The 266210-nt window shown below is 37.3% G+C and overlaps 12 protein-coding genes across 20 annotated transcripts; 8 read left to right on the top strand and 4 right to left on the bottom strand.

The window, feature by feature from the left end:
* The first annotated feature begins 12789 nt into the window (after window positions 1–12789).
* Window positions 12790–18836, top strand: mpx (myeloid-specific peroxidase). Of its 3 annotated transcripts, XM_067433580.1 has the most exons (16): window positions 12790–12876; window positions 13264–13323; window positions 13743–13836; window positions 13923–14098; window positions 14192–14324; window positions 14427–14556; window positions 14647–14853; window positions 14945–15302; window positions 15446–15606; window positions 15702–15960; window positions 16061–16231; window positions 16359–16596; window positions 16860–17056; window positions 17272–17309; window positions 17711–17764; window positions 17911–18062. In XM_067433580.1, exons 2-16 carry the CDS (start codon window positions 13266–13268, stop codon window positions 17923–17925), a joined length of 2289 nt encoding a protein of 762 aa, XP_067289681.1. In that variant the 5' UTR covers window positions 12790–12876; window positions 13264–13265; the 3' UTR covers window positions 17926–18062. The 3 variants fall into 3 exon arrangements, with proteins under 3 accessions (XP_067289681.1, XP_067289679.1, XP_067289680.1); XM_067433578.1 differs by lacking the exon at window positions 17272–17309 and having other exon boundaries at window positions 17911–18836; XM_067433579.1 differs by lacking the exon at window positions 17272–17309 and having other exon boundaries at window positions 12818–12876; window positions 13746–13836; window positions 17911–18836.
* Window positions 18837–30465: 11629 nt separating this feature from the next.
* LOC137062718 (eosinophil peroxidase-like) lies at window positions 30466–42701 on the top strand. The gene is made up of 15 exons (XM_067433614.1): window positions 30466–30734; window positions 31118–31177; window positions 31565–31658; window positions 31744–31919; window positions 31991–32123; window positions 32226–32355; window positions 32446–32652; window positions 32734–33091; window positions 33227–33387; window positions 33486–33744; window positions 33836–34006; window positions 34134–34371; window positions 34635–34831; window positions 35352–35405; window positions 41016–42701. The coding sequence occupies exons 2-15, from the start codon at window positions 31120–31122 to the stop codon at window positions 41432–41434; spliced, it is 2655 nt and encodes an 884-aa protein (XP_067289715.1). The 5' UTR covers window positions 30466–30734; window positions 31118–31119; the 3' UTR covers window positions 41435–42701.
* Window positions 42702–44618: 1917 nt separating this feature from the next.
* On the bottom strand, window positions 44619–49742 carry LOC137062811 (uncharacterized). Its single transcript, XM_067433728.1, has 5 exons — window positions 49544–49742; window positions 48433–49412; window positions 48207–48279; window positions 46307–46472; window positions 44619–45104 (listed from the first exon to the last, which is right to left on the bottom strand). Exons 1-5 carry the CDS (start codon window positions 49740–49742, stop codon window positions 44984–44986), a joined length of 1539 nt encoding a protein of 512 aa, XP_067289829.1. The 3' UTR covers window positions 44619–44983.
* A 28067-nt stretch (window positions 49743–77809) lies between these two features.
* loxa (lysyl oxidase a) lies at window positions 77810–86995 on the top strand. 2 transcript variants are annotated; one of them, XM_067433750.1, is made up of 8 exons: window positions 77810–77865; window positions 77972–78645; window positions 79515–79623; window positions 80112–80249; window positions 83428–83584; window positions 86033–86128; window positions 86211–86326; window positions 86411–86995. In XM_067433750.1, the coding sequence occupies exons 2-8, from the start codon at window positions 78027–78029 to the stop codon at window positions 86415–86417; spliced, it is 1242 nt and encodes a 413-aa protein (XP_067289851.1). In that variant the 5' UTR covers window positions 77810–77865; window positions 77972–78026; the 3' UTR covers window positions 86418–86995. The 2 variants fall into 2 exon arrangements, with proteins under 2 accessions (XP_067289851.1, XP_067289852.1); XM_067433751.1 differs by lacking the exons at window positions 77810–77865; window positions 77972–78645; window positions 79515–79623 and having other exon boundaries at window positions 80121–80188.
* Window positions 86996–88182: 1187 nt separating this feature from the next.
* Window positions 88183–94760, top strand: snx24 (sorting nexin 24). Its single transcript, XM_067432760.1, has 7 exons — window positions 88183–88444; window positions 88790–88873; window positions 90678–90782; window positions 90882–90976; window positions 91126–91155; window positions 91421–91485; window positions 93461–94760. The coding sequence occupies exons 1-7, from the start codon at window positions 88376–88378 to the stop codon at window positions 93529–93531; spliced, it is 519 nt and encodes a 172-aa protein (XP_067288861.1). The 5' UTR covers window positions 88183–88375; the 3' UTR covers window positions 93532–94760.
* An 845-nt stretch (window positions 94761–95605) lies between these two features.
* ggcx (gamma-glutamyl carboxylase) lies at window positions 95606–106349 on the bottom strand. Its single transcript, XM_067432759.1, has 15 exons — window positions 106119–106349; window positions 105251–105460; window positions 105007–105165; window positions 103836–104001; window positions 103598–103676; window positions 103391–103497; window positions 101783–101946; window positions 101401–101702; window positions 100614–100745; window positions 100163–100314; window positions 99859–100028; window positions 99639–99769; window positions 98687–98834; window positions 96397–96601; window positions 95606–95799 (listed from the first exon to the last, which is right to left on the bottom strand). The coding sequence occupies exons 1-15, from the start codon at window positions 106147–106149 to the stop codon at window positions 95640–95642; spliced, it is 2316 nt and encodes a 771-aa protein (XP_067288860.1). The 5' UTR covers window positions 106150–106349; the 3' UTR covers window positions 95606–95639.
* Window positions 106350–107225: 876 nt separating this feature from the next.
* Window positions 107226–120916, top strand: gmcl1 (germ cell-less, spermatogenesis associated). Its single transcript, XM_067432670.1, has 15 exons — window positions 107226–107456; window positions 107894–108080; window positions 111634–111757; window positions 111855–111951; window positions 112067–112164; window positions 113266–113378; window positions 113467–113532; window positions 113624–113708; window positions 114866–114956; window positions 115022–115162; window positions 115516–115585; window positions 115667–115742; window positions 115833–115978; window positions 120016–120103; window positions 120189–120916. Exons 2-15 carry the CDS (start codon window positions 107905–107907, stop codon window positions 120330–120332), a joined length of 1515 nt encoding a protein of 504 aa, XP_067288771.1. The 5' UTR covers window positions 107226–107456; window positions 107894–107904; the 3' UTR covers window positions 120333–120916.
* A 634-nt stretch (window positions 120917–121550) lies between these two features.
* On the bottom strand, window positions 121551–123809 carry fam136a (family with sequence similarity 136 member A). Its single transcript, XM_067434195.1, has 3 exons — window positions 123669–123809; window positions 121994–122134; window positions 121551–121909 (listed from the first exon to the last, which is right to left on the bottom strand). Exons 1-3 carry the CDS (start codon window positions 123753–123755, stop codon window positions 121721–121723), a joined length of 417 nt encoding a protein of 138 aa, XP_067290296.1. The 5' UTR covers window positions 123756–123809; the 3' UTR covers window positions 121551–121720.
* Window positions 123810–123998: 189 nt separating this feature from the next.
* pcyox1 (prenylcysteine oxidase 1) lies at window positions 123999–145315 on the top strand. Of its 4 annotated transcripts, none has more exons than XM_067434193.1 (8): window positions 123999–124104; window positions 126532–126676; window positions 131203–131409; window positions 132033–132207; window positions 132307–132518; window positions 133619–133771; window positions 134257–134916; window positions 145061–145315. In XM_067434193.1, the coding sequence occupies exons 2-8, from the start codon at window positions 126565–126567 to the stop codon at window positions 145063–145065; spliced, it is 1524 nt and encodes a 507-aa protein (XP_067290294.1). In that variant the 5' UTR covers window positions 123999–124104; window positions 126532–126564; the 3' UTR covers window positions 145066–145315. The 4 variants fall into 4 exon arrangements, with proteins under 4 accessions (XP_067290294.1, XP_067290291.1, XP_067290293.1 ...); XM_067434190.1 differs by lacking the exon at window positions 145061–145315 and adding an exon at window positions 140701–141510; XM_067434191.1 differs by lacking the exons at window positions 123999–124104; window positions 145061–145315 and adding exons at window positions 126272–126389; window positions 140701–141510.
* Window positions 142669–149764, bottom strand: stoml2 (stomatin (EPB72)-like 2). Its single transcript, XM_067434194.1, has 10 exons — window positions 149568–149764; window positions 147591–147743; window positions 147407–147506; window positions 147268–147326; window positions 147091–147192; window positions 146866–147000; window positions 146624–146768; window positions 145377–145456; window positions 145074–145202; window positions 142669–143037 (listed from the first exon to the last, which is right to left on the bottom strand). Exons 1-10 carry the CDS (start codon window positions 149610–149612, stop codon window positions 142921–142923), a joined length of 1065 nt encoding a protein of 354 aa, XP_067290295.1. The 5' UTR covers window positions 149613–149764; the 3' UTR covers window positions 142669–142920.
* A 2171-nt stretch (window positions 149765–151935) lies between these two features.
* On the top strand, window positions 151936–215647 carry LOC137062129 (protein unc-13 homolog B-like). The gene is made up of 9 exons (XM_067432946.1): window positions 151936–152192; window positions 164993–165022; window positions 179937–180036; window positions 195617–195734; window positions 196302–196425; window positions 200906–200976; window positions 202186–202243; window positions 203400–203613; window positions 215359–215647. The coding sequence occupies exons 1-9, from the start codon at window positions 152171–152173 to the stop codon at window positions 215408–215410; spliced, it is 789 nt and encodes a 262-aa protein (XP_067289047.1). The 5' UTR covers window positions 151936–152170; the 3' UTR covers window positions 215411–215647.
* Window positions 215648–218335: 2688 nt separating this feature from the next.
* On the top strand, window positions 218336–258130 carry unc13bb (unc-13 homolog Bb (C. elegans)). Of its 3 annotated transcripts, XM_067432943.1 has the most exons (36): window positions 218336–218522; window positions 223491–225937; window positions 226111–226133; window positions 226919–226965; window positions 227152–227230; window positions 228333–228407; window positions 228510–228729; window positions 229398–229625; window positions 229777–229918; window positions 231077–231246; window positions 233783–233898; window positions 234028–234191; window positions 235850–236000; window positions 240334–240402; window positions 240488–240577; window positions 240680–240820; window positions 241575–241705; window positions 241796–241881; window positions 242024–242150; window positions 242244–242340; window positions 242719–242862; window positions 243380–243457; window positions 244163–244240; window positions 248465–248485; window positions 248625–248651; window positions 249550–249570; window positions 249890–249978; window positions 251114–251260; window positions 251344–251467; window positions 251742–251792; window positions 253079–253156; window positions 253241–253388; window positions 253863–253919; window positions 255056–255148; window positions 255233–255392; window positions 256429–258130. In XM_067432943.1, exons 2-36 carry the CDS (start codon window positions 223573–223575, stop codon window positions 256712–256714), a joined length of 6123 nt encoding a protein of 2040 aa, XP_067289044.1. In that variant the 5' UTR covers window positions 218336–218522; window positions 223491–223572; the 3' UTR covers window positions 256715–258130. The 3 variants fall into 3 exon arrangements, with proteins under 3 accessions (XP_067289044.1, XP_067289045.1, XP_067289046.1); XM_067432944.1 differs by lacking the exons at window positions 248465–248485; window positions 248625–248651; window positions 249550–249570; XM_067432945.1 differs by lacking the exons at window positions 248465–248485; window positions 248625–248651; window positions 249550–249570; window positions 253863–253919.
* The last annotated feature ends 8080 nt before the right edge of the window (window positions 258131–266210 follow it).

The raw sequence follows: 266210 nt of genomic DNA, 5'->3' as shown, positions 1-266210 counted from the left end.
CTTCAAGTCAACTATGTCAAGTTGCATTTCTCAAGAAACACATTGTTGCACAACTGGGACAATACATATATAAAAGCATTGCTGGTTACCTTTCAAAGCACCTACGTCATTGAGCATAATATATATTTTATCAAAACTTCTTTGGACGTTTCCTTATTGAACCTTCATTCTCCAAATATGTTATCCACGTTTTTAAAATAAACTCCTGAGATTTCGTAACTCTGATTGTTCTCGTCAACGTTTATTGACAGAGGCACAGTATCAGTAAGTTGTTCATTTACAACAGGCTATCAAAGTGTTTATTTTACCCTTTGATGTGTGATATATTGTATTTATGCACATTAAAAATATAGGGCCAGATAAATGACACCTTGACCAAGGCAACAACCTATGAGAAGCTTTCTCTAAAAGGGATAGTTCATCCAAAAGTGTAAAATAGCCCATGATTTTCTCACCCTTAAACCATCCTAGGTGCAGTGTTGCCACAGTTACTTTGAAAAAGTAATCTGATTACTGATTACTGATTACTCCTTTAAAAAGTAACTTAGTTACTTTACAGATTACTTGATTTTAAAAGTAACTAAGTTAGATTACAAGTTACTTTATTAGTTACATTCAGCAGTTGCCGACAACACCCCTGCCGTCTCAAAATAGAAATGACAACCGTTTTTGGCAACACACTTTATTGCATTTATGCCCGAGACTGACGGCCCCGACTTTTTTACGCCCCCTTTTTTAGGCTTCTCCTTCGTTTTATATTTATTTTAATAATTAAAATGAACAATGAGATGTGCTGGTGGAAACAACATGAGACCATGATAGCTTGCGCCACTGTCAAGATATGGCTCGCACAGGGTTAAAGAGTCCGTTTCTTCAGTGCAGCTGCTGGAGTTATGGCCTTTTTACAACTGGTTCCTTCATTCATTTTCTCTGACCAGGTATCTATCTGATTGCGAAATGACCAGGAGTAGGCCTAAATGCCTTCCGAGAGTCTTTCGAGACGTATTTAATTCCGATCACTCAAACAAACCAATTCAGAAGGTGTATGAAAGCATTTCAAACTAAACCGGACAAATGTAAATATATCTGGTTGTTTAAACCACATGTGTAAATTTTACTCCTGGCAAATAATTAAAAAATAAATGTGTGAGAGCGTGTTATGTTGTAGTCAGATAGATATGACGGTGCTACTGCAACATCGCTGCAAATGAATAAAGCAAGCCAACGCATATGGCCGTAAATGAAACTTTAAAATAAGTCACACAAAACACAATCATCTTCAATATAAATTAATGAGACTAATGATCTTACCAGTACTTAGGTCGCTCTCTCTCTCATATTGCGATCTTTGAATTTGAAATGAGCTGCTGAATAAAATGCTGGAATCTTTTGCTTTGATGTGAACTCCGTTAAATGAGCATATACTGCGGGAATTGAAGATCGGATTTATATTAATTTTGCTGAAGTGTAAGGTAGGCTATAAGACAACCTGCATGTACTTTTTTTTTTTTTGTTTAGATTGTGTAGCCCGTTTCGGTTTTTTTGAGCGCCGTTGCGAGCAGTAGGCTAATCTATCAGCCTGCCTCGGCTCGTCAAAAATGCCTTTGTGGTGGTATAATAACTAGCCTACTTTGTTTTTAATGTCAAAGTAGTTATATTTCGTTTCGTTTATTTTTTAAGTTCATGTAGAAAAATGTTTAGAGCATTTTTTTGTTTGTTAAATTAAAGTTTTAATTTTTTTATGTGACGACCCAGTGAGTTAACCGCATGTTTAATAGCCTATAGTCTCTCAAACCAACTCTTGAATTGTCTTGCCTATATAAACTTTAATTTAACAAACAAAAAATTGCTCTGAACATTTTCTAAATTAGGATAATAAAAAAACGAAACGAAAAATAACTACTTTGACATTAAAAACAAAACTGAACTATTTTAATGGCTGCAACAATGTAAAAAGTAAAATAAATAAATAAAAAACACGGCTCCAGCCCCCAGGCTGAGAATTTTGATAAGCTGTCGTTTTTAACTATGGAAAATTACTAAAATAGTAACTCACAGTGACTTGGATAAGTAACTTTAATCTGATTACTGGTTTGGAAATAGTAACGCGTTAGATTACTCGTTACTGGAAAAAAGTAGTCAGATTAGAGTAACGCGTTACTATGTAACGCGTTACTGGCATCACTGCCTAGGTGTATATGGCATTCTTCATTCAGACTAATATAATCTGAGTTCAGATATGTCCTGGGTATTCCAAGCATTATAAATGGCAGTGAATGGCTGTCCAAAATTTGAAAACCAGAAAAGTGCATCAATCTATTATAAAGGTAATCCACACGACCCAGGGTTTTCATAAGAAAAATATCCATATTCAACATTATTAGATAATTTAACATAATTACAAACATTTTAAAGTAAAATATCCACTTCCGGCGAACTGCTGTCTGTATTTAACTTACGGAAAAAGCGTAACTGGCACGACGATGACTAGGTAGTGTAAGCGTTTTGAACTGCGAGAGGCTCTACAATTTCTTCTTTGTAAATATAATATGGAAGGAGGTCGAATGGTACAAATCAACAAATCAAACATTGACAAACAAACGAAATCCTCTATTTTCATTTAGTGACCTGGGACCTAATTGCACAAAACTAAGATACGGGATTAAGCCAGGATATCTTGATGATCTTGTCATCTGTATACAACATTTAGTACACCGCTGTCGTGTAAACGTATACCCTGAAGACACACTCACACCAAGAACGATAACGATAATGAAAGAAAACTGTATATTAATGGATACATTGACCCAGGATCATTAAGATATCCTGGCTTAATCCCGGTTTTGTACCCCTGGAGTATGTTTGTAGGATTTTGTGGTTTATTATCATAACAAGTCAAATGTTCAAAGTTTTATTATGAGTCGTTATCACCTAGATCAGGAGTGCCCATTCCTGTTCCTGGAAATCTTCCTGCAATGTTCAGCTCCAACTCCTATCTAACACACCTGACCCAGTTACTGAAGATCTTCAGGAACACTGGATAATTAGGTGTGTGTGAGGGGGGAGGTATACTTCACTGTATACACTTCCTCTTTCTCAGCAATGCTAGCAAGGCAGCGGGAAACACAACCACACCAGGCTTGTCTGAGATGCATTGGCACTGCACAGACCGATCAGCGTAGCGTATTAAAATACCGCATAAGCCATTCAAAATGATGTCATACGGCGATCGGCCTGCACAGCGCCGATGCAGCTCGAACAAGCCTTCCATCAACAATGGCGAAGGTTTGAGCACATGGCTTTACGATCCAACATCGCATCAAAACACAGTGAATCCAAAGCATTCAAGCAGCTCGACGTAATTTGTATAGACAGAGATTACAATTCATCAAAATAAAAACATCAAGTTATATCAAAGAGTGCAACCGGTTTTAAGTCAGTTTAGCATGAATCAATTACATTTGAACCAGAAACCTGATATAATGGTGTTAAATTGCTTAAATAAAGTGAACAGCATCATAAGTTCATTTTTTTTGAGTGAAGCTTAAGTGATGTCTAAATATTTAATTCATTCATGCTTCAAAATGTCATGCTGTTTTTGTCTTATTTCAAGAACAAATGTAAAAAAAAAAATCTAAATTGTAAATTGTAAAAAAAATAATTCTAAATCTAAATTCTAAATGAAGTGCATTTTACTTAAAACAAGCTAAATTATCTGCCAGTGGGAAAAATAATCTTAATGGAAACCAGAAAATTAAAAAGCTTGTGTAATTTTTCTTCTGAGATGAGGAGGATGCATTAAATCATACGGACATTTAGGTCAGGGGAGGATTTTTTTTTGCCGTATCCACATGCATATTTATTTGAGTGGTACAAAAATTGTCGTTTTCTATAACATTGGGGATGCAGAGCACATTAGTAAGGCCACTGTATGCAGAGCGACAAGGAAATTGTCCCTTGCTCTCACGTTCTTTCTGATCATTTTTGTGTTATTTCCTGGGCACAAACCCAGGAGCAATCAGAGAGCAGTTTCATATCATTGCAGGTCAGTGGTGTAGAAACCGGTTTAAATGAGGCTAATCTGATAAATGACGTTTTCTTGATAACATCTTGCTGCGACCTCTGCAACTAATTATTAAATTTCCTTTAGGATTTCCAACGTGGTTAGATGCATTAATGACACGCATATTCCCATCACAGCACCTTCCAAAATTGAAACAGATTACTGTATGAAAGGGAAGATGTCAGATGAAAGGTTAGCCAGAGATATAATCAAGAGCTGTAAACACCACCACAGCTGTTAAACTAATTATTCACAATTTATTTGGTCATCTTTATTTCCAACAAATAGATAAGCATCAGCTTTATTAACACACTTCAGAAATGTAACAGGTTGGATTAGAGAACATTTTAATGATGTGAAAAGAGAATAAGACTATGTGGGAAAAGCTGCCGCACATTGAAATAGGCAGTGAATTATATTTACTCAATGTCAAATATTTGTAAAGTCATGTAGCCTAAACCCATGAACCTTTTATGCTTAAGGTTTTACCTTATTCAATTATGTTTTTATACTTTTTTTTAGCTCCTGCCACATTCTCTTTTTTTGCCATTAAAATAAAACTCCACTTTTACATTTACATTTACATTTATGCATTTAGCAGATGCTTTAATCCAAAGCGACTGAAAACTCAGGAGTCCACTTTTCCACCAGGTTCTCAAACATGTCTGGGAGGAAATATGGTTACACATGGTTTGGCACTATAAGGATAATTAACTGTCCTTGCTGTCTCAATTACAGACATTGCAATTTATTGCTTTGTTCACATCTGCAGTCCTCAAGCCTCCTGAAGCAAATGTGCAGAGCATAAACCGTATATTTGAAAGATTTGTATAAAAAATGTTTATTAGTGACCACTAAATGCGGTTACATATGCAGATGTCTTTTTTTAGGTAACTTGTCAACATTCAATATTTCAACATAAAGGTTGTAATTTGAAGTGTTCCTCCTTCCTTGTGTTTCACCAGTGCTGAGGCTGAGGTCTCTTTACTTATAAAACTTGAGAAGTTCATGGTGAAAATCCCCAATTATCTTTAAGGTGTGCAAAGGTTTCTTCCTTGATTTTTTTGGCCTGTACTTTGTTCTTGTAAAGTTTCAAAATCCTGTAATTTCCTGTAATTTGCAGTATTTCCTGCATTAGGTTTAGTTATTAACAGTTCATTTTCATTTCCATTTTCGTGCCTTTTTTTTTTTTTTTTTTTTTGCTAAACATTAAATAATGTATAGTTAAATGTTGGAGTGTAAGTAGAAGTTAGTTGTCAGGGAAAATCTGCTTGGACAACCACTGGCTCATTTTACCCTACTCTCCCCTCCTGCGAAATAATATTAATTAATACAAATTTGTTAAATTCATATAGTGAGTTTCTGGGTCCTCAAAGTGCTTTACATATTAAGGCACAAACGGAGAAAGTACAGAAAGTAAAGTAAACCATATAACAACATTCTGGGCTGATGCAATGCAATGACCAGCACTTTTTGTTTGTTGATGTTAAAACTTTGGTGTTCCGCAGGGTTCAGTTCTCGGCCCGATTTTATTGATTTTCTACATGCTTCCCCTTGGTCCTGTCATCAGCAGACATGGTCTATCCTTTCATTGTTATGCTGCATGCAACTTTATATCAAAACTGCCCTAAGCCCCTCCACAGCTCTGTCACGACTCACCACTTGTCTTGAGGAGATAAAGGCATGGATGGGAAGTAACTTCCTCCAGCTGAACTCCAGTAAAACTGAGGCACTACTGGTTGGAACCCCTCATCAGATCCACTCCTCTCCCTTATCCCAGCTTATCTTTGACAGCCAGGTCATCACTTTCTCCTCCTCAGTCACAAACCTAGGGGTTCAGTTTGACCCCCAGCTGACCTTCAATGACCATATTAAACACATCTGCAAAACCTCCTTCCACCACCTTCGAAACATCTCCAAACTCTGTCCCCTACTAACCTTTCCAGATGCAGAGAAACTTGTCCATGCATTTGTCTCCATTTACATTTAAATTTAATCATTTAGCAGATGCTTTTATCCAAAGCGACTTACAAAAAAGGGGAGAGCAATAGAAGCAATGAAACAAACAAGGCCAACAACCTGTAAGAGCTGTAAGAAGTCTCAGTTAATTAGCACAGTACACTTTTTATTTTATTTTTATTTTTGGACAAACAAACAAAATTTAATGGATAGGTAAGTGCTATTCTTTATTGGTCAGGTGCAATTGGAAAAGATGTGTCTTAAGATGTTTTTTTTTTAAATGGCTACAGACTCGGCAGCACGAATTGATATCGGCAGGTCATTCCACCAGGTGGGAACGGTCCAGGAAAATGTCCGTGAGAGCGATTTCATGCCTCTTTGGGATGGAACCACAAGACGTCGCTCACTCGCAGAACGCAAGCTTCTGGAGGGTGTGTATGTCTGAAAAAGCGAGTTTAGGTATATTGGTGCCAATAACCTAGGAGGCAGTGGTTGTTTTGTAGGTGAGAACTAGGGCCTTGAATTTGATGCAAGCAGCCATTGGCAACCAGTGCAGTCTGATGAAGAGAGGCGTAACATGCGCTCTCTTCGGCTCATTAAAGACCACTCTCGCCGCTGCATTCTGGATCAGCTGCAAGGGTTTGATAGTGTATGCTGGAATCCCAGCCAGAAGAGCATTACAATAGTCCAGTCTGGAGAGAACAAGAGTTTATACCAGGAGTTGTGCAGCCTGTTCTGATAGGAAGGGTCTAATCTTTCTAATGTTGTATAAAGCAAATCTGCAGGACCGGGCTGTTGCAGTAATGTGGTCAGTGAAGTTTAACTGGTCATCAATCACAACACCAAGGTTCCTGGCTGTCCTGAATGGAGTTATGGTTGATGAACCAAGCTGAATGGAGAAATTTTGATGAAGTGCTGGGTTGGTTGAGGAAACAAGTAATTCTGTCTTTGCAAGATTGAGTTGAAGGTGATGCTCCTTCATCCAGTCAGAAATGTCTGTCAGACAGGCAGCAATACGAACACTGACTGTAGGATCATCTGGTTGAAATGAGAAGTAGAGTTGAGTGTCATCAGCATAGCAGTGATAGGAGAAGCCATGTTTCTGAATGACAGAACCTAATGATGACATGTAGATGGAGAAGAGAAGTGGTCCAAGCACTGAGCCCTGGGGAACCCCAGTAGCTAGATGATGTGACTTAGACACTTCATCTCTCCATGACACCCTGTAGGACCTACCAGAGAGGTAAGACCTGAACCATTGGAGAGCAGTTCCTGAGATCTCCGTCTTCTTAAGTGTTGACAGGAGGATCAGGTGGTTAACTGTGTCAAAAGCAGCAGACAGATCCAGCAGGATGAGCACTGAGGATTTGGAAGCTGCTTTTGCCAGTCTCAGTGCCTCAGTTACCGAGAGCAAGGCAGTCTCAGTCGAATGGTCGCTTTTGAAGCCGGATTGGTTGTTGTCCAGGAGGTTGTTCTGTTCTAGAAACATAGAGAGTTGATTGAACACAACTCGCTCAAGGGTCTTTGCAATGAAAGGCAGAAGGGATACCGGTCGGTAGTTTTCTAAAAGTGCTGGATTCAGAGAGGGTTTCTTAAGCAGTGGGGTTACCCGAGCCGGCTTAAATGCTGTGGGAAAGGTTCCCGTGTGAAGAGAAGTGTTGACAATGTGAGTGAGTGCAGGAGTGATTGAAGAAGAAATGGCCTGAAGGAGGTGAGTGGGTAAAGGATCAAGTGGACAGGTAGTAGAGTGATTGGAAAGGATGAGTTTAGAAATATCTGCCTCGGAGAGCAGAGAGAAGGATGGAAGTGTGTTCGTGTTAGTTGTTGAGATGTGCATGTCAGTTTGTGGTGAGGAGAACTGGTTGCTGATGAGCGATGTTTTGTTTGTGAAAAATGATGCAAAGTCATCAGCTGTAAGAGTTGATGAAGGAGGGGGAGGAGGAGGACAAAGGAGAGAGGAGAATGTTTTAAAGAGTGTGCGAGAGTCAGAGCAATTGTTGATTTTGTTGTGGTAGTATGTTGTTTTAGCAGGGGAGACATTTGTAGAGAAAGAGAGAAGAGACTGATACAAAGTAAGGTCAGTATAGTTTTTAGATTTCCGCCATTTCCTCTCTGCCGCCCTGAGTCCAGAGCGATGTTCACGGAGAACATCAGACAGCCAGGGGGCAGATGGGGTGGGGCGAGCTGATCTGGATGAAAGGGGGCAAAAACTGTCTAAGGAGGATGTTAGAGTGGAGCAAAGAGTATTAGTAGCAATGTTAGCATACAGTGCTGAGAACTGAGCAGGTGGAGGGAGGGAAGATGAAACCATAGTAGATAGGCGAGAAGGAGAGAGTGAGCGTAGATTACGCCGAAAGGTAATCTGTGTAGGAGTGTGTGTTGTATCAGGAGTCAGTATGGTATCAGAGGTTGAGAGTGATGAGAAAGTGGTCTGAGGTGTGTAATGGAGTAACTAAAGTGTTGTCCGTGGAGCAGTTGCGTGTGTAGACAAGGTCTAATTGGTTACATGATTTGTGAGTAGCCGTAGTAGATACTAACTTAAGGTCAAATGAAGTCAGTAGAGTGCTGAAGTCTGTGGCTAGGTGTTTATCAAGATGGATGTTGAAGTCACCAAGCAGAATCAGAGGAGTGCCATCCTCAGGGAAGCTAGAAAGTAACACATCCAACTCCTCCACAAAGTAAACCAAAGGTTATTATTATTATTATTATTATTATTATTATTATTTTTAAAGTACATGGAAAAAAATAGCTTGTTAGAGAACATTTTAATTATGTGAAAAGAGAATTATACTATGTGGGAAAAGCTGCCGCACATTGAAATAGACTGAATGATATTTACTTAATATGTAAAATGTTTGTAAAGTCATGTAGCCTAAACCCATGAACATTTTAAGCTTAAAGCTTTAACTTCATTGAAATATGTTTTTATACTTTTTTTTTAGCTCCTGCCACATTCACTTTTTTGCCATTGGGAAACATTAAAATAAAACTTAATTAAACTAGTTAAGAATTAAACTTATGCTGTACTGATTCACAAGTTTGCAGATATCTTTTTGTTGGATGCTGCTGCCTTGGTGAATCATAATAACGGAGTTCCATTGATCATGGCTGCTCCAACAAGATCACATGAGAATGCATATCAATAGTACGACTGTGCAATGTTGTGAAATGTATACGCCAAAATGAGTTTTGGCTTGCATATGGTAAGCAGTTTTTCATGTGCATATGATATGCACTTTATGGTGTATTATATGCACGAACACCCCCACCCCCATCAATTCCAAGAGTCTGTCATATACACGCCATAAAGTGCGTATCATATACACGCGAAAACCTACGTACCATGTTATAGCCATGGTGCACACGCACAGTCAGTCTACTCAGAGTTGATTGAACTAGCTAAACTCTTAATCTGTTCTGAAATCGAAAACTCAAGAGTTTCCCATCTCAGTTTTAATTTAGAGTTGGTTGAACCTCCTTACTGAAGCAATCTCCGCAGCAATCCACTCCAGGATCACAGACATTAAAAAAACAGCTTAAAATAACAATATCTGGTGAAAATTTCATGTCAGTAGCACCTTTAGAAATGTTTTTTACTGACAAAAATTGTCGTGTTCAATACTCTACCCTAACCCTCACTTCAGTCTGTATACAAATTTCCAACAGTAAAATATGCTCCTCAAGCTTTAATAATATTACATATACTTTCTTTTGGCAATAAAAAGCACATGTTGAGAATTTTTACTGTACAATGTAAACCCTAACGTTCAAAATAATTTATTGGTTTGAGTAGAGCCATTTCAAATTAAACAAATTAGTTCACACAGAGGAACTTTTATGAGTATTTAGAACTTTCTCTTTTTTTTGACTTCACAAAACTGACACATTCTAAGTAATCTGTTCCCTTACAAAAGCTCAATGCTGCACAAAGTGCATATGGAAAATGTCTTTATCATGACTGGACCAGACTGTGAAAAGTGAGGTTTGAGGTTTGCCTTCACTAAGCCAACAAAGTGAAGTAAGTTCCTTTAAGTACTTTCATCATAACTGTATAAGAAAATTTCTGCAAGACCTCAAAACAGATTCAGCTGTTTTTTCAAGTCTGCATGATATGACTCCAATAATGAAGGTCTTCTGGAAGAGTTTCTGAAAAACAGAAATGAATAGATGAAAAACATAGGCAGACTTTGCGCCCAATAAAAAAAGTAGGGCATTGGACAAAAAAAAGACGTGACCTGAAAACACAATTGCTAATAATCATTTGATAAATAAAGTTTATGGCTAACATAAAATATCTTGTTACTAATAGAGTGTGTGCATGTTTTCCATTAAAGCATTTCCGACACATTTGCTTTAAAACAACTTTTAAAAAAAACACACAATCAGACTCTGATTCATCACATTATGTGGTTTGATGCCATAAACTATGACGGATGCAGTGCTGGTAAAAAAACAACACATTAGTCCTGACACTGATTAATTTAGAGAAGGAAAAGCTTCCCAGCATTAGAGTTTCCCGTTATCCGTTTAGTGAGAGAATAAAGGTCACTATGGTTGTTAAACAATTTCAACTATTGTTTGGCTGTCACACAGTATTGACAGTATTTACTCACAACCAGGCAAAAGTTTCAACACACCTGATTGAATTTATGTTACCTGTGATCGTAAAAACATTTTCTCTATAATTTTTGTATTTAAATGCTTATTATTATTATTATTATTATTATTATCGAAGAAGTGGGTTGTGAAAGAAAAGCAGACACAAGTGTCCATCATACATTTAAATGATTTCAATATTGTTTAAAAAGCAGGAAGTTGTTTAAAATAATGTCAAAAGCTGAAATAAACTTTGAAGCAGATAGAATATAATATTTTGTTTAGCATTTTGGTCAGTATATATAATTCCCATAGCCTAGAAATCTAGACACACCCTAGCGGCAGCAAATCTAATATGCCATGTGTATCAACTCTCAATACACTTCTGAGCTGTAAAAGCCAAACTCTGGTCAGGCCAATCACATTGTGTATAGAGTTGGTGGGCGGGGCTTAACATAATGATGGCCAAGTTGCGCTTGCGTTCTACTAGTAAACACAGAAGCTGGCGAACGGCGATGTGGTGTGGCAAGCAGCGTGGCGAGGGACCGCGAGAGCGGCCGGTGACGAGTGGTAATGAGTACCAGCTGCGTGACACACCGGTCTCGTCTCGCGGCCAAGGGACGGGAGCATAAAATGCTTGGTCCTCTCTCGTCTTCCGCTGCCTTCGTTCCTCCTTTTATGCTCCCGTCCCTTGGTCGCGAGACGAGACCGGTGTGTCACGCAGCTGGTACTCATTACCACTCGTCACCGGCTGCTCTCACGGTCCCTCGCCACGCTGCTTGCCACACCACAGGCGGTCTTTCGGATCAGCTTTGATGGAGACTCTGGAAGATTTTCTCTGAGAAAAGAACAAAGAACGGCACTGAAGTCATTCTTAAGAAGGGAAGATGTGTTCTGAGTTTTGCAAAAGTTTAATCTGTCAACTAGCTCCGCTTCACGTGCTCTGGTTGGTTGTAGCGCTATCCTATCGCGTGCAGAGGAAGTTTGCAAGACAACCGTTTATCCCGCCCCTCGGATTGAGCCCTGTCAATGGTGAGTTCCCAGACAAGACATCTTGATGTGGGTCTGGCTTGTCAGGCTATAATTCCCATACTTTCAAGTCATATTTTGGTAACCCTTTATTTTGACAGATAATTTTTGCATGCCCATCCCAGTTCCCTGACCTGAACCCTATATGTGTGGGATAAACTGAAGAGAAGAAGTGCCACCATGGATCTGGGAATCTGAGGGATCTGGAGAGATTCAGTATAATTGAATGATCTCTGATCTCTTGTCAGGTGTAACAAACTCATCTGGCATTATGTGAGAGGTCTCAGAGCTGTTACCTTGGTAAAAGCTCTGTGAAAAAAATTAAAGGATGCCAATAGTTATGTCTAATGTGTTTTAGAGAAACATTTATTTCCTTAAGAGATTTTTCCTCCAAATTTCAAATATTTTACTTCAATGAAAGGTTAGATTTTGTGATTTTTATTAATAAAAGATCAGAAGGACTAAAAACGCAGATTTATTTTTTACAGACTTCTTTAATCATATTTACCAGGGGTGCCAATAATTCTGATCACAACTGTATAAGTAACTTGTCAACTAACTCTCATAATTGTATTGGTAGACTGTAGTTGACTATTAGGGTTAGGTGTTAGGATTCAGGTTCGTAGAGTGAGAACTTATAGTCAGTAGAATTTCTGAAGTGGACTGTCGAAATCAAGTGTTATATTGAATCTTGTGAACTTGAAGATATATTGAACATCTTGAACATCTATATATTCGAACGATCTCAAAAATCTTATAACAATCACATCATTCATAAAGCTTTTACTATGACGGTATATATGCAGTTCTAGAAAGTATTATCTGTATGACTTATGTTCGACAGAAGAAATGCATACAGTTATTGAAAGACATGAGAGTGAGTAATAATTACTTTTTGAACAATGCTTCTAAATATTTTGTCAGTATTAAGACGCTAAGTACATGAATCGGTAACTATCGTTTTAGCATTCCAGTAATGTAGAGTAATGAGGAGTAAATACGTGTCAGACTGTCACCTCAAATAAATCAATAAATCAAACTTGGTAAATACACTTGTTATGAAAAGGAAGAAGGAAGTAAACGTGTTAACCCCTCCCAAGACTCCCTTAGTGATGCTTAACAGGGCAAGGTTGAGAGATGGTATAAAGCACGGCTGCTCCATCCAGTCAGTACAACACACTCTGAGCCTTGAGTCCAGAACCAGAGAGCCTGAGACCTGCTGAGACCTGGTGAGAAATGGAAAAATTCTCTTTAAATGGCTTTATAATAGACAGTTCTCATTCTTTAGAATAAATTGTTATTATTTTTTCCTGTGTCCCTTAAAATGTAAAGTACGTATAGTTTTAAAACTATTTTATTTAGTTTAAAACAATTGATTTAGTTTAAGTCTAAGTTAGACTAAAATTAAATTTTATACCATATCTACCCAACAGTATAAAAAATATAATTTTAAACTTAAATTTTGTTATTTGTTGTTTATTTAAGATAATTAATATATTTTTAATTTAAATGTAGATGAAGGCATCTTCAAAAACTTTTGAAATACATAAAACAGTGCAATTTTCATAAACAATGTCTTTTTAATTTTATTTTCTAAGTGTCTCATTGTTTTTCAGAGATGAATTTTCCCACTTTTGTTTTTGTGGTGGGGTGCTGTTATGCTCTTTCAATGGGTGGTAAGTTTTCCAATCATGCCATCAAAAATCAAACAGCTAATGTTTAACAATATAGAATTAAATCATCAAAACAACTTCATTGTTATATTTTTTTTCTGGTGCAAGAAATGTCATTGTGCTCTTCAGTCGTTTAAGCTTTATAGCTGGTGTGACAACCGTCTTCTGGAGAAGCAATTTCCTGACTACAATATCACTTACTGTGCATTGCTGCATTTTGTAAATACAATTTAAAAAAAAAACACTAAAATAAATAAATCAGAATCTGATTAATTTAGTAAATATCTATAGTTAATTTCATTCATCTACCATTCAAAATAAATAAATTAATTAATTAATTGCAGGTTTCACTAAAATGACTAATTATTAGCCTTTCTTGGGCCATATCATGATGTAATACCCTTTTCTTTTCTTTTTTTTAGCAGAAGAAGAGAGTCCCGGGAGACGTTTCATTCTAGATTCAATTGAAGAAGCAAAGAAAATAGTAGATGCTGCTTACAAGTATTCTCGTGATGAGTAAGTAAAGCATGCAAGGATGTTGTTCAATATTACTTCATCAGTCATTCATCTATTTATATTTTTATAAATCTCACCACTTACAGGAGTTTAGCAAGGGTGCGCAGAGATGTCATCAAGCCTTCCGACAAGCTACGTCTGCTGAAACAGCCAGCTCGAAAGACAAGAGAGGCCGTGAGAGCCGCAGACTACATGGGGCAAACGCTCAGACTGATCAGTGAGAAAGCCCATCACGCACACAAGAGGGCTATCAATACTACAGGTATGAGGACAAACAACTTTGCACAAGCTCAGAAAAGATCCATTACTGAGTGATGTTCCATGCTAAAAACTGAGATTATGTGTTTTCCCCTAGATCTGCTCACTGTAGATGAGCTTAACACGATCACACGTCTGACAGGCTGTGCGGCTCAAACCCGGTCCCCATCTTGTAGGACAACACCCCACTTAAACAAGTATCGAACTGCCACCAATGTCTGCAACAACAGGTTCGTCTTGCCATCCTCATTCAGGGTTATCTTAATCAAAGACTTTTTGTTTTGTTTGACAGTGTTTGCCTATAGCTAAAAAACTAAATGTATCATTCCCAGGAGGAACCCACTTCTTGGTGCATCCAACACCCCTTTTGCTCGCTGGTTGCCTGCTCAGTATGAGGATAGCATCTCCCAGCCCAAAGGGTGGGAACCCAACAGATTGCACAATGGTGCAGTGCTGCCCCTGGTATGATAGAGATGATTATGAATAGTTTACTGAACTCTATTTGACAAATAATTAACAATGTCTGAATTCTGTCTTCCTCATTGATTCCAGGTCAGACTGGTTTCCAATCGTATTCTAAGCACTGCAGATGCTGACGTAGAGAGTGATCGTGACTTTACCTTCATGCTAACCATCTTTGGCCAATGGGTTGACCACGATCTGACTTTTACGCCCTTCTCGCCAAGCATTAGATCCTTCAGTAGTGGCCTCAACTGTGATGAAAGCTGTGAGCGCTCTGAACCCTGCTTCCCAATTCTGGTCAGTCAAAGATTGTCCTTGTCAAAAATTGTCCCAATCTTGTTGTTTTATAAAAACTATCTTTCATGTCATATTTTTTGTCAAAACACAGGCCCCTCCAGGAGATCAACGTCTGCGTCCTGAAACCTGTCTCCCTGTCTTCCGTTCATCACCGGCTTGTGGTTCTGGGAACACTGCCTATCTATTTGGTGGGGCCCCCAAAGTTAGGGAACAGATCAATGCTTTAACAGCTTTCCTAGATGCTGGACAGGTTTACGGGGCAGAGGATGGCCTAGCAAAAGAACTGAGAGACCTGAACAATGATGGTGGTCTTCTTCTTGTCAACGATCAGTTCCAGGACAATGGACGAGAGCACCTGCCCTTCACCAAAGTTGAAAGCTTGATGTGTGCCACGCGTAAGAGAACCCTCAATGACACCACGCTAACAGAGGTGCCTTGCTTCATTGCAGGTCAGTAACTTTTTCATTCTTAGAAAATCTTGTGCCTTCATATGCAATTATCAGGCATAGTTGTCATTAGTAAATCCAGCTTATGAAATGTATGGTATTTGCACAATTCCATGTGCCGAATGCTAATGAACTCTTGTTTGTAGGGGATGTCCGTGTTGACGAGAACATTGCTCTCACCTCATTACACGCACTTTTCATGAGAGAGCACAATAGACTGGCTCGTGCTCTCCGTGTGCTCAATCCTACCTGGAGTAGTGAAACCCTCTATCAAGAGGCAAGAAAAATTGTTGGTGCCTACAACCAGGTAAAGTCACTCAAAGAAAAGTGCATTAACACAAACACAAGCAGTTACATGTGGAGTATAACATATATTCATTATCAATCTTCTTTCTCTTTTAGATCTTGGTATTTAAGGAATACTTGCCAATAATTGTAGGCCCTGACGCTTACAATAGACACCTTGGACTATATCCAGGTTACAATGAAAATGTGGACCCTACCATTGCAAACGTCTTTGCTACTGCAGCTTTCCGGTTTGCCCACCTGGCCATCCAACCCATCCTATTTCGTCTTGATGAAAATTACCAGAATCATCCTCAATTTCCAAATGTGCCCCTCTATGAGGCCTTCTTCTCACCATGGAGGGTGGTTTTCGAAGGTGAGTTTGTGAGACTTGGAAAAGCATACTTACCACGTCCTAAATCTTCTAAATAAGTCTTCTTCAATCCTAATTTATTTCTCCTTTGTTTTATGCTTAGGGGGCATCGATCCTCTGCTTCGTGGACTGATTGGTCGGCCAGCAAAACTGAATACACAAGACCACATGATGGTGGATGCTCTTAGAGAGAGACTTTTTGCCTTTACATTACACATTGCTTTGGACTTGGCTGCCCTCAATATGCAAAGAAGTCGTGACCATGCAATACCAGGTAAATATTCTGGATTAAAACCCTTTAAACCCAATCACATGAAGCCAACTCAGCTTCATGCTGCATTACTACTCCATGTGTTTTTGAGAGAAGACTTACCAGATATCCATCTGTTATTCCTCATAAGGATATAATGCATGGCGTCGGTTCTGTGGACTGTCCGCCCCTCAGAATGAGCAAGAATTGGCTGTGGTGATGAACAACACTGAACTGGCTCGCAGGCTGATTGAGCTTTATGGCACCCCTGAGAACATCGACATTTGGTTGGGAGGTGTTGCTGAGCCTTTTGCTCCTGGTGGTCGTGTTGGTCCTCTTTTTGCCTGCCTTATCGCTACACAGTTCCAGCACATTCGCGAGGGTGACAGGTAAAGATTTCTGTGTATATAAATTCAGGGTTGTCCAACCCCTCTCCTGGCGGGCCACTATCCTCCTCCAACCCTCAGTAAACACACCTGAAACCACTAATCAAGGTCTTCAGGAAATTTCCAGGTAAATGCACTGGGGCTGGTTGGAACCTAACTCTGCAGGACACCGGCCCTCCAGGAGCAGGGATGGACACCCCTGATTTAGTCGATTAGACTAGTATGTGTTTGAGAGGTGTTAACGCCAGGTGTCATGGTGTGTTCAGGTTATGGTGGGAGAACAAAGGAGTGTTTACCACCAAACAAAAAACATCACTGGCCTCTATGTCGCTGGCCCGCATCATCTGCGACAACACTGGAATAAACAGAGTTCCCAATGATCCTTTCCGCTTCACCAGTTCAGCCAGTTACGTTTCCTGTGGGGATATCCCTGCCTTAGACCTAAACCCTTGGATTGAAACTGGTAAGGCACCATAGTATAAGAGCTCTTAAATTCAGCTGTGTGATTATACATAAATCTTCTTCCTCAGACTGCAAATTTCTGCCTAAGCTTCTTACTACCTTTTTATGTGCTTGTAGAGTACCTAATTTATGGTAGGCACATATTAGACATTAAATAATCTGTTTGGATGATCACCATGGTTTAGTTCACCTGTGATTTGGTATTTGGCCTTCCAGGTAACGGTGGCATCAACCTATCAGACATTGGAAATGAGGTTAGAAAAGTGTTTGTTTTTATCTAATTGCAAGCACAAAGAGTGAGTGATGATGTTGTGCATATGGTCTATTATATATCTTAAAATGACAATTAATTCACTGCAAAATCTCTAAACTATACACAGCTTGAGTAGCTTCTTCTTTGCTGTACACTGGACTGGTGCAGTGACATGAATCAATGCATTTGGATGCCACAACTGTCAAACAATGTTTTATGATTGCACCTGAACTGCACCAACTCTTTGTACACTTTAGTCCTTCTTTCTACCTTTTGCATGCTTCAAGGAATTTTGCTTGGGTTAGGGGTCTCTTTCATATTTAAAATTGTGATTTATTTTTAATTGATGCAAACAGTTAGGCTTATAGTACAAACATATAACGTCTATGCCTTAACCCTCAGATACAGAGTCCTTCCAAGGACCTCCAGGACCCAGAGGACCTCCAGGGGAACCTGGTAAGATAGTCATACATCAAATATGCCCTCTAAATATCCTCTAAATATAGCAACAAAGCCGCCAACCTTACTATTAAGCAAGATTACAGAACTAACCAACCAATATTGCAAATTACAATTTTTCTTTAATATTCAATTTTCTCCAGGTCAACGAGGTGTAGCAGGCCCGCCTGGACCTCCAGGACCCCCAGGACCCCCTATTAATACCACAGGACAACATTCTGCCTTCTTTGCTTCTGTTGGCACCATCTCTTCTGCCTCTGCTAAAGTGATTGTGTTCAGTCGGGTCCTTTACAATGGACAGAACCATTATAACCATAAATTAGGGAAGTTCTTCTGCCAGATTCCTGGTGTATATGAATTCCAGTTCTCATGCATAAGTACTCGGACTTTGGGAATTGTGACCTTAAAGAAAAATAATGCTGTTGAGCTAACTGCTGAAAATATCATCATTAATTCACGATCATTTTCTGAAGGAAAGGCAATTCTGAACCTATTTACAGGAGACTCGGTGTGGATAGAGGCTTCTCGGGGTGCTAATGGTATAGCCAGTTCCAGCTATTTCTCTGGTCATATTATTTTCCCTGTTTAGGACTATTACTAATAATGGATTATTTTCCTTTTATGTAGCTTTTCTTTTTATTTATTATAATTGCAGTTGCGTACAAATGCACATATCCTGCAGATAAGAATAATCAGAAAAATGTCTATAAAATTGAAATGGTAAATCTGCTACTTTTCATGGTCTTTTAAAACATTGATTTCTTTCTTACTGTGATCTCTAAACTAGTTGTTTCTGTTGTTGTTTATTGATAAGATGACTATATGACTATGTTAGCTACGCAAAATTAAGTGTTCAGTTATACTTAGTTTGAATTTTGAATAGTTTAAAGCTAAATGATTTAAAATTTAGGAACACAGACATAACTGCTTATGCTCTGTATGTTGATAAATGTTGGTTTTTGTTTTGTTGTCAGATTGCAACAAAAATATTCTGTAGTCCATTCTGTGACATTATGTGTATGCTTTTAGCAAAGCAAAATAAACAAATAAAACATTTTATATCAATTCATTATCAGGCTTGTTCTACTTTCTAAATGATGAGCGTGAATACACAACCAAAAGTGAAAATATTAGGCCTTTTGGTTTTTGATTAGATTTCGCTTGTCTTCAAATCTAATCTGTATATGTCTGAAATTCATTTCGTAATATTTTGGCGAGCTGATTCTCCTACTGCCCACTCCACTTTCATCATGGATACAGACTCACCTAAAGGATTATTACGGACACCTGTTCAATTTCTCATTAATGCAATTATCTAATCAACCAATCACATGGCAGTTGCTTAAATTCATTTAGGGGTGTGGTCCTGGTCAAGACAATCTCCTGAACTCCACTGTCAGAAAAAAAGGTACATTTCCTTCACTGGGGCGGTACCCTAATGTACAAAACCGAAAAGGTACTAATATTTACCTTTAGGTACTACTATGTACCTTTACGGTACTAATACGCACTCCTAAAGTACTGATATGTACTTTTTATGGTACTAATATGTACCATTTAGGGGTTAGTAAGGTACTATGATGTACCTTTTCACTTTTGTACCTTAGCAGGGTATCCGCGGGGTCTTGAAAAGTCTTAAAAGGTGATAAATCAATTTTGGGAAAATTAAGACCCTTATAAAGTATTAAAAAGTCTTATCACGGCTTTATAAAGTCTTAAATTTTGAAAGTATTTTTTTCAAGCTTTGTCAAAGAGTTTGACTCCAAAAAGTATTTATGAATATATTTCTTTTCATCCCCATAAGTATTAAAAAACAACGGGGCGCTCAGTCTGAGATCGGCTCAGTGCGCGCGCCAGGGATGGACATTCGCACTGCCACCAGCCAAATGCGGCGGGTTTAGAGTTGTGGCGGGTAAACTCGCTTCACCTACCAAGCTGTTTCACCTCTTTGTAAACTTGGTTCAATGCATGCGAGTGCTGCCGTATGTGTGCATATAACCAGTCGTTTTCTCCGTCATCACTCGCGTGAAGAAGCGCTGTGTGAGACTCGCGCGCGCTGAGAGAGAGATCTGACACTGACTACGTTTACATGGACAACAATACTCCGATATTAATCTGATTAAGACAATACTCTGATTAAGAGGCTACCATGTAGACAGCGATTTCTAATTACCTTAATCTGATTAAAGTCATAATCTAACTACACATAAATCAGATTAAGACATGTGGAGTATGCCTATTTTAGTCGCATTATCGGAGACATGTACACACCTTAATCTAACTATTAATGTCATGTCGGAGATTTCACCGCATTTTGTGACAGGGCACATAACGTTACGAACAGCAGAGAAGTGCAGAGGGGAGGCTTTGTGGGTTCGAGCCTCTGCCCTTTTTGAAAATTAATCAAAAGTGCCCCTTTCAACAATCATCGATAATATTGTGGCCAATAAAACACAATTGGAATTATACTTAATATAACAACGTCTACAAAACAGTAACAAATGGTGGAAAAGACTCGTTTATCTTTTACGTATCTGTCAGTCAGAAATGTTGTTGCCATAAAGCGTTGCTATGGGCGGTGTGTGTTTTACTTGACTGTTCATTCTGAACACTGCGTCCTCTCTATATTTTTATTTTTGTTGTAATTATTATGCTCATTGTAAAAGTAAAATACAATAAGTTTGTATCTGTAATCGCAAACCAGATGGGTCATTCAGTGAACGCCTGTGGCTCGACGGCAGGAAAAACAATCCAAACAGTCATGATTTTTAAACCTTTTTCATAATTAATCAAAGCTATTATTCTAAATGTAGGCTGTTAATAAGGAGGAAAGAGGGGCAGTGTCTCTTCAAAAAAAAAAAAAACAGAAAGAGGCAATACATAATATTACAAAAATAAATCAACGTAAATGTAGATATAAAACATTATAAAAACGCATGTTTTGTTATACTTCTTAATGTAAAGTAACACTGTCCAACAGTGACACCCGCAGGTGAAGTTACAGCGGGTTTCCTGAGCCCATTAATTTTAACACACCTGCCAAAGTCACGCTCTGATTGGATGTTGGAGAACATAGCGTGGCATTGGGGACGTAATGACGTGCCATTAATCGATCTATGTTCTATCACATGTAAAACGGGAACATGAACGGAGTACTCTAAAAGCAACTCATGTAAACAGCTTAATCAGAATATTGTCTTATTTAGAATAAGGTCAATAATTAGATTACTGCTGTCCATGTAAACGTAGTCACTGTACATCATCCGAGAGCGCGTGCTCGTCTCACAGCGCGCAAATATTGAGTTCTCTTTCAAGTCTTGTGCTTAAACGGACAAACTCACACAAGAAGTATGTCAACATGTCCATCTTGATGAGTATCCAAGCAGACATAGTCTGAATATGCCTTAAGTGAACTGTATAGTATGTAGGGTTGCCACCTTCAATACAGAAAAATAAGGGACGCCTGCCGCAGCGGTGGCCACACCCCTCGGGGCCACGATGACCACAGTCCCAACTTAAAACCTAATTTGTATATATATATATATATATATATATATATATATATATATATATATATATATATATATATATATATATATATATATATGTATATATATATATAATATAGGATATCTGCTATTGAAATCAGTGTGAACAGATGTACTCAGTATAATACACAGCTATGTCAATAAAAAACAAACTCAGCTGCTGTAACCTAGAGGAGTAGGATAAGAAATTGCAAATTAACTTGAGTAATTTTATAGTGTTGTGAACAAAGATTTTGACTAAAATATTTGTCATTGTTTGCAATAACACCATCCAAACAGTGAAACCACACCTAAATAACTGTAAATGATATAATATTCATTTCTTATTTTAATAAAACACTTAACAACATTTTTATTTTTGGTAAGTTAAGTAAATATATTTATGTATTATTCCGTTTTTATAGTCTATTGTTAATTCTATAGTATTGGATGATGCAATTATTTAAATTTGTTAAGCATAACAAATAGTTGTTTATTTATTCCTAAAAGGTCCTATTTTGATTATATATATATATATATATATATATATATATATATATATATATATATATATATATATATATATATACATATCTATCTTATCTCTTATTAAAGTAATGCTTGTGTCTGACTATACAACTTAACCTTAATAAACAAATCATACCATAACATCATTAATGTAGCCTACATTATTAACATTATTTCTTAATAGGCAGCATTTATGAAATCTAACGTTATCAATCAAAAAATTGAGGTGATAAAAAAAAAAAAAAAAAACTGTCTGCCTCAGGAGATGCTTGAGGTATGAAGAACTGTGCGACAGTGCTTTGATTTCGGTGAACTCTTGCATTTAGTGAATGTTGCTCTGCCGTTGAATGCTGTCTCACATCTGACAGGCCAGCGTGCGCCACTGAAAACACTCGCCGACAAATAATTATTGTGCAATTGACTTGGTATTCATTGCCGCGGATACTTTCCAGCCAAATATTTAATTCTTCCCACTCTCGTCTGTACCTCTGCATCCGCTTGCGTTTCTGCTCTGAAACTTTTACAGCTGGACGCGGGGGGGTATTTGGACCTGCCTCCGCCATCGTTTCAAATGGATTCTGCCCATATAGAAAAGAACCTATACCTCTTCTTACTCTGATTGGCCGTGATTCACGGCCCGTGAACCTGAAACAAACCAATCAAACAAACCAACGACGGCAGCGACCCAATTAGGGGCAGAATAGGACGTGTCTTCACACAATGCGGGTGGACCTATGTAAAATACGGGACAAATCGCGTCCCGTATTGCTTTGATACGGGACGAGCCATTTTTCCTGAAAATACGGGACGATTCCGTATTTCAAGGGACGGGTGGCAACCCTAATAGTATGCTCAGTCGAGAAAGACAAGCATATCCCTGCATCAGGTCTTAAAGGCGCAGTAGCCTTTACTGCTGCCTGAGGGAAGTCATTATATTTAGTTTGACATTAAAAAATGCTCTTGATTGAATAGCTTTTGTAAGTTTAATAAGGATTAATCTTTCATTTAAACAATTAAATATGCAGTTATTTTACATTTGATTACTGATTAATTTCTGTACCTTTCTGCAGGCCAGTAGGCATGTACATTATTATTTAATGTACACATGAGTGAGGTCGAGTTAAACATTCTAGTTTGAATTTTATTTTTTGGTTTTCGGCTTTGGTTTCTTCTTTTTTGGTTTCGGCCAAGAATTTTGATTTCGGTGCATCCCTACTGACAATGTTCTGCTCGGTGTGTTGTCAACACGCTTCAAAGATGCCAGAACGAATAGTTTCATTCTTGGGACTAAAAACCATAAAACTGGAAGGCATAAAAGACCACGAATCATCATGAAAATGTCAGTATTTCATTGAGACTTGTGATTAAATAAACTGCTTAAGTATTGTAGAGCTTGTAGTATTAATTTTCACATGCAGTTACACATTGTCAGTTAAAAACAAAAAAGTGGCTGGTAAAAACATTGAGTGGTAGATTTTGAAAAAAGTTCATCTCCATCCCTGGCGAGTGCTGTCTACGGGTGACGTCATGTATTTTGCGAAATGCGCAGTTAGGTGATGTGTCGCCCTTCATATGTTGCGAAACAGATATGCGATATAAACGATACAAAATTGGCCTACGATAGAGATTTTAAGTCTACATTCAACTACAACTGTTTATTAAAGGTTTTTTTGCCGATTAGAACTTGAAGTTCATGAGGTCTTAAAATATTTGGAGAAGGTCTTTAAAAAGTCTTAAAAAGGTATTGAAATTAACTTCAGGATTCCTGCATATACCCTGCTTAGGGTACCGCCCCAATGACAGCACTATACCTTTTTTTCTGAGAGTGCAAACTAAATGTCAGAATGGGAAAGAAGAATAATTTAAGCAATTTTGAGTGTGGCATGGTTGTTGGTGCCAGACGGGCCGGTCTGAGTATTTCACAATCTGCTCAGTTACTGGGATTTTCACGCACAACCCTTTCTAGGGTTTACAAAGCATGGTGTGAAAAGGGAAAAACATCCAGTATGCGGCAGTGCTGTGGGTGAAAATGCCTTGTTGATTCTAGAGGTCAGAGGAGAATGGGCCGACTGATTCAAGCTGATAGAAGAGCAACTTTGACTGAAATAATAACTCATTACAACTGAGGTATGCAGCAAAGAATTTGTGAAGCCACAACACGCACAACCTTGAGGCAGATGGGCTACAACAGCAGAAGAACCCCACCGGGTGCCACTCATCTCCACTACAAATAGGAAAAAGAGACTACAATTTGCACGAGCTCACCAAAATTGCACAGTTTTCTCGATTTCTGTTGATACTGTTCTGTATCTATCTAAATTTTAATTTAAGCTAAGAAAATAGTAGATGCTGCTTACATGTATTCTCGTGATGAGTAAGTAAAGTACGGTGTGTAGGGATGTTGCATTCTTTTAACAGTCCACCTGGAAAAAAAGTTTCTAATTACAGGAATTACGAGGTGACGTGAACCTGCAGGAGTACCCCCAGTCCTGTACATTGTGCATGTCTACCAAATATGACACACCTACTTCTACTTCTTCTTCTTCGTCTTCTTTTGGTGTTTTATGGTGGTTGGCAAACCAGCTTAAGGTGCATTAACCATCAGTCCCCAACTGGATAGAAGTGTGAATCATTGACAATGGGTAAATAATAATTATAAAAAAGAAAGAAAATAATTATAAATAGGCTAAATAAATAAATACTATTCTGTTAAACGATCCTATTTTCCTTTGGTATAGCCTCCCTCAATAGCACTATAAACCCTTGTTTCTTTCTTGTGCATTACAAAATATGTTGTTTGATGATAATGTATTAATCCCCAAGTAGCTTAATAATTCTGAAAAATGTATTATATTCAGTGCAATGAATCAACACATGTTCAACAATGACACGTCACATTGCGCATAATTTTCAGATTCTCTTGTCCCATAAGTAACAGTGAGTAATTTAGGGATAATAGATATGGAATCATCCTTTCTGCTTCCATATTTATTTCTCTCAACCCCAACTTTATTTTGAATATTATACGTATTATAAATGTTGTCTCTACCTTTTATCTGCTTGTCCCATTTGTCTTGCCACATCCTATATAGAGCAGAGTTTATTTTTACTTTAACTGCAGTTTTACTCAGTGAGATATATAGGCTATTTATGTGTGTTTCAGAGATCTCTTTGCTAACTGCCGTACCTCATTCTGGAACCAAACCTGCAGCATTCCCTTCAGAAACTGAAGCCTCGATCGCCTCCCGGTGGTTGGTCCCAGTATAGTCATAACCTCAGTCATAACCTCAGAGTTTTCTAATGGACGCCAGACAAACTAAACAATCAAATTACACTACATTGTAGGCAGTTATCACGACGATATAATTTCAAGTGTTCGTTCTTTAAATAAGTTTAGTTTTAGTGAGTTATTTGATGCTATAAAGGGGGCATCAAAAATTTCAGCAGAAGAGAATGGAGTCACGTCGTCCCTATTTTTTTAAGGTCAGTGGCTGGAACCCATAAAAAGGACATGTTAAAAGTTCCTATTTTGTATATTCTGTACAGATATTGTAGTATTTCATACAAGATATCCTACCTGGATGTTGATTTTCCACTGTTTAAACTCACTAAAACTGAATACGAATCTGAGCAAATCACATCCGAACTTCCTCCTACCATTGAAGTGCCATTTAAATTCCAATAATTTCTACTGTATATACGGAAACATGATCTGTAATTCTCTGTCCAATGCTGTTTTTAAAATGGGGAATGTAAACTCCTGCTGCTGTATGTTCAGAATCTGGATTTATACATATGTGAATATTTGAATATATTGTAATAGGCTATTCCCAGCTTAGGTGTTGCTTACTATATCCTTTGATATGATTATATCCTTTGTTTGTATCTTGTATCGTTAGATCTAGATCTGGTTTAGGGAAAAGTTAAGGAGGTATTGATGGTATTACCACTGTGGGGCTGCTTGTGATTCTCCTTGTGACCCTTTAGTGCTCCAGTATGTAATTTTTAATTGTAACCTCCAAACTTCCAGGGCATTTCTGCCATTTCTACTTGTGTTGCTGGAATAGGGGATGTTCTGAAAGCCCCACAACATATACTTAAAGCTTGCGACTGAATAATATTTATTTTCTTTAACATAGATGCTGATGCTGAGCTGTATACCATGCGCCCGTAACTGCAATCTATCACTGGTCTTATCATAGTGCAGTATATTCTTTCAACCTCAAATCAACGATAATATCGTTGATTCAACATCACAACAGAATATTTTTTCCAATATCACTTTTGCACCCTCAGTTACTGTTGAAACAATGTTGAGCAACAAAAAATCTATTGTAATATCATTGAATCAACATTATGAACTGATGTTAGTTCAAACCTGCTTTTGCACCTGCATTAAATGTTGGATCAATGGTATAAAAAAAAAAATGGTTATATGACAAAAATATAAATGACATCACCTCAGCAGTTGAGTCAATTTGTTTTATTTAACAGTTTATCACAATCATTATAAAAGATTATTCTTTTTTTTAAAAAAGGGGGAGAGGGGAACAATAGGACAAAAGCATTACAACCTTTAAAAATAAAATTAATTTCAGAAGTCATTATAACTACAGGTGCTCCAACAGTTCAGGTTTTAAAAATCTGGCTCGCATCAGACAAATGTCTGAGTGTTGAGCTGAACATGCAGAGGAACACCTCTGAGCTATGACCATAAACCGTTACATACATCTCAGGTCATTTTCTGTGAATCTATAGCAATCATAAATTAATCTTGAAGAATAAAAGAGCTTAGTTTTTCAACAAAACATTATTTAAAGGGATAGTTCACCCTGAAATGAAAATGTACGGAAGAAAAAAAAACATCTCGAGATTAAAGTCATTATAATGCAAGATTAAACTTGTTATATTTCGAGAAAAAAGTCGAAATAAAATCTTGAGAATAAACTCATTAAATATCGAGAATAAAATCGTTGTGCATACTGATAGAGGACATGGCAGAGTTGGATCACTTAGTCAAGCTATATTTCAGACTTTCTTTCAGTAACAAAGAAATACTATCAACTTTAGCTAATTATGACAAAATTATATTAATGTCCTCTATCAGTATGCTATGCAATGAACACTGATCGAATGCGTTATTCTCAAGATTTTATTTCGACTTTTTTTCTCGAAATATAACGAGTTTTTTCTCGAAACACAACGACTTTATTCTCGATATGTAATGAGTTTATTCTCGAGATTGTATCTCGACTTTTTTTCTCGAAATTTAACGAGTTTAATCTCGCATTATAATGACTTTAATCTTGAGATGCTTTTTTTTTTTTTTTGCTTGGCCCTAATCCTCTTCCGTAATAATGTCATATTTACTCACCCTCAAGTTTTTCCAAACCTGTCCAAGTTTCTTTCTTCTGCTGAACACAAAAGAAGATATTTTAATTAATGTTGGTAACCATTGATTTCTATAGTAGGAAAAAAAATGGATTTCAATGGCTGCCAACTGTCTGGTTATCAAATATCTTCTTTTGTATTCAGCAGAAGGAAGACACTCATACAGTTTGAGGGTGATTAACTGACAACCATTTTTATGAGTAAACTATCCCCTTAAAGCTGCCGATTCACCTTATGTCGACGTATTCTCTTTAAGTATCACAAAATAGCCATGCCAGTCACTTTCTCAATAAACATAAGATGTTTTTATCATTCATGTTTCAGTGAATACTGAATGGAGATCAGTTACATTCCATACATTTAATTCAGTGATTCAGAAATATGAATAATTACCTGATAAGTAATTGGGAGCAGGAGATAAGACACAGGTCAGGCCCATCCCTAAACCAAGCCCTCAGTGGATTAGAGCAAATCGGGTAAAGCGATTAAAATGCTTATTGTGGTTTGAAAACACCCCACTAATTGGGAAACACCCACTAGTGCTCTACAGAGATATACACCTGCATGATCTTGTGCTCATCAACTACAAATCAATGTTAGTTCAATGTCACTCTCCGCCCGATGTGTGCTGTTGACTGTCAAAGTTTCAATGCTGATCCAACTTTAAAAACTGAAATGTCAATCTCAACCAAAATGATGGTTTGGATCAAAACTCAACATTGTATCAATGTTACCATGCTGTCTGGGTATGTATCCTGTAAATATTAATAGGCCTACAGCTCTGATTTGATTTTTGATTCATAACCTAAAATTAAAAGATAATGGCACCAGGTCAAGATACTCTATGAAAAACATCATCCGATTCTAAATGTTTCAGATCTTGCATCCCTAAAGAGGACGAGCAGGCTGCTTTCATGGTATAAATCACGTTTTAGTGCAAGATAAAGAGCAACAAAACGTTTCTATTTCCTAACATTAGAAAGAAACACAATAATATCAAAGCACAGAGACGAGACTTGCAATAGTTGAAAAGCACAAGAAAAGAAAAGTTCATATAGCCTACCAAATAATTGTATATGAACTTGGTATGCAAAACAATAGCATACTGTCATTTACAGTACAGTCAAAAAACGTTCAGCATCCTCTGCACATTTTGCCGATTTCAGTAGGCGTATAATATCTAAATGACGGTGGGAAAGTGATGTAGGCTATTGCAGCAAGCCTAGATAACAGCAGCATGCGTAAGGAACATTCTTCTGTTTGTGATAGCCTATATCATACAGCTGTATTGATAATGACAAACATTTCCAAGTCTTGACATCATATAAGGGAGATAAGTCAGTGAATTAGAATAAAATCACAGGCTTTGCTTAGGGCTATTGTCAGTTAATCAGATGCATTTCCATAGATCACTTACGGAAGTTTTCACCCCGGAATTAGGCACGTACACTGTAAAACATTTGTTTTGGTTTTTGTTGGTTTAACTTAAAAAGTAAGTAACCTGGTTGCCTTAAAATTTTGAGTTTATTGAAATTAAAAATTTGAGTTGATACAATGAAGGAAATTTGTTTAATAAATAGAAACTCAAAATATTTTGTATCTGAAATACATAAAAAATTTGATAAATCATGAAAATAGCACTATTTGGCATGTTTCACTGCGTCATCAGAAATAAAACACACACAATTACCCAATATGCTTACCAAATCTTTTAATGATATTTTAATAAAGGTTGTCGAATCTTAAAAATGTTCATTGTATTAACTCAAAATTTTAATTTCAATGAACTCAATTTAAAGGCAACCAGGTAACTTATTTTCTAAATAATTTTTTACAGTGAAGTGACCTTCCAGGTCTGGAGCAGGCGCCAGCTTGTCCAGAACAACATGTCCACCCATCTTTTAGGATGCCGTAATCCATTTCCAATACTGATCTGTAACACAGAATTCTACGCACATACACAGTTTCTCCAAGGTTGGAGCTGGAGCGTCAACTGAAAACAACATAGTTCTCCAAAACATATAGATAACAAGTTCCTCTCCAACGAGAAGTACAGCCAATATTCATCTTGATTCTTTAGCTTCAGTAAAAGGAAATAATATAAAATAAATAAAACATAATATAAAATGAAAGACATCCATATTTCATCTCTGGAAGCTGGGCTAAGTGAGTAAGCACTGTTTGTGCACTCTTGGCATGCGCCAGACCCTCAGTCACTCAGAGACAAACACAAATACAAACAGAAAACATATATATATAAAAAAAACAATAAACACTCAGTGGTTCTGTTAATTAAGTAATATAACTAGAAATAATATTTAAAAATCATTATAAAAATATAGGAGGATAAATATTGATTAATGCTTTCATTATACATTGAATTAGGATATATTATATATTATAATGTTCTAGTTTCTAGTTCACTCATATATATATCCCCTGACATAAACCCTAAAGAAAATGAGTAGGGTGAACTGAAGAAGCGCCAGCATGGATCTGGGAATCTGAAGGATCTGGAGAGATTCACTATAATTGAATGATCTCTGATCTCTTGTCAGGTGTTCCAAACTCATCTCACATTATAGGAGAGGTCTCAGAGCTGTTATCTTGGTAAAAAATGAAATGAAAAATGGTATTTAATGAAAGGGTGCCAATAGTTATGTCCAACATGTTTTGGAAAAACATTTATTTCGTAAAGAGAATTTTTCCCTAAGATTTTCAATTATTTTACTTAAATGAAAGGTTAGATTTTGTGATTTTTTTTGGGATAAAACCTCAAAAGGATTAACAACGCAGATTTATTTTTTACAGGCTTCTTTATTCATATTTACCAGGGCTGCCAATAATTCTGATCACAACTGTATAAGTAACTTGTCCAGACTATTAGGTTAGGGTTAGGGTTAGGATTCAGGTTAGTAGAGTGAGAACTTATAGTCAGCAGAATTTCTAAAGTGTACTGTCGAAATCAAGTGTTATATTGAATCTTGAAAACTTGAGCATAATCTGTATATTCAAACAAACAAAAAAATCTTATAATAATCACATCAGTCATAAAGTTTTTACTTTGAAATAGTATATATGCAGTTCTAGAAAGTATTATCTCATTGACTTATGTTTGACAGAAGAAATGCATACAGTTTCTGAATGACATGAGAGTGAGCAAATAATTACTTTTTGAACAATGCTTCTAAATATTTTGTCAATATTAAGATGCTAAGTACATGAATCGTTAAATATTTTTTTATTTTATTTTTTCCTGTAATGTAGAGTAATGAGGAGTAAATACGTGTCAGACTGTCACTTCAAATATATAAATAAATCAAACTCCACACATGGTAAATACGCTTGCTATGAAAAGGAAGAAGGAAGTAAACGTGTTAACCCCTCCCAAGACTCCCTTAGTGGTGCTTAACAGAGCAAGGTTGAGGGATGGTATAAAGCACGGCTGCTCCATCCAGTCAGTACAACACACTCTGAGCCTTGAGTCCAGAACCAGAGAGCCTGAGACCTGCTGAGACCTGGTGAGAAATGGAAAAATTCTCTTTAAATGGCTTTATAATTAAATTACACTTTAAATGCTGATTGTAAATGCAAATTATTTCATTTAGAATAATTCTTACATTTAATAGACAGTTCTCAAACTGTTGATCTGTTTTTGTTTTTAAAACAAATTGTTAGTATTCTTCTTTTCATGTCCCTTAAAATGTAAAATACATATTAAAACAATTTATTTAAGTTAGATTAAAATGTCATTTTATACCATGTGTACACAGTATAAAAAGCAGTTTAAAAAAGGTTATTTAAGTTAAATAATCTTTTTTTTTTAATGTAGAGTAATGCATCTTTAAAAATTCATAAAAATATATTTTTACGTTTATTTTCTAAATGTCTCATTGTTTTTCAGAGATGAATTTTCCCACTTTTGTTTTTGTGGTGGGGTGCTGTTATGCTCTTTCAATGGGTGGTAAGTTTTCCAATCATGCCATCAAAAATCAAACAGCTAATGTTTAACAATATAGAATTAAATCATCAAAACAACTTCATTGTTATATTTTTTTTCTGGTGCAAGAAATGTCATTGTGCTCTTCAGTCGTTTAAGCTTTACAGCTGGTGTGACTTCTTCTGGAGAATCAATTTACTGACTACAATATCACTTACAGTGCATTGCTGCATTTTGTAAAATAAAATAAAATAAAATAAATAAATCTGAATTTGATTCATTTAGTAAATAAGTTAAGTTCATTCATCTACTATCCAAAATAAATAAATTACAGGCTTCACTAAAATGACTAATTATTAGCCTTTCTAGGGCCATATCATGATGTAATACCCTTTTCTTTTCTTTTTTTAGCAGAAGAAGAGAGTCCCGGGAGACGTTTCATTCGAGATTCATTTGAAGAAGCAAAGAAAATAGTAGATGCTGCTTACAAGTATTCTCGTGATGAGTAAGTAAAAGATGCAAGGGTGTTGTTCAGTATTCCTATGCCTTCATCAGTCATTTATCTATTTATTTTATCTCACCAATTCCAGGACTTTAGCAAGGGTGCGCAGAGATGTCATCAAGCCTTCCGACAAGCTACGTCTGATGAAACAGCCAGCTCGAAAGACAAGAGAGGCCGTGAGAGCCGCAGACTACATGGAGCAAACGCTCAGACTGATCAATGAGAAAGCCCATCACGCACACAAGAGGGCTATCAATACTACAGGTATGAGGACAAAGAACTGTGCACAAGCTCAGAAAAGATCCATTACTGAGTGATTATGTGTTTTCCCCTAGATCTGCTCACTGTAGATGAGCTTAACATGATCACACGTTTGACAGGCTGTGTGGCTCAAACCCAGCCCCCATCTTGTAGGACCACAGCCAACGTAAACAAGTATCGAACTGCCACCAATGTCTGCAACAACAGGTCTGTCTTGCCATCCTCATTCAGGGTTGTCTTAATCAAAGACTTTTTGTTTTGTTTGACAGTGTTTGCCTATAGCTAAAAAACTAAATGTATCATTCCCAGGAGGAACCCACTTCTTGGTGCATCCAACACCCCTTATGCTCGCTGGTTGCCTGCTCAGTATGATGATGGCATCTCCCAGCCCAAAGGGTGGGAACCCAACATATTGCACAATGGTGCAGTGCTGCCCCTGGTATGATAGAGATGATTATGAATAGTTTACTGAACTCTATTTGACAAATAATTAACAATGTCTGAATTCTGTCTTCCTCATTGATTCCAGGTCAGACTGGTTTCCAATCGTATTCTAAGCACTGCAGATGCTGACGTAGAGAGTGATCGTGAATTTACCTTCATGCTAACCATCTTTGGCCAATGGGCTAACCATGATCTGACTTTTACGCCCTCCTCGCCAAGCATTAGATCCTTCAGTAGTGGCCTCAACTGTGATAAAAGCTGTGAGCGCTCTGAACCCTGCTTCCCAATTCTGGTCAGTCAAAGACACTCTAGTTGATGGCCTTGTTGTTTTATAAAAACTATCTTTCATGTTATATTTTTTGTCAAAACACAGGTCCCTCCAGGAGATCAACGTTTGCATCCTGACAACTGTCTCCCTGTCTTCCGTTCATCACCGGCCTGTAATTCTGGGAACACTGCCTATCTATTTGATGGGAGCCCCAAAGTTAGGGAACAGATCAATGCTTTAACAGCTTTTCTAGATGCTGGACAGGTTTACGGGGCAGAGGATGGCCTAGCAAAAGAACTGAGAGACCTGAACAATGATGGTGGTCTTCTTCTTGTCAACGATCAGTTCCAGGACAATGGACGAGAGCACCTGCCCTTCACCAAAGTTAAAAGCTTCATGTGTGCCACACGTAGGAAAACCCTCAATAATACCACGCTAACAGAGGTGCCTTGCTTCACTGCAGGTCGGTAACAATTAGAAAATCTTGTACCTTCATATGCAATTATCAGGCATAGTTGTCATTAGTAAATCCAGCTTATGAAATGTATGGTATTTGCACAATTCCATGTGCCGAATGCTAATGAACTCTTGTTTGTAGGGGATGTCCGTGTTAACGAGAACATTGCTCTCACCTCAATACACACACTTTTCATGAGAGAGCACAATAGACTGGCTCGTGCCCTCAGTGTGCTCAATCCTACCTGGAGTAGTGAAACCCTCTATCAAGAGGCAAGAAAAATTGTTGGCGCCTATAACCAGGTAAAGTCACTCAATGAAAAGGGTCATTAACTCAAACACAAGCAGTTACATGTGGAGTATAACATATATTCATTATCAATCTCTCCTTTCTCTTTTAGATCTTGGTGATTGAGGAATACTTGCCAATAATTTTGGGCCCTGACGCTTACAATAGACACCTTGGACTATATCCAGGTTACAATGAAAATGTGGACCCTACCATTGCAAACATCTTTGCTACTGCAGCTTTCCGTTTTGGCCATTTGACCATCCAACCCATCCTATTTCGTCTTGATGAAAATTACCAGAATCATCCTCAATTTCCAAATGTGCCCCTCCATGAGGCCTTCTTCTCACCATGGAGGGTGCTTTTCGAAGGTGAGTTTGTGAGACTTGGAACAGCATACTTACCACGTCCTAAATCTGTCTTCTTCAATCCTAATTTATTTCTCCTTTGCTTTATGCTTAGGGGGCATCGATCCTCTGCTTCGTGGACTGATTGGTCGGCCAGCAAAACTGAATACACAAGACCACATGATGGTTGATGCTCTTAGAGAGAGACTTTTTGCCTTTACATCACACATTGCTTTGGACTTGGCTGCCCTCAATATGCAAAGAGGTCGTGACCATGCAATACCAGGTAAATATTCTGGATTAAAACCCTTTAAATCCAATCACATGAAGCCAACTCAGCTTCATGCTGCATTACCACTCCATGTGTTTTTGAGAGAAGACTTACCAGATATCCATCTGTTATTCCTCATAAGGATATAATGAATGGCGTCGGTTCTGTGGACTGTCCGCCCCTCAGAATGTGCAAGAATTGGCTGTGGTGATGAACAACACTGAACTGGCTCGCAGGCTGATTGAGCTTTATGGCACCCCTGAGAACATCGACATTTGGTTGGGAGGTGTTGCTGAGCCTTTTGCTCCTGGTGGTCGTGTTGGTCCTCTTTTTGCCTGCCTTATCGCTACACAGTTCCAGCACATTCGCGACGGTGACAGGTAAAGATTTCTGTGTATATAAATTCAGGGTTGTCCAACCCCTCTCCTGGCGGGCCACTATCCTCCTCCAACCCTCAGTAAACACACCTGAAACCGCTAATCAAGGTCTTCAGGAAATTTCCAGGTAAATGCACTGGGGCTGGTTGGAACCTAACTCTGCAGGACACCAGCCCTCCAGGAGCAGGAATGGACACCCCTGATTTAGTCGATTAGACTAGTATGTGTTTGAAAGGTGGTAACGTCAGGTGTCACGGTGTGTTCAGGTTATGGTGGGAGAACAAAGGAGTGTTTACCTCCAAACAAAAAGCATCACTGGCCTCTATGTCGCTGGCCCGCATCATCTGCGACAACACTGGAATCGACAGAGTTCCCAATGATCCTTTCCACTTCACCAGTTCAGCCAGTTACGTTTCCTGTGGGGATATCCCTGCCTTAGACCTCAACCCTTGGATTGAAACTGGTAAGGCACCATAGTATAAGAGCTCTTAAAGACTGCTGTGATTTGGTATTTGGCCTTCCAGGTAACGGTGGCATCTAAATATCAGACATTGGAAATGAGGTTAGAAAAGTGTTTGTTTTTATCTAATTGCAAGCACAAAGAGCGAGTGATGATGTTGTGCATATGGTCTATTATATATCTTAAAATGACAATTAATTCACTGCAAAATCTCTAAACTATACACAGCTTGAGTAGCTTCTTCTTTGCTGTACACTGGACTGGTGCAGTGACATGAATCAATGCATTTGGATGCCACAACTGTCAAACAATGTTTTATGATTGCACCTGAACTGCACCATCTCTTTGTACGCTGTTTAGTCCTTCTTTCTACCTTTTGCATGCTTCAAGGAATTTTGCTTGGGTTAGGGGTCTCTTTCACATTTAAAATTGTGAATTTTGTGATTTTTCAAATTTATTTTGATTTAATGCAAACAGTTAGGCTTATAGTACAAACATATAACGTCTATGCCTTAACCCTCAGATATAGAGTCCTTCCAAGGACCTCCAGGACCTAGAGGACCTCCAGGGGAACCTGGTAAGTCATACAAAAAACAAAAAAAACTTTAAATATTCTTCAATAGGGCTGCACAATTTGGGGAAAATATATAATTGCGATTATTCTGGGTAAAATTGCGATTGCGATTTAAAATGCGATTATTATATATTTTTTTACAAATGAAAAGTGTGTGTGTATATAACTTTTTTTGTTTATATATTAATATGCCTATATAATTATATATTACCATTACAATAACATTTTCATAATTACAAATTAAAAAAGTATGTCAGAATAAATATAAAAATATAATAATACTAATATTAATTATTATTATTAATTATTATTTATTTTTTTTGTAATATTTTACAGAACTTATTTTACAACAAAAAAAAAATGCTGGGTTACCTATTATTATGCAGACAGCCTATGAATAAAAAACATTAGAAAGGTCTAAGCCTAAGGAGTTATTGTAATAAAAATATTATTATAAAAATCTTATTATTATAAAAATTATTATAAAAATCTAAGAATTTCTCAAAGTCTGTCTTTAATATGAAATATGAACCTCTTGTGCATCCACTGTGGGGGGGGGGGGGGAAACTCCTGTACATTGAAGAAAAACGTCTCGTTTACGTATATAACCCTTGTTCCCTGAAGAAGGGAATGGAGACTTACGTCGGACTTTGACTGACGAACTGGGATCTGACCTCAGAGACCTATCCACTTCGAGTGTATAAAAACGAGCCAATCGGAGATTGGCATGTGATCCGCACATTCCACGCTCAACCCCGCAGTACGGGTATAAATAGGAAGTGGAATGGCAGATCAATGTTTTTTTCTGCTGAGGAGCCGACTTGGTGACGGGGCTCCTAGCGGAAGCACAGCACCTGGCGACGGGACGTACGTCTCCGTTCCCTTCTTCAGGGAACAAGGGTTACATATGTAACCGAGACGTAACAGAGACGTTCCCTTTCCGTCGGTCACGTTCGACATAGTGAACTGCCATCCTTGCGCCCGGCAACCTGCTTGGCCGGTGGAGGCTGCTGCTTTGGCTTGGCAGGAGCGGAGGCGGACGCTGGGGGACGTCCTCGGCGAAGAGCAGGCGGCGGAACTGCGGCCGGGGACGGGGTGGAGGCAGCAGCGGGTCTGCGGGGCAGGATGTTTTTAATGCCCTCCGTCTGCTTCTGGGCCACCGAGAACTACTGGGCAAAGTCCTCGATGGCGTCGCCGAAGAGGCCGGCCTGGCAGATCGGGGCGTTCAGGAATCGCACCTTGTCCGCATCGCGCATATCTGCCAGGTTCAGCCACAGGTGGCGTTCCTGGACCACCAGCGTGGCCATCGCCCGCTCCTGGGAGCGTGCAGGGACTTTCGTCACTCGTAGAGCGAGGTCCGTCACCGCACGCAGTTCCTGCATAACGCCCTTGTCGGAACTGCCCTCATGCAATTCCATGAGCGCCTTGGCCTGGTAGACCTGCAGGAGCGCCATGGCATGCAATGCTGACGCGGCTTCTCGACAGGCTGTGTAAGCCTTGCCGGTTAGCCCGGACGAGAACTTACACGCCCGGGAGGGGAGATGCGGGGCACCCCGCCAGTCCGCAGCGGTCTTGGGACACAGGTGCAGCGCCACCGACCACTCGACTGGAGGAGATTTCCACGTAGCCCTTCACCGCACCGCCATCGAGGGCAGTGAGGACGGAGGAGTCCGTCGATCGCACACGAGCACTATACGGCGCTGCCCACAACTTCGAGATCTCCTGATGCACTTCCGGGAAGAAAGGCACCGGGGCGGGGGGCTGAGAACCAGCACGGGCCGTCCCGAGAAACCAATCATCCAACCGCGAAGGTTCGGGACACGGTGGAGAGTTCAACTCGAGCCCTACGCTTACGGCGGCCCGGGAAAGCATAGCCGTAAGCTCTGGGTCCGACTTGGGCAACGCAGTCACACCCGAAGGGGGCAGCGTAGCCTCATCCTCATCCTCAGAGCCCATTAGCTCGTCCCCCGATGCTGCGACCGACATCCTGTCTTCCGCCGGAGCCCCGAAAGAGACGGCTGGCACTCCGCGCGAGAGGTCAGCACGTCCTTCCAGGAACTCCACCGGCACAGTGGAGGGGGGAGGGGCCCGAGGAGCCATCTGACCCGTCGGGTTAGCCCTGTCCGTCACCCTCAGGTCCCAACCCATGTCATCAGCCAGAGTAGCAGCCGTCTGCTTAGGTGCAGAAGGACCGCTAGACCGGGGGATGCGCAAGGAAGCTCCACCTGCCCTGAGGTATTGGAGTCTGGACCTCAACACTGTGATGGTCATGTTCCCGCAGTGGGAACATGACTCATTCACGAACGCAGCCTCAGTGTGCTGAACGCCCAAACAACAAGGGGACAAGAAGCGACCGCATCCAGAAACACACGGTTTGAATTACATCTTGAAAAAGACGCAGGGTCAAACCGTGTTTCTCTTTTAGGATGGAAAACTGCTCTTTTAGATGTGCTGAAGCACTCAAGGAGATGACCGCGGCCAGCACACAGTCCACAGTGCAAGCCTGTGTGTGGCACTCAAGTTTGGGAAAACGCCCAGTGAATCAACAAAAAGCTCTTTTTTGAATGCAAACGATTGCAACTGTCAATCACTCGCTGAAGCGCCGTTTCACCCGCACTGGCAGTTCTCCTTCTCTCACGAGACTCAATTTACGCACTCTTCGTAAACACAGTAGTAGTACTGCTCGGCTACGAAGTAGAAAGCATTGATCTGCCATTCTACTTCCTATTTATACCCGCGCTGCGGGGCGGAGCGTGGAATGTGCGGATCACATCTCCGATTGGCTCATTTTTATACACTCGAAGTGGATAGGTTTCTGAGGTCAGATCCCAATTCGTCAGTCTAAGTCCGACGTACATCGAACGTGACCGACTGAAAGGGAACATGGATTGTCCTATAAATTTATATATTTTCTAAGTTTATTAATTTTAAAATGTATTAAGTATTATTTTCTTATTATTTATTACCTAAAGTTTATAATTCATACTGAAGGCCAGAGGGCGCCCTTGAGCGGAAAAGCAACATTTGCCTCAGAGAAGTAATGTCGTTAATTTTCAGGAAAACCCTTATGTAAACAGAAGACAGAAACGCTTTAACGACACAGGCTGAACGATTAAACACGACGACGATTAAACACGACGATTAAACACGACGACAATAAACATGACTGCAGCAAAATATGGTGTATTTAAGTTCTTTAAGCCGTCAAGGGTATTTTCTATGGAGCCAGAATGGTGACTTTAAAATTTGGCATCACAAATTAAAATTGTCATTGAAAACAAAAGCAGAACTGAAAAAGGAAACATTGGCATTGAAACATTTGCATTGAAAACAGTTGTATTGGCATTGAAACAAGTATTGGCACTGAAAAAATAAAATTATTAAAATATTACAATCGTATTCTTTTATTGAATTGGGATTTATTTGTATTTTTCAATGACAATCTTCAGATTTTTTCTTCATGTTACTCTTTTTCAGTGACAGTTTTTTTTTACAATGTCAGTTTTTTTTCAATGTCACTGATTTTCAGTTTCAACTTTCTGTCACTGTTTTGGCGTGGAGAGGGGCGGGGTCTGAGGGGAGGGGTAAGTAGAGCGTAGTTTGCATATCATTGCATATAGTTATACTGAACCCGTCACCAGCTCTGAAGCCGCATGACAGATGTCCAGTTTACCGGGAACTTCCAAGCCGCAAGTCTGTTTTTTTTTATCTGCCATTTACATGTTTATTCACGTGCAACCTGGCCGGTTTGCTTAACTTTTAACGGCCGTTATGCTGTTTTTTTCCCCCCCGACGTCAACTGAAACATGTAAATTACTAACGACGTGTTGGCTAACTTAACTGTGGTTAATGCAGGGTCAAATATAAACACCGGTCTCCATATGCACAGAATAAGGCTAAAAGTCCGGTTTGGCAAAAAATAATTAACGTTAGGTGTCTGTCGAGTACATCACAACAGTGGCTAACAGTAACATAGCCTGTGACGTTAACACTGACATGATAATCAGCAGGGCGCCTGGCTGTGTAACACTACTGACATCCCCAACCACACACACACACACACACACACACACACACACACACACACACACACACACACACACACACACACACACACACAGGAGAGCCGCTAGTTCGGCTTAAACGCAGCATTACACAGTAACTCCTAGGGCCGCGAATGTGCTTCTATCTGTATTTAATGGTGCTTATGTGACGGCACTGGATTCTGCTGTGCTGGTGTGATACTGCTGAACATTTTGCGTTAACACGTTTATGAGGTCTTGTGCAGCAGCACAACTAAATTAAATACAGATAAAAGCACACTCGCGGCCCTAGGAGTAACGTCTGTCTCCGGTGTGTGTGTGTGGTTGGGGATGTCAGTAGTGTAACTTAGACAGCCGCATTAACCACAGTTAAGTTAGCCAACACGGCTAATGTTAGTAGGCTAATTTACATGTTCCAGTCGACGTCGGAAAAAACAAAACAGCATAACGGCCGTTAAAAGTTAACCAAGCCGGCCAGGTTGCACGAGAAAACATATAAATGGCAGATAAAAAATATAAAAAAAGACTTAAACTTGCGGCTTGGAAGTTCCCGGTAAACTGGACATCTGTCATGCGGCTTCAGAGCTGGTGACGGCTTCAGTATACCTATATGCAAATGATATGCAAACTACGCTCTACTTACCCCTCCCCTCAGACCCCGCCCCTCTCCACGCCAAAACAGTGACAGAAAGTTGAAACTGAAAATCAGTGACATTGAAAAAAAACTGACATTGTAAAAAAAACTGTCACTGAAAAAGAGTGACATGAAGAAAAAATCTGAAGATTGTCATTGAAAAATACAAATAAATCCCAATTCAATAAAAGAATACGATTGTAATATTTTAATACTTTTATTTTTTCAGTGCCAATACTTGTTTCAATGCCAATACAACTATTTTCAATGCAAATGTTTCAATGCCAATGTTTCCTTTTTCAGTTCTGCTTTTGTTTTCAATGACAATTTTAATTTGTGATGCCAAATTTTAAAGTCACCATTCTGGCTCCATAATTTTCATAATAATAAAGTATATTATGCAGTGCTGATTGACATGGACTTCATCACTGTATAGAATACTATAAAATAATGCATCGTCTGCCTCACTCTGTGATGAGAAGCCACATCTGCTCACAAACACTTGACTGACAATATGAAGTGGTAAAGCATGTTATTAAACTTTGTCTTTTGTTGAACAGGTTTATGAACGCTTCACTAGTTTGTGAAGATGTTTGACTCCTGTTGCTTTTTCAAACGCACGTTATAAGCGATTCAAACTCGCAGCCTTTCAGACGGAGCAGCGTTTACTTCTGATCACAGAGCCGCTCTTCGCTAACACACTGGGCATTTATTTATTTAATTTAAAATCGCAGCCTTTGAGCTTTCATAATCGCACACAAGCCAAATTGTGATTGCCGTTCAATTTCGATTAATCGTGCAGCCCTATTCTTCAACGAAGCTACCAACCTCACTTATGGTTTTCATTATTAAGAGAGATTACAGAACTAACCAACCAATATTGCAAATTATTATTTTTTATTTAATAATACATTTCTCCATGTCAACAACGTGTAGCAGGCCCACCTGGACCTCCAGGACCCCCTATTAATATGGAAATACATTCTGCCTTCTTTGCTTCTGTTGGCACCACCTCTTCTGCCTCTTCTAATGTGATTGTGTTCAGTGAGGTCCTTTACAATGGACAAAACCATTATGAGCAAAAATCAGGGAAGTTCTTCTGCCAGATTCCTGGTGTATATGATTTTCAGTTTTCATGCATAAGTACTCTGAGTTTGGGCACTGTGACCTTAAAGAAAAATGATGCTGTACAGATAACTGCTGAAACTATTGACTTTGATAAACATTCATTATCTCAAGGAAAGGCAATTCTGAACCTATTTACAGGAGACTGTGTGTGGATAGAGGATTCTCATGGTGCTAATGGTATTGCCAGTTCCAGCTATTTCTCTGGTCATATTATTTTCCCTGTTTAGGACTATTACTAATAATGGATTATTTTAATTTTATGTAGCTTTTGTTTTTATTTATTATAAATGCAGTTGTGTACAAATGCACATATCCTGCAGATAAGAATAACCAGAAAAATCCATGTAAAATGTGAATTGCAAATCTGCTTCTTTCCATTGTCTTTTAAAACACAAATTTCTTTCTTACTGTGATCTCTAAACTAGTTGTTTCTGTTGTTGTCTATTAATAAGATGACTATGTTAAGTTATACTTATTGTTTAAATTTTGAATAGTTTAAAGCTAAATGATTCATAATTTAGGAACATAGATGTAACTGCTTATGCTCTGTATGTTGATAAATGTTTTGTTTGTTTTTTTGTTTTTTGTCAGATTGCAACAAAAATATTTTGTAGTCCATTCTGTAACTTTTGTGTATGTTTTTAGAAAAGCCAAATAGACAAATAAAAAACATCAATATATCAATTCATTATCAGGCTAGTTCTACAACCAAAAATATTAGGCCTTTTGGCCTCTGATTAGATAATTGCTTGTCTTCCTCTGAGAAATGTAATCTGTATATGTCTGAGATTCTTTTTGTAATTGTTTGGCGAGCTGATTCTCCGACTGCCCGCTCCGCTTTCATCATGGATATATGCCTTATTGCCATCCAACGAAAAAAATAACATAAAATCAATAAGATGATCTGCCACTAATTTGATTTCACCCTGCAGCTCAGGCTGAACAAACCTGTACTTTTTTCTATTCTGCTTCCGTTGTAAATTTGTGTGGACCAATCACAAACTGGCTATTCCACCTGGCACGGTATTGGCGGGTTTAACACAATGACGTATAGAGAAGTGATGGATCGTTGGTCTGACTGGTTGAAGGACTATTCATTTATTCATCTTTTCATCTTTTCATCATACTTTGGGGTGTTTTTCTGCACATGGGACCGTGCGACTGCACTGTATTAAAGGGATACTTCACCGCTTTTTCATATTAAACTACGTTATCCCCTTAACTATGATGAGTTGATACGTACCTCTCTCGTCTCAGTGCGTGCACTTAATCTCTCTGATGCGCGGTGACGATCTGATAGCATTTAGCTTAGCCCACTAAGCCCAGTTCATTCACTATGGAACCAAACAGAGATCAAGTTATTAGCGACCAAACACCTCCATGTTTTCTCTATTTAAATACAGTTATATGAATAGTTGCACCATCAAGTATGATGACACAAAATAAAACGTGGTGCTTTTCTAAGTGGATTAAAACGGAGAACTATAATGTATGGCGGAATAGCACTTCTGAGAGTACTTCGACTGGGCGCAGTAAAAAGTCCCGCCTGAAAAATCCTCCCTCACATGTGAGGGAGGATTTTTCAGGCATGACTTTTTACTGCAATGTTACATTGTACGTAAACGATGTTACATTGTATGTTGTTCACATTACCTGAGGAAACAGGGTCGAAAATCAGTTAGTTGTTTTAGTTGATCGGTAAAGTTTTCAAGGGCTGTGCGTCTATATGTTTTTACTGACGCAGATGAGGACTGCTGGCTTTACAACCTAAGATCATCCACTTCTCCTGATATATGTGACATTTTTGTGATTGTGTAATGTAATTTGAAGTGTATGAAACATAAAATAAACATTAAAACATACTGAGCTCAGTCAGTCTTTCACTCACTAAGTCTCTGGCTCAGAGCAGTCAATGCGCTAAAGCAGATTTACATTTTTTAATTTGGCAGTTGATCACTGAACGTTCTAACCAAATATGTGATCAAACGCTCCCGGGACTGCAGCCTAGAATGTGATCGTAGTTGTCAAAGGGTTAACACACTGGTTTGCAGAGCCAAACAGCATTGTAATTTGTGTACTTCTTTCCTACAATGTACAATTAACAATAAAAACTATTACATGAAAACACATAGATGAAAACTAAATCAGACTTGCAGGTTATGGCTCGTAAACAGCTTCTGTTTGAAAGTTGGAACTGCTTCATCTTTCAGGACAAGCCGCTGTACGGATCCTGCATTGAACTTGTAACGATTGTGAGCTTTCCTCCTTAAAATGTGCATCACAGAGAGCGAGATTTAAATTTAACCATGCACTGTAAAAAATTCTGCTGTGATTTTACAGTAAATTACTGGCTACTAATTGCATTACTTTCACAGTAATTTACAGTAATTTTTTTAATGTAAATTACAATAAAATGACAGTTGTATACAGTGATTCCACAGTTAAGGGTATCACATTATTACTGTTATTTCACAGTAGATAACTGTATAAATACAGTTATCAGCTGTAAATTGTACAGTCATTTATTTTTCAGCTGTAAAAATTTATGCAGCTAGTAGCCAGTAATTAACTGTAAACTTACAATTAAATACAGTAATGCAATATGACAGACTAGTAGTAAAAAAAAGAAAGATCAAACAATACTTTCCACAGTTTATTTATTTTTACAATTGGTACAACAATATCAAACAAACATGTTGCATTAAAATGTTAGGCCTTCATGCCAAAGTCTAACTTAACTGGCACTATATAAATGTGCACAGGTGTCAGGTAATGGGTAAGGACCCAAGAAACAACAATGTTTATTAATTAACATAACCACAAGCCATGAAAGCTTGGAAAAATTATTTATAAATTCTGGCAAACCCAGAAGGATGAGGCAGATTAAAGGGTTAGTTCACCCAAAAATGAAAAATCTCATTGTCATTAATTACTTACCCTAATCTTCTTTGACACCCGTAAGACCTCCGTTCATCTTCAGACACAGGTGAAGATATTAGTGTTGAAATCCGATGGCTCAGAAAGGCCTTCTTTGACACCAATGTCATTTCCTCTCTCAAGACCCATAAAGGCACTAAAGACGTCATTACAAAGCCCATCTCACTACAGCGGCTCTACAATCATTGATGAAGAGACCAGAAGAGTTTTTATGCGCAAAAAACTAAATAACGACTTATATAGTGATGGGCCGATTTCAAAACAAAGTTTCGAACTGTTATTTCGTTTTTTTTTGCGCAAAAAACTATTCTGGTCTCTTCATAAATGACTGTAGAGCCGCTGTAGTGAGATGGGCTTTGTAACGACGTCTTTAGTGACTTTATGGGTCTTGAGAGAGGAAATGACATTGGTGTCAAAGAAGGCCTTTCTGAGCCATCGGATTTCAACACTAATATCTTCACCTGTGTCTGAAGATGAACGGAGGTCTAACGGGTGTCCAACCACATGAGGCTAATTACTGACAGAATTTTTATTTTTCGGTGAACTAACCCTTTAAGTGTGACAGCGGGCTGGAGCCGGCAATGAGAAATCAGTCCAATAAACACAGCCAGAGGGAAAATCCAAAACCATAGCCAGGTAGAAGTCAAGGTCTCAACCAGAAGGGCAGTCCAACATATTCAGTGGCGATATGGCAGGTGAAAATGGAGAGAGCCAACAATGGAAAAAAAAGAAGAAAATAAAACCAATCGAAAACAGCAGGGCAGAACAGAAACAATTAGTAGCAACACGAGCCTCAACACACAGGTTTCATGCGAGTACATACACAACACAAAATCTGCTTATGTTGCCATCCATTCAAAATCAACAAGTTTTCGCAGCAGAGAACAAACTTGCTGATTGATGCCGCCCTGCTTCTTTTTGGATTTAGATCCTGTATCAGGGTTGATGCCCAGGAAGCACCTAAAACAAGAAAAAAAGTTTTCAAAGTCTGAGAAAACGTAGGGACCATTTTGAACAAAATTAATACAAATAGACACCCAGGGTTCTTGCAGGTTTCAGTAAGTTAAATTTAAGACCAACACAACGCATTACTAAAGGCATTATAAATGATATCAGAAAACTCTCAAACATTCTATTTTTATTGATTCAGTTATAGAAACATTAAATAAACTCAAAAACTGATATCAAAATACTTATGACAGATGACAGAACTTGGCATCCATATTCCCAACACAAAACTAGTACAGACAACCTAACGTGTAAGGAAAAGTGTAAGGAGTAAAAATGCATGAAGCAGTCGGGTAAAGAAAACTAAAAGGTTTTGTTTCTGAACGGAAGTAAACGTTTTAAGACTTTGGTAAATTAAATTTAAGACCTAGGATGAAAATCTGGGCGTTTTTAAGACTTTTTAAGGCCTTAAATTTAACTTTCTGAATTTTAGACTTTTTAAGACCCCGCGGGAACCCTGGACACCAAAGACAATTCCGCTTTTGTACAGCGCTCCTCTTGTAAACAGGAACTTGATTACATGACACGTGACTAAGCGCACATCACAGAGCGAGGGCAGATGTGAGCATTTGCAGTTAAAAACTACACAAGTATTGCTTTGTTATTGTAAATGTTTCAATTCAGAAGACTTTTATTTGTTGCGTGGATTATTTTGATGCAGCCTAAATATATATTTTGGACCGTCAAAATATGGACTACAATCTCTTTTATTCACTTTACCTGGAGGCCTGAAATAAAATCCTAAAAATCTTAAATTCTGTTCTGATGAAGAAAAGAAACTCAGCAAACTGAGCCAGTACAGTGGAAAAGCGCAACAACAGACTGTATGATCCACACAGAGATCTCATCTCACCTAGAGTCAGTCTCACAGCTCTTACAGGTTGTTGGCCTTGTTTGTTTCATTGCTTCTATTGCTCTACCCTTTTTTGTAAGTCGCTTTGGATAAAAGCGTCTGCTAAATGATTAAATGTAAATGTAAAATGTAAATGTCTCGGATTACATGGAGATAGAAACAACTAAGACAGACTACATCCATAAAAGATCTTGCCACAGTTAGTGTCTCTCAATTTTTTGATAAGGTGAGATCAGACCTCAGTGAAGACCATATCAAACAGGTCTTAATCCCAAATGAAACAATGAAATGAGATAAATACCTTTGAATAAATTCAAGGGTGCATGCAGACTCTTCTGGATATTGAAGATTAAAACAGTAGTAACTGGAAAACATCGAAGCAATACCAGTGATAACGTCTGTGTGTGGCCCCATGACAACTTGTCCTTCGATGGACAGCATCCATGCAGTAGGCTTAATCATATCACCTGAAATAAACAAAAGCACCAAACATTATGTAGAACCTGTAATACCTGTACTCACAAAACAAGAGGAACAAATGGTGAAGCCTTTTAATGTTGTACAAACATGCATTGTTATAAAAAATAAAGTTTTCACCTGAAAATGAATCTTTGCTGATAATTAACTTACCCTCAGCCCATCCAAGACTCCAGTCATCAAGAAGTCTTTTGAACCGAAACCATTGATCATTTTTAAAAACAAAACAACACTTAAATTCGTATTAACTGCAAATCTACACTTCTGTCCAGCGTGCGAGGTACTCGTTAGAGGTATTGCACAACATATTGTACAAGGAGACTTGGTAAAAATTATGCGTGACGTCATCACATAGGCATAGTCATCCAGGATAAACACATGAAGGTGTAATTTTGAAAAATAATAATATAAATCTACAGCAAAGAACATTCAACTTCTGTACAGTGCTCCTGTTTTAATTGTGACTTTAGCTACTTGATGTCAGGCGTGACTTTTGCCACCGCAAGTTGTGCAAAACCTTCTCATGAACGAGCACTGCACAGCTGGATGAAAATTAAGATTTGTAGTTAAAATTATACACGAATAGTTTTGTTTTTAAAAAATTATCAATCGTTTGAGTTCAGACTTTTATTTGTCGACTGGAGTCGTAAGGAATATTTTAATGCATTTTGGACCGTCAAAAATCTCTTTAAATGTTAAAGGTGGAGGCCTGAAATTAAAAAAAATTTGATGAAAAAAGAAACTCAGAAATTTTGGATGACCTGTGGAGGAGTAAATTAGAGCAAATTTAGATTTTTGGGTGAACTATTCCTTTAACAAGACGTACCTCACTGCCAATAGAATTCCTAGACAATATAATGCAGAGGTCTTCAACCCTGCTCCTGGGGACCCGCTGTGCTAAAGCAGGTTGGAAATAAACTTTGCACTACCTCAGGAGCAGGGTTGAAGACCTCTGTATTAAAGGAACAGTCCACCGTTTTTAGAAATAGAGCTTATTCAACCTCTTTCCTACATTTAGATATGTGGGCAAATGCATTTTTGTCTCAGTGCATGCATTGTTTTAGTTTGGCAGGGTCGCCGCTAGCTTAGCTTAGCATAATGAATGGAATCCTATGTTGTCAGCTAGCATGTCTCGAGTAAAAGTGATATAAAAAAAAAACACCTAATTACTTGAGGCCTTCGTATTCACGAGTACAAATATTGATGCAGATTATAGGCGATTTCCAGGGCAGATATTGACTTGGGACTATATTATGGGGATGCACAGATAAAGTACTGCTACTTGGGCGCAGAGATATCACACAACACATTGCGATCGCTCAACAGCCGGAGGATGAGAGGTGTGATATCTCTGCGTCCAAGTAGCAGTGCTTCGTCTGTGGATCCCCATAATATAGTCCCAAATCAATATCTTCCTAGGAAATCGCCTAGTCTTAATCTGTATCGCTATTTGTACTCGTTGTGAATATGCAAGGCCACAAGATGTAATTAGGTGTTCTTTTTAGTTTTTTTATCACTTTTACTCGGGACATGCAAGCTGACAACATAGGATTCCATTCATTATGCTAAGCTAAGCTAGCGGCGACCCTGCCAAACTAAAACCGCACACGATTTGGCAAAGGCTGCAGTTATGATTAAAATTATATCCATGAAAATTAAAACAGAAAAAATGAAATTTGTGCAAAAATCTAACAGATTTTATAGGGCTTTAAGTTAGGCTTTACCTTGGACAATCAGGCGAGGTGTGTTCGGCAATCCTTTGGTCATCCTTTGGATGTCGGCAGCTGTGGCAGATGGCTGTAAAGTAAGTTTTTACAGAAAATGTTGTATAGATGCAATGGGGTGCAAAGTAAACTGCCTTTGACTTATATTCAACAAGAACTTTACTGAATGTACTTTAAAAGAAAACTTTGCCAATAGCTGAATAAGTGTTTGCAAAACGGAACTTACATCAGCTTCAAGCATGATGGCATCTTGTGGTTCTTTAAAGTATGTCCTTAGGAGCTGGAGAACACACATGGCCTTGTCTGAAGCTTCAACGTCATAACTAGCCAGGACTTCAGCAATCCCTGGATAACGGCTGAGTCCCTGGCAGAACTTAACAATTGTGCTGCCTTTACTGTGGATGGCCTCTCTAAGCTTGCTGATGATTGAGACATCTGTGAGCAGCTTAAAGTGTGCGTAAAGGCATCTTCGTGAACACAGGAAGGGCCATTCTTCTATGACTTTCTCAATGGGTGGCGCAGGTACCTGATTGAGGTACCTACGTTGCAGTATATAAGTCTTCTCCATTAATGGCTCAGCTCTTTCTGCCCCTTCAAAGCCATCCTGTGAAAACATGCTGTGCAGGCGCATTTTCATCTCACCCAATGTAGCCTCGGTCTCGCCACTGGGTAGATCGGTAGGAGCCCATCTCACGCATCCATACTGATCCACTGGGCCTCTTGCCGTTGCCCCTCCTCCACTGCAAGCCTTCCTCACCCTCCGTCGTCGTGCAAGAGTGTTGTTTCTATTTTTGTACTCAACCCTTGTTTTAATTTGTTGAAGAAGGGACTGGCAGCCATCTCCAATAATATCTCCTGTTTTGCCTATATCTGCAAAACATTTAGGAAACTCTCTAATGATGCCCCGAACTATACTGTGGCATGTTGCTCTAGTAGGGTTAGGATCTTGTTCTAAGATCTGTTCTACCACTGCTTGCACTATGTTTTTTCTGTCTACTGGGAGCGGCCTTGACTGATTTGACAAATATTTTTGAACAGATGAAGGCATCTGTTCCCAGTTTACTCTGAAGTCCACATGCCATGGCCTTCCAATATGTGGTACAAAGCTTTCAGTGCATGAGGAGTGTGAGGGTGGACTGCATGCGCTTCCCAAAGGGTTATGAGATGAAGAGGGAGAGGGGACAGCCTCTAAGTTTAACTGAATTACTGGAAGAAAAAGACAAGAATTACATCTTTCATAAAGTTGTCATAGATTAAATTCTAAAGTAATCATATAACTACATTTTAAACCCTCATTGTAGTCAGCTTGTTTGTCAATTGTGATCATGTAGATTTACCTTCATTTTTAAAGGCAGCCAACAATTTTCTGGTCTGTATTGGACGCAAGTATTTTTCAATGTCTTTTTCTTCGACCAGCTTAAGGTCTTCCTTGTTTTCGACTCCCAGCTCCTCCAGAACTTCCAACAGACATGCCACGGTTTCATCTGAGAGGCTTGGTAAAATTAAGATCACTAAATCCTTAATGCCTTGATCCATTTTCTGAAACAAAAAAGGTAAAGTTGTCTGTTTAGCTCAAATGAATCTGTGACATATTGCTCAATACACCTCTGGAAAAGCATGATGAAGAGCAATTAGTAGCAAGTCAAACTTCTCATAAGTTGGAAGAGGATAGTAGTCAAGCAAATGTTCTTGGTTAACACAAAGATAATCATCTTGAGCTACTCCTAATTCACAATAGACGCCAATGTCTCTCAACTTAGCAAAGGTATGTTTCTCTATAACAAAGTACACAGACTCATGTACAACAACCACCAGAATAATCCTTCCAGCATAAAGTTCACCATCATGATTTTCAAGCAAAACAAACATCCCCTTTCTGTACAATGTGCCTTTCACTGTGATTTCATTACATGCCACCGTAGACTGTGAATCAAAATTGTAACTGGCTACTGCCTCTCTAATCCTGTCACTGTAATCATCAACATAGAATTCTACACCCTTTTGTATCTGTACAACTGGAGGGAACATGCTGCCTGCACCTAGGTAAGCTTGCAGAAGTTGGTGTCTCTCTGCAAGAGTTTTGCAAAGATTTTTAAAATTGTGCAGTTTTCTGGCACACTTTTTAAAATAGCTGTGCTTGCTTTCGAATCTCAAAGTCCAGAGGCGAATTAGTGGCCCAAAGTGGCGTATAAGGTCAGGGTAATGACACATGTAATGATGCTTAGGTCGTAAGGGATTATCAAGGAAAAGCTTTTGCCTGGTGCAAATGTATTCTTCGATTAAAACTTTGAGATATGCAACCTGCCCTGTTGTTACCGCTGGTGCACAGACAAGCTCCACTATCTCTCTCAGTTGCAAAATCAGTTGCCATACCTCATTTCTACATGGATCTTTAATCCTGTCACCAATCAAGAGAGGTAGCAACCTAAGAAAACACCAATTCTCAACAGCATTTCCACTTAGCCGCTCACTTCCAGGGGAGAGGTCTCCTGGTTTGTCATATGCATCACTTCCTTTGTATTTGAACTGATTTTTGCACCGATTCAATTGCAAGTATGTAAAATGCTTCTCCTCAACTAAACGACCAACAAACAAAGCAAGGTCATAAGAAACAACACCCTCAAATAGATCGTGCCCTAGACATGGTGGAAGCCCAGGCTGGCAAACATGGAAATGTGCAAGCTCGTTAAAAGGAGAGTCCCCTTTGATACCAAATACAGATCCAACAGCAGCACAGTCTAGATCTTGCACATGACTTTTATATGACTGCACAGTTCTTGCAGTACCACACAGGTTTGGCTCATTCACAAATGTGGTTCTGTTTATCTCACAATATCGGCAGAAATAATCTGCACGACTGAAGTTTTCCAAAAAAAACCCTATGCAATGGGATCCCAAATTATCTCCTGAAATGGCAACAAGAGTCCCTTTCACAATTTTACCATTGGGCATTGAAATACCCGTTTCCTCTAGAAATTTAAGATCCTTAATCAATGGCTCAAAAACTTTGTCTATACCAAAGTATTTGAAGTCAAGTTCCCTACAAAGAAGCACAAGTTGCATGTGATCTGTAGTGGATCTATTGTGTGGCAAAATATCAGTCAGAGTACAGTAGACTGCTAAAACCTTGTGTTTTTTCTTCCCTGAACCAAGAGGGTTTACAACCTCAAAGGCATCCTGATATAAAATGAGGCCAAGAGAATCAGAAGCTGTGTTCATTAAAACATTACTCTTAAATCCCTCACCATCCTTAACATCACGTAAAACGTTTTTAGGAGTTGGTGGTTGAGAACGTGTGTAAGCATGTTGTTCTTGCATAGATGTGCTTTTGAACAGTGCAGCCAATGTTTCCTTTATAGGTATATACTGGGCAAAACGCTCTTTGCCATTTTCATCATTGCCTAAAAACAATGGCACAGGTTCAACATAGTCAAAATGACTTTTAAAAACAGACTTTCTTTTATGGTCTGTATTCAACAGCTCCCTGTTATAAAGCCTCAGCAGATCACCCCTATTCATTTCCTCAATGATGTTGCTAACAATAGCTTCTGAAATGTCGAGTGCCTTCAGTTTCTCACTCAAGATCTTAAGTGCATGTGACAGACCAATTTCATGGGCATTCTGAAAGTCCTCAATTATTTGTGTTATTGTACTTGCTGGTAACAACAATTTTGCCTGCAATTTCAAGTACAGAAGTGTAATATTTTGCAGGAACAATGTTTCATTGACAGCAAATGGCTCTTCACATTCAAATATTTCTTCATCAGGTGTCTCTAAACAAGATTGATTAGAAATGCATAACTCCTCAGTTGGAGCCGATACAGTTGCCAAAGAATCAAGATCTTCAACATGTTTGTGTTTCCTTGAAATATGAGCTGCTAAACTAGACTCGACTGTAAAGCTAGAACTACACTCTCTGAATGGGCATTTAATTTCGAGTCCTTCTCTTATGTGTGATTTTAAATGCTTAATGAGGGAAGTTAAGCTGTTACACACAATTTCGCAAGCTTGAGCCACACACTTGAAAGGAGTGTCAAATTGCTTGCTAAGAGATGGGCCCGATCCTCTATGATCTCTATACATATGTGCTTTCAGAACGCTATCTTTATGGTACATGCGAGTACATTGAGAAATGCCACACTGATATCTGTAATTTGGAGTATTACTGTGGAGCTTTGTGTGCTGGATAAACTGGACAACAGTTTCAGACACATGCTCACACTGACTGAATTTACAGTGAAACATAGCAAACTGAGAGGGTGAGGAAAAAAAGAATAAATAGAAAGATACCAAAGAAAAAGGGTATAGTAAAACTTTACATTAAGTAGCCCATATTTGAAGTGGCGTTACAGAAAATGGTAAAAAATATCTCAGAAATTATGTTCACAGAATTAATCAAAATGGATATTGAACAACTGAGTTTTATCACATATTATATGGGGATAAGGTTGTTGTTTTTAAAACACAATAAAAGTAAAAAAATGGAATAATAGTTAATTTGATCTATGAGGTGCAAGTTACAGTCAAGCAAATTATAGTAGTCTTTGAATTGAAGTTCACAGGAATTACTCAAAATGGATGCAGAACTGAGGTTTTGTTCTTCCAGATAAGAAAGTCGGCGGGGAGAGTATTTTTTATATAGATTTTTTACACGCAAATAACAAATGTACGACAGAAATAACAAATTTTACCTCTGAAGCAACTTAAGTAAAGTTAGTCAACAAGGTAAACAATATCTCGGCAAATTTTCTCGTGTGCTGCGTAGTCAGTTCACAGGAATCATGCAAAATGGATGACGGTGCATGCTGACGAGCTACACTCAAGACATCCCGCTCATTCCGCGATATAGTGATGAGAATTACGATAAATCAAAGATTTTGTAACTTATTTCGTTCACCAATTTTTTTTCAAATATTTATTCACCTCTCTCTTAGTACTTTATAAATGTATATTTCATGAAAAAAGCAAACTGAAAGGGTGAGGAAAACAGAATAAAAAAAGAAAGATACCAAAGAAAAAGGAGGCTATAGTAAATGTAATAAGTTAGCCTATATTTGAAGTGACATTACAGAAAATGGTGAATATCTCAGAAATGATCTTATCGTGCGTCGTCTTTGAATCGAAATTCACAGGAATTAATGGATGACCCTGCTTTTTTCCAGATAACGTTAGCTATACGATCGACGGGGAGAATAAACACATTTTTAAAACTCAAATAATAAAAGTACACAGACGGAATAGTCCATTTTATCTATGAAGTGCAAGTTACAGTCAATATCTCATAAATTATCTTTTCCTGGCGTGCGCCATAGTCTTTGAATTGAAGTTCACCGGAATCAAAATGATGAACAACTGAGTTTTTTTCTTCTTCCAAATACGAAAGTCGGCGGGGAGAATATTTTTTTAATATATTTTTAAACACAAATAACAGAAATACTAAATTTTACCTCTGAAGCAAAGTTAGTCAACAAGGTTAACAATATCTCAGCAATTGTTCTCGTGTGCTGCGTAGACGAGGCTGACTCCAGCTCCTTTTTCGCCAGCTCCTTATTCACCGAACTATCCGTTCCACCTTAAAATGTCTTAACCCCTCCCTCTCAGAGCTTTTGATCGTATTTTTAAAGGAATGGTTGTGCGGTTGTAATTCAGAAGGCAGTTTACATTAAACTAAAGACATATAGCCCTGTAAAAAAAAAAAAAAAAAAAAAAAAAAAATTGTTTGTTTCAGTTTTTGTGTGTGGCATTGTTGGCATTTGTGTTTACATCTGAGATTTAATGTTATGTCATTTTTGTTCTTTATTAGAAGATATCAATTACTTCATTCTGACAATGCATTGTATATAAATAACGTTAATTCTCTAACGAAATCCTGCATTATAAAACATTTGTATGTTATTGTTGAAATGTCATAATTGGAGGTGGCATTATTTTATTATTTCAAACGTTCTCAAAAAAACGAGCATGTAGAGGGATAGATAAGTTCATTCTCTAACGAAATCCAGCTTTACAACATTTTCTGATGTGTAGTTGTTGAAATATCATTCCCAGAACATGCCTTCCCATGCAACTCTATGTGCTGACAAAGCATTCTGGAGGTGGCATTATTTTATTATTTCAAAAGTTCTCAAAAAAACGAGCATGTAGAGGGATAGATAAGTTCATTCTCTAACGAAATTCTTCATTACAACATTTTCTGATGTGTAGTTGTTGAAATATCATACCCAGAACATGCCTTCCCATGCAACTGTATGTGCTGACAAAGCATTCTGGAGGTGGCATTATTTTATTATTTCAAAAGTTCTCAAAAAAATGAGCACCTAGAGGGATAGATAAGTTCATTCTCTAATTAAATTCCTCATTACAACATTTTCTGAAGTGTCATTGTTGAAATATCATACCCAGAACATGCCTTCCCATGCAACTGTTTGTGCCGACAAAGCATCCTGGAGGTGGCATTATTTTATTTTTTCAAAAGTTCTCAAAAAACGAGCACGTAGAGGGATAGATAAGTTCATTCTTTACCAAAATCTTGCTTTACAATATTTTCTGATTTGTAGTTGTTGAAATATCATACCCAGAACATGCCTTCCCATGCAACTGTATGTGCTGACAAAGCATCCTGGAGGTGGCATTATTTTATTTTTTCACAAGTTCTCAAAAAAACGAGCACGTAGAGGGATAGATAAGTTCATATTCTAATTAAATTCCTCATTACAACATTTTCTGATGTGTCATTGTTGAAATATCATACCCAGAACATGCCTTCCCATGCAACTGTATGTGCCGCCAAAGCATTCTGGAGGTGGCATTATTTTATTATTTCAAAAGTTCTCAAAAAAACGAGCACGTAGAGGGATAGATAAGTTCATTCTCTGATGAAATTCTTCATTACAACCTTTTCTGATGTGTAGTTGTTGAAATATCATTCCCAGAACATGCCTTCCCATGCAACTGTATGTGCTGACAAAGCATCCTGGAGGTGGCATTATTTTATTTTTTCACAAGTTCTCAAAAAAACGAGCACGTAGAGGGATAGATAAGTTCATATTCTAATTAAATTCCTCATTACAACATTTTCTGATGTGTCATTGTTGAAATATCATACCCAGAACATGCCTTCCCATGCAACTGTATGTGCCGCCAAAGCATTCTGGAGGTGGCATTATTTTATTATTTCAAAAGTTCTCAAAAAAACGAGCACGTAGAGGGATAGATAAGTTCATTCTTTAACGAAATCCTGCTTTACAACATTTTCTGAAGTGTCATTGTTGAAATATCATACCCAGAACATGCCTTCCCATGCAACTGTATGGGCCGACAAAGCATTCTGGAGGTGGCATTATTTTATTTTTTCACAAGTTCTCAAAAAAACGAGCACGTAGAGGGATAGATAAGTTCATTCTTTACCAAAATCCTGCTTTACAATATTTTCTGATGTGTAGTTGTTGAAATATCATTCCCAGAACATGCCTTCCCATGCAACTGTATGTGCTGACAAAGCATCCTGGAGGTGGCATTATTTTATTATTTCAAACGTTCTCAAAAAAACGAGCACGTAGAGGGATAGATAAGTTCATTCTCTAACGAAATTCCTCATTACAACATTTTCTGATGTGTCATTGTTGAAATATCATACCCAGAACATGCCTTCCCATGCAACTGTATGTGCCGCCAAAGCATCCTGGAGGTGGCATTATTTTATTATTTCAAAAGTTCTCAAAAACACGAGCACGTAGAGGGATAGATAAATTCATTCTCTAACGAAATTCCTCATTACAACATTTTCTGATGTGTAAGAATTTAATCGATTTCAAGCAGAAAGATGTTTCACCACTGGATTATCCCGTTATTTGTAGGTAGAATATGATATATTAGGCATATTCTATATTCTATATATTCTATGTTAGGCATCATGACCCACCATTAATGACAAGTCATTATAATTAGTGCCATAGATTCGTTGTCTGGATCCCAGAAAATATTGTAAAGCAAGATTTTGGTAAAGAATGAACTTATCTATCCCTCTACGTGCTCATTTTTTTTGAGAACTTGTGAAAAAATAAAATAATGCCACCTCCAGGATGCTTTGTCAGCACATACAGTTGCATGGGAAGGCATGTTCTGGGTATGATATTTCAACAACTACACATCAGAAAATGTTGTAAAGCAAGATTTCGTTAAAGAATGAACTTATCTATCCCTCTACGTGCTCCTTTTTTTGAGAACCTTTGAAATAATAAAATAATGCCACCTCCAGAATGCTTTGTCGGCACATACAGTTGCATGGGAAGGCATGTTCTGGGTATGATATTTCAACAACTACACATCAGAAAATGTTGTAAAGCAGGATTTCGTTAAAGAATGAACTTATCTATCCCTCTACGTGCTCGTTTTTTTGAGAACTTTTGAAATAATAAAATAATGCCACCTCCAGGATGCTTTGGCGGCACATACAGTTGCATGGGAAGGCATGTTCTGGGTATGATATTTCAACAACTACACATCAGAAAATGTTGTAATGAGGAATTTCATCAGAGAATGAACTTATCTATCCCTCTACGTGCTCGTTTTTTTTTTTTTTGAGAACTTTTGAAATAATAAAATAATGCCATCTCCAGGATGCTTTGTCGGCACATACAGTTGCATGGGAAGGCATGTTCTGGGAATGATATTTCAACAACTACACATCAGAAAATGTTGTAAAGCAGGATTTCGTTAAAGAATGAACTTATCTATCCCTCTACGTGCTCGTTTTTTTTGAGAACCTTTGAAATAATAAAATAATGCCACCTCCAGAATGCTTTGGCGGCACATACAGTTGCATGGGAAGGCATGTTCTGGGAATGATATTTCAACAACTACACATCAGAAAATGTTGTAAAGCAGGATTTCGTTAAAGAATGAACTTATCTATCCCTCTACGTGCTCGTTTTTTTGAGAACTTTTGAAATAATAAAATAATGCCACCTCCAGGATGCTTTGTCAGCACATACAGTTGCATGGGAAGGCATGTTCTGGGTATGATATTTCAACAACTACACATCAGAAAATGTTGTAAAGCAAGATTTCGTTAAAGAATGAACTTATCTATCCCTCTACGTGCTCCTTTTTTTGAGAACCTTTGAAATAATAAAATAATGCCACCTCCAGAATGCTTTGTCGGCACATACAGTTGCATGGGAAGGCATGTTCTGGGTATGATATTTCAACAACTACACATCAGAAAATGTTGTAAAGCAGGATTTCGTTAAAGAATGAACTTATCTATCCCTCTATGTGCTCGTTTTTTTGAGAACTTTTGAAATAATAAAATAATGCCACCTCCAGGATGCTTTGTCGGCACATACAGTTGCATGGGAAGGCATGTTCTGGGAATGATATTTCAACAACTACACATCAGAAAATGTTGTAAAGCAGGATTTCGTTAAAGAATGAACTTATCTATCCCTCTACGTGCTCGTTTTCTTGAGAACTTTTGAAATAATAAAATAATGCCACCTCCAGGATGCTTTGTCAGCACATACAGTTGCATGGGAAGGCATGTTCTGGGTATGATATTTCAACAACTACACATCAGAAAATGTTGTAATGAGGAATTTCATCAGATAATGAACTTATCTATCCCTCTACGTGCTCATTTTTTTGAGAACTTTTGAAATAATAAAATAATGCCACCTCCAGAATGCTTTGTCGGCACATAGAGTTGCATGGGAAGGCATGTTCTGGGTATGATATTTCAACAACTACACATCAGAAAATGTTGTAAAGCTGGATTTCGTTAGAGAATGAACTTATCTATCCCTCTACGTGCTCGTTTTTTTGAGAACGTTTGAAATAATAAAATAATGCCACCTCCAATTATGACATTTCAACAATAACACTTACAAATGTTTTATAATGCAGGATTTCGTTAGAGAATTAACGTTATTTATATACAATGCATTGTCAGAATGAAGTAATTGATATCTTCTAATAAAGAACAAAAATGACATAACATTAAATCTCAGATGTAAACACAAATGCCAACAATGCCACACACAAAAACTGAAACAAACATTTTTTTTTTTTTTTTTTTTTTTTACAGGGCTATATGTCTTTAGTTTAATGTAAACTGCCTTCTGAATTACAACCGCACAACCATTCCTTTAAAAATACGACCAAAAGCTCTGAGAGGGAGGGGTTAACAGACATCCGACATTTTAAGGTGGAACGGATAGTTCAGTGAATAAGGAGCTGGCGAAAAAGGAGCTGGAGTCAGCCTCGTCGCTCATTCCGCGATAGCCCTGAACTACTGATGAGAATTACGATTCATCAAAGATTTTGTATTTCGTTCACCAAAAAATGTTTTTAATATTTATTCACCTCTCTCAAGACTTTATAAATTTATATTTCATGAAAAAAGCAAACTGAAAGAGTGAGGAAAACAGAATTAAATAAATAAAAAGATACCAAAGAAAAAGGAGGCTATATTTGAAGTGACAGTACAGAAAATGGTGAATAATATCTCAGAAATTATCTTATCGTGCGTCGTCTTTGAATCGAAATTCACAGGAATTAATGGATGACCCTGCTTTTTTCCAGATAACGTTAGCTATACGATCGACGGGGAGAATAAACACATTTTAAAAATTCAAATAATAAAAGTAAAAAGACGTAATAATAGTCTTTTACCTATGAAGTGCACGTTACGTTACAGTCGATCTCTCGGAAATTATCTTTTAGTGGCGTTTGAGAAGTTCACAGGAATTAATGGTGAACAACTGAGTGTTGTTTTCTTCCACGGCAGGGAGAATATTTTTTAATACATTTTTTAAATGCATATAACAAATCTACGACAGAAATACTCAATTTTACCTCTGACGCAAACAATATCTCAGTTTTCTCGTGCAATTGTTCTCGTGTGCTGCGTAGTCAGTTCACAGGAATAATGCAAAATGGATGACGGTGCCTGATCGAGGTATACTCAGTCATTCCGCGATAGCCCTGAGTGATGAGAATTACGATTCATCAAAGATTTTGTATTTCGTTCACCAAAAAATGTTTTCAATATTTATTCACCTCTCTCCTAAGACTTTATAAATTATTTCACGAAACAAAGCATACTGAAAGGGTGAGGAAAACAGAATAAAATAAATAGAAAGATACCAAAGAAAAAGGAGGCTATAGTAAATGTAAAAGTAGCCTATATTTGAAGTGACATTACAGATAGTAACGTTATCCCAGAAACGATCTTATCGTGGCGTGCGTCGTCTTTAAATCGAAATTCACAGGAAGCAAAATGGATAACCCTATTTTTTTTCTAGATAAGGTAACGTTAACGTTAGCTATACGAAGAAGATCGACGGGAGAATAAACACATTTTTAAAACTCAAATGATAAAAGTACAAAGACAAGTCTTTTACCTATGAAGTGCAAATTACGTTGCAGTCGATCTCTCGGAAATTATCTTTTCGTGGCACGTGTAAGTTAACGTTTGAATTGAAGTTCACAATTAATCAAATGGATGATGAACGAGTTTTTTTTCTTCAACAGCGGGGAGAATATTTTTTAATACATTTTTTAAAATGCATGTACGACAGAAATACTCAATTTTACCTCTGAAGCAAACAATATCTCAGCAATTTTCCTCGTGCAATTTTCCACGTGTGATGTGATGAGTCAGTTCACAGGAATGCAAAATGGATGACGGTGCATGCTGATCGAGCTACACTCATCAGACATCCCGCTCATTCCGCCCTGAACTAGTGATGAGAATTACCATCCATCATTTTGATTTTGATTTTGTTCACCAAAAAAAAACTTCAAGATTTATTCCCCTCTTTCTAAAGACTTCATAAATTTCGATTTCGTTCACTTAAAAGAATTGCACAAAAAGATTCATTCAAAAAACTATTTGCAAGCTGTAGGACAACACTTGGTCACAAAACATAATTCATACCAATGGCTGAAAAAGCACCTTTCTTTAAAATATAGTTTAAACCTTTTCAGCTGCTTTCAGCTTGTCAGGGATTTTCAAACACTATGAAACACTTGCTAGCTATAGCCATGCAGCTTTCTAACACCACATAGCCTAACGTTGCATTGATATTCCATAACTGCTTAGAAAGCCATATTTTGTTTTAACTAGGCACATTATATTTACCTCGTAGCCTATCTTAATTCCATCCGATATCGTCAGTGCCGAGAATACTTCCTGCGTCGTCAGCGCTTGCGAACTGAGAGCTGTTGTGAGAAGAGATGGATCAAAGAGAGCATATTAGACTTAAAGTATCGACTTTTCGCTGTTGTAACGTTATAAAATAATTTTAAATAGGCTCAACGATTACAATACTTTTTTTTTTGAAAAGAGAGAGCAGTTACTTACATGTAAAGTAGCCAGTTACATAAAATAGCCTGAAGATGGCGCCTTCCTTCTCAGCTGAAAACCCTATTTTTACAGTAATTTGCGGTCATATCACTGCAGATAGTTAATAGTCAGTGAGCGAATCCACATTACAGTGATATTACAGTAAAACAATCAAAACAGTATTTTACTGTAAAAAAACACAGTTAAATATTGTGAAAGTCTGGAATTTTTTTACCATTGATTCCTAACTCCCCCGTCCCTAGGAAGGCTGAACAAAGCGGACCTGCAATCCGAAAGAAAATAACAGCGTTTCGTCAGAATTGCACGGCAGACGGCACTCCAGCCTACTATTTCACAGTAATAAAAAATGGCCTCCGCCCTTAGATAAGGATCTAATATTCTTGGAGGAGGGGTTTATGTAAATATTGGGTCTGCTGATGTCAGCAACCCTGGAGGAAAAGGCTGTAGTCCCTACCAGCTGTTTGCTGCACTCTAAAAAGTGCTGGGTTAAAAACAACTCAAGTTGGGTTAAAAATGGACAAACCCAGCATTTGGCTTGTTTTAACCCACCCATTCACTAGGTTAAAACAACCCAATTGATGGCTTTGTCCATTTTCAACCCAACTTGAGTTGTTTTTAACACAGCATTTTTAGAGTGTGTAGTCCTTAGAAATTGATTTCTTTAAAAACAAATTACCCCCTTTGCTTTAAACTTTGAACGTTGTAACTTTGCAGATGTTGTTTATGCTCAAACAGCAACATTACACACTATAGCGAAAGTTAGAAAAGTGAAATCGTGTTTTACCACCCCTTTAAAATTAACCTATGCAATGTCATGATCGTTCACAATTTTATTGCTATCACTTACCTCATAAAAACCTGTGGAACTTTTAATTGGGTTGACATAAGCCCTATATTTTTAACAATATCTTGCAGTTGATCATGCTTGAGTCACACACTGATTTCAACATTCAACACAGAAAACACAACAATGGTAACAACTATGGTAGCTATAGTAAGTCAAGAGTAAATCTAAAGTAAAAGATCAAGTACTCTCTACAATTCCTTTTTAGTAACTACAACTCTTGTGTAAGTGAACTATACTAACTAAGCATTTGTTATCACAACATAGTATTCCTATTTCACTTTACTTGTTTAAAGAGCCGTGATATCAAAACCACAGCCACACAGTATCTGTTAGTTTACTGCAGAACAACTCATTATGTAGCTGGGAAAAAAACTGAAATTATTATTTTTTCCACAAGAGGTCAGCAAAGACACCCAATATTAGATATTTTAACTGAATTAAAGGGACAGTTCACTCAAAAAAAATGATAATTCTGTCGTATTACTCACCACCCCATGTCATGCCAAACAAGACTGTCTGACTTTCATCTTCGGAACTTAAATAAAGACATTTTGATGAAAAGTGTCAAGATTACTATTTGTGCGGAAAACAAACAAACAAATAAGGATCTGTTAAGGATTTGTAAAATGTGAGGGAGGTAAACTTAGTGAAAATTCCAGAGGGAACCTTTAACAGGCAAATGCTCATCCAAACAGCAGCAGAACTAAACTGAGCAGCTTTATGGACACTTTTCACCATCTTGGTTTAGATGTAGGCTAATATCAAAATAAACTTCTTAGATGATAGAGCAAATTATTTTTTACAAAGTTGTGTTTCCAAACTAAGGCCTATAGATAGATGGTTTACTGCAGGCAGTAAAGTGTTACTGTAATATGACAGAGTAGGTGTTTAATTTAGCCTATATTCTTTTTTTAGAATAGGCTAATCATTGCGGAAATGTCAGTGAAAGAGATCCAGTGGTCAGTCTTCCATGTATTAATTAATATAAACATTAAAAAAAATGTATTAGGACAAACTCGTAACGAACTTCAGGAGTAGGCTACTTGAACCATAATAATTAAGGTAATTACGACATGTCGTGAATGCACCTTATATTCCGGTCCTATGGAGGGCAGCACAGCAAGATCAGGGCGAACATTTGTTTAAGGAAGTAACAAGTCTGCAAAACACGTAATGAAACTAGATGAATGAATATGTCCAAATGAATTATGTTAACTGAGCGTTGGTCAAAGTTTGTTTCCCTGAGGATGAAGAAGAAAAGGAAGCGCTTGGCCGCCGCCACAAAATCGGGTCTGTCTGCACGTGCAGGTCTCGTGTTTCCCGTCGAGCTCTTTCAGCAAACATTCCGCGGCGGGAAGCTCGCACAGAAAGTCGACGTGAAAGGCGCAGTGTTTTTCATCGGGGTGTTGGAGTTTCTTGTTTCCGAGGTATTGACTTTGGCGGGACAAGATGCTGAACATCACCAATCAAATAAGATCACACTGCATCATCTCCCTGGACTGCAGGACCAAAGGAGATACGCAGAGTTGCTGGGACTCCCTACTGTAAATAAGAAGTGGGCGAAGCGACGTAATTCGCGAGTTTTTCTCAACACCTAACTGACTGTTAACTTACATCTTCAGCATTGGTTTCCTAAGTTCCATATGTGTCGTTAGGTTTTGCTTGACATGGTGTGTCACAAGCTCTCCTTGACTGCAGTTATTGATATTTTATGTTTTGGACTGTGTCCTATTTAGTGTTTTACACAGGTGTGTTTGTTGGAAATAAACATCATGTGGTAGTAAAACACTTTTTTTTGGGTATCGTTTTAAAATGCTAACACATACTCCACTAAGTTACTGGTGTATTTGTTGGAAATAAACATCATAGCAGAACACTTTTCTTGGTATCGTTTTTAAATGCTAACACATCCGCGTGTTAAGGAAAACATTTATATATTATGAAAGCACACTGGGACAACTAGCCTATACCTTACCAAAATTGGTATGATTATCAGGGATCAGCATAACTAATATAATTAGCTAATAGAGCAAATTTGTGCTGTTTTAGGGTTAAACGTGGTATTTGTAGACAAAGAATGACACCCAATTCATTCTTTGTGAAGAATATGTGTATATATGTGTGAATATATGTGAGGGAATATGCAGTATTTTTAGTCTTGGATTATAATAATTTGATAGCAAAATTATAATTTTAATGCAACTGGGCCATTTTTAGACCCTTACGAAAATGAACCATGGTTTTACTACAGATAAAACACTTCAAAATTAGTTAAACCAAATAAACCATGGTTTTGCTACTCTAACCATAGTATAACCATGGTATTTGTGGTGTAACTTTTGTTATATAAAGGGTAATCAATTAGCCAAAAAACATGGTTGCTACTTTTACTATAATAAAACCATGGTTATTTTTGTAAGGGTCTAAAAATGGCCCAGTTGCATTAAAATTATAATTTTACTATCAAATTATTATAATCCAAGACTGTAAAAATACTGCATATTCCCTTTTTTGTTGCAAAACACTCCCTAAAATAATGTTAGAAGACTGAACTGATTTCGATTAAAAAAATTAGTTTGTTAGCAAAAGTGTCCACATATGTCCAAATATAAGATGTTTCTAAAAGTCAATGTCAATGATTTGAAAATTGGAGTATGATGCTACCAAACTGAAGTGCTAGTTACACATATTTGCCAACAGGTGGCGCTAGTACCACATCCTGTAGTAAAAAGTGACTCTGACAGTGTCTGGAATAGTTACTCTACTGCGGTATATAGCATGTGCAATTTTCAGCATCTCTTTCTTGCATGCATCATTATTTATTCATATATATATATATATATATATATATATATATATATATATATATATATATATATATATATATATATATATATATATATATATATATTAATAATTATATTATTTTGTTATATTTTATATTATGTATATTATTTTATTAATATTTTAATTATAATTAATATAATTATTATATTATTTATAATTATATTAATAATTATTATTATTATTTATTTTTTTGGAGGGGTGGGATTAAAAATACTACAATAAAACATGCATCATTAAGTCATTGAGAAAAGTACTTGTTAAAACTTTAATTTCTGTACCCATGTAAAGACATCAGTTCTTTTCAGCTGATTTTGGATATTTACATTGGGTCTGTATTTGCTCAGTTTCATGAGATGCATATCCCTTTTAGATAATATAGGCTAATTTTTTATACTGCGTTGGAAAACACAATTCCTTTGAATATTTTTTGAAAAAAGGTTCCTATACATATGGCCCATATTATTTAGCTAATTCTTTTACAATATTATTTTTGTCCCCATTGTCCATATTTTGTATTATTAGCCATTCAGACTAAACAATATTTTCTTCTGCTGCTTTTAATTAAACAACTTACATTTTCACCCTATTATGTGGGACAAAAATAAACAAGGCCAAGCTTCAAAGCCACTGATGTTCAGGAGAATTTTGGTGGAAATGTTTAGCCAAAAGTCTGGGATAACTTTCACTTCTTCTTTTGTCACCACCAATGATAACATTGTGGTTTACGCCAACTCATAAACAGCCGCTATTCTGTGGGATTTATAATGAGGGAATTAAAAAATGGCCCAAAGGGAATGACAGAAATGTTTAGAAAGGAGATGGGAAGATGTTACTATTCTAAAGAGAGAGAGAGGGACTCCTCCCCTAATTCACTCTCGATGAATTCTCTCCAGATCCAGCCTACACGTGCGGAGTGCCACGTAGGCCAGTGTGGATGTGCACAATACCAGTTAAAGCTTTGCTGCTTGCTCTGAGTAATGGAAACCTACTGTTTTTTGCGAGGAAAATCATGTGAAATGAGCTGTGTGTACCAAGTTTATTTGGATACTTCTACAAATACTATAGATGTGTTCTAATAAATAATTTGTGATTTAAGTTACTTTGAAAAGGTTTTATTATAGGAATTTATAAGCAGTTGTATTTTTTTTTTTATTCCTCAAAAATATGTCTCTTCATCTGCAAATTTTGAAGTAGGCCTACAGAATTTTTGGGAAACAACTAATAACATATAGAAACAATCTTTTTAGGTTTTGTCTTTTAATTATAAAATAATGGTCCCAGAACAATTTGAGAACAAAAAACAACACTGTAAAATTATAGGAAGATCTTCCATTTGCTCTGAAATGATTAATGGGTTGATGATTACGTACGGCAACGATTTACTAAAAACTAAAACGTTTTTCCTTTGCTTTTTTTCGCGTACAGATGACAAAGTTGACAAAAAAGATCCCTGTTCGCATGGATCCATGAAAACAATTTAAAATGCTCAATACTGAGCTTTTTACACTGTTAAAGACTTGGATTCCCATCCTAAACATAGACTAAGTTTCAAAAACTAATGTTGGACGTTTGATGGAGTATTTCTGTGTCAAAAATACTCCTTCCGGTTTCTCACAAGTTTCGGAGAGTTTTTTACGAGTATGGGTCCGCTTGACGTCGATAGAGCGGAAGGTCCTTGTATGGACCGTACGGCCTCTTCTCCCGGTAGGGTGCGCGCGCGCGACTAGAGCGAGAGAGAAAATGGGAAGGCAGCGCTGCATTTGAACCGATTTGAAGCTTCACAACATCGCTTCAGTCGCGTCGCAAAGTGGATCTCCACGGTCACTGCTGTCAGGACTTCACCAAATCATACCAAAGAAGTGTGTTTTTGACAGAGCCATCCAAGCGATAAAGGTTCGGTCCTGCTTTGGAAGCAGCTGGTGAGTAAAACTGCTTCAAATGTCTGTGCTGTTGGCTATCGTCGAGTGAGTAAACATCAGTAAACGACACGATCGCGTGCTTCGTCATTCAAATGCGTTACTCCATTGCTGTTCTCTGTATAACGTTACACTAGTCTGACGTGCAAAACCGTTTTGCTTGCTACTGCTAAGGTTTAGTCGCATACAATAGTCCATAAACTGAATCATGTCCTCATAAACTGCGAGTAAAGACACACAAATGTTGACAGGCCACTAAATACAGCACATACCACAGAGACGGACGTCCTGCTGTTGCTGTTTCTCCTGTTCAATTTATTCTGGATCATATATGTATTAGCTGAGATCGATAGCCATGAGTTTCTCCACGCTTGAGGACGTCACTGCTTTGCGCATCGTCATTCTTTAGCTCCGCCCACACGATACGCCTATATTTCTTTTATAAATATAATAAAACTGAAGATTTTAATGCCGGGTCAGTAGTTGGCGATGTCACTTTGGGTGCCGGGTCAGTAGTTGGCGATGCCACTGGGTGCGTCTCAATCAGCTCCCTAGTTCAGTAGTCAGGGGGCACTGATCAGGAAGTCAGCCCATTTACTTTGTGTCCTGAGCAGTACCCTGACTACCAAACTAGTTAGCTCATTGAGACATACCCTTTGTAAAAAAAAAAAAAAAAAACATTACACACCTAAAGACGTAACACACATGCGCATGGCATCACCGGTCTCGACCAGTTGTGTTTTTGTTGTTTACAAATGAATAAAATTGTGTTGTCACAATTTTATCAGAATTTTTTTAAACGAGACCTTCACTGTTTCAGCATAAACTACAAAAACACGAATTTGTGACAACGGTGACGCCATGCGTGTGCATATTAAGGCCAAATAGCCTATTCACTTTTTAAGCATGTGCGAGGGTCAGCGTACAGTGTGCTTGATGCAAATTTCGTCATAAGAACAGTACTGTCCGTAGTAGTACACCGTTGGATTTTTGTAACCAAGCGTAACCAACCAGGTTGCACATAATTTTTTTTGTGTGTGCAGTATTTACATATTTGTAACTTGTGACAAGAGATTGCACCTGTGTAGCTTATGCGTACGAGTCAAAAATACTTTCAGCAAGGCTGTGCATTAGACTGTGCATACACGTAAAAAACCCGAAGTAGGCCTACTTTCGGCTTTAGGCTATGTTCAGTCTATAGATGTGGTTTTCCTTACAAAGTGACATCACCAACTACTGGCCTGGCATGAATAATACAGCCTTTTGTTTTTGTGTCCCCCCCCCCCCCCCCCCCCCCCACACACACACACACACACACATAATTTATGGTTACCGTTTGGAAACAAAAAAGAAAACATGTTCTATAGCATAGCTACTTTTTTGTCTTTCTTTATTTTCTTTATTTTCTCTTACAACTTTAAAATTACATTCCCAGAACATTCTGGGATATAATGACAGATATGATGGTTCTTCCTTTTGCTCTGGAATGCAGGAGAGCTAATTGAATTTTTATGTTGATGCCATTCAAGTATAGGCGTTCACATTAATAACCGACGCTTAAAGCGAAAATTTTCCCAAGCTCGTATTTACGTTGGTCAAATGAATTTCCCTGTGTTGACCAATAGACGTCACGTGAACTACTGTGAGGAAAATAAGTATTTGAACACCCTGCTATTTTGCAAGTTCTCCCACTTAGAAATCATAGAGGGGTCTGAAATGGTCGTTGTAGGTGCATGTCCACTCTGAGACATAATCTAAAACAAAAACAAATCACAAAAATCAACTATTTATTTGTATGCTACAACTACAAATAAGTTTTTGAACATCTGAGAAAATCAATGTTAATATTTGGTACTGTGGCCTTTGTTTAAAATTACAGAGGTCAAACGTTTCCTGTAGTTTTTCACCAGGTTTGCACACACTGCAGGAGGGATTTTGGCCCACTCCTCCACATAGATCTTCTCTAGATCAGTCAGGTTTCTGGCCTGTCGCTGAGAAACACTGAGTTTGAGCTCCCTCAAAAGATTCTCAATTGGGTTTAGGTCTGGAGACTGGCTAGGCCACACCAGAACCTTGATATGCTTCTTACAGAGCCACTCCTTGGTTATCCTGGCTGTGTGCTTTGGGTCATTGTCATGTTGTAGACCCAGCCTCGACCCATCTTCAATGCTCTAACTGAGGGAAGGAGGTTGTTACCCAAAATCTCGCAATACATGGCCCCGGTCATCCTCTCCTTAATACAGTGCAGTCGCCATGTCCCATGTGCAGAGAAACACCCCCAAAGCATGATGCTACCACCCCCATGCTTTACAGTAGGGATGGTGTTCTTGGGATGGTACTCATTCTTCTTCCTCCAAACACGTTTAGTGGAATTATGACCAAAAAGTTATATTTTGGTCTCATCTGACCACATGACTTTCTCCCATGACTCCTCTGGATCATCTAAATGGTCATTAGTTCCTCCCGTGTAGTTCTGGGCTGATTTCTCAACTTTCTTAGGATCATTGAGACCCCACGAGGTGAGATCTGGCATGGAGCCCCAGTCCGAGGGAGATTGAAAGTCATGTTTAGCTTCTTCCATTTTCTAATCTATCCAACAGTGGACCTTTTTTCACCAAGCTGCTTGGCAATTTCCCTGTAGCCCTTTCCAGCCTTGTGGAGGTGTAAAATGTTGTCTCTAGTCTTTGGACAGCTCTTTAGTCTTGGCCATGTTAGGCCCTGTCCCAAATTTCACCCTAAACCCTTACAGTCTTCCTCTGGAAACAAAAAAGATGCTGGATTTTTTTTAGATTGTCTCTCACAGTGGACATGCACCTACAATGACAATTTCAGACCCTTCCATGATTTCCAAGTGGGAGAACTTGCAAAATAGCAGTGTGTCCAAATACTTATTTTCTCATATGCCTATGTGAGAGATGATTCACAGGTCATCATAGCTGGCCTAGGCTATAGGCCTATTAATTATGGACAAATTTTATCCGCGAAGTTCACTATGTGGTCGACCCACAGGTCAGGGTATATTCTGGCAAACCGTTTGCCAATCACGTCTAGCAATAGGCTAAGCAAACAGTTGTACACGCCGTATACGAACACGTGATGGATAACTCGGCAAGCAAATCATTCGTTTACTTTTTCCCAGCGCGATTATTGATGAAGGAATTAAGTATAAGAGAATGAAGCAGCAAGAGGCGGGGTCAACAGTTAATCATTTCAAAGTTAAAGTTCGTAACTCAGCAATATATCATTATGCCACCTGAGCACGTGCAGCTGTAGCAAAGTATTATTGAAAGTATTAATTAAAATAAATAAATAACATTGAAGAATATTCTGTTTACTCCATTTATGACCATTTTTAAATGCCCATACTTTATTTAAACTAAATGATTTTACTCAAGTAACCTAGAGGTTTTAATGAATATGTAGCTATCTATCTATAAAAATAGGATATTTTTTATGCACAACTTTCTTATTGAATTATTGAAATATATATATATATATATATATATATATATATATATATATATATATATATATATATATATATATATATATATATATATATATATATATATATATATATATATATATATATATATATATATATATATATATATAGCTACAACAGAGTGCAACAGTTTGTTCTGGAAGTAAAAACTAATTTTCTCCATAGGGAAATAGATTTTTAATAATATATTTTAAGCCTTTAAAGACAGGTCTGCTGTGGTATTTGCTCCTGCCGAAGCAATCAGTTTACATTACAACAGTAAAATATGCAGAAAATTAGAAATTCAATGCAAAAAAAATAGCTCTTTAGATCTGCTCTCTCCCTGAAGCAATGCAAATAACAATCGTAATGTTTATGTGCATAATATATATTCATGTGTGTGTGTGTGTGTGTGTGTGTGTGTGTGTGTGTGTGTGTGTGTGTGTGTGTGTGTGTGTGTGTGTGTGTGTGTGTGTGTGTGTGTGTCTTTTTGTCTTTCAAATACATTTTTTGTCATTTGTATTGTGATTCACGTCGTAGCTGTTAGCCTGCTTCATGTCTTATAATGGTTAGTTATTATTTATTTTTTAATGAGTGGAAAAAACACTTCCAGAAACCAGCATTTTTGAAAAAGGAGGTGGGCACTAATGCACTATGTAAGTATTATACATTTTGAAATAAAAGTATTAACATGCGACTTTCTGTGCTAGTTCTCTTAGTTCTCTCACAAATTAAATCCAAAAACATGAGTTATTTTTATTGGTACTATTTTCACAAGTAAGGTGTACATTTTCAAAACTCTCTCAAAAATCCAAACTGGTCACATTTGTTACACAGCTAGTCATTCTTTCAAAACCTGATCTTATGCTGACTTTCAGTTGCACATATTTTCAGTTCACATTATCATTGTTTCTAACACAAGATTATTGTAATAATAACATTTGGTTTAATCACCGAAACACAATGGTATGATCAATGTACATTTAACAATCAGCACATTCAACAGCATACAATGCAAGACACATGTTGCTGAATTATCTACAGTAACGCAGGCTACAGATGCCACATGAGAAAATGTGCTTACATTACCTAACTTATGCAACTGAATCCATAATATTTGTAATAGTATCTATTCAGTGTGTTATCAAAAGGTGTGATAAAGTTATGACACAGCCATGAGGTCCTGGGCTAAAGAACAGAGTTTGCTGCCAATAGAGTAAATGTTCTCACTGTGCCATATGACTGAATCTACTGTAGTTGAGCTTTATAAGTGTGTGAGTTACAGTAATGTGGCAGCCTCTGCCATGGAAATCTGTTTACAGTATCACATAGCAAACATACTGTAATGTAAAATACTGTATCTGAGTCCATCTGTCTTATCCATCCCTTATACTCTATTCTGCATGTTCACTCACACATACAGACTCATGCCTGGTTCACTATCTCTCTGGGTATGCATAGGCATGATTGTTTCTATGTATATTCTCTCCCCTTACACTAAACCTACCATCACACAAAACTTTCTGCATTTTTACAGAAAAAAAAAAGATTTCTGTATGATTTATAAGCTTGTTTCCTCATGGGGACCGAAGAATGGGTTAGGATTTAGGATATTGCCGTCTTTATAGGGACATTTTGTCCCCATAATGTAGAGTTTACCAGGACACACACACACTTTGAACATAGTGGGTGTAATCTGAAATAAATAGCTTAATCGAAATAATCGAATAATCGAAAATGTACACCTTGCTTGTGAAAATAGTACCAAAGTGAATAAAAAAAAAAAACTGTTATGTGTCCACAAATCCCTTATTAACAAAAACCTATTCAACATAATACAATGTCATAGATTACTATTTTCCAGAGACACAACTTTGATTAATTAACCTCAAAACTGTTTTAAATGACTACATCTTACAAATGCAGATATTCAGATGAAATTACAAAATTAAAAAGAGCACCGCCATTCATAAAAGGTACAGTGTGTACATTTTAGCGGCATCTAGTGGTGAGGTTGTGAATTGCAACCGCCCTCCACTCACCCCTCCTTTTTGAAACACATATGCTGCTCTCCACTATTAGACACGCACTTGCGATCTTCCCTAAGCACTTCCCCTCGGGGGAATCCCCACCGCCATTTTGAAGTGCGTTCCACTTCGTGAAGTGGACAAGGGAAGTTTATACGGACGATTTTGACCGAGTGAGCGAGTCTATTTCATATGTACACTTCAGGCAGCTTCATATACCACAATGTAACGCGATTGTGACCTCACCGCATATCAAGTTTAATTTACCCCACCACAGACAACTCAATGATATTTTAATAATTTTTAAAAACATTTAAAACAACCCAAACACACCTATACATATAGAATGCTGCAATTAACGATTTTGAAAAGAAAAATAAAATAAAAAAATAAAATCCATAATGGATTCCAAGTGATCACGGGCTTAGGGCGTTCCAGTTCAGTCCATTGCAAAGTTTCCGCCAGTAGTGGGTACTCATGCAACGTAAGCAATGACACACATCTGAGTGAACGAGACGGAGGGAAGTTAGCAAGAAAAGGGCATAAAAAAACAAACTGGAAACATAGACTGTAAAAAAAAATGTGGATGTAGTGTCCGTGACGTCACCCATAGGATTCCGATAAGTCGTTCTGAAGCATAAAGTAGAGACGAACTGGGCGTCGCCATCATGGCAACGTGTCATCACAAGTCATGCTCGGATAAAAGAAAATGGGCAAAGAGGCGGGATGTGGGTGGAGCTTAGGTGACGCAATGACTACGGCAGATAAATGGCTATCCACCTATCACTCAAAGTAACCACGCCGTTAATTATGAAGAACTTTAAAGGGTTAGTTAACCCAAAAATTTAATGTATGTCATTAACTCCTCTCCCTAATGTCGTTCCACACCCGTAAGACCTCTGTTCATCTTCAGACACAGTTTAAGATATTTTATATTTAGTCCGAGAGCATATGCAACTGTATACACACTATACTGTCTACTGTACTGTACTGTACACGCGCGAGAGATCCACTTCCGGCGCTTTCCGCGCTTGCGCAGACTAAAGCCAGAACGCACGAATGTCACAACAGAAAACAAGCACGCGCGCCCTCGGATCAGTCGGACGTAGTGGTGTACAAGAGGTAAAAACTATATAAATACTGTTCGTTTTCTCACACAAACCACTGGTTTCGTGTCTTAGGCCATCAGTGTGTACTTGCGATGGGGGATTGTTTAATTTGGACATCTCTGTGTATGCTCTTTGAGGTGGTGACCATAGAACTGCATTATGTGAAGCACAGACAAAAACGGTTTGACCTAAAATTATCAAAATCGAAACTACTGGGGAAACAAATACTCCTACATCTAAAATTTAAATAATAATACAATTTAATTTCAAAGTGAACTATCCCTTTAATTAGAATCTCTTGAAGCATCGAAAATACATTTTGGTCCATTCATGATTCGGATCGCGTGTCAAACTGCCAAACTGTTGAAATCACGTGACATTGGCGATCCGAATCATGAATCAATAAGCTGATTCATGACCGTTTGAATCTTTATTTGAGGTTCGAAAACAAATGCGGAAGAGAAGCCAATGCTGAATAAAGTCATATTGTTTGTTATTTTTGGACCCAAATGTATTTTGGATGCTTCAAGAGACTCTAATTAACCCACTGATGTCTCATATGGACTACTGTGATGATGTTTTTATTCCCTTTCTGGACATGGACAGTATAGTGTGCATACACTTGCATACGCTCTCGGACTAAATATAAAATATCTTAAACTGTGTTCTGAAGATGAACGGAGGTCTTACGGGTGTGGAACGACTTTAGGGTGAGGAGTTAATGACAGACATTTCATTTTTGGGTGAACTAACCCTTTCGAGTTATAAAAAAAAAATCACCCCTCTCACAGTTGTCATTAAGGGCAAAATTAGCTGTATAGACCAAAACCACAATTTGTACCAAGCTGTAAACATGTTTTTTTTTTTCTGCTGTAAAGTTTGGAATTTTAACATGGGGCTCAATGAGATTCTGCTCCTTCTGGAGCCTGCCTCTAGTGGCAAAAGAGACCACGGGAGGCTGCCGCTTGACTGGAACACAGCAATAGAGAAGCTACGGTGGCCAACACAGGACAAAGATGTCATCCCCTGAGATAGCAGAGTGACTAGCACTCTGTAGAGCAGTTTGTTCGTTTAGGGCTACTAGAAACATGGTGGCACAAAATGCCAACCTCACTGTTAGGGGATCTGTGATGTACAGAAATGGCTCATTCTAAGTTAATAACTTAGTTATGTATATTATATTGTATTTCTGTCAATAAAGCCTCATAAACACTACACACTGTACCTTTAAATGATATGAGATTTTGTGCCATCTATGGTCAAAATCAAAATGTGTGATGTGAGAGATGGATGGATGGATGGATGGATGGATGGATGGATGGATGGATGGATCTATATACATATATCTATATCTATATAGTGTATATAGATAGATAGATAGATAGATAGATAGATAGATAGATAGATAGATAGATAGATAGATAGATAGATAGATAGATAGATAGATAGATAGATAGATAGATAGATCGATCAGGCCTAGTTTGCACTTTACAGCGCTCATAAACACAGCCTAAATAATGCATCGAAAAAATGAGACATGAACATGCACATATGCACATCATGACATCACTACATATCTGTGATTTAAAATGATCTTATTTGGATACAGAAGTTAGACTGAAATAATGTTTATGGTTATTTCAAATAGCTATGGACTATAATAAATAAAAAAAAATCAACAGGATTTAAAAATATATATTATTAGTTAAATGTATGCATGTTTGCATTGCTTACAAAATAAAGAAAAAGTGTTAATGTATATGAAAGTATGTAGGCTTTATGAAGTGTATATGAAAAAGTTTCAATGAAATAACAAGAAAAACATGTAAACTGAATGTGTATTATTTGCCTCCAGTACAGTCAGGTAGTCTATTTATTTAGTTTATTTATTTGTTTATTTATTTTATATTAAGACATAACATCGACGATATGCCATTGGATGCTTTCGATATTTTGATGGAATATTCTAGTCATTGTTAAAGTAGAGGGCAGTTTATCTTTCACTCAAGTGTTAAATTTGGATTAAAACAAAATTCTATCATTTTAATAGAGCTATTACACGTTTATTTAAAACCTAATTTGCAGGAACTTTAACTTTGAAATGATTAACTGTTGACCCCGCCTCTTGCTGCTTCATTCTCTTATACTTAATTCCTTCATCAATAATCGCGCTGGGAAAAAGTAAACGAATGATTTGCTTGCCGAGTTATCCATCACGTGTTCGTATACGGCGTGAACAACTGTTTGCTTAGCCTATTGCTAGACGTGACTGGCAAACGGTTTGCCAGAATATACCCTGACCCCCACACTCTGTGTTTTCACCAGACAGTTTTGACTGCATAACCTATCAAATGAGAAACCAAGCAACGTGGACAGAGGAACTAGGTTAATTGCTTTCATATGTGGTTCTACTGAGGAAAGCAGGAGCGACCGTTGCCAGAGAAAAGGGAAGCCCAGGCGCTGATCACACTGGGTGATGTACGAAAAATAACAGCGAGTACAGCTGGTTCTGTCTGAGACGACGAGTACAAAGTGTTTTCTATTTTTCTTTCATGAAGTCTTGTCAGACAGCTAGGCTGGAACGCAAGGCTTACAATGTTTGAATCTGGCCTTGTGGAATATTAGCAGATATCCGGAGGCTTCGATTCATTCTCTGAATACCCCTGGAGTCCTTGTGGAAAAAAACAACACTTTTATTTAACTCTTTGAATGTGCCAGCAGATCATGGAAGTGGACAGGAATTTATAGACATTGTTTTAAAATACGTTGCCATTTAATTGTTATTGTCATCTAGCCTAACGTTACTTTACATTTTATTATTCCTCAAAGCCCCTTGAACTAATGTAGACTTTTCAAGACACGTTTCGTAGGCTTCCCTCCAAGAAATGTTGGGCAGACATCCATTTTTGTGCAAAATTAGACATGCTGGCACGTTTCAGCTTACGCAAGCGGTTCAGGGAGGTCATATTCGTGCGGCCCATTTTGAGTTTAAAATCTGTGTGTTGTCACAGATTTTTCTCAAGATCATTATAATAAATCAAACGTTTAAATGTACATTTTGAACACACAACTGATTGATGTGTACTTTGATGACGTCACAAGTGGAGAACATGGCATAGCTTTAAGCATAACATGCTGCAGAATATGAAACAGATTCCTGGATGCTGATTGGTCGATGCAGCATTCCAGCTGTGACATAAATCACCCGTTCACCTAGTAGGCTATATAACTGCACAGGTTAGTTTGCATTGAAAAACAACAACAACAAAAAACAATAAAAATATTATATATATATATATATATATATATATATATATATATATATATATATATATATATATATATATATATATAATATTTTATATATATAATTTGTCGTTATAATTTTCTTCATTTGCGTTATCTTAATTGCATTATCTTAACTAAGTTGGGCATCTTTGTTCTACATTTACAGCACGGATACAAACATTTCCTCAAGATTTTTGTTAAGTTAAAATGTGCCCTCTAGTGTCCAAATTATGTAAGTTCACTGCACTCGTGGATGATGAATGATAGTAGCTCTACCAGAACTTAATTTTACATTGACTCCGATAACATGTTGCCTAGTCTATGGGTTTAGAACGAAGGCCACAATGAAATAGTATAATGTATGATACCCGTTCAGTGAACCCTTAAATTTAAAGGATTTTCTCTGTTGTCACTGAAAAGAGAGGGGAAAAGCCTTCGGGAAGCTCTGCAATATTGGTCCTTGTGGTTTGTCACTGGGCACGAGTGGTTTAAGAGGCTAGACTCAGAATTTGAAGACCATTGATTAAGTTCTTCTAACTAGCAATCATGCTTTCTTTGCAAGCCATAGGATGCATCTCTCATGGGAAAGTATAAGTCAGTTGTCGGGTCAGATGAGAGCATGTACAGTTGAGGGAAAGAATGGAAGAAGACATCTACGTTAAGGTCTGGGTGGCCCAGGTGCGTTTATGATTGAATGTTATAAACAGTGCATCATGTGACGAACGCAGAACAGTTTCCAACAACACATGAGCTCCTATTGTAACTAAGCACATGTGATGTTTAACATAGCACCTCGTAAACCTGCGAAGACCCCACACTTCACTTTGCTTTCCCTTTTCAAAGAAGTGGCAGAAAGGATTTAGTGATTGGAGGAAAATAAAAACAGATTTTGTTTTATGAGCAACAACATCCTGAAATGTGTTTTGCTTACTTTGGAGGCCTTATTCTATGAGAACATTGATATGTGGAGCATCTTTGCCAAGATTTTTTGTAAAGTGCCTCTTAAAGGTTCATCCAAAAGTCAGACTGAGAGGATATGTCACAACACAACATGAAAACGGTCTTTCCTCAAACTTCTTAACATAATAAACAAAATTATAATTTTAAAGCAATTATTTAATGGTGAAACTTTTATTTGTGTGGATATATTAAGTTACTCAAAAATATAATGTTGTAAAAAGTCTAGATTTTTAAAATGAAAACGTAACAAAAAGTCTATAGACATATGTAAAAAATACAGCAATATGACAACAAACCATAAACAAATAGGCCTAGTCGTTGTTTAAAAATATTAAGATTTTTTTTTTTTTTTTTCAATAAGGAAGTAACATAATAGGTTATTTTAACTTTAAAAAGATATGTTAGAAAATAATGATTAATATAGGCTGGCTAGTGTGTATTCAAGGAGCAAGTTTAAAAAAAAAAAAAAGCATGGCACATGTTTTACACTATATTTTAAAAGGTGTTTCCTTTATTATTGCGAACATGTTTTCTTTAATATGTGACATTTAATGTGAGCATGATTGGGAATGTAGCTATTGCACCAAGCAAAATTTGAATAATATTTTTCCACATTCTTTGCATTTCTTTGTCGTATTTTGAACATGTTGAACCTCACGTTTTGCAGTTTCATAAGAACGAGCCTTTTCCGTTACCGGAGCTTGTATAACAAGAAACTTTAAAAATCAGCTCCTCCTCCCTCTTACACTTGCGCATCAGTTAGTTCAAATGCAGAGCAATAGGAGGTCGCACTGATATCTCACCTTTCCGTTATGTAAGTCTCACTTTATTTAATTGAATGTATTATTATTATTATTATTTTCAAACAAGCTTTTATGAAAGAGCACAACTTATCCCAGTTTTTTGTTCCCCTAATTCAGTTAGCCTACTGGAACATCGGCAAGCAAGAACTGGAGAATCCAATTAAACATAAAAATGAGTACGAGTTTAATTGACACCTTTATTTACGCCTTTGCGCATGTGTGTTTATTAAGTTGCATTGTACAAACTGGCCATTCTCAGCGTCAGGGCAACACTGGAGCGGCAGCTCTCAGACAAACCATACAATGGCAGCACAACGGCAAACTCTTTAGTATATTAAGTCAAGGCTCGGAATATCAGCCACCGTTAAAACGAGACGGAAACAAAGAGCAAGCGCAAGCCAGGCCGATAGCCATCGTCCGCAACGATGACTCGGCTACGAGAACAGACGGCTCAGCTTCTTCTTCTTCTTCACGACCCTCCCAGAGCCGCGGGTCCGCGCGTTTGCCGTCAGGTATCGGTGCGCGCGGTGGCGCCTCGCGCTGGTTATCAGGTGGCGATGGAGCGCGCGCTAGAGGATCACAGGGGCGCAGGAATCACACGGATCAGCTGCAAGCATCGGTCAACGGCACCGACAGACCCGCTCGGGACGATGATGTGATGGTTGGAGATGATCCCTACAACCCATACAAGTCTACTGACCCGGACAACCCGTATTATAATTATTATGACACATACGAGAGACCCCGTCCTGCACAGCGACCGGGATATGGCACAGGATACTTTCAGCATGGTAAGGACTATCTATCTATCTATCTATCTATCTATCTATCTATCTATCTATCTATCTATCTATCTATCTATCTATCTATCTATCTATCTATCTATCTATCTATCTATCTATCTATCTATCTATCTATCTATCTATCTATCTATCTATCTATCTATCTATCTATCTATCTATCTATCTATCTATCTATCTGGTCTCTCTCTCTCTCTCTCTCTCTCTCTCTCTCTCTCTCTCTCTCTCATCTACTTTTTTAATTGTAACATCACCACATATTTAGTGGATTTTAATGGCAACTTCACAAATACAAATTCATTTAGTGTATTATATCTTTTATACTTCAGTTGCATGATTATTGTGGGTTAAAAATGTTTTTTTTTTTTTTTTTTTTTGCAATGCTATGGCATAAATCAACCATTTATATGTCTAATTTTGGTCAGTCAAATCGAGTCGCAAACTTCATACTCTGTCCACCATCTATAGTTGCTAAAATGAAAAGTATATCCCTTTTTGAAAATTATAAACTTAAAAAGTGATTAAAAGTCATAGAACAAAGTGAGGCAGGACTATAACTGGTGCTCGCTCAAAAAAAATGTGCATGACGCCATTGGATCCACCTCTTGTATTACAATTGCATAATTACGTATTTTTTTATTTAATTAAAACTGTCAGTTTAAAATAATGACATCTTTGCAGCAACAACAAAACAAAACAAAAAAGCGGCTAGGGTGGTTTGCTGGTCAGGGTGGTCTGGTTGGATGGTTTAAGAGGGTTTTTAGGCATTTGTCAGGTGGCCAGGCTGGTTTAAGCTGTTATTTTGTATAGTTATGTTCATTTTCTTGTATCTTTTAATAAAACATTTCAGTGTTTCATAGGTTTGCCTGATCTCGTGGGAGACCCATACTACATTCAAGCGTCCGCCTACGTGCAGCGAGTTCCAATGTATAATCTCAGATGCGCCGCTGAGGAAAACTGCTTGGCAAGGTATTATTATTGATATAAAACAGAAGGACGTAATCAAGATTTTTGGTGCATGGTTGCAGTCAGAGAAGGAGAGTTAGTTCGCTAGCATTCCTCTGAGTGTAACAGATGAGTCATGAGAACCTATTTAAAACCCATGTGGTAGAAACATCTTATAACTCAAACCAGCTCTGCGAGAGGGGAAAGAATTAAACGCAAGTTCTGCCACGAATGGGAAGTGAGAAACTCTACAAACAGATTTCGCATAAAGCTGTTTACATGGAAAAACTATCACATGCCTGACTGCGAAACACATTACTGGGGCACACAAAAATAGTCTAGTCCAGTAAACGGAGTCTTTCTTTGGCAACGTGCATTTGTAGTTGTTCCATGTGCGCTTGAAATGTGGCCACGGGGGCCAAGATACACACTCTGAAAGCTGTTAGGACAATATGAGAAACTCAAGGAATGTCTGATATTCTGTAACCGCTGGGCTGTTTTTTGTTGAGCAGCACTGCATACAGGTCCAACGTGAGAGACTACGACACGCGTATGCTGCTGAGGTTCCCGCAGCGAGTCAAGAACCAAGGTACCTCCGACTTTCTTCCCAGCAGGCCGCGCTACACCTGGGAATGGCACAGCTGCCATCAGTAAGTCTGATTCTGACCGGTCCAACCATTTGCAGCATTTTTCTCATTTGCATCTTTAGTAATGCACCACAGACCACTATTAAGAACTCTTAAGGGAGAAGATATGAAGCAATGAACTGAATTCCTAGGTAGGCTAAAAGCAAGATTATGAAGCTCATTTGCGGCTTTATCATGGTTTGAGCATTTTATCTGGGTGATATCTGAATCTAGTGCTGGTGGTGCTGTTTTTGCAAGGAAAAAGGTCTGTGTTCTTGTCTAAATGAAAACACTTAGCAGAGGCCCGTTGCTGCTTATACTTCAGTTGAGTCAGTAATAGATCACTGCATATTTTCATCCTGAAGTAAGCCGTGTCTCACCACCAACTACGGCGTACATTTGGACAAGCTCCAGTGCATACAATGACTTTAGGTTTTGCGAATAAATGGGGCATGAGGTCTGTGTGCTGATCTGCATTTATTTGACGTGTCATAATGTGATAGTTTTTTTGCTTTTCTTTCTTACTTTTCTTACAGTACAAAATGTTCTTTTTTACACTGGGGCTACTAAATCATCAAATATCGATTTAAAGAAATCATTCACCAAAAAATACCATTTTGAATCATTTACTCAGTCCCAACCGATACCATTCTTAATTCTGTGGAACATAAAAAGAGACATTTTAAAGAATGTACAGGCTGATTTTATTTCATACAAGCACAATGAATGGCACCTGGCGTTTTCAAACCTCAAATAGGATGTAAAACACCATGAAATTAGTTTGTATAACGCCTCGTGCACACAGGACGATCATTTTGAGACATTTTTTGATGCATCTCTGCATTCATACCCGAGCGATTTTCATTGGCAATGTGCAGAGTGAACGTGCAAATTCACTCCCTGACAGTAGATGGCGCTTATTGAAAACAGAAATACCTGCTACCCAAGGTGGCACTGCGCAACTTTACCTTTCTGACACTCACTTGTCCCACAGAAGAAGAAGAGAGCCAGTATTTACATGCTTGCCAAAACTATTCACACACTTTTTGCTAACTGGCAAACAGAACATGGATATTTTAAGCAGCAGCTCCAGTGATGAAGAATCCCATAGTTACATCCCGCAGTTAAAAGAAGAGAAGAGAGTTGAAAATGTATAATAAAAGATGTTCACAAATCTGAATTATTTCACAAATCAGACTGATCTAATTTAACTCAATAGCTATATGTTTCAATCCGAAGTTTCCAATTTAACTTTTAGGCAGGGGCTAAAAAGAACACTCACAGGGAGGCAGAGGCAAATATGAAACTGCCTGTCAGTCCCCAGCTGGATTGTAAACATTTTTTTATGAATTCTAACAATGCAATGGGAACATGAATGTTAACAACGCTCAGGGCCGTTGACGGGCCAGCGCTGCATCATCATTAAAGTTTAAGCATTTATTTAAGAATTTTTCTGATTAAATATTCAAGGGCAAGAAGATGCAAAAAAGGACACAATTCATTACTCACTCATTTGAGCTGCGCTCCCAGAAAGCTGTCAGACCGCGTGCAAATACCTAACTCAGCTTTCTTTTTTGCTCTTGAACTGACAAATTCACACAAAATTGTCTTGGCGAGTAGCCTAGTAAACATATAGTCGGTTATGTCTTAAATGAACGTTAACAGCCGAGAAATAAAGCATATGCGTAACAGTATAGCCTAATAAACCTCCTGCCGTCTGTTATGTAATCAAATGTAATTTAATCAAACAACAAAAGACAAAGAAAAAAATCACTCACTGCTCTTGACTCAATAACTTTTGTAACTTTAATTAGGATTAATCAGTTTAATTGATACAGTGAGGTTAGTTAGGTTAGTGCTATTTTTTGTTTGATTAATTACTTCATTATATTTTTGTAGACTACCTGAAAACAACTGTTAGACCTACCTCTTCGTTCTACTGTATTTGCTTGTAATTAACCATTTTAATATTTACTTGTCTTTAATATGGTTTTAAATTTATATTAGTAAGGCTAGTCGTTTTAGCTGTGGTATCGAAATTGTAATATTGAAATTGGTCATAACCTATTAAAAAACTATTTTATGGCTGGTAGTTTAAAAAAAAAAAATCACAGGCTATTGGCAGGTGTGACAAAAAGTTCATTTTAGTCCCTGCTTATAAACCTATGCAAAATTGGAATATCACATGCGAATAAAGGAGTGTTTCATTCCATGTGTTCAAGAGAACAAAATTGTATATTGGCACAGATATCTAAAAACCACTGGAAAAAGGAAGTTGCTGCAATCGAGGAAGCCACTCTGGCTCTTTTATCCTACATAAACTGCATGACTCGCGCCTCAAAATGTGCGCAGATGAAATGCAATAACCACTGTCATGTTATTTTTGTGATCAGATATGTGTTTTGGGAAGCAATCGTGTGAGACGCAGGCTTGTTATACCGTAACATTATTTTGATGATGGACACTTTGGCTCAGGCATTTCAGAATGACCAAACCGGTATTTGAGGTAAAGTTGTGCAATGAATTTGGTCTGCTGGTTAGTATATGTGCCATACCACTGCGCCCCAGTTCTGACAGTTGAGGCAAAGTCATATGACATATTTTTGTTGTGCATCGTGTTAGGCCTATCTTCACCTTCATGCGCACATCTTAGTCTGCTAAAAAAATGTATGCAATATCCCCAAAAAATGGCTTACAAATAGGTAGATGGAAACAGCTAATGATATGGTAGCAGTGATTCTCAAATTAACAGCTTGGAAGGAAAAGATCACATTTCTGTCTGTTCCTCATACAAAGCTATTGAATGGCTTTAAGAAGCATTTATGGTGCTTTTGCTGCATTTTTGAAGCTCAAAAGTCCCCATTTATTGTAATTGCATTTGTGTGAACTGTCCTTTTAACAATTTTACTGGCGCCGTTGAAACTTTTTGAGGTAAACTAAGCAGAGGCTGGCGTGGTGTAAATTCCTGCTCAAACACTGGCCATGGAGTTCATCTGGAAAGGCTCCGCATAACATTCTTCTCTGCCTAAAGATCTGATGCATGACCCAGTGTTAAGAAAATTCATCAAGTGGATTATAGCGTTGAAAATCCAAATGACTAGCCCACTTAGCAATGCGATTCCCAGAGGGAGGCAACATTTGAAATGCACCAGTTGGAAGTCATGCGTGACGATAATAGCCTGATTTATTTTGCTGTCTCTAGGCACTACCACAGCATGGATGAGTTCAGCCATTATGACCTGCTGGACGCCACTTCTCAGAGAAGAGTAGCAGAGGGACACAAGGCCAGTTTCTGTCTTGAGGACACGTCCTGCGACTACGGCTACTACCGACGATTCGCCTGCACCTCCCACACTCAGGTCACACACATTTATTAAAGTCGGCATAAAACGGAAGTTGTGATAGTCTTTTCTTCCCTATTGCGACATATATTTAGCTTCTCGAACAAGAAAAAAAGTAGGGCAGGACTTGATATTGTCCATAGGGAATTGATTGGATGTTTGTGGTCTGCTATTGGTGGATCTTATGTTATTGACAGGTTATCCCGCCCTCATGCCAATAAACATATCATCCGTAAAGAGATGTCACTGCAAAAGGGAGAGGAAGTTATTTTGATTACGAGTCAGATGAATAAAAAAAAAAATGATATGGACGAACAAATAATTTATAATAAATACACCAATATTTAAAAAAAAAAAAAATTGTCCATTTTGATTTCATGGTGATTTTAAAGTCAGTATTTATATATTTCTATGACTCCAAGCTACAGATTTGAAATCACACCTCATATGTGACGTATTTGAGCACTCCGCTTTAAAGCTGCAGTAGGTAATTTTTGTAAAAATTTATTTTTTACATATTTGTTAAACCTGTCATTATGTCCTGACAGTAGAATATAAGAAAAAATCAAGCTCCTCTGGCTCCTCCCAGTGGTCCTATTGCCATTTGCGGAAATACATCGCTCCCTGTAAGAAACAACCAATCAGAGCCAGGAGGAGTGTCTCAGCAGTGTCAATCAAGCTCATGTGCGGCTCACAACCCCCTCTCATACACAGCGCATACAGTTCAAATTCCCACAGCTTTGCTTATGGCGGACAAACAATCCAAACTGCCAATTCCTCGGGTGGCACCTGCTCATAAAATAAAGACGGGTAAACGGGAAAAGACAAAAAAAAATTAGATTTTAGCAGCTTTTCCAGGGTGGAGGGAGCTAACGTTACTTGTCCTGAAAGGATTAAAAACCGATGCAGAGTTAGCCAGATTTCTGCTTGACAAGTATCCCTGCTCGATTTGATTCATTTTTTTAAAGAACTACACAACTGTGTCAAAACTGTAGCATAACATACAGTTAAAATATATCTGTGCAAACGCACTGTGCAAAGCAACTATTGAAACCTACTAATTCACTGGCTTGTCATGTTGCTGAAATAATGTACTAGTAAACCTTATTTACATATCAATAGAATAATACTTGCATACTGTGACGTTAGTTACTGTTATATTATCTTACTAGCTATTTATTACTTATAGAAATAGTGCAACGTCATATAGTTATATTACATGTATTGCAAAATACGTCATGTTTTGAGGACCAAGTTTGTAGTCAAAGTATGGGCAGGTCATAGTCAAAGTAAATCACATTGTTGCGTTTCGTCCGTACCACTGAATGTGCCATAACTGTTTATCCGCTGTCATCGGTAGGCCTGCGCGTTCACGGCAGGCTCCGTTGTGATAAGAAGGAGCTGTGGAGGGAGGGCTGTAGCTAGCAAAGAGCAAGGGGAGTGCCCTGTAAGTTGTGCTTGTTCAAATTTGCAGGCTAAGTCAACGTTTTCTAAAAACTCCCAACTGCAGCTTTAAAATGATCTCTGTAAATTATGAAAATAGCTCTCATGAAAAGCACAACAGACTCAACTCACCACTGATTTCAGAAGACTTTGAGGTTAGCATGTTGCTAAGCTAACAGCACTAAACAAAATCGATAGATAAAACACAAATATTGGGTAAAATCAAAATCTAAATATACTTTTGACATTTCAATGAGATATGTTCATATTTTTACCGCATTGTGCACTATCTTGGATAGATTCAAAATGCATTTCAGAATCACCAGGTTTGTGAAAATTCAAAAAGTCAATGTGTAATTATTCTGACAACCATTTGCAAGTGTTTATGTTGCAAACACACCTGAGACATTAGTCACCATTAAATGGCAGAAACAATTGACAATTCTTATTTATTATGGAGCCTTGCATTATTTACTATAAATTATATCTACACACACACACACAAACATATATTATTCGTGCCCTCGTAATATTTCATCAGAATTACTTCCCCTCCCTCTTGCCGCATCTCTTCTCTGATGATGTCACTCACATAACCATCCAATCAATTCCCAAATGGACAAAATCAAGTCCTGTCCCACATTTTTGTCTTTTTTGAGAAGATGGATATACATTGCAATAGCGAAGAGTGAAGGACTGTTGCAACATGGTACCATAGTAATATCATGATGCTGTTCCTTGGTTTCATCCAATAATAGTAGCACTGTATTTTACAGTCTTGTTTCACATGTACATTATGTACCTATTATAATGATTACAATAACTGTATAATAGCTAGACATTAACACTGAATCTACCCCTAAACCTAATCTTAACCCATATTTACCTTATAATACCCAGTATTTTTTTGGTAAGAAAGCTGTAAGTATACACTCAAGTGCACGTACAGTAGAATCAAGTGCAACCCAAATAACATACCTTTACCATGCGTGTGCTGAAAGTATACTGTTGTTGTTGTTCCAGGGTCTGAGTCCAGGGTGTTATGACACTTACAATGCTGACATCGACTGCCAATGGATAGATATTACCGATGTGAAACCTGGAAACTACATCCTCAAGGTTTTGGCCTTAATCAAGAGTTATTGTATTCAAGAAATATCCAGGATCTTGTTCCTGAGTTCATTTTCCCTTTCTGCTTTAGGTTAGTGTAAATCCCAGTTACCAGGTGCCAGAGTCGGACTACAGTAACAATATTGTGCGCTGTGATGTACGTTACACCGGAAACTATGCTTATGTTTCAGGATGTCATATTTCACAGTGAGTATACCTTAAATATTTAGAATGACTAAGGCAACAGCATCTATTTTTAATTTAACAAATGTATTTTTGGTTTTATTTCAGGTATTAAGAATCTACTAAATAATCCAAAGGAATAATTCATCAGAAATGAAGTTTGATGATAAAAAACCTGCAACAAAGTGAACAGATGAATAGACACTTTCCTGTTTGTGAGAGCCATTAATCAGCAGGGCATTTTAATGTTGACTATGCCACACAATATAAAACCTGAGGCATAAGTACAGATTTACAGTGAATTGCATTTTATTTTTTATTTTTATTTTTTGCTTTGAAATTATTAAGCAAAAACAATGTTTTTTATAAGTGTCCAGGGTCATATTGTCCTGGATTCCTCCTAAAAAATAGAGAAAATGTTGATTATGTTGCCAGAAACTGCCGCAGTTTGCAGAGATACCACACATTCCCCAAATCATTTTGCATCATTCTCTCAGACTGATCAAATATAAAAAAAATGAAACCTTTAGATGTTGATCCACACAGGGGTTTTTAACATAAAACATGCTTTTTTGTGTGCTAGAGCAATGCTTTAGTTGTGTATTCTAAGTAGATATTTAAATACAGATACTCGTATTACTGCAACACATTTATGTATGAAATGAAAATTACTTGAATAAACTTCACACTCAGCCTCAATAAGTGCATTTGTATTTTTTGTATTCTGACTTGGTATTCTCACATTATTATAAATAACACTATACACTTCATAAACATAAACACTTCACCATATTGTCAAAAGTATTGGGAAAAATAGTTCAAATCATTGAATTCAAGTGTTCATGTGTATAAAATCATGTGCAATGGGCATGCAGATGCTTCTACAAACACTCGTGAAAGAATGGGCCGCATTCAGGAGCTCAGTGAATTGGTATCGTGATAAGTTGCCATCGGTGCAATAAGCAAATTTGTAAAATTTCCTCACTACTAAATATTGCACGGTAAACTGTTAAGTGGAAGCAACACTCTTTCACAGCCACAAAGTAGTTTATATCATATTGCAAATCACTTTTGCCCATATTCACGTGGGATATGGGTAAAGTTAGGGACAAGTGTGATGGTATGGGTGGTAATGTGATGGTAATGGTGAAATGGTATGCGGTGATAAGTTTAAGGGTAGGGTTAGGTGTAAGGGAAGTGTAACCAGTGTAATTGTAACAAAAAATTAAAGATGTAATTTTTAAAAATGTAAGTGCAATGTAAAAACTTGTATGTAGGCCTACACAAAACATGCATTGTATAAAATTATTAATTCAAATGTTAGTACTTACCTAATATAAAGTGGGTCCAAAAAACAAAACAAAAAACCTACGTAACGAAAAGAGTGGAAGTGTCCGACTGCAATGTAAGCATACTAAAAGCTCTTAGACTGGTGTTTCACGCAGGCTCTTATTTTGTCCAGCTTCAGACCACTGTAACATTATAAAACTTTAATACATTTGCTCAATCACATGATTTCTGCCCAAGTCCATCGGATTCCTTTCCATCAGTTGTGGAGGTGACAAGTCAAGACAACAACTCCCATGATTCCACACTCATCCACAATATCATTAAGCTATGCCTGTTTTGGATAAGCTTATGTAAACTTACATTCTGTGCCTTTAAGTACCCAGCAGAAAAAAACTGAGCAAGAAACAAGTGAACAAGGCAAACTATAACCATGAAACTAGGGCATAAATTAATTACCTAGTTAACAAAAAGAGCACAGGAAGCAGAAAAGCAGATAAACAGTCCACAGAACAGAAACCTGTCATACGCACGCTCATCGCTGAAACGTGTTATTCTGTTGTATTCTCTGTCAGAACGATAGGTGGCAGCATTACATCTGCAGACCAACCGCTGACCCTCCCGCGTGCGATGGAGAAGAAGCGCGTTGAATATTTTCAATTCTCATGATGTCAGGCGTCCAGTGAAGTCGACCACCAGAAAAAAATACTCTGAAGGGCCCACCGAAATCTCTCACAGTTATTTGACCTGGTGTGCCACATAATTACTAAGATATCTCGTTGGATCATGCATCCTATAGATGTGTCAATCCCGTCTTTTCGATCGGAGGGCAGTAACGCGGAGAAGGGCTACACGGTGAGTCCAATAGCTACTTTAAAAACGAGCCAGCTGCGTAAACACGCTGTCATTATAATAAACGTTACACTTGACCTCACTAAATAACTATAAATGTCGCTTTAACACGTACACATTTTGGCAGTGTCTCAAAGCCCAGTGAGCTGACTATTTAGAGCATGTTTGGACGCGTTTTAACGGGATTCAAAACACCCCAACCGCGCCTATGACGTCCGTAAATGATGTCTAGGTTTTTGATATTTATTTAAAGTGAATTCATCCTGATATGTATGAGCCATCTCAGCACACTCAAATAGACTGTATTTTATATGAAGGAAATGATAGAAACGCACTTTTTCTCTCCAGGTTTTTAAGATCGAGGTGCTCATGTGTGGTAGACAGCACACTGTTGAGAAACGATACAGTGAATTTCACGCCCTGCATAAAATGGTAAGAGCGCTTAAAACTGCTTACAATACTCTTTATCACACCACAATAAAATACGTAATGAAATACTGTGTTGGGTAAAGGAAAAAATGGATCAGAAAAAAACTAGAATGTACATTGTGGTGTGAATATCCAGGGCTCAATCACAAAGTTTTATTTTATGAATGTCAGAGCAGTTTCAGGCTATATACATTAACATAAACCACAGATAAACATTACTTGCAGCATTTATTCATCTTAAAGGGACAGTTCACCCAAAAATGAAAATTCTGTAATCATTTACTCTAATTACTTTAATAATTTACCCGCATGTTGTTTCAAACCTGTATGAATTTCTTTCTTCTGCTGAACACAAAAGAAGATATTTTAAGGAATGTCGGGAACCAAACAGGTTATGGGCCCCATTGACTTCCATAATATAAATAAGTAAATGATGAATTTAATTTTTTTGTGTACTCTCCCTTTAATTATAACTCAATTGCTTTGTATGACTCATTATAACTTGTTTTTTTTTGTTTTGGATAAAAACATCTGCTAAATGCATGAAACGTAAGCGTAATTAATATTTGTATACTTTTAATACATTCTTAACACTTCAATTAATTAAGATTGGTTAATGTATATTGAACATGAATTAACAAAGAACAATTATATTGGATGCACATAAAAAATTATATAAAAATAGTAAAATCTTTTAATAAACTCTCATAAGCCTTATAACTGTTTATGCGTTTATAAGTAGAGGCACAAAAGAGACTTAGACCGTTTTTGTTGTGAATGAAACATTTTGATATCTCCAAGACATTTTAGATATTTCCTAAATTATATGCTGTAAAAATATTAACTCATTGTTAATTCATGAAATTGAATGTTAACTAATATATTTTGACTCTAACTGAAAAATCGGTAATATATTATTATTATTATTATTATTATTATATAGCAACTGTCACGATTAAATGCATCCAAAATACGTTTGTTACATAATTTTTGTGTACTGTGTATAATTATTATGTATATATAAATACACACATGCATGTATACATTTATATAAAAAAAACTTAAACTTAGCGCATATATATATATATATATATATATATATATATATATATATATATATATATATATATATATATATATATATATATATATATATATATATATATATATATACACACACACACACACACACACACACACACACACACACACACACACACACACACACACACACACACACACACACACACACACACACAGTGGTGGGCTGACAGGGCTATCAGGGCCTTCTCTGCTGGCCCTGTCTATATTGTTATATAAATATACTGTATATGTATAAACATGCAAATGTTTCATATATACATGAATGTGTTTATACATACATAATAATTATACACAGTACACACATTATGTAAACAAACGTTTATTTTGGATGCGATTAATCGATTTGATAGCAAATGTAAATGTGAAAAAGAAGTGTTGCTCAAATAGTTCCTTGGAAAATTTCTCAGCTCAGCACAATGTATTAGTTTTGTACTTTTTATTTACTGTATGTGGTCAGAAAGAATGTTGACTATTATTGTGTGCTACTAGAGTACATCAAGATTATTTGATTGTGTAAACTTTGAGGAAAGAGGATATTCGACGTCAAGTGTCAGATGAAGTGGATTTTTACGCAATTTACAGTTTTGGCAAAATGCAGAAAATCCACTTGAAAAACATGCCTGACCTGTGTGTAAACTCTAGAGTTACCTTCTGGAAAGTTTGTAACATGTTTTTTTTTTCACCTCTAACTGCTTTTTTATAGCTTAAAAAGAGCATTAAACCTCCTGAAATCCCTTCAAAGCATGTGAGAAACTGGGTACCTAAAGTTCTTGAGCAGAGGAGACAGGGACTAGAGCTCTACCTCCAGGTATTTATCTGTTTGCTTAAAAGAAATCACACAGTGACAAACAGCCCTTTTCTCGTTTTCTGGAATAACCATTTGATTGTTTTTTGTGTGTCTGTGTAGACTATAATCATGGAAAATGAGGTTCTTCCAAAGATATTCTTGGATTTCCTCAATATCCGCCATTTCCCATCACTGCCAAAAACGGAGAGTTGTGGGTAAGGTTTTATAGTGTGTAATTTAGTCTGAAGTAAAGGCCTTAGAAAGCAGACCTTTGGACAGACATCAGACTTATCAATATAGTAATTAAAAAAGATCATTGTAAAATGTAAATGGGTGTTAAAATGACTGTCTTTTTCCTGTTTAGATCATTTGAAACGGAATCGGAGGAATCAAGGTATGTCGGCTTCTTTGATTGGAATATTTCCATCTGAAAGTAGCACAAAATGTAAAAATCAGAGCCATTTTGATGTGTGACGTGCTTATATAAAAGCATTTTTGAGAAGTTATTGCGCTGGCTGGGAAATGACACCACCCGTGTGATAAATTTCACAGTCAGCTTTGTGTTTTTAACACTGTCATCAGAAACTAAACTAGTTTGTGAGTCATTCTGCTCTATCTGTCTCTGTCTTTCTGACCTTTCCTCTAAAAAAACACTGCAGTAAACTGACACATCAACCAGCACTTCTCTTCCTGAGGGATCCCTATCTGCTGCCTGCCACCAACGGTACACGTCTATCATTTGGCTTTTGTTTTTTAAAGGGATATTTCACCCAAAAATGAAAATTCTGTAACCACTTAGTCACCCTCAAGTTGTTCCAAAGCTGTATGAATTTCTTTCTTAAGCTGAACACAAAGGAAGATATTTGGAAAAATGTTTGTAACCAAGCAGATCTCGACAGCCATTACCATAGTGGGGGAAAAATACTATGATAATCAATGGCTGCCACCTTGAGGGTGAGTAAATGATGACAGAATTTTCATTTTTGGGTGAAGTAAACCTTTGATGGGCAGAAGAATGCATGTACTTTCATATTTCCTCCACTGCTCGTTGGGGAGTCACAGATAAAAAAAAGCAATAAATTGTTAAATGTATACAGTAAAATATATAATAAATACATAAATAAATACAAAAATGGGACTGCATTAAATCAAGTATAGATTTAAAATAGATAAATATATTTATCTATACTTTAATGTATTATCACTTTTGTAAGTGAAGGCCTACATATACACACCGATCAGGCAAAACATTTTCGCATATTTTGTTGGTCCCCCTTTTGCAGCACTTTGTTTTGCTGCCAAAACAAGGTGTGCTGTGGTATCTGGCACTAAGATGTTAGCAGCAGACCCTTTAAGTCCTGTAAGTTGGATGGATTGGGTTTGTATGTTCAGCATGTCCCACAGATGCTCTATTCGATTTAGATTAATTTGGAGGCCAAGTTAACACCTCAAAACTCATTGTTGTGCTCCTCAAACCATTCCTGAACCATTTTCGCTTTGTACCAGGACGCATTATCCTGCTGAAAGAGGCCACAGCCACCAGGGAATACCGTTTTACATGAAAAGGTGTACATGGTCTGGAACAATGCTTAGGTAGGGGGTATGTGTCCAAGTAACATCTACATGGATGGCAGGACCCAAGGTTTCCCAGCGGAACATAGCACAAAGCACACACTGCCTCTGCCCTCCGCTGGCTTGCCTTCTTCCCGTAGTGCATCCTGGTGCCATGTGTTCCCAAGATAAGTGACGCACACACACCCGGCCATCCACGTGATTTAAAAGAAAATGTGAGTCATCAGACCAGGCCACCTTCTTCCATTGCTCTGGTCCAGTTCTGATGCTCACGTGCCAGTGCATTCGGTGGTGGACAGGGATCAGCATGGCTACCCTGACTGTTCTGCGGTTATGCAGCCCTATATGCAACAAACTGATGCACTGTGTATTCTGACACCTTTCTATTAGAACCAGCATTCATTTCTTTAGCAATTTGAGCTACAGTAGCTTGTCCATTTGATCGGACCTCACGGGCCAGCCATCGTTCCCCACATGCATTAATGAGACTTGGCCATGACCCCGTCGCCGCTTCACCACTGTTCCTTCCTTGGACCACTTTTGATAGATACTGACTACTGCAGACTGGGAACACCCAAAAATAGCTGCGGTTTTGGAGATGCTCTGGCAGTCATCTAGTCATCACAAGTTGGCCCTTGTCAAATTCACTCAAGTCCTTACGCTTGCCCATTTTTCCTGCTTCTAACACATCACCTTTGAGGACAAAATGTTCACTTACTGCCTAATATATCCCAGCCAATAACCGGTGCCGTGATGAAGAGATAATCAGTGTTATTCACTTTACCTGTCTGGCCATAATGTTATGCCTGATCGGTCTAGATGTATACTGAACTTAAGCAACTTTCAACTGATGCAACATTTCAGCCATTTATTTGTAAATCAGTCAGACATTGCCCATCTTGAACTGACCCAGATGACTCACTCTCACTGAACCACAGGTTATTAAATCTGAATTGAACTGAGTCTAATTACTGTTCATTTGTCACCGTGTAGTTAAAGTTTCAGGGTCTTGTTGAAATTTTTTTTATTTTAGTAAAAGACATCCTACAAAAAACAATCCTGTAATAAACACTGCATATGTATTACGTTACATAAACATTTAATGAATGCTTTTCAATTATTTGCAGATACGTTTTCAAATATGGTTATTGAAGGTGTGATACGTGGAATATTTTATCCAGACTTCCAGCCAAGGTAGATCTCAGCACTACGGATGACATCACATCAAGTTCATGGATAAAAAGGGATTCATTTTACCAACACTAAATCACACAGCGCCAGTTTAACAGACTCGCTCATTACAGCCTTTAGGAGTGCAGTTTGGTTTCAACACTCCATGAGATTGATTTGTTTTTGTGTTCTGCGAAAGCAGGAATTGAGATTTAGTTTTAGTGAACATTCGTATCGACTGCCGAATTAAGGTCTCATTTAATATCAGAAGTACCTCCGCATGTATTTTGCACATCTCTCCTCGTGTCATATATGAGGTCAGATGGATTTTCATCCACTGACTCTCTCTCCAGATGAGGTGACTTATCAAATAAGGAAGTTGATGAAGAGCCTTGAACCTTTTCATTATGCTATTGAATTTTATGGATGCTATTTACTTTGTTTTTGATGTGGCAATTTTTCGATTACCACCCTTGGCTTATAATTGGCAAAAAGGGAAGTAATGGGTGGACCAAACTAGTGTAAAGCCAGTGTATATGTGTGTTCGACTTGAAGTGGCGCTGCGCAGACTAATCGTTGTAGGACATTAAAATACAGCGAGGGCAATTCGAAAGCATACCGAGCTGTCTGTTCTCTAATCCCTCTTGCGGTATTTTACTGACCTGCATCAGTCTGCACAGAGCCATTTCAAGTCAAACACACATCTTATATCATGTTAATGCCCAAAACTGTGAGAAAAAAAAAGAAGTTATTGTTAAAAGTTTAAAAAAATTACGTTGTCACACAAGTTGGCTTTGCTAACCTGGAGGTAAGTAAATCCTTTTCAGTGGGTTACGTCTTTATAAATGCAGTTTAGTCTGGACTAATGTTAGTCTAATATTTCTAGAAACTTCACTGTGTATAAAGAACACATGTGAACGTTAGTTTAAAAGCTTTTACACTACTGATGGAAGTAGTATTGGTAAAGACAATTCGGTTTGAGAATTTATGTGTCATAGCTGTTGTTATAAAGCTGACAACAAAACAGAGAATGGATTTATGTACCATTTCAAGCAGTTCTACAGAAGTTAAGTGTTTGCTTTCATTTAGATGTATTAATTCTGTGTTTGGACGATGTGCCATTCCATTATGTGTGTAATTGTTGACACTTTGCATTGTCTCTTGCACTTTAACAATGGTGAAAAAAATCAGTTTGTAATTGAATATAATTTTAAAACTGATAGCAATAAAACATCACACACTTATCCTTTCCCTCAATACTTTGTGTGTTGACATATTGTGGTAGTGTTGCACTTTTTTTTTTTATTAAAAAATTGACACATACAGACAAATTCCAATCTGAACAGCATTCTGAATCCCACAATCAGTGTGCATAAAGGTCGTTTAATAACAGCATTTAGCATAATGAAACTTATGCATCAAAGACAATTCAGTACCTGTCCAGGTTTAGCATTTGAAACATTTGTCCAATTGAAACAGCAAGATCCCTCAAGCACAAATTAGTTAATTTTAAGGTAAAAGCTTTTGATTGATTTAAAGGTAAAAAAAAACAGCTTCAAACATTCTCACAAAAGGTTCACTTAAGAGTTTTTAATACTGAAATAGTAAATTAATAGTTTTCACAAAAAAAGAACCAAGTAAATCTTAGTGTCATCATTACTTGCATATCAGTAACCAGTAAAAAAAGAAAATAATTTCTGTCATCATTGTTCCAAACCTGTACGACATTCATGGACCACAAAAGGAGACATTTTAAAGAATGTTCCTGCTGCTTTCCCCCATACAATGAAAGTTGAATAGACATTGCCCAACTCCAAAACAACAGAAAAATTAACTGTAAAATAGTCTTTTATGACTTGTGTGCAACAGTATATTCCAGGTCTTTTAAGTCTCATGACAGGACCATGTTAAAAAGAGGAAAAATTTTGTAATTATTCACAAATCTTAAAATCTAACATAGTCATCTAATCTATGTAAAAGATTTTCATTTTTGGGCTTTAGTGTATAATAATAAAAAATAAAATAAAAACTGTAAACAACCTGATTTTTTTTTTTTTCACAATTGTGGAATGCTCCAAAAATACTGACCTACTAAAGCTGCAGTATCAGCCATCAGCTCAGTAACAGTCTCTTTTCTCAGAGCTCTCCGTGGCCTACCTCGTCTTTAAGACGCTCATCCTGATTGGTCTCGCTCTCGGGCTCCTTTAGGTTGGCGTAAGCCACCTCTCTTGTCAGTTGCTCAAGCGGTGGCAAACCTACAGCCAGGTTACGCAAAGCGATGGCTGTCATCAGGAACCTTAAGAGAGAACCAAAATAATTCATTTGTACTGTGGTGACTTGTGACAGTAGACCTTTAAAGCCATAATATGTAACTTTTTGCCACTAGAGGTTGCTTATTTAAAACAAAGCTGTAGCTTGATTACGCCTGGATTTCACAGAGCTTTTATTACGTCGCAGATGGCCCCTTCCGGTTTTTCCGGTCACGGATACACAGAGCTGCTTTATCATATTAGATACATTATTTGAGTGTGTTAAAAGTTATTATAATGCTTCTCTGTGCGTTCGCTCGGTGGCTACTATGAAACCCTTGTTGCGCACTGCAGAAAGCTAGATTGATATTAGGCATGGTAAAACATGGTACTCATGATAAATCAAGAAAAAAGCTTTAAACAATAATACTTGATTAGTTTTCTGTCGAGAATGTCTCCAAATAGTTGCTCACCTGTCTAATAAAACATAATATATTAAAGCGTCTTTGGTGTTTCCATGGTTCATGGTCCAAAGTATAAAAATCTACTAAAATTATATAACATTGTTTTAGTGGTTTTTGTATTTTAATCGAAAAATCTTACATATTGTGCTTTTAAAATCTCCCCTTAATAACACAACATACCCTCGTCTAATTGAAATGTATTTCTTTGAGGCAAATCTCTGGAACCTCTCGACCATGGAAGCTTCCCGCCGCTTTTTCACCTCCTGCATCCGCTTCTGTCGTTTGAGGAAGATTCGTACTACTGGGTCGATCACGCTGTTGTCAGAGTCCTGGTCGTCGAGACCAGTGATGAGCGGCTGCAGCTCAGGAGGCAAAGGCTCCGTTTCTACACACAGGAACAAAGCGACATATTATACAACATTTCGTTTTCCAACATCATAACGATGTCGGATTGCAAAAGCGTAACAGCACAGTCATGTCATTACTACACCTTTTCAAGTCAGGAGCCTAAGCAAAAAAAAAAAGGCCATTTTGTGAGACAAATGATATTTGGGTTTAAAAACACCCTTGTAATCTTTAATCAAAATAAATTCCCCTTCCTCTTGCAGCAACATCTCTTCTCTGATGATGTGTTTACTGGCATGAGGGCGGGACAACATATCACTCACATAAGATCCACCAATAGCAAACTACAACAATCCAATAAATCCCACCCTACATTTTTTTTAATGGACAGTCCCACCCTACTTTTTTTTTCTTGTTCGAGAAGCCATTTAACTCAGATATATACGTCACAATAGAGAAGAAAAAAAAACTCACATCAGTTGCATGCCAACTTTAACTAAAACAATTGAAATAAAAGATGGAAAACCTAAGAAATATGACTAGAACTATATATAAAAATAAAACAAAAAAAAAAAAAAACACTAAATGATTACAATAAATGTTGAAAAGGCCTAAAAATAAAAGGCAACAAAAAAAAAATTCACAACTTTAATAGTATATAAATAATCAGTGGCATAACTGTTTTAAAAAGTGGGTGGTACAGGAATGTGGGTACACAAGTTTAATTTATTGATACAGAAGTCATGTTTAATGTTATATTTTCATCCTTACATCTATATCTATCTATAGCCATATAGATTTCCCCCCCCCTCTCATTAAAACTAAATGCGTTAAGCAGTTATTCTATATCTAGAGCAGGTCCATGTTTGTGTGAATTTTGTTTTGTGATTTCAACCGTACAAATAGATTATCTACAAAGGCATCAAGCGAAAGATTGAAGCGCTCGTCTGTGTAGAGACTGTGCATGAACGACAAGATGGAACTGATAACAGCGGTAACGAGCACTCGCAAATTCTTATTTGACACACAAACAGATTTCTAATCAAATGGAGATGCTTCTTTCTGTGCTGTGTGATGTTTCAAAAAGTGGTGGGCACAATATATAGTTCCAACCACTTTTTGCCAGGCCATGATAGCAACAAGGTGGCGTGTGTTTGGATTTTGGAGGCATCACACATCCTGAACATAACATAAGTGCAGAAACAGTGTTTTCTTACTTAGCCCGGTTTCCAGTTATGAAATATGGATTTGTCTTTAATTTTTATTTTATTAATTTTATATTTCCTTTTACTGAAACACTAAAGAGTCAAGATAAATATTGTCTGTACCTCTCACTGAGAGAAAGCACATGCTATCAGTATTTTTTGGGTTAGAACTGGAGCTTAATCAGCTCCAACCATGGAGAGAGTGTGTATCTGTGTATGTGTGCAATATTCTGTGTTACAGATCAGTGTTGAGAATGGGCACTCTAAGAGATGGGTGGACTTCTTGTTCTGGGCAAGCTAGCACCCGCTTGAGACCTGGAAAGTCACTATGGGCCTAATTCCGTAGTGAAAGCATCAACAAGTGACACGTCATCAGATTAACTTACAATGTGTGAAATTTACCTTGACTGTATTTTATCTGAGATAGATAGACCTTAAAAACAGAATAGCTGTTGGGACAATTGTATGTATGATAGGGTGGGGCAACGAGACGGGAGAGAGAGGGAGGGCAGCCTACGAACTCCTTGTGAGACTTAAAGCTGGCTTCTGCTGATGTAACTGCTAACTATTCTTAAATCCATTTTTCTTTAATTAATTGCACTCCTGACTATTGGTCTTCATTTTTCACTACTGGTCTTGGGTCATAAAGTGTCCCCTAACAGTATTTACAAAAATACATCTTTGTTCATATTATAAAGCTGTTCTGGTTTTTGTTGCTATTTGTTTTGAGGCTTGCTTACATTTACACTTGATTGCTTGCTTAATTCACATTACACGGAATTTAATTTAAATGCACATTGTGCAAACACAGTTTGTAATGTTGGATTGGTAAATAAATATGTTAAAGAGAATAATTGAACTATTTGATCATGTGACAATTATTGGTAAACAACAAAACCAAAAACCAAAAAGGGACGTACCCGTTCCATTGCGCACTTTCTCCTGAAGTTCAGAAAGCTTTGTGAAGTTCTTCTGAAGCTCTGCCTCAGTAGTATTTACATAAATGTACATGTAACATGATGGTCCTTCAGACACAGTATACACCTTATGGTACGCACCAGCTGGAATCTTAAAACACGATAATGAAATGTATCAATATAGATAAAAACATTAAAAGGGAAAAACATTCCAAATGAAAATTTCCTGATAATTTACTCACTCCATCTCATCCAAGATGTTCATGTCTTTCTTTCTTCAGTCGAAAACAAATTAAGTTTGAGGAAAACATTACAGGATTTTTCTCCAACCAGCAGGTTGAAGGTCCAAATCAATGCAGTTTCTAAGGGCAGTCCATTTGTCAGAGGGGCTCTGCATGATCCCAGCCAAGGAATAGGGTCCTATCTAGCGAAAAAAAGTATATATTTTTTTAATTGTCTGACATCGTTGTGTTACCTTTATTTTTGTAAAGGGTGTTTGATTTAGTCTTTGCACGTTTTTTTTAAACACTGGGTCAGTACTTCTGTGTGTCGTTGAAGAAGCACAACACAGAAGTTGAGCATTTGTGTATAAAAAGCATATATAATTTTTTTTTATTGTAAAATTTTAAATGGCCGATTGTTTCACTAGATAAGACCCTATTCCTCAGCTGGGATCATGCAGAGCCCTTTAAAGCCCTTCAAAACTGCATTGATTTCATTGCCAATGAAAATAAATGAAGTTTTCTCATGTGGAGAAAAATCCTGGAATGTTTTACTCTAAAAAAAAAAAAAAGATTTAAGAAAGAAAAGCATTCACATCTTTGATGAGATGGGGATGAGTAAATTATCAGGATTTTTTATTTTTAAGTGAACGAATCCTTTATTAATAGTACATGTTTAAAATGTTATAGTGGAACAAATCATAGTTTCATAATGAAGCAACAGTGAATTGCACCTGCATCTTTTCTCCTGGTTGTAAACTGTAGTTCTTCTTCTCGTCCACTATTTCAACCTTCACGAGACCCTCCAGAACCTGAACACTGGTGTTTCCAAGATCCTCACTCACAAAGTTTTCAAGATAAAGGCCTGTGGATGTCACATTAATAATAACTGAGCATATGTGTGGGCAAATTAAGACAAAGTATTTGAGTAAAAAAATAAAAACAGATACATACCTGGGAAGTCAGCAATGAATACAACCTCAGTCTGGTTGTCTAGAGACCCCTCTATCTCCTCAAATTTGGTTCTCCACGGTGAGAGGTCAACGAGTAGTGGCATGAGCCATGGATTGGGGCGGAAGGGCGACCAATCTGCTTTTACAATGTCAATGCGCGGGTCAAAAATCCTATTAGACAGAAGGAGAGCCATATTGCAATAAAGGCTTTTTAACTTTCATATCCAAAGCCTTGTACTATTTTGTCTGTATGAATCAAAGAACATCTAGCAGCGTAAACTGAAAACACGATAAACATGATGAACCTCTGCTGGAAACGGTCATTGATGGACACCCAAATGTCAAAGTAGATCTCTGGTTCTGAGATATTGAAGCGTGGCAGATTTTCACTGAGGCAAGTCGCATACTGCTTCAACATGTCTCCATGGTCTTTCCATCTCCGGCTCTGAGTAAAAACCTGCACCATATTGGAATGACATGAGACGATAAGCATCTCCAGTTGGTTTGGTGTTAAAATTTGGAATATTGTGAAGTGAAAACAAGTTAAGAACTATTGATGTATCTGCATGTTGTGGATAATCACATGAAATTAATATAAAATATTTTTTTATATACATATATATATACACACACACACACACACACACACACACACACACACACACACACACACACACACACACACACACACACACACACACACAAACATCCATAACACAAGTTAATGAAAAATAATTCCAAATTGTTTTGACTCACTCCAGGGTTCAGATATCCAACGTCACCTGTTACGCCATCTCTGTAGGTGATCTTGACATGCTGATGTGAGCGAGAGTGAACCATCATGTCCCATGAGTAGCCATACAGTCCATTTGTCCAGTTATTATAGCCCTGTATGGCCCAGAAATTAAATGGTCAGGTAAATCATATATTCAATGAAAATTATTATATTATGTCATTGTATCCTGGTTAAGGGGATTTCCCATGACTGGGACAGTGGTGCAATGGATTGATCTCTTTGGCCCTTTTTACACCTGGTATTAAAATGTGTTATGGTCGATCAGATCAAAAGTAGATAAGGGAGACGCATAGCTGTTTACACCTGGTGTTTTAATCTGTCTTTTTTGTCCACTTTCAAGTATGGGTGTATAAATGTATGGGCTTTTCCAAATGTTTGCAAACCAAACTTGATCTTCAGCTGACAAAGTTTAAATCCCGCCTGGCTAGCGCGCTTCCCATAATGTTTAAACATAAGGTCAGTAGGCAGAGAGTAGGCGGTCTTTTGTGGCTGTTCGAACAGGGTTAGGGTTAGAATCTCTTCCAATAAGTATGAGCAATATTAATATTGATGTTTGCCTTGACATATCTACACATATTCAGCATGACTCTACCTAGCAAGGTATGTGATTCCTCTTCCAAAGGTTTGTGCAGATATTTGCTTTTGTTCACTATCTGTGTTTACATTGATTGTGAAAGTGCTGTATCCTCTGATCGAGTGAACATTCTAGATCAAAATGCACTTAAACAACATGCAATTTAAAATCACCTGGGTGATGAAATGAGAGTATGGCAAGAAGAGCTGCTCTGTGATGTAAAGGATGGTGAAGAAGGCTCTAATCTTGTGCTTGAAGCTCGGCGTGGTGGGTCTGGGGGCAGCGTTGGACTCATCTTGTTCTCTAGGCTCACTGGGTGGATTTGGGTACACGCAGGAGGTGCTGGGACTCGGGGCAGGAGAGATGAGGGGCAGTACAGGCCAGAAGAACTCTGGAAAACGGCCGAAAAATCGTCTCGGCCAGTCAGGGTAGCAAAAGAGAGGGCTTGTGGCCAACATGGTGTAAGGAAACATTCCTGAGGATAAAAATAAAGATCATAAAGTCTTCATAATCCTAAATATTTTGAGAAATTAGTCCTTTAAGATTAATTTTTACCTATGCTAAAGAGCTGGGAATTCATGCAGTGGAAATAGCTGACAAAGAAGATGGCGACAGGACGCGTGGCATCGAAGAAAAGCAGATAGCCAGCTGTGAGGTCTAAGATCAGGCCCCCACCATGGACCACCATCAGACTGACCAATTCAACAGGCAAGATCATTCTGAAAAAAGTGAGGAAGAGGAAAAAAAAAAAAAAGACAAAATTAGGTCTGTCATAATCATTAATTTTGTGGTGATGATTACGTGTCATACAAATAATTGCGGTTTTGTTTGTATCACTTATAATGTAAGCCTAACAAATAATTTTTGTGTGATTAACTTGGAATCATATTAAAACTAATCAAACAGGGCCATATGATTTACTTAAATGATGTGAAAATATATGATTAATTATAAATTGATAACGTTGTTAATATAATGATATATACAAAACCCATAAAGCCTCTCTTTCATATGAAGGAAGACACAAAAATCATGCATTTGATGATATTTCTATAGAGTAGTGCAGGTATAACAACAGAACCCGGAAGTCTAATTTGTCACTGGTTCCTTTGAGATTATTCCATGGCTATTTATAATGAGGTTTTTCATTTTATGTGTAAAATAAAGCCTGTTGTAAACATAACTGGACTACACTTTGACGTTTTGTTCTACAACGTAAATTACGCAAACCTATAGTGAAAACAAATTTTGAAGCAGTCATGTTAATTTTTAAAAGCATACATTTAAAAAATATTAATAACTAGATAAGAAAGTTTGAAGTGTGAGTGTTTGCAGTGTATGCTGTAGAACAAAATGTCAAAGTATCGTCAAGTTATGTTTACCACAGGCTTTATTTTACTCATAAATTGAAAACTCCATTACAAAACACCATAGCAAAATCTTGTGGCAAGTTAGTCTTCTGGGTTCTGACGTCATACCTAATGCTTAAATTTCAAAATGTGATTGAAATTTTATCTGCACATTTATTGCGGTAATCTCAAATAATTGGGATTATATGAAATAATCACGATCAGATGATCTAACAATAATTGTGACAGGCCTACCCAAAATATGACTATGTTTATGCAGGCAAAAGTGGCCCAAATCCAATTTTTTTCAGTCATATGTGTCTTACATCAGATCTGTTTTATTTTCATAACGGCACAAACTACAAGGAATCTTTTTTTTTTAATTCTGATGTGGGCCACTTTCATGTGTGGTACTAAATCAGATACAGCCAGGTCGGATGTTTTGCAGCGTGACCTCAGTCTGAACAGTCATATTGGAGTTCTTGCGACTTTTACGTCACTATAGACCGACATTTTTTACAATTATGTGCCAGTAGTTCTTTGGTCACTCGGTTAATATGGAAGATATGCTGCGTGGCGTCTTGTTATTGTTATGTATACAGGGGTCAGTTCGGGACAGCGATGAGTTCACATTTTAATATGATATTGTAGACATTAAAAAAATTAATGTGACCAACCAAACCAAAAAAATCCGATCTGAGCAATAAATCAGAATTGAGCACTACGGCCTGCAGTGAGAACGTAGCCATGATATCGATCCATAACAACAATGTGTCATGCTAGGGCAGATGTTGCTGGACGCTAATATACTCACTTGAAAGGGTCAAATAACCAATGGTGTGCCAAGTATTTCATTGAGTACCCTTCCACCCAATCAGCATCTAGTTTCTTGACCCCAGCGATGAAGTACACTATGAAAATCTGTCAAAGGCAATGCACATTCACTGTCTCATCATAACTTAATCTATGCAGATAATGACCTAAACACATGATATCTGCAAATCTAGATACATCAGCTGACCTGAGTTCTCAGCAAAGTGTAGTTCCATAGCGGTACATGGGCGTTCCTCTTCCTGGGGTTTCGGAGTCCATCTAATGACCTGCATTAAAACAATTAAACAAAATTTGCTTGTTAAGTGCTATTTTTTGTTCAAATAAATGACTATTGGATATATGTTTTGTTGTGTAATGCATAATTTTAAGAGTGAGCTAAGGGTCCAAATGGTTTCGGGGCCACAGTACAGGAAGTGTAAACCTACCAGTATCTGTTGGCATCCATGAGCGTGAGTTGAAAGCCGATGAGTCCGTACAGATAAGAGTGATTGTTCCAGGTTGTCTTGTCCAGGAAGAAAACGTACCAGTAAGTGGATATAAACATCAAACAGGCAAGGCGATAAAAACAGCCGAGCATGATACCAACAGCGCCTGCAAAACACAAACAAGTGGATGATTAGTCTTGCGTCTAACCAGATAATCTGAGCCGAATATCGGGACCGACCGATGCCCATCTGGTTGCATCACGTACAGCTGAACGTGAATTTTTCTCTGTGAGGAGGGTCAATCGGGTATAAATTGGCCTGAAACTCCTGTAGTCTGAGCCCAGCTTTAAAGAAGTACTAACTGTGTTCCCATCTGTCAAAATTACACAGTGGGTTCTGGAAATATAAAAACACTTCAGTTTCTCCATTCTGGCCGATACCAATAAGCCGATAATTATTGTCAGCAAAGGCTGATAACTCAATGGCTAATAATATAATTCTATATTATCTTGTGTAATGTTGAATGCGTAATTGTGTAATGTTGAATGCTACAACACATTTTAGGCATCAAAACATTACAATGTACAGTATGAAACAAATATTAATTTGAAAGATTATAATTAACTATAATCTTTATATTCAACTATTTTAAGGTTTTTAGTTTTTTATTTATATATTTTTTAAAGATGAACTTTCAGTGTGTTAAATGATGGAAAACGTAATTTATTGACAAACAAATATCAAGTGACAGAAATAAATGTAAAAACTCTCTTAATATCGGCCAAGAACCAGTATATTGTGAAAAAATATTTGTAATATTTAATAATTAATATATATTTAAATAATATAATTATTATAATGTTTACATAGTATTATGAATGTGTAATATGAATCATTTTAATTATATAAATTATTCATGTTTTTACAATTTATATATTTATATGTAATATTTATAAAAATCATATTTTTATTATACAAGTCAATATTTTTATATTGTATCATTGTTTGGAAATAATTTATGTGATACATCTCAGAGCAAGTCAAAAACTCTTTACTGAAGATTTTTTAGAAGTGCCTATGTAGAAAATACATCCAAAAGCAAGGCCACTAGAAAAGTTGGCAGTCACTGTTGCATTTCAGAGAGATTCAGAGAGTTTTCCAAGGAACTCACCAAGAAACATTACAAAATACACAAAGAACATCCAGTCCATGGGAAGGGGCTTCAGGAAGTTGAAGAGGGGGAAGCGGCACACCGGTGCCCCATCTAAATACTTGTAGTCCAGATGACTAAGTCCTCGCTCCTGGGTGATGTCCAGGGCCATCAGCATACCTGAGAAAATACAGCACACATCAACACCTAAACCACAATTTGGATGCTTTAAAATCACATACGTCACGCACAAATGAGGACTCACCAAATAAGAAACGGAAAATGCCCAATGAGGCCGGGTCAGAGGGGCGATTGAGGAGACACACCAGCCGATGCCACGATGACACATCTTCTTTCTCAAAGCCAAAAAGACGCTTCATGGTGCTGGTCGGCTCTGACGGGGACAAGTTTGCCTGTTCGTTCTCCGTACTGCTTTTTTGCTTTGCTTTGGAGGGTTCAACGTATGGAGCACCTGCTAAAGTTACAAAAGGAATCACATTAATATTATTTCTAGTCGGCATTGAGATTAAACCGAGAGTGAATGGATTGGGATTTAGTCTCTCAGATTTTTCTCTTGAGTTAAGAGAGTAATTCCCCCACAGAACATTATTATACAGCACATCACTTCTAGAGTTTCACTTCCAGAGTTCTCAAAATGTCTCAAAGTTGCCCGTTTTCAATGACTTGCCAGAAATGACAAGTCAGTATGATTTCTGTATGAACTCAAATATGCATTGTTGATTTTAGCTCAAATAATCTGAGCTAAGTGGTCCAATTTCATTTTACAGATTTATACACAAATGTTATTATTTGTCACTTCACAGAAAGAAGTATAGGAGAAACATGAGACGAATTTACTTAAATAAAACTAAACTAAGAACTCAAACAATTATAAAGGTATACAATTTCTAGTACACTTCATATTACAAAACAGTACTTGCATTGTTTTCGACTAAACCTAGATAAATCAAATTAACGTTACCTCCACATTTTCATTATTAATGCACTTATTAATCAGACGATATACGTGAACCTTATATAGTCAGATGCATACTAAAGCTAGTTATGCAAAGTTTATCGATATCCATATCCATCTCGTTATGCCAATTTTACTGTAGTAATACGGTATTTACCTGCTGTCGCGTCACTCGCCCCTGGCTCCATGTTGCAGGTTATGAAACCAATCTGCACTAAACGTTACAAAAGGTTTGTCAGTCTTAAACCGACCGAAATTCTTTCACATCCAAAACATAGGTTGACTTCCCCCCACACACACACCAGAGTGTGGTAACTGTTACGTGTCAAACAGACGCACACAGCTCCCTGAAAGGTTGGCTAACCATAGAAAGGTAGGCGACTGCGTAGATATCTGGCCGCTCATTGGCCGGTTCCGTCTTAAGCCCCGCCCATCAAAGATTGGAAGTGGAAACGCGCAGCGTCTCTAGTGGTCAAACCTGAGAAGGTCAGTGGCTGTGGTTTGTCAAGTCTGGTTTGTTTTTTTACATTTCTATTTTAGAGTGAATGAAAATATCTCAGCTGAATACCAAAGTCATTTTTGTTATGCAGTAAACTTTAATGTCCAAGCATATGTCTTAAAATATAGAAAAATAGAAAAAGTTTACAAGGTTTAATGCGTTAGCTAACTAGTAGTTAACATGAACAAAGAATTAATACGTCTACAGCATTTATTAAGCTCAGTTCATGTTAATTTCAGCATTTACTAATACAGTTTTAAAAACTAAATGTATGTTTGTTTACATTAGTTAATTCAATGTGAAGTAAAGTACAGTACAACAATTGACTATATTTTAACTTTTTACAAAGATTAATAAATTATGTAAAGAAAATATATAACTGTTTATAGTTTTTCCATGTTTATACATGAACTAATAATGAAGAGTTAAGTGTAATGTACTCTGTAATTAATTAAATGATCAATAAGTTATGACAACGTATGTTGTCAAAATATAGTTAAGCAATTTTCAGCCTTTTAAGTTATACAAGATTCAACAAATTTTTAAAGCCAATTTAATGTAAATTAAGTTGAAATTACGTAAACATCAAAGTTCTAAGTTTTTTTTTTTTTTTACATAAAAGAACATAAAAAACGGTTTTTTTATTTTCTTGAAAAAATAAAAAGGATTTCATAACAAATAGAGTAAAAAATAGAGTTCTTTTTCAGTTTGCAAAAAGTCAACAGAAAAGATTGTTGCGTCTCCGCGACAGCAGGTGGCAGCCGCGCCCGGTGATCCTCACAGACAACCGTGACGTGGAGGAGAGACACATACCTCTGTTTGTTATTTAGCAGTCTGCTTTTGTTTCAAGCTGCTGGTTAATTAATTATACATTGAACAGACGATTTTGATGTACAGTCATAATATGCGTTCATTATACGCCTAATAATGCATTTGCACAGCGCTCGATGAGTAGATTCCAGGGTGTGTCCAGTGTTTGAGGGGCAGAAGCGTGTGGTGAGTGTTTACAAGACGGATTTGTAGTTTTTAACATACAAACGACTTTAATATACAGCTTATGGAAAAACAATAAGTTCATTATGTTGAAATAATACTGACTCCTCGACACTTCACAGCATAAAGATACTGTTCCTGTAGCAAACCATCAGACTGAAGCTTCATAGGACCTGAATGTAACCATTAGAAAATGAAGTAACATGAATGTGGCTAAATAACTTTAGATTTTGCGCATTACGTAAATTAATCAGCAGAAAAGGATCTCACTCGCCACCTGTCACCAGACTTCACTTCCTGACATCCACACAGTGCTTAATTGGATTATTTTTTAGGCTTTCTGCAGGTGGTACTAAGTTGAAATGCTTTGGTTGTCACGCCACGTCAGTGCTGTTGTTAACCAGTTTAGTAACATGACTAAATGAGTAGTGTTTTTCTAGGCTCAATAATCATGGGTTCGCTCGGGAGCCGCTTTCAGTCGTCGCCCAGGGCCCCAGAGGAGGCTGTGGAGAAGCAGTGTGCTGGAAACAGACACAGCTGTGAGTGCAGGAAGAGGAAACGCAGCTCACACTGTGAGTGTGACAGCGAGCCGGAGGAAGAGGACAGCCAGCTGGACACGCCACGCAGGTCAGAAATATGCACTACTGCTCAAATGTTTAGGGTTGGCACAAAGTTTTTGAAAGAAGTCTCTTATGCTCACTAAGACTGCATTTTTAAGCAAAAACAGTGAAACATTATTACAATTTAAAATAACTGGTTCTATTTGTATGTTTTAAAGGGTTAGTACACCCAAAAATGAAAATTCTGTCATTAATGACCCTCATGTTGTTCCAAATGCATAAGACGTTTGTTCATCTTTGGAGCACAAATGACGTTATGTTTGATCAAATCTGAGAGCTCTTGGGCCCCTTCATGGACAGCAGTTTAGTTAACACTTTCAAGGTCCAGATAAGTTGTAAAAACAGCTGCATAGAAGACAATTGTTGAATAAAGTTATTTCTGTTTGTTTTGAGCACAAAATTATTCTTGTCGCTTCCTAAAATTAAGGTTGAACCACTGTAGTCACATGGATGCTTTTAACAATGTTATTACTACCTTTCTGGGTCTTGAAAGTGTTAATTTAATAAAACGGCAAAGCTAAATCTTCAGCATAATTACTCCATTCTTAAATTACTATGTTTCCATAAACTTATGTTAATGCTATAGTTGAGTTATTACATAAAAAGACACTGGATGTAAACAGCATAATGCATAAAATAAAAAAATGTGTATAAAGATATGCACTCAATGGAGGTGGATAATGTTTTCATCTGATAAGAAGGCATGTGCATAAACTACACCAAATAAACCCCTAAATGCGTGACAAAAAACTCATGTGATTTAGCAGAGTTTCTGACTGGATAACTGGACTAACCAGTGGACCAATCACATCGTACATGCATCTCAGATGTTGGTTTGGTCATTCCGAAATGCCTGAGCCAAATTCTGCCATCAAAATAATGTTTGGTTGGTATAATGTTTCCAAACACCAGGCATCTGAATACAAGAAAACATGACAGGGTTTGTTGAGTTTCATCTGTCTGCACGTTTCTTCAATGATTGCAGCATTTTTATTACAGATATTTTGCACCAATTTGCAATAATATCTGTCTGCAGAGCCGCAGTTTCACCCCAGCCGCGGTTTTGCCCGCGTATGCGCCGTTTCACTACAGCGTTTTTGCCCCGCGCATGCGCAGTTTCATTACAACAGTTTTGCCCGCACATGCGCCGTTTCACTACAGTGGTTTTGCTCCGCGCATGCGCCGTTTCATTACAACAGTTTTGCCCGCGCATGCGCCGTTTCATTACAGCAGTTTTGCCCGTGCATGCGCCGTTTCATTACAGCAGTTTTGCCCGTGCATGCGCCGTTTCATTACAGCAGTTTTGCCCGTGCATGCGCCGTTTAATTACAGCAGTTTTGCCCGCGCATGCGCCGTTTCATTACAGCAGTTTTGCCCGTGCATGCGCCGTTTCATTACAGCAGTTTTGCCCGTGCATGCGCCGTTTCATTACAGCAGTTTTGCCCGTGCATGCGCCGTTTCATTACAGCAGTTTTGCCCGTGCATGCGCCGTTTCATTACAGCAGTTTTGCCCGTGCATGCGCCGTTTAATTACAGCAGTTTTGCCCGTGCATGCGCCGTTTCATTACAGCAGTTTTGCCCGTGCATGCGCCGTTTCATTACAGCAGTTTTGCCCGTGCATGCGCCGTTTAATTACAGCAGTTTTGCCCGTGCATGCGCCGTTTAATTACAGCAGTTTTGCCCGTGCATGCGGCGTTTCATTACAGCAGTTTTGCCCGTGCATGCGCCGTTTCATTACAGCAGTTTTGCCCGCGCATGCGCAGTTTCATTACAGCAGTTTTGCCCGCGCATGCGCGGTTTCACTACAGCAGTTTCACGCTGATACATTTGATTTTTAAATCTTATTTCTGTCCTAAATGTATCTATTGATTATTGTTGCTCCTGCTGTTGCCCTGAGGCCTTCAGGCTCCTATACTGATATAAAACAATGCTGTCATGAAATGTTTATTTTACGTTTTTTTTTTTTTCTTCCAAAAACAAACAGCCTGGTATAATAAACACACAATGTATTTTCAATGCCTGATATAAAAAAGCGAACTTTCGAATAGATAATTCAAAGGTTTTTATAATTATTAAGTTATTAGCCTAGTCTAAAGTAAAAAAAAACGAATTCCTTAAGTTGATTAATTCTGCCTGGGGTAAATGCATAAACTTGAACACAAATAAAATGTACTTTAAACAGGCTGATAGTGTGAGCATATTTATTAATTTTTTGGATACATTACCAACAAACTAATTTAATTTACATTTATTTATTACATTTACATTTTAAACATTTCATTATTTTACCATTACAGTTGATCAATAACTAATAACTATAAAATCAAACAAGTGCAATTACAATAAATAAATAAATAAATAAATACAATTGTAGTTTTATTCTCTTCTAGTGCCATAACATGCATCTCGAAGTCATAACGACGCAATGCGCATGCGTCTGCCGAACTGCTGTGGTAAAACTGTGGTTGGGGTAAAACTGTGGCTCTGCAGTCAGACCCTTCTTCCAATTTGACGACTCTGTTCTCTTTAACGCATGTAATGAAAGCGCTGATTTATTCGCAAATGCTTTGTGATATTCTAATTTTGCTCATATATTTAACACACAACCTTGAATGGAAATAATGTCACTTTATCCTTCAGAAATCATTCTTCTTCTTCTTTCGGCTGTTCCCTTCAGGGGTCGCCACAGCGATTAATCTGCCTCCATCTATTCCTAGCCTCTGTATCCTCTTCTCTCAGACAGACTACATTCATCTCCTCCTTCACTACATCCATAAACCTCCTCTTTGGTCTTCCTCTTGACCTTCTGCCTGGCAGCTCTAACCTCAGCAATCCTTTTACCGATATATTCACTCTCCCCCCTCTGAACATGTCCAAACCATCTCAACCTGGCCTCTCTAACTTCGTCTCCAAAACCTCTCACATGTGCTGTCCCTCTGATGTTCTCATTCCTGATCCTATCCCTCCTTGTCACTCCCAAAGAGAACCTCAACATCTTCAGCTCTGCTACCTCTAGCTCTTCCTCCTGTCTTTTCCTCAGTGCAGCTGTCTCCAAACCATACAACATCGCTGGTATCACTCCTGTCCTGTACACCTTTCCTGTTTTTCTTGCGGTACTCTTTTATCACACAACAGACCGGACACTTTTCTCCACCCATTCCAACCTGCCTGCACACGCTTCTTCACCTCTTTTCCACGCTACCCATTGCTCTGGACTGTTGATTTGCTGCTCAAGAAATGCTTATTAATAATTTTGTTGTTATTATTATTATCAATGTACATTCACAGTTTTGCTGTTGCTTGTTTTTGTGGAAATCATTTCTTTGGTGAAAAGAAAGTTCAAAAGAACAGTATTTATTTGAAATATAAATCTTATAAATGTCTTTTACTGTCGTTTTTGATTAATTTAATGCATCCTTGCAGAGTAAAATAATTTATTTATTTTAAATCCAATAAAAAGATATCCATATTTCACATTAATACAATTAATTATTGTTTGATTGTATTTAATAGATGTGTTTAATGTTTGTTTTTGTCTGCATTCTTCTTTTTGCGGACAGGAAAAAGCTGAAAAGCACCTCGAAGTACATCTACCAGACACTATTCCTGAATGGAGAAAACAGTGACATCCAGATCCGCGCCCTGGGGCAGGAGTGGAACCTTCATAAAATTTACCTGTGTCAGGTTAGTCCAGCTGTTCAGTTCTCCTAATAACAGAGTACTTTCCTTTCATTTTGATTTAAATGTTTTTTCCCCCTCTCATTTTCCTGTTTGGAAACAGTCTGGCTATTTCTCCAGCATGTTCAGTGGGTCCTGGAAGGAGTCGAACATGATGGTTATTGAGCTTGAGATCCCAGACCAGAACATTGACACTGAAGGTGAGGATTCTGAGAATGTTTTTAACACCCCCTTAATGCAATGAACAAATTGAAGTTGTTGTATTGTGGACGCCAAATATTCATATCCTGACCATATTTTCTTTCCCATCTGTAGCCCTGCAAGTGGTTTTCGGGTCACTCTACAGGGATGACGTATTGATCAAACCAAGTCGGGTTGTTAATATTCTCGCTGCTGCTTGTATGCTTCAGTTGGTTAGTATGTCTAGTGTTCTGAATGAATGAACAATACTTATACAACAATTATTAGTCTTAATGTTAATTTCAACATTTACTAATACGTAAAATCAAATGAACAACTGGATTTTTATTAACTAACATTACATTAACAAAGATTAATTAATACTGAAATAAATCATTACTCATTGTTAGTTCATATTAGTTACATTTAACTAATGTTAACAAATCAGACCTTATTGTAAAGTGTAGAAAGATGAAATTGCAAGAATTTCTTTTAACAGTCATAATTTCATATCCGTATGAATGGGTTACAAATCAGTAATGTTTTGCCATCTATGTTGTATTTTTTCATCAAAAGTGTTAATGAATGGCTGTCTAAGATTTCCAGTTTGATTATGATAACTATAATTATTGAGCATTATTGAGCTTCCATTCAAAAGTTTGGATTCAGTAGTTTAAATTTTTTTTTTTTAAAAATTAGTAATAGTTTTTAATTAATTTATAACATTACAAAATATTTATATTTCAAATAAATGTTCTTTTGAACTTTGTATTCATCAGAAAATCCCGAAAAAAGGTCAAAGTTTCTACAAAAATATTAAGATGCACAACTGTTACTTGGAACTTAAACATTGATAATAATAACAATAAAAATAATCATCATCATCATATTCATTAGAGTGATGATTAGATGATTAGAGTAAAAATGCTGAAAATCTGCTTTGATCACAGGAATACATTTGTAAAATTGATTAAAATCGAAAACCTATTTTAAATAGTAATATTTCACAACATTGCCATTTTATTGTATTTATGATCAAATAAATGCAGCCTTGGTAAGAATAAGAGACTTCTTTTAAAAACACAGAACAGTCTTACAGATCCACATTCTTTTGTAAAGAGCTTGCGTGTAAAATGTATGATGGTAAATAATAATGAATATTTATAATATAATTCTTGTTTTCTATGCAAACATTGACAGGGCAAGTAGAAAACATCCTCACTACCGCAGAAAGTAACATACACAGCCAATCGTAATCACTCACCTAAGCAACCCTATCGCAACACCCCTGAGGTTGGTGTCATCCTTAATAATATGCTTTTTGTCTTTCCCAGGATGGATTAATCCAGCAGTGTGGAGAGACCATGAAGGAGAACGTGAATGTGAAAACCGTGTGCAGCTATTATAACTCGGCCACCATGTACGGCTTGGACTCCGTCATGAAGAAGTCAGTGGTCTTGTTTGATTTCCTTCGTTATTCTCCAGCACGCTTGTGACTTAATGAGCGCGTTGCACGTTTTCTGTGTGCATTGCAGGTGTTTAGAGTGGCTCCTCAATAACCTCATGACGCATCAGAACGTGGACCTTATGAAGGAGCTGGGGTACAGTCTTACCATATGCATCTGTGACTGTTTCTGACCTCATTTGAAGGTTTAGCTTGTATAAATGTTTGGTCTTATTTAATGTGTGTAGGGTGGAAATTATGGAACAACTTATTCAGTCCTCCGATCTTTTCGTAATGCAAGTGGAGATGGATGTCTACACGGCACTGAAAAAGGTATGTGATACGGTATATGATCTTTGTGTCTTCTGCCCCCTGGTGGTTTAAACATGCTACAGAAAGTAGAAGGAAATGTAATACATTTTCAATATATTAAGTAAATACTGACAAAAGAACAACAATATAAGGAGAAAAAATAATACATTTTATATTGTTAGTGATATTTCAAAAAGAGAAAGTTTAGTTGATTTAAGCAACTTTTAATATTTCATACATTATAAAACTTTTAAGTATAAAATATGATGCAATACATATTTGACATTTACATAATTGTAATCATTTTAAAATGCTACATGCCCACTTCAGATTAAATTAAATGAAGTAAGGTAAAGACAGGTGAAGTGAATAACTCTGATTATCTCTTCAGCACGGCACCTGTTAGTGGGTGGGATATATTAGGTAGCAAGTGAACATTTTGTCCTCAAAGTTGATGTTTTAGAAGCAGGAAAAATGGGCAAGCGTAAGGATCTGAGCAAGTTTGACAAGAGCCAAATTGTAATGGCTAGACGACTGGGTCAGAGCATCTCCAAAACTGCAGCTCTTGTGGGGTGTTCCAAGGAAGGAACAGTGGTGAACCGACGACATGGGGTCATGGGTGGCCAAGGCTCATTGATGCACATGGGGAGGAAAGGCTGGCCTTTGGCATTTACCATGTTGAAATTATTATAATTATGTAAATGTAAACTATCCCTCAAAATTGTATTGCATCATATTTTATACTGAAATGTTCTATAATGTATGAAATATTATTAGTTGCTTAAATCCACTAAACATTATCTTTTGAAAATATCAGTAACAATATAAAATTATTTTTTTTCTCAGCACATCATCATTGATGATAATCATAATAACTGAGCAGCAAATCATCATATTAGAATCATTTCTGAAAGATCATTTGACTGCAGTAATGATGCTGAAAATTATGCTTTGATTATATTACATTTTAAAATATATTAAAATAGAAAACAGTTCTTTTAAATTATATTTCACAATATTGCTGTTTTTACTGTATTTATGATCAAATAAAGGCAGCTTTGGTGAGCATAATAGACTTATTTCAAAAACATTCAAATGTAATGTTTCCAGACTTTTGACAGGTACTGTATGGCAGTGCAATGAAATTACATCACAGCTTTTTTACTCCTTTTTTTCAGTGGATGTTCTTGCAGCTTAATCCATCCTGGGATGGTCCTATCAAACAGCTTCTGCTCGATGCGGATGCCTGGCTGTGTAAACGAAGAAGTGGTATGTTACACGCGCACACACACACATTTATAAAATCTTCCTCTAACTTTCGCACTCATACACAGAGGCTGGAGAGGAGGAGCCCTTTCTGAACACGGATGACGGGATGCCCTTCGTCCCCATTTTCAGACTCATCCGCCTGCAGTACATCATTAATGATCTGGCCTCTGCCCGCATGCTGGAACGGGACAACATCCTACCGCCTGGTGAGTTTCCTGCTGCCAACCTTTGCTCCCCACGTGCATCAGTGAGCCCATGACTCTGTCATCGGTTTACCACTGTTCCTTCCTTGGAGCACTTTTGATAGATACTGACCACTGCAGACCCCAGAACACCCCACAAGAACTGCAGTTTTGGAGATGCTCTGACCCAGTCGTCTAGCCATTACAATTTCGCTCCTGACTTTCAGAAATTGCATGAAGCCAGTTGGATTATTGAGAAAGATTGAGCTATTTTTGTGTGAAATGTGCATCATATTGTGTTGAAACAGTTCATTGTTATCTGTCGCTGATATTTGTGGGGTGATTATTAAACCAACTTCCTCTTGTGTCTTTATCAGAGTGGCTGAGCAGCATGTACAAACAGCAGTGGTTCGCTATGCTGAGGACAGAACATGATAATGATAACGGGTGAGAGAACGTCCAGCGCCTGCACTGCTGCACATTAAACATGTGGTTTGAATTGCAAATGAGTGAATCTGATTGTTACAGACCACAAGAGGCCAATAAAGAGGAGTTTGAACTGAACAGCATGCGCTGTGGCCGAAAATTGACCAAAGATGGAGATGTGAGTTGAACTCCTGCTTTACAATATATTGCATCTTTTGTGCATGTTTGTGTTTTGAATGAAATGTGTGTAATTTTGTCGTCTCTATAGTATTGTTGGCGATGGACGGGGTTCAATTATGGCTTTGACCTGCTGGTGACTTACACGAATCGCTTCATAATCTTCAAGAGAAACACCCTCAGTCAGCCATGCGGAGGTGCTGTCAGCTTACAGCCACAACGCCATCTTGCATATCGGTGAGCTGATACACATCTGTTTATTCTACTATTGTGAAGAAATTCATATAATTCATCCATTTATTTTATACATCTTCCTACAGACTGTCTAAACTACTACTAATAGTATTTTCTTGTGTATATATATATATATATATATATATATATATATATATATATATATATATATATATATATATATATATATATATATATATATTAGTGTATATGTTTGTACATACTGTACATATATGTGCATATATGGTTCTTAGTGTTAAAGGTGCACTATGTAGGATTTTTGCAGTAAAATTTTCAAAAACCAGCAGGCCAGTGTTCTATATTTTGCTCAGTTGAGTTCTTACAATTTCCCAAGTTTTTCCAACTATTTGTAAATTGTAAGGAAATTGCTATTTTAACCAAGGAGCCGGGACGTCTGAGGGAGTCGCCTGTCAATTGCGTCATATCTGCGTTACCCTCGGATTCCAGTTCTATTTGGCAGAAACGCTTTTCTCTTAGCAGTGTGAACAAGTGTCACAGCAGCCACTGACTGAACGCCAGTGATGGAGTACTCGAGTCCTGGACTCGGAGTCCTTATTCTCCGGACTCGAGTCCGACTCGAGACGCCGTTCTCTGGACTCGTGACTCGACTTGGACTCGCGGACTGATGACTCGTACTTGGACTCGAGTCTCAAAGATATAAAATCGGACTTGAGGATTCATCAAATGAATTACGTTGTTTCTGACTAAATAGGTTATAAAATTTGATATAAGATGTTACACTTTTCCTGTTTCGGGCTCCAAGACCAGCCGCAAACCGTGATCTTTTTTTCCCCTCACAGACACTGCTGCTACCGCTCACTCTCCTTGCTTGACAACACACTCACTGACGTCACTCACTTTACGCCACATTCTCCTGCATTATTCGCGGTCTAAATGTTGTCATTAGGAAAATGCAGAAACTATTATTGACTAATGCATATATGATAATAAACAGAGGAAGCTAGGGTTGGGCGATGTCAGCCTATTTGGCATCAGGCGTCGACGATGTCTATGTACAGTGAAGCGAATGTACAGTGACGGGACATAACTGCCAGATTCAAACTATGCTTTTTGCAATGGCTGGCGCTGAGCCAAAGACGGACGCGCTCAGCGCTTAATCCCGCTTATGTTTATTTTAGATTTCATTCAGATATTTAAATACATATAATTTATAGCAAAATAATACATTTATAGTTTGTAAAATACACAAATGTGTCTATGGAAGCAGCAATAAACAATCCTTTCAAATGTATTTGCATACATACACTACAGGCCAAAGGTTTGGACACATTGCTGTATTGTTTTTGAATGAAGTTTCTTCTGCTCATCAAGCCTGCATTTATTTGACAAAAATACAGATTTTTTTTTTAATATTGTGATTATATTATTACAATTTAAAATATTTTGTTTTCAATATATTATACTTTAAATTATGATTTATTTCTGTGATAAAAGCTGAATTTTCAGGATCATTCCTCCAGTCTTCAGTGATCATGATCCTTCAGAAATCATTCTCATATGAGGATTTAATATGAGTGTTGGAAACAGTTCTGCTGCCTAATATATTCGATGAATAAAAGGTTCAAAAGAATTATTCAAAATAAAAACATATTTTCAAATAATATAAATCTCCTTCACTGTCACTTTTTATCAATTTAACACATCCTTGCTGAATAAAATGATTCAGCAAGGATGTGTTAAAAAAAGAAAGAAAAAAAATGACTGACCCCAAATTACTGACCAGTAGTGTATATTGTTAATACAAAAGATTTCTATTTTTAAAACATTTTCTTTTTTCTTTTTTTCTTTTCTTTTTTTTAACTTTTTATTCATCAAAGTATCACAGGTTATGAAAAAATATTAAGCAGCAGAACTGTTCCCAACTTTAATAATGAATCATCATTATTATAATGATTTCTTAAGGATAATGTGACACTGAAGACTCGAGGAATGATACTTAAAAATTCAGTTTTGCCTCACAGAAATAAATGATAATTTAAAGTATAAATAATTGGACTCGAACACGGGACTCGAGCCTCGACTCGGACTCCAACTCAGGTAATGGTGACTCGACTCGGACTCTTCTTTGGTGACTCGGACTCGAACTCAGGTAATGGTGACTCGACTCGGACTCTTCTTTGGTGACTCGGACTCGAACTCAGGTAATGGTGACTCGACTCGGACTCTTCTTTGGTGACTTGGACTCAGACTCGAAACACTGGTACTCGAGACTCGACTCGGACTCGACAGTTGGTGACTCAACTACAACCCTGCTGAACGCACAAGAGTAACGTCATAACATCATTTTAAACCCTCTTAAATGTATCTAATATGACAGAGTTGCGTTACCTCATACTTATGACCGGAAAAGCGGAAATGGAGCCGGCAAATGTGTCCCTTCATAATAAAATTCTGCTGCTCCCGAGCAGTGTGTTGCGTAACAATCGCTCTAGCGGTCTTCCTCAGCTCCCTCAACACTCAGTCCTGCTCTGCTTCATACTACAGTAACGTTAATAATCGCATCAATGAACATGAGTCCTATCCCTGAGTCCTTTTCCACCGGCCATAAGGTGAAGACCACTGCTGCATACTAATTTGCCTACTTATACTACGTCCTAAAAGTATGCATTCTTTTTGTGAAGAAAAAATACATTTGAGTGTGAGCAAAAAAGTATGCAAGCTTCAGGACATACTACTTCGTCATCTTTGACGGACTCTGTCGCTTGGTTACGTCCATTTAAACTGCTCTGTCAATCATCACACAGTTCAAATCCTTCACATTCAGTTCAATTTCCTACCATATCGGAGAGAAATGTTAAAATGCCCAACTTTACAGTAGAAAAAAACATGTTCACAGCCTGGTACAAATTGTGGTTTTGGTCTATACGGCAAATTCTTCCCTTCATGACCGCTATAAGGGTGGTGAATTTTTGTATAACTCATTACTTTTGATTATATAAAGCCTTAAACTTCTGCATAATTAAGGGTGTGGTTACTTTGAGTGGCTGGTGGATAGTCATTGCGTTACATAAGCTCCATCCACATCCCGCCTCTTTGCCTATTTTCTGTTATCCGGGCGTGACTCGCTATGACGTGTTGCTAAGATGGCAATGGCCAGCTCGTCTCTACACTTCAGAACGGCTTATTGGAATCCTATGGGTGATGTCACGGACACTACGTCCATATTTTTTACAGTCTATGGGCCAAACATGTCATTACAAATGTTCACAATGCTACTGCAAGTGAAATATAATGTGGACAACACTGAATAAATATCTTTTTGTCCGGTTAAATACTGATAGCTGGTCACTCAAACCCCTTTTTTTAAACTTCTCTACTTAACTGTCGGACTTTTTAACGTTTTTTTAATCCGCGTTTGAAGTTCTAATCCTCGTCCAACTCGCAATAGGTTGTGGGTATATTAGCTGTTAGAATGCGCATCAGTCTGCACTTTGAATTCGGACCGGAAATAGTAAACCATCCAAGTATCTTTGGAATTCTCTTTTCAACATACTACGTTATGAGACACACTAATTCTATTTTCGAGTACTATTTAGTATGGATAGTATGTGAATTGGGACGCAGGGCTCAATTGCCAAGATTCAGCGCTCAAACTTGGCATCATCAAACTATGCCTTTTGTTTTGAGTAGGTGCCCTCTAGCAGACGGAAAAGTTACATAGTGTAGCTTTAAAAGTATGTATTTATTTAGAAAATTTAAGTTGATATAAAATTATTAATATTAATAAATAATATATGTATATGCTTTGAATAATTAATACATTACATTATTTAAAAAGTTAATTAAATAATGTATAAAATAATACATTTAATTTGGTATTTAACAGAGTTGAATTTTTTTCTTCTCCACATTAATAATATATAATTAATTACATTTTCTTTATATTATGAACATGATTTAATAATTTATTTAATACATAAAATATATTAAATATGTTTTCAGTGTGGTATTTAACAAAGTGGAACCCATTTAATTTTCAATTATTATTAATTTTTCAGATTGCGCCTTGCTTCCTTTGATGGCAGTGGAAAAGTGGTTTGCAGCCGGTCAACTGGCTACCAGCTCGTCACCCTCGAAAAGGACCAGGTATTCTTGTAGTAATAATGTCAAATATAATTGTATTTCTGGTTACTTGACTTGATTGAAGAATTACTTTGTGTTACAAATGTAGGAGTATGTGGTGATGAATCTGGACAGCCGGCTCTTGTCTTTTCCTCTGTATGTATGTTGTAACTTCCTCTACACTTCCCCGTCCAATGAGAGGAGAGGCGACACACCAGTGCCAGAGAGCAGCAGCGCCCGCAGTGTTTCGTGACCCAACACTGCATACACCAGTCCAGCCTTTAACAAAGCCCGCTTTTTATTATTTATGCTCTGTTAACTTCATGTATATTATTTCATTCATTGTATTTGTATCCTTCATTTGTAAATAGTCAGGTGCCTTTTAAATCATTTGTTAGATATCCGCGTCAGAGGTAGCGTGCTCTTTGTCAAGTACTTCGAATTTGAGTCTTTTTGCATTTTTTGGAAGGTCTCTTTCAGTTAAACATTCTCATTGTTACTGTTAGGCTGGTTGTTAATTGGTAAGGCATTCCCAGAGTTTTTTTTTTCTTTACAAAAAAGAAAGAAAACTACTTTTATCGGGTTTGTACAATTGTTTGAAAATGGTGCTAACGTGATACATGTTGTTGTAATATTTCAATGCATGCGGATGTAGGAGCAGTGACGGTTAAACAGGCATGTGTTGGTTTACCAACAGGGCATTTGAAGTGAATTCCACAAGTGTCTAATGAATATTTATACACAATGTGTTTTTGGTTAAATGTAAATATTGTTGGACCAATGCATCATATGATAGAAAGCGTTACAAAATGTACATTAAAACAGCACTGACAGAAATTGTTTCTTTGTTCTTTTTTAATGCAGTAACCTCATTCTCACTAATTTAGAAAACTGGCCTAGATGATTTTCCAATCATTTTAATTGTGTATGTGTATATATAAAAACAACATATGCTTTATTTTATATATGTTTATCTAAAATAATAGATTTTTTTTATATATTTAGAACGATTAATACTAGCAAGATATGTAGTATTCATATATATATTAAAAATAAATGTATATTTTATAAAACATACATATAAAACATGATAGATTATATATACATTTTTTGTAAATATACATGTAATGTAAATATTTTATTTATATGCATGTCAAAATGTTTATTTTTATATAAATATTTGTAATTATAATTTCAAAATACAAAAATTTGATTTATATATATATACAGAACAACATATGCTTTATTTTATTTGTTTATCTAAAATTACATTTATTATATTAAAATAAAATGTATATTTTATTAAACATAAATAAAAAAATTGATTATATATAAAACATTTATAAATATATATTTAACATGTACACATTTTATTTATATGCATTTCATAAAATGTTTTTTATAGAAATATTTGTAATTATAATAAAAAATAATTCACAATAAAAAATAAATAAAAAAAACAATACAAAAATGTGATTTCGTCACATTTATTGCCTGTACAAAAGCCACAAACAATACAGACACAATCAACACGTCACTCACCAAAAGGTCACAATGAGGCGACAGCTAAAAGCAACCTTTTTGAAAGCAAATCTTAGTAAACCAGTGAGTCCACTAGAATGATTTTCCACAGCCTCAGCTTTACTGAGGTACTGAGTTCAAGCTGTCCTTCAGTCTGCGCGTCACACTGGGGAGCAGGTTCAGGTGCTCGTCCACACAACTGCTCACACAGCTGTCCATCAGCGCCCGCACAGCAGGCTCCTTCGCCCCGGAGTCAAACAAGTCCTTGGCTTTGTCGTTACAGTGCATCGTACACCTCGTGAGGCGATCCTGTAGGGGAATCAATAGTTCTTTCACATCACACTATTCCAGTTGGATGATTAAAAGTAAATGATCTCACAGAAGTTGACTGACCTGAAACTGCTCAAGCTCACTAGTGACCAGTGCCTGAGCTTTAGCCAGTGGCGTGTGGCAGCGCTCTATACACTGGTGCACCTGGCTCATGGAGTCACCTGGACGCTCACAGCACTCTGCACTGCAGCGGAACATACGGCCCTGAAAGCAGATTTAAGTGTTAGCAGACATTTACTTAATGAATCACTGATTAATAAGTGGTCAAAGACTATATTTTACATATTAAAACACTTCTAGACAATATTGACATTCTATTTTAGAATAGATTAATGCATATTATCATAAGTTGACATGATACCATGCTAAAACATTCTTGCATAATTTTAGTAGTTATATGCAGTTTGTACGGCTGTGCGTTTATTGAAGAAAAATGCGATATGCGAAATCTTAATTAATGTGATATGCGATACGATATTGCTATTAGTGTGTAAAATCGATTTAAATTATATTTTTAAAAAGTATTTAAAAAACTGAAAATGATGATATGTATGTGTTTCATATTCTTTCTAGGAAAAGAAAGCATTGCTACAACTTCTGAAAGTGACCAGCAGTGTTTTAGCAAAAATGTATGTCACAAATCTGACAATATAATTTTAACATAAATGTAAACAAAACAAAAATGTAATGCAATTAATATTTAAATACCAAAAACTCTTTGCTTGACTTGGTAATATACAGCTCTGGAATTTCTCAATGTTATGTGGTCTCTTATTTTTCCCCCAGAGCTGTATAGTTATATCAACCTAAAACTTAACATCAAGAACATGCAGGTAAACAAAGACTCATAAACTAGGGGTGGATGATTATTTTTATTTTTTATTAATCTTTGTTATTGAAAAAATAAAATAAAAACAGCAGTCTTCTTATTAATTAAATATACACTGATACATAATAAAGCTACAAATATTATTCAGAGTGATTTTCTCTTGTTCTTCTGTTGTTTGACTGTGGCAGGTTTACTGTATTAGTTGTCTGTCACTTTAAGACATAATGCATGGATGTGCGCACATTTCGCCGTGTGTGTCGTGCCCAGTACACTTTTCACAATGTTGAAGTAACCTATTAAAACCATTCAGCTATTGCGTGCCGTTGCGATATGCAGTGATATTTTGATATATTGCACAGCCCTAGCAAATTGTATGACTTAATATGCACAGAAACTACATGTAAACAAATAATATTTAATATATTTTTTAATAAGTTTAAATTAATTATAAATAATATTATATAATTAATTTGTATAAATAAATTGTATATAAATAATATACTATTATACATTCACTTTACAAAATTATATAACCAGCAATAAAATAAATTATACCTGTTAAAAGGTTTGGGGTAGGTCTTGCTCATCAAGAAATTGCACAAAACTGTATTATAATGAATATTATTTCAATTCTCAATGATTTCTGAAGCATCATGTGACTGAAGAATGAATGAATGATACTGTAAACGGCTGCAGTTTAAAATATAATAAAATAGAAAAGTTGTTTTAAATTGTAATATTATTTCACAACATTGCTGATTACATTGAACATTCCTATTCATATTTAATTTTTTACAAATCTGAAATGAATGTTGAGCCACAAGGAGCAATTCATGTGTCAGCATCTTGCCCCTCACACACAGCTCAGTTATTTCTGATTTCAGGTTTTACAAAGAAACTGAAGGTCACCTGCATCTTCCGGATGTGATCTCTCTCCAGACTCTGAACCATGTCCTCCACTGCCTTCTGCATGCGAGCCTGATGTGCCTCTGCCATTTCTGATCTCACACCAACTGCTTAATGTCCACTTACAGCTTACACTTTAACCAGCGACTTTATAAAGCCATGAATCTAAACGAACACGTTTTAATAACAACTCCTTGATATCATTACTAAACCGTTAAAAATGCATGGGCTTGAAGTGAAACTAAAATGCTACAATAATACTACAGTTAGGTAAGGTCACCTCACTACATCTAAGCATGCTGCCACTAATCATGCCACTTCCGCAGTTCTGCTATGAAGTGCTTCCTATTTCCGGTTCCGTCTTTTTCCAAAGGACGAGGCTTCTGGATCTGTTTTACGCACTTAATTATTTTAACCACTTAATCCGACATTTAAAGAGGTGAGATTATGTATGTCGTTTTGACAGCTGCGTAAACTTGGACGTGACATGCATGACAAATGACGGCATTAAGCATTAAGTAGTTTAACAGCAAACTTTAACTCATTTGTTTTGAATCGATGAGACCTAGCTGTACTTTGTCCTCTCTGTCTACAGCAGCCAGTTCTTTTCAATGCTTTTGATTAAAGATAAAAAAAACGATTACAGCTAATTATTACATATAATGACTGTCAACGTTGTAAATTGTATTTATCCATGCCTATGTACAAAAACGCGATTGAACCACGATTCTCGAGATTTGTTTTCATAGTTGAAAATGGTCTTAAAGGGATAGTTCACCCAAAAATTTAGACCATCGGTGATCAATTAAACTATGATTAACTCAGCCTCAAGTCTAACTAGAATTCTTGCTAGAATTCTAACTAGGACCAGTGCAAGGGAGCACATCACTCCAATCCTGGAAAAATTGCACTGGCTTCCTGTTAGTTTTCGTATTGATTTTAAAATTCTAATGCTCACGTATAAGGCCTTGAATAATTTGGCCCCTCATTTGTGTGAGCTTTTAACCCTCTTTACACCAACACGTCCTTTACGCTCCTCTGAAACTGGTCTTTTAACTGTCAAAAGAACACGGTTGAATCTTATTGAAACTATGGGTGATCGGGCTTTTTCTTCTTTGGCTCCTAAATTATGGAATTCCCTGCCCTCTGAGATTAGGAATGCAGAATCTCTTAGGGTGCGTCTCAATCAGCTCCCTAGTTCAGTAGTCAGGCCACTGATCAGTCAATGGGCTGACTCCCTGATTAGTGCCCTGACTACTGAACTAGGGAGCTGATTGGGATGCACCTTTAGTGTTTTTAAATCACTTAAAACATATTATTTTAGGATAGCTTTTATGTGATTCATTTGTCTACTTTGTTGCTTATTTTATTTACTTATTTATTATTATTATTATTTTTACTTCCTGCAATGTTATGTGTATTTTCAATTCATATTATGTAAAGTGCTTTGAGATGTAACATTTAAAGCCGCTATATAAAATAAAGTTTATTATTATTATTATTATTATTATTATTATAAGTCATCCTAGGTGTATACGACATTCTTCTTTCAGACGGATAAAAATCGGAGTTAAATTAAAATGTCCGTGTTTTTCCAAGCTTTATAATGGCAGGTTATTTGTTCAATCATTTATGTGGTCCATAAAAGTGCATCTATCGACCATATAACTGCTCCACACAGCTCAGTGTGGTTAATAAAGGCCTTCTGAAGCAAAGTGGTGCGTTTGTGTAAAAAAAGATCAATATTTAAAATAACTAGCTTCCGGCGGTCAGTGGAACCAAGTCTCCTTGCGCTTAAAGAGTAACTCCTGTCCTGATGCAATGTATATTTGCATTGCAAGCTTTGATTACTTTTGTGGATAGGGCTGGACAACAAACTCAAGCCCCTCTTCTCTTATATCGAAATTATCCACCATTTCTCTTTAAAAAAATTAGCGTTTTATTCTTCTAATTCATGACTTGTGTTTTGTTTGGCTCTAACCTCTGCGCTTTCATCAATATGCGTCAGGGGTTACTCTTTCACCAGGCATAAGTCGACTTGCGTATTTTAGTCGATAAAGTTTTAAATATGGATATTTTTCTTACATAAATGCGCCACTTTGCTTCAGACGTTCTTTATTAACCCCTCTTTAAAGGGATAGTTCACTTTGAAATTAAATTTTGATATGTTTTAGCTTACCTCATGGGCATTCGAGATGTAGGAGTATTTGTTTCCCCAGTAGTTTCAATTTTGATCATTTTAGGTCAAACCGCTCTTGCCTGTGCCTCACATAATGCAGGTCTATGGTCACCACCTCAAAGAGCATACACAGAGAAGTCCAAATTAAACAATCCCCCATCGTAAGTACACACTGATGGCCTAAGACACAAAACGAACGGTTTGTGTGAGAAAACGAACAGTATTTGTAGCGTTTTTACCTCTTGTACACCACAGGAAACACGCACGCGCGCCCTTGGATCAGTCGGACGTAGTGGTATACAAAAGGTAAAAACGATATAAATACTGTTCGTTTTCTCACACAAACTGCTCGTTTCGTGTCTTAGGCCATCAGTGTGTACTTACGATGGGGGATTGTTTAATTTGGACTTCTCTGTGTATGCTCTTTGAGGTGGTGACCATAGACCTGCATTATGTGAGGCACAGACAAGAACGGTTTGACCTAAAATGATCAAAATTGAAACTACTGGGGAAACAAATACTCCTACATCTCGGATGCCAATGAGGTAAGCTAAAACTTATCAAAATTTAATTTCAAAGTGAACTATCCCTTTAAAGAGATTGTTGACCCAGAAATGAAAATTCTGTCACCCTCATGTCATTGCAGACTCATAAGACTTCAACCATTTCCTTGCCATTTTTTTTCAGATGTTAATATTTGTGAAGCATTAAATCCTTAGAATGGCTCTGAGACACCTGTCGGTGAAGACTCTCCTCTTCTTTGGGCTTTGTCAAGTTGGACGCAGGGGTTTTGCCTCTGCTCCTGAAGTCAGAGAGGCACCCAAGAAAATTGGTATGATCAAATTATCATATACTTTATAGACTTTAACCCTTTAAAGACTATGAAATAAGTAAGAAAAATCATTTTTTATTAATTGAACAGTTTATTGAACTTTATATTCAATATATTTGTTTTATATTTTGTATCATATTTGATACACCAGGCTTTTATGGCTATTATAGTATGACATAGTGAGGATATTGAGGTCACACCCGAGGAGGAGGAAAAACACCAGAGGTCTAAACTTAGCAAAATGCTGCTATTTGGTGCAGATGTTTTTTATATGACCAAAAAATGTATATAGCTTGTAAAAAGCAGTATAGAAGACTTCTTGCATATAATTCACATAAATATCAGCTGTATCTCTATATAATAATAATACGTCTTAGTAAGAAATTGTTGTGTGGGTGAAATATAATGCAATGCAATACAATAATGATTGAGGGAGATACTTCTGAATGTGCTTCAAAAACCTGATCTATCAAATTTGATACTCACATTTTGACATTATTTTTCTAAGAATGTATATATATGTATAATAAGTAAAACACTTACTGGACATACAGGTTTTCTAGATATATTAATAACAATATAAGTTACAATTTTTACTTAATACATTTTGTTAAATAATTCACGTCTTTAAGACACATGAACCATGACCTGAAGGTTTTTTAAAATTACACTAAAAGGCCTTTTACTTGCTAAAAATGTTTGAATTCTGAAATATAAATCAGACAACAGAAGGCATTTAGTAATTGTATTCAACAGGTTTTTCAGCAAAGTTTGTATCATGTTGTTAAAGGAAGTGTATAGCCCCGTTTCCACCACAGGAACTTTACCCATAGACAGTAAAAGAAATGGACGGAGCGATCCCATTGCCTTCTACGGCGTTAAGTGATGTCAGTATAGGAGCACTCAGTTCCTGATGGCTGAGCGAACTGCGCAGGCTCAGACTGAGCTTGACGACGTAGATGTGACATGAGCCTCCTGTCTGACAGCTGTAGGTCTTCTAGTAGTTGTGGAAAGTGAAAGCTGAATCACGTTGTTTAAATATTTTCTCCCGTTGCTTTTGGCTCACTATGGGCTTCTCCCCATTCTTCTCCCTTGACTTTATCAGACTTTATGTCTCCACGTCCCTCCGACTGTCTCATAGACAGTAAAAGATTGCCTGCGAGCGTCTCCTTAGGTCTATACGGTAATTTCTCAACTGTGCGACAGAGTCGCGTTGGTTATGACGCAATCGTTAGCCTATTTTTACAAAAACAGCTTCTGCGGGGCGATAGTGTAAGATACAAGGTAACGGAGCCTTTTATGCAATGTCGTGTTTCTTTAGAAATAAACAATGGACAAATTGAGTCTTTAAACGTCTCAGATGTAAAGTTATTCACTGTCAAAGTGACTCAAAAATGAATGGGAGTCAATGGGATGCTAACCGCAGGTGATGGCTTGGTTAGCAATGGTAGCCCCTAGGGGTGGAATGCTTTCCTAGTGCTAGATTACCCCTTTGACTTTAAAAACCAGGAACTTTGAAACCAGGAACTTTGGGTGGTACTCGGTGTGTTTAGACCGCAGGAACCAGGGTCTAAATGAAGTTCCGGGTAAATATTTCCCCCTCCAAACGGCCCTGCTCGCGAGGTAGTACTTTTTCAAAGTTCATGAACTTTCAAGGGTGGGACTTGGGCGCTGAACATGCTGATTGGTTTAGCTCACGCAGCATTTTATTTCAACCGGCATTTTTAAAAGTCTTTTGCGAGGTTCGGTCTACTTTCAGTAAATATCAGTCTTGCTTTCTTTTTGATGGCGCGCGTTCGTCTCAGCCATCTTGCGTGCAATGTCTGTAATAGCTGATAATAAAGCTTTACAATCTTTCTGAATATGCTGCGTGCTGCTGAATCTGCATATTAGTGCTCTTTTCTGTCGTTGTTAATTACCTCTTTAGTAAACCTATACATAACCAGCAAAAGCAGCACAGCTTGAATCTCTTCCATACTCGTTATTAATTTTTTTACAGTCTATATTTTTCACCATGTAAACGACCTGACCGATTACTTTTAAGTGTGCGTCCTTACATGACATGACAGCGTGCGCCATGCTCATGTTGACAAGAGAGGAAAGTTCATTTTTCTGAGGGGTAAACTTTTTATTTCGTAAGTTATGAAGATAATGTTGGAATAATGACACAGCGTATATTGCCCCAGGCAGTTTTTACTTTAACTGCGCCTGACAGAAGATTTTTTTTTTTTCTGAGATGATTATTACACTTTACAACAAATAAATAGCTTATTATATAATACTGTATTAGTCCTGGTGGCCGTTAAGAGTTGCTATGGCTACAGTTAACACATTCCAGCTGCTGGAGAAAACCGCGTTGACATTTTTGATGCGGCAGACAAACTGCATGTTACTGTCCGTCACTGACTTGGAGGAGCAGTCCTACATCACCGGACTAATTTGCCTAATCTTCACGGAACTTTATCGCGGTGGAAATGCAGACAGTTGCAGGTCTGGGGGAGGGAGAAAAGTTCCTGTAAAAAAGTTCCTGGTACAAATTGTTCCGGGTAATTTTGGTGGAAACGGGGCTTATGTATAGGGTTTGGCATCGAGAACCGGTTCCAACTTGGAACCGTTTAAAAAATAACGATTCCATTGGAATCGTTTAGAAAATTTGTTTTCGGTTCCGATCATCGGTTCCAAACGCGCAAGTTTTGGTTTCCATGGCCACCTGATTTCCGGTGCTTGCGCGCCCGCTTGTTCTTTTAGCCATGGAAGCCCGGTAAACAGCGCTCTGAAGTGTGGATTTATTTCACTTTTAAAAAGCCTGGGTCGGCACAGTCAAACTAGTGTTGTCAAAAATATAGATACTGAAATATCTGAAAAGATACGATAGCCTGCTCAGTTTCTACAGTATCGATCCCAGCTGCGCCCTCCTCTCCTCTCCTCTCCTTCTCTGACCGACAGCGAGTTGACGCGCAGCCGCATATTCTCACTCAGCCCGGTTAACCCTCTGAACACGGCGAATGCGCATTCTACTGGACTTTTCCTTACGACAGCGTGTTAGTGTGTGTGATTGGTCTGAATTTCGCGCGGGATTGCACTTAATTCTACGAATCCCTCAGATTTCAGGCTCACATCTGAAGCGCACACACACACATACCGTAATAAAGCCTCCTCTGACATACAAGTGCAAATATTTGCTCCTTTTTCCAGCTTATTATTGGTCAAATACAATCAACCAAATTTTCAGTGCACATTTTGAAGAGTATTAATGTAAACATAGTCGTAAACAATTCAGGAAGAAATGAAGAATGAGTAACAGGAACAGTGTTCAGGATCCATGATTGCGGCAGGTCTTAAAGGGATAGCAGTCATTTGATATTCAAAGTCAAACTACAAAAAGACAAACGATCACACTGCTCTTGACTGATCAACGTGTGTAACTTTAATGGTTTTATATGAAACTATTAAATTTTTTTCAAAAAACATTATCCAATGTTATTTTAAATGTAATTAGCCACTTTGCATTTTTTAATTCAGTTTCTTACCTGAATGTTAGACCTACCTGAAAAAATAAAGCAGTCTTTCATTTATATATTTTATTCTATTTTATTTATTTGTGCTATTTTTTATAATATGTTTATTTGTTCTTATTTAATTACTATTTAGTTGTCTTTTTTTATTAAATTTACCATTCGAAATCAAGCTTATTTGTGCTGTGTGTAAGCTATTGCAACACAATTACCCCGTTGTAAAAAATACATTGAGTTAGCAAATATTTGTGAGAGAATTTTAATAGTGATTGATCAATGTTTATATAGGAGACTTTCAAAAGACAGACAAAAAAATAATAATTATATAAAATATATCTAATTGACAGTATATGCAGCGTTTTTCCCCCGTGGTATTGAAAATAGCATTGAATATCGATTTGACATGTTTTGACTCCACCCCTCAAAGAATCGGAATCGAGAATCGAAAAGAACCGGAATCGAAAGTAAGAATCGGAATCGGAATCAGAATCGTTCAAATCAAAACGATGCCCAACCCTACTTATGTAAGATTGTGGCCAAAACTGGTACTGCAGTTACTTTAAAATTCCTAGAGCGGTGTATCCCCTCTCCCCCTCCCCCCTGACTCGAAGTTGCCAGATATGCTGCAGGATCCAGCAGAAACGTTTGTAGATCTGCAGCTGTGGTAACTAGAGCAGATCTGGCAACCCGGATGCCGAAACACTACCAACTTTGTGATTGGTAGACAGGTGGAGAGCGGAGCTTCAGGCCGAACCACAACATGTCAACATCAACATCAGTTGAGGGCTGCAACAACAACTTTTAAACTATCCTGGCTGGACTACTGTTGTCAGTGATATCAATATTTAAAATTAACATGATTTCTTACTGTCTAGTGACATATCAGGGCCATTTTATGATTATTGAAATACATTTTTAACATACAGTTCCTTTAATTTATAGGCTTTAGAAATGTATCAAATGAGAATGTTTGGTGGTATCTGATGGGTTAAATGGCCATTTCTTTTGCAGCAATAATTGGGGGTGGCATTGGAGGCACGGCAACGGCATTTTTCCTGAGACAAGAGTTTGGGCCGGGAGTGAAGATCGAGGTATTCGAGTCGGGGACTGTCGGAGGGCGCCTGGCCACTGAGAACATTGGAGGATATGACTATGAGACGGGGGGATCCGTGATTCACCCCCTTAACCTGCACATGAAGTACTTTATGGACAGACTCGGTCAGTGTCCACTGCCCTCTTAAGCTTTTCCTGTTTTAAGCCTTGTGATGTTCTTCTAAGAAACGCACAACTGGATACTTTCCGTTTAATCCGGTAATGCTAAAGTGTATCACTTCAGAGCTTTTCACACTTGAAATAGTTAAATCTGGGTCATTGTAAACAGGGGTTTTCTGGGTTAACTTGCTTCAGCTTTCACACTGCTCATAATTTACCCTGGTTAAACAGTTAATCTTTGGGATTCACAAGATGTTGTTACACACTGTTCATTCCTAAACACTGGGTTAATGTCCTTATTTGCATATTTGTGGTGTCGGTGTTACTGATTGGATGAGCACAGTTTCTGTGACTGTCCAAAGCACGGAAATATGAGGCATGTGATTGGTTGTTGGGTTACTAAGCATCTAGCTGTAAAACCTCTTATATTTCACATTGCACACTGCAAAAGCGGTGCTAACCCTGATCATGACCAGGGTTTCATAACCCCGGGTTAAAAGCGGTGCTAACCCCTCTTTTAAATTGAGTGTGTGACGTTCCTTTGGTTGGGGTTAAGATGGGGGTTTAGAGTGACGATAACCTGGGGTTAAGTGAGAAAAGCTCTATCTTATGTAATTTTCCTTGATCAGGTATGTCACCTCGTGCTGATGTGTCTTCTAAACTGGCGATATTTGACGGGAAGGAGCTGACCTTTGAAGAGAGCGACTGGTTTATTGTGAATTTCTTTCGCATGCTGTGGAAATATGGATTCCAGTTCATTCGAATGAATATGTGGGTGGAGGGCATACTGGACAAGTTTATGAGGTTTGTCTGTCATGTTGCCTTTATACATCTAGCGAGAAATAGAATGATTCTTACCAGTCATTAAGGTCCTTTTGCTGTCCACTTCTGTCCTCTCTGTAGGATATATCAGTACCAGCAGTTTGGCTACTCGTTCTCCAGCGTGGAGAAGCTGCTGCATGCTATGGGCGGAGACGGTTTCCTCACTCTGGTCAATCAGACGCTGGAGGAGGCCATGATGGCCGAGGGCTTCTCTCAGGTCTTTCTCAATGACATGGTCACACCCATCACACGAGTCAACTACGGCCAAAGTGTCCGAATCAATGGATTTGCGGGTATGTCTAAACTATACAGGATGTTTGTGACCTTTCAACATTAATAACAAACAGATCAGTAACCTAACACTCTTCTTCAATTAATTTATTCAAATATACAACTAGAATGGTATTTATACATAAAATAACTTGAATATAACTCTTTTATGAAAAAGATCTTTTAATTTCTGCATTAAAATTGAGGCCAGTGAAAAATAACTTCAGTGGTTTTGCATAATTATTATTTATTATTATTATTATTTAAAGGTGAATATATACGTGTTTATACTAAGTGTAAATAGCCTGCCTTGTTGGCAAAGGCTATTTACACCAACTCTGCCCACTGACATCTGGTTGGGCCAGTCAAAATTACAGACGCTACAGTTGCAATAGTGTAGAGGTAAGGCGTGTGGCAGAAAGTTTTTAGTTAGTGCTAGGTGCAGCTGTTCACTGTCCTAGTAAGGCGGCATCCTAGCATGGGAAAACCCAGACAACTTCCGGAAAATTTAGATTTGCTCTGCAACTAGTCTGGCAAAGAGCCCATCCAAGCCCATTTCGAATCCGTTTAAAATCACGGCACCAATCAGAAACGTTGGGGCGGGCTGACAGTGAAGCAGATTTTGTACATTACAAAGATGAACCAAACAGTTAACTGGAACCATTAACTTCCATAGTATATTTTTTTTCTACTATGGAAGTCAATGGCTCCAGTTAACTGTTTGGTTACTGACATTCTTCAAAATATCTTCTTTTGTGTTCAGCTGAAGAAAGAAATTCATACAGGTTTAAAACAACTTGAGGGTGAGTAAAGGATGACAGAATTTTCATTTTAAAGTGAACTATCCCTTTAAATACTTCTATTTAATTTCTTTTTGCCTTTTCCTTATTATGTACACTATTATTTGTCATTGTCTCAAATGCCATAGAGACAATGTGCTGTATTTTTGTAAAAGCAAAAGTTTGCATTTTTATATATAGTCAGTTGTAAACCACATTTGTTGTTGTGTTGGGTCAACACTTAATATGTCTGTATAATCTTGTTGTCTAACACCAAAAGCAGTTGGGAAACACTGATTTAATACATACAGAAGTGTCTGAATAATGGCATATTTCTTTTGTAGGTGCTGTTGCTCTAGCAGGAGCCGAGTCAGGTTTGTGGGCAGTGGATGGAGGGAATAAGTTGGTTTGTTCCGGGCTTTTGTATCACAGCAAAGCCGAACTTGTTCCAGCTCGTGTGACTACCATCTCCATAAAGACAAGACCATCCAAAACTGGTACAGTCCACTATGAACATATAGTTAATATTATTTTATATTATGTACTCTACCATTTCGGCTCAGTAAGATTAAAAAAAATAATAATAACATTTTTATTTAGCAAGGATGCTTGAAGCTGACCAAAATTGATGCTATATATAATTGCAAATAATATATATAATTCAAATAATTGCTGTTCTTTTCAATTCTATTCATCAAAGAATCCTAAATTAAAAATGTTTCTTGAGCAGCCAATCATCATCAAGGATCATGTGAGTGAAGCTGAAAATTCAGCTTTGCATCACTGGAATAAATTACATTTTGAAACATATTGTAATAATATTTCACAGTTTTACTTCTGCTACTGTATTTTTGATCAAATGAATTCAGCACTGGTGAGCATAAGAGACTTAAAAAAAAGTTTAAATCTTTTGAACGGTAAAGTTTGTCTCCACTGTATGGTCATATTTATAAATTATAAATTTTTTTGGTTGCCCTTTCAGGTTCAGTCACGAATTTCTATGAGGTGAACTACGTTGGTGAGTCTGGTGCTGCCCATTCCATGTACGACATAGTTGTAGTTGCCACACCTCTCCACCAGGGCGTATCTGAGATCAACTTCTCAGGCTTTTCTCCACCCATTCCATCCCACTTTCCTGGCCGTTACCACCAAACGGTGGCTACGCTGGTCCACGGTCTGCTCAATGTGTCCTTTCTGGGCACCAAAGACAAGCCGGAAAACTTCTTCTTTTCCGATGTCCTCACGCTGGATAACAAAGCCTCCGACATTAAGAGCCTGAGCTCTTTGGACCCGGTGAAGATTCCCAAGGGCTACAGCCGCAGCCCCGCCAGCCAAAGCAAAGTGTGGAAGATCTTCTCCTCCGAGCCTCTTTCTCAGAAGCATCTGCAGCAAATCTTCCTCTCCTGGGACTCTGTGTCGGAGAAGCGCTGGCTCGCGTACCCCTCCTACAGCCCACCGCACCGCAGGACGCCTCCCTTCATCCTCCACGAGCGCCTCTACTACCTCAACGCCGTGGAGTGGGCTGCCAGTGCCATGGAGATGAGCGCTATTTCCGCCCGTAATCTGGCCCTGCTTGCCCACCACCACTGGTTCCAGCAGACGGGCAAAATCGACCAGGAGGACCTGCACACCCGACTCAGAGGTGAACTTTGACAGAAGAGCAGTGTGGTTCATATGCAATAAACTTTTTTATGGAGATGAGAGATTGGATTTATTTGAAGCATATCTATGCTGTCTATTTTTAAATGATTTTTCTTTTGAGGTTAGGACCTTGGTAAATCTTATAAAGAAATACAATTTTGCCCCAAAATAAGAACATAAATAAATAAATAATATTTTGCCCATTTTTTGTAACATTATTTTCAGAACAATTAAGCATAACCACCCCAATATTATTATTATTATTATACCACCCTTATTATTATTATTACATAAGTTAAATTCATTATAATAAATACTACCTTAATCTGTACTACAGTTTACTTTATATGATATTAGTTTTTGATCAGTAAGATTAAATTAGATACATTTTATGTTTTTAAAATGTAAATGTTTTTAGAGGAAGTTTCTTATGCTCAAGAAGGCTGCATTTATTTTATTCAAAATACAACACAAAAAACAGTAATATTGTGAATTTGTGAACTAGTGTTAAAATGTGAACTTTTCTATTTGAATATATTTTAAAATGTAATTTATTCCTGTGATCAAAGTTGAAGTCTTCAGTCACATGATCCTACAAAAATCATATCTAATATGATGATTTAATGTTCAAGAAACATTTATGATTATTATTAATGTTGAAAACAGTTGTGTAAAACTTTTTTAGGATTCTTTGATGAATAGAAAGTTCAAAAGAACAGCATATTTTAATAGAATCTTTTGTAAGATACCGGCAGTGTATATTATTATAATTCATAGACATTTTTTAGTTTTTTTTGTCAGTTGCTTTGAGATTTATCAATGATTTTAACAGTGGCCTAGCATTTAAAGTATAATTTTAAAAAAAATGTTCTACTAGTAATTTTACTAATTTCTTTATTAGTAGAGGATTTGTACATTTTTATTTTGTACAAAACGCTTATGGGTAAATTAGCGTAGAGAATTTTAGAAGTTTGCATTCGTCTTTGTGGGTTAATCTCTGGAAACCTGTTATGAATTTGTAGGGTTGCATTGTAAAATATTTTCTTCTCAATTAAGCACTTTTTCCCTGTGGAAAACATCAGGAAGTTTTTTTTTTATTTGTATTATTTTCATTGATGATTTTCATTATATTCTCATTCTATAATTTTTAGCCATATTACACTGAACAATTGTTATAAAAAAAGACTACTACTAATATTACCACGATGATAATTACAATACAGTATTTTCCCCTTGTTTAGTGTTATCATCTGGACGTGTTCTTGACAGTTTTCATAAGATTCACTCTTGTATAATTCAGGTATATTTTAAGAAGAGCCACCCATGATGCACTGTAAAATAATGTGATAGATTAAGGGAATATTGTCCACTTAGCTCTTTTAATAACATCTGCTTGCAATTAGAAACTGTACAGTATGCTGGTGCACTGTTGATTAGCACTATAGACCATTTTCTTTTTTCTTTTTTTTAAAGAAATGGAACCATGTAATAATATTGATCGATCGCTACTACCGTGTGTTTGTGAGTAGTGAGCGCTACTATCATGGGCCAAGTTTGTTAAAACTGCCATGTTAAGCCACCTGTTCAGTCCTTTAACTTGAATAGTTTGATGCATGCGCACAGGAAACTTGTTTGAATTCTCATAATTTAGTTCTTCCTGCAAATTTGCATCTAATATAATGTTAATTATTCTCGGTGCCTTGGTCGGTTTTCAGAACTACAAAAAACTTGAATGTTTAAATTTAAAAGCACACGCGTGGCTTGATTTTATTTCCACAGTCCAAAGTGAAAGGTTGACAATCACAATCCTGGAAATCTGGCAAGTATTCCAACACTTGGACTGGGGCTTCATATGTGTTTCTAGCTTTGTGTTTTTCATGCAAATGAGCCTTTCTTATCGATTATTTGCTGATTACAGTCTGTTTATGTATTTAGGAGTTTTTTTTAATTCTTTTATCAAGGAGGAACAGTGTTAAGAAATTAATGAACATTGGACATTGGATAAGGACAAAATGGATGATTGTCCAAACGTGCCAAATGGAGTATTGACATTGATGGGACTTTACAATCGCTAGGACACATTTCTCAAAACTTAGGTTACTACTTCAAAACTCTTCACACAGTTCTCCTTACCAACTTTCAGTTTGGCACAGCAATGCACTAAAACTACCAAATACCCACTACCAAACTACCACTTAATTCATGTTTCAAATCAAGTCATTATTCTAGAACACTAGCAAAAGGTTTTCACCCAACAAACAAAAATCAACAGATAGCATTACATTTTTTTTTTTTGCTGAAATAATGACATAATCAAATGTTTGTAATTTATATACATGTTTACATTACAGTACAAAATTATCTAACCCTTTTTAGCCTAGATGATCAAAATGAAAGACTACATCTAATTGTTTTGATAGTATTTCATTTTTATTTTCAGAATATATTTTAATGTTACTGTAGAAGTGTAGCAAAAATTGCTGTCCTATTCAGTTTTGTATAAGGTTAGATTTTGACCTTAATTTAGCAGTTTTGAAAGAGTATGAAAACGTGCAAATTGGGTCCACGATGCTTTGGCTTTTGTTGCATCTGAGTGAGAAAATATTTCATGTGATTTGAAAAATGTACACATTGAATGCATTTTGTGCGAAAGCAATGATAAATGATCCATAGTTTAGAGTCACAGACTACTGTTGTGTGAAGTGTTTGGAAGAAGTGACCCAAGTATTGAGATTGTAAATCAACAAAACTGTAAGAATGAAGAGTTTGATGTAAAGATCAAAACATTGTTGTAAGTGTCTTTAAATATGATTAAATGTAGTATTTTGTGCAGTTTTAGCTGTCCAAACTTTGAATCTTTGTCCGAATTACAAGATATTCTTTAAAAAAGTGTGTTAGGCCTCAGGCCTGATATAAGTGACTCAGTTTGCTTTCCGTAGTTTTCTATGGAAGCTTTTTTCCGCCAGAGGATAAAAATAAAGGTAATTGCGACTCTCAATCCTGAGGGGGAAAAAATCTAAATTGTGAGATATATTAACTTTAAATTGTGTGTGTTGGGGGGCGGGGGGGGGGGGGTCGCCAACCATCCTACTTGGCGACTTTAACATTCATGTTTACTCCAGTAATGTTTACTCTACAGAATTCTTCTCATTATTGGACTGCTTTAATTTTCCACAAAATGTCAGCGGCCCCACGCATGCTAAAGGTCATACACTCGACCTGGTGTGCTCCTTAGGTATTACCCCAACCCATCTACAAACTATTGACCTGGCCGTTTCTGATCACCTTGCAGTCATGTTCTCTGTTACTGTGCACAACACACACAGGAAGTGTGAGAAAAGGACCATTGCATATCGAAACATTAAACAAGTATCCATACAAAGCTTGTCAAACACTCTTGAAGGCCATCTGATTTTGGACTCTGTTGCCCCCCTCATTACTCGATCTGTCTCCTTCTCCTGTCCTGCTCTGGTTTACTGCTGAACTCCGCCTCATGAAAGCCACAGGACGGAGGTTGGAGAGGTATTACAAAAAAACTGGCCTTTTCCACTATCAATCGCCTACTCTGCCCACATGACAACCCTTTGCCATCTGACCTTCCTGGCTTATGCTCCAGATTTCAGGATTACTTTGAGGAAAAGGTTGAATCTATCCACCAGCAACTGCGGCAGTCCAGCTCCTATCATTCAACACCCCTCCCGCTGCTTGACACAAATTTCACAACCGTCTTCACACCGGAGGGCTCTCTTTCCTCTTTCTCCATGCTCAACACAGCTCAAGTTCTGGAGCTAGTGTCAAAGGCAAAGGCTAGTGCCTGCAAACAGGATCCAATGCAGACTGCACTGGTTAAAGCATGCCTTCCAACTCTGGCTCCCACCCTTGTCAACATCATCAACACCTCATTGTCTTCTGGGGTGGTCCCCACCAGCTTTAAAATTGCTGCGGTGATCCCTACACTTAAAAAGCCTGGCTTGAACCATAAAGATCCAAGTCACTACTGACCAATCTCCAACTTACCATTCATTTGCAAACTATTGGAAAGGGTTGTGGCTTCCCAACTCAGCCATCATACAACCTCTGAGCATTTCCAATCTGTTTTCAGGGCATAGCACAGTACTGAAACTGCCATAATCAAAATCACAAATGATCTTCTCATGGCAGCTGATTCTGGGCATGTCAGCATTTTAATAATTCTTGACCTCTCTGCTGCCTTTCATACAGTATCACAATCCATTCTTCTCATTCGCCCTGTCAAATCTCATTGGCATCACTGGCACTGTGTACTCCTGGTTTAAATCCTATCTCACCAACAGGCAACAATACATCTCAGGAGCTCAGGATATTAGCTCTGGATTGACACCAGTCTTACACGGTGTGCCACAAGGATCGGTACTTGGCCCTCTATTGTTTAATATCTATTTATTGCCTCTTGGGATGATCATCCGTAAACATGGATTACATTTCCATTGCTATGCTGATGATACCCAGCTCAACATCAGTATTAAGCCTTCCACTCCTCTTACACCACTGACACTTATCAACTGCCCGAAGGACATAAAGCTCTGGCTGGACAGTAACCTTCTTAAACTCAATAAAGACAAAACAGAACTCTTAGTGTTTGCTCCACAGTCACTTCTTAAAAAAGTTGATGACTTCATACTGGATGTGGATGGCTGTTCAATATCAGCATCTCCTCAAGTACGCAACCTAGGTGTCATCATGGACTCTACTCTATCTTTCCAGCAACACATTAAACATACTACTAAAACGGCATTCTACCATCTCAAGAACATCCCTAGACTCCGGCTCTGACTCTGTAGCCGAGACCCTAATTCACTCCTTCATCACCTCCTGTCTCGATTACTGTAATGGTATCCTGTTTGGTCTGCCCAGCAAAGCTACTGACAGACTCCAGTATGTACAGAACTCTGCGGCTATGATGCTTACTCACACAAAACTTGGATCTCATATTACTCCAATCCTAAAGAAACTTCATCAGCTGCCAGTTAAATCATGGATCAAATATAAATTTCTCCTCCTGATGTACAAATCTCTAAATGGACCTGCACCACAGTATCTGAATGATCTACTTTCCTCATCCTTACAACCAAGCTCAGACAAGGACCTGCTCACCAGGGGCGTGGGACTGGGGGGATAAAGGGTACTGAGTAACCAGGGCCCGAGGCAGGGGGGCTGGGGGCCTTAGAAGTCAGTTTTCTATACATACACATACATGGTACGGGGGCCCAGCAAGATGGTTTGTACCCAGGGCCCAAAATTTGGTGCTACGCCCCTGCTGCTCACTGTCCCAAAGTCCAGGCTACGGACGTTTGGTGATAGAGCCTTCTGTGTTGGTGCACCTTCACTCTGGAACAAGCTTCCTCATGCCATCCGCTCTGTATCATCTCTAGCAACCTTTAAAAACCAGCTTAAAACATACCTCTTCATTGAGGCCTATGGACCATACCTGCTCTGGTTTCTCTCCCTTCCCCCTTTCCCTTCCCTTGCTGTTTGTTAAGCGTCATTGGGTTTTATGAAAGGCGCTATATTAAATATAAATTTAATATTAATATTAATATAAATTCTATATTTTATAAAGTTACTATTATAATTATTATGTACTTCTATAAAAACTGTAAAACAAATAAGAAAATGTGACTATTGTTTAAATAGATCTCGTGTGTTACGTCAGCAAATATAGCATCTATTGAATAAACACGCACAAATTTACTGTGCATGACTTCACATACATGAACTTTAATGACATCCCATTCCTAATTCACAGGGTTTAATATGGAGTTGGTCCACACTTTGCAGCAATAACAGCTTCAACTCTTCTGGGAATGCTTTCTGGGTTGAGGTCAGGACGAGTTCCTCTTCACCAAACTCGCTCATCCATGTCTTTCCGGACCTTGCTTTGAGCACTGGTGCACCCCTAAAGTTGGGAGCATGAAATTGTCCAAAATGTCTCGGTAAGCATTAAGAATTTATTTCACTGGAACTAAGTGGCCAAGCCCAACCCCTGAACAACAACCCCACACCATAATCCCCCATCCACCAAACTTTACACGTGGCACAATGCGGTCAAGCAAGTACCGTTCTCCTGGCAATGACAAACCCAGACTCATCCATCGGATTCGTCAAACGTGATTCGTCACTCCAGAGAACAGGCCTCCACTACTCTAGAGTCCAGTGACAGCATGCTTTACACCATTGCATTATACTTGGTGATGTAAGGCTTGGATGCAGCTGCTCGGCCATGGAAACCCATTCCATGAAGCTCTCTACACACTATTCTTGAGCTAATCTGAAGGCCACAGTCTGGAAGTTTTAAGGTCTGTAGATAATGACCACTATTGGCATTAGTAATGTTAGGTTCTTGAACGAATCATTCTTTTGAGCCGTTCTTAGCAAGTAACCGGTCGAGCTGGTTCACTAATCAAACTGTGGTTCAAACATCTGTCGAAGTTTGCCGAGGATTTCCGAGGCGAGGGTGATTGAGTTGACGACACAATCTGAGGCACACTTCTGGAAATATGCTTTTTATGATAACTACTGTTATTAAATAACATTTTATTAAAACATGCAAAAAGCATACATTTTACTGTCATTTATTGTGCATGCAGATTATTGTTAAGCAAAATATAGTTATAAGTTTATAAGACTGCTTTATCCTTTCTATATAGCTACTTTAGACATGTAACATGATATCCGTGTTTGTTGATTATTGCCTGTAATGTGTACTGTAGTTGCGCAATTTTCAGTTGAATCCGACGTTAAGGATAAATTAATTAACTGAACACAACACAAACACCATTAAGTGAATCAAAGGCAATAATCAGAAAATGCACACGCAAATTACTATTCGATTGTTTCAATATGCATTGATACAGATCATTACTTTATTTGAATGTTCCCTTGATATAACATGACACAGTGAAATGTATTAAAAAGCAAAAAAAATGCATAGTAACATAATTGCATGATGCCGTCAGGAACAAATGAATCTGCTCTTTGAACCGGTTCATTGAGCCGAACTGTCCGAGAAGAACCGCTTCGCGAAAATGAATCGTAGTTTTCATCACTAATTGGCATGTGCTGACCGAGCTCTTTACGTGGCCTACCACTTTGTAGTTGAGTTGCTGTTGTTCACAAATACTTCTACTTTATTATAATACCACTAACAGCTGACCATGGAATATTAAGTAGTGAGGAAATTTCATTAATGAACATGGTACCACGTTTAAATTCACTGAGCTCCTGTGAGTGACCCATTCTTTCTTTGTAGAAGCAGTCTGCATGCCTAGATGCTTGATTTTTATGCACCTCTGGCCATGGAAGTGATTGCAACACCTGAATTCAATTATTTGGAGGCGTGCCCCAATATTTTTGGCAATATAGTGAATTTATCTTCTATTCACATACAATTCACAATTTGCAAGGGGCAAAATCCAGTCATTTCAACAGGACCCCATGCCATATGGAATTTCACGACCAACACAATCCTGCCTGGTTTAAAAGTGACTTCTGTAACCTATGCTTCATATATCGCTACACTATTGACAACAGACAAAGGGACCATTTTCACCCATTTAATATTTCGCTAATGTGACGTAGGCCTACCCTAACTGTCTCAAAATACATCATTTTGGAAAAAGCTGTTTACAGGCATTCAACATTTGCCTATGATCAACAGTTCATCAAATCATTCATTTGCATTTAATTGGGATAGCATGAATATTAATGCTGTTAATACTGTTTAATATTTTTATTATTGAAAATATGAATAGCAGAAACCTTTAAATAATGGTGAACAACCTTTAATTTTGCATGAACAGGGTCCGTAATAAACAGAAGAAACAAAACAACACAAACAATAAAATCTTTGTGTAGCTACTCCAGAAAACCATAAAGCTTCAGGTAGCCTATTTTATCATAATTTCAATTTTCCCGCATCAGTCCTCGGTAAGGTCTCCGGTCTTTTGTCCTAGAATGAGACTCAAATCTATTTCTGTGAAGTTTCAGTTTCAGACACCGTACTTCCTTCCAAGGTCTCAGGGGTCACGTAGGCTGCTGTGCTCTGAGCTTGTGTCTTTGATAAATTCCCATAAATCGCCATGGCCTGAAAATCGGAAGAGAACAATGAGGAATACATATATACATTTGCGGTCAAAAGTTAATAATAAAGATTTTTATATTTAATACTGTATTGCAGTCTATTACTGCAATACAGTATTATTTTTACTGTATTGCAGTAATAGATTGAAATAATTTAAAATAACAGTGTGAATACATTTTAAAATGTAATTTATTCCTGTGATCAAAGTTGATTTTTTAAGCATTATTCCTCCAGTCTACAGTGTCAAATGATTCTTCAGAAATCATTTTTTGCTGCTCCGTTATTATCGATTATTATTGGTGCTCAATTGTTGTTAATGGTGTTTATTATTAATGCCAAATGCGGGTAGATTTCAGCGGGTAGATTTTTGTGCTCTCTCTGTCACACTCGCAATTAGTTCTCCTTGTCAATGTTGGGCAGTAGCGTCGCTGACTACATTTTTCAGTAGCACTTCCCCAAGCATTTCTGAAGATCAAGCTCAAACTGGAAACACAACTGCCAAGTCGCGAATATACTTCACTTTCTATGTTACTTTCTGCCTCGCACAGATGCGCGCGAGCCTTTTAAAAGGACTCCTTTCGCAGTGGGCGCGGAAAGAGGGGTTCGGCGCGTGCAGCTGAACTGTCAGTTCGCTGTTGCACGCGCTTCATCCGCGCGGTGACAAAAGAGAAACCGTCTTCAGTGCAAAATTTAAAAAGAATCTATTATGTCGTTCGAATAAACACCTCTTATTAAAATCATAGGGGGTCCAGCCTGGCCACCTCTTGATATGAATGAATGAAACTTTTTTCAATGGAGATAAACACACACACACACACACATTCAATTAGTTTTTGGTACTGTTTGGAGCAGGTCTTAATTCTTTTGCTATTGTACTTTGAGCTGAGTTGAATTGTAAATTAACTTACAGTTTCCTGCAAAAGCGCCCAAGTCTAAATTGAGCATAAACATGCAAACACAGGCACGTATGCATATCATACATATACAGATAAACATACACACACTTTTGACACCTGGTTTTGTTAACATTATGGATCACATGTTTTTGTTGCCAAATTGATTTTAGACAATTTTTAAATAACTGCAAAAGTAAGGATGTCTATCTGCTTGAATTAGGCTATATTGATCACTGAGATAGCATTGATTGGAATGAAGGTGGTTCAATATAAAATTAAATAAATAAAAAATAGCTTCTATGTAGTAAACTACTTTTGCCAAGTTGCATTTTGCCAAGTTCACATGCAGGGGTCACTCTGCATGTGAAAGTTTGAAAGGGTTTTAAATCTTCAAAATCAAGTAAAATGAATAAAAATCAAGTAATTTAAGCATGCCAAAGTCAACTTTAATCATATAAAATTTAATTTCCAAACCACAAAATTGTGGGCCAGTGAAAATGCTGAGTGGCTGGTAACTTTGGAAAACCACTAGCCACAGTGGCTGGTGAGCAAAAAAGTTAATGTCAAGCCCTGTTAGCAATTTTGAAAACCATTTTTGTAAATGTTTTTGTGGAAACTGAGATGCATTTTATTTACATTTGATGAAAAGTTCAATGAACAGCATTTATTTATAAATGTCTTTACTGTCACTTTTGATCACTTTAATGCATCATTGCTGAATAAAAAAGTATTAATTTCCTTTTTAACTTACCCTACTTTATTACGGTTTCAAGAAGAATATTAAGATGCAATTTAATAATATTAATATTTAATATTAATAATAATAAATGTTTCTTGAGCATCAAATCAGTATATCAGAATGATTTCTGAAAGATCATGCGACACTGAAGACTGTAGTAATGATGCTGAAAATTCAGCTTTGATCATAGAAATAAATTACATTTTAAAATATATTTAAATAGAAAACAGGTATTTTAAATACCTAAAATTAAATTTAATATTTTAAATTTTTTAATATTAAATTTTCACAATATTACTGCTTTTACTGTATTTTTGATCAAATAACTTGATAAAATGTCTTCTTTCAAAAACAATGATTCCTAATTCTTCCTAACTTTTGCCCAGTACAGAATGAAGCCATACCTGAGTGACCATACTGCTGATGTCTCCTGTGTTGGAGGGCAGTAAGATGGTGTTAGACTCTTTGGCCAGGTTGGAGAAAGCAGAGACGTACTGTTCGGCCACACTTAAAGATGCTGCGGCATTTCCATTCTGTACAGATACAGTTATGAGGCATCAAAAAGTTGTAAAACAGCCTGCACTCACATATTTGTCTTGGGTGTCAGTTTACACACCTAAATAATTAAAGAATTGATTTCACTCTACTAAGATCCAGTTATGTTTATAAGTGTGATATGAGTTCTTCATGAGGTGGATGAGATGTACCTGCAGAGTGAGCGCCTCAGATAGCAGCCGGATGGCTTTGGCCTTTGCCTCAGCTTTAGCTAAAACAGCATTTGCTTCACCTGTACAGAGGAAAAATATTAAATACACCAGTGTGCATTATTAATATTCCATCATTCATTAAATTATGCACATATAATTCATATACATTAGCATAATGCATTTGCTTATGAATATTATGTAGCATAATAATTATTATTATAATGATGTTTTCTTATTAAAAATAATAAGAAAAATGTTTGTTTTTATATGTTTATCATTCACGCCAGCTACCCCGTCTGTTCATGGCAACAAAAAAAGAAGAACAATTAAAATAAGTTTTTACATTTGATCTTACTTCATTAAAATTATTTTCATAAAAGTCAGCTGGGGAAAAAAAAAGAATTCTAACAGTTCAATCTATCACAGTCCATCAAAATATGCTTCAATGATAATGGATTGTTCATAATATAAATAATAATAATAAAAAAATTAACAATTATTTCACAATTGATTTATTGAATTTGTTTGCTATTATGTTATTATACAGTATAAGTAACTAATTATTATTTAAATACATTTAACTATGTAAACATACAATAATTATGTTTATTTTTATATTTACCCATTCATTTTTTTAATATTTACTTATATTCATTATTTATAATAATAAATATTAAATAACAAATAGCAATACTATATCAAAAACCTAAATTTAATTATCATATATTAAAAAATAATAATAAAATGAATCCACATTCCCAACTCATTTTATTTGCATTATTTTTATGCATTTCCAAATGAAACAGGATAAAATGTAAAAATGGACACCTTAAGCTTACTACTGATAACCTATTAGTTACTTATGTTAATATTTTTTTAATTTATTTCAAAAACATTTTTGTCATTTTGTTATGTTCATTTGTACTGTATGTGTATGTGTGTGTGTGTGCACATATATATATATATATATATATATATATATATATACACATACATACATACATACATACATACATACATACATACATACATACATACATACATACATACATACATACATACATACATACATACATACATACATACATACATACATACATACATACATACATACATACATACATACATACATACATACATATATATATATATATATATATATATATATATATATATATATAATATATATAATAAAGATTTGACTTTAATAGCAACAATAACATTATCATTAAAAGTAAAAAGCCCACCAGCAGCCTTGTTAATCTGTTCGGCCTTCTGTCCCTCAGATGCCAGAATCTGAGACTGTTTGCGACCCTCTGCCACATTGATGGCCGCCTCTCTGTGCCCCTCTGACTCCAGAACAGTCGCTCTCTTTTTTCGCTCGGCTTCAACCTGAACGCGATTCAGATCATATCAGTCATTTGATTAAAAGGTGCTCCTTTTAGTCCATTAGGTCTATGAGATCAAGTTGAAGACTAAATCATCATACCTGCATTTGCATAGATTCTTTTACCCGTGGAGGAACGTGAATGTCCTTGATCTCGTATCGAAGACATCGAATCCCCCATTCATCTGATGCCTGGTTTATCGAGTGGACAATATTGGAATTCAGGGATTCTCTTTCCTGTCAAAGGAAAAAATTATCCTTAAGCACGCAAATTAATGGTAAATACAATATTGTGCAAGTCATTGACAGATTGTCTGGCATTCATACCCTAAACACTTTGTCCAGGGTCAGTTTTCCCAACTCTGATCTCATGGTGGTCTGTGCCAGCTGGGTGACGGCATATTCTGGGTCCTCCACGCCATAACTGGCCTTCAGATGAGAATAACAGCACATTATGAGAGGAAAGCCTAACGAAACACTGGAATAAAGCTGCAAAGCACTTACCTTAAAAGGATCAAGTATCCTGAGATATAAAACGCCATCTATCTGCAATGTCACATTGTCTGAAAGCAAAACATCATATTTAAATAATCTCAATAAACCATAAAAATGGGATTGAAAAGAATGAGTGCCTTTGATTTACCAAGGGAAACTGCTGACTGCTCCGGCACATCTATCACAATCTCTTTGAGGCTTTGAACATATTTAACTCGGTCCAAGATTGGAATTAAAAAGTTTAGACCCTGCAGGGATATATCAAAAAATATTTGAAATGGAATTGATTCAAATACATTGAAGCAATTGGTGGAGAACAGATGAGAACTCACTGGTTCCAGGATTCGGTGGAAACGGCCCATCCGCTCCACTACCCAAGCCTCCTGCTGGGGTACGAACAGAACCACAGTGTTCATAGGAAGGCTGGATGCCCATCGCTGCTGAGCTCGAGTCCCCCACAACACAGGCACTGTTTGACGTGAATGCTGTTCAGAGAAGAGACAGAATGCAATCAAATGTAGTATTTGAAAGCAAATTACATGGCTATATATACAGATACACACGCAGATACACATGATATATAGGTATGAACAATAATTTATTAATAATTTATCTGTATCAATTAAAAATATTTATATAATCTTATTTAAATATGTAACTATTTTATATTATACTATATATTTATATTATATGTAACTATCTTAAATAATAATTGCAAATTAATCTTAAGAAAAATGTGTTTAATTTATAGGGCTCCAGACTGCCACCAAATGGTTGCATTTTGCTACCAAAATTTGTGCGCGCAACTGAATTTTACATCCAGTTGCACTTGCAATCCGTAAATTTGTGCGTTTTTTCAATAGATGCTATATTTGCTGACGTGACACAAGAGATCTATTTAACCAATATTGTCACATTTACTTATTTGTTTTACAGTTTTTATAGAAGTAAAGGACTCGAACGTAACAAAGTCATTTTATTTAAAAGAAGAAACCTGTTCAAACATAAATAATACAAACTCAAAATCAGTGCTTATACTCTTTACAGTAATCATTTAAAGTGTACATTTCTTTCTTTGCTGCAAATATACCAAACTACACAAGCCAAGCTCTTCCTGTTCGCTATCAGTATCGTACAACAAATGGTTCATTACATTAACTTCACAAACGACATGCACCAGTTAATTCAATTCGTTCATGAACTAGATCTCTCGTTCAGACTCAAAAGTATCTTGGCCAGTAAAGGGCATTCGTTCACTGAATTAAACAAATCATATGTTCCGTCACATCTCCAACTCTAAACTCTAAATTTTTTCATTCTTTGAGTATTTATTATTTATTTATTAGTAATACAGTGGAAATTAGCATGTTGATTTACGTGTGTGTGCCCCTAAATTTCTGGTTGTGCCCCTAAAATCTTTAGTTGGGGCTGTGCTCCTAGTGAAAAATGTTTGTCTGGAGCCCTGTATTGGTTATATTTATTAATAATATTATAATTAAATTAAATAATTAAATAAATAAAAAACATTTTATTTGTGTTATATAACATGAATATACTGAATCAAATACATTTATATTATGTATAATAGACAAATAAACATTAAAAAAATTTAATATTTGCATTAGATACATAAATTAAAAACAAACAAATTATATATATATATATATATATATATATATATATATATATATATATATATATATACACACACACACACACACACACCTTTAAATCTACTGTACTGATTGATTGTTTAATTAATTAAAGATTTACTTAATATATCTACTTATAGATATTTATCTACTTACGTATACTCATATATAATAAAGTACATATATTTTTAAAGCACTAAAAATATAGATCGGGGTGTACAACCATATACTGTAAAAAACAAAACAAACAAAAAACGTTCTTCTAGTACTACTTTATTTTTTGCTATCGATCAATCTCTGCAATGGCAAATAAAACCATTCTGACATCTACAATATTTTTTTGGTTTAATAAAAAAGTTATGACACAAAACAACTGATAGCTAAATCATGTGAGGCTTTGTTGAAAGCTCACGTAAAAACGTGAAATGTAACTCAAGCCTGATGAAACAAGTAGCTGATGTCACAACAATCATCACGTCTTCAAAGAAAATCATAATGCTTGAATATTATTTTGAAAGTACACGTGCGAACGAACTCGTTTATATCGGTTTGATTTCTAAATGAACTTCAATAAATTAAAAGGGACCTAATTCAGCTGAAGTGTCAAGCAGTGAAGGGTCAGTCCTACAGAACAGAACAGCAGTGCACGTGTGTTACCTTTAAAAGGCCGCTCCCTGCCCGACACACCACCGTCCTCAGCATTTTCAGCCTATATGAAAACAGATGTAGAATATGTCTATATCAAATGAATGAACTCTTCCCGAGGTAACACTACAAACGTGACCCCTCTTAAAGCTGCGGATATCAAAGTTACAACATCACGAGCGTGCGTCAATTACAAACATCCGGGTCGGTGAGGGAACAAATGCTTTTAATATATGGTTCCGTAATGTCACGCACGTTGAGCATTAAATACATATAATTTATAACATTGGATTGTACACAGTACACCAGTACGATTATAAATGCTTGAACGTTGGAAGGGATGTTTTTTCTTCTCTTTTGCTGTTGTTTTTTTAATGTGTATTTTGCATTTTAAAATGTAGCCACTAGTAGGCAGTCATATTTTAATTCAGCTTTTATAGGTTATGTTTTGCAGCAAACTTTCACAGCTATTAACTTCTGGGGTGCAATGTGGCTAAATGCCTTCTAGGCTAAAATGTCTCTTAATAGGATGTACATGTATTTTAAAACACTAGGCTACATGACAGCATAAACGACTAAAGTGTGTGTGTCTGTGGGGTGGGGTGGGGTGGGGTGGGGAGACTGGGAGGGGATTATAATTTGTTGTAATGAATGTGCAATGTTTTAACCAAAACTAAAAGGAATTGAAACATTTAACAATTGTTTTTGTAAATGAATACTGAAATAAAATGAAAGCTAGTCCTGGTGTTACAGACAGGGTTTAGAATAAGCCAGGGTTGGGCCTTTGTTTAATTAGGATATTTAATAAGCTTTTATAAATGTGCCTTAGAAGAAAAACAAAACAAAAACATGAGCATCTTGAGACAAAACAACGGCACTGACGTATTTTGAGATATGTCAGCGAGGTGCTTTCAGTTAAAACGGCTCAAACATGCATTTTAATCCAGAAAGGTGATAAAGATTTGATGAAAAACTAAAACTGTAATATAATTTAGGACATATTTTGCTGAATATGTGTCCCAGGGTAAATAACAGAACTATCCATATTAGATGACTTTTGACTGCTCATGTTCATTTCATTTTAAACAATCAAATAGTCCATCATTACATCTGAAACTATGGAAGATTTTTCTCACATAAGCCAAACAAGCTCAAATGAGTTCATTGGCCCCCAATTCTCTGGGACAAATATACAAACAATCTAAAGTGGAATTATATCTGCTAAATTAAATGAAAGCATACGTAGTTAAATTATTGATTAAATCCAAACTAAAACTTTTCATTTGGGGAGTCTAATAGTTATTATGTCAGTTCCTGTCCTCAGATGTTTATCTGTAAAAGAGAAAATGTATTTAATACTTTTTTTTAACTGAATAAACATTAACATTTAACATGCACTTTTGTTCAAATGCAAATATTGAACAACAGGGTTGTTCTGAAACTAAAACCATTACTAGAAACAAAACAAATGTTAATGGAAATAAAATTACAACACCTAAACCTATTTTATGTCAGCTAGTTGCCAAGGGAATATTTCTCTACTTCTTAATTTAGTTTAACGTCCTAAAATTACTAAAATAATAATTAATAAAGACTTTAGACATATGAAAAGACTACAAAATTACTATACTAATTACTAATAATAAAAATGAAACAGAAGATATAAAAAATAAAACTGATCTAAAATATTAAAAACTATAATAGCATCTCAGTGACGCTAAAATAACATTGGAACATAATACAAATACAAAAAGAAAAAGAAAAAAGAGTGAAGTGAAAAGAGATAGGGAATAAATAAATAGGGAATAAATAAATAAATATAAATCAATAAATCAGTCAATAAATAATGTGGCAGCAGGGAAATAATACAAAAATCAGATATAAATCGGGCATAAAATATCAAATAGGCCTAAATACTTTGTAGAACTCACAAACGTGTAAAGTCTTTATAGCTTTATAGAGTCTCTAATAGGCCTACTCTCTGGCGGATTTGTATTATTTGCATTTAAGAATGTGAAATTTAGTCAGTAAATGTAATTGAATGAATTACATAAAACACTTCATCCTCTTTAAAATATTCAGTTCAGCCCATACATTTTATTATAGGACATATTTTCCCATAAAAATGTAAGAGGTCTTGTGAACTGTATATTTTCATTGATAAATTCTGTATCTCACGCCACAATATAAAAGTTCAAGGCAAGTTTTCTGAACGTGCTAACTGTCCAGCATCACACCTGTGACATGTTCCTTCACTCGGAGTAGTCGTAAACCACACCCATCCTCTCATCCATTGGTCAACAGTCCAGAAAACCCCGCCCTCTGGGTCAGGGGCAATTCTGACGCCATTAAATCCCTGCAAGTCCCGCCTCTTATTCTCTGAGTTTCTACCTTCCACACATACAATTTGGTCATGGCGATGGGACATTTGAATCAGTACGCGTCACCTGTAGGATAGTGCCGAGTTACTTCGTCGAGCATCCGTGCTTTATCTTCCCACAGAAGTGCGCTCATGACGAGGAACTAACTTGTGTCATCATCTGAAATGTCACCGGACAGCTGAGAATTTAGATTATACTGACAGGATTTAACCAAGAGGAAAAACTTCGGTTGCCATGTCTCTCCTCTGCGTGAGAGGTTAGTGCTGTTTTAAATGTGTTTTCTAACTCAGTGCATGTATTTGCACCTGTCAGCATGCGATCATCAGGTGTTTTGTTCCTTTAAAAGTTCAGAGGCGCAAGCGTTTTTATAAAATATATAAACATCGTATTATCGACTTTCCTCTGTAATGTTTGCTCTTTCCATGGAATTATATACATTTCATTTAAACTAAGTGAGGTTGTCAAGATCAAAATATTACATAATTTGAGATTCGCTACAGGTAGGAGAGGCTTGAGGGAAACAGCTGTTTGGCGTCATGGTGTAATACAGTTTTGCAGCCGAAACAGTAAATATCGATTTCTAAAACTATTTTAAGATATAAAAAACATATCGAATATATCCCAATATTATATAAACTTTTATATGAAGCTGTCTCAGCAATTTTGGTGTTGTGAGTTATTCAGAACAACATTAAAAACAAATATAAACAGTGTGGGAAATAAATAATACATTTCATTGATTAGTAAAAAAGATGTAGCTAATACTTACACAATATATGATAGTGTGCATTGTATGATATTGTATGATCATCAATTTAGCATCATGATAATATTTATTTTTTTAATATATATTTATATTAATATATGTATACTTTTATTAGTATAATAAATGAAGTATTAATATACTTAGGACATACTAACTAATTAAATGCATAAAATTGTTTCACAGTGAATTCAAATAAATATATTAAATAAAACATCAAATAAAAATACTTGTTAATATTTTGTTATAAATATATAACACAAAATATACAACATAATACTAATTTAATATGTTAAGTACTATATTTTGTGATTTAATTATTAATTGAAGACCATACAATTTATGTTAATATTTTATGTTATAATTTGTATTTGTATAAAATATAGGTTTTTGTAAATTCATTTTAATACTATTTGTTTAATATTTTATATGCTAAATTTTGTGATTTTTAAGTAGAATTGTTACTACGCAGTATTTTGTAAATTATGCTCCTTAATCTAGCTCTCTTGAAGGAAAGCAGATCAAAAACATAGTACTCTTTATACTTTTTATGAAAGAGTACACCGTACTCTTTCAGTGATGCACATTCTCCTTTTATCTTTGGTCACTGGCCAGTTGGAGATCAACATCTCCATCATTTCCTCTCTTTCTTTTCTGAGCTCAAACTGCTTCAGTGGCAATGCCTGCTTTTCTGTTTTCTGTCTTTGGTGAAGTGTCTCTGCTTAATGTCCACACAATATAGCTTGAAGGCTGAGTGGGGTGTGGGGGTGGGATGGGATGGGATCTGTACACTGATAGCTCATCAACATCTATGATGGAGTGCAGAATAATGTGATTTAAACAGTGATTGGGCTGTCACATTAGTCTTTAAAAAAAAAAAGCAAATACTTTTTACAATGGGACCAATCATTGTGATACTCTGTTCTTCCCTATAGTGTGGTGCTAGCCTGACAAGCCAGACCCACATCAAGATGTTGGGTCTGGGAACTCACTATTGGCAGGGCTCAATCCGAGGGGCGGAATAACCGGTTGTCTTTCAACCGTCCCTCTACATGGAATAGGACAGCGCTACAACCAACCAGAGCAACGTGAAGCGGTTGATAGATAAAAATTTTGCCGTATCCGGTCGGCAAAACTCCGAACACATCTTCCCTTATTAAGAATGATTTGAGTGCCGTTAATTGTTCTTTACTCAAAGAAAAGCTTAACTCTCCAAGTATCCCAGAGTCGCGGCCAAAGCCGATTCGAAAGACCGCCGTTCACCAGCTTCTTTGTTTACAAGTAGCATGCAACTCTGCCGCCATTATGTTAAGCCCTGCCCACCAACTCTATATACAATGTGATTGGCCTGACCAGAGTTTGGTTTTTACAGCTCAGAAATCTATTGAGAGTTGCGTTCGCGGTAGATTTGCTGCCGCTAGGGTGCATCAAGAATTCTAGGCTAGTGTGGTGCAGGTATGACGTCAGAACATGGAAGTCTTTGCTGCTGGTTCCTTCAAGATTTTCCTGTGGGGTTTTATAATTCAGTTTTTTTATTTTAAGTATAAAGTAAAGCCTATACTAAGCATATCTTGACTATACTTTTTATGTTGTGTTTATTTTTAAGAACGTACTTTTTAAAGGGTTCATAACACATAGTTTCCGCCAGACTCATGTTAATCTTGAGTACCTATAGAGTGGTATTGCATCCTTCATATCTCAGAAGAATCTTTATTTTTATTATATTAATAAAAGTACAGCTGTACCAAGTCTTTCCGCAAACAGCCGAGCTGTCGGAAGTGCACAGTGGGCGCAGCTAAAGAGTCAAGAACACACACACACACACACACACACACACACAAACACACATGCACGCACACACACAAAATATACATCATCGCATGATCCCTGTATAGCTTTCGATTCACTATACGTTTGTGCTGTTTACATTATATGCATTTACGTGCCAATTGCCAACAAAAGACATTTGATGCGGTGAGTGAAACTGCCTGTGGTTTTGACTCATGACCGGGATGTTTTACCGCTGGGACCGCTCCATCTTTTAGTTTCAAACTATCTGCAAATCCAGTGCCAAACTGGGCCTTTTTTTATAAAGCATTCATCACCGAAATGCAGGGAACTCCGTTTTTGCTATGGAAAAACAAACTCCATCCACAGTTTCCTTAAACGCTGGTTATTTGGGAAACTGAACAAGGTTATCTTTCCCTCACAACCACACTATATAGTATGAATGTGCGTAGTATGAATCTAATCTGGACGTACTACATTTGCCATGTTGTCATTATCATGTGACCTACAAGTGTTAGTTGTGTTGCTTCACTGCCATTCACAAATCCTCTCCTGTGGCCTCATGGGATTGTAAAGTGTCCATTGTGAGCAGGATCTCGCTAGAAGTAGTAGGGCAACCGTGTACTTTTTGCCTACTCTTTTATGAGTACTGTGAATTCGGACATACTACTTTTGTCACATACTGTTTTTGACATACTATTGTAGGGAAGTATATGATTTAGGATGCAGCCGAGACGTCGTATGCATGGATGAATCATTTGTCCGTTTTGATTTCATGGTGACCTTAAAGTTGAACCTGTTTTGATGTACAGTGAAGCAATTAAAATTATGCAAGTAAAACATAAAGAATCAGTGGAGGCGAGTAGATTTGCACAGATACAAACACTTGCATAAGAAACGCGTTCACTGAGGATCTCCAAACAAGTCAATTATTCAGGGAGACAAAGAAAATGTTTGTGCAGGAACCGAACTGTGATTAAATTCCTTAGCGTGTCTAACATGAGCTTTTTAAGGTTTAAAAATGTCACAACCCCTTTCTCAGCTTCCGGTATACTTGGATTTCACAAAATTATACCTTTACTCTCACGAAATGTGTTTGCAGTTGAAGTTTGTCTTTGCTGGTGAATCACCAGATCGAAATCTTTCTGCAAGTTTTCAATTGTGGTGTAGTTTCCTTATTATTCTTTCTTGTAAAAGTAACTGGAACAAGACTATTTGAGTATTTTGAGTAAATGAAGTGAAGTAAACTTTGATATTCCCTTCTTAGTGTAGATAGCAGTGAACACTAGGGAGCTTCTATTGTATTTAGTGCAGGGCCTAAACTGAGCTCAGGTTGTTGTATGTAAGACCTGGTATTAGCTGAAGACATTCTAATAAGTTTACATAACCCTCACAGAATATGCAAGATGCTAAAAAAATGAGAGGGATCATAAAAATTGCATGAATTGCAAAACTGCCTCTATATATCATATATATATATATATATATATATATATATATATATATATATATATATATATATATATATATATATATATAATGTTTCCCGAAAGACAATGTCTCCCCTGGCTCTTAATGCATATTCTGCAAGGGGTTTGTAAGCTTATGAGCAGAACAGTAGACATCACCCAAATATTATCCTCCGTGATCAGTTACCTGTGCTTCGACTAACCCAAGACGCGTTCTGGCCTTCCTGACTCACCGGCCATCTCTTTCATCAGGATCATGGTTTTGTTTCTTTATTTATTGCTGTTCAGACAAAAGGCCCATCTCCATGGTGATGTCATTACACACACAAATGAACGATCGCTCCACACATCCATGTAAGACGGACACAAAAAGCGCCCGTGTGGGGTCGCGTGGACCTACGTTTGTTAGTGTGACTGGCTCGGTCCAATCACTAGACCTGTTTATTGTGGCTTTGCAGAATAATCGAATTGGTGCATGTTTGCAGATATTTATCAGATTGTTAGAGTCATATGGGCTGCTGATCTGCTGTGGTCTCTATGTTTAATTAAAGAGATAAAAGAGCTATTGAATAGGCGTCTTTGTACACTTGTGTTGATGGATTGTGTGTGTTTATGATGCATGCATGCATGGCTGGGTTTTATATCTCTACTGCATTCATTTGCTAACTCACTGTGACCCCCTGATGTGAGAAAGCAGGTACATTATGATGATGGTGTGTTTGAATCATTTATTGAAAGCAGAGAATATTTGAATATTGTTGTTCAGCACTTTTGCAGAATGAATTACTTAAAGGATTAGTTCACGTTAAAATAAAAATCACCCTATGATTTACTCACCCTCAAGCCATTCTAGGTGTATATGACTTTCTTCTTTCTGATAAACACAATCAAAGTTATATTAAACAGTTAGTTCACCCAAAAATGAAAATTCTCTCATTAATTACTTACCCTCATGTCGTTCGACACCCGTAAGACCTCCGTCTTTGGAACACAAATAAAGATATTTTTGTTGAAATCTGATGGCTCAGAAAGGCCTTCATTGACACCACTGTAATTTCCTCTCTCAAGACCCATAAAGGCACTAAAGACGTCGTCAAAAAGCCCATCTCACTACAGTGGCTCTATAATAATTTTATGAAGCGACAAGAATTAGTTTTTGTGCACAAAAAAATTAAATAACGACTTGTATAGTGATGGGCCGATTTCAAAACAAAGCTTTGAACAGTTTTGAATCAGCGTATTGATTCATGATTCGGATCAACGATGTCACGTGTTGTCAGCAGTTTGACACGCGATCCGAATCATGAATCAATACGCTGATTCATAACCTTCATTTGAAAAATATCTTCATTTGTGTTATGAAGATGAACAGAGGTCTTACGGGTGTCGAACGACATTAGGGTAAGTAATTAATGAGAGAATTTTCATTTTTGGGTGAACTAACACTTTAATAAATATCCTGATGCTTCCAAGCTTTATAATGGCAGTGCATGGGGTCCATTGAGTTTGAAGCTTAAAAAAGCACATCCATCCATCATAAACGTACTCCACACGGCTCTCCAAAGCCAGACCCCTGGCTTTCAGGGGTCTGGGCATGGTTCGCATGATTTTTGGCCCATATGTGAACACTCCTAACGATCTCAGACACCTTTAAAGTGAACTGAGCCGACACCATCGCGGGAGGTGGTCTGGGTACGGTTCGATCTCATCTTATGGTACGGTTTGCTAAAAACACGCAATCTGAACACAAACCACTCTGGGCTTACTTGATTTCTCTGTTCACGAATATCAACGTAGTTTTGGTCATCAGATGCCTCCGTAAAAAATCGGCTGTTCACCGTGGCTGATTCTTCTGACAAATCGCTACAAATTATTCGTTCACAACATACACTTGTCTATTGCAATTTCAACCGCTTCCAAACTGAGATGCGCTATGCACCTTGCCAGTTTAAAATGGTGTAACGATCGAGCGCCTAAAGCACATGCACAGAGGCCAGCTGTCACAGCGCGTGAAATAAACAGAATCTTTAGCATATTATTGCATTTATTTTAAAGTGTCAAAAACACACGTTTCACATAAACAGGTGGTTTTGTCTTAAGTGAATGTAAACATCTGCATAACTAGCCTAATAAACGATTCAGTGGAGTCATACAATTAAGAATATGCATTTTTATTTTTCATGTGATTATTCAATTTCTTACTTGAATGCTGCTTTTAGGCATATCTGTACTTTACCTGGAAAATGTAAAGCAGTTTAGTTAATTTGCATCTTTCTTTTATTATTTATTGTTTATTTTTTTGTATGCTGATGTTATCATTTTACTTCTGCAATTATAATAAACATGAATTAAGGAAAACAATTCAAATAAATGTTAGTTACAAAGGTGGATGTGATATAGCTAGTCCAAGAATATGTAGTATTATTTCTATATATATATATATATATATAATTTTTGGGTAAAAAGATAAACTACTTAATTCAACAGCATTTGTAGCAATGTCATAAAGTAATAATAATCTTTACAAACAAATATCTTGGTTACTGAGGAACAAACAATGTAAGTGATTGGTATCAAATGTTGAAGGCCATAGGGTCCGCCATCAAACACTGAAATAGACTAGATCCAAAAAGCAACAGTCTGAACACAAAAGGGTCTGAGACCACATTCCGACTGAAGTGGAACAAAAAGGATCTGAGTCCTCTTTCAGGTACAGGGAGAGTGTGAACGTAAAAAAAAAAAACTGGGTCCTTTTTCACTTGGTTCACTTCTTGGTCTACTTAAAGGAGTCTAAGTTCGGTTCTTTTAAAGAGGTCCCAATTGTGAAAACACCCTTAGTGAGTCTTTTGTCTTTTAGAACACATTAAAATGTACAAATTCCTTTTCATATTTACATGCAATGCAGGGATTCCCCAATTTTTTGGTCAACTGAACCTCTTGGTCTTAACATATTTACTTGAAATTCTGAGATCAAGTTAATAAATTAGGTTATTTCAATGTAGCATTTTTATGCTTGAATTAATAGCTTAAAACTCCCGAACCCCCTGCAGTTCCTTCATGAACTCCACTTTGGGGAAACTCTGATTTAATGAAAATGTAACGCACTTCATGTTTGTCTTCCACAAAGAATGGCATATGTTTTCATTCTCTTTGTATTTTTAAAAAAATATATCATTATGGTACAAGATTATCTATAGAAGCTTGTTTCCGCCACAGAATAAAAAAACAACAACAAAAAAAACTTGCAATTGCATGATATGAATCAATTGCAAGTTTTAAAGTCAGAATTGAAAGTGATTGTGAATTTATACAACAAGCTTACTTTATTACCCTATTCAAATCAATATGGTAAACGAGTTTAAAATCATCTGAAAGTAATCAAGAAGTAGTTAGATTATATTACCTTAAATGTGTGATGTAATGGGTTACGCTGCTAACGAGGAAAATTCTGAGAAAAAAGGATTGCGAAGAAAGTAATTGTGAAACAAGTTACAATTACCAGTCCTTTTTTATTCCTTGGTGGGAACAAACTTTCATAGAAAAGTTATTAATAAAATAATGAATCATAAAAGGGTCATATCTATGATATTTTCTTTGATCTTTTGAAATCTGGAAAATGTAAACATAGTACAAATTTTGCTGCTAATGCTCATTAAAACCCAACAGCAAACAAAACAAGGTTTCATTTAAAATTTCAGAAGGCGCCTTCCTCTGGAAAAAAAGAGAGAAATATTTTATTTGAACTCTTTAAATTGCTCATTGTGCTCCAAAGGTATAGCAGTGAGTGTGTGTCTGACGGTGAATCCGCGCACTGAAATGAGTGGGGGGATTGTAAATGTAATCCTCTGGCCATCTGTTGCTCTCTCTCTCCATCCAGTCATCCAGCATCCTCCACTCTGGCTGCAGGGTCGAAAGTAAACTATACACACACCAGCAGCGACAGTTTGACACGCCGATTCCACTGCCTGCTTTATACACTGTGTTTCTTGCTTTCCTCCAGTGTTTACCTGGTCACTTTATAGAGATCAAGAAGCTGCAGAAATTATCTCAATCACATGATTTGTAGCTGATGATTTAAGTCATTATTTACTGAGAATTTACTAAAAATAATGTTTCAGCAATTGTATGTACATCTCATTTGCTGTCATTAGTATTATTTTTACATCTCTATTTGTATCTGGAATTTGCCACCTTGTTCTCTAGATATCGGCTATTGAAAACCACATATTGGCTGACGCCTCCTGCTAGTTTAAATTTTTTGCTGTTTTACGTTAAATGTAAACATTTTTGGGCATTTTGGGATTTTTTTTTATCCTCCTGTAAGGAGAAATGATTCAGGAAATCATGGAGTTGAGAGGGCCTGAAATCCTATGAAATGTGTTTTTATTTTTTCCCCCAAATTCCTAACGCTAACTCTGCCCACCATTGTTTAGTTGAGCCAAACAGAATTTCAAAAGAAATCCTGCTGGCAACAGAATCAGTGTTGTGTAGAGTAAAGGCCTGTTCTCCTGGTTATTTTGGTCCAGAGACTCAGAGAAAATTAAATGATGCATTTATTTCTGGTTCACTCAGCGATCACAGTCATTTTTAAAGGCCTGCTGAAGTGCCTTGAAACACACAGCATTATTCAATATGTTGACTTACGAGTTTCCACTGAAACAGGAAGACAGGGCCGGACACATTTAACTGCTCCTCCCCTTTTTAAAATGGCCAATAGCGTTTCTTTTATATCGTAGCTCAACCAGAGCCACTGACCTCAGTAATGCCACAGTTTCAACCTAATCTCCTCCATATCGCTTTAAACGGGTGATGAATGGAGAAATAAACTTTCCCTTAAGCATTTGATCTGTAAACGAGAGAAAACGATTGTGTTCGCATCTTGACGTCATCAACTGACGAAACATCTACAGAATAATAAGCACGTCTAATTCAATAGCCCCTGATTTGTAAACAAATCTCACAGTGCTATTCTTCTATATTGGATCCAACAGGAGGAATGGTGCAACACACCTATGTGAGTAAAACGTGTTTTTATATGTAATAGTACTGCATTGTTGTAGATCGTTTTGCTTATGTGTACGTGTCTAATAGAACATACCTTTAGCACGCTGGACTCAGACATGTATGGGCCAGGGCTCGCAAAGCTATCAAAACGGAAGCCGATGAATCTCGTAATATTCCTTTCTTGTTCTGCTATTCTCTCTCTTGACTTGACATTTGAAGGGCACGCTCGCACACGTGTATGTGTGTGCGCTCGGTTCGTGCTTATATCGAACAAAATATATAACAAAAATAATAGTCCAATCAATCGTGGGTGGATGAGAGATAAATCATTGTGTTTGTTTGATAAAGACGTACTTGAATCGTTCCGGTTGCCGCTTTCAAACCAACCCCTCTCTCATGTGAACTGAACTGACAGGGGATAGATATGACAGGAGCTGAAGCTCGTTAAATATGCAAATCTTTTCCAATCCTAGCCGTAGGCGTTTACTTCCAAGTCTCCAGTTCGGCACGGCCATCAAAACCCAGCGTTTTAGGCCCATACGAAGCCAGAGCTTTCCCAATCCGATTTTTTTCCCCCCTCGTTTCAAGAAATATCTGCGTCCACACGAGATTACGAAAACGGACTTAAAACGATGTAGTTTGCATGCCAGGCCAGTGTGTGGCGCTGTAACTCTGCCACAGAAATACACAAAAAACGGAGAAGAAGAGTTATGGCTAGAAGGGGAATAGCAGTGGTCGGAGGTGAGGCAAAATCTCACAATAAAATAACAATAAATACATTTGCTATGTGTTTTATTAATGCCTAAACCTACCCCAACCCTAAACATACCCTTACAATAATGCAGATACGTTAATTAAATGACTCGATATTGATGTGCACATGCCCAGTGCCCGTAGTTGTATCCCTTAACTCTTTCACCATGCTGGACGTAGGGTGATGACATCGCCGTTTCAGAAAATATACGGATTCGCTGTACACACGAAAACGGAAGATAATCGTTTTCAGATTTACCCACTTTGGGACCCAGTTTTGAAAAAGATCGGATTCATGCTTCTAAAACGCCGGATCCGTGTGGACGAAACGCTGATACGGTACAAAATGTATACGTATACAGCTAAACGCGTCTCCGTGTGGACGGGGCCTTAGAGAGAGCCTCAAAACCAGTGTAGAAAAAAGACAATTAGTTATGATGTTTTTGAATGTAAAAACCACACAAATGTCATTAGTTGACCTCAGACAACAGTATAACAGTTTTTTAAAAAGCCAGTTCATGACAGCTTTAAAATATAGCACTGGGTCCGATGCGCTTTCTGGTAATCCGCTCTGTGCTATCGTGTCTCCTGACCTGAGCAGACTGTGTGCGGTTCACATGACGCTAACATGAAACTAGACTTCATTCGTCCCAATGGAAAGCATATTTACACTGTCTGAATCGTTCCCTATCCCCTAAATAGTACATTATGTGCCATCATCAAAAATCATTGATCCATATTGGTGGAAGGGAGAGAGCATTCTGTCCTTTTAAGGGTCGCATCATGTCCTCTTTTTGGTTTACATGTCTTTGGTCCATGTTGTGTTCATATTTCTGTCGAACCACATCAGAGTTTGTTTGGACTAGGACAGAGACCAGTCTTTTCAGCGGTCTAGGTCTGCTTGTTTGGTGCACACCAGGGTTCAGATGGTAGTGTTCACACTTATTCAAATAAACAGCACTAATAGAGCAAGTGCACCAGGGTTCGTTTTAATCGAACCAAACATGACAAGTGTGAACACACACCCTAAGACAAGTGGTGTTAGTTTTTAAGTCAACCGTCCCAAATTCAAATCTGCCTTTTACCAAACTCAATTTTGTCATCGCATATCAGCTTGGTGTAGCATATACTTTGAATAAAAAAATATGAAAGTATCCGAAAAGTGGAAATAAAGTGCCTAAAAGGGGTATTTAATAGTGGGAATAGTTTTTAACAGGTAGGGTTAGGAGTAGGTGTAGGGGAGGTTATATCAAGTACAATAATTTCAAAATAAAGCAGCTTATGATTTTAATAAATATAATAATATACAATGATTGTTATTATTGCATACTGTTTTATAATATACTACAATACATTGAGGTGCAAATACTAGTATCTGCCACTATTTGCACTAGTATAAAGAAGTATAAATCTCATTTAACAACAATTTACACTGCAAAAAAAACAACATGCATTATATTCAATTAGTATAAATAGCGTTTAACGTTATTTGCACTGTGCAAAGAAATACTTTATGTTGCTATTTACACTGTGTATTGATGTTTGTCTCAATTTGTGTGTAGCTGACAAAATGCACAACTCGCGTGCCATTCAATCTTATACTATAAATTCACACTTTTATGACTGGATTATGCAGAAATTGCAGAATCATAGAATCATGTAACCACTAGGCCGTTCCTCTGACATATTTTTATATTTTTAAATGCCTGTTGAAACAATGTTCACAAAACCCAAAGACACTATAGCGCACACAAATGATTAGTTACCTTATCTGATTTTATTTTAAAACCCTAAAGCAATTTTGCTGGTCTTAGTTGGTCTCTAGGTGGTTTTCAAGGGATTTTGGCCTCTTTTCAGATGTCAATGCTGGAGAGTTTATGTTGGTTTAAACAGGTTTTTCTTAGCAGGGTAGCTCGAAGCTTACAATCTAAAGTAAATGCAGGAATAAATACAAGGTGATTGGACAACCTAACGTTCCACACAGGAGACTCTCAGGAAGTTCCTGTCCAACCGCCCTCTATCTAAACACAGCATCTCAGGAAGGCTTGAATCTAAAGTCATGCATCGGTTTCCGTTAGCACCCCGCAGTAATGAGCGATGAGTTTCCACTGACACCGTGACCCATACCCCAGGGCCTTAATACAACCTAATGTCTGTTTCCTCTCGGTTAGAAATGTGGAAAATAGTTACACACTCGGATGTCCCTCGTCACAGACTTCCAAACAAAATACACCCATGGTATTTGTCAGAGATTATTCTTTCTGGGAAATGGACACGTTGGGAGCTCTATTTCTTGCATGTGTGTTCCTCATTGCATTGTTAACCTTTGTCTCTCAGTCTTAATCTCTACATCATGTCCCACGAGGCTCGTGTTCCTGTGTGCGCCACGTCTCATCGGATACCCAGTGAGAGTTTGCAGCGATACACATTAGTAATCCACTGTGATGTCTCGCAGCCCGCCATCCAATCCCAGCATCCATCTGGCATATCCATCTAGCCACAGCCAGCACACAAGGCTCAAGCAGCCATCAGAAGTAATCTGCTTTAAATCACAGCTCAATCCAAGAACAGTTATTGTATGGCTGTGGGCAGGGTCTTACACGGAAACCGGAGTATTGTTCAAAATGTGGGTTTTGCTTTCCAAAAACATCCTGGGATACATTTTGAAATAGTGTTGAAGCAGTTGCAGATTTTCCTTCTCTACTCTTGTCTGATTTATCAAGCAAAAAATATATAAATAAATGAACAAATAAATAAATCAACAAACAAATAAATGAAATATTAGTTAATTGATTCTTACATGTGCAATATATGTATTTGTATGTCTTTTAAGACTGCACACAAATGTATCACACTATGTATATGACCGGAAAAAGCGGTAGTGGTCGTCTGGGGCATATTCAAATCTCAAAATCAAGGTGTCATCAAGCTATCAAGTTTTGAATAAGCGCCTTCTAGCAGTGAAAAAACATAATTTACTCAACTCATGTCGTTGTAAAATTAGCGGATGCAAAAGAAGATATTTTGAGAAATGTTTTTGTCCATACAATGGAAGTCAATGGTCACCAAAACTGTTACCAACGTTTTTTCAAATATCTTATTTTGTGTTCTGCAGAAGAAACATTAGTCATACAGGTTTCACCAGTAAATAGGTCTGTTCCAATAATGTTTTTTACTTAGACTTGTGCCAGTGTAGAATATGTAACTCTTTTCATGAAATAATATAAAACGTAATTATTTGATCTTTCTGACCATTTTTATTTTATTTTTGTCTTTCAGTTAAGAAAGCCAAACTCCAAGGACCTCCAGGTAAGCAAATTCTCACATGTATTTCTGTTTTCCTAAATGCAATTAGCAATGCAGAATTATGTAAAAACACTATTTGTTTTTTTTCTGGGCCATGTAAATCTATGTAAATCTTCTTGGTCTCGGGATTCTTAGACAGTGTGTTGTTGTGTTTTCTTTTACCCTCTCTCTTTGCACAATCTACCCTAATACAACACCACTCATCATTCGCTTTTCATTATTATGATATCCTTAAGCAAGAATCCTTGAACCCTTTCATTGTGGAGTCATGAAGGTTCAGGGGTTCATTTGATAATTGATTCTGTGCTCGTGTTATTCATCTTGTGTGAGTCCCAGTGCTTGTAGCTTGTGAGCTAGAGTGTAAGATCAGTGTAGGTTAAGCCCAAAATCCCCACACCCTCCTCATCTGCAAATCCCCACAATGTTTGCCTTCACATGGATCCCATAAGCCAGAATACTGTGTCCCTTGACAAGAAGGTGAAATGTGTTAGTACCGAGTTATCCTGAAAATTATAATCTACAGAAACAAAACTGCTGTGCACCGCCTTTTGTTTTGTAATGAGACGTCACAGGATTCCTCACGCTGTGGTTATTTGCATGGTACGAATGTTGGCTAGAGTTTAAGGGAGGTTTGAAGTGCTAAACCTATGCAAATTGAATGATGTATGCCTTGGGCAATGTTTAGGTCTAAAATTTACTCTTAAAGGGATTGTTCTCCCCTCAAAATGAAACTTCTGTTATTTTATCCAAAGTAATTTACAAATGAGGAATACATCATGTGATTAATCTTAAGAGGCAATAAACGCAAGTGCCAGGCATTGTTCAGAATAATACAAGGTAGAACAGGGAGGGATTACGTAATAGCATTTATTTTTCTGGAGGAATCCGGATGCTGTTAAGTGCAAGGTTTCGGCTGTTTCTTGAATATTGCCAGTGATTCGATGGTCTGGGTAGTGTTGGGAAGATCATTCCACCAGCAAGGAACAATAAAAACATTTTTGTGCCTCTCTGCGGTGGTAGCACAAGGCACCGCTCAGTCACCAACCACAGGCTTCTGGAGGGCATGTAGACTCGTAAGAGAGAGTGGAGGTAGGAGGGTGTAGAGCCCATGGCTCTCCTTGTAGAAAAGAGCCAATTTCTGGAACTTGATTCAAGCCACAATCGGAAGCAAGTGCAGAGAGATAAACGGAGTAGGCTCTCTTGGATTCGTTAAAGAACAGTCTAGCTGCTGCGTTCTTGATCAATTGAAGTGGTTTGATTGCACATGTTGGAAGTCAAGCCAGAAGAGCATTACTGTAGACCAGCCTAGAAATGGCAAGGGCCGGGACAAAAAAATGCTCCGAAATGATCTTCCTGATGTTGTGGAGTGCAAACCTACATGATGGTTCTGTTGTTGCAATGTGGTTTTTGACGGTCACCTGGTCATCAAAGAAAAACACTAGCTTAAAAACAAACCAGTCAGGATATTTTTTTTAACCAAGGGCTGGTTAAATGGAGGACAGAACAATTTTACCTATACCTATAATGCTAGCATATATTTATTTTGTTAATTTTATTTACTGTATTTTGTTTTGTTTTACTTTATACAAGAATTCATGTTTACAGACTTAAATCCTCTAAACTTAAAAAAAAAGCTGGTTTGCCTGATAATTCATTTATTACATATTTTACATAAATGTAAATGCTATGCATTTATAGCATATTTTATATAATTTTTAGATACATATTACCTACATATAAGCTCGTTTAACCAATATTAGAAGTTCAAATTAAACATTTAGAAGTAATTCAAGTGCAATCAACCAGTCTCTGTTGTCCCTTTCCACCGCAACGGTGCTGGATCTCGTGCCGGAGCTTGTATCATGTTCAGCGGGGGAACTTCTAACTTTAGACTGCGTTTCACTCGGAGCCGAAATATACTGTGACTGACTCCATAACCTGTCCATAAACAATCAGCATACAGAACATATGTTCTGAGAACACGTTTTAATATCCTAAGTATTCTGTATCTTTTGGAATATTTTTTTTTTCCATTTTATACAAGGGCAAGACATCAGGAGTTTCTATCAGCATGTTGCTTTGCATACAATTAAATGATATACAGTGGGTACGGAAAGTATTGACTGGTGGAGGGCTGCAGTGATGGTTGACTTTCTACAACTTTCTCTCATCTCCCAACTGCATCTCTGGAGCTCAGCCACAGTGATCTTTGGGTCTACCTCTCTCACCAAGGCTCTTCTCCCCTGATAGCTCAGTTTGGCCAGACGGCCAGCTCTAGGAAGGGTTCTGGTCATCCCAAACGTCTTCCATTTAGGATTATGGAGGCCACTGTGCTCTTAGGAACCTTAAGTGCTGCAGAATTTTTTTGTAACCTTGGCCAGATCTGTGCCTTGCCACAATTCTGTCTCTGAGCTCTTCAGGCAGTTCCTTTGACCTCATGATTCTCATTTGCTCTGACATGCACTGTGAGCTGTAAGGTCTTATATAGACACGTGTGTGGCTTTCCTAATCAAGTCTAATCAGTATAATCAAACACAGCTGGGCTCAAATGGTATCAGCATATTTATTACTTTTTTATAAAATGTATTTTGCTTTCTCTCATGCGCTGCGCAAATATATTTAACTCTTCTACTTCCAATGTTTAGGGAATGGCGAAAGCAGAGCTCTGCACACGTCACCTGCTGTCACACATCGACGCAAATTAAGAAATACAGCTCATATAGGCGCTGTCCTCCTTAAAGTACCAGTACTTATACAATTCCATATCATACCGTTTGTAATAGCAGGGTATCGCAATACTTTTCTAGTGCCGGTATATCGTGCAACACTAACGGCACACACACACAAACACGTTCAGCACATGCGTGCCGCCCTTCAGATGTCAACTTAAGAGAGAGAATAGCAGAACAAGAACGGAATATTATGAGATTCATCAGCCTGCCGGGCTTTGCGAGCCCTGGCCCATACGTGTCTGAGTCCAGTGTACTAAAAGTATGTTTCTTTTAGACAAGTACACAAGCATAACGATCTATAACAATGCAATACTATTACATATAAAAACACGTTATACTCACGTGTGTTGCACCATTCGTGTCGGATCCAAATCCAGCATCGACCGGAGATTTGTTTACAAACGATCCCGCAGTGAACTGAAGTGAACATGTCTTCCCCATGTGAGCTGAAACTTCCTTAAAAATAAAGTTCAACCACTCATTCCTAATATTAGGATCAGAAGGAAGCTTATGCAGCGACTGTGTTCTTCCACAACCAAGAATAGAACAATATCTTAATCTTCCTCGGCATGTGTTGTTGTTGACCAGCTAGCACAAGCCCTCCATGAGTCGGTGGGCGGGGCTACTGGATTAGATGCACTGTAGAGGCGGTGTTTCGTCGCGCACTGACGTCAGTATAAAGCACAGGACCGATTGCTGAGCCTGGTGTCTATAAAAGCTTTTCTTTGACTAACAAGGAAGTTTTCAGCTCTGAAACTTAGAGGATATTCTTATATTACCATGACCTTTTATATATCAAAAGCTCAAGGGAAAGTTGATTTCTCAATTCATCACCCCTTCACTTTGTCAGTTAACATGTAGGTTATGACATCTATGTAAAATGAATAATAGTTTTACGTTTTCATTATTTTTTTACCATTTCATTGCTAACATCAGCTATCAGGTTCCCAGACGAATGGAAGCTAATCTTAGTAAAGTAACTTTTATCAGTGCTATCGTTATTCTGTATATTGTTCGACATCACTAGCGTAAGGCAAAGTTTACGTTGTAGGCTATATCATTTTGTCTGTGAGCAGAGGTCAGTTGATGTGACGGAGATGCGAGGGAGAGCTAGAGGTACGCGAAAGGCGAAGCTTGAATTTATGGGTATGTCATATATCCCTCTTTGACTAATGTACTTTCAAGATGGAGGGGCAACATGGCGACCGGCATTCGAACCCCTCACCCGTATTTATTTTCAATGGAATATTATAAACTTAAGAGAGTACTTTATTACTTAAAAGATGTAAATATACATTAATGAGTACATATATTTTTGAAAGAACTAAGTGTTTTCAGCTAAGAATAAACTTCAAAATAGGGTTGTGCCGATAGACGATAGTATCGTGTATCGACGATAGGCAGAGAGATCGCCGAAAGCTGAAGCTGTTGGCGATTTCAAGGCGATATTTGGCTCGTTCCCCATGAATATAATAAATAAATAAAAATTATTATTAAATGAAAATATTATGATCATAGTTATTATTATTATTATCATCATCATTACATTAATTGTACTTATTCTGCTTAGCCTTACTATTCACATCAACATCAAAGCGCGTGGTGTTGCACTCACAGGCTACGTGCCGCATATATACTGCGAGTGCAACACCACACGCTTTTAAAATGTAAAAATGAGTTACTCTTCAGTGAAAAAAAATGTTTTTTTAAAGACGAAAAAACCACATAGTTTCAGAATTTAATTGCAAGGTGATCAACCTAGCCCTATATTCACAAATTCACATAAGCCACGGCGAAAACGGCATCATCATCATCATCAGGCTAAAGCATTTTTTTCATAAATGTACATTTATTTTATACTTATAATAATACAATAACAAATTGCTATATTATAATTATAGGCTATAGCCTATACATTTGAACAGAGCAATCAGTCAAAAAGTAAAAGCAGCTTTATTTCAAACGACTTAAAGACGGAACAACAATGAACAAAAAATATTGCACTGGCCGTTAAGCTAAGATTTCTTGTTAAAGTGCAGTGAAATACTTAAATGTCAGCAGACAATGTATTTTCTAATAATGTGTTTTAGCCCTTGCCCGCTGTATGGGCTACAGAAATAAATAGTTTATTAAAATAGACAGGCTGTGACACCAGGTTGACGGTAGCCTAAAAATTATAAATAACGAAATAGGCTTTAATAAATAAAAAACACAATGAAAGAACTCAAATAAAACGGCAAAACAATTAAATCACCTCAAATGTATAGGCTACTCGAATGAACTTATTGCTAAAACAAACACAAGGCCAGAAACAATTAAGACAACAATTATTGTTATGCAATTCAGGTATCTATTCCCAAAAATGTTTTGTATAAAGAAAACCAGCTGGTTTGAGAAGGTTGCGGTGGGGAGTTATGTTGCCCGCTGCACTGAACACGCGTTCCGATGGAGCCCGTTTCACACATACCCCGTCTGCAGTGCGTGTGCGGTGCGTATTTTTTTCCGTACCCATGTTAACGGATGACAACTTTCATACTGCACGCGGATGCTGTTCGTCAGTCCGTTCCAGGAGCGGTGCGTCTGCAGCAGTGCACGGATCGTTTTCGTACCGAGGCTATTTTTTGCTGCGCTGCGTTGCTGCATTAAAACGGCAGAACATTGTTCGCATTAAAATAAACAGGTAGGCTATTGACGGAGGCTATTATTTAAATTGTATAATTTAAAATATAGGCCTACTCTTGTTTCAAAGTTCAACACATGGCTTTTTTTCTCAAGTTAAGCAAGGAAACGAGACTGCAGGATTTCCTTTAGAAGGTTTAAAAACGAAAGAAAAGACGAGAGTCGGCTGTTTTTGAATAGCCTGTTGTAAGTTTCTAATTTAAAATGTTTGTGATTTAGGCTATAACCTATGTTTAAATGTTTTGCCACTTGTGTGAGCTAAATCTAAATATGAATAAATTAATTGAATAAAATGCTGTAGGCTAGTGACGAGCCATGTTCAGTAAAAACTTTTGGATTTTAAATAAAAAATAATGAATAAATGCTGTGTTTGTGGTATGCAACAGCCGACCAGTTGCACACGGATTGCTTCACGGATGAACCTAAATAATACAAACACAACACATCTGGTTGAAGAGCATCATTTCGATTGTTAAATAAGAGGCGATCTGGCGCTCGTTGCCGCTGTTTTCAGTGCTGCAGATTTCTCTCGTGGCTCGTGCATGTGCACTTTAATCTAACTTTTGTATTCGTTCCGGTAAAATCACGAAACAAAATGCACAAAAACTGTCCCTGCTCTTCATGTACAATCACTGATGATATTCGGTTTTAATGAGAAAAAATACGAGGATTTAAAGTGTGCAAATCTATGCCTTTATTCACGTGAAAAATCTGGACACTAACGCTATATTGTGTTTAGATGCATCCCCTTATAATACGCCATAAAGTGTGTATCATATGCACACAAAAAACTGCGTAGCCTACCATTTGTAAGCCAAAGCTCATTTTGACGTATACATTCCACGAGATTGCACACTCGTACTATACGCATTTTCGTGAGACTGTCCCACCCACTTTTTAAAACAAAGTTATGCCACTGAATGCTCCGCCCCGACGCGATAAGATCGCATATCGGCGATCTCACAGGCTGACGATATGACGATTGGAAAATTAGGCATATCGCCCAACACTACTTCAAAATTTACACAGTGTAGCTTTAAAGAGAAAAAAAAAATACTTAAATGATTTTAGCAAATGGCTGTTATATAACAGAGTGAAAAATGTAATGGGGTCTGAATACTTTCTGTACCCACTGTACAGCTCAGTAATGAATATATAGATAAAATAAAATTTACACAAACCTGTATTTTACCGACATGCACCAATTTGACTGAGCTGCAGTGTTCTCTCCTGAAAAGGTTGCAAAAAGAAAGTGAATGCCGCAATAGATAACTCAACCCAAGGGTTTTTATGTCTGACCCAGGATTTAGGTAAAACAAAAACTACCCATACACTGGTTTGTTACATCTGACCTACCAAAACATTGGAAAAAACAACCCAAGAAAAATTTACCCAAAAGACCCAACCCACGGTTTGGGTAGAAAAAAATAACCCACATTTTTTTAGTGTAGTTGGATAGTGAAATTGTACTTTACTGTTGAAGTGACTGGGAAAATGGGAAGCCCTGTCTTCTCTAGGTTGTGTTGCAGGTGATGTTCTTTCATCCATGCTGAGATGCCCGCCATGCAGTCTGAGATCAGTGCAGCTACTGTGGGATCCTCTGGTTGAAATGTGTTATCAGCAAGCAATGGTAGGAGAAACCACGTGCCTCGTTAATGGGTCCCAGCAATGTTGTCTATATGGAAAATAGAAAGGGTCCAAAAACCGATCCCTGAGGTACTTTGGTGACCATTTAACGTGCTTTGGATACCTGCACATTCTTTATGGACACAAAAGAAAATGTCCTTGAGCCAGATTCTCTAAACCGGCCAAATTACTGTGAGGCTGCAATCCAATAATAGTGCAGCTGAGATCGGAAAGTTCGGCGGGTGATCTACTGACAATGCACAGATTAAAGAACACCGCCACAGCAGCTCATTTCCATTATGACTAACGCAATTGACCAAGAGCAGCGCAAATTAGCGTAGGGTTGCAAACAAGCAGAGCCATGTATAATTAGGTGCAGGTAATTACTGGAGAAAATTCTCTCCCTTCTACCGCATGCTGTCTTTTTTCTGTGGCATCTCTTCGTGCAACTATCACAGTCATGTCAAGCGCAAAATTACCTGATACAAACTTTTTAGTGTTAAATATGTTAAATAATCTTACGGATACCAGTAATCAAAACAAACATGCACACATTTCTTTTCTTTTTTTTATATATATTGTGTTCCACAGAATTTTTTGCCAATTTGAGATAATGTTTGGGTACATTTGGAGGACAATAAGTATATTCTTTTTTTAAATAAATACATTTTATATTGTTTGCATATAATTTCTTTTAAATTTTGCACTAACAATTTCCACAAATGGTCTGTCCCTGTGGGATAATAAACACACACACGCAGACAAAACTAGTTTATCTGAACTGACTGAACTCCCTCTGAGACTCTTGAGCACTCCTAATTCAGATCACACCCGATCCTGAATGCCCCAATCGCTCTGCGCCATCACTTAAACAAACATGCACATGTCAGACTGCAATACTGTTTCACTGGCTCTATTGTGTCAGAGAGTAAACAGTCTATTGAGAATAGGCCTGTCGGCCTCTGTCTGTCTGTGACAGGTGGCTCTTTTGTGCCCCATCGCTGGAGAGTGTTTACTTTACCTCTCTAAAACCACTAAGATTGTTTACTCGTATTCTGAACAGGTTGATTTTAAAGTTAACCTAAAGATTTATTAACTTTTTAAAAATTTTATTTTCATGCACTGTATGGTCAGAATGTATATGAAGGAAACTTTTAATCAATATCAAATATTTAGTTAAAATTAGTATTCTTACAGTTTAATTATTACCTCATATAAATGAAGAGAGTGAAATATAGATAAAAATGTTTATATGTTTAAAATGTATTTGTCACAATTTTATGCTATGATATACTGTTTTTTATACATTAAATATATAATAAAATAATGTATTCAGTACATTTAGTCATATAATAGAGGCATTAATGACTCGTACACTATCAGTTGAATTGTATCTGTGAATTTTTTTTTTTCCAAACTTTTATTAGGAGTATTTTTCCTTAGTCCACCACTGTTCAGCAGAAACTCTTTGTTGACGTAGCATAACTTCAGAAACTGCACACACACACAAGAATCCCTCATGTGATCCTCCATATACAAACTGCAAATCCATCCCAAACCTCATACAAGATTCATCAGGATTGTGAAACGGAAATGTCAGATCTCGATTGTACGGTACCTTTAACTAATTTAATGGAAAACTCAACTGGAGTCAATAATGAATGGAGACGTGATGCAGTCATGAAGAAAACCATCATGTTCCCATGAAACTTCAGGCAGATGTAGTTAAAATTTTAAATAAACCAGTAGGATATTGAGAGTTTTGTTTGTTCACTTGGTAGCAAATAAACTAGATATCCATGTTTCTTTTGAATGTACAGAAATAGTACAGAAATCTGGTTGAAGAGATCACTGTGAGACATTTCAAATAAAAAAAATGTCACCCCTGCTGCTTTATTGTAATATCAGGCATTTGAGAAAAGTCAGATGCTAAAAGCCACATAAAACCCAAAGTAAACAGACCTTTCCTGCCTATGCGAGTGGTTCTTGGCCAGAATAAGCTTAAATCTGGACTAGCCTTTATCCTGATAGACAAAAGTCTGCCTATGTGAGAATAATATGATTTAAATTTACAGTTTTACTCGATATGCATTTCTGTAGCTTTTCCCCACCTCGCTCTCTCCTACGCTACCTGACATAATGGATAATCAGGAGATGTGCTGAATCCGTTATTGGCATCTGCATGAAAAGCAGCTCTTTGCTAATCCGCCCAGGTGTGATGCATAATGTCATAGTTTTGTCTCTTAAGATACTCATTGATTAGTTCCTGTCAGCCCCAGTGTCCACCTGATTGGAGAGCCAAACCTTAAAATGGATTTAAGTAGCAGTGCACTGCTTTCTCAGTTTAAAAACATCATGACCAGAACTAAATTTCCCCTCTTTGTATTTCAATTTTGCATTTTGGTACTATATATAGTGACCTTAACACTACTAGAAAGTATTCAAATTCTTGAGAACAATGTATTTTTTTCTTTAAACCTAGCAAGCGTCTTTTTGCGAAATGTTTTAGTGTTAATGCTAATGTGCCAGGATGTGTCCTGGATAATAGCTTACTCATCTGTCAAACAATCATTGCTCTAAAAAAAAGTTGCTTCTTTTCTTTAAATTTTGCTATCGTGCAATAAAAGGAGTCGGTTTCTTTAAACCACTCCTTTCTGAGAGTTTCATCTCCTCTGATCGGTCAGATGACCGATTCTGTTGTGATTGGTCTACTCTGCTCTGATTGGCTAGATGACCTTGTCTGTTTTGATTGGTCTACCCTGCTCTGATTGGTCAGATTGCCCAGTCTTGCTTTCGCAGAGCAGAAAAACGCGTTGTCTTAGCATGTCAACAACACAAAACTACTTCCTCAAGCCCTCGGCTACAACTAAAGAGTTTGAGGGTTAAAGTGGACATTGTTCGTGTGCAGCGAGTATGCAAATCATTTAACAAAAATACATAGTAATTTCAGTTTTGCTTTCGCAGAGCAGAAAACCGCGTCGTCTTAGCATGTCAACAACACAAAACTACTTCCTCAAGCCCTCGGCTACAACTAAAGAGTTTGAGGGTTAAAGTGGACATTGTTCGTGTGCAGCGAGTATGCAAATCATTTAACAAAAATACATAGTAATTTCAGTTTTGCTTTCGCAGAGCAGAAAACCGCGTCGTCTTAGCATGTCAACAACACAAAACTACTTCCTCAAGCCCTCGGCTACAACTAAAGAGTTTGAGGGTTAAAGTGGACATTGTTCGTGTGCAGCGAGTATGCAAATCATTTAACAAAAATACATAGTAATTCCAGTCTTGCTTCCTGCTCAACCTGATGAATCGTTGCAGGCAGTTCAGAGTCAGTTCTTTCTTTTGGGAGACAATAACTCCATTTATCTTGCATTTTGATCTTCCATGCTTTTGCAGACCTTTTATATACAAAAAACAGCTCTGTTACACACTACATGTACGGTAATTTCTAGAAAAGAATAAAAGGGGCACTTTTAATTTGGGATAACCGAATGAGTTCTACAAAACAAAACCAGGAACATGTAAAGCAGTTCAACCAGCTGCTCATTTTAGCAGGTCTCTTATCTTTGTAAATGGGTTGAAGGGTATTTTTGACCCCTGTGTCTGATGGTTTGTTACATTTTGTTTTTGTGAGGCCTGATTCTCTTTGTCTTTGTGGAAACTTTTTTAAACAAGGAAACAAACACAGTGAAGCACTAAAGTTTATCAAATCTGTTTTAACAGCTGACGTCCCTTCCACTCTTCTCATGAGCTAGTCCTTTTGAGACAAAGATATCCAGCTGTGGTTAAAAAAATATTAGATACAAAACGTTATTAGTGTTGTCAACTGACATGAAAATGTTGTGATGCATAAACAGCAATTATTATTATTATTACTAGATATTTATTATTTTCTAGATTTTTCTCGAATGCAAATCTTAATGTTTTTTATTTGTATTTATAAATTACCTGCTCAATCCTAATAAAAAAGGGCATCATGCAGAGATTTAAAGGGTTAGTTCACCCAAAAATGAAAATTCTCTCATTAATTACTTACCCGAATGTCGTTCGAAACCCGTAAGACCTCTGTTCATCTTCAGAACACAAATGAAGATATTTTTGTTGAAATCCGATGGTTCAGAAAGGCCTCCATTAACACCAATGTCATTTCCCCTAAGGGAAGATTCCCCTTCAAGAACCATAAAAGGCACTAAAGACAACGTTAAAAAGCTCATCTCACTACAGTGGCTCTACAATAATTTTATGAAGCGACGAGAATAGTTTTTGTGCGCAAAAAACAACATCAAAATAACGACTTGTATAGTGATGGGCCGATTTTAAAACAAATATCCGAACATTAGGAATCAGTGTATCGATGATTGATTCGGATCGCCGATGTCACGTGATTTCAACAGTTTGGCATCCGAATTATGAATCGATATACTGATTCATAACTGTTTAAAAAAATTTGAAATCAACCCATCACTATATAAGTCGTTATTTAATAATTTAAATAATAAATTATTATTTAGTTTTTTTGGGCACAAAACTATACTCGTTGCTTCATAATATTATTGTAGAATCACTGTATTGAGATGGGATTTGTAACAACGTCTTTAGTGCCTTTATGGTTCTTGAGAGAGGAAATTACATTGGTGTCAATGAAGGCCTTTCTGAGCCATCAGATTTTAACAAAAATATCTTAATTTGTGTTCCGAAGGTGAACGGAGGTCTTACCGATGTCGAACGACATTAGGTTAAGTAATTAATGACAGAATTTTAATTTTTGGGTGAACTAACCGTTTAAATTTAAGACCCTTTTCTTGGACTAAAATGTTATGGACCGGTAACAACAATGGTCAATAAGACAAATGAACATTAATTTACCCTTTTCCAGACATTCTTGGCACATATAGCAGGTGTCATGCAATGCGTCACAATAATATTGTGTCAGCTCTCTGAATCTTTAGATGTCTGTTAGGGTGAGAGGAGAGCACTGGGCAGCACGCTGGCAAAGTGTATCATCGGCCCCCATCGCTGGCAAACAGGAAATGAAGTATTGGTTATGTCACTGTCTCAGTAATCCTTCTGCGGCGTCACTACTGTGCATGTTTGTTTGCATGCATATGAAGAACCGTCTTTATGAATTTGACTTGAAAATATTCTGTATATGCATGCTTTACTTGCCTCAATTACTGTACATTTCATACATTTTTATGAATATATTAAATACACAACTTGAATATACCATAGACTTAAAAATATCTGGGTGTCAGGATATCATAATGAAGAACGGAAACAAAACTCTTTCATTGCATTTAGTAGAAAGTAGTAGAATTAAGTAGGCTCAGTTAATTATTTGTTAGAGAAAACAGTTATATTGTAGGAAAACTTCTTATTAATAATGGACATTTTTCCTGACAAATCAAAGTCATGTGGTGCGATCAACATTCAGAAGCATGCAGAAAAACTCATAAAAGGGTAAATATCACAGTAAAGACTCCTGCAGGCCCCTCTTGACTCTATCTGTAGGCTTATATAAGTGTGAAGGCTCAAGTATGAGCAGTGGTTTTAATGATGCTTTCCTTAGCTATAATTGTAAAATTAGGCAAACCAAATGAAACCAGAAACTCAGCTGGGGTCGATTACGTTTCTGATCTTTACAGATAATCGCGATAAATTTTCTCTTTGTGGCATAAAATTCTATGTGAAGCAAAAAATCCTAAAGAACTGATGCTAAAGTGATGCTTTTTTCAGCTCCGTTGAGGATCTGATGTGAGATTATGGAGGTCAGGGCTCTGTCTGTCTCTCATTGGTGTTGGGGGAGGGGAATCACACTAATCTTTACTCTCACTCAGCACTACAGCATTATTGCTCAGGCTTTATTTAGTCACAGTCCTGCCACATGTGCTCTGGGATTCCCAGGCAAACCTGACCTACCATCATGCGCATATACTAATATTTTTTTGTGTGTGTCAATACTGTTACTTTAGAAGCATGCACAACTTTTTTTCTTTTAAATGTTTTTTTAGTTTGTTTGCGGTAATTGCCACAGCTACTAGGTTATATTGATGGTCTACAGAGTTGTTGTATTTTTTTTTAGCATGTTTCTGTTAGATTATCAGCAAGTTCTAGTGGTTTCTAAAAGTCAAAATAGCCAAATAATGTTGTTTTGAGGTATGACTCATTTCTCTAGCACAAAATATGAGGGATGTGTTTTAAAGACTCCATGAAATTGAGCATGTTCCTTTCCTATGTTGATGTATGTTTTAAAAATAAGAAGGTGGTACCGAACTACGGTGCACTGCACATGCCATGCAGGAAAAAATAGATATTGTGGCCATTCGCTCATATTAGGTAAATCGTGAGTACATACAATCGTAAGTTGTGGTCATGTTGTACTCCCGTTGTTCACTCGTTTTAGTTCAATTGTAGCCAAAAGTTTTTTTTTACCCCTATATGTCATGTGCGGGTCTCCATATGGGACACATCAAATGCCTTATCCCTTTTTTCTTTTTAAATAGCCATTAGCCTTTAGCTATAATTTGCTACTTGCGATTGCTAGATGGTGTCAGGTGATATTAGGGGAGGGGCACTGTCATTCTAGAGAGTGTGTATGTGTATATATATATATATATATATATATATAATATAATATAATATAATATAATATACAACTTATTTCACTGGAGGCAATGAGATTTGCAAGAATACTTTTCTGTTTCCTATGGGGTGTGTTTCCATAAACACCAAAGTTTGTCATTTTGTGTTCATTCTAAGAACACGTACACGTTCTCATGTTTAGACCTTCCTATACCTACCTATTGTTCTTAACTCATTTTAATTGTAATCGTTAGCATCGTATCACTTGCCAAAAAAAAAACCATAATAACTGGGGGTAACTATAATGGGCTTTTAGTAATGGCTAATGCATTTAGCATTTGTTATCCTTTATTATTAATAGTATGCGGTCCGATTTTTCCCGTTGCGTCTGTCGTTAGCAACCATGCAGCTTTACAGGGGGTATGGCTTATCTAAATGAGCTGTAAATGAGCCCTATTGTCCGTTCCAAGCAGCTGAGAACAGGTGAGAACTGCAAAACTTTAGAGGCCATTTTCTCTCATTTACACTTTTCTAAAGGCATACATTCAGATGGCCACAACTTCTCCAAATATTATCAGATTTACATGTGTTACATTACACTTTCAGAATCTGTGAATAACTCAAAATGCCCCAGAACCGACTTGTGTCCCTACTTACCGTGACTGGTCACATATATAAGTTTTTGTGGTGTGTTCCACACGTCGGCGGCAATCCGCCCAAATCAGAATGTTGAATCGCTGCCTGGACCGTGGGTGAGAGAGATCACTCTGATTGGCTGTTCACTTTAGCAGACAAGTCGGTGCACAAGTGATGAAAGCGAGCAAAAAAAGTCAAGATGCCAAAAACAGAAGGCTGTTCTATTTTTATATAATCTTGCACTAATTCCAATATACAAGTATATTCATAGCCGCATGAGCTGCCTGGATTGAAGTTATCAGTATGATATTCAAAATGGAAAGCAAGGACTGCTTTGTTTACATTTTGTATGCAGTTCTAGATTTTTTGATTGACGAATATAGACTTTTGATATAGACAGTTATTTCCAAACATGCAGGTTCAGAATACAATACACATACCTGTAGTCTTGTGTTGTGTGTTCAAGTGCAACCTTTTGTCCCAGACACAGCTGATGTGAGGCCCTTGCCGTTGGTTCTTTGACGTCGACTTAGTGTCACAACCTTTAGATTTCATTGTGGTCTTAAAAAACAATTAAATTACTTTGAAAACACACACACACACACACACACAAAAAAAGAATTAAAAAACTGTATACAAACATGCATTTTCTGCTTTATTTCTAGATAAATTCAACGCCTATGTGACGCTGAAAGTGCAAAATGTGAAGAGTACCACCATCACTGTGCGGGGAGAGCAGCCATGCTGGGAGCAGGACTTCATGTTGTAAGTTTGTTTATCACTACTCGCCGCTGTAATGGCACTTACCAGACAGCAGTCTTTTGTTGCTAATGTATTGCTAAATTGCTATGTGGTAGGGAAATGTCCTATAGAGGGTCTGGATTTCTTTCCACTAGTTATTCAACTGTCGCAGCAGTGAGATCTATCTAACCTGGCAAACACACACACACACACACACACACACACACACACACACACACACACACACACACACACACTGCTTTTAAAGCTTTTGTTGGCAAACTAATGAGCTTCTCTCAGCCACCAAGAAAACAACCCGGATAATCAGGCTGTCAGTGTGTCACGTTCCACATCTAGACCTAGTCGGTTCCTTAAAGCTGAAATGTGTAATTTTCTGTTTTAAAATACTTTCTTTCATGATACACATGTTGGAACTTCCTAGTGATGACCTTATCTATTTGTTCTGGAACAATGACAGAAAATGGGGGTATAGGATACAGATACAAGTAAAGGATGACTAGATATCAGATGTTGCAGATTTAGAACCACATTCAAAAGTGACCTAAATTGCATAAAAAAAATATTAAAAAAATAATCTCATGTGTTTTTGTTGTTTACATGCATGCAACAAAATCCGACCTCTACCAGGTATCAGGGAAAATTCTGTAACAGTGTACATGTGGCCTTGGTTTTGGTGGTTTCGATATTTAAAAAAAAGAAAGTACCATAGAACCAAAATAAAGTTAAAAGAATGTAGTTTAGATAGCAAAAATATTGATCCTGGGTTTATGGGTTTATGGCTCTTACGCAGAGAACATTTTTTTTCTTCTCTATTCCAAGGACAGGTGGCTTGCTCCAGGAAATGAAGCTGGCTCTGTGTTCCTTGTCGCTCATTTGTTTCTGTCTCAGAGGCTGTTTATTTAGATTCCTGCCCTGTCCTCACATAATATCCATGTGTTCTTGTGCTGAATGGGTGTCTTTGTTTGCATAATCACTGGGATGTGGTTGTCTATATAGTTTCTCGGCTTATCTGCACTAGGGCTGTCATTTTATGTTCAAAAATCGATTGCACAATCGATCGGACCAACTAACACAAGTTTAGAAAACAAAAATAGGGAATCGATCTTAACCAAATATGTACACTATTAAATTTAAACAAATTAACTAAATAAAAATGTATAGATGTAACAAAACCTTAACAAACATCTATCGACGCAGTTATCATTTTCACATCCAGCACCGTGTTGTTTAAATAGCAAATGTACTCGCGCGCCCATCTGTTTGCCCATTGGCGTGCTGATCTGAAAACAAGGTGTTTTTAAGCGCACTTGTGCCTTGCTATTTTAAATCAACTGAAAATGGGCTGGTTTACATGCACACCAGTAAGCTGATAACTCAAAAAAATCCGCTTATTGAAATATGTTTTCCCCGTTTACATGCAAACCAGTAAACTGACAATGCAAGTAAACCGCGTTTGCATGCTTTTATTAATAAATTGGGTTATTTCCTTGTAGTGACGGCAAAAATAATAATATCCATATCTGACTCTGAGTTTTTTAAATGTTACGCGTCAGTTGTGATGTTAATTAAAGCCTGCGCCGTATCAGTGGGAGATTTGCGGCTCATATTATCCCTCATGCAGTTACAGATGTAGCGTTTTTACTGAACCTCGTCTACTTCTGCTGCATGAGATGAGAACACATCTTTACATTTTTCTGTATATTAGGGTCTGCGTTTGTGATATATGTCTTTAGTTTATGCAAAACCCTAGCTTGCTCTGTCTGGATGCGTTTAAATCTGCTCTAAGTTTGCGTTTTTGTCACCTATCACACATGCGCACTTCAACAAGCCGACAGAAAGCAGGTTAATGCGTTTACATGCAGCGTGAAATTGGGGTAAGGGGCCCTATTTTAATTATCTGAGTGCACATGGTCTGAAGCACATGGCGCAGGTGCACTTCGGGGATATCCGAGTCCACTTTTGCTAGCCTAGCGATGAAAAAAACTATTGAAACACCAGCTGCATGGTCCAAAAAGGTTGTACCTAGTCTCTCTGAGCCATAGGGAGCATTTAGCCATAGGGGAATTAGCGAGTGAAAAGACTGAACGCTTCAAAGAGGAATCCTTTTATTTTTAATATTTAAAGGGATGGTTGCATGCGTTTTTTTTTTTTTAACTTTAGTTAGTGTGTAATGTTGCTGCTTGAGCATAAATAGTATCTGTAAAGTTACAGAATTGAAAGTTTAATGCATACTTTCTTTGGCTTTTTGACCAGTTTGAGGGTTGACTTTGTGTTATTGTTGTATTTGTTTTATTGCTATTTGATGTTTTGATCATGCTTTGTGAATTGTGTTCAGCACTTTGGTCAACAGTGTTGTTTTTTAGGTGCTTTATAAATAAAAGTGGATTGGATTTAATAAATATGGAGAGATATTGTCTTTTAAAGTTATGGCAGTTTATTGCCTACAAAAATGGCCAGTTTGGACTACAACAAGCTTCTTCCTGGATTGGTGACATCATAAATTCTTGCAAGTCACCACTGATGTGACTTCTGCCCATAATGGTTAGGGGTGTGGTGTTTCTGGACAACCTGTGCTTGGCACTTCAGCCAATAAAAATACATGAAACTACATTTGGCTATCTAGTCAATCTAAGACCATCGCGTTTTTCGGGGGGAAGGGCTTCATAGAAGCAGGAAGCAAACGAGCCATTCAAAGGACAGTGTAGACAGCGGTGTGGAATAAAGGTAAATGAAATATTTTAAAAATACAGTGTTTTAAAAAAGAAGAAGTATAAAGACACGTAATACTGCACTCCATAAACACAGCCAACCCTAGAAAAAAAATACAGAACCACCCCTTTAAAAACGTTTGTGTGCTGCTGCACATCCCTGTGTGTGTAATAAACAGAGTGTGTGTGCTTTATGCACCCTCCTATAGTCGCATATTACTAATGTGTTCAAGTAAAACACAAAAAATACTGCAATATTGACTTTAGACAAGGTTTTTATTGGCGCAGTTGTTTTCAGTCGACTCAAAATAGCAAGGCCAAGTGTGCTTGAACACACCTCGTTTTTTAGATCAGATGGGTGTGAGTACATTTGCTATTTAAACAACATGGTGCTGGACCAGGGATGGAAATTAGCACCCGCCACCAGCCAAATGCGGGTGATTTTGCGTTGTGGCGGGTAAACTCGCTTCACCTACCGGCCACCGTGGCGGGTAAATAAAAATAGCATACCGTTTCCCCTCTTTATAAACTGTGTTCAATGCATGCGAGTGCGGCCGCACTATGTATGTCCGAATATGACCAGTCGTTTTCGCCGTCATTACCCGGATGTAGTGCCAGAAGACGCGAATAATAACTTGCGCGCGCTGAGAGAAGATCCGTCACTGTCATCCGGAAGCGCGCACCCATCTCACAGCGTGCAAATATTGAGTTCTCTTTCAAGTCTTGTGCTTAAACGGACAAACTCACACAAAAAGTATGCCAACATGTTCATCTTGATGAGAATTCTAGCAGACATAGTCTGAATATGCCTTAAGAGGACTTTATACAGAAAGATGACGCATATCCCTCTATTAGGTCTTAAAGGGGCAGTAGCCTTTACTGCTCTGTTTAATGTCAAACAAACGATAAGGATATCACTCACTGCTCTTGATTGAATAGCTTTTGTAAGTTTAATAAGGAATAATCTTTCATTTAAACAGTTAAATATGCAGTTATTTTACATTTGATTACTTTATTACATTTCTGTAGGCTAGTAGACCTGTACATTATTATTTAATGTACACATGAGTGAGATCAAGTTAAACATTTTAGTTTGAATTTTATTTTATACTGTTTGATGTTGCAATGTGCTAAATAAATATTTGCATAATTTGTAATTGATTTATTATTTGAAACTTTAATATTAATTTATGTAATTGCAATGCCTTGATTTTTAGTAAAGTTACTCAGTCATAGCATTAGCCATAAATGCAATGGACAATTGGCATAATTTCTTTTAGTGCTTCGGTTTCAGCCAATAATTTTTATTTCGATGCATCCCTACTGACAATGTTCTGCTCGGTATGTCGTCAACATGCTTCAGAAGATGCCAAAACTAGTAGTTTCATTGTTGGTACTAAAAACCTAAAACTGGAAGCCATAAAAGAATCATCCAAATGCCACATCCAGGTAAAGAAAAAAGAAAAAAGAGAGAACATAGAGCCCTACTCATTTAATGAAATGTATATCAGTTCATGGTTTGTGTGTGTATAAGAGTGAAAAAATGTCAGTATTTCATTGAGATTTGAGATTAAATAAACTGCTTAAGTATTGTAGAGCTTGTAGTATTAATTTTCACGTGCAGTTACACATTGTCGGTTATAAACAAGAAAGTGGCTGGTAAAAACGTTGAGTGGCTGGTAGATTTTGAAATCCACCAGCCACAGTGGCCGGTGGACAAAAAAGTTAATTTCCATCCCTGTGCTGGACGTGAAAATGATAACTGCGTCGGGCGGAAACTAGCAAAAAAAAGGCTTTTCTGGAGTAAAGAATTGCGCTTCTCTGTCTGGCAGTCCAATGGATGAGTCTAGGTTTTGGCAGTTGCCAGGAGAACAGTACTTGCCTGACTGCATTGTGCAGAATTTGATGGATGAGGGATTATGGTGTGGGGTTGTTTTTCAGGGGTTTGGCTTGGCCCCTTCCAATGAAAGGAACTCTTAATGCTTCAGCATACCAAGACATTTTGGACAATTTCATGCTCCAAATTTTGGATGGTCTTGTTTGGCTCTCACCAGACCAAGCTCAATTTAAAATTGAACATTGTTCTGAGGAGTCTGTATTTTCTACTGCACAAGAGGTGGGACCAACTGGCATTGTTCAAATAACTCTGTACACAATTGGATTGTCCTTCAACCAATCAGACCACAAGAGGCATGATCAATGGACAATGACTCATCGCTTCTCTTTCTGTCATTGTGTTAAAACCCCTGATAGCGTGCCAGGTGGATAAGCCAGTCTGTGATTGGTTCCCACAAAAGTGTAATAGAAGCAGTAGAAATGAATGTACCTCTTTCCAGACTGAGTTGCCGGGGGAAATCAAATCACCGGCAGATCAGGCTGGGTTTACCCAGTCTAGGGATGGCCCCTTCTTGTTCCAACATAACTGCACCAGTGCACAAAGCAAGGTCCATTAAGACATTGATAAGCAAGTTATTATTAACATATATAATATATTATATTCCGATATACACATAAGTGACAGAGAATGTGTTTTTTTATGTAGTTGGTAACAGGTACTTCTTTGAGTGGTCTGTTTTGCTTGTCTGAATGTTATTCACCAGGAATTTGTCAATTAAACATCTTTTTTAAATAATTAGGAAGAAACCACACTGATTTAAGTTTCTACTGAAGCATTTGCTATTTTTTGTCAAATCAGTTTCTCCATGGAAATTTTGAAAATTTAAAAGGGATTTTTGCTTGGGGAAAATTGTGATTTCATTGTCAAGCTTGTGAAACTACAAGAAAAGCTTCATATCATCTAGTAATAGAATGGAAAGTTCCCAACATTAATGAATTCTTTAGTCCACCTAGTTAATGGTTCTATAGCACATAATAAAGGCAGTTCTGAAATATGTTGCCATTTCACATCATAGTGAATTAAATACTGAAAATGTGCCTTATAACCTGTGGAGCAATTTCGTCCCGTGCCTAATTCATTTATGCAATCGGCTTGTCCACAGGGTCAATAATGTACTCTCGTCCCCATTGATAACTTTATGCTTTCTTGTCCTAATGGAATTTCGGAAAGCCAGATGTCCTGGTAATTGAACAGAGCCCTTCCCTTAAATCTAGCCAAGCTTTGTTTGTCTTTGTTCTCAGAGGAGTGTTTAAAAGCAGCATCCAGGTTAATCAAATAAAGTTTGAATCCTCTGGGACCCACACAGGCCGATGGATGATGAATAGAGGCTGATTATGTATTGATTACTGATTTTAAATTATGTGCTACATTATTGCCTGATTGCATTTTTAATGTGTTACTGAGAAAGTCATTTATCATTTAATCAGTGCATCACAAACAATCCATCTCAAAGCAATACTATTATTTATGCATCAAACACTACCATTCAAAAGTTTGAAAAAAATCTCTTATTTTCACTAAGGCTGCATATTTTATCAGAAATACAGTAAAACAGTAGTATATATCATTGCTATTTAAAATAACTACTTTTGTTTTATATTTTAAATTAATCTTTTCGATGACATGCTGATCTGATGATCAAAAAACATTTAATGCTGTTTAATCTTTTTGTTGATTTCTTTTCAGGATTTTTTTGATGAATTGAAATTTTAAAAGAACAGCATTTATTTGAAACCCTTTGTAACAGTAAATGTATTTCCTCTTTGATTTGTCTGAACAGTGAGTGTTTTATGAATGAATTGATGCATTTTGATTCTTTGTCCTAAATATCATCTTCCTAGCCTGACGTGGTCATACTCAATTGTAGTCAGAATATGAGTCTGATACTGCTCCATTGGGCTGTGATTATGGGGCATGTTTCAACCGAACCAGGAAAGACATCAATTGGATAGACCTACAACCAATCAGAGCAACGAAGCGACGCGTTGTCAAATGTCAACATAGGTTAACTGCACTGTGTTGCCAAGTCTGCGTTTTTTCCCCGCGGGTTGTTTTCTATGTCCGCGGGACTATTATGTGATATATAGACCCATGAGTGCGAATTTTAGCAGGCAACCTTGCCAAAATAACACATTATATCCCCCAAACCCCATTTTCCCCCCGGAGAACCCCCCGAGAAGCTATTGTTTAGGGCTAGTAGTTGGAGGGTTTTGTTGTAAAAATGTGCGCTGGAATCAGGCTGGAATATGCAATCTTTGCCGGTGTTGTAAAAAAATAAAATAATTTAATGATACAAAGAGTACTTGCCCAACATAATCATCATTTCTGAGAGAAATTGTGAAGGTGAATGCAGATACAAACAAGCTCTCTGTTTAGGATTAAAAAAAATGTATTCCAAGCCCCTTTGATGACGTGCATGATTAAGTCACTGTTTATCATCTGTCCGTCATCGTCTAAAGCCCGCCCTGATGATTTCATTGGTCCGAACAGTTTCTGTTCGGGGATAATTACTCCTCTATGGAGCGATGCCAGACCGAACTGCCCGACCTAAAAATGTTGTGGGCGGGGCTGAGTTCGGCTGGCATCCAGGCTATCATCTTCCACTGATGCATGTAAAATAACTTGTCTTGATGACTTGTGCTATCTAAACAAGCATTTTCTTAAGTTAGCACTATGCTAAGCCAGTAGGTTAAGGTGTTAGAATACTAACTGAAAACAAAGGAAGATGAATTTTTTTAGCCTCTGTAATATAATATTTAAATGCTCCCATGATTCCACATTCATTCATCAAGCTATTTTGTTATTGTTCTGAAAAAGTGACCAGCCAAACTTACATACTGTGCCTTTTGAGGCTTTTTTTGGGCTTATCTACCGGCTGAAATTTGTCTTATCACTTTATAGCACAAACTTTTCCTCAACAAGCCATTGGATCTGTATCGTTCATTTCCTTAATGCACATGAAGGATGTTACAAAAATTAAACTCCTACATCAAATAAGCATATTAGAGTTTCAAAGTATTTGAGTGCACATTAATTCAAGATTAGTTAAACATTGTCTTGTAGTAGTGTTGCCTTAAATATCTCCTAGCTGAGCAATATCTGAAGGGCGGCATGTGAGCGCGCGTGTGTGGTTCGTGCTTATATCGTCCGATCGTGCGTGCTATGTGTAATATAAAAATAATAGTCCAATCAATCGCGGGTAGATAAGAAATAAAACATTGTATTTGTTTGATAAAGATGTTTACGAGCTCTTTGAACGAGATAATAATTCTGATTGCTGCTTCACCCTGACTCCCCTCCGTCATGTGAACTGACTAGGGATCTTAATTAAATATGTAAATCTTATCCAATCCTAGCCGTGGCCGTTTACTTCCAAGTCTCCAGTGCTGCATGGCCATCAAAACCCAGCGTTTTGGAGAGAGCCTCAAAACCAGTGTAGAAAATAGCCTATTACTTATTAGTTATGGTGTTTTTGAATGTAAAAACCACACAAACGTCATTAGTTGACCTCAGACAACAGTATACATTTTTATAAAAAAGCCAGTTCATGACACCTTTAAGCTTAAGAAACCTGCACACTTTTTTCTGTTTGCTCACTTTGATCCTGTTTGACTAGCTTAAATAATTGTGATAATATAACCGCATCACCGATGAGATTACTGCTGTTTATATTGCGCATCATTTGTTTGTTTAATCAAAGGGCAAATTTATTCTATCATTCAGACGTTTCATGAGTTCAGCTGTTCTGTCTGAACCTCCGTACGACCCTGCAGGTGAGTTTTAGACGTGACGTCTTTCCTGGACTGCATTTTTAGCGTGCGTACTGTATGTGGCGTCAGGAAGCTCTATCTGTCTCTATAGCAACCTATCAATTAGTAATTACTTAGCCCAACCTTGCTTGGCCTGTTCTGGAAAATTAACAAGTGCAACAAAAAAAAGAGAAATTGCAGATAAGCAAACAAGGTGCTCTCTGGGGGTCTAGAGCCATCTCGTCCTCACCACACTTTGGAGACAATTGAAAGCCTAAATGAATAATGAATGGATTTCCAAATGCTCCTCTTTAGTTACCACACGCATGTGTGCTTCAGTCTTCTCTATTTATAACAAGTAGAGCGGCAGATAAAAGCCATGTTTGTTTCATTCAGTGGTAGAAAGCCTTGCATCCTGTTGGCAGATGGTGTGATGCCGCTGTTATTGGAGCGGGATTTTACCAATGCAAACATTTAATTTTGGTATTTAATTAAAAAAATTAATTTAAATATTCAAATTTTTACACAGTGTGTGATTTATGAAGATCAGACTTGAACAAATTCATTAGCCCTGTGCAAAAAACGCACAGCTGATGCATAAAATATGCATTACATATCAATTAATATGACTGAATTTTAAATACTTGCAGTATCTCTGAAAGCTTCACAAACACACTGCACACTGCATTTTTCAAGTAAAATGGGTATGGAAAAAGGCATATTTCTTACATTTAAAACCCATATTGAAATCCCCATTGAAGTCACAAGGACCACTTGCACTCTGTACACACATCATATGTTTTTGGGCTGACCCAGATGAAAGATAACCAATTTTGCAGATTTTTGTTGTTGTAGCTCCTAAATGGTGGTCCTGCATCAAACAGTAAGAGAGGTTCAAAGAAGGCCGTTGTGCCGGTGTTGCGACCAAAGATAGCCTGTAATCATTTTCTGACAGTGTGTGAAATTTAGCCTGATTCCCTCAGTGTGTATGCTGTTGCTACGTCCAACATCTACGGACTAGCTAATAAAAATGCAACTTGAAACCGCGTATTGATCATGGCGCTAAAACTTACTTACCTCAAACTACACTTGCAAAGTTGGCATCCCAATTTTTCTCTTTTTCCTAGCAATGGCGTGTCAACATTCTCCTCTTTCGATTTCTCCTCCTTTTTTTAGTTATAAAAACCACAATAGATTGGTGCAGGTATGACGTCACTTTGTTTGTAGGACAACCGTCAGTTAGCATCACACTGGTTCCCTCAACAAAACCCCAATAGGATTTTTCCATAGGCCTTTGAATTGTCGCAAAAAAACAAGCTTTGCGATCAACAAACAGGATACTTGCATGTTTTGTCCATCAAGATAATTGCGGCCAGATGAACACAACTTTTATGAATTTTGAAGCTGAAATGCAGCTGACAGAAGTAAAAAGCTAAAGGTAGGCTATAGACGAACTACACCATGTTCCCACAATTTAAACGACGTCACCGCAAAGCTTCTGACTAGTCTTTTAGTTTTTATCAAAAAAAAAATTCCCAGAAGGTTTGAGTTAGACTAGTTTATAAGAGCATAATTCTGAGTATAATGAGGCTGTAAAAGCGGACTTTTGCCGGACAGTTTACCTGTTTCGGCGTGATGCTGTTTAACTGTCACTGTCCCACAGGTGGGATGCTTGGCGCTCTTTTTTTTTATTTTTTTTTTTTTTTTTTTTTTTTTTTATGGCTTTTTTTCCGTTTCCTATATTTTAGTAATCATCATGAATTGGGTATCATTCGAAAGCTTACGAACTGAAAATTCATCCTGTGAAAACCGTTTTGAAATCGGACGTTGTGTTACCATGGAAATGGTACTCAAATTTCTTCTAGCAGGCTCCTCCCCTAGTGGACGGTGTCATGTTTCATATTACAACATTTATTTTAACTACTTTATAATCAAAATCTTTTCTAATCTTGACAAAACATTTGTCGGAAAGGTCTCCTAGGTCTCAAGGTCTCAAGGTTTCATATTTGACGACTGTTAAAGCAGCACTTGGCAACTTTTGCTCTCGGGGTCCCCCTACAGTTGGGAAAAAATAATGTCCTCAACTACTGTCGTAAGCTCTGTCCTCCTACAACTGGGGATGACATTGCGCATGCATTTGTTGACTTGACAACCCTGATAGCCCTGAACTAGTGATGCGTGGGTCGTCTCATAACCTGCGGACCCCGTATGTCTATTTAATGGTCGCGGGTGTGGGGCGGGTTGTAAAAATATATACAGTGGTGCGGTGCGGGCCAAATAACTTCATTAAAGCGTCCCCGCGGGTCGGTGCAGCACTAACAGTTAACTTACCCTGAACACTACAGGAGGAGTTCACATGCAGGTGTTCTTCTGGCGGCGCGTGTGAAATGTCTTCATCCCAGTTACAGTCAGTGGCATATGTTTCAGCATGTCATATGAATATAATTTCATGGGTTTTTTTTTCTTCAAACGCCAAATAATCGCGATGCTCACGTTTACAAGCCAGCGTCATTATAGTAGTCTATTGGTTACCGTTTTACAGAATCTATATGATACTTCAGTTCAATGTTTGAGTGGTAGCTCACCGTAACAAGCAGGACAGCATCGGTCGGGCACGCCTCCTTCAGCTCACGCCAACGAGCAAACGCTGGTCCAGTGTTGATCCTCGTCCTGCCTTTAATCCCATCACTTTTTCGTTTCCTCTTATTGCTTTCCTCCAACAAAACCTTTTCTTTCTTATGTGTCTGTGCTGCTTCGGACATGACTATATTATCCGACGAACAAAGTTGGGCTCGCACGTCCGAATTTAAGGAAGTGTGGGTGTTGGTGGAAGTGACGTATATGCCGTAAAGCAGTCGAATTTTGTAGTTCTTTTTGTTCTCGGGTTACTACCCGAAACTAGAAATTTAAAAGTACGATTAAAAACGATACAGACCCAAGATCAAGCTTTGGCAGGCGTGTCATTTAAACCTTTTGTAAGTCGATGTATCATCACAAGAGTCTTAAAAATATATTATGAAGATTGAAAAGTTACCTAGTGCTGCTTTAAGTGATGCAAGTGATGGATAGAAATTTACAGGAAAATTCACTAAAAAAACAATGAATGGAATGTGGATGGCACCTGGTGGCTATTTTTGGTACAGCGCCTAAATAAAATCTCATTTGGAAAACAACTTGGTTAGACATTTGGCTTTAATTTTATAGTAATTTTATAGTATTTTTTTGTAAAATATATAATTGATATAAAATAAAAAATGTTTTTCATTTACAGTTGATTTAAACTTCCATAAATTTTTCATACTTTCAAATTTTGAATTGTTTTCACAAAATGAATATATTTCAGCAATAATCTGCCCAGTGTTGTCTTTAAAACAAGACAACTCAGGTTTATATTCCAATGCATTCTTGAATTACAGCCATTTAATTTTGGATAGTGCATTTTCATGTCTATTCTAAAAAGGGGGTGGGTGACATTTAAGGGGTTAACTCTTTCCCCGCCAAACACAGAATTGAGAAAGGTTCCTGGCCAAAAACTGATTTTTCCGGGTTTCCCTGTTTTTACTGTCAGACGCTAGGGGGCGCTATTACGCATCTTCTGAATGAGTACCAAATCTCCTGATCAAAACACATGAGTAAGACGCAGTAAAACAAGCAATCGCATGTAATCATATGCATATGTAAAATAACATGATCATCGTCAGTTAACAGCATATGAATCAAAACTATCTAATGTTACAGAATGAAATGTCCACCCAGAGCAATCTACAGGACCGTGCAAGGGATGTTGATGGACTCTGATGTGTTTGATCATCGCTCTGAATCTGATCTGGACACAGTGTTTTACAAAAACGTGATTTTTCTCAGCATTTTTGTTCAAAATGTTTCTTATTAAGGAAACTTACCCATATTCAAGTATTGATAAAAAAAGGAATGCATGAAGCTAAAATAAAACGTTTTTGTTGTTGTTGTTTAAAAGAAGAGGGTTTACTCTTTAGTATGATATACTGCATGCTCATATTCATTGAACAAAACATTCTATGGGCTATTACATTTTTATGAATATTGTCAAAAACCCTGGCGGTGGCTGGCAACTTTTTTTTTAAACACTGGCAGGAAAAGAGATAAGGTCCCAGACACCCTCTGTAGTCCCATTTTGCCACTTGTTAGCAAATGCCTTTTTCAACTGATGTATTTTATGTCGTAGAATAAAACATGAAAGTGTTTTTAGCTGTGTTCACCACAGACCTCATTTCAGCCATTTAACCAAAATTCACTGGCTTTGTGACGGTGAAAACGTGTTAAAATGCTAACTTGTTTCTTGTGTTTTGGCCTGCAAAGTGATGTCATGCCTTCACCATTCCATTGCCGTAATGCAATTCATCTTGTTCTATATGATTACACTAGCGCATGCTGATGATGATGTTTTATTCTTCTATACTAACTTGCGTCGTAGCCTATGATTCAATAGGTGGCATCATCACACAGTCTACATACATGTTATACCCAAGTTTATTAGATCCATGTCGTACAGTGTGATTTGTAATGATCTGAATTGCCGAAATCGCAGTCTGTAGCAGGGATTAAGCCCGGGATACACGGTACGATTTTAGAAATCCTATAAGATCATTACACATCACTCTGTGAGACATGGATCTATTAAACTTAGGTACGACATGTATGTAGACTGTACGATGATGACACCTATTGAGCGTAGGCTAAGTTTCTATAGAAGAATAAAACGTCATCAGCATGCCCTAGTGGTAAACATAAAGACCATCATGAATCACACTTTGGCAGTTGTAGTTTTTATGTGTGTTGAAAAAAAAGAGGACATGGGGAAAGAGGAAGAGAAAAGAGCTTGAGGTAAGCAGGTTTAAGTTTTTGCGCCATGTCGTGTTGATTTCTAGTCACAGTTTTATTGGCTGGTCAGTAGCTGTAGGTCGTAGCTGCAAACACACTGTGCGGTGATCATGGTGAATTTCTGACACTGTCAGAAAATTGTCTTAGGCTATCTTTAGTCTCAAGACCATGACAACGGCCGTCTTTGAACCTCTCGCTGTATGACATAGGACCACCGATTAGGACCCACAATCACAGAAAACGCAATTTCCGAAAAACGAGCTGAAAAACGTGCAGTGTATGTAGAAAAAAAATGCTTTGATTTTGTTTGTTTTTTGGTATTTCACCAGCCTGGATGCCAGCCAAACTTAGCCCCGCCCACAATTTTTTTAGGTCGGGCAGTTCGGTCTGGCATCGCTCCATAGAGGAGTAATTATCCCCGAACAGAAACTGTTCGGACCAATGAAATCATCAGGGCGGGCTTTAGACGATGACGGACAGATGATCAACAGTAACGTAATCATGCACGTCATCAAAGGGGCTTGGATTATATTTTTTCGAATCCTAAACGGAGAGCTTGTTTGTATATGCATTCACCTTCACAATTTCTCTCAGAAATGATGATCATGTTGGGTAAGTACTCTGTGTATCATTAAATTATTAAAAAAATTTACAACACCGGCAAAGATTGCATATTCCAGCCTGATTCCAGCGCGCGTGACAGGGTTGCCAAGTTTTTACAACAAAACCCGCTAGCCCTAAACAATAGATTCTCGGGGGGTTCTCCGGGGGAAAAATGGCCTTTGGGGGGTAAAATGTGTGTTATTTTGGCAAGGTTGCCTGCTAAAATTCGCACTCAAGGGTCTATATATCACATAGTCGCTTCGTCCCGCGGACATAGAAAACAACCCGCAGGGAAAGAAACGTGGACTTGGCAACACAGTGCAGTTGAGCTCTGTTGACATTTGACAATGCGTCGCTTCGTTGCTCTGATTGGTTGTAGGTCTATCCAATTGATGTCTTTTCTGTTTCGGTTGAAACACACCCCATAATCACAGCCCAATGGAACAGTATCAGACTCATATTCTGACTAGAATTGAGTATGACCATGTCAGGCTAATATTTCACTGCATTCATCTCCTAATCTTTGTCTGAAAAATCCTACATGGCACCTGGGATCTTATAAAAGACGATGAAGATGAGGCTTATTTATTAGAGCTGCTTTGGCTGCTTTTGTCCGTTTCCACTTGGTGGTGTTGTGAAGTGCCCCACAGACTGTAAAAATATGGATATCAGGCACTACACTGGAGTGGTGGTGCAAGTTTATGAAAGGTCATTAAATAACACATTGCTCCGTTTGTCTTCACATACAGTATTTTCTACTATACTGTTCAAACGTCGTAATGTTTTTGAAAGAAGACTCTTATCCAAGCCTGCATTTATTTGATGTAATACAGTAGAAATTAAATACTGTGAAATAATATTGCCAGGTTGTTGTTTTTTTCTTCCTGTGATGCCAAGCTGCATTTTCAGTATCACTCCAGTCTTCAGTGTCATATGATACTTCAGAAATCATTCTAATATGCTGATTTGATGCTCATGAAACATGTTGAAAATAGTTTTTGTGGAAACATTGATATATTTTTCCAGGGCTCTGATGAATGGAAAGTTCAAAACAGCATTTGGAATAAAAATCTTTTGTAAGATTATAAATGTTTTTACGATCACCTTTCATTGATTTACATTTATGCATTTGTAATTATAGTAAAATAAATACATTAATTTCTTTAAAGAGATAGTTTACTTTAAAATGAAAATTTTGTCATCCTTTACTCACCCTCAAGTTGTTTCAAACTTTTATGAATTTCTTTCTTCAGCTGAACACAAGGGAAGATATTTTGAAGAATGTCAGTAACCAAACTGACTGTTTACTGGAGTTAACTGGAGCCATTGACTTCCATAGTATTTTTTTCCTACTATGGAAGTCAATGGCTCCAGTTAACTGTTTGGTTACTGACATTCTTCAAAATATCTTCTCTTGTGTTCAGCTGAAGAAAGAAATTCATACAAGTTTGAAACAACTTGAGGGTGAGTAAAGGATGACAAAATTTTCATTTTAAAGTGAACTATCCCTTTAAAACAAAATAATAATTAAAAGAATCATACTGACCCCATATGTTTGAGGTCATTTAGGCATTCATTTTATTCAATTTACAACTGGAAAGAGAAGCTCCTTAAAAAAACTACTAGCAAAAAATGTTACAGTATCACTCGGCATCATTCAAAATATATTACAACTGAAAATTAAAAAGTTAAACGTGAACAGTTACACACACACTGCTAACAATTGCACTATTGATGCATCTCTCTGTTCTGTTTGTGGCCTTCAGTGAGATCAGCCGACTGGACCTGGGCCTCATCGTAGAGGTGTGGAACAAAGGTCTCATCTGGGACACCATGTTAGGAACAGCCTGGATCCCTCTCAAAAGCGTCTGCCATTCAGAGGAGGTCAGGAAGTCCTTCACATCTCAGAAAATCTTTTATCATTCCATGCTAAAATAAATTTCTTATGTTGTAGTTGTAATTTCAGTGAACTTCATCAATTCAGGTGGTCCTACACTGTAAAAAATAAAAATGTTGGTTTAACTTAAAAAAGTAAGTAACATGGTTGCCTTAATTTTGAGCTCATTTAAATTAAAAAAAATTTAGTTGATACAATGAAGGAAATTGGTTTGATAAATAGAAACTCAAAATATTATTGTATCTGAATCACATAAAAAATGTGATAAATCATGAAAATAGCAAAATTTGGCATGTTTCACTGCATCATCACAAATAAAACACACACAATTACCCAATATGCTTATAGGAATCTTTTAATAATAATTGAATAAAGGTTGTCGATTCTCAAAAATGTTCATTGTATTAACTCAAATTTTTTATTTCAATGAACTAAACATTTTAAGGCAACCAGGTAACTTATTTTTTAAATGTTTTTTTTGCAGTGTAAAGATCCTCTCTTTTGTAAGCATGTTTATGCTGTTTAACGTAATGAATAACCTTTCCTCTGAGCAGGAGGGCCCTGGTGAGTGGATATTTCTGGACTCGGAAGTTCTGATGAAGGCAGATGAGATATATGGGACTAAAAACCCAACGCCACATCGAGTCTTGCTGGACACTCGCTTTGAACTGCCCTTTGGTGAGATTCACTCTTTAAAATTCATTTGTATTATTAAAAACAGTTTATCATGTGCTATTTAATGCATCTTATGAACCATTTTTCCATTTCTGGGGTTCTCAGAAGTGGATGTAGTTATCTTATTTGGGTAAACTTCTTTTATATGTAAAAACAGTCCGTTTTTTTTGTCTCTGTGGTTTTCAATCCGGTGTTCAAGGTCAGACAAAGGTCTTTAAGAAGAATAAGGTCTGTTTTGCATTTCTGTCTTGGGAGAGTCAAGATGTGCCATCTGCAAACTAATCTGTCTTGACACTTGATATCTTTAGTTGAAAACATAATCTTACAAATGTTCGTTGTTTTAAAGCTGTGGAGTTTGTTAGTTAGCTCAGAGTTTATTGCTCCCACTATGGTTCTATGATTGTTGATTTGGACTCCTATGGAATTGTGTCTGCTCTGTTCATGCAAAAGAAGTTGGGCTAAAGAGAGAAAGATGACAAATTTGTCAAAGATGTCAACATTTTTTTCACTCTTTCAGCCGTTGTAATAGAAACACTCCGGCAGCAGCATTAAAGGATTAGTTCACTTAAAAAAGGGACATTTCCTGAAAATTAGATGTTCATGTTTTCTTTCTTCAGTTGAAAGAAATTACGTTTTTTGAGGAAAACATTCCAGAATTTTTCTACACATAATGTTTGTCAGGTCCGTGATGTAGGTGGAAAATTTGGTTGGGTGGAAAAAAGTTGCCGAAAATGTCCTTATGTTCTCCTCCAACTTTAATATTGACAGACGTTATTGTTTTACCTTTTTTTGTAAAGGCTCTTTGCACGTTAGTTTTAACACTGGGTCGGTACTTCCACATAGGTCATAAACGTGATCTATCTGACGTGATACGTTATGTTATGCTTTACGCAGAACAACGAAGTCGTGCGTTTGAGGTTAAAAAGTATATAATTCTTTTTTTTTTAAAAATTATTATTACTGATCGTTTCGCTAGATAATACCCTATTCCTTAGCTGGGATCTTGCAGAGTCCTCTGAAGCCCTTTAAAGTCCTTTGAAACTGCATTGATTTGGACTTCCAACCCATTTGTTGCCACTGAAGTCCATTACGTGGAGAAAAATCTTGGTATGTTTTCCTCAAAAAACTTGATTTCTTGAAAGAAAGACATGAACATCTTGGATGAGATTGTGGTGAGTAAATCATCAGGAAATGTTCATTTTGAAGCAAACTAATCCTTTAATTTGTTTTCTTTTTGCCATTAAATAGACACTCCGATAATGTTTTCAGTAACTCTTTAGTTTAGGGTCTAATTCTCACTATTAACTAGTTGCTTATTATTAGCATGCATATTACTAGGATATTAGCTGTTTATTATTACTTATAAAGCACATATTAATGAATGCCTTCTGAAGCGAATTGATGGATTTGTGTAAGAAAAATGTCCATATTTAAAAATGTATAAAGTAGAATATCTAGCTTCCAGCAGGATGTTTTCTGTATTTACTTACTAAACTAACTAAACTTAACTACTACCTTACTTTCTATTCATAAGCAGTAATTAGGAGTTTGAGGCAAAAGTCATAGCTAATAGTGCAAATTAGACCCTAATCTAAAGTATGACTAGATTTGTGATGTTGATAACTGTGGAAACACAACATCAGTTTTTGAAAAGGGTCCATTTGTCACCATTTATACAACCATTCAAAAGTTAGGGGACAGTAAGATAAAAAAAGAAAAAGAAATTAACACTTTTTTCAGCATTAAGTTGGTCAAAAGTGACAGTAAAGACATTCATAATGTTACAAAAGTTCTCTTTTTTAAATAAATGCTGTTCTTTTAAACGTTCTATTCATCAAAGAATTATGTGCAAGTGTATCACGGTACAAAAATATTAAGCAGCACAAATGTTTTCAAAATTGATAGTGTTTGTCGAGCAGTATCAGCATAGAATGATCATGGGACACTGCTGAAAATTCAGCTTTGATATCACAGGAATAAATTACATTTTAAAATGTTAAACCGGAAAAAAATTATATTGTTATAATATTAACTTTCATGTCTTTCTAAACTTTTCTTTCTTTCGCAGTGCATAAAAATGAGAAATGCTCAACTTCATTGTATGTAAAAGAGCAGTGTGGACATTGCGTTCCACATTAAGAATAGCTTGCTGGTCTGTTGTTCGGAAATGCTGCTGCTTAAGATCAATCCTGTCTGCCTCTCTGGTGCTTTTACTTTTCATTGATTTGTTGAATGTCATCAGGGTTGAGTGAATCTCCTTCAGGCAGCTTCTTTCTTTCTAATAAACCAGTTATCAAACTGTATCTCCAAAACAGCTGCTTTATCCAGTATACACTGATATAAAGGTAAAAAGTGCGTAACTTATAATTGTTTGTAAAACTTATCATTTGAAAAAAAGATAGAAAGTAAAAACAAACCAACATAAAAAAGCTGTTTAGGCTTGAATGCCACGATTTCCGGAGAATCCATGCAGCAGAGAGATAAAAGGAGGCTTGAGCTATTCAGTTGCTGGTTGAATTATCACTTTGATTTGCTCCTATTTGTGAAAGACTTCACAAAAATATTTACATTTTTGCCAGCTGTCTCTTCATTGTGAGTGGAGCTATGGGCTGTAAATAAAGTGTGCGGCAGTGCAGGTTGTTGGGATGTGAAAGGTCGACCCTTCGTAAGTGCCGCATTTGGCCTGGTTACCTGCCATTGATCCCATTCATAAGCCTGACTGTTTTATCCAGGCACTTTGAAGCTACTCTCCTCGTGTTCAGTATCCCATGTGCCTTCAAAGGACGCTGCACACAGTATCTGAGGCTTTGTTCACGTTGCACCCAATTCCAATTAGTTTCAAATCAGTCCGCATTGTCTTTTGTAATGAAATTGGATCTGATTGTTTAGACAGTGTAGTCACTGATCAATAAACATATATCACACTGGGGGAAAAAATTGTAAGGATGTACTTTAAAACTATTCTCACTGTAATTTTTGGTTGAAATTAACTTGAGATTTCTGGGAGAAAGCAGCATGTTTTAACAGTAATTTTGAAAGTCTGGCAGTGGCTATTGTGCAAAAAGGCTAGCGATTGATGCTATTTACACTGTTTACATATCAATAGATGCTATTTACACTATGTAAAATAGCAGTTTTGCCAAGTTTTACTACTAGTTATACTTATAAATAGTGGCAGATACTATTTGCACCTCAGAGTTGTTGTACATTTAAACAGTATGATATAACACAGTGTATATGATTTATATTTATTAAAATTATTAAATGGATGCCGCTTTATTGGGACAGTAAAGCCCTTCCTACACCTACCCCTACCCCAACCGATAAACACTTTATTATTAAACGTACGTTAGAAACTTTATTTTCACTTTTCAAACATTTTCTTCATCTTTATTAAAAATAAATGCCTTTCCGATCTAATATGTGATGGGAAAAGTGAGTGAAATGTTTATTACTAGCATATTGGCTGTTTATTAGTAATTATAAAGGACATATTAATGCCTTATTGTGCATGACCATATTTTGCATCCCTTAATCATCCACTCTAACATAATGCCGGGTTATTTAAACCTATGTTTGGGTCAAATATGGACAAACCCAACCATTGGGTTTAAAAATTTAATTAAAAATGTTTAACCAACAGTTGGTTTTGTCCACATTTGTACCAAACATGGGTTTAAACAACCCGGCATTTTTTGTGCGTGTGTGTACCCAATTCTAAAACGTAACAATATCTAAACTTAAACTACCTAACTAACTAATTAATAAGCAGTAAATTAGGGGTTTGAGGCAAAAGTCATAGTTAATATAGTGAATGTGTTCCCCAAACTAAAGTGTAATGATACTTTCTTGTAAAATGCACTCCAATAATCTTTGGAAATGTTGTTGTTGTTTTTTTTTGTGCTGATAGCAATAACTGTAAAACATGAAAGACTGGTGTCATTTAGACTTTTAAGATTTTAATCTAGTTTCAAGTTACATACAGTATGATTGCGCCTAAGATCGGGTTTGCAAAAATGTTTATTTGTTGATTAAACCGCAATCACAGAAACAGATTTCTGTATGTATTTTTTTATTTATTTAAGCTGTATGACTGTTGAATGGCTGCACAAACTATGTCTATGCATACTGGATTTTTATTCATGTCTTGGTGTAATAAATATGGTTTGTTTGCAAAGTAACCGGTATTGCTGGTATGAAATAAGCTACAGATTTGTCCTGCTCCTCCATGTATTGCAGCAAATCGAGCTTTTGTCCAACAGCATAACATCCCTTTGTCCCTGTACTTGCTTTTAAAGTGAAGTGTCATGTTCTGTACTGTTTTTTTAACTGGTGGACTATTTTTGAGGTCCCTCGGAAAAGTAGCTCATTATACATTTAAAAGGGCTGAATACTTAATCATAATGTCTTGGCACATTTAAATGCTTTGCATGAACTTTTATGTCTTCGACTTCAATGCTCACAACTCATACCTCTTTTACAGAAATCCCAGAGGATGAGGCTCGATACTGGACCGGCAAACTGGAACGCATCAATATGGGCATTCACGATGAGGTAAGAAAACAACAGCATGACTTCAATATTTCACTACATGGGGGTTTAGTTTGCAAACAACAGTCCACACTGACTGTAATTTAATGAGAAGGGACTGACGATGTGGCATGACAGTTTTATAAATGCAGTGACATTGTGTTTTACTACAGTTGCCATTTGTAATTTACATTTAATGTCTACAAGAAATCACTATTACTTTATTTAGCATTGCTCACGTTATGTACTTTACTGTGGAGTAATATGAGCATAACTAAAGAGATTAGATTCATTTTGAGGGAAATAATTACTTTTGTGATGAACATTTTATATTCTGTCTAAATATTCAAGATCATAGCTGTGAGATTGTGGGTAATTGTAACACTAGTTATGAAATTAGACATTGTGTGTATATATATATTTTTATGTTTTTTTCTCCTCTGTTTCCCTCTTGGTTATCTAATGATTAGCATCACAGCATTGGTATGGGATCAGCATGTACGTGTGCTTTGAGCAGTGATTTTTGCTGTGCATTAATGTGAACAGATTGATAAAATACACATATGGGTAATTTTCCAGGACCTTGTGTTATAATCATCATCATCAAGATTTTTGCTAAATATTTATATGCGTCTAAGAAATGTGTCTAGACCTCGACTAGTTCACTTTAAATGGCCCTACGTTGAGACAATTTTTAACAGTACAAAAGTACAAATATTCCATGTAGTCCCTCTAATACATATAAGGTTGTCATAACTGCATGCTTGATTTATTTTAAAACAATTAGCAGCATGCTATTCAAATCTTTGTAGATTGAAAGGTATACGTCTTGTGGTGTGATATGTTATACTCTAAATATTTCATGTATTTGTTTTTTTCTTGTTCTGTAAATTGACCTTGGTTTTTGGAAAGGTGCTAGGGAAATAAATATTATTATTATTTCATAGCAGATTTATCAGTGCAATCACGTATCAATTTCCAGTAATTGCATCTTTTTCAAAATCATAATAAAAGTAGTCCTTAAGTTAACAAGTCTCACAAATAAATATATCTGTACTGGATCTATACTGTTTGATGTGAGTTTTGCAGTAGATGTGCATGCAATTGAATGGTTATTTATTGGAATCTGCATGTTCAGTATCTGAGGTTGTTAGCAGTAATTAGATCTTAACCAAATGTTATACTTTTTTTCATGTTTAATTTTATCCTCTTCCTTTTCTCTCCTTATGTTAGTTTCCCTTACAGGATGAAGTAGCGGGACGCCCTCTGCCCTGTGCTGCCTCTCAATGCTGTGAGTGACAACATCTCACACTAGATGGAGACATGGCATCATACAAATGCTTCAGTGCACTCTCCATTTCTTTATCTTCACATGCCACTTCTTGTCATCTTCGAGTTGTGTATTGTATATGTTAACATGCAATCTGTTCACAGCGTGTCTGTTCACATATGTTTGCCAAAGCATGTCATATTTGTTTCAAACTGAAGAAAATTGACATTAGAACTAAAATGTCAGTATTTGTATATTATTTTGGACGTCTTCTCTCACTCTTGATTTTTAACCTCACCAGGCAACTATTTTGGATGGGCCGACAGTCAGAGTATGTAATTTTATATAGTAACCCTTTACTCTAGATTATTCCCTAACCTCCCTGGACCCTTAAAAACACTTCTGTGCTTTAACATGAGCCCTAAGTGTGAGCTTTTCATACACATTTGTGTTGTATTGTAACACACACACACACACACACACACACACACACACACACACACACACACACACACACACACACACACATATATATTTGCTAAGGCAAATGTAAATATCGGGAGCTAGGTTTAGAATCACAAGCTCTTTAATGCTAAAATTGTGTTGAAATAAGGTGTAAAAAATAGCTGAAAATATCTGATGACTAACCTGATTAGTTTATTTATAATGCTCAAATTTAGGCTTACTGAATTTTACTGGGTAATCCTTTATGAAAAGCATCTTCCAAGTAAATGAGGCATAATATAGGTTTTAGAAGTTTTTACATGCTCTGTCAATGCCATTTTCAAATTTAGGCAAACTCCTCCTGTTTGCACATCTTATTCTATTTCTAGAATTTTATTTGATCACAGCATAGATTTGCTTCCTGATCGATGCATGAATTTCCCCCCTCCAAATTTCCTTGAGTTTTTACACTGAGATAATGATTTGTTCTTTGTGTGCATTGTGTGCTCCTTGTTTCAGTTGTCCTGCATTTATTTCCTTCCACTCGATTATATTGTGTGTATACTTCGTTTCATAGAGACGCATTACATTTTCTTGATTTAGTTTTACATTTTTCAAGAAATCTTTTATTTACATCAAAATATATATATAAGAAATCCAAGATAGTTTGACATGTATTGTATTTCTCATCTGCAATATTTCCATCCTGACCTTTCTGCTTGACCCTGTCTAGCGTTGGATGACCTGGACAGTGCGGTGGAGGATAGAGACAGTGATTACAGGAGTGAGACTAGCAGTAGTTTGCCTCCCCGCTACCACACCACAGCCCAGCCCAACTCTTCACTTCATCAGTATCCCATGGGGCCACATTTTCAGCAGCACATGGACTCCTGTGCTGACTCCTTGCACAGCTTTGAAATTGACTATAGGGAGCACCATGCAAGCAGGTACATTCAGTTACTATAAGTACTATATGCATACTTACTATACGTCTTGTTTATTTTTGTACAACTGAACCCGTTTACATTTTTAGCACTGAACGTAATTTGTTGGTACAAATATGTACATGAACCAGCTCTGAAATAACAATTTGAAATAAAATATGTAAATCATATTAAGGAATATGAACATCTAACATCTTTTTATGAGCTTTTTTCCCTTGTTTCATGTTTATTTTAGATTCATTTTTGTGTTCTTCCAAATATTCTGCTGGTTGCAGATCATTCTTGTTTATGTCAAACTTTAAAGTAAAAATGAAGCAATCAGTTATGTTTTCATTATTTAGTAAACTGGTTTCCACTTTAATATATTTTTTTGTGACCAAAAAATGTCAAAAAACATTTTATGACTACTTTAAACATTTTAAATTTTAAAAAAGTAAAGAAATATTATTTTACTGGCCAATAATGCAAACCAACTCTGTGACGCCACACACTATGGTATTGCAAGATGGCGGCACCCTTGCTCTAAAAGCTATAACAAAACATCCTTCTTTTTATTGTTACATTAATAGTATTTTTATAAAAAATAAAAAATAAATATTAAAGCGGAAACTTGAGTGACTGTTTGTTTTCCTCTTGCAATCTGAGAGTGGATTCCTTGTCTTTTAGACTTGCGTGAGAGAAATGACTGAAATGTGGTATTCTGAGATTGTGGTTAATCAGAGTCTCTTGTGTGGCCCAGCACAGAGCTAATCCGGATAATTCTAATGCATCAGATCCCTTTCAAAAATACAGACAAGAGATTGTATTTATGTGATCATTAAGTTACAGTTGGGAAAGGGGGAATTAAAAATCTTAGGAATGTACATTCTTGAATTTTCGTGCTTTAGTGCATCACTGTTATCATGTTTTTGCTGTCAGCAGCTTTTATCTCTTATGATGAAATATATTTTTCTCTTTCTTTCCCCCTCCTTTTTTACCCCTTCCATCCTTTTTAATCTTCGCTAGAGTTCCTAATCAGAGGGGTAGAGTTAGGATTGTCCCAGTAGATTCAGGCATGGGTGTGGAGGATTGGGAAGTCAAATATAAACCTCAGGGTAAAAGTACCCTGGGTGAGATCCTTGATAGAGAGAAACAGGCATGGATTGAGGAGCATGACAGACAAGATGATCTTGTTCATATTGAAAAGGCTTACTGTGACACCATAGTCAACCAGTTGTCTCCAATAAAAAATAAAACTGCTTCTTTAAATCCTGCTTATCCAGAAGGTTATGCCACTATTGACCGAAGGCGAAAGAAAAAAATCCGGGACCCAGGAGGACTGAAGCATGTCGGAGCAGAGCATTTCCCTCCCGATCTTGCATTTCTCCGTCAAAAACGAAGCGAGCTTGTGTTACGTCAAGTGAAAGAAATGGAAGAGGCTGATGAAAACATGATGCCATGCCTGAAACCATACAAAAATGGCTTACTCTACAAAACAAGAATGTGGGCCAAAAACAAGCTAGAAAACACACTGGAGAATTATGTTGCATATCAAGAGGAAGAAGCAGCTAGACTAAGGGAAGATGTAGGCTTTGATTCAGAGGGCTCAGATGAGCTACAATATTCCATTGGCTCTGAGGAAGAGTTGGAAGAAATGTCCTCTTTAGCTAAGGCACTCAGGACTGAAGCAAAGAAGAATTACAGCCAATATGGATATCTCTCAACATATGGGAGCCAAACTGAGAGGCTTCAAGGTTACCGTGATAAGAAAAGTGGAAAGTGTAAAATTGGTGGATGGGCCCCAGAGGTCATGCTGTCTCCTGTAGAGGAACCTAGTGATGAATATGTTGATCCTATGGATGAGCTGCAGTGCCTAGTTGAAACAGTATCAGAATATCTAGCTGAAAAAGAAGAGGAGATTAGTAAATATGGATCCTTACCCAAGTCTAACAAATCAAGGTTGTCATCTCAGGGTAGTGCAAGAACAGAATCTGTTGGAGATGAGCAAGGGATCACCTCTAAGGAAGTAAAAGAAAAACCTATAGATGCCAAAGAACCAAATGCAATTGGTGCTTCTGACCATGGAGTGGCAGGGATGAAGAATGCCATGAGCTCATTATTTAGCTCTTTAACGGATAAAGTTGTGTCAAGCTCAAAACAAGTGGGGTCTAAGTCTGCTGAACAATCAGAGGCACCAGGCAAAGTTCCAGTTAGTTCTGGTATATCAAAATTGTTTTCCTTTGTGCCAAAGTCTGCAAGTCCCACACCAGTAGCTGTGGTATCACCTACTCAGGATCCTCAGTCTGATAGGAGGTTTTCAAGCCCAACTCTTTCATCTTTCCAGTCATCTGATGCCAACTTACAAGGGGTAGAACAGGCAGCTCAACCAATAAGAAATGAGTACAATAAATACAGTGGTTTTACAGCTCACAAAGAGACACCATCCTCTGTGAATTCAGTGCTGGAAAATGGGAACAATTTCAGAGGAGAAAATGTTGCGAATGACACAGACAAAAGTTATTTACAAAAGGATTTTGATGCAAGGCAAAAGAAGACAGGTGAAGAGCCCAGAGTTTTGAATGGCAGTACAAAACACAGTAAAATGTCAGATGTATATCAAAACGCTGACGTTGAAAATCTTACAATGCTTAAAACTACCTCTAATGTGATAAATGGCGAGAAGACGAACATTAAGTCTCTAACACCAAAATCAACTGAAGAGTCTGGATTTTTTAGTCCTTTTAAAAAGTCTCTCAGTACATTAATCTCACCTGGACTTCCGGTGCCTCATCAGACTCAAACACAGACAGTTTTTCCTGTCTTCAGATCAGCGGAAGACATTAGGGTACAAAAATGTTCAGATGAATCCTCCCTTAAAAAGCAACCTTTTGTCTCCTCTGACAATGTATCTCTCCCGCAACCTCAGAAGGCAGAAGGGGGGCTGTTTTCTGGATTTATTAAGTTTGCAACTGGTGAAGATTCAAGTACAGCCAGAAGTATGCCACAAAACTCTGATAAGACAGATCAATCTCTTCCTGCCACAAACAACAACAATACAAAATTAGCAAAACAGAACCATAAAGAACCCCTTGAGGCAAAGGCTAAGGTGAACACAGAAACAGGTTGGTTTTCTAGTCTTTTTAAGATGGCACCAACTGAAGATCTGCAACCTGTTACTCAACCTACCCAAAGGCCTAATATTCAGAGCTCTCCACTTCCTCCTGGGTCAAATCAGAATGTATCTAGGATGCAACATCAGAATCCAGGTTCTGCTAAAGAACAAATGCAATTAAGGCACCAACATCCTGGTCCAACTGAAGTCCCTCATGTTAGAGAGCAAAAAACATCTCATTATGAACCTCAGGGCCTGTTTTCTAGTTTGTTTAAATCATCTGCCTCTGATGCATCAGGTGCCCGAGCTTCCCCTAATCAATCACAGCAAGGAGGCTTACTCTCAGGGATCATGAAATTTGCTTCAACAGGTGATATGACCGCAGGTACTCAACAGAATCAGTCACAACAAAGGAGTCAGTCTGCTCAAGTAATAAATCCACAAAACCAAACTCTCCCCCAACAAAGTTCATCTAATCCTCTTATCTCTGGGCTTTTAAATAATTCTTCAACAGAAAATGTATTGACTCCTAGACCTCTCCAAAAACCGTTATCTGAGCAACAGTCAAAATTCACAAGTACACCACCTCAACAGGGGGGTATTTTATCTGGCCTTTTCAGATTTGCCTCCACTGATAAGGTGTCAGATACTCAAACAAAGATGTCCCAGGAGCAACAATTATCATCAGGTGTGAGTTCTCGTCAAGATTTTGTCAAGAGTAATGCAGAGGGACCGAGTTACAATCTTCCTCAGCAGTCCAGAATCCAATATCAGCAATCAGACCAATATCAGAAAGGCATATTAGATGCCCCTGTACAAAGTTTATCCCATCAAGGACCTTCTCAACAAGAACCCCTCCCATCTGACCATTTCAAGTTTTCCACGTCAGACGTTTCTGTCTCTCAGTCAACACAACAAATACATGCAGTTAACGATCAGTCCTCTCCCCTCCAGCCAAAAACAAATGTGATGGGACGAAGCCACTCATCTCAAGATAATTCCTTTAATCCAAAACCCCAGTCAGGTGGTCTCTTCTCTGCCTTTCTTAAAATATCCTCCACTGAGTCACAAGAACTGAATATGCCACCTGTTACAAAGGAAAACAATAAACATGCTTGTTTGCAGCAGTCAATTGAGACAAAACAGAGTCCTCCTGTGGCAAGGCAAGATACATCTCAGTCAGGAATTTTGTCTGGTCTTTTCAGTAAGCTCACATCCTCGCATCCTGAAGATGCATCAACAAATAGACAGAATTCATTTGAGCAGAAACGGGACCAGCAACACATACCAACAGAGATTTCCACTCAGCAATGTCAATCAAAAAGACAGCTACCTCAACTACCCTCTCAGAATCGAGCTGAACTGCAGAACCAAAAGCCATCTAATCAACAAGGTTTCTTATCTGGAATGGTCAGCAGGATTACAACAGACCCAAAATTGCCAGCCATGGTTGTGGAAGGATCACAGTCTATAGGACTTCTGAGACATAATGTATCTGATCTAAATAATGTGCCTAACATCTGTGACACAGAGAGCCTTGATTTGAGGACACCAGCAAGCTATGCAAGGTCTCAACAAAGTCGTGCTGCATGCACATCAAATAGCACTAGTAATTTACCCCTCTTATATAGCTCACAAAACTTTATGCTCTCAAGTCAAGTAAGAAACACTTCATATAGTACTGACAATCTTAGTAGCTCCCCTTTTGGTCACCCATCTCAAGCAGTAATATCACAGGAATATTTAAGGCAGAGTTATCCATCCTTACATAGTATGTCTGAGCGTGGTTACCAACAAGATTCTTCTTCATATGCATTGGGTCTTAGTCCCAACGATGAACACTCATGGATCCAAGAGTCTATTTTGTGGCAACAACTGAATGATCAATCATTGGGCTGCTATCTTGACGGAAATGAAAATACACATAGCAATGAAGTCCACAAATCTTCTCAGTGTCTGAACAATATAAATATGGATGTTAATCAACAATATTGGCCTACTCAGTCTTGGATGGCATGCCAGGCAGAAAACAATACTCAACCGGAGTATCCCAAAGATATTGCCAATAGTTCATTGAGACTGAGAGCGTGGAATAGCCATAACAGTTTGGAAGTGATTAGTAGCCAAGAGTTTGAAGGTGCATTGAATTTGAGCATGAAACATAATGCTAAATTAGGCAAGTGGCACTCGTTTAGTGCAGAGAGTTGTTACAGTCTCAATAGTGTTGCATATCATGAGGGATATTATGAGGAAACCCCTCCACATCTTTCTTACTCAGCTAATGGACAGTATATCTATCAAGGCACATCAGAGATTTTCAGCCAACCTGGGAACAGTGGAAGCTATGTTAATGTAGCTACATCACCAAATCATAGGAACTACTCTTCAACAAGCAACATTGATATGGAGGAACATGTTTATCTTGAGGAGTCAGAGTGGTATCAGCAATGGCTTTCACTTTTGGAACAAGGTATGTGGTGGCCTGCAGACGATGGAGATTGTGGATATTTTGTCTACACTGATTATGAATACATTTATGCCCTACTGACAGATGAGTCTGGGCAATATGTCTATGCATGTGCCCCAGAACAAGAGTGGGGAAATACAGGGGGCTTCTATCCTAGTGCCTGGTTGTATAATGAGATGGTTAAAGTTTGTGGTTTTAAGATTCCTCTCTACAATGAAGACGAGCTCTTCTGGCTTCCAGGGCAAGACCAAAATGAAGCTAGACTTATTACTGCACCTCTTGATTTGTCAGCAGCCTATAGAAAAGGTAACCAAATTATGAATCTGAACCTAGAGTGTTTCTCTCAGATGTTTGAGGATTCCATTCTTCGTCAAAGACAGCAAGCTCTGGATTTTTCCAATTATCAATTTAACAAGGTTAAGATGGATACAAAACAACAGCTACAGAATAATTGTGGCTACTGGGATCCTTCTCAGGAAGCTGTTGATCTCTCATTTTATGGTGCCAATCACAGTAGTGCAAATCTCAACAGCAAAGGAATGAAAGAACTGCTATCCCAGAAGGTTTCTATTTCATTTGGTGCTACCCCAACCACAAATTCACCTACCACAGGTGTCTATAGTTGCTATCAGCCTCAACAGAGGCGGCGTTCATCCACTGGAGTACAAATAAAGCATGTAGATGATGTTTCAGAAGAAGATTGGAGAAAGAGAGTACAGCCTGGAGAGGAGCAGCCAAATCGACCCATTAAGAAAATATCGTCATTTCTATCCTCAATTGTTGGCAAAAGCTCAGATTCAGAATCATCTAAACATACAACTGCCTCAAGGTTGCTTTCTGCGAAAGATGCTGCATGCCCAGGACAAATTCAAAGCAAAATTATTAAAGCTCCCGAAACGCGACTTGTTGATCAACAAGCCAAAAATATTATCTCGACAGGTTTTCAGAGTCTTAAATCAAAGATAATAAAGGATGACACCTCTTGTGCAACAACTCCGTTAGAGAGTGCAAATCAGTTGTCATCAAAACCAATTTCAACAACATCTGGAGTTTCAGTAACATCTCCAACACAGTCTCCAGCATCAACAGCTCCTCGAGGTGTATCCACTTTGAACTCATCTCAGAAACCCAAACTGGCTAGACAAGCCACAATGTCACAGCAGTCCTCTGTTCCATTAACACCCATTTGTTCTACTACTACAACTTCAAGAGACTGCCCAAGTGTAACCTCCAAATCTGTCTCTCCAGATGTTTCTCAGCCATTAAATACACATGGTGAAAAACCATCAGAGCAATTGGGTGGGTTGTTAAACTTTTTCAAGACAACAGTGGGAATGGAGGAGGTAAAGTCGGAGCCGTCTAAATCTACTCAGCCAGTATCTAGACAACCAGAAAAGGATGGATATTTTTCTGCTGGCATAAAAGATTCAACTGCAAACCAAAATAAAACTGGAATGTCTAGTCTTTTTGGGTCAATAGGTGATTTTTTTAACATAGAAAGTCCTTCTCCCACACCTTCAAAGACAAATCTGCAACATTCTCCCTCACACCTGCAATCCACTTCTATGATAAACGATGTAAACAAAGACTGCAGCCAAACAACAACAATGCCTAAAGGAATTCAGAAACAACAAACAGTAAGTACTTGTGGACAAGATGGTGGACAAGAATGTCAGTCAAAATTACCTAGTGTATCTCAGTCATTTCACAGGAGGAGTGTCTCCGGATCTCAGATATTTTCTGCCGATGCTAACAAGGTCCCAACACCAGGGAGATCTCAAACTATGCCACTAACTGCGGAGACAAAACCAGAAGCCTCCTCCAAGCAATCTGGTGGGTTATTCGGTTTCTCTGTTGGTGATATGTTCTCTGGTACCACAGCCTCTAAAGAAGAAGGCAAAGGGCTACTATCCATATTTGGTGGTTCTGCTCAACAACAAACTCCATCTCAAACTGGATCTGCCTCTTCTCAAGAATCAATGGATAGTGCATCTGCAAAAGAGCCATTAGGCAGAAACATCCTGACTTTGTTTGGAGGTCCCAGCATTCAGCAACAGACTTCACCACAGTCTGGATCCACAAGTCAAACTCACACACCAGGATCTGCTCCTCCAAAAGAGACTCAGGGTTTGAATTTATTTTCTGTGCTCAGTGGTGCTAGTACACAACATTCGTCAACACAACACAACACAAGTCAAACTCACACACCAGGCTCTGTCCCTCCCAAGGAAACACCGGCCATGGGATTATTCTCTATGATTAGTGGTTCTAGCACTTCACCCGGATCTGGAGCTGACCCATCAAAAGATACACCAGTAACAGGATTGCTATCTATGTTCAGTGGCCCTAATCTACAACAGACATCCCAACCACACTCTACCACTCAGCCTGCACCCCAAGGGAATGGGCAACCAAAAGAGACCCTGGGTAAAAGTATATTTTCTATGTTTGGTGGTTCAGGGCAACAATCTTCTTCACAGCAGGCAGGATCAATTCTTGGCGGTATATTGGGCGGATCAGTGAGCTCTAATGAGAGCCCAGCGAAAGGCCTATTATCTATGTTTGGGGCACAAAACCCACAACCACCACCCACCAGAGGTCCAGTCACTACTAATGAGCAGAAAGTTAAACATACTACTTTGTTGGATGGGTCCAACTCTCAAAAAACTCCACCACAATCTGTCTCTTCTCCTGCAATAGGAGCAACTCTAACAAAGGTGCCACCTAATGACAGTCCAGCAAAGGGTTTACTTGCAGGGCCCGGAACAGCCAGCCACTCAACAGCTGTACATGGAGGCTTGTCTCCGGAGTCTGCTGTTCCACCTAAAGGGCCATGTAAAGAGCAATCAGCAAATTATATAACGCCCTTGTCTAGTCGACCTAGCCCTCAGCAACTAGATTCAGTGTCAAATTCTATTTCTTTTGATAATAAAGAGTCAAAGGAGCCACAAGGTAAAGACATTCCTACTATGATCACTGGACAAAATTCATTGCCAGGCTCCTCACAACTCTCCTCACTTCAAAGTGGGCTACTATCAAATGAATCCCCTGGTATATGTCCTCTATCAAAGCTCAGTGGGTCTACGCTTCAGCCAAGTGAGATACCAAGCTGTGATCCAACCATATCAGCACAAAAAGCAGCTATTGATGGTAGTTTGGCATATTCTGAATCAAACAAGTCACCAGCACACCAGGAGGATTCTTCTGCTCATGGTATTGTACCACCAAAAGAGGAAGCAACCTCAGGCTTGTTGTCAATGTTTTCTGGGTCAAGTTCTCAAAATGCTCCTTCTCAGACTGGCTCTATACTTGGTGGGATTTTCCCTGGTGCCTCAGGATCAAAGGAAATACCTGGCAAAAATATATTTTCTATGTTTTCTGGACCAATTTCACAGCCCAGTACAGTAAATGCTGAGCATAAAGTTGAGAGTAATAGTCCAGGTGCTTCTGTCTTTAATGAGTTACCAGGAAAAGGTTTATTTTCTATGTTTGGTGGATCAAGTCCACAACAGTCCACTCCTCAGTCATCTTCACTATTAGGAGGTATTTTATCTGGAGTTGCTTCTAAGGATGCTTCTGGAAAAGGTCTTCTTTCTATGTTCAGTGGTCCTAGTTCAACACCTTCACCTAATCAAACTGGACCAACATCAAAACCATCTGAAACTGAGGGGCTGTTAAATGTTGCATCATTATTCTCCCGTGGGGGTGCCACTGAGGATAATAAATCAAAGACTGTTGGCTTTGGCCTGTCAAATTTGGGCTCCATGGAGGAAAAGAAACCAGGACCCCATGATGATGATTCCAAGCACTCTATACCCTTGGCCAGTCAAGAAAAATCAGTGTCCATGGCTTCCATCTCTGCTGATATCACTGAAAAAAGCCTAGATCCCATTGTTGAGAAAAAAGTTGTTGAAGGGAGTAATCTAGATATTACCCTAAATAATTCTAGTGTGCCCGGAGATGCTTTATCAAAGGATATTGATTCAAACTCAGAGCAGAGTATAAAAACAGAAATCCAGACGACAGATTGTCAAACTCAACATATAAAACAGGCTGATTCAACAGAACCTGATGCCTCTGGCTCTGAGAGACTTCCTAAACATCCCGAAACACAGAAATCTGTCATAGACTCATCAGCTGAAGCAGTTAGTGGCTTTATGTCTAAACTGTTCACTGGTGCTAGTTCAGCAACAAATTCATCAGGTGGTCTATTCTCGCAACCACACCCAAATACCACCACACAAAGAACCTCACTCTTTGGCCTTCCAAGTAGCCTACCCACGGAATCCATAAAAACGGACATTTTTAGTATGTTTAAATCACCAGAAACACCCAAAGCAGCTGACACGACACCACCTGTTAACTCTACTCAGTCGCTTCAGTCAGTCCAAGATCAGAGTGCACATAATGATTCACTATCATCTTCTGGGGATGTTATATTGTCTGGAGACAAAGATAAAAAAGATAAAGTAGAAACGCTTTTACCTGTGAAAGAAATGTCGGCTAATGACCCTTTCAGTAATTTAACAGTTGCAATTGTGGATCCCACCACAGCTTCTAGCTGTCATCTAGCTGAAACCGTTGTTAAGGAGCCTACTGAAGGTGAAGTAATACATGAGAAAAACCTTGTCATTGTTTCTGAACCTGAAGCAAAGGTTACAGACAAATCAGTGCCTGCATTAGACAGTAGCTCAAAAATAGCTCAACAGCCTCCATCCTCAGAACCTTCTCAGTCCATATTTGGAATGCCAGGTTTAACACCACCTAAGTTTGGTTTCATGGCTGGAGCTGCAGATGCTGGAAAATCTTTCGGATCATTCTTTTCTTCACCACCCTCAATATCAAACACAGAAGGTGGCAAGCTTCTTTCTGGATTTAAGTCAATTTCAGCAGGGCTGTTTCAAGAGGAGAAGACAGTGATATCCAAAGAAGAGGCGTCAACATCTTTATTTGGTACAAAATTTGGTTTTCCATGGCAAAAAGAAACTTCAGACCCTCCTAAGCAACAAACACCTCCAGTCGTTACAATTCAGCCCAAAGCTCAGGAGAATAAACTACACATTGAGGATAGTACAACTGCTAAAATAGGGCATGACATTTTAGTCTCAAATGAAGAAAATGGTGATATTACACACCCTGTCGACATTAAACAGGAAATTGCTGCAAATTCTAAAGTCCAAAAGAAAGAATTTGTTGACCCAGAAAACGACACATTTAACCCCCAGCTCAGTACTTCCACACCTGATCCTCCTCCTCAAAAAGAATTAGAAATCCATGTCGAGACCCGACCTTCTACAGATGTCTCTTCAGGATTACAGCAGGAAAAGAAGGACCTTTTGATTCCAAAAAGGCTAGTAGCAGCATAATAAATGGTTTCCTAAACCATTTATGTTGCACTAAGTTTACATGCACAGTCATATATCTAACAAGGCTAATATATCTATCTTTAAAATATTTATATTTCTCATGGAGCTTTCTTGTAACACATTTCAAATTCTAAAAGTAAAACACTGAAGTAGGCTGTCTGAAATATTCAATTTTGTTTTGGTTATTCTAAACACAATAGAAAAAATCTAGTATTATCAGAATATGCAGACTAAGAATATCAATGTGCATGTAAACTCATTCATTGACTTTAGTTTTAGCTTTAGTTTATGAAGATGGTGGCTTTCCCAACATGTGATTGTTTCTTCTCAGTGCAATGTGACTTTTGTAACTGTGCTTTGGTTCGTTGTAAATTTGTATTTCCATTTAGCTGTGTGTTACTGTGTTTTTTTATATGAAGATTTAAAGTTTAGACCTGCTTGTGCAGTACATGTATTTCACAATCTCAGTGTCTGTAACTCCCTTGATACTAATATAGCTTTCTTTCTTTCTTTCTTTCTTTCTTTCTTTCTTTCTTTCTTTCTTTCTTTCTTTCTTTCTTTCTTTCTTTCTTTCTTTCTTTCTTTCTTTCTTTCTTTCTTTCTTTCTTTCCTTTCTTTCTTTCTTTCTTTCTTTCTTTCTTTCTTTCTTTCTTTCTTTTCTTTCTTTCTTTCTTTCTCTTTCTTTCTTTCTTTCTTCTCTTTCTTTCTTTCTTTCTTTCTTTCTCTTCTTCTTTCTTTCTTTCTTTCTTTCTTTCTTTCTTTCTTTCTTTCTTTCTTTCTTTCTTTCTTTCTTTCTTTCTTTTTTCTTTCTTTCACAACTCTAGCCCTGTGGACTCTAGTCCGTTTTGGATCTTCTGGAAATCTCAGTCAAGCTAGTTCTCAGCTTAGTGAGACTGGTCAGGAGAGCGCTGCCGGTTCAGAATTAGAGGAGTCCTACCATTCCTACCACAGTATCAGTTATCGACCATCCAGAAATGGGCATCACCCTACCAATGGACATACTTCCTGGGGAGAAGATGAGGGATTGAAATCATCCCAAGAAAACGGAAAGGGAATAAACAGCACCAAAAAAAATGAAGGGTTTCTCAAGTGGAAAAAATGCCTGAAAAACTTTCAAAAGGTACAGATGTTGTACTGGCTTACAGTGAATTTACAGTGTACATTTAGTATAAGAATGTTTTCAATAGCATGAATTCAGTTTCATAAAAGGTTTTATTTTTCTAGCTCGAGGGAGGATGGACTGCCTTTGCCATTCTCACAATCCAGAGTGCGCTGGCTTAAGGCTATCAACAAAGTGAGAGTTCAGCTTAAGGAGGTATAGTAGGGAGCTCATACCCTCCATCTCCTTTGTCTTTTCCTTCATCCATTGATCCTGTTTCACACTTTTGAAACTACCACATATCTTTTCCTATAAACCTGCACAAGTTACCAGCATTTTATCAATCTGTTGTGAAATTATCTCTTGAATTGAGATTATTAATTGAATTGCACAGCCCCTATCAGCTCATTCATAAACATCTGTTTTGGATTGGTTGAGTTTTACCATTTAAGATTTATACTTGAGAAATGTACATTTTTCTTTGGAAGATTCCAAGACTTTGGAAATAATTATTTGTATTTTGTTGTTTAGTTGGTTGAAACTTGGTAAAAATAGTAGTCCATTATGGTTATGTATCAGCTAGTCAAAGCATGCTGGGTTCCTAGCCTAGACCTCACTACATTAATCTTCAAGGGCCAAGGTCAAGCTCTGAAGAGTTGCTGTCTGATGTCTCTGATAAAGTCTCAGAGTAATTAAGCATGGAGAGTCAGGGAGCTAGAGATAGCAAGACAGTGTGTGTGTATTGAAGGGTATTTAATGAATAGTTAAAAGAAATTGGGGAATTGAATCAGAGTTCTCAAAGTTCTCAAAGTGAAGTACAGGGCTATTGGTTATGTCTAATTCTCAAATGTAGTGGAATATAGTATCTTAAAGATGGAGTAAAAAAGGTAGTGTGTGTGTCCTTTGTTTATTTTGTTTATTTTATGTTTATTTTACATTGTGGGAACCAAATGTCCCCATAAGTATAGTAAAACCTGAGATCACCTACATTGTGGGGTCATAAAAACGGTATAAAAACCATTACGTCTATTGATAGTCATCATGTGTGTGTGTGTGTGAGAGAGAGAGAGAGAGAGAGAGAGAGAGAGAATGTTAAAGATGGAGTAAAAGGTATATTGGAATATTGTGTGTGTGTTTGTGTATTTTAATAGCACTCATTCTTAGATTGCCTTACTTGCCTTTTGTGTTTAAAAGTTGAATTGTAAATTCAATGTATTTTTTTTAACGAAAGTATAAATTATGTACTTTTTATTGTTATTTATTTTACAATCAAATCATTTATCAAACCATTTATTGGCAATTATATATTTTAACGATATAACTAGTGTATTTCAGATTATTTACACTTAAAAGATTTGTATTCCATCATTATAATCTTTTTTTCTGTTTGTTCTATAAATGTAACCCTGTTTTCCCCCTTTCTCTCTGTCTCTCTCTCTCTCTCTCTCTCTCTCTCTCTCTCTCTCTCTCTCTCTCTCTCTCTCTCTCTCTCTCTCTCTCTCTCTCTCTCTCTCTCTCTCTCTCTCTCTCTCTCTCTCTCTCTCTCTCTCTCTGTCTCTCTCTCTCTGTCTCTCTCTCTCTCTCTCTCTCTTTCTTTTTTTCTTTCACTCTCATCTTGACAGCCAGTAATTAGCTAGGCTGTTGTCCCTGTTCGTTTCTTTCATTTGACCGCACACAAAGTTGAGTGTGTGAGCCACTAGAAATAAATTAACATCACAAGGCACTTTTGTGGCTTGATCACCTTGAGTCTTAATTATTAGTGTCACAAAATCATAATGGCAAATCAGATTAATTCTAACTTAGATTACTTTTGATAAAAAGTGCCTGTTTAAGATTTTATGTGACTGAATATGTCTACTTTTATGTATAATATCTCGAATATGAATTTTTGCCCATGTAGTAATTTATTCCGATAAGCTAACCTAGCGCTGCTCAGGCTAATTAAGTGGTTTCACATACGGCATTCTTGATTGAGGCTCCATTATAGTGATTGCTGCTTGCGACTTATTGTGAATGCTTATGTAAAAGCTGTGATTAAATACAGTAGAGACAATGGGTGCGGTTCAGCACATTGCTTAATCACATACATTTTGTTGTGCAATGATGGACATAGGGAATTATTTGAGATAAGCTTATTCTTATAAACATCTGCATTAAAGGAGGTTTAGCTGAAAAGTAGCCTCTTATATGCCTCCTTAAAGCCATAAATCAAAAACAGATATAACAGTTAAACTAGATTTACACACCTCTCTGCCTTTAAGTGCAATAAGATTTGGCTAATCCCCTGGTTGTCCTTTAGTGTTTTACCGAAAAGTTGTTTGTAGAGTTTATTAGTTGTATATGTTGTATCGGATCATGCCATATTTATGGAGGATTGAGCAGTATTACATTTCTGTTATTTGATTCATTGACTACACTATTTCTAAAAAAAAGTGCACTGTAACATTCAAATGTTTAATAGGAGGTGGGAACACAGCAACCCCGATAAGAAAGTAGGGAAATAGAGGAGAGATGGAATGCTGGCAATTTGACAATTCCAGATTAGCTTTGTGCTGGAATACATCGCCAGAGGACACTGTGAAAGAGAGCGAGCGAGCGAGGGAGAGAGAGTGAGGAGGTTGTTTGAGGGAGAGATGCTCCACTGTGACTGTCACACTAGCCTAGACTGGAATCCGCTCAACTGTGCCGATGTCAGTGTGTGGAGAGGGTTGTAACTGCTTTTTTGTTCAAGACGTGTTGGATTGCCAAAGCAGCCAAATGGATAATCCTTGCAGAACGGAAGTGTTGTTTAGGTCAGCTATTTAAAATCTGGAAGCATTTTTATTGTTTGTTTGGGTGTTCTGTAAATCTTCAAAGTGAAACTTGAATTTTGTCTTTTTCTCCTATGAGGTAAGTTTTGTACTTTTTTTTGTGTGTGTGCGTAGCTTTTTGGTCTTGTGCTGATGACGACCAGTAAGGTGAATTTTGTAAACAGAAATTGTCAACAAATGCCGAGGTCATATTTCACCTGTGCCTTTTTAGGCAGAAATAATCTGAAATACTCACTTCATAATGTGAAATAATCATTTGTTCATGAGGTTCACCTGAAAATGTGCAATGCAATATGGTACCATATATATATTTTTTTTAACTAAAAGTTTAATAATAATTTTAATAGTAATTGAATGCTTTATTGTAGTTTGGTCCGATAAGTTCTCAGCTTGTTCATGCCCTTAAAAATACATTGAGTGATTGCATACACCAAACACTAGGAGTTGGCTAATAGAAAGTATTAAAAGTATTATTGCTTATAGCACATAATTTAAAATGTAGTAAGTGGAAAGTTGCTGGTTCAGTCCCTGAAGGGTGCAAACTATAAGCCTTTGTACTCTAAGCAGAGTCAAAAGTCAATCTGAAAAGCGTTCAACAACCCATGTTTCTTCTGTAATGTGGCGTATTTCTATGAAACAGGTTATTCAATGACAAAAAGGTGTAAGGCAGTGCTTTATTTGTGTATTCATCAGTCATTTTTTGTATTGTGAATGATTCTAAATATTTATATTTGATTTAATTGTATTTAATTTGCAATAATAGGTATAGTACTACTGCCGGTCAATCAATTGGGAATAATAATAATTAAAAAAAATTCTAAAGAAATCTCTTATGCTCACCAAGGCTGCATTTATTTGATCAAACATTAAAACTGTGTTATTGTAAAATATTACAATAAAAAAAAGGTTTCTTTTTAAATATATGATCAAATGTAATTTATTTCTGTAATACAAAGCTGAATTCTTAGCATCATTACTCCGGTCTTTAGTGTCACATGATCCTTCATAAATCATTCTAATATGCTGATTTTTTTATTAAATATTATAAGTTATAATTATGTTTCTTATCAATATGGATTTTTTTTTTATATTAATATTTTGGGGGAAACCATTTATTATCATGATTCTTTGATAAATAGAAAGGTCAAAACAGCATTTATTCATAATATTAATGATAAATGCCTTTACAGTCACTTTTGATCAATTTAATAGTTTGCTGAATAAAAGTTTGAATTTCTTTATTACATTATTGTTTTACCGCAAATTAGGGCTCAACGCTAAGACATTTTTCTAATTGCCCAGTTGGGCCAGTGGTGCAAATAATCCAGTAATAATAATACAAAAATAGGCCTAGTTATTGTTTTTGGCCCATATAACCTTATAAGTTTATGACCCCAAAACTTTTAGCCAACTCATAAAAGTAAACAGTCAGTAATAAAATAAGAACAAATAATAAAATTATGATCAATTACACAAATAAATGCAATAGAACAAACATACAAGTAATCACATGTGAGATACCCATATTGGCAAGTATCCTAGTCAAAATAGTCCGTTATAAATTTAATTTATACAGTGAAGACTATGGTTGTATTTTGACATAATTTTTGTCCGTTCAAGCGCAAGATGATGTGAAAGAGAAATTAATTCAGTATTTGCGTCCTATCTTTCTGGGCTCACGCTCCGGATATATGCGCGCACAAAACTTCTCAAACTGCGTTTAAGAAACCGATTAAGTCCTTTTTCACGTCTTCTGCCGCTTAGATATTTTAATAATCAAGGCTTAAAAACAAGTGCAAATAATAAACTTTCTTGCCAATGCTGCACTGGCCTAAACGTTGTTCACGCTGGCAATAGGCCATCAGGCAGACCTTAAATGGATAGGTCACCCAAAATTGAAAATTATGCCATAATTTACTCACTCCCAAACCCTCAAAGGTGTATATGACATTGTTCTTTCAGACGAATATAAGAAGTAAAATATTTGCCTTCAGGCGTACCGCCTTCCAAATTCAACTTATGAAGAAAGTGTAACTCCTAACGCAGTTCAAAATGCGTACGCTACGTCCGATGTCATCGTCTCACCAGTTACGCTTTTTCCGTCAGATAGTTATAGATAGAAAAAACACAAAGTAGCCTATGCATCCAACGAGCACATTTAGTCCAGCACACAGCATTCTTTTGTATGTTCGTTAAATTCCTTTGCGAAATATACATAATAAAAGCCGACCAATCAGGTTGTATCTCTATGCCTTTAGTTCCAGTATATTTAGGCTCTGTGTTAAAATGTCAATGTGAACGCTAAGCAGACCAGGACTAAATGTTGTTGTTTTTCTCCAAAAGAACCAATTGAACCTAAGTACAAGTGTGAACACACCCTTATTTTAAAAACATTTTTTTTTAAATGGCTTAATTCCAAACTTTTGACCGGTATATACTCTTGTAGTTTTGACCAATTCTGATCAATGTCAGTCAGCGAAACAATTTAAATTACCAGAAGTCAGCAGAATTTGCACAATATTTCACACTGGTCTGATGCATTGAGTCATTCGTATTGTTGAATCGTGAAATATATATATGTTTAGTATTATGTCTTAACTAAATCAGGGACAGTACTAGTAATGAGAGCTAATTAATCTGAGCAGTGCAGTGCAGCAGTGGCAGTTTCTTTTTAGAAATTCCGCAGCATATACTAAATCTGTCTCTTGGTTGGAATAGCAAATTAGGCAGGAATGTGAAATATTTTGATACCTGAGATATCTGCGGAATGAATGTCACAGAAATTGGTTCACAATCTCATTTAATTCCATCCGATTAACCAGGCCTTTTTAGTCACATATCAGTTATGGCCTCATTGGTCCTTCAAAGAGTGTCTGCTTATTAGATTCTGTCAGCTGTGCTCTTATCATGTGAACACACAACTCAACTGTTTGGATGAAATTGGGCAGAGGTTAAATTTATAATAGGAATTTTTAAATGTAATTTATGAAATTCAGAGTATTCTTGTTGCATGAAAGTTAAAGGCACATCTAGGACACTTTGATTGTGTACAATTTTAACTTGAGATGTTTAAATAAACTAATTAAAATATGCCCCAGTCGAAAATGTCATTTCCTGTAACTCTATTCAATGTTAAGTTAAAAATCCATCATAAAACATGCTGTCCCTGACATTCATTTTAGCCTATTGCAGACTCGTGGCAGCCAGCCAAACTGTGCCCTTGAAAGCTGCCAACCTAAACACTCATTGTTGGAGTCACAGTAAAGATCATGTTGGCCATTAAATGCTTTTGGAGAATAACACAGAGGACAGTCTCTGAATTTCAATGACTGCCTTGTATACCCCTCTCCCCCCACCCCACCCCCTGCTAGCACATATTACATGAAATAGTTGCTGCTTCAGATGAAATTTTGTTTACAACCCTGTACCATTACTGGATATAAAAGATCAGTAATATAAGAAGAATATCAGTAATATATTGATACGATATGGAATATAAAATTGATAGCAGCAACCTTTATTTCAATGCAGTGCAGTATTTACTTAAAGGGTTAGTTCACCCAAAAATTACATTTATGTCATTAATGACTCACCCTAATGTTGTTCCACACCCGTAAGACCTCCGTTCATCTTCGGAATACAGTTTAAGATATTTTATATTTAGTCTGAGAGCTCTGACTAAAATATAAAATATCTTAGACTGTGTTCTGAAGATGAATGGAGGTCTTACGGGTGTGGAACGACAATAGGGTGAGTCATTAATGACATAAATGTAATTTTTGGGTGAACTAACCCTTTAATAATTAAATATGGTAAAATGGTGTCTAAATAAATAAAAAAGCAAAAGTTGAACAGCCTAGTGTATACAAGACTAGCTAACATTTTGTCCTGACAGGCAGGAAATGGGATGAAGCTGCTATTAGAGCCAGCAGGTTCTGCCTAACAATAATGATGCTCAGTGAATACAGCTGGGCTGTCACCCTCCCTGTGCTGTAACAGTTACTGTTAGAAGAGCTGACAGGCAAGATAATATGTTGTGTTCTGCGTGGAATATACCCCACCAGTTTGGCAATGTCTGGACTTCTACAACAGCATGCTTTAACAAAAAATGTAATTAGAGATTGCATACGATCACATTATTTGATTAAACGCTTAACTTTGCACCTTATGTATGGTTTATTGAGCAGTTTTCTGGAGATCAAGACCATTGCTGTGCTTTCTTTCAATTGCATACATTTTAACAATAGTCCTGCTGTAGTATGACTAGGTTTATCAGCAATCTACGAGTCACAATGTGCCATGTAGATCCTGTGTATACAGTGTAAAGGGATTTAGTTCCGTTGTAAAATCCTGCGCATTGTGGTATTTCTTCACTAGATGGCAGAGATCCAGATATATTTACTCTTACCCTCTATCTGGTATGTGACTTTTTACTTGGGTGAGTGTGAGAGTGGTTGGATGACTTTTGACTGTAGCATTATTTATCCAAATCTCCATTCATATAAATAATAAAACTACATTCAACACATCATCTGTGTACTTACTGTAGAGTATGTGATTGTAGATTGTAGATTGTAGATATGTAGATTGGCATCATAAGCTCTTTTCCAAGAGCTAGTGTGCATTCTAACCATCTGATTTGGAATGGCCTACATGGGCAGCAACTCAACTGTGCTACACAAATAACTCCTGATGCCTTAAAATTTGTCTAAAAAGAAGCATGTTCGTAGGCTGCAGAATTAAGATGTATACATTTTTGTAATGGCCTTGGGAGGACCTCTGTAGACAACTCATTAGGTTTTAGAACAGAAAAATAGTGTTTTTGCAGAAGTGCTAAATATTAAATGGTCATGAACAAATGAGTAAATGTTGATTATTTTACATGCATGCTAATATTTAACTGATGAAATTCATTGCACATTCAATAGCATTGAGAAATAAATCTGTTACATTGTATTAATCTATTCATGTCATTGTTCTCAAATGTCAGGTGTGCCTGAAGCTCAGTTATGATCTTGACTGAAAAGCACATCCTTGTGTACTGTAGGTGAAATGCAACAGCTCTGTAATCACATGCGCCAGAGCTTCAAGGTTCTGGTCAGCACCTGAGGTACAGCAGATTTTAAGGGATGTTATCACAGAGTCGTTCCAATGAGCAAGATGAAACAAATGATTCGGGCGAACTACAGCAAAGAATGTCTAAGAAAAGAGACCTTGGAAAGAAGCGGAGTCCCAAGGTCAATCGGAGCCTACGCAAGAAGATTCAGAAATTCCTTCAGGGCTCAGGGGAAAACACTGCCTATGACTCCCAGCACTCTCCTGTAGAGATAGAGGATGACATGTTCATCTGTGGCATAAAGAGAGACCCTTGTACTCATGAATGTAGTCTCTCAACTCAGCGAAGTTTCGAAACTAAAACCTCCAAGAGTACACTAATTGAACAAGGGAGGCGCAATAGTGATGGCAATATTACAATCCCTGGCATCATGGGAATGAATGGACCTGCATTAGAGCCCACACATCAAGCAGAAGACAGTGGCTGTGTAGATGGAGGAGGTGCCATGGTTAAACCAAGCCAAAATAAGGACAGGGACAAGACAAGGGGAGGCAGCTCAAGCACCATAGTGGAGCACATTTTGAAGGAACTGCAGGGGATTAATAAAATTCAAGAGGAGATATCAGATTTGAGACAGTACCTAACATCTGTAAGTGGCTCAGTAGATGAGGTGTCCTGCTGTGTAGATGCTGTGCTGCTGGAAATTGAGGAGCTGTACTCAGTTGGTGCTGTAGGGCATCCATCACCTCGAAGAGTTCATCAAACGAGTCCAGGTGGGCAGAATGCTGTTACAGTCCCACAAAGTAAAAATAATAGCCCAGTAGTAAAGCATAGAAAATTGGAGAAGAATGAAGGTAGACCACTATCAGCCAGACCTAACATGTCAAGATGGGATGTGGAAACTGATTATCGAGATGTACCTAGAAGAGCCAAGTTACTCAATCCTAAGATTTCTGACAACTTGAATGCCCACTCTTCCAGATTTAAGAAGTCAAGTTATGGTCATCTTGAAAGAGTTTATGGGCAAGAGTTTACAAGCAATAGTTCCTTATCCTCAGGTCTCAGTTCTAACAGTCATGATCAAGATGGAAATTATCATTCTAGGGAGGTTGACCAACATAACAGTAGTTGGAGACGTTTGGAAATGCAGTTGAGTGTGAGTGCAGAAGGAGGATGGAGTGAGGAGGATTATTGCTCCTGCCAGAACAGTGCAGACGAATTGGAAGCTGTTGGACCCCCAGATACATGGTACAGGTACAATGGTGATGAGACCAGCAGCACACCATGTCATTCATCACGAAGCAGCTCTGAACACTTATCCCTACTGTTTGGAACCCATAATGACTCTCAGTCCAGTTCATCCAGTATTGTAGATTGGAGGCATCCTAAGAATCAGACTGTAGGTGACATTGGTTGTGACTGCACATCAAATTGCATGTACTCCCGAAGTTCTGGATACCACACAATGGACGCATATGCTGATGAATCATGTAGTGGGCCATCCCGAAGCCTTAGTTGTTCAACTGTTGGAATGACAGACTACGATGACGGTTGCCAAAATCTTCACTCCTCTTGCGAGAATTGCCTCTGTGAAATGGACTCTGAGAAAGAGTGGCCAGGTGTGGTTTGCCCAAGTGTATCTGAGGATCAATATGACCCAGATTACTCAGAAAATACAGACACTGAAGAGTCACAGCCACCTAATCTAGCATATGATGTTGTAAAGATAAATAAAGCCATGATTTCTTTCCACTCAGCTCTAAAGGGAGCCTTGACGGAGTTTGAAATGCCTGAACCCCAGTGTCTAGATCAGGACACCAAGTCTGTAGTTTCAAGTCCCTGCAAATCCAATGACCCTGAGGAGATGAGTGCTGGTGAGTCAAATGTAGACATTGTTGTGCCCTCCGAATTTGATCTCAGTGCATCTCCTCATAAGAGCATCGAAGCCTCTTTCCGTGGGAAGGACTTGCTGGAATTACTAAACTGTCGTTGTAATTCTCAAGCCTTTGATCTTGTAGTATCTACTCCTAGCACGATTTCCCCTTCACATACTCCAACTGAATACTATGCAGTAAACCACTCAGATATTGTAGAGGAAACATTAACAGATCAGAAACTTTCTTGTCTGCAGTGTATTCCAGAGCTTAGCCCAAAACATGCAGATCTGAGTTCAGGAACTCATGATCAACAAATGCCATTTGGCACTGGCAATACTGAAATAAGTCCAGAGGGCACTAATTCAGGAACACTGGAGACAGATGTTAATGCAAAACAGGTGGAGCATAGCCTTGACAATGAACCTGCCCCTGGGGACCCTCATCACCAGAAGTGCCTTGCCAATATTGAACGTGTGCTCAAAGAGAAGAGACATCGCCATAGATTATCCAGGATCGCCAATGCCTCAAAGAACACATTCTCTGAAGAGGAATTTAAACAAGGTACTTTTTTGTGGTACAGAACTCAAAAGGCTGTGTTTGTTTTTGGATGGTTATAAATTTAATTAAAATCAAGACAAAATCAAGACCTACTGTCTTTCTGTAAATCTTCTCTAATTTTAACACTGTTTATCAACTGTTCTTTGTTTTCTTTATTATCCTGCTCTGTCTTACAGAGGGAAGCAGGGAAGATGATCAGGTCATGATAATGTTTTGGTCAATTCTTAGTCATTATTTCATTTATTTTTCATTAACGCCAGTTTTTTTTTGTTTTTCATCCAAAGTTTATTTTAATGCATATTCTTTATTTGTGTGTATGGTAAATGTATGAGGCTGCCCTTGATTTTTCTGTATCTTCTGCCTGACTTTAATACTCAATGTTTTGTGTCTATTAATGGTTACATGTGGTGTTTTGCTTCTGTTTTGTTCTGCTTACTTTAATGTGATTTGCCATCTTTTTAAAATTATTGATAATTTGAAGTGCTGGTCTTCGTCTTGCTGCATTGTTGCGTTTAAAAGCAGTTGAAACATACCACATGCCCTTGGGGACCTTCAGCTATCCAGCTGTATGTCCATTTATCTGAGGAAGAATGCTCATGCTATTACAAAAGTGGTTCAACTCCGATGGAAACACCGGGACAGTTTGCTGAATGTTTGTCAGGGATGTTTTTCCATCATATAATTATGTTCTGCTGGCAATACAAGAGTGTGTGTGCTTTAAGGTTTGATTTTCTTTTTTCGTCTTTCATTCATCTTTTTAGCTGATCTCATGAGTTGCATGTCATTCATTTGGATCAGATATGAAAGGTTTTCCATCAATGAAACATAAAGGTCTTTCTCAGACCTTTTGGTTAAACTCAACCAATCCTGTGTCCTCTGCATTTATCTTAGGTTATGCTCAAGTTTTATTGTTTTTATTCGATCTTTTTTATTGACCGCCCCTGTAAACAATGTTTATTCTAAACTGTATTTTTGATACCTTAGGGCAAAGAAAAAGGAGATAGTTCCAGACATGCTTGGGTTAAAGCTGGGTAAGTTTCTCTTTAGGTTTTTATGGATACCATATTGTACCTTTTTCTCATTTTTGTCATGGAATTATTTATGAGTTTATAGAATTATTTATAAAAAGTCAGTGGCATTTTATTAAAGTGTTCATTGTCTGTGTATTAATTATTAAGCATGGAAAATACTCCTTCACAATGTGTTGATATCCATAGAAATGGGAGTGGAATATTTGGAATTGACAGTATGCCAGACCTGCGGAAGAAGAAAGCTATTCCGCTGGTTAGCGATGTGGTAAGCACTCTTTCTATCTTGCATTGAAATTAAGAAAATTTACCTTTTCGTTTTTATAATTCTCAACATGATGTTGTTCCCCAATAGAAACTTACTCAATCCAAATGTGGTTTTGCTCAAATGTATTCTTCAGTCTTATAATAAGTAAATCAACAATATTAAGTCACCAAATATAACAATCTAGACAAAAACGATTGAGAGAAATTTTCAGTGACAACAATAAGTGATGACCATTATAATTTTAGGTTCTGACTCAGAAAGATATAAAGTGAAATAAAATCAACTCTCTGATCTCTCTCCTCCCCATGAAACATACATTTATACCTCTACAACTCTTTTGAATGCATTCACTCTGCATGGTCAGGCTATGGTAAGTTTTCAGAATAACCCATACAGTATAATTGAACCTACTTTTGTGTATATCAAGATAATATTGCATCCACGGGATCAGTATTGTTCTAATAGTTTGCAAATACACAGCTAAAAAATGTAAAATCATTTAAAGAATCGTCAACTTTTTTAGTTGTAATTTTTTAAAAAGTGTTTATCTTTTGAATACTTCAACTTGCATGATAATATCACAATACATGTATTATGAATAAAGCATGTATTTAAGGAATGTGTTTGCAAACCATTACAGCCTTTCTTGATATACTGTACAAGCAAGCAAGCAAGCAAGCAAAAAAAAAAAAAATTCTTTCCACTGGTTTACTTTTATTAGTTTACCTACTTTCCCTCTTACATGCATTTACATGTTTGGTTCATCACTTTCAAAGGGCTGTTTTAAAGCGGGTCATTCTATTCTATTTTAAAGGGTGTTTTACTGTAGATGCCACTGTTCATACCCAGGCTTACTAGTGATGGTTTGGTTTCTTCATTAACCCCTCATTCCTTTACTGCACAGACATTGGTTTCCCTTTGATTTTTGGTATCCCTTAGCCTTCACCCTTAGTTTTGAATTTCTGGGTTGTTGCTCTTAGGTTTAGATGTTCATTTTTGACATCTGGATTCCACTTGGTTTCTGATATCCGTTTCACCGGGGGTGTTTAATGGGATTTCGTGTGGTTTTGCAGTATTCTAACATCTTTTCTTTGTATGATAGTCTCTGGTCCAGGCCAGGAAGGCTGGAATTGCATCTGCAATGGCTTCACGCTCCTCCATAAAAGATGAGGAACTGGTTAGTTGAATGCCTTGCTGTCTCCGACCATATTACGCACAGACATCTTATTCGTTTTTTTTAAATGCACGTTTATCTACTTTTATCTCCCAACTTCTACAGAAGAATCATGTGTATAAGAAAACGCTGCAAGCTTTAATCTATCCAATTTCCTGTACCACACCTCACAACTTTGAGGTGTGGACGGCCACTACGCCCACCTACTGTTACGAGTGTGAGGGGCTTCTTTGGGGCATCGCAAGGCAGGGCATGCGCTGCACTGAGTGTGGGGTCAAGTGTCACGAGAAGTGTCAGGAGCTACTGAATGCAGACTGCCTGCAGCGTAAGTATGAGCGCCTTTACTATATTTGAAACAAAAGACATGCTTTATAGCTTCCTACCTTTATGTACTGCATCATTTTACATTTTCAAGGTTTTGGAAACAGCCTTGGTTACCGGTGTGTTCACTGAAAGTCTCCTTCGAGCTTCTGTCCTACCAAAACACTCTATTTTTATTCTATTAGACATCTGCCCTGTTGAACTCATTTATCCAAATGGAGTTCCTTCAGTAACATGTTGACAGATCCATTAGCCAAAATTAAGAAAATGATTTAGAGGTGATGCTCACAGTAAAATAATCATCACACATATTCATCACACACGGTGTTTATTGGATATATGAGCTTGTCATATTGTACAGTTGTTGTTTAGTGCATATTAATAAGGACAACCTTTTGCAAATAGAACATGAGATAAAAGTGCTTTAATTATATAATTCCATTCTAAAATAATGAAAACAATTACGTGTATTTAATGAATCAAATGCACTATTTATTTATTATAATCATTTTTTAAATCATAATTTTTTTAACTATTTTTATATTCAATATTAATTTTAGATAATTTAGATATTAAAGTGATATCATTTTGATAATTCTAGATATTAATTAGATATTATTTAATTATTTAATATTATTTGTTTACTCTATTTTTATGTATTCTTTCATTCAGGCGCGGCTGAAAAGAGCTCCAAACATGGTGCAGAGGACCGCACTCAGAACATCATCATGGCCATGAAGGATCGCATGAAGATACGTGAGAGGAACAAGCCTGAGATCTTTGAGGTCATCCGAGACGTGTTTGTGGTCAGCAAGGCCATCCATGCTCAGCAGATGAAGACCATCAAGCAGAGTGTCCTGGATGGAACCTCCAAGTGGTCCGCCAAGATCACCATCACAGGTTCAAAAGTTGATCATTAACACTGTCCCAATTGTATTCCCTTTTAACTATTTAAAATTCAGCAATTTCTGTTCAGTTCTAAATGATCCACAACACAAATTCTCTTCTGTACCTCCCTAACTTCTCATCTTCTACTCTGTCTTGGTTGTAGTTGTCTGTGCTCAAGGATTACAGGCTAAAGATAAGACTGGCTCCAGTGACCCTTACGTGACCGTCCAGGTGGGTAAAACCAAAAAGAGGACCAAGACGATCTACGGCAACCTCAATCCTGTCTGGGAGGAGAAGTATCATTTGTAAGTATTATTCGGCCAATCAGAAACCATCTCTTTGATAGAAGTGTCTTAAGTGTCATTCTCGAGCCCCGGGCGCTCTCACTCAGAATGTGTGTCACCCAGTTCTCAGTCTTGTCTCTTTTCAGTAATGGAATAAACTAGTGTGAGTGAACAGAGCCACTGGTCTGCTTTAAATATTACTCAGTCCAATTGTACCTTTAAGTTTGGAATACGACTTTTACAATAATGTTTTTAATTTTTATTGTTAGATTATCCAGAAAAGTTCAGAGAAACAGCATCTACCTGATCGTCTATTCATCTTTACTAATAAAGCACAAATTAAACACAAATGAACACCAGAAGGTTACTAAAATGTATCATGTCTCATGTATCATGTCATTCTCATGGCTCATGGCTCAGTCAGTGTTTCAGTAGTGAAAAGATGACAAGAAACTAAGTGTAAATAGTGATTTACACTGTAAAAATAGCTGTGTTTTCTTTGCAATAAGTGTAAATAGTAGATAAATTAAATAAATGATATGCTATTTATATTATAAATAGTGGCAGATACTATTTTCACCTGTGTTAAATTGTATAATATAATAACAATATTTATTAAAATTATTGGGACAATAAAGCCCTCAATAAACCTACTCTAACCGATAAACACTTAACATTTAATACACTTTATTTTCACTTTTCGAACATTCACATTTTTATTGTAAATAAATGCCTTTCTGATCTGATATGTGATCGGTTAAGGGAGTAGAGTGAGCAGATTTAAATGCGCATCGATTTGTATCAACTTTTTGCCATGCAATTTACCCCTGCACTATTCCTGCTGTTGACAATCCAGCAATATCCATAATTTATCCAACCACACGTCAGTGGGAGGAGTTAGTGTAAATAGCCTCTCCCAACAAGGCGGGCTACTTGCACTTAGTGTAAATAGACACTACGAATAAAAACGTCCTTGTATGCAATTTAAATGTTTATATATTCTACAACGCAGTTTCTATTTGAGTGTTGATTAGTACTTAAATGTGATTTAATTCATTATTAAATAAACTTTATTTTGGTTTTTATTTTATTTTAATTTGAGCATTTTGGTAATTTATTTTGGTGCATCAGTAGTCTCTGATCTTGAAGATAGATGTATACGTGTTGTCTGTCTTCCAGTGAATGCCACAACTCCTCTGATCGCATCAAAGTTCGCGTTTGGGATGAAGATGATGACATAAAGTCGCGAGTAAAGCAGCGTCTTAAGAGAGAATCTGACGACTTCTTGGGCCAAAGCATCATTGAGGTGCGCACACTGAGTGGAGAAATGGACGTCTGGTACAACCTGGGTAAGCTAGTGCTTTTTTTGTGTGTTCTTGTGTCTGTAATTCTTTATTTCTCATGTTCGGCTTTAGTGCTCATGCGGGAAATGCAGGTTCAGATCCAGCCTACACATTGTCCTGATTCTGATCCATCTCTCTGCAATAATGTAGAAGTTCAAGGAAACGGGTTCATTTAAACTGGTTGTTTGATGTCTCCTGCATCCAGGATTTTCTGTTCCTACTGCAGGATATTCAGGAACTTGACTTAAATCGTTCTGCTTTACACTGTGCAAACAGTTATTTTAAACTTGTTTATTAGATTCAGAATATTGGAATTTAACTACTGTAATGTTGACTTGATACTGACTCAACAAAATTTGGTGTGTGCTGGTGTTTGTTGAGTCAGTGTAAACTAGCCGGAAGAGTAAAGCATCTCCTCAGATGACACTGGGATGTCGTTGTGGCCTGATGCATCTATTTAATGTGTTTGGTCTTTTGTGGAAAACCTCTCTGCTGTGCTTTGACTTCGCTATAAAAGAAAAAAGGTTATTTTGTTACTAAAATATTAAACCCAAGGCACTTACAGAGCACAAAACATTCATATTGACTTGTAGACTTGTAATAGCTCACCAATTTTTTTTTAATTTAAATCATCATTTACTCACCCTCAGTTTTCTTTCTTCTGCAAATATAAATATTATATTCTGTGGAATATTAAAGGAGAAATTGAGAAGTTTGTTCATGCTGCTCCTTTCTATATAAAAATGTCAAAAATTATTATTAGTATTTGTATGTTGTCATTTTATAACCATATGTGGATTGACAGTCTCCTGACATCATGCAAATGTATTTCAATTCTCTGTGGTAAAAAAACAATGTGTTATTGCATTGTGGAAACTGCTCATGATGATGAATGACCACCTTGTGTAGACCACCTCTCTGCCTGTCTGTCTGTAAGTGGGACGTGACCCTTGACTTCAAAGTTTGTGTGTGTACTCCATTACCCACATCTCCCAACCTGACAGCATGTCCCTTCTCACCCAATTACCCCAGTGTACCGTAGCCCAGAGGCCTCTAGGACGTCCCAACCATGAAATCCACTGCTCCAAATTTGTTTCTATCTCTGCTTCTTTCTTTTCATGTCTCACTATCATTCTGATGAGATCTACCCTTTGTTTGTTCTCTCATTTCTGCTTTCCTCATTTGTACTGTTCTGATAGTTGTCCTCTGAATCTCTGGCGACCACATCTGCTGTAACAATTATTCTCAATAGTAGTAATTCAGCTTCACGTCCTCTTGTCTGTTTCTCACACGTATCACCCCCCCCTCCCCTCCCTCCTTCGGAATAGATACCCTCCTTGATTATTATGTAGCCCACTCCAGTTGGAAATTCTCCACTTAGCCGACACATATAAATTATCCCAATAATTTGCCTGTCAGGGGAAATGGTTCAGGAAAGAAGAACCCAGTGTCTCTATTAAAAGACCTTCAAAGGGAGAAAAGCAAATAGTAAATATTTAATAAAGCTGTGAATAATGTATAAAAATACACATAACAAAATACTTGGAAAATTAAATTGAAAACTGAAAACTAATATTTTGAAATATTAATAAATACTATAATAGTGTATAAATACTACTAAAGGGTTAGTTCACCCAAAAATGAAATTTAATTGTCATTAATTACTCACCCTCATCTTCGGAACACACATTTTGGAACGACATAAGGGTGAGTAATTAATGAAAAATTTGAATTTCTGGGTGACCTAACCCTTTAATATAACACTGGCGTGGTAATCTTACAGTTAGGATAATGAGCAATATTATTTGGCAAAAGCAATGTTTTTTAGATCAATATTCATTAATCATTTAAATCTAATATATATTATATGTGTTAGATATGTATTAGATATGCTGTTGTTGCTGCAGTTTTATAAAGCTAAGCTCAAGAACATGGTGACAACTTTGTGACACACAGCTTCTTGTTACTTGTTGCTTTATATATACATTTTTTTTTTTTAGATTATTATGAGTTTGTAAGACCCAGCTGTACAACTAGTTAAACCAGTAGTGGTTGTTTAAATTACTGACACCAAATGATTTCCTTGACATTTGGTTCGGGAACATCTACAGTTCATCCTTTTGCCAATGCAGACAGAAACCTGTGTATTATTTTATGTCGGCTGTGCTTGAAGTTGTGAATTAATGATGTGTATGATTCATTGTTTCTTGTGATTTTAAAATATATGTTGTAAATACATGTTTACATTATGTAGTACTATTTTCACAACTTTTTAGTTTGAGAAATAGCAAAATCTAGAAACATCTAAATATAGTAAATATGAATGTCTAACCTATTTATTATTATATATATTATAATTTAGTTTTTATTTGTTGTTACTGTATTGTTGAATTTTGTATTATACGGTATTACAATACACAATGCACACACACAATCAAATACATTCAGATCCTATCTAACCCTGAGCACTTTACTGCACTGTTCCCTTGGGCTAAATAACTCTGCACATAGTGAAATTATTCATCCATATCTCACACCACAGAGAAAAGAACGGACAAGTCTGCTGTTTCTGGTGCCATCCGTCTTCAGATCAGCGTCGAAATTAAGGGTGAAGAGAAAGTGGCCCCCTACCACGTCCAGTACACCTGTCTGCATGAGGTAGAGGAACACCACAGCTCACAAACACACAGCATCTGCCTGACATGCATGTACATGTACAATTCTGTCTTTATCAGTTGCAGTTGATGATCTAGTCACTAATATTTACATCTCTATTCTTTCTTGTAGAACCTCTTTCATCACATCACAGATGTCCTCGGTCAGGGTGTGGTGAAAATCCCAGAGGCTCGTGGTGATGACGCCTGGAAGGTTTACTTTGACGATGTGCCGCAAGAGATAGTGGATGAGTTTGCAATGCGCTATGGGATTGAATCCATCTACCAAGCCATGACGTATGTATTAGTCCTCTGTCCATACTGTTACCTATTGTCTTTTTTGCCTCATTCACTTATTTTTATTTATATACGATGCTATGTTTTTTAAAATATTTTAAACCTGTATAACTTTGGTTAATCTTTGAAACACTGATTGAAAGTCCAGGTAACCAAAACTTAGAAGTTATGAAAAGGTCATAAAGGCATTATAAAAAAGAATCCATATAAACTGAGCGGTTTAATCCATGCCTTCTGAAGAGATACGATCACTTTATAGGATTTTATGATTTAATTTATGCTTTTATTTATAGATATTTCATACATCTAAACAGTGATGGGCACATACATAGAGTGCATCACGTATGGTAAACACATAAGCTCAAACATGAAGCATGATGTTTGAGAACCAATGAGGTTTGTTTTAGCGTGACACACAAGCTTCCATATTTATCATATGTGATTCACTCTATGTGTGTGTGTTTATTTGTGAGTAAACCCTAAATTTCATCTGTTCATCATATAAAGCTATTGTGTCTCTAAAATTCATGGATTATTTTTATGATGCCTTTATAACCTCCTGATCTTTTAGAGACAGTCATGAGCTCTTGCGCGTTACCTGTCAGTTTACCTGGCAATCACACAGAAGCAATGGTTCGCAACTAGTTAAGATGGAAATTGTGTGAAATTTTTAGTATTTGAAAACTACAGCTCTCAAGTATAATAACTTTGCCAATCATTGAAGGTGAGTGAGGGATAAATAAATATAGTTATCATCTCTGAGGCAGTAGCTGAGTACCTAGCAAGGGCAGTAATGAAATGAACTCCTGAGTGCTGTTCGTGTCTGTGGTTGTTAATGGCTTGAGTATGGGCCAGTCTCGATCAGGCGTCAGGAGTGTGAGGAGATGCTCATTAACTGAGCACATCACTCAAATAAAGCGCACACAAGCGGCCATATTTCACATCGAATGAGCCACAAGGTCAGTTGGAGCAATGACAGCCTTCTTGTCAGCCAATCAGCAGTGATTTAACTAGGGGCCTCTCAGGCAGACATTTTGTGGAGAGCCATTGCCACCGATTGACAGCCAAAAGTGTGGAGGTTGTCTCAGTTCAACATTTCTCGATGAATTTATTTCACCTACTTTAGCTCTGTTACAAACTCTTGTGAGTTGTCTGCATAGGCACCCTAACCATCATGGGATCTTATAACATAATGTAATTCTAAATATTAACCAAAGCTATAATAGTATATCAATGATCCTAAAATAACACTGCGTATAAGTGACTGATTTGGAAAGCTACATGCGAGACTCTACTGAGTTCAGGACCATTTGATGTAAGCATGTTGGTAAGCTAACTGTGCAATACATACTTTTTTTGGTGTTTAGAAATATTGAGTACATCTTGGATTTGCTTTACACTGAGCTTGTTGCAGCACATTCTGGAATTAAAAGAATACATGACAAGTCTAAAATATCAAGACTTTTTTGATGGCAGTATAAACTTGCTGCAAGTGTTTTGTAACAGCTTTGTGGGAACAGCGTACCTAGGCCTTAATGCTTCCTACCATGGTTTTGGAATAGTGTGATTGTCAGTCTTTGCACAAAGTGTATGCTTACAAGTGAGGAGAAGCTTTTCTTTCCTCTGCATCTTCCCTGTTTGTGTGTGTGTGTGTACAGGCACTTTGCATGTCTCTCGTCTAAGTATATGTGTCCTGGTGTCCCTGCTGTGATGAGCACCCTGCTGGCCAACATAAACGCCTACTACGCCCACACCACTGCATCCACCAATGTCTCCGCCAGCGACAGATTTTCTGCATCCAACTTTGGGGTACGTTCAACTATCAAACAACATTCAGACTGTAAAGAACACACAGTCCATTCTGAAGGTCTGTTCACACTCTCATTGTAACCAATCACAGGCATGTGTGTTGAGTGCGTGAACACGAAGGCCAATCAAACGGATCTTAAAATCCATTCAACAGCTCTCAAAATGCTAGAGGGAAAAGCTGGTATTGGCATTTTTTTAAAATGTAAATTTCAGTATCGATTTGGTACCGAAGTCGTTACTTTTGACAACACTAATGCCACCTATTGGTTGAACAATTAAATCAAATTACTAGAGACTGTTAGCCTAGAAATTTAGACGCACCCTAGCGGCAGCAAATTTAATTTGCCCGCAAGTGTGGTCTAGCAACTCTCAATTCCTATCTGAGCTGTATTCCTCAGAATCTGGACGGCCCAATCACATCGTGTATAGAGTCGGCGGGCGGGGCCATAATGACGATGGCCGAGTTGCGTTTGCGTGCTTCTAGTAACACAGAAACTGGCGAACGGCGGCGGTCTTTCGAATCAGCTCTGCCCCCCAAGACTTGGAGTTAAGCTTTCCTCTGAGAAAAGAACAAAGAGCGGCACTGAAGTTATTCTTAAAAAGGGAAGATGTGTTCGGAGTTTAGCCGACCGGATACGGTGAATGTTTAATCAGTCAGCGAGCTCCCCTTCACCGTCGTTGCTCCGGTTGGTGTAGCGCTATCCTATCGCGTGCAAAGGGAATTTGAAAGACAACCGTTTATCCCGCCCCTCGGATTGAGCCCTGTCTATGGTGAGTTTCCAGACCAAACATCTTGATGTGGGTCTGGCTTGTCAGGCTAAGAGACTGTATTAATGGGGTTTTTTTTAGCCGTTTTGCCTAAAATCATCTTTAAATATTTTTAATTGTTTGTTGTTGCAGGTCTGATGCGCCCAGCCATGTTGGCATGACTTAACGTGTTCTTTGTGCTTGGCCCCGATAATTGCTGTTTTTAATTGCTCTATTTTATCTGTGTATTTATTTAAAGCTACACTGTGATATTTTCCCCCATCTAGTGGTGAAAAGGTATCTGACTATCCAATGAATAATAGTTTTTGTTCCTCTCAATTCTGATTTCATTTTAACTCCTAGTCTCCTACTGTCGCCGATTTAGTCCAAGAATAACATGGCAGTCCCCCTCTTTACATTCGACACGGTGCCATCGAGTGTTAAAACGTGAAAGGCGAAGCTTGAATTTATGGGTATGTCCCTCTTTGGCTAATGTACTTTCAAGATGGAGGGGCAACATGGCGACCAGCATTCGAACCCCTCACCCATATGTATTTTCAATGGCATATTATAAACTTACGAGAATACTTTATTACTTAAAAGAAGTAAATATACATTAATGAGCACATATATTTTTGAAAGAACTAATTGTTTTTAGCTAAGAATAAACTAAAAAAGTTACACAGTGTAGCTTTAAGTTACTCAGGTGCAAATGCAAAGTAATTCATTCTGGTAGCTTTTTACAAAGATGAAGTACACCGAATGGAATTTGGTGTAGGATTTACTTTGTATTTTATTGTGTAATTATATTATCAAATGTCAAAATGAAAATAGTTTTTAAAGAAACAGCAAGTAACACATTGAATTAAACATGGTGTTTTGAAATATAAAAACTGAAATAGTATTTTCTTGTGCAACATACTGCAATAATCTGTTTTATTTATATTAACTAATATTTATTACAGTGCATGTTTACATTTGGCATCTTGACTCGAGGTGAATAGTAAAAAAAAGCTAATCTCAGCTTCTGTTCACTTATGCTCTATCAAAACTTCTACAGTGGATGGGTGAGAAGTAAAGCTTCGTGGTAACAGTGTTCCAAACATTCTCAAACACCACAATTTATATTGTGGTGTTTGCTTGTTTTACTGCATTTTGCTAACTGAGCTGATTTCAGATAAAGATTTGACAGTTTTAATATGTCAGCTCTCGAAAGAAATTCGAAAGACAAAATCGATAGACCATTTTTAAAATGGAGGTGTCTATTGTGGTCGTCTTTCTTTATCTTGTATTGACAGAGCAGCTATGTAAGTAAAGTACCATGGGACATAATTCAATATCACCATTATGGATTGGATCACTTCAGCTAATTGCAAGTTGTAATTATAGCAGCCCAGTCTCATTGGAAAAACGTGGCTGTAGTGAAGTTTCTGTAAAATGGTATTGCCAATATGCACTCACCTAAAGGATTATTAGGAACACCATACTAATACTGTGTTTGACCCCCTTTCCCCTTCAGAACTGCCTTAATTCTACGTTGCATTGATTCAACAAGGTCCTGAAAGCATTCTTTAGAAATGTTGGCCCATATTGATAGGATAGCATCTTGCAGTTGATGGAGATTTGTGGGATGCACATCCAGGGCACAAAGCTCACGTTCCACCACATCCCAAAGATGCTCTATTGGGTTGAAATCTGGTGACTGTGGGGGCCATTTTAGTACAGTGAACTCATTGTCATGTTCAAGAAACCAATTTGTAATTATTTGAGCTTTGTGACATGGTGCATTATCCTGCTGGAAGTAGCCATCAGAGGATGGGTACATGGTGGTCATAAAGGGATGGACATGGTCAGAAACAATGCTCAGGTAGGCTGTGGCCTTTCAACGATACCCAACTGGCACTAATGGGCCTAAAGTATGCCAAGAAAACGTCCCTGACACCATTACACCACCACCACCAGCCTGCACAGTGGTAACAAGGCATGATGGATCCATGATCTCATTCTGTTTACACCAAATTCTGACTCTACCATCTGAATGTCTCAACTGAAATTGAGACTCATTAGACCAGGCAACATTTTTCCAGTCTTCAACTGTCCAATTTTGGTGAGCTTGTGCAAATTGTAGCCTCTTTTTCCTATTTGTAGTGGAGATGAGTGGTACCCGGTGGAGTCTTCTGCTGTTGTAGCCCATCTGCCTCAAGGTTGTGCGTGTTGTGGCTTCACAAATGCTTTTCTGCAGACCTCGGTTGTAATGATTGGTTATTTCAGTCAAAGTTGTTCTTCTATCAGCTTGAATCAGTCAGACCATTCTCCTCTGACCTCTAGCATCAACAAGGCATTTTCGCCGACAGGACTGCTGCATACTGGATGTTTTTCCCTTTTCACACCATTCTTTGTAAACCCTAGAAATGGTTTTGCGTGAAAATCCCAGTAACTGAGCAGATTGTGAAATACTCAGATTGACCCGTCTGGCACCAACAACCATGCCATGCTCAAAATTGCTTTCTTTCCCATTCTGACATTAAGTTTGGAGTTCAGGAGATTGTCTTGATCAGGACCACACCCCTAAATGCATTGACGCAACTGCCATGTGATTGGTTGATTAGATAATTCCATTAATGAGAAATTGAAAAGGGTTTCCTAATAATCCTTTAGGTGAGTGTACTTGCACAACACGTGTGAAATGCTTAGTGAGTGACACTTCAAGTGCATTCAGCAGATGAACATAAATCTGGCTATGTTTTGTTACATTGGTTGTTGTACGTATCGCAGTTGTTTGGAAATGAAATTTCTGGTGAGTGGCGATAAAAGGCTAATGCTTTATTGCGTTTGAAGATAACATGCCACCTTCACAAACCCCTTAACATACCCGATAGTGTTAACAAAAGCAAACGTGAGCCCATTAACCATTTGAGAACAAAGTATTACAATAATAATTTGCTCGGTTTGATGTTAAATGAGCGAGCGTTAGATTTTAATAACTGATAGTAGCACAATTGTATTGTAATATTTTGTTCCCAAAACTGGAAGACATGTTTCTTGTTCAGATTACATTTTCCAGTGAAAATTCTTATTTAGGTTATATTCCAAGATGTAGTATCTGTGATTCTGAAGTACAGTTTCCACACCATTGCGGTGACTGACGGCAAGCCCCACATACTCCTCAAAACTTTAGATTCAACTGCACTAGGAAGGAACAACTACTGTACAGATGATAACTCCGCAGTTAACTGCAGTTGCAGGTTTCAAACAGAGATGGCGACACAGAAGCAAGACTTACGGACTGCAGCTTTAAGTTGCAGATGAAGAATAAGCTTTAAACATATTTTCATTAGCCCTTAGAGGGTTAGTTGATTCAAAATCATCATTTAGTAAAGCTTGTGTGGTTCCATTTGTATATGACAACAAAAAAGTGGATGTCCATTTTTATTATAAATCTCCTAAAAGGACACAAAAGTGCGTAAAGTATCATAATAGTTGTCCATAAGGCTGCGCTATATGTCAAGATGCCTCTTAAATATTTCCTGACAAAGTACTGGATGGCTAAAAAAAATTCTCTTTTCTCATTTTTCTCTTCTAACAGAAAGAGAGGTTTGTCAAGCTCTTGGATCAGCTGCATAATTCCCTGCGCATTGACCTCTCAATGTATCGAGTGAGTTTTAGTTGCTTTTCATTTGCAAGCTATTTTTAGCTCATAATATGGTGATTCTCTTGAGTTGGTCTCTTCTCTTTCTCAGAACAACTTCCCTGCGAGCAGCAAGGAACGTTTACAGGACCTCAAATCTACAGTGGACCTACTGACCAGCATCACCTTCTTCAGAATGAAGGTGAAGAATGAAAAGCAAAAAAACAAATAAAAATTAGAACCAGTTTCCATCAGTGCTTATTTTGTCCTTTATGTATACTCTCTACCATCTTACTCTGGACAGGTCCAGGAACTGCAAAGTCCCCCGAGAGCCAGTCAGGTTGTGCGAGACTGTGTCAAAGCCTGCCTCAACTCCACGTACGACTACATCTTCAACAACTGTCAAGAGCTGTACAGTCGCCAATATCCTCAAATTGGAGACACGGTTAGACAGTCACTCCTCTACCACCAACATTTATGCATACTTTCAAGATTTAAAGCTGAAGTGTGCTGTTTCTCTGCCACTAGCATCACTAAACAGTGTTGCAAAAATAAGTTAACAGATCGCCCAGAGTCACACCATTGCTTAAGGTCTGTTCAGGACGTTTATAAAACCATTTTAAAATGGCCACGACAAACACTTTTCAGGGGAAATCAACAATGGACTGCTTGTAGTCATTGCAAATGAAAATGGAATGGAAGAAAGTATTTTAGTATTATTTATGTACTAATATAGTATTTATTAATTTTTTGAATCAGCTTTTTATACATTTTGTTGTTCTTTTGTTATTTATTTTCTTATTTCTTATTTATGTTAATTTCTATTACTTTATATTTACTTTATTAGTTTCCAAGGGCAACATCTCTAAATATATAATATAATATAATATAATATAATATAATATAATATAATATAATATAATATAATATAATATAATATAATATAATATAGTGTATATGTGTGTGTTTTATTTAATTTCAGCTTTATTTCAAATATTAATTTCTTTATTTAATTTTTTTATGACTTTAAATGTATTTTAATATGATTTAGTATAGTTTTCTTGTGTTCATAAAATTACATGATAATTTAAATTAAATTTATTTAAACGTATTATTGTTATTATTATTAATATAATATATATTATTAATTAATTCTCTTTTATGATGCAAATGATTCATGTTAGTTTTTTTTTGGGCAGCATAAGGACGAGTGCACCCCAGAAGATCAGGGCCCGAGCATCAAGAACTTAGACTTCTGGCCCAAACTCATCACCCTCATTGTGTCCATCACTGAAGAGGACCGTAACTCCTACACCCCTGTCCTAAACCAGTGCGTGTGCACACAAACCTGAATATACACACACCTCATCTAACTCGATTATCCTGCCATCCGTGACTATCTGTTCCTGTTTCTCCACAGGTTTCCTCAAGAACTGAACGTTGGGAAGTTGAGTGCAGAGGTCATGTGGAATCAGTTCTCTCAGGATATGAAATACGCCATGGAAGGTCGGTAACGGTTCTGTTCGTTGATCTTGGAAAAATCGGAGATATCAGCTTCATTAAACTTCAAACTAAAATCCTGTGCGTCATCCTATCTTTTTGTTCAGCCACCAAATGTTGTTTACATTCAAATATTCTTGCTCCATAGAACATGAGAAACACAGGCTATGTAAGAGCGCGGACTACATGAACCTGCACTTCAAGGTCAAATGGCTGTATAACGAATATGTGAAGGATCTACCAGCCTTCAAGGGAGTCGTGCCCGAATACCCCACGTGAGTGAGCTCTTCATCATCTCAACTACCAAACACATTCAGAAGCAAAAGCGTTTTTTGATATTTGCTCACATTGTGTCTTTTGTTTTCCAGGTGGTTCCAGCAGTTTGTGCTGCAGTGGCTGGATGAGAACGAGGATGTGTCCATGGAGTTCATGCATGGAGCCCTGGAGAGAGATAAAAAAGATGGAGTAAGATGTTTTTCACTGCAATTTCCTTCTAATAGCCTGTTACTTTCACACATTATCATCACAGAAGTGTTTCTTGGGCTTAATGGTGCTCTTGCACCCACAAACCGTTCATTTGCCATTCAAAAACTGTTGAAAGGTTCAAAAGTTTTGCCATATGCACGTTTTTTTCAGAGGCAAAAATGTTTTCTTCCTGCTTGTTAAAGGTTCGGCTCATGCTTGTATTTGCCTAATTATGGCTACATCATTGAAATTGTCCAGTAATCATTCTATGCCCTTGACCTTAAAATCAAGTGCATTTGGCACTTGCCAAGTGTTTCATTTAGACACAAAAATGAATGGAAATGGCATTTAAATTATGTACTTCTGTCTCCTCTTCAGTTCCAGCAGACTTCAGAGCATGCTCTCTTCTCCTGTTCGGTAGTGGACGTGTTCACCCAACTCAACCAGAGCTTTGAGATCATCAAGAAACTGGAGTGTCCCGACCCCAAAGTCATGGCCTTCTATAGCCGCCGTTTCGCCAAGGTGGACCAGCGTCCCTCCTGATCTGATTACAAATAGATTCATGTCAGAACAAATGTCGACTGTCAGAGTATTTTCTCATTTGTAGAATTATCTGCAATTTTGGATAGAATGGCCCCTTTTTAGCCAAAGGGCATTTTGGTGTGGAGCAGATGAAGAATATCAATAGAGCAAAAACAGCTGTCTGAAAGAATGAAATTCTATTGTAATCGAATGAAAATGTTTAATGCAGCCCTTTCCATTAAGCTTCAGGCAGTCCCCAGAGCAAGTCTTTGATAGAAATACATAGTCCCCTCAAGAAGGTTTATGGGACATGTGGATGAGAGTTTATTGGGCTGATGTCCAGCAGTTTTATAGTAGCGCACAGATCGCTGAGTGCTGAGAGTCCCCTAGAGAGATTCTACTAGTTTTCCTGAAATGTTAGCCTGCTATTTCATTTGTTTGTTTGGTAATGCTATTACCAAGACATTTTGACTTTTGAAAAACATTCAGCTCAGTTCTTATTCCTTTGTTTTCACAGACCATTGACAAAGTCCTCCTGCAGTACAGTGCCATTTTGAAGAAGAGCTTCCCGTCCTATTGTGATAAGGAGAAGATTGTAAGTTGTTCTCTTGATAGTTAACATTGACATTTCTGTTAGTTTGCTCTCTTTTCTAATACATCTCTTTCTGGCTTTGCTCTTTCATTTGTAAAATATTCATGATATAGATTATCCATTATCACACGGTCACTAAATTATAAACCATTGTTAACTTATTTTATTATAAAATATGTATAAATATGAATGTATTTATAATTTATAAAATGTATTTAAATAAATGTATGCATCATATTATATAATAGATAAATATATAAATAAATATAATATACTTATAATATAACTAAGATAAATATATGGAATCAAATATATATTATATTACAATATATTAGTCATTTTAATACTTGTGCCTATTTTAGGTTAAATAAACAATTATATTATGTATTTATTTAGATCATAAATATATGGAATCAAATATATAAAGTATAATAAGATATATAAATAAATATAACATTTTATATGCATAAGTATTAAAATTACTGATAAAATATTAATATATGGAATCACATAAATAAAGTATAATTGTACAAGTTACATTATATTAATTAATACATTTAATTTAAGGTTAAATAAAAGAGTTATTTATTTTAGTTATATATATATTCAACATCCATGTTGATATTTAAATATTTAGTTTGCCTCTGATTTCTTGCATTTTTTCTTGCCTTTTTTCTTCTTCTAATAAATCTCTCTGTTTGTCCTCAGCCATGCGTCTTGATGAATAATGTCCAGCAGTTGCGTGTCCAGCTTGAGAAGATGTTTGAATCTATGGGTGCCAAACAGGTAGGAGAGCAGCAGAGAAAGGTGACCTTTCCTAAGCACAGGAGTCATTTGTCCTCTCCTCATTTGTCTAGACATCAGAGGACATCAGGGGCCTGTATTCTCTCTCAGCATATTAAGAGAACTCTTTCCCAGTTGTGTCCGGGTGGCCTTGATGCAGCGTTGTCATCTTGTCTTTTATACAGTTAACGTTTTGCTTGCAAGTAATTTAGGAATCATATAAATAACAAAGTCTGCCAGTAAGAGGTTACACAACTGTTCATTTTTTTTCTTTGATAATTTCATTATACTTAGCTTGTATTGCATTTATTCCTATTTTGGCTGACGTTAAAGCAGCATTTGTGTCTTTCCTCATCAGATTGCCTCAGAGGAAGCCAGGGTATGACTAGACCGCTCTAGAATTCAGATCTCTCTAGTTGGTAGTAGTGTTAGAGCTGTTGTGAATTAGTTTCAATCTAACGAGTTGAGTTTTCTCATAGTCAACATGATAGCAGACCTCAAAAATATGTAGCTTAAAGCATGTGATTAACATAAATGTTTTTTTTAAATAAAGTTGGATGGAATAGTGGACCCTGAGGAGGAGGAGGTGGGTACACAGAAATATTGTGTCCAAACATACACATCTGTATGTGTTCTTAAAGGCATTTAGCTTTCATCTGTCGTTAATCAGGTTATTGAGGAAAATGTGGAAGACTGCGAGGTGGGTACAAGTAGGCTAGATGTAATTGTACTAGACATTAATAAATAATTTCAGTCCTAGACACTTCCCTAAGCTTCATTCTAGTGAAACCATTTACATAGAATTAAAATTAGAAATGATTTGTTAAAAGTAGTTCTGAAAGTAGTGCAGTTGCTTGTGTTGAATAATGTAATGTATGCTTGATTACAACCCGGATGTCATAAATCCCGTTAGATTGGATGACTTTTGGTCCCCATGTGTAAAACAACTTATAAATCATACATGAATGATGTTTTATGAAAATGTAAAAATGCAGAACGTTTTCAGTGATTGGTAGGTTTAGGGCTAGGTTATAGAATATACTGTTTGTACAGTATAAAAATGATTATATCTATGGAAAGTTCCTGTGTTTGTGTGTTGTGGCATTATTTTGAGTCTGTGTTTCAGACTGGTAAGTTAAAGATTAGTGAAGTTGTGCATGTGTTTCTGTGCATTAGACAATAACATTGAGCTCTCCACATTGCTGATCTGTTTATTTTCGTTTTATTTTTATACGTTAGTTAGATTTATTATACTTAGCTTGTATTGCATTTATTCCTATTTTGGCTGACGTTAAAGCAGCATTTGTGTCTTTCCTCATCAGATTGCCTCAGAGGAAGCCAGGGTATGACTAGACCGCTCTAGAATTCAGATCTCTCTAGTTGGTAGTAGTGTTAGAGCTGTTGTGAATTAGTGTCAATCTAACGAGTTGAGTTTTCTCATAGTCAACATGATAGCAGACCTCAAAAATATGTAGCTTAAAGCATGTGATTAACATAAATGTTTTTTTTAAATAAGTTGGATGGAATAGTGGACCCTGAGGAGAAGGTGGGTATAGAATATACCGTTTGTACAGTATAAAAATTATTATATCTTTGGAATAGATAATAATAATAATAAATTAAATAATAGATTAAAAGGATAATAATAAAAGGAAGTATATTCTATACAAACGTTATAAAATATATATCTTTCTAGGCCTTGTATAGAAAGTATATTCTATACAAACGGTATATAAAACGGTATATAAAAAAATATTATATATATGGAAAGTTCCCATGTGAGTGTGTTGTGGCAGTTGAGTCTGTGTCTCAGGCTGGTTAGTTAAGGACTAACACATTGCTGATCTGTTTATTTTCCTTTTATTTTTATACATTAGTTAGATTCGTTAGATGGCAGCTCTAAGAAACCCAGTCACTTTCAGATTGTTGTGGTTGACTAAGTGTTGTCCTTTAGAAATAGTTTGACTCCCCTTTTCTTTGTAAATTTTTATTTTTTTATTTTGATAAAGACAATTTAGTGTCTATTTTCTGAATCAAATTTTAATATCTTATGCAATTTTATTTCTGAAGTATATATTTATTAGGTTTTTAGAATGTATCAATATTCAAATCCAATTTTTTTTTTTTACCGTGACAAGTTTGTATTCTTACAAACTTATTGCTTAATGATTCTGCTCTATTGGAGATATATTATTTACTTAACAATAGAAAAGCAACAGAGTTATTTTCTGTCTTTCTTTTTCAGATGTACAGTGGGTACGAAAATATATTTTATTGTATATATAATATATATATTTTTGCAGATTTATTAAAAAAGAAACACTGAAATATTACATAGTCCTAAGTAGTCAGACCCTTTGCTGTGACACTCATATTTAACTCAGGTGCTGTCCATTTCTTCTGATCATCCTTGAGATGGTTTTACACCTTCATTTCACAGTCCAGCTGTGTTTGATTATACTGATTGAACTTGATTAGGAAAGCCACACACCTGTCTATATAAGACCTTACACTGCATGTCAGAGCAAATGAGAATCATGAGGCCAAATTAACTGCCCGAAGAGCTAAGAGACAGAATTGTGGCAAGCTACAGATCTGTCCATGGTTACAAAAACAATCTTGCTTCCTTGAATAATGCTTCTAGTGCTTCTACTAAATACTGAGCAAAGGGTCTGACTACTTAGGACCATGTTTTTTTATTTTAATAAATCTGCGAAAATGTCAACAATTCTGTGTTTTTCTGTCAATACGATGTGTGTACATTAATGAGAAAAAATGAACATCAATTATTTAATCAAATAGCTGCAATATAACAGAGTAAAAATGTAAGGGGGTCTGAATACTTTCCGTACCCACTGTATATCAATCTCACCAAAATCAAATGCATCTCAGGTTTACTCTGCAGTGACAGTTTGTTGCTTAGGAAGGTGGTTCTTTTAGAGGCTCGTATTTGTATGGGCGGCTCATATTAGCTTCAGTACTTCAGTTCTGACTGTATGATCTGGCTTCTGTCCTCAGCTGGAAGAGAGTGAGGATGAGGAGGACGAGTTACAGGAGGTTTGTTATTGGATCATGTGTGCTGGATTCATAGTTGTTTCATCCATTATTGTCCTTTTAATCCAGCAATCTCCCAAGCGTCCCATTCCAGCCCACAGACACGCTGCTGTCCCAGTGCCAGCAGTCATCAGTCTGTCCTGATCAGCCGTGTCTGAACTGTGTGTGAACTCCCATCCGAGCCTAAGCCCCTCCCCTCCACACGTGAAGCCTTCAACAGTGGCTCACTGTGACCTTCATTTGTGTCTGTGTCCTATAGGGGACTTTGTTACCTTCTCTTCATACCATCCACCAGTCTCCAATAAGCTGAGACATCAAGACAAAATGTCAAGTGAATAAAGGGCAAATAAATAATAGCAGGCTTTACATAACAGTTTTTATTTAATGTACACTGGTGTTCAAAAGTTTGCAGCCAGTAAGTATTTATTTATTTATTTATTTATTTTAATTAAAATTTTATTTTAAACAAATCAATCATTTATTCGGCAAGGATGAATTAAACTGATCAAAAGTGAAATTTATATTTCATAAAAAGTGAGATTTATATTTCAAATAAATAAATGTTCTATTTAAAGACTATTTCCACTAAATTGTACAGCCAGTCATCATATTAGTATGATTTCTAATTCTAAAGAATCATGTAACACTTAAAACTGGAGTAATGAGGCTGAAAATTCAGCTTTGATCACAGGAATAAATTACATCTAGACATATATTAATTTAGAAAACAATGTTACTAATATATTGTTTTTAATGTTTTGTTGATCAAATAAATGCGGCCTTGTATAAGAGCATCAGAGATTTCTTTCAGAAACATGTTATAAAATCTTTTAAACAGTTTAAAATTGCAGTTTTAAATATATTTTGTATAATAATACAAGTATAATCACTATAAAAAAGTTTATGAATTTAATGTTAAAATGTATTAATTTCTTAAATATTCCAACATTGTACACCTCATTAAAAAAACAATATAATATTTAGTTTAACCTCCTAGAGGATCTTATTTTTTCCGATATGTATATATTTGATATTCATTCTTTTAACCATCACCCTAGTGTTGTTCCTTAAACAGAACAGTAATATTTTTTTTTTACTGTAGCTCTAAATGAAACGTGGATGATTAAAGACAGATTTTGATTTTGATTTTTTTTTTCTTAACCCTGCCCATAGATGGAGATCTCAGAGGACAAGGTGTGTATTTGAGGCCCTTGAGTCATTTCTTAGAAAGTGATTCATTTGTCCCTGATTTTGGCAAATTGCACATTCAAAAAATTATCTTGAATTGCACTTGGTACATAATCATAAAACATTTCTTTATATCCATGAAAAGCCTGAGAAAGCAGAAAGGAAGCAAAAGGTGAGGCCCAGTTCATTTATGCAATCCCTTTAATAGACCCTGATTTTTGTCTCAACCTTCCTATTGGTCTAGAAATCAAGCAAAATAACGGTTAATGTTATCGAAAGAACAAAAGATGCATTAAGACCAAGTGTTAAACATTTTGGGGTTGGCTTATTGTGCTAGAGTAACATTATTTCCAGCCAATAGGAGGATCATATGCAAATATCCCTGACTTTTATTGCTCATGGTTGGGCGAAGTAGTTAGCAGAATAGAGCGCTGCAGTGATGATGTATTTTAAGGCCAATCCCAAAAGTTAGCATCACCCTGGATCGAATTTTTCCATTTGGCTTTTGAATTATTGCAGGTAATAAGTTCTGTGGCCAACAAAAGTTTATGTTTACTCGTATACATTTTTTTTCCATCATGATAATCTTCAAAATTGAACACAACTTGTATGAAGTATGGGTTAAAATAGTTTGCAAGAAGGCAATGGTTATTATAGTTAAACCTTGGTAACTACAAATTAGCCATGGCGGTTATATAAATGGTAATCAATTAGCCAAAAAGCATGGTTATTATACTTTTACTATAATAAAACCATGGGGTTTTTTTTGTAAGGGGTTGTGTTAACCACAGACCTGATTTCAGGCATTTAACCACAAAATCATCGACTTCCGCACAATGGAACCGGAAGTGCTAAAATGCAGCCCCGTTTCTATTTTTTGGCCTACAAAAATACGTTGGCCCTGAAGCACTGAATTGCATCTGTACATACTTTAGACATTACTTACTAATAGTATTCTCTAGTTCCCCAGAAAGACTAAATCCATCACCCCTGTTCATTTATGGGGTTATGAAACAATTGTTGAAATGAATGAGAGTTAAACATCTTCCTTTACTTTGCTCTTTCTGAAGGTGGCGTTCAGCATTAATCAGGTGGGTTATGCAGCCAGTGCTATCATATGGTACACGTGTGTGTGTGTGTGTTTGAGAGCTCATAAACCGAGCACATATACAATAGAGGACTCTAGTTCTGCCTTTCTTCTTTTCCCTGACTCCTCTCACTGGGACTGTGTGAATTTTCGCAGACTTGTTTTGCCCCATCACCATAAACTGTGTTGTTCTTCACCCCCTCTGAACTGCCATACCATCCATGAAGCATTGGGGTTATGAAAATGGTGTTTGTGCACCGGGTGACATGATTTGATGGTGGAGAGCCACTGAACTAATCCGAGCTGTCTGTGTGTGTCTGCAGCTGGACACAGAGGCCAGTGACATCCTGAATGATCTACAGGTCAAGCTGAACAACGTCCTGGATGAGCTGAGCAGCACCTTTGGAAACACGTCAGTGTTTATATATCATGTACACACGAATGAATCTTATGAAAACAGACACATTGCAAAACCCTAAATAAAAAATATATTGTTTTTACAAAAAGGAATATAAGGTTTTTGCATTGACACGTTTTCTTTTGAACGTTTTCTCCATTCTCTCCTCCACAAACAGGCCAAACATTTAACTTTTTAAATTATTTATTATTGCCATTACTCTAGCATAGTATTTTTTTTTTTAAATGGAAGCATGTATTCTGCATAATTATTAGTCATATAATAATATTAGAAATATAATATAATAATATAAATATATTTAGCATAGATTAAAGGCAGCACAATAAATACAGACACAATGTATAAATACATCACAATTGCAGTTTATTAATTATAACGGGTAGAAAAGTGTGTGAGAAATCTCATATCATTACTGTAATACAGTATTTTTTATTTTCACAGGAAAATAATGGTTACTTTATTTTATTTCCTTACTCTACAGTGTAATTTATACATTTAAGTACTGAGTAATATTAAGAAACGCATATAGGTGTAGGGGAAGGAATAGGAGTCAGTTTAGGGTTAGTTTGTAATTATGTAATTATGCATATATTACTTTTTTTTTTACTTCAGTAAGTGCATGTAACATGTAAAAGATACACTGTTAACTAAAGAGTTACCAAAAACTGTAATACACTGGAATTGGTTTGTTAAAATAAGCATGAACAAAATGTAGTACAACAAATACCATAATATAAATACTTGGCCAACATGCATTGGAGAAAAAATCACTTATTTCCTAATGTGAATTTTCTCCAACTTTCAATTGTTTTACTTCAGTGGACAGTTAGAATGTTGTGAAGTTTCTGAATAAAAGAAGGATAAACAGATAAAAAGGGCAAACAGTGCAGATTTATTTTCATAGCCGACTTTGCTCATATTTACCAAGGGGGCCGATATTAGTGGAGGGCACTGTATCTGGTTGTGGATGCGTAGTACTAGTTTGACTTGCGTAATATCGCAATATCTGTTGAGTAAAGATTAAAAAGGCTTAAATTAATTTAAATGGAAATTCATTTGACACTTTTGCCCCTCTTACTGCAGACCAGGACGTTTCATCTTAATGTTAAACTCTGATCTTCCTCTGTAGTTTCCAGAGCCGTATTGATGACTGCATGCGTCAGATGGCCAGTCTGCTGTACCAGATCAAAGGTCCCGTCAACGCCAACAGCCGTAACCAGGTGGAGGCCGATTCTGATAACATGCTGCGGCCACTGATGGACTTCTTGGATGCAAAGTGAGTGAAACTCTCCTCACCTGTACAGAAACTGTTATTGGTGTACATGAAGCCTGTGCTGATCTCTGTGTATTTGTGAGCAGTTTGATGCTGTTTGCCTCGGTGTGTGAGAAAACTGTGCTGAAGAGAGTGCTGAAGGAGCTGTGGAGGATCGTGATGAACAGTCTTGAGAAGACCATTATCCTTCCTCAGGGCAATGACACCTTTGTAAGACCTTTGCATGACTGCAAGAGATTCTCACACTTTTTCCCGACAAAGGGGTTTAAATCAACTGATACTTTAGTTTTCCATTTAATGTTCTAAATGCTTCATTTGAAGAGATAGTGGTTCTATAGCAATCATTTTAGACTGAAATATTTTAAATGCTTCCTATTAGTAAAACATCATCTTAAGTAAAATGTTAACATCCAAAATGCATGTTTTACATGTGAAGATTTTCCAAACACTTCGATGCTGTAACACTTTTATCTCTTTCTGGCAGGGAATGATATTTTCAGCGGCTAAAGAACTGGGTCAGCTCTCCAAACTCAAGGTACCGCTCCAGGCTTGTTTAATCCGGACTATAATCTATTTAAACCAGCTCAGAGTTCAGCAAGTGAATACAGATGAAGAGTCTCAATTTAAATGATGTCTACATGTTTCTCCACCCTGCTCAGGGTTCTGAGCTGGAAAAACTAAATCTGAAATCTGCCAGTCTCATGTTAATCGTGTACCCATGGAGTAGTATTGCATCCTTCATATCTCTGAAGAGTATTTAGTTTTATCATATTTATAAAAGAAAGATATCAACCAGACTCGCTCTGGTTGATGTGCGTATACGTTCATCCGGTAGAAGTGCCCATACCAGCAATTTCGCCCTTTATGCTGTCATACAGGGCCAAACGGAAAAAAAACTTTAGAATCCTTAAGGAGTGTATTTGGCACAGAAATACTCCATCATACGTCCAACTAATTTTTTGACATTTTTGGCCATGTTTAGCATGAGAATCCAAATCTTAAACAGTGTAAATAAGTCCGAATGCATGAAATGGCATTAGTCCCCTCCTTTAATCCTTCTGAAAAGAAATGCTTATTTGAAATGACCATTAACCCATTAATAACACTTTATTTTATCGTTCTGTTTAATATTTTAGTTTGATAGTCAACCAATCATGATTTCAAATAGTATGGCTTATGCAAATATGATGTTGACTCATCCGGCGTGAGTTAAATTCCTATTTTCAGTTGTCAAGTCATCATAGTTAAGTCGCTGACATTAGCTTTCGGATCTCAGGAGTTTTTGTGGAGTTTAAAATATTATGATGAATGGCAGGTAATATCCAGAATGGTGTGTGTTTTGTTACCAGCTAAAATTGCAGGTTAGTGTAGAACCGCTACTATTCAGGAAATTGAATAGTACATTTTTGTTCTTGTAATTTGTAAAAAATTTTGTTTTTGTTTTGTATTTGTGATGTAAATGACTACATTGTGACCCTATATTTTGATTTGATTTTTTTTCTTGTTATTGTGACTTTTGTCTTGTAATTGTGACTTTATAGCAACAATGTGACCTTACATCTCACAATTACAACTTTATTTCTCATAATTCAAACTGTATTTTTCTTTCTTTCTTTTACTCTGGGGCAGAAATGGGTTAGAAATCTAAAAACATTAGTACATTACCGCTTCTATTTACTAGTTAATGACATCTAATCAGTGTTCAGATACTCCTGTCCATTGAGGTGAAAAATTGTTGTAGAGGTTTGGTTTGTATCAGAGGTTGTTTTTTGCATTGTGTGGGTTTTTTAAAAAAATGTAAAAAAATGTTTGCCTCTGCAGGATCACATGTCTGGTGACGCTAAAAGCCTGACTCCTAAGCAGTGTGCGGTCATGGACGTGGCCCTCGATACCATAAAGGTATACATGACATTTTCTTTAAAGCAGCTAAAAACGTTCATGTTGTTTGAATATTAATCTTTGGTTATTTACTATCCTCTGCAGCAATACTTCCATGCTGGAGGGAATGGATTGAAGAAGGCCTTCTTGGAGAAGAGTCCTGAACTGTCCTCATTGAGACATGCACTGTCCCTTTATACCCAGACCACCGACACACTCATCAAGACGTTTGTTACTTCTCAGCATGCTCAAGGTGAACACACAGACATGAACACACATCTAGTAAAACAATCTTCATACATATAACATCATAATATCGATATCAAAGGAATTGTATGACAATTCAGTCATCATTTCCAAACCTGTGAGTTAATTTCATGGAGCATAAAAGAAGATATTTTGAATAATGTTCACACTCTTTTTCCATAGTAAAGTTATATCATTATGATCACTCTTCAATTCATATATTTTGATATCTTAAATTTTCGTTTTCAAGAAATGCTTCACTAGGTGTCAGTATTGAGCTGTGGATCACTGTAGACGGGACTCGTTTGAATACTTTTTGTATAGAAACCTTTATCTCTTTAAGCTTTATCTGTCTCTCACTGCTTAATGTGGCTTAATGTGGCTCACTGCTTGTGGCTATGATTGTTGTTCTTGTTTTTAATGCTTTGCTTTTGATCGTTGTCTCTTTCACTGCTGCTTCTGTCTTTGTCTCTGCCCGAAGTGCATAATGGGAAGGGTATGAGGATAACACCCAGTGAGAAAATACAGCCCTCCAAGGGTAGGTCACCACAGACTCCCTGAGACCCAAATACCCTCACAGCCCCCTTCTCCAGATCCGTTCCTACATGTGTTTTGGGTTAATTCATCCTCTAATGGGAGAATCTCACAATCACTGTCATATTTCTAATAAATACATTTTATTTAGCATGAATGAACATTTTTAAGTAGTCAGTAGTCTTTAGTTACGTCACAGCTACAGTATGAGCCCTGATTTTAATGAGAGAGAGAGAGAGAGAGAGAGAGAGAGAGAGAGAGAGAGAGAGAGAGAGAGAGAGAGAGAGAGAGAGAGAGAGAGAGAGAGAGAGAGATTAAAAGTTAATGCAAAGAAAAGTTAGAGAAATGTTATGCACACATGGTCTTTAATGTCGATGCGAATTAAAAGTCACAAAAATCTCATTTTGTCATCATGGGGTCACATTTCTTGATGAGAATCTTCACCCAACAATCTCCCACTGAAATTTAGGCTCTGCTTTACCTTCATCATTGTCATCACTTTCTAATTATGTAAATGTGGTCCAGTTGGTTCATTCTTAATTCCCTCCTGTGTGCTTGTTTTTGTGAAATGTCAGGACACAAATATGTATAATGACATGATTATAAACAGGTATTACAAGGAGAGGGTGGAATATGAGGATATTACCCATGTCCTCACTTTTCAAAGTGCTTATAAATCATACAGAATTGTTTTTTTTTTTTTTTGAGAAAGTAAAAATGCAGAATGTTTCCTTTGATCCTGTGATAGGTTTAGAGGTAGGGGCAGTGAAGGGGGATAGAAAATATGGTTTGTATGGTATAAAAAACATTACGCCTATGAAATGTCCCCACATTTTACAAAGTGTGTTTGTGTGTGTGTGTGTGCGCGTGCGTGTGTGTGCATGTGTACCTACGTACCTGCTTAACCATATTTTGAGAACAAATTGGTACTCAAAAGTGAGCTAAACCTGACAAAACCTCCTTTTAGGGATATTTGAGCTTCCGTATTCCTTTTTTTTTTTTTTTTTTTTAATTGCCAAACTTTTTCTTTCTTTCTGGTTAGGTTATAGGATTTATAACTAGCTCAATATACATATATATATTTTTAAAAAGTCTGGATTATCCCCATTTAGAAAACTAATGAAATATATCTTTGTTTAGGCTCAGGAGTTGATAAACCAGTAGGGGAAGTATCCATACAGATTGACCTCTTTACTCACCCGGGCACAGGAGAGCATAAAGTTACAGTTAAAGGTATGTCTTTATTTCTTTTAAGTGAGCTTTGTCTGTTCCACAAGTGTAGTGTCTGATGGCTGAATCACATTTTTCTTCATCTAGTTGTGGCTGCAAACGATCTGAAGTGGCAGACGTCTGGAATGTTTCGGCCGTTTGTGGAAGCCACCATGATCGGCCCTCATCTCAGCGACAAGAAGCGCAGGTTCACCACCAAATCAAAGAACAACAGTTGGGCTCCCAAATTCAATGAGACCTTTCATTTGTGAGTGCAAAACCTTGTCATTCAGGACCAATTAGATTAGAAAGAGAGAACATGATAACTGCAAAGAAGTTGCCAAAGCATCAATAGGAATAAAACACCTGAAGGTTTAAAAGGCCTAACAGACTGTCAGTTAATTGTTACTAAGTGGTTGCTAAGGGTCGTGATGGATGGATGAATGGATATATAGATGGATGGATATATGGATGGTTGGATGGATGGATGGATGGATGGATGGATGGATGGAATGCATGATAGATAGATGGATGGGTGGATTGATAGGTGGATGGATGGATATATAGATGGATAGATATATAGATGGATGGATATATAGATGCATCGATGATAGATGGATGGATGGAATGCATGATAGATAGATGGATGGGTTGATTGATAGGTTGACAGGATATATGAATGGATGGATGGATGGATAGGTGGATATATAGATAGATATGGATGGGTGGATTGATTGATTGATTGGATGGCTGGATAGATCTATGAATAGATGGATTGGGTGGATAGATGATTGATGGATTGATGGGTGGGTGTATGGATGGATGGATGATAGATGGATAGAATACATGATAGATAGATGGATGGGTGGATTGATAGATGGATTGATTTATTTGATAGATGGATTGATTGAGTGGATAGATGTATGGATGGATGGATGTATGGATGGATGGATGGGTGATAGATAGACAGGTAGACAAAAAGATAGGTGGATGGAATTGATGATAGATAGATAGATAGATAGATAGATAGATAGATAGATAGATAGATAGATAGATAGATAGATGGATGGATGGATGGATGGATGGATGGATGGATAAGTGCATAAATGTGTAGATAGATGTATGGATGGATTGAATGATTGGTGAGTGAATTGATGGGTGGATATATGTGGGGATGGATGGAAGACTAGACATGGATGGATAGATGGACAGATGGAAGGGTGGATTGATGGACAGATGGGTAGAGTAGTTATATAAGTGGATATATGGATAGATGTAAATAATGAACCCCCCTTTGTCTGCAGTATTCTTGGAAACGAGGATGGGCCGGAGTGTTATGAGCTGCAGGTGTGTGTGAAGGACTACTGCTTCGGCCGCGCGGACCGTGTGGTCGGTATCGCCGTCATACAGCTGCGTGACGTCGCACCGAGGGCCAGCTGCGCCTGCTGGTGTCCGCTGGGCCCACGGATACACATCGATGACACGGGCCTCACCGTCATGCGCATCCTCTCCCAGCGCTCGGGCGACGAGGTGGCCAAAGAGTTCGTGAAACTCAAGTCGGAGACCCGCTCGGCCGAGGAGGGGAGGTGAGAGGACACTCTTCAGCAGCCGAAGACAAAATCTGAAACTCTTTTAGTTGTTGAATGGATAAACAAAGGCTAGATGTCAACACTGTCACCTTTCTGTGTCCACACCGATGTTTTCGCTGCACACCGACAACCACGTCTGTCCCACGGAAAAGGGCTTTCAGCGGCCATGTGACATTATAGAAAGAGCACTGTTGGTCTGAAAGTGAATGGGGAGTCATCCTGATAAAACAAATAAAGACATTCTTTTTTTCCCATGATTATAAACAATGAAAAACACTCACACCAAGCCACTGACAAACTAAGGACTAGTTAGGGTAGATGCCATATTATATAAAAAAAACAGACTGTGGTGGATTGGCTTACAGTAATGTGTTGTATTGTGCCAAAATAGGTGTTTTTTGTCCACTAGACATGTTTTACAGATATGTATTTGGGTGAATCTTATGAAAACAGACCACATTCTCCCTAAAACATACAATTCAATATAATATTACATGTTTAAAGAAATGTTTTCATTAATTCAATGTCAAGGCACATGACAGTAACACCAGGCATCTCTCTCTCACAACAACTTTTTGTTTGTGAGAAAAATTGTATCTATCTCTGACTTAAGGTCCTATGAGCATTCAGAATATTTGAATCTGTGATTTGACCTCCGACCATCAGATGGCGCTGTGAGTATCGGGACACTGGACACTTTTAGAGTACAGAGATTCCACGTCCATTCATGCACTTTGTCTCTGTAACCCCTTTTGCCATGTGTTTATAGCCTTATTTTGTTAATGCTGTGAATGTGTCAGTTTGAAATGTAATGATTATGAATGCTGCGGCTCCTGAGACAGTGTGTGTTAGTTTCCATGGGCCAGATCTTATTCACTTGGTGTTGTGGAGTGGATCGTTGCATGAATCAGAATATGTAATCAAATTCAAGTCGGGGTTTGTAGAGAGATATCGTACGTTTCACATCATGTCCAAGCCAGCTCGCACGTGACACATCCGTCAGCCGAATGTGTGCCTTTCTTACGGGCTTTGCGGCCGCTCGCATGATGGATGACCTGTTTGCACCTCAGCCCACAAATCTTCTGCCTCTTACGGTCACCATTCATTTCAAAGCGAGCGCAACTTCAGCCATCGTTTGACCAATAGGTGGCAGCAATAATCATGTTCACACCTACTTTTTTTGTGGTTCTATCGAATGACAATGCCGCATCGTCGGACAGTATTGAAGCTACAATGTGTGAATGCTTTTAGGGGAGTCGTGTAATACTTTTCAATACTTTATATTTATATAGTGGAATGAGACCGCTGAAAAATCAGCATCAACTGGGGACAGAAAATACGAAGTTAAAGGGATAGTTCACCCAAAAATGAAAATGTGATGTTTATCTGCTTACCCCCAGGGCATCCAACATATAGGCGACTTCTTTCTTCAGTGGAACACAAATGAAGATTTTTAACTCCAACCGCTGTAGTCTGTCAGTCATATAATGCATGTGTATGGCATTATGAGAGTTAAAAAAACACGCACAAACAAATACAAACTAAACCCTGCGGCTCGTGATGACACATTGAGGTCTTAAGACACAAAACGATCGTATTTGAGGTGATAAATTATATAAATACTGTTCAGTTTATCACACAAACTGATCATTTTGTGTCTTAAGACCTCAATGTGTCGTCACGAGCCGCAGGGTTTAATATGGATTTGTATGTGCATTTTTTTTTTCTTTTTTTTTTACCATTCACATGCATTATATGACTGACAGACTGCAACGGTTGGAGTTCAAAATCTTCATTTGTGTTCTACTGAAGAAACAAACCTATATGTTGGATGACCTGGGGTAAGCAGATAAACATCAAATTTTCATTTTTGTGTGAATTATCCCTTTAACAAATACCTGATCAAGCTCAAATACAATCACTGATCAATTAAAGATAATGATGAGGTTTCTTTTTTGTTTCAAAGCGGCCTTATTTTATTTGTTCTGATATTTTCTATTTAAATGATTTTAACTTTGTGTTCTTTTCCTTTTAAGTAAAGATGAATGAGTCTTTGTTTTCTTCTGGGAATTCTTGTCACCCCGTTTCTTTGTTCTGTTAAATTTTGTACCATGTCGACTCAAACTGCAAAAACAAACAGGAAAAAGACAGTAACACTAATTTTGTCCCTTTGTTGCCTGTGCAAAAAGTCTCACCTTGTTAATCCAAATTTCTATGTAAATACATTATTGTATTTTTCACAAGCACTGCCAATATGTAAAATGTATGTTAATATTGCCAATCATTATTGTGACTGTTGAACCTGTTATTTATTTCTGTACATTTCTCACTTCTAACTGTGTCACTTTATATACTGTTACCGTTGTTTAGGCCAGCAGTGTCTGGACTGTATTTTAGAAGAGAACTGTCACTCTTTGTAATATACACATTCCTTGTGCCAACTTGTTAAAGTTCTCACCTTTTTTAAAAAAATCTTGAAACAATACTGACAATAATCTCTGATGTGTTTGGGAGTTTACTCACTTTTTTGAAGTTATGTATGTATTCTACACAGTCACTGCAAGGAAAAATGTGTTATTAAAATGTTTGTGCGCACTCCAACAAATGATTTTATGTATAAAGTATCTTAAACTAATGTTTGCTTGATGTCATTTATGTAAAGGACAAAACTGTGTGATGAGCTGTTTATTTATTTATTCACTCTCGCTCTCAAATTTGAGCATGTGGAAGTTAGGGCTGCACGATATTGTAAAAAAGCCTGACATTTTGATATTTCGTTTTTCTGCGATTTATATATTGCGATTTATTAAAAACCATTTCACCCAATGACTTGAATAGCTCTATTTGGAATGGATTAGTCATTCTAGAATGATAGGAGTGATTCTGTAGGGGAGTGAATCTGCATAGAAAATAATAACTAATTATAAAATGAATACAATAGAACAAGGATACATAAAAGAAGGGAGGATTTTTACATAAAAAAAATATGGCAAGTTTTTCCCTCACAGCGTTGCTTTCATACCTGCCATGGTGCTGCTCTCACATCAGCAGGAACATTAAGCTGCTGTCCCTTTAAGACACAATGCACAGATCAAATATACTGATATGCATCCAATTCTTTCTCAATTTTTTATGTTCACGTTAGCTACAAGTGACTGTAGGACTAGGATGCTCCATAAGACAGACATTTTGACACTTTGGTGTGCATATGTGCTTTCAAGCACAAATAGAGAATGGAATACGGTGTTCGTGTGGGCACACAGAAAACACCACGCGAGTTCCGAATTTCGGAGGCCAATCTACCGGGATGGCCCAAAGAAAAAGCTTTTGCCACCCCAGATTTATTACATAATAAAATATACATTTCTAGTTGGGGGAAGTGGGGTAAGATGAGCCAGTTGGTAAGTCGACCCTTTACCTTGGTAACTGTTCACTTTTATTGTCATGTGACTATATATTTTGGAACCTTCCATCATTGGAACCTCCCTGCCTAATTTTCTCCCATCATTCCTGCCAGACTGTGGAAATAAGAACACATGGGAGGAGTGGAAGGCACCCATTTATTTTAAAAATAGTACAATTTTAGCATGACCGATGTAATAACTGTTACATCAAAGCCAATTTGTCCAGGTCTAAAAATAGTTATGCTCCATATTGTTGATTTAGCAATGTTTAAAACCTTTAGCTTATTAATATTAGTTGGAATTGGTAAGCTAGCTAGTTTTGTCCAAAATGGCAGTTATGGGGCAAAGTGAGCCAAATGATGTGGAGTACACTGAACCAGCATTGTATAGTAACTTACCCCACCTTAAGGCACTGCAGTTAAGTTAAATCTGTCTGGAGTATAAATTCAGGGCTCTCAAGTTTTGAACTGAGTTCAGAGTGAGATTTCGGCCGTGGCGGCAGCAACGGGGTTTGGCTGGGTACGGGGGTCTGATATGAAAAATTACACATTCGTACAAATAAAAAAAAATGCATTTAATTAGTGTGTGTGTGTGTGTGTGTGTGTGTGTGTGTGTGTGTGTGTGTGTGTGTGTGTGTGTGTGTGTGTGTGTGTGTGTGTGTGTGTGTGTGTGTGTGAGAGAGATCACTTTTTCCTCTCTTTATGACAGCTCTTTGGTTGCCCTAGGCGAGATGGAGTTTTGCATTTTCAATTCCACATTGAATTTTGCTACATTCATTGCGGGATATATAATCAAAATGCAATCGCAATCTTAAATAGAAGTTTAAATGCAATTTAGAAAAATAACATTTAAATAATCATTTTGCTACAATTTTTGCTTGAACATGTTAAACACATCTAATTATTTCTGTAATACCTTTAAATTTTAATTTTGCAACTTATACAAAGTATTACAATATACAATTTATGTTTAAATTATATGTTAAAACTAGTGTAGGAAATAGCAAATGTAAATTATATTATTCAATTTGAATTATCATTTTGTTCCAAATGTTGCACACATGGTATGGAAAATGTAAATTTAAATACTGAAATGCATTGCCATTTTGCATATTGCATTGCAAATTTTATATCGCTACACTTCAACTTCCAAAAATAGGGGTGAGCACGAATATATTCGATTTGTAATTAATATTCGAAAAATAAAAATAAAAATAAAATTGAAATTTTACTATAGGCTATTGCTTCGCTGGCCGTAAATGCATTGAATCCATTATAAATCCCTATAAATCTCGCAGTTATAACTAAATCCACTGGGCGGTGCTGTGGAGCGTGTTAATAACTGGACTGTATTTGATCAATGTCGGCTGCCTCGTGATGTTTGGAATTACTAGATGAAAATGATCTTACAAAATGGAGTTACTTTTAATAAATTAATTAAAGAAAGTGAGTTAAAAAAAAAATCCCATCCAAACACCAGTCGATGAGGACAGCTGTCCATCACCGCATTCACGAGTGCAGAAGAGCACAGATGTTCACTGAGTTAGAGCACAATAACATACGATAGCAAAATGCAATTCATGCAAATCATGATTGAGCGTCCTTTAAGTTTTGTTGAGGGATTAAGAACAGAAAACACAAAGTGCTGTCAGAAACTTAACTTAACACCGTTATCTTTGTGTCTCTGCGTCTGTCGGGGCTTCTAGTTGCCAACGTACTTCAGCGAGCATTTGATCCAATGAGCGAGGCCGTGGCGTGAATCACAGAATGTGACGTTGGAATCAGAACGTAAACGTTCTTGGGTGGAGGGAATATCTATATCTTACCCAGATACAGCAAATCTATTTTATGATTGGCTGTTCGGTCTCTATTTTTATTAGATTAACTGGTGCGTGGCAGGGCCGTCAGGGAACTCGCTTGATTCCTCTAATAGCACGCGCAAATTAGTGTGTGTTACCCTGGCGATTTCTCTGCGTGAGAAATACATGGTGTGGCGTGTGAGCGTGTGAACGGGTTGAAATGCGTGTGTCTCACGCCCAATGCGTGAGACTTGAGAGCCCTGATAAATTGGTATGATATCATGTAATATTACACAATTTGTTCAGCTTGTATTTATTTATTTATTTAAAAAGTAAAATGTTTATTTAAAAAGAAACAATGCAAAAGTATATGAAATTAATCATATTTGTCTTTCCACATGTAGTCCCTAATGACCTAATGTTCAATACTGCAGAAAACCAAGAACCATTTGACTAAAATTCATTTCAGTGACATTTAGTCATTCATTCTAATTCCGTTTTTATTTAATTTTACTCAACAAACTCTGTTTTGGGCAAGGTTACAAGTTTGGTGTTCAATATTGTTTCAGAAATGCAAACAGTTAAAGAAAATGGAATTGGAACTTAATTTGGTTGGTTTTATGTTGTTTAAGCTTGCTTTAAAAAAAGAAAAGAAAAAAAGCACATTAAAATCGTTTTTTAAAAGAGGTAAATATTCGGGTAGATTGTCAGTTTACACCTAGATTGTGCAGGAAACCCACCGATTCGGATCAATTTACCCTTTACCGCCACAGCAACACCATATTTTTTTGAACCAATAATCATATATGCGTAATGCAAAATAATGGGGGAAAAACACGTGTTTCAATAAACTGCATGGTTGCACGCGCATGCAGCGCGCTCATATAGCTCAGTCTGTTTCATTAACGGCCGACTAATGAATCGTAATAGCAGAGTTGGGTAAGAATATCATCTTATTGCAGTTTTTCTCGATTGCTAACACTTTATAACTGATCAGTTTGCCAATTTCCCCTAAATATATAATTCAGTTCTCAAAACATACATTCCTCAAAACGTTTAACTGAGTTGCTAAACATAACAAAACTGATGACACAAAAATCAGAATCTCATAATTTATACATAACGTATAATTACAGTACACAGCCTTTAGATTTAGGAAATGACACTATTGTGTTATGTTTTTGATTATTCAAAACATAACACAATATATTTTGTTGAATAGATTTTATTTTGACCTGGAAGTTTGAGGTTTGTGTGAGGTGGTGTATTTTTTGTTATTGTGTTATGAGAAAATTGTGAATTGTTTCATGAATTGTGTGTCAAAAACTGCATTCTCTGATTTGAAGGACAAATGTATATTCACTGGTCTTAAAGACAACTTAAAGTTGTTATAAAAACGTAAACGTATGTTAGTTAGGCCAGAACATACAGATGTTCTGTTGCTAGGTGGTAGCTATAATATTTTGGTTGCCAGGCTTTGCTATCCAGTTGCTGGGGTGTTGCTTTCTATTTCTTTCTAGAGTTAGGAAATTCAAAAGTTTTGTGTTGCTCTAACTTTAAAATATGTGAATTATAGCCTACCATGAAAGCAGCCTGTGTGATATTAATAAAACTGCTTGTCTTCTTTAGTGATAAAAGCTCAGAAACATTTAGAATCTGTTGTTTTTTATATAGAGTAACTTGACTTGGTGGATATTGAAATTGGGTTATTTATTTTTAGTACAGTATCAGTGATTACTTTGTGGTAATGCAATTTTGTGAAAATAATTGTGTATGTCAGCTCATAAGTCCCCCAAAACTATGCATGGGGGCACTTGCTTTAGTGTTGCTACCCCTCTTATGGTGCTTTAAAAATTGATTTTTTTATGCACAACTGGCTTTGGCTTGCTTTGCTTTTCCACTGTAGTTTAGTACTGCTTCAAAGTGGGTGGGAGTATAAACTGATTGTTATAGTTGCGCTGCCACGATACATCCAATCCTGAGCAAAGTGTGGTGGCTGTTGCTGGCTATTTAAATCTAGTGGGTTTGGTGTCTCGTGTAGCAAGTCCAACGACGCTGGTAGTGACGATTCTCTCTAATCAATTAGCTTGCCTGCAGTGATGTGTCACAATAGTATCGGTACAGCTTGCTTGGAACCTCAATTGAGGTAGCACTAATAAAAAGACCAGGTACTAGATACTGCACACAGTGAAACCCCCTAAAAGTGAGCCGTACCATGCAGTGGAAAAGCACCAATAGACTAGCCTGACAAGCCAGACCCACATCAAGATGTTTGGTCTGGAAACTCACCATAGACAGGGCTCAATCCGAGGGGCGGGATAAACGGTTGTCTTTCAAACTCCCTCTGCACGCGATAGGATAGCGGTACACCAACCGGAGCAACGACGGTGAAGGGGAGCTCGCTGACTGATTAAACATTCACCGTATCCGGTCGGCTAAACTCCGAACACATCTTCCCTTTTTAAGAATGACTTCAGTGCCGCTCTTTGTTCTTTTCTCAGAGGAAAGCTTAACTCCAAGTCTTCCAGAGTCGCGGTCAGAGCTGATTCGAAAGACCGCCGCCGTTAGCCAGTTTCTGTGTTACTATAAGCACGCAAACGCAACTCGGCCGTCGTCATTATGGCCCCGCCCGCCGACTCTATAGCCTACCTACACGATGTGATTGGGCCGTCCAGATTCTGAGGAATACAGCTCAGATAGGAATTGAGAGTTACTAGACCACACTTGCGGGCAAATTAAATTTGCTGCCGCTAGGGTGCGTCTAGATTTCTAGGCTACCAATAGACCTCATGCCATGCCAAATAATTTTCTATGTCCGCCTCTGGTTCTACAATCAGAACTACAGCAAAAATGACTGTCACACAGACCTATAGTAGTGAACAAATAATATTAATTGCTTTTTTGAACTTTTATGGTGTTTTCCTTTTTGTAGATTTTGTCCCCATTTCCCTTCATTAAATGGAAAAGAACACCATGAACATCCCAACTATATCTTCTTTTGCTGTCCACAGATCATACAGTAGGGTGAGTAAATACCACTGTTTTCATTTCTGGGTGTACTAGTTTATTCCTTGCAGTGTCGCACAACATAGCCTGACGCCGTAGCCTTGTGGTTTGCACACATGCACCAACATGTTAAACTATGGTGCTCATGTAGAAAATTTGAGTTTTAATACGGCTCACAACATTTCCTGTTCCCTTTTTTTGTCATCTGTATCAATAGATTGGTTTCCATCCAAATGTAAAGTGAATGTTTTCACAAAGTTAGCAAAAAAACAAATGCGAATTAGGTGCGTTTCAATCAAGTTGTTCAAGCGGATAACAGTGGTATGGTACCCTAGTTACCAACAGTAAATAAAACACAGCGGAAAATCTGTGGAAACAAACAATTAGGGACTTGGGTTTAATGTTTGCTACTTCAGAATTTATTTGTTTCTCATGTGATACTTCAAGTTGCGCTTTTAAACATGGTGATGGAAACAGCTAGCCTGACGTGGTCATACTCAATTGTAGTCAGAATATGAGTCTGATACTGCTCCATTGGGCTGTGATTATGGGGCGTGTTTCAACCGAACCAGGAAAGACATCAATTGGATAGACCTACAACCAATCAGAGCAACGAAGCGACGCATGTTTAAATGTCAACAGAGCTCAACTGCACAGTGTTGCCAAGTCCGCATTTTTTCCCACGGGTTGTTTTCTATGTCCGCGGGTTGAAGCGACTATTATGTGATATAGACCAATGAGTGCGAATTTTAGCAGGCAACCTTGCCAAAATAACACACATTTTACACATTTTACGGATTTTGTTGTAAAAACTTGGCAACCCTGTCTGCACGCGCGCTGGAATTAAACGATCTTAGCAAGAGTTGTAAAAAATAAATAATTTAATGATACAGAGAGTTTTTAATGATACACATCATTTTTGAGAGAAATTGTGAAGGTGAATGCATATACAAACAAGCTCTCCGTTTAGGATTCAAACAAATATAATCCAAAGCCCCTTTGATGACGTGCATGATTACGTTACTGTTTATCATCTGTCGGTCATCATCTAAAGCCCACCCTGATGGTCCGACAGTTTCCACAGTTTCTGTTCGGAAATAATTACACCTCTATGGATCGAGGCCAGACCGAAGCCCCGCCCACAACATTTTTAGGTCGGGCGGTAAGTTCGGCTGGCATCCAGGCTAGGAAACAGCTAATAAAAGAGGTAATAAAACAGCCCTTGTCCAGCTAACAATTTTTAGTTCCCAAAAAAAGAGCTACCCTGCAACGTCTGGGAATGTTATTTT

Source organism: Pseudorasbora parva, chromosome 23, assembly GCF_024679245.1.
Source record: "Pseudorasbora parva isolate DD20220531a chromosome 23, ASM2467924v1, whole genome shotgun sequence".
Classification (NCBI taxonomy): domain Eukaryota; kingdom Metazoa; phylum Chordata; class Actinopteri; order Cypriniformes; family Gobionidae; genus Pseudorasbora; species Pseudorasbora parva.
Note: the sequence above shows the minus strand (reverse complement) of the source record. Positions and strands in the feature narration are given on the sequence as shown.

Excerpts from the sequence above, each read along its gene's own strand:
- mpx (XM_067433578.1), top strand. The coding sequence starts at position 13,266 with ATGAATTTTCCCACTTTTGTTTTTGTGGTGGGGTGCTGTTATGCTCTT. Across the intron at positions 14,325-14,426 it reads ACCAATGTCTGCAACAACAG|GAGGAACCCACTTCTTGGTG; the intron begins GTTCGTCTTGCC and ends TATCATTCCCAG. Across the intron at positions 15,961-16,060 it reads ATGGAGGGTGGTTTTCGAAG|GGGGCATCGATCCTCTGCTT; the intron begins GTGAGTTTGTGA and ends TTTTATGCTTAG.
- LOC137062718 (XM_067433614.1), top strand. The coding sequence starts at position 31,120 with ATGAATTTTCCCACTTTTGTTTTTGTGGTGGGGTGCTGTTATGCTCTT. Across the intron at positions 31,659-31,743 it reads TACAAGTATTCTCGTGATGA|GACTTTAGCAAGGGTGCGCA; the intron begins GTAAGTAAAAGA and ends CACCAATTCCAG. Across the intron at positions 32,356-32,445 it reads ATGGTGCAGTGCTGCCCCTG|GTCAGACTGGTTTCCAATCG; the intron begins GTATGATAGAGA and ends CATTGATTCCAG.
- LOC137062811 (XM_067433728.1), bottom strand. The coding sequence starts at position 49,742 with ATGGATCAAGGCATTAAGGATTTAGTGATCTTAATTTTACCAAGCCTC. Across the intron at positions 49,413-49,543 it reads GGCTGCCTTTAAAAATGAAG|TAATTCAGTTAAACTTAGAG; the intron begins GTAAATCTACAT and ends TTTTTCTTCCAG. Across the intron at positions 45,105-46,306 it reads ACCCTTGAATTTATTCAAAG|GTGCTTCCTGGGCATCAACC; the intron begins GTATTTATCTCA and ends TTCTTGTTTTAG.
- loxa (XM_067433750.1), top strand. The coding sequence starts at position 78,027 with ATGAGTACGAGTTTAATTGACACCTTTATTTACGCCTTTGCGCATGTG. Across the intron at positions 80,250-83,427 it reads GAATGGCACAGCTGCCATCA|GCACTACCACAGCATGGATG; the intron begins GTAAGTCTGATT and ends TGCTGTCTCTAG. Across the intron at positions 86,129-86,210 it reads CTGGAAACTACATCCTCAAG|GTTAGTGTAAATCCCAGTTA; the intron begins GTTTTGGCCTTA and ends TTTCTGCTTTAG.
- snx24 (XM_067432760.1), top strand. The coding sequence starts at position 88,376 with ATGCATCCTATAGATGTGTCAATCCCGTCTTTTCGATCGGAGGGCAGT. Across the intron at positions 91,156-91,420 it reads ACGGAATCGGAGGAATCAAG|TAAACTGACACATCAACCAG; the intron begins GTATGTCGGCTT and ends AAAACACTGCAG. Across the intron at positions 91,486-93,460 it reads TCTGCTGCCTGCCACCAACG|ATACGTTTTCAAATATGGTT; the intron begins GTACACGTCTAT and ends AATTATTTGCAG.
- ggcx (XM_067432759.1), bottom strand. The coding sequence starts at position 106,149 with ATGGAGCCAGGGGCGAGTGACGCGACAGCAG. Across the intron at positions 104,002-105,006 it reads GTATTTTGTAATGTTTCTTG|GCGCTGTTGGTATCATGCTC; the intron begins GTGAGTTCCTTG and ends TGTGTTTTGCAG. Across the intron at positions 96,602-98,686 it reads GAAAGTGCGCAATGGAACGG|AAACGGAGCCTTTGCCTCCT; the intron begins GTACGTCCCTTT and ends TCCTGTGTGTAG.
- gmcl1 (XM_067432670.1), top strand. The coding sequence starts at position 107,905 with ATGGGTTCGCTCGGGAGCCGCTTTCAGTCGTCGCCCAGGGCCCCAGAG. Across the intron at positions 108,081-111,633 it reads CAGCTGGACACGCCACGCAG|GAAAAAGCTGAAAAGCACCT; the intron begins GTCAGAAATATG and ends TTTTGCGGACAG. Across the intron at positions 112,165-113,265 it reads CTGCTTGTATGCTTCAGTTG|GATGGATTAATCCAGCAGTG; the intron begins GTTAGTATGTCT and ends TGTCTTTCCCAG.
- fam136a (XM_067434195.1), bottom strand. The coding sequence starts at position 123,755 with ATGGCAGAGGCACATCAGGCTCGCATGCAGAAGGCAGTGGAGGACATG. Across the intron at positions 122,135-123,668 it reads ATCACATCCGGAAGATGCAG|GGCCGTATGTTCCGCTGCAG; the intron begins GTGACCTTCAGT and ends ATCTGCTTTCAG. Across the intron at positions 121,910-121,993 it reads GTGAGCTTGAGCAGTTTCAG|GATCGCCTCACGAGGTGTAC; the intron begins GTCAGTCAACTT and ends ATTCCCCTACAG.
- pcyox1 (XM_067434190.1), top strand. The coding sequence starts at position 126,565 with ATGGCTCTGAGACACCTGTCGGTGAAGACTCTCCTCTTCTTTGGGCTT. Across the intron at positions 131,410-132,032 it reads GTACTTTATGGACAGACTCG|GTATGTCACCTCGTGCTGAT; the intron begins GTCAGTGTCCAC and ends TTCCTTGATCAG. Across the intron at positions 134,917-140,700 it reads CCTGCACACCCGACTCAGAG|GGTTTAATATGGAGTTGGTC; the intron begins GTGAACTTTGAC and ends CCTAATTCACAG.
- stoml2 (XM_067434194.1), bottom strand. The coding sequence starts at position 149,612 with ATGCTGAGGACGGTGGTGTGTCGGGCAGGGAGCGGCCTTTTAAAG. Across the intron at positions 147,327-147,406 it reads GCAGTCAGCAGTTTCCCTTG|ACAATGTGACATTGCAGATA; the intron begins GTAAATCAAAGG and ends TTTTGCTTTCAG. Across the intron at positions 145,457-146,623 it reads ACAGATTAACAAGGCTGCTG|GTGAAGCAAATGCTGTTTTA; the intron begins GTGGGCTTTTTA and ends TCCTCTGTACAG.
- LOC137062129 (XM_067432946.1), top strand. The coding sequence starts at position 152,171 with ATGTCTCTCCTCTGCGTGAGAG. Across the intron at positions 165,023-179,936 it reads CAAACTCCAAGGACCTCCAG|ATAAATTCAACGCCTATGTG; the intron begins GTAAGCAAATTC and ends CTTTATTTCTAG. Across the intron at positions 202,244-203,399 it reads CTGTGCTGCCTCTCAATGCT|CGTTGGATGACCTGGACAGT; the intron begins GTGAGTGACAAC and ends GACCCTGTCTAG.
- unc13bb (XM_067432943.1), top strand. The coding sequence starts at position 223,573 with ATGTTATCACAGAGTCGTTCCAATGAGCAAGATGAAACAAATGATTCG. Across the intron at positions 227,231-228,332 it reads TTCCGCTGGTTAGCGATGTG|TCTCTGGTCCAGGCCAGGAA; the intron begins GTAAGCACTCTT and ends TTTGTATGATAG. Across the intron at positions 241,882-242,023 it reads TATGAAATACGCCATGGAAG|AACATGAGAAACACAGGCTA; the intron begins GTCGGTAACGGT and ends CTTGCTCCATAG.